We start from the raw sequence: 288,358 nt of genomic DNA, 5'->3' as shown, positions 1-288,358 counted from the left end.
TAATTTATTTCGCCTTTGGTGCATGCTTAATCATTACTTCATTCTATATAAGATATAGTGCCAACAAATTTTTTCGAGATGCAATTAATTATTTTTTCTATTTTTAACTTGAAGTAAAATTAGACGCTCAAACTTTTCAGTGGTGGTAATGGTGTAACGTAAGTAACAAAAGTGAAAAAATACCATTTGTCAGCGGTGGAGCATCTTTAAGTTAAAAATTGATATAATGTTAAATTTTAATGGTATTATAGTTTTCATTGTCAAATCAGTAAAATAAACAATATTTTGGATTTATAGTCAATTTTAGCCTAATCTTGTATAGCATCTGCTTCAGTGATAAAAAATATGGTATGACTGATTGTTGAGTTTGGACCAAATTTGATGGTAATGTGCTCATGAATAGGAGAAAGTGGGGAAAAAAGCTGAAAACATGAGTCAGAGTTGATAGATTGTATGTTCTAAATCTCTTAAGTGCAGGAGCAGCAAGCGATTAAGAATAAACATTAGAATCATGTGGATATATGTTTGTCTGACTTTACCAATAAGGAGCCTTCCTGGTATGAGGAAGCTATATGTGATAAAAACAATGCGATTCATCTCTGTCAGGTTGTTATGTATGTAATACACAACACAGTAATTAGGGACATAGGTACTAATGTAGGATGGGGGGAGGGGATAGCGGGGAGGGGATAGGTACATGTACTAATAATAAGGGGATGGGGGCATAGGGACTAATGTAGGATTGGGGGAGGGGATAGGGGGAGGGGATAGGTACATGTACTAATAATAAGGGGATGGGGGCATAGGGACTAATGTAGGATTGGGGGAGGGGATAGGGGGAGCAGGTAGGTACTAATGTAGGATTGGGGGAGAAGATAGGGGGGAGGAGGTAGGTACTAATGATTAGGGGAAGGGGGCATAGGAACTAATGTAGGATTGGGGGAGGGGATAACGGGGAGGGGGTAGGTACTAATAATAAGGGGATGGGGGCATAGGGACTAATGTAGGATTGAGGGAGGGGATAGGGGGAGCAGGTAGGTACTAATGTAGGATTGGGGGAGGGGATAGGGGGGAGGTGGTAGGTACTAATGATTAGGGGAAGGGGGCATTATAGGGACTTATGTAGGATTGGGGGAGGAGATAGAAGGGAGGGGGTAGGTACTAATGATTAGGGGAGGAGGGCATAGGGATTAATATATGCTTAGGGGGAGGGAGATAGGTACTAATGTAGGATTGGGGGAGGGATAGCTGGGAGAGGATAGGTACTAGTGTTTGATTGGGGGATGGAATGCATAGGGACTTATGTAGGATTGGGGAGGGGATAGCGGGGAGAGGGTAGGTACTAGTGTATGATTAGGGGAGGGAGGGCATAGGGACTAATGTAGGATTGGGGGAGGGATAGGGGGGAGCAGGTAGGTACTAATGTATGATTAAGAGGAGGGGGCATAGGGACAAGTGTATGATTAGGGGAGGGAGGGCATATATAGGGACTAATGTTGGATTGGGGGAGGGGATAGCAGAGGGAGGGGTAGGTACTAGTGTATGATTAAGGGAGGTGGGGCATAAGGACTAATGTATGATCAGGGGGATGGGACATAGGTACTAATGTAGGATTGGGGGAGGGGATAAGTACTGATGATAAGGGGATGGGGCATAGGTACTAATGTAGGAATTTTGGAGGGGATAGGGGGAGGGGATTGGTACTAATGTAGGATTGGGGAAGGGAGGGGGGAGGGGGGGACCTACTAGTGTATGATTAGGGGAGGGGACATAGGTACTAATGTAAGGATTTTGGGAGGGGATAGGGGGAGGGGATTGGCACTAATGTAGGATTCGGGGAGAGGAGGGGGGAGGTACTAGTGTATGATTAGGGGAGGGGACATAGGTACTGATGTAGGATTGGTGGAGGGGATAAGAGGAGCAGGTATAGGTACTAATGGTTAGGGGAAGGGGTAGGTACTAATGTATGATTAGGGGGAGGGGACATAGGTACTAATGTTTTATTGGGGGAGGGATAGGGGTGGAGAGGATGGGGGGAGGGGGTTAGGTACTAATGTATGATTAGGGGGAGGGGACATAGGTACTAATGTTTTATTGGGGGAGGGGATAGGGGTGGAGAGGATGGGGGGAGGGGGTTAGGTACTAATGTAGGATTAGGGGAGGAGGGCAAAGGTACTAATGTAGGATTGGGGAAGGCGATAGCGGGGAGGGGCTAGGTACTAATGTATGACTAGGGGAGGGGGGCATAGGGACTAATGTAGGATTAGGGGGGGGGGTATAGGGACTAATGTAGGATTGGGGGATAGGGATAGCGGGGTATTAGGTACTAATGACTAGGGGAGGGGGGGATAGGGACTAATGTAGGATTGGGGGAGGGATAGCGGGGAGGATTAGGTACTAATGAATAGGGGAGGGGGGCATAGGGACTAATGTCTGAGAAGGGGAGGGAGGGGACAAAGTACTAATGTATGATCAGGGGGAGGGGGCATGGGGTGAAGATACTATGGTCTGATTAGGGGAGTGGATGATGAGGGAGGGTAGGTACATATATATATATATATATAGGTACTAATGTCTGATGAGGGCATAATGCTTATGTCTGGATCAGGGGGAGGTGGTAAGAGAGGGGGAGAGGGACAAAGGTACTAATATCTGATGGAGGTAGGATGGTCAGGGAATAGGGAGAAGAATGTAGATGTATGGTTAAAGGAGGGAAGGAGGGAGGGATATGTACTGATATTTGATTGGGGAGGGGGCATATAGAAAATAGTATTAGGAACAATATTTATATTAATCAAAGGACATCAAAGGTAATGGGAGGATAAAGGGACGGGCTGGAAGAGTGGGTGGGGAAAGGGGCCATAGGTATCAATATTAAAGTCTATGATAAGTTGGAGGGAGGGACACAGGCACTACCTAAAGTCAAATTTGGGAGAATAGAGAAGGAAAGGAGGAGGGGTTAAGGTATCAGTACTATAGTGTGAAGACAGGGAAAGATGGGCAGAGGTGCAGGAAGATGATAACAAGGGACAGTGGAGAACTTTGATGGAAAGAAAAAGGACAACCATTGGTGGCTAGGTGAAATGACAGGACAAAGACTATACTTATTCTCATGAAAAAAATAACCAAGACACAGGGAACATTGACATGTGAAAAAAGTTGATAAAGACACTGATGTTGAGAACGAAAAAAGAGAGAAATGGTAATAGAGGTGACAAAGGAAGCATAAAGATGAAGATGAGGAGAGGAGGAGAAGGATAATGTAGAGGAAGGGAGAAGTACAGAATTATGGGGTCAGATCATTGGACTCAAATTCCTCCACAGTCAAGTGGAAACAGATCTGCACTAGAGGCCAAAAATTTGTTTGAAAATAACAAATGAGGCAATTAACAATAAAAAGTTGTAGCGCTACGGAAAGCTTGTTAATTTTGTAGTGTTCCAAGACATTTATTTTTTGTTTACAAGGTTCGGTATGTGTATTTATTATAACCAGACTGGTATCGAGTCCTAAGGAACCATGAGTATCAAAGTTTTAGTAGGAAGTGGTGGTGATGGGACGGAACTTCATATCTGACTGGGCTCTCATCCATCATCTTATCAGGGTGAGGACCAGTCAGGGGATCGTGTTTAACATGGCCACGGCACGCGTAAGGCCACAAGTACCCCAGGTCCAGCCACTACTCCCCATTAATCACTAAACTAATTACAAATAAACATACCAATGATGATAGACTTTGATGTTTACGTTCAAATTTCAGCTGAAGTATTTCTTTGTCCATTTTTTCATGTAGTTTTTTTTTCAGGCAATAGTATTTTTGACAGGATCATTTAGAAAAATATACAATAACTCCCATTGGTTTATCGTGTTAATTAGGGGCTTGAAATATAATTTAAAAAAAAAAAAAATAGGGGCTTGAAATATAATTTGAAAAAAAAAGAGATTAATTGTGTTTTGATAAATTGAAGTTTGCAGGATTTGATAAAGGAATTGTTTACATTATATTCTTATATTAAAAGTTTATTGTGTTTCATAATTGTTTTAAGTTATTTGATTGGTTGATTGTGTTAAGTACATGGAATGAATTGTATTTTGAAAAAGACTTAAGATGTAATTATTAATATACTGTAGTATTTTGTGGATTTTGACTGGTTGATTGTGGTTTAGTTAGGTTGATGGGTCATTCAAGGGATTTCATTTTTTTCTAATTTGATAGTTTGATATAGGAAATAGACTATTTGTTGTATTTAATTTTTTTTCTGTTTGATTAATTTTATGTTCTATATATTTACTGGTATCATTTTGTCATTTTAATTGAATTAAAGTCAAATGCAAAAACTTGTGTTTTAAAAAAGACAATTTAATGAAGTTAAATGATAAAATATCATGGTATTATTAATTAATGACATTACAATTATGTTATCTTCGTTTGTGTAAGACTTTCAGTGATGGGTGTATTACATGACAGCTTGGCCATCAATAAAATGGTATCTGTCTGTCACACGGGTATAAACCAAAGTACTGAACTAATCTCACGCTACAACATCAATAGATGAGCTTCCATATCCTCAAATGAATTTCAACCATCATTTCACAAACGAAAAATAGTGATCATTATCCAGTTCATATAATAAGCGGTATAACACTTATCATCGTCAGATGTGCGTGGCTGCTAAACAGCCCATCTGATGATTCCGTCTCTCAATTATCTGTGGCCGTTCTATATGATATCGCTAGCTATTTGGGTGTCCCTCGGTTTGCTGGCCACAACTTTGAATTACATTTGATCAAAGCCTACCGACTGAGAAGGGAGTTGTACTGATCACTTTGACAGAGAACTCCTCAGCCTTAACTTGTGTTACTTCCTCACCGACCAGTTCTGGTTCATGTGCATGTAATTAATGGTGGGGCTTTTGTCAATCAGCGCATTTCTTAATGAGGCATCATAAGCCTATATCTTTTACAATCATGACGATATATTCTTATGTTGAGCTATAATGCCGACATCGCCAGCTCCACGGGACTCCGGAGTGTCAGTCGCGATTTATATATACCGCGGCACTGCAGACAACCTGATCATGCTGATATCCTTTTTTTACCTCCTAAAACAAGAGAGAAAAAATCCTCTATTACAATTTTTGTACATTTCATATTAGTTCTGACACGGCGAATTAGCAGATTTTGTATGAGGCTCGACAAGAGTGCACATGTAGTTGATGCGTTGTTCTATTGTATTACAGATGTAAGAACATTGTACATGGCCTGTAAAACATTACCCTTATAATCTACATGATCTATATCGGGATTAAGGACGCTAATATAGCTACTGCTGCTATATAAAATGTAGCTTTTAATGTCCCACGCCAGTACTAATGTGTAATTGTCTAAATCATAAGTCTACTATTGTTTGTTATACACTCTACATTTATCGCCAAGGGCAAACATTCTTCATTTAATGAGCTTGTTGCAGAAATTTGAAGTCATAAAAAAGTTATGAAATGAAAAACAATTATAAATGTATTATAATTTTACTGAAAAATCAAATCTTATAATTTATCTCACTTAAATATTTCAGATCTGATTTTTATTTTTTAATGTTAAAAGGTCAGTGTGCTATAATGACAATAAAAGAAAGATATTGGGAATTTGGAGAGGAAAGTGACCAGAGAGGGTGGGGATAAGGGAGAGATCCTGAGGAGATAGGAGGGATAGGGAAGTGTCTGAGAGTGTGGGTATTAGGGGTGGATGCCCGGGAGGCCTGAGATAATGGGAGGGCGAGGGATGTGACCTGAGAGGGTGGGACTTTGGGTTGGAGGGGGGCCGGAGGTGATGGGAGGGGCACGCAACCTGATAAGATGGGCATTAGGGGTGGATGGGAAGGCCAGAAGTGATGGAAGAGAGAGAGAGAGAAGTGACTTGAGAGGGTAGGGATTAGGGATGGAGGGGGAGGTCCTGAGGAGATTGGAGGGGTAGGTGACCTGAAAGGGTGGGGATTAGGGGTTGAAGGGGGAGGTCATGACTTGATGGGAGGGAAAGGGAAGTGTCCTGAGAGGGTGGGGGTTAGAGGGGGGGGGGGGCCTGATGTGATAGGAGGGAAGTGTCCGGAGAGGGTGAGGATTAGAGGGAGGGGGAGGTCCTAAGGAGATTGGATAAGGAGGGAAGTGACCTAAGAGGATGGGGATTAGGGGGAGGGGGAGGTCCTGAGGTGGTGGGAGGGAAGTGTCCTGAGAGGGTGGGGATTAGAGGGAGGGGGAGGTCCTAAGGACATTGGATGGGGAGGGAAGTGACCTAAGAGGGTGGAGATTAGGGGGAGGGGGAGGTCCTGATGTGATAGGAGGGAAGTGTCCTGAGACGGTGGGGATTAAAGGGAGGAGGAGGTCCTAAGGAGAGATTGGATTGGGAGGGAAGTGACCTAAGAGGGTGGGGATTAGGGGGAGGGAGAGGTCCTGATGTGTGGGAGGGGAGGGAAGTGTTCTGAGAGGGTGGGGATTAGGGGAGGAGGAGGTCCTAAGGACATTGGATGGGGAGGGAAGTGACCTAAGAGGATGGGGATTAGGGGAGGAGGAGGTCCTAAAGGACATTGGATGGGGAGGAAAGTGACCTAAGAGGGTGGAGATTAGGGGGAGGGGGAGGTCCTGATGTGATAGGAGGGGAAGTGTCCTGAGACGGTGGGGATTAAAGGGAGGAAGGGAGGTCCTGATGGGAAGGAGAGGACCTAAGGAGATTGGATTGGGAGGGAAGTGACCTAAGAGGGTGGGGATTAGGGGGAGGGGGAGGTCCTGATGTGATGGGAGGGGGAGGGAAGTGTTCTGAGAGGGTGGGGATTAGAGAGAGGGGAGGACCTAAGGAGATTGGATAGGGAGGGAAGTGACCTAAGAGGATGGGGATTAGGGGGAGGGGAGAGGCATTAAGGTGATGGTAGGGAAGGCATTAAGTGACCTGAGACGTTATGGATTAGGGATGGAGGGTTGGCTCTGAGGTGTTGAGAGGGGAGGGGGACATGTGGGTTTTAGATCAGGACATGTGTACCATGCTGATTTGTGGAAACTTAGTGGCAAACTGTTGTTTTGTTTTGCATCTTGCATTGCTCCTGCTGAAAAAGACATTAGTACGACACTTTGTAATTATAGGCCGAAACAATGGAAAACAAACGACTGTACAAGTCATCTGACGGCCTGATATTCAATGGATAGTCTGTTTAATGGTATTTCAAGTGATGAAATGTTATTTACAAATATCCACAGATGGTAGATTCTATAATAATTACCTTCTCCCTTAGTAGTTAGACACACTCAATACCGAAAACCATCTTAGGCTACCACATTCAGACTAACCATTTTGTTCTATCACTGTCATAGAATATCTTTTGTTTTTTCATTTTGCTAAAATGACATTTAGAGCTTCTATTATTTTGATTAAACTCATCAAGAATTTAATTTGCATTCTACTTTCCAATTATTGGATTGTTTTCTTATCTGTGTTAGAAATGATTCTACAGTCTACTGAGATTTTGACTGTAGAGAGAATTCTGAGGACCCTGGGAAAAAACATACCATCCGCTTGCCAGGACTGAGCACCTCACATATATAGGGAAAACTGGCTACATAAGAGTTAGAAAGCTATTGGTTTATCAAAAGCCTTTGACATGGCCACATTGTATGAAATTCTTTACTATTCCTATAAAATAGGTTTTAAGGAATTACCTGTAAAATCACACCAGCTAAAGATTTGTGTGTGAAATAGAACAGGTAAAAATTTAATTCTTTTAAGGTTGCACTAGGTAAAAGATTAATGTATACCTATAAAATAATTTCTTTTTTTGGACAAGTATTAAATCATATCAATAGAAACATAATGATATTTTAAGGAATATAAAAGAGCATTGCTATGTACTTTTAAACATGTGATCATATGATTCATCCTTTCTTCAGCTTTAAATAAAAGGAAAGATATTTTTAAAGATTCAGTGTTGATATTTAACAATGAAGAGTACACACACATTGCTGATAACTGCTTGTTGTCTTTAGAATTCAGTTTAAAAAGGCTATAGAAAAAATTCCATAATTTGTCATACAATCCAACATTTCTTGTTGAGTAGTAATTATTTGAATGATTTGTAAAACTGTTTTATCATGTTTGAACGGGGTTGACAGTGCACACCAATAAAGCACCTGTTCTGTGTATGTAAATTGCCAAGGTCGTGACCTCTGCGTAATGTAATGAATCAGTTTGTAGATGAAAGTTTAGCAGTGATTAATGAAGCAGAAAGTGTTTATATCAGTGGATTGGTGGTTCAGATGTGACAAAAATATTTATTCTATCAATAAAATAAATGTTATATCCATAGTTTCTTTACGTTTAGAGTCAAACCTGTCTATAAAGACCATCCAAGCAATAAAGAAAAAATATCTTTAAAGCCATGTGATCTTTACACACAGGTCTAAGTGTTTATTTGGTTATTTGAGATACACAGACAAGAGTGGTCTTATTAAACAGGGATCTTTTTAAACAGGTGATCATATTAAACAGGTGGTCATATTAAACAGGTGGTCTTTTTAAACAGGTGGTCATATTAAACAGGCGGTCTTATTATACAGGTGGTCTTATTAAACAAGGTGGTCTTATTAAACAGGTGGTCTTATTAAACAGGTGGTAAAGGTGGTCATTATGGTATATTAAACAGGTGGTCAGGTGGTATATTAAACAGGTGGTCTTATTAAACAGGTGGTCTTATTAAATCAGGTGGTCTATATTAAACAGGTGGTCATTATTAAAACAGGTGGTCTTATTAAACAGGTGGTCTTATTAAACAGGTGGTCTTATTAAACAGGTGGTCTTATTAAACAGGTGGTCTTATTAAACAGGTGGTCTTATTAAACAGGTGGTCTTATTAAACAGGTGGTCTTATTAAACAGGTGGTCTTATTAAACAGGTGGTCATATTAAACAGGTGGTCTTATTAACAGTGTGGTCTTATTAAACAGGCTGTCTTATTAAACAGGTGGTCTTATTGGTCCATATTAAACATGGTCTTATTAAACTGGGGTTATTAAACAGGTGGTCTTATTATGGTCAAACAGGTGGTCTTATTAAACAGGTGGTCTTATTAAACAGGGACGGTCATATGGTGGTCTTATTAAACAGCATCCTTAGGCGGTCTTATTAAACAGGTGGTCTTATTAAACAGACTTGTTCTTTACATTAAACAGGTGGTCCTAAACAGGTGGTCTTCTTAAACAGTGTGTTCTTTATTAAACAGGTGGTCATATTAAATGGCTCTTTTTAGTTGCATTCTTAGAAGGCCTAATATCGTCAACATTAATATCCTTAGGAAGGCCTTTTAATCTTTAAACATTACATCCTTAGGAAGGCTCTTTTAACTTTTACATCACATCCTTAGGAAGGCCTTGTGCTTTCACATTACATCCTTAGGAAGGCCTTCTTTCTCAACATTACATCCGTTAGGAAGGCCTTGTACCTTTAACATTACATCCTTAGGAAGGTCTTGTGCACCTTTACATTTACAACCTTAGGAAGGTCCTTGTTACATTAAAATCTTTAGGATAGGCCTTTATACATTACATCCTTAGGAAAGGCCTTTTATCTTTACATTACATCCTTAGGAAGGCCTTTTAATCTTTACATTACATCCTTAGGAAGGCCTTTTATCTTTACATTACATCCTTAGGAAGGTCTTGCCTTTATCACATCCTTAGGAAGGCTTACATTACAGTCCTTAGGAAGGCCTTTTAATCTTTACATTACATCCTTAGGAAGGCCTTTTAACTTTTACATTACATCCTTAGGAAGGCCTTTTTTACATTACAGCCTTAGGAAGGCCCTACTATCTTTACATTACATCCTTAGGAAGGCCTTTATTTTATCTTTACATCACATCCTTAGGAAGGCCTTTTTACCTTTACATTACATCCTTAGGAAGGCCTTTTTATCTTTACATTACATCCTTAGGAAGGCCTTGTACCTTTACATTACATCCTTAGGAAGGCCTTGTACCTTTACATTACATCCTTAGGAAGGCCTTTTTATCTTTACATTACATTTACTTAGGAAGGCCTTGTACCTTTACATTACATCCTTAGGAAGGCCTTTTATACTTTTACATTACATCCTTAGGAAGGCCTTGTACCTTTACATTACATCCTTAGGAAGGCCTTATACCTTTACATTACATCCTTAGGAAGGCCTTGTACCTTTACATTACATCCTTAGGAAGGCCTTTTACCTTTACATTACATCCTTAGGAAGGCCTTGTACCTTTACATTACATCCTTAGGAAGGCCTTGTACCTTTACATTACATCCTTAGGAAGGCCTTGTATCTTTACATTACATCCTTAGGAAGGCCTTGTACCTTTACATTACATCCTTAGGAAGGCCTTTTATCTTTACATTACATCCTTAGGAAGGCCTTTTATCTTTACATTACATCCTTAGGAAGGCCTTTTATCTTTACATTACATCCTTAGGAAGGCCTTTTATCTTTACATTACATCCTTAGGAAGGCCTTTTATCTTTACATTACATCCTTAGGAAGGCCTTGTACCTTTACATAACATCCTTAGGAAGGCCTTTTGCGACCTTACATTACTTTAGGAAATGGCAAATAACCTACATTACATATCCTTAGGAAGGCCTTGTATCTTTACATTACATCCTTAGGAAGGCCTTTTACCTTTACATTACATCCTTATGGAAGGCCTTGTAATATTTTCACATTACATCCTTAGGAAGGCCTTCTGTGCTTCTCAACATTACATCCTTAGGAAGGCCTTTTATCTTTACATTACATCCTTAGGAAGGCCTTTGTACCGTTTACATTACATCCTTAGGAAGGTCTTGCACCTTTACATTACATCCTTAGGAAGGTCTTTTATCTTTTACATTACATCCTTAGGAAGGCCTTTTAATATCTTTACATTACTTCCTTCGGATGGCCTTGTTACTTTACATTACATCCTTAGAAGGCCTTTTATCTTTACATTACATCCTTAGGAAGGGCCTTTTATCTTTACATTACATCCTTAGGAAGGCCTTTTTATCTTTACATTACATCCTTAGGAAGGTCCTTGCAACCTTTACATCACATCCTTAGGAATCTTTACCTTTTAGGAAGCTTTACATTACATCCTTAGGAAGGCCCTTGCCACCTTTACATTTACATCCTTAGGAAGGCCTTTTATCTTTACATTACATCCTTAGGAAGGCCTTTTATCTTTACATTACATCCTAAGGAAGGCCTTTATCTTACATTACATCCTTAGGAAGTCTTGCACCTTTACATTACATCCTTAGGAAGGCCTTTTATCTTTACATTACATCCTTAGGAAGGCCTTGTACCTTTACATTACATTTAGGAAGGCCTACTGATGTGCTACTCTAGTTAACAATTACAGGCAGGTTTATACAGAACCTGATTCAAATTTTTAATGCTAGTTCAATTTTTGGACACAAATGTAGTTTATGTACCTAGTACTTAGTTTCTCTTGCACAAAAAAATAAAGGAGAAAATAAGAATAAATAAAAACTGCATGTAATTCAGTATGAAGTCATGTTAGGAAATGGATCTAATGACTTTACATCGTTAGAAAAAAACAATCGTACGGTAGTAGTAGTGTCATAATAAGTGATCGGTTTGTAGTCAGGATGTCATTACTGATGTAATAGAAGAATATAAATAGCCTGGCTACAGAGCCGAATTTTAACTCTGACCCTCCTTACTGCCGACTAATGCTGACCTTGACCTGCAGGGCTTCATTTCTGACCAATCACTGATCAGAGGCAAATAATCTACACATATCATAACATGGGATCAACCAATGACATGACAGATTTTATTTTTCACTCATAATTAAAAATAGTGACCAATGAAAAAAGAGATTGCAAGTAACTTTGTATGATGTTGACCAATTAAATCATAGTTAATAAATAATCATACTAAATAAATAGTGACTGATAAATAGGTTGAGAGTTATTATTTTCTCAGATAAATGGTTAAGTTATCCAATGAAAATGCAAACCACATTGGAATTAAAATTTCATCATAGCCAATGAAAAAAAAGACAATAAAAAACTTTATGGCAGTACCCTTCACACATTCTGAACTAAAGTGATTGCGTCGTGTCCCGGGGTGGTGTACCAGTTATAGACAGCCATACACTGAGGATACTTAACACATAGCTCACATGGTACTGATCTACAGAAATTAACATTTTACATATTGCACATATACCTGGTTTAAATGGAGGAAAAAGTTAATTGACAGAGACGATTACTGAAAGCAGTTGGCATTTATCGTAAATAAAAAATATCACTGCAGGAAGTGAGAGTGACATGCAAGTTTCCTACCAATCATTTAATTCCTTTGAATTGAGACTGATGAGAGAAGGTTACACTACACTGTCCTTCTGTAGTAACTACCAACGTCTCCTCTCAGCATCCCTCGACAGGTATGTACACTGTCCTTCTGTAGTAACTACCAACGTCTCCTCTCAGCATCCCTCGACAGGTATGTACACTGTCCTTCTGTAGTAACTACCAACGTCTCCTCTCAGCATCCCTCGACAGGTATGTACACTGTCCTTCTGTAGTAACTACCAACGTCTCCTCTCAGCATCCCTCGACAGGTATGTACACTGTCCTTCTGTAGTAACTACCAACGTCTCCTCTCAGCATCCCTCGACAGGTATGTACACTGTCCTTCTGTAGTAAACTACCAACGTCTCCTCTCAGCATCCCTCGACAGGTATGTACACTGTCCTTCTGTAGTAACTACCAACGTCTCCTCTCAGCATCCCTCGACAGGTACGTACACTGTCCTTCTGTAGTAACTACCAACGTCTCCTCTCAGCATCCCTCGACAGGTATGTACACTGTCCTTCTGTAGTAACTACCAACGTCTCCTCTCAGCATCCCTCGACAGGTATGTACACTGTCCTTCTGTAGTAACTACCAACGTCTCCTCTCAGCATCCCTCGACAGGTATGTACACTGTCCTTCTGTAGTAACTACCAACGTCTCCTCTCAGCATCCCTCGACAGGTATGTACACTGTCCTTCTGTAGTAACTACCAACGTCTCCTCTCAGCATCCCTCGACAGGTATGTACACTGTCCTTCTGTAGTAACTACCAACGTCTCCTCTCAGCATCCCTCGACAGGTATGTACACTGTCCTTCTGTAGTAACTACCAACGTCTCCTCTCAGCATCCCTCGACAGGTATGTACACTGTCCTTCTGTAGTAACTACCAACGTCTCCTCTCAGCATCCCTCGACAGGTATGTACACTGTCCTTCTGTAGTAACTACCAACGTCTCCTCTCAGCATCCCTCGACAGGTATGTACACTGTCCTTCTGTAGTAACTACCAACGTCTCCTCTCAGCATCCCTCGACAGGTATGTACACTGTCCTTCTGTAGTAACTACCAACGTCTCCTCTCAGCATCCCTCGACAGGTATGTACACTGTCCTTCTGTAGTAACTACCAACGTCTCCTCTCAGCATCCCTCGACAGGTATGTACACTGTCCTTCTGTAGTAACTACCAACGTCTCCTCTCAGCATCCCTCGACAGGTATGTACACTGTCCTTCTGTAGTAACTACCAACGTCTCCTCTCAGCATCCCTCGACAGGTATGTACACTGTCCTTCTGTAGTAACTACCAACGTCTCCTCTCAGCATCCCTCGACAGGTACGTACACTGTCCTTCTGTAGTAACTACCAACGTCTCCTCTCAGCATCCCTCGACAGGTACGTACACTGTCCTTCTGTAGTAACTACCAACGTCTCCTCTCAGCATCCCTCGACAGGTACGTACACTGTCCTTCTGTAGTAACTACCAACGTCTCCTCTCAGCATCCCTCGACAGGTATGTACACTGTCCTTCTGTAGTAACTACCAACGTCTCCTCTCAGCATCCCTCGACAGGTACGTACACTGTCCTTCTGTAGTAACTACCAACGTCTCCTCTCAGCATCCCTCGACAGGTACGTACACTGTCCTTCTGTAGTAACTACCAACGTCTCCTCTCAGCATCCCTCGACAGGTATGTACACTGTCCTTCTGTAGTAACTACCAACGTCTCCTCTCAGCATCCCTCGACAGGTATATACACTGTCCTTCTGTAGTAACTACCAACGTCTCCTCTCAGCATCCCTCGACAGGTATGTACACTGTCCTTCTGTAGTAACTACCAACGTCTCCTCTCAGCATCCCTCGACAGGTACGTACACTGTCCTTCTGTAGTAACTACCAACGTCTCCTCTCAGCATCCCTCGACAGGTATGTACACTGTCCTTCTGTAGTAACTACCAACGTCTCCTCTCAGCATCCCTCGACAGGTATGTACACTGTCCTTCTGTAGTAACTACCAACGTCTCCTCTCAGCATCCCTCGACAGGTACGTACACTGTCCTTCTGTAGTAACTACCAACGTCTCCTCTCAGCATCCCTCGACAGGTATGTACACTGTCCTTCTGTAGTAACTACCAACGTCTCCTCTCAGCATCCCTCGACAGGTATGTACACTGTCCTTCTGTAGTAACTACCAACGTCTCCTCTCAGCATCCCTCGACAGGTATGTACACTGTCCTTCTGTAGTAACTACCAACGTCTCCTCTCAGCATCCCTCGACAGGTATGTACACTGTCCTTCTGTAGTAACTACCAACGTCTCCTCTCAGCATCCCTCGACAGGTATGTACACTGTCCTTCTGTAGTAACTACCAACGTCTCCTCTCAGCATCCCTCGACAGGTATGTACACTGTCCTTCTGTAGTAACTACCAACGTCTCCTCTCAGCATCCCTCGACAGGTATGTACACTGTCCTTCTGTAGTAACTACCAACGTCTCCTCTCAGCATCCCTCGACAGGTACGTACACTGTCCTTCTGTAGTAACTACCAACGTCTCCTCTCAGCATCCCTCGACAGGTATGTACACTGTCCTTCTGTAGTAACTACCAACGTCTCCTCTCAGCATCCCTCGACAGGTATGTACACTGTCCTTCTGTAGTAACTACCAACGTCTCCTCTCAGCATCCCTCGACAGGTATGTACACTGTCCTTCTGTAGTAACTACCAACGTCTCCTCTCAGCATCCCTCGACAGGTATGTACACTGTCCTTCTGTAGTAACTACCAACGTCTCCTCTCAGCATCCCTCGACAGGTAGTACACTGTCCTTCTGTAGTAACTACCAACGTCTCCTCTCAGCATCCCTCGACAGGTATGTACACTGTCCTTCTGTAGTAACTACCAACGTCTCCTCTCAGCATCCCTCGACAGGTATGTACACTGTCCTTCTGTAGTAACTACCAACGTCTCCTCTCAGCATCCCTCGACAGGTATGTACACTGTCCTTCTGTAGTAACTACCAACGTCTCCTCTCAGCATCCCTCGACAGGTACGTACACTGTCCTTCTGTAGTAACTACCAACGTCTCCTCTCAGCATCCCTCGACAGGTATGTACACTGTCCTTCTGTAGTAACTACCAACGTCTCCTCTCAGCATCCCTCGACAGGTATGTACACTGTCCTTCTGTAGTAACTACCAACGTCTCCTCTCAGCATCCCTCGACAGGTATGTACACTGTCCTTCTGTAGTAACTACCAACGTCTCCTCTCAGCATCCCTCGACAGGTATGTACACTGTCCTTCTGTAGTAACTACCAACGTCTCCTCTCAGCATCCCTCGACAGGTATGTACACTGTCCTTCTGTAGTAACTACCAACGTCTCCTCTCAGCATCCCTCGACAGGTATGTACACTGTCCTTCTGTAGTAACTACCAACGTCTCCTCTCAGCATCCCTCGACAGGTATGTACACTGTCCTTCTGTAGTAACTACCAACGTCTCCTCTCAGCATCCCTCGACAGGTACGTACACTGTCCTTCTGTAGTAACTACCAACGTCTCCTCTCAGCATCCCTCGACAGGTATGTACACTGTCCTTCTGTAGTAACTACCAACGTACTCTCAGCATCCCTCGACAGGTATGTACACTGTCCTTCTGTAGTAACTACCAACGTCTCCTCTCAGCATCCCTCGACAGGTACGTACACTGTCCTTCTGTAGTAACTACCAACGTCTCCTCTCAGCATCCCTCGACAGGTATGTACACTGTCCTTCTGTAGTAACTACCAACGTCTCCTCTCAGCATCCCTCGACAGGTATGTACACTGTCCTTCTGTAGTAACTACCAACGTCTCCTCTCAGCATCCCTCGACAGGTACGTACACTGTCCTTCTGTAGTAACTACCAACGTCTCCTCTCAGCATCCCTCGACAGGTATGTACACTGTCCTTCTGTAGTAACTACCAACGTCTCCTCTCAGCATCCCTCGACAGGTATGTACACTGTCCTTCTGTAGTAACTACCAACGTCTCCTCTCAGCATCCCTCGACAGGTATGTACACTGTCCTTCTGTAGTAACTCTACCAACGTCTCCTCTCAGCATCCCTCGACAGGTATGTACACTGTCCTTTTTTCTGTAGTAACTACCAACGTCTCCTCTCCAATAGTCAGATGACCATTACGGCCCATGGGCCTCTTGTTTCTGGATGTAATCTGTCATATAGATACTAATTGGATTGTGTAATACGCATATTGTAGGGATAATTTGTACACATTCGTACAATTTTAGGGGTAATTGACAGATTTCCAAAGCGTATTTTACCCTGTACCCATCTTAACTGGAGCACTCTGACCAGGGCTAGAGTTCTGGTACTAGGTGAGGGATACACATGAAACATTTGTGTGGGGTTTAAATCTCATATCTGTCAGACTATCTGAAGGGAAATCTTGGATTGTGACTGAACAGTTGGATAGGGATGAAATGAGGCGTTTCTGATAAAGTCTGATATTTCGTGATATTTCTGTTGCTCAGCAATCATGCATTCTACATACATTTTGTTTAAAATTGAGTGTGGTATAGTTATCCCCCTTGATAAACATTTGTTGATAGTTTCTAATGAATATCTGTTCCAGTAGGTAATTGTTACCTTCTGACCACAGTTCATAAATTTCCAGGGGCTAGAGTGGTAAAAAATGGTCCAATTAATTCAGGGGCTACAGTAGTTAAAATGGTCCAATTAATCCAGGGGCTACAGTGGTTAAATGATCCAATAAATCCAGGGGTTTAATGGCTAAAATGGGGGGCTACAGTGGTACAGTAAAATGGTCCAATAAATCCAGGGGCTACAGTGGCTAAAAAGGTCCAATAAATCCCGGGGCTACAGTGGTTAAAAATGGTCCAATAAATCCAGGGGCTACAGTGGCTAAAATGGTCCAATAAATCCAGGGGCTACAGTGGCTAAAATGGTCCAATAAATCCAGGGGCTACAGTGGTTAAAATGGTCCAATAAATCCAGGGGCTACAGTGGCTAAAATGGTCCAATAAATCCAGGGGCTACAGTGGCTAAAATGGTCCAATAAATCCAGGGGCTACAGGGGCTACAGTGGCTAAAATGGTCCAATATAAATCCAGGGGCTACAGTGGCTAAAACAGTCCAATAAATCCAGGGGCTACAGTGGCTAAAATGGTCCAATAAATCCAGGGGCTACAGTGGCTAAAATGGTCCAATAAATCCAGGGGCTACAGTGGCTAAAATGGTCCAATAAATCCAGGGGCTACAGTGGTTAAAATGGTCCAATAAATCCAGGGGCTACAGTGGCTTAAAATGGTCCAATAAATCCAGGGGCTACAGTGGTAAAATGGTCCAATAAATCCGGGCTACGTGTTAAAAGTCCATAATCAGGGGCTACGTAATTAAAATGGTCCAATAAATCCAGGTGGCTACTTAAATAGTCCAATAAATCCTGGGGCTACAGTGGCTAAAACCGTCCAATAAATTCAGGGGCTACAAGGATTAAAATGGTCCAATAAATCCAGGGGCTACAGTTGCGAAAATGGTCCAATAAATCCAGGGGCTACAGTGGTTAAAATGGTCCAATAAATCTAGGGGCTACAGTAGTTAAAATGGTCCAATAAATCCAGGTGCTACATTGGCTTAAATAGTCCAATAAATCCAGGGGCTACAGTGGCTAAAATGGTCCATTATATAAATCCAGGGGCTACAGTGGCTAAAACAGTCCAATAAATCCAGGGGCTACATTGGCTAAAAAATGGTCCAATAAATCCAGGGGCTACAGTGGCTAAAATGGTCCAATAAATCAGGGGCTTCAGTGGTTAAAATGGTCTAATAAATCTAGGGGCTACAGTGGTTAAAATGGTCCAATAAATCCAGGTACTACTGTGGCTTAAATAGTTCAATAAATCCATGGGCTACAGTGGCTAAAATGGTCCAATAAATCCAGGGGCTACAATGGTTAAATGGTCCAATAAATTCAGGGTCTACAGTGGCTAAAATAGTCCAATAAATCTAGGGGCTACAGTGGTTAAAATGGTCCAATAAATCCAATGGCTTCAGTGTTTAAAATGGTCCAATAAATCCAATGGCTACAGTGGTTAAAATGGTCCAATAAATTCATGGGCTACAGTGGTTAAAATAGTCAAATAAATTCATGGGCTACAGTGGTTAAAATAGTCAAATAAATCCAGGGGCTACAGTGGCTAAAATGGTCCAATAAATTCAGTGGCTACAGTGGTTAAAATGGACCTATAAATCCAGGGGATACAGTGGTTAAAATGGTCCAATAAATCCAGGGGCTACTGTGGTTAAAATGGTCCAATAAATCCAGGGGCTACTGTGGTTAAGATGGTCCAATAAATCCAGGGGCTGTAGTGGTTATAATGGTCCAATAAATCCAGGGGATCAGTGAACGAGTGGTTAAGGTGTTTCAACACATTACCACTGGCCCTCTTACTCTGGGTTGTGAGTTGTGAAAGCCAAATTGGCATTTGCCAGGTACTGACCAAAAGCATCCTTGCTTGGACTTGGCTATTAATAAAACAATTTATATATTTAAATTATATTCAAATCAAATATCAAGTTTGAAGGTCAGAACCCAACATAACACTACCATCCTACTGAAGCTGAAGTCAGGTCAGTACCTAGTGGACCTCTATCTGTGATCTAAACGTCAAATCATCTGTAACACAGAGGTCAAAAACAGAATGCCCGACACCTTAACTACTCAAACGCATATAATATGATTCTAAAGGAAAAATACATTTCCTTTTACAACTCAAATTTCTACTAGAATGTAATTACACATTGATAAATACCAAATACATCTCATCAGATTTCACGTCCGTATTTCCACATTTACTCGGGTTTGATTGCTTTCAAAGTGGCTATTTTGTTCTGATCAACTTTGAATTACTCTTTTATGATAAAAATGTAGTTGATGTGTTGATATAAAGAAGTCAATTTGCGCAGCATGTCATGTGACATTGTGTCGACCAATGAGCTTGTGTGTTTGTGTGTGGTCACCGTGGTTACATGTACTTTTTTGGGTTTCCCAGTAGTACATTTGTGAGATGTAAAGAAATAATTAAACACAACGTTAGATGATCTTTTAATAGAGGGGATGGTTCATGATGAAACTGAGGCTGATGCAAATGATATCTTGGAAAGGGATGCCGATGTGACGGCTTTCATTGCTATGTAAATGGCTAGATTATCCTCCCCTGATCTGCCTCTCCAGTCGATGTGATTGTCGGTTCCATGTGCCCTCATGTTTTTTACAGAGCTTTGAAAATTTAAATATCTGTTATATATCAGAAGATGCTGCCTCCCGACATCAAACGAAGCGTTTTATTAGACTAGTTCTGAGGATGACAAGCCTTGCAAGTGATGAAGTCGTTACTCGATATTCACAGCTGATTGTTCCGCCCGCCTATCAACACCTCACTAAACTTTTTACAGATCGGCAGATGTGATTTTTATAATCTTCACAAGAGAATGCTGTACATTGTAGCCTTCTAATGCTTACTCGAATTCTTTTAAATACTTGTGCCTAATTATACTTTATAACTTGACTCTTTGATTCTTAGATTCTCGTCAATATTGGCATGGTATCATCATATATTTAAAATCACATGAAAAGCCATTTGATTTCTGTAGTTAGGGTTGATAGCAAAGCCATGTTGTGGTGGTGTGCAATGAACAGACAGCAGACTTAAGACTTATGTAAATGGTTGAACACAAACTTCCACATGTTCTCTGAATTCTGACACTATATCTATTTCATGTGAATTAATTTTCCACTTGCTCTTTCCAGAGTTGGTAAGGCTATTCTACAGCTATTCCTTCAGTGTTCGATTCATATATGTAAATATTTCTGCCGTTTATGTCAAATGTAAAAATTGTATGATTTAAAAAAGACTTCTGTTTCTAAATGAAGACAACATTTAAAAAGGCATAATCATAAGATGATCATTTTACTCTTTATATTGATTTTATAAGACTTCAGTTTTGTCTCAAGTCCAGAACAATATGTTTCCTGGATGATTATCAGATCAGATATTGTAGTTGTTACTATTGGATGTCCATCATCATCTTCTTCTCAATAACCAAGAGACCAAGACAGAGCCATCCGCCCCTACAGCAGCATTGTGGGATACAAGCTGTACGACCTTGACTGACTATGTAAAGGTTATACTGAAACATCAGCATTGTATGTAGCCCTTTTTTTCATCAACTTTAAAAGACTAGGAGAATGTTTTGTGTAGATGAATATTTTAGTATCAGAGTTTGATCAGGAGTAATTGGTATTGATACATGATGCTGGACTAATGAGTTTAGACCAGGACAATTGAGCTATTCTATCATATACAGTGTTAATATGGTAAAGTAACTCAATTCATCCTGTCACACTAAACCACAAATACAGCCGTGTTGATATGGAAATGATTAAAACGGCTGGCAACTGGTGAATTTTTATTATGATTTGAATATAAAGTAATAAATGAAGATTAGACATTGAACTGAGAAGCTCGAGAAACCATTGCTATGATGGGATGGAGGATATAGGGTAATTTACTGTCAGGAAGTTTATGGTTTTTACATTTGATGACGATGTTTTAGTGTTTAACTAGAGTTTAGGTTTTATATCATGGATGTAAATGTCCTACTCCTAATGTGCTATTGATAGCCCACAGCCAGATGTATTCCGGTTTCTATCCATTGCCTTTACCAAATTGACATGAAAATGTCCCAGAATTACTTCTCCATGAGTATATTTAAAAGACTTTATATTGGTTTGCTATTTTACATGTTAAAACCCGGAACAACGTCAACTTTGATGTAGATCAATGGGAGATTACTGGCCATTAAAAGCGTTTTGATACCAGTCCAGGGCGTACTAACTTTGGAAATGTGATTTAAAACATCGTATGTTCTTTAAAGAGTTTAAACAAGCTTTAATACTTCATTCCATTCCTATATCTTTACTAAAGGCTTGGAGTATAAAAAGAGCTGGGACCCTATCACCAATAGGAAACAGAGCTTAGAATTGACTTAATTCTCTTTGATACAGATGGTGATGACCTTGATTTATGTTACTTATGACTATATGTCTAACTATTCCTTTTTTCATTCACAACACTGGAAACTAGTTATTTACTCCTTTTATATTTTCTATGATCTTTGTATTTTTTTTGACCTTTGTATTTTTTTAACCTTTGTATTTTCTTTGTAACCTTTTTTTAGGTCACCTGAGACGAAGTCTCAAGTGACCTATTCTAATCGCCTTTTGTCCGTCGTCGTCCGTCGTCCGTCGTCGTCCGTCGTCGTGCGTCGTCCGTCGTGCGTCGTCCGTCGTGCGTCGTATGTCCGTAAACAATTTACATTTTCGACTTCTTCTCAAAAACTGTTGAAGCAATTTCAATGAAATTTTGCACAAACCTTCTAAGGCATAAGGCCAATCAAAATTGTGAATTATACGGTCCCCACCCCCCAGGGAGCTATGGGAGGGGCCAAAAGAGGTTAAATTGACTGTAATTTCAAAAATCTTCTTCTCCACTCACAGATGTGATGGAATTAAATACTCTTCATAGATAGAAAGGTCATAAGGTCATTTACAAAAATTGTGAATTATATGACCCTGGGGTCTCGGGTTTCCCCCTGGGGAGGGGGTTAAGTTTACTATAGTTTATATAGGGAAAACACATTTTTGAGTATTATTTGATCATTTGTAATAGGAAATGAGTCAAATATTGTCAGAATTATCAGTATGAGATTGCCATTGAATCCTATTAACCAATTTTCCATGACTGAACCCCAGGGGCCTTAGGGGCGGGGTCAAAAGGGGTCAAATAGGCTATATCTTCAAAAATCTTCTTCTGAAATTCTGGAAATGGTAGAATCACATACTCTTCATAGATTAAAAGGTCTTGAGGTCCTTTACCAAAATTGTGAATTATATGACCCTGGGGTCTCACGTTTCCCCCTGGGGAAGGGGTCAAGTTTACTATAGTTTATATAGTGAAAACACATTTATGAGCATTTTTTGCTCAATTTTAATACGAAATGAGTCAAACTTGTTTAGAATTATAAGCATGAGATAACATTTTAATATCCTGGTCAACCCCCTCGGGGCAGAGGGGCGGGGCCGAAAGGGGCAAATAGGCTAAAACTTTAAAAATCTTCTTCTTAAATACTGGAAATGGTAGAATCAAATACTCTTCATAGATGGACAGGTCTTAAGGTGTTTTATGAAAATTGTGAATTATATGACCCTTGGGTCTCAGGTTTCCCCCTAGGGAGGGGGTTAAGTTTACTACATATAAGTTTTTATATGGAAAACACATTTTTGAGCATTATTTAGTCATTATAATAGGAAATTAGTCAATTGTAGTCAGAATTATCTCTATGTGATGGCCATTGAATCTTATTACCAAATTTTCCATGACTGATCCCCAGGGGCCTTAGGGGCGGTCCCAAAACCGGTCAAATAGGCTAAAACTTCAAAAATCTTCTTCTGAAATTCTGGAACTGGTAGAACCTGAGATAGCATTTAACATCATATCCATATTGGTCCTGGCCGACCCCCAGGGGCGAGAGGGGTGGGGCCAAAAGGGGTCAAAATGGATAACATTTCAAAAATCTTTCTCCTGAATTCACTGATTTGATGGAACCAAATAATCTTCATAGATTAAAAATTTATAAAATCACTGACTGACTTCAAGGGCCTGATGGGCCAATATATATTTATAGTGTTTATATGCATGTCTTTGTTTCATTCTGTGTCTGAATTCAGGTGACCGCTAAGGCCCATGGGCCTCTTGTTTGTGTATTTTCTATGACCTTTGTTTGTATTTTCTATGACCTTTGTATTTTCTATGACCTTTGTTTGTATTTTCCATGACCTTTGTATTTCTATGACCTTTGTTTTTATTTTCTTTGACCTTTGTATTTTCCATGACCTTTGTATTTTCTTTGACCTTTGTTTTCATTTTGTTTGACCTTTGTATTTTCTATGACCTTTCTATTTTCTTTGACCTTTGTTGGTATTTTCTTTGACCTTTGTACCCATGGTTCATCAATTTAATTGGATATTCTGAATAGTAATACCAATTCTGGTATTGCCAGAATTAAAACAAGTGTTGAGTTGCAGCATATTGCATTACCCTTTTTATGTCTCCTGAAACGCAATAGCAACACTTAGGTATACCTATTTCGGTGATGGTGGCGGTGTCCGGGGAAACCCCACAAAGGTCACAACAGTGACCTCACAAAGGTCACTACAGCAACCTCACAAGGGTCATGTGTGATGTGAGATAGCAACAACATCCACTGTGGTAGATATTACACTGACGTCACATTGTGCCATGGAATGTCTTATTCATCCAGTGACTGATATGTAGAGATGTACTTTTAAGTGGGATGGTACACATTTAACCCCGGCTAATTGCATCTAATGATAAATATTGTTGGTGTGTACAGGATTGTCTTCGATTGGTTGACAGGAACTTCAGCACATGCTGATAGCTATAAATCCAGGTTGTAATTCAAATATAAAAGAATTAGTTTAATTACCTTTGAGAATATCTGCGATAAAAACGCGACCTATAATGAGATCATGGTTACCGGGCTGTGCCTCAATCTGTATTCATCTTGTCAATTCATTTAACAGTACGAGGACAACTTTGTAATATTTTGTCATTTCGTTTCCGTGGTAGTGAGGATGATGGGACCGTGGGCTCCCGCTGATGTGACACCCACCTCTACACACGAATGTTTTCTCTGTCGAAATAATACAAGGCAGATTTATAAATTGAGAAAATCTTAAATCTTGCCCTTGACTACATGTGATTTCACAATACTGTATGTCAACCGAGCCCCAACAGAGAGGTATAATTAGGATTTATAGCACTTTTCTATGACAAGCAATAATCATAAACCTCGCGATTACTCCTCCCCACAGAGCCAGTACGCCACCTAGTGGCAGGACTATGTCATTGACGGTGGTCCAGGGAGGAAACTCCGTGATGTAAACCCCTCTGTTTATTCTGGTTCTAATTATATAATGAAATAAACATTCAAATGTTTTCTATCTAATAAATGTCAGATGAATGCATGTGAGCAAGTTCATGTTATTCGGTAGCTTTTGGCTGCGAAGCCTGCTAATGTCAGCATGTGTGGATCGTACATCCCAGCATCTACCTAACATTCCGTGGTGTTGATCGCATTATTACTTTAATGCAAACCTTGAATTACAGATAAACATAAAGTCAGACTGAATCAAACGGTAATAAATCACCCGACAGTGTCGCGGGGTGGCAAATGTATTAACATGCATCATGCTCATCTGCATACTTGCATGTTTTGTTTCGGCATTGCTATTCAGGGCCCTGTCGGGGTCGAGTGTGATGATCTAGATATTATTTTATCCGTGGCCGGGGTAGAGTGTGATACACTAGGTATTATTTTCTGCCCATGTAACACTGCATGCTATTTAGTTTATGAAGGACTAAGGAGGGCAGCTTGAGAGACTGCTCCCATCTTTCTGACACTGGTATGCCGTATATTTTGTTGTACACCATCCAATTATGTAATACATGCCAGCCAAATCAAATCATAGCCACATCTGTACCCCATTCACGATAATTACATTTTTATAAATTGCCCATTTCTGCATTATTTAAAAGACAGGAATATTTTGGGTTTTTTCACCTTAATCAACTACATTTTCTAGACAGTAAAATGGTATTGTTTGACGCATGCAGTTCTCATTTGATTGCATAATTTTTTTTTTCATCTGGTGTAGAGTAATATTATATTTTATATTAATGAATCATTTTATCGACTGTTTCAACACATTTTCTATTTATTAACTTCATTTGTGAAATTATAACTTTTTATTTTGCGATTTCTCAAGTAAAATTTATGATGCAATTTATTTTAAATCCCTGTTGATTTGGCGAGTGAGTTTATTAACTGGTTTGAAGTTGTACTATTGTTTAATTTGATTACACCACTGTAATGACTCGTGATGTGCTCCAAAGGAATGCTCCAAACAATTGTAACATAATCACCTTAATCTGCTTCGATATTCCGCCTCACAAACGGCACCGTATCATGTGGGGAGGTGTGATATCGTAGGAATGAGATTGTCTTTAATTTATTGACAAATGATATTCTACACTCACATTTTATAGGATATTCTACTCAGCACTAATACCATGTTCAACAATTCTGTAAATTAGATATAGTTTTATTACATTAAATGTGTTTATTTGCATTAAGGCTGCTGGATATGAATTAAATTTATGGTAGTATTAATTTGATCTTGGTTAGACAAGTGTTTGATAAAAGCCATTCCCCCATCAGCTTTAATGGTCCGCTTATCTCGCAGCTACCAGGATGTGTTACTTGTAGTATAAAGATATTTTCTGTCAAACTGTACCAATGACTAAGTCTCTAGTACAGATATTTAGTCCCCACCATCTGTCATATTTTCTGGAGTATAAGTCACAACATTTTCCCTTGAAAATTGAGAGTGTGAACTATACACCAGTGCGACTTAAGCGACATAAAATCAGTAGTCTTTGTCACATGTCACATGACCTGCCTTGTATCACATGACTTAATATGATGTCACTAACAGGTATGCATTATCACATACAGGACATTCAGACACAGTATGTGCCTGTTGTGCACCTTCATTGATACTAGGATGCAATTCTTCTTTTTATATGACTAGATTAGGACATCCTTAGAATATGTTTTGATTTTGTTACTTTTGATTTGATGATTAGTATTCAACCTCTGCTGCCCCAATTGCATGATCGTAAAAGGCGACTAAATTTCGGATCTTATCTTTTCTCTTCTTCCTAACCAACTTCATTCTTCCTAAAGTCTCCTTTGTCACCGCCTTACTTTTGGCCTTTTGTGGAGCGCTCGCCCCTGTGAAGTAGGCTCTTGGTTCTGTCTCCTGGCCAAGACACACCAATGTCTATAAAAGTGGTAGTTTCTGCTCCTGCTTAGTACACAGCATCAAGGGAGTAGGACGACTGGTTCGCCTGTAGTCAGTATAATATGACCGGGTGGGGTGTGTTGCTTGATGTCTTCGGCGGCATGCTTCAGTGTTATATAGCACTATACAAAGGGCAACAGTTCCACAATACAAGAAGACACAACCCGAACCTACCACAGTCTCCCAAAACACATACCTTGCACTTAATAGACGCCACACTCCGCATACATGGGAGTCCGTCCTTACAAGACCTCGGCTGTTAATAGGTTGTTAATTCAAACAAACAAACAAAATTATTCGCCCTTGTGAAAAATTCATTTCCTCCAGTCAAGACATTTTAGTGTTTCTTAATCCAATAGAATGGGTTGATATGTTCAGTTGGGGTGTCCTGCTCCAAGTCTTTGTTAGAACACACACATTACGGTACTATCAGAAGGATACGAAAAAACAAATTTTCCAGATATCTACTTTTAGCACACTTACAATTCAAATAACGTGTAGGTATTGTTCTAGGTACAGCATTAATGTTTTTCATGCCAAATGATTTCACATATATATGGGTTATATTTTTTGCTCAGAATACAAAAGGCCTTTTACAGGGAATGTGTTAATTCTGATTCTCTTTATGTTAATTGACCGAGAACTATATTTGTATATTTGTATGTTTCAGACATGTTAAGATCTATGACTTGAGTTCCTACCAAGTTGTACACACACTCGATTACCCAGGAACGCTCACCGCTGTCGCAGTCTCTGTAAGTCTATCATCATATTTTATTGTAATAGTGTAGGTACAGAATGGTTCAAATTATTTCAAAATTTACAATAACTTACAAGAAAACTACTAATTTATCCAGAAAACTATCATACTAAGAGAGTCTAGGGACAGCTTTCACCTGTAACACACCTTGTGTGTATTGCTGGAAAATGTCATTGATTTGTGGTCAGTCTAACTAACATTATTACTTCCCCTTATTACCAGACTAATCACAATCTATGTGGTCTATTACTGTATTGTGATTATCTCCCCAGTGTTTGATTATCTCCCTTCCTTTTGGTCCAATGATAAAAATGTGGTTATCTCCCCTTTGTTTGATTACCTCTCTTTCCTTTTAGTCTAATGATAACATTGTGATTATCTCCCCTTTGTTTGATTATCTTCCCCTCCTCCTTCCAGTTTGATGATAACATTATGATTATCCTTCCAGCCTGATGATAACATTATGATTATCCTTCCAGCCTGATGATAACATTATGATTATCTCCCTTTGTTTGATTTTTCCCCTTTGTTTGATTTCCTCCCTTTCCTTCCAGCCTGATGATGACCTACTGGTGGTTGGTACAGCTGAAGGTCTAGTGTCCATACAGAAGAGAAAACCAGAAGAGGAAGTCATACAGAAGAAAAAGAAAAGTCAAAACAGCAGATTTGGTCTTAAAGGAAAAACTCATATTCCTCAGGAGGTAGGTCAAGGTCGTTTACGGTAAATATCAAATGAGGAATGTCAAGGACATTTTGTTCCGGTTTGAGATAAGAAGTCATTGTGAGTGTAGATGGCTATATGATGAAGTCCTAAGCTAAGCTACTTAAAATCATTTATCAATCAAGATAGTGAAAAGCCATACTTAATTGACACACCATGACATATAGACTTTATTGGTATGGAAATATTAAATCTTTAGTCTGAGCTATTTAAGAAATGAGTTTTGTATTTTATAGGATGACCACCATGTAGAACACACAAGAAAGGACCATCTAACCAAATACGACAAATTCCTCAAGAAGTTTGAGTACAGCAGGGCCCTAGATGCTGCCATGCATGTAAGTAAAAGAGTAAAGATATGTTGTAGTTTGAATGGTAATCAACACAAAGATGACACTGAAATGTATTACATGTCAATGTGCAGTGAATTCTGATATTCTTTGTAAGTACTGTATAATATGAAAGTTTTAATGTATAGAAACCTACATTTCATGGTTTTTAATAAACCACCAATATAAAACCAACAAAGAATACTATTCTGTATAGAGTAATCTACAATTACAAGTTGGTACTGGTTGCTACATCATGTATATATGAGAGTAACATCATTTTTATCAGAGAATATGACATATTTTTTGCTCACAAAGTAATAATAATATAATTAATACAAACATGAATGGGAGATAACTCTGTAATATATGGTATTGTGATAAGTATAACAAAGTTTAAATAGAGATACTTCTATCCACTACAATGTAACTGATTTGAAAGCTTGTAGCTACAAAATACATTTTATGTCATGCAGTAAATTGATGAATTATCAAGCTGTCAAAACTCTTTTATTTTCCTGTTGCTTTGAACATTAGTTTTACAATATCACAGATTACCGGCAATAATATTTTTTTCGTTCCATTTTTCAGTGGACAGTCCGACAGACATCTCCAGATGTTACATTAGCAGTCCTCCAGGAACTTATTCGACGAGAAGGAATCCGACCAGCATTGGCGGGCAGGGACGAGAAGTCACTCTCACATCTCCTCAGATTTATAGAAAAGTAAGTTTCTTGTTAAATTAAGAATGTAAGGTTGTCCATAACTGTAGATGTCAATATTCTATGCATCAGCTATAAATGGGGAATAATGTTAGCTGTGCCATACCACTCATATGTCTGTCCCATCTAATTACCATTTAAGTGGCACTCTATCTCACTCACATATGTGTATATATAATTAACAAAGTAATTAAACTAAATACACGGGCAAAGAAAACCAGTCTAAATGTGTTCATTGGCCTTCCAAAAGTCCTTACATATCAAAACTACGGTCAAGTTCTGTTAACGTTGTCCAGTTTTGACCATTTAAATAATGGACAAGCCTCATGTAAATTAAGCACTGTTCTAAATATAAATTTGCTAACTCTTCCAAAGCGAGGCTGCATGGAAATAAAACCACGGACATAGCCAGCTGGAAGGATGTTTCAGGATTCCTATAATATAAATTAATTTCTTCGCATACAGAGCGATTTTGATAGGAGAATTTATTTTTCTATTTAAAAAAAAATTTACTGGATAATTGTTTTTTATTTTTAAATAAATTTTACTGGATATATTTACACCATTTTTACCGACTTTAACCCAGCTTCCTTTGCCCAACAATTCACTTTAAAGAGACTGAAAATCTGCCTTTTTATATGCGTTATATCTGTATTCTGCTGTATATGTATGTATTTGTATTCTTTTATTACAGAAACATCTATAAGCCAAGATACATGAACACACTAATTGATATTATGGCACTCTTACTAGGTAAGCATTTAATTGTAGCAGCACTTTGAGACTTTATTTGTGAGACTCTGTATAAAAATACTAGGATAAAACTAGGTAAAGATGTGAAAAAAATCATCTTTTCTATGTCGAATATTATGTATTAGGATTAGAGGTTGAAAGATGTTAAATCATATTAACTCATTGACTAAACTCTACTAAATGCCAGCACATCAAGAACTTAATGGGAAAACAAGGAAACCACATGCCCATAATAGAAAGGCACAGATACTGTATAACCATTGCAAAAAGTCAAGAACACATATTGACCTTCACAAAAAGGTTTGCCACATGTCCTTGAAAAAAGGAAACTACACTGCAAGACCTTAACAGATAGCCAATGGCACTGTAGGGCCATGGTAAAAAATTTATGTCCATCGCTTGACCTGAACAGAAAGGTAAGGATACTTGATGACGTTTTAAGCAAGGCAAGAGCACCACATGACTTTGATGGCTAGGCAACTCACACTTTAATTGGACAGTCACATGACCATGATTGATGTATTAGGATATAAGATATAGAGAACCATCTACTGAAGTTTGTATTGTTTATTGTTTGTTTATTGTTACAGAAATGCATAAAGGATTAATTGACCAGTCACATGATCTTGGTGCCCACCTGAAGAGGGTGAACCTTGTCGTAGAGCGAGAGGTTGCTCTGATGAAACAACTGTACGAGGTGATGGGTACCATGGACACATTGTTTGCTGCGGCCACATCTCAACAGATCAATCAGACGATAGAATTAACAAGCCTGCCTGATGATAAGCTGACACCTTCCGTAGCTGCCCAATCAGTGTAAACCTCTAAAATCACTATAAACCAATCAGACAACAGAATTTACAAAATGGCTGATGATTGGCTGCCATCATGTGCAGCACTCAATCAATGCAGATTATGGTCTAAAAGAAATACTCTCGCATTAATCTCTTTATTTACAAGGTTGCTTCAACAAAGGAAGTGATTCAACAAAGGAAGCGATTCAACAAAGGAAGTGATTCAACAAAGGAAGCGATTCAAAGCCTTTGTTAAAATTTGATTATGCCAATGTTTGCCAGGTAAATAATATAGCTTAATATCTTATCCGATATGTCTGTTAACAAAATATGATTTCCTAGCAGCAAAGTGTACACCAGCAATACAAATGTCCGTGTTTGTTTGGATGACGTTAGGGGACGGTTAATCACACAAATCTGCCAAAGTGTGTTTTATATAAGTGTAAATAATAAGTTGGTGCTGAGTTTGTGAGGATCTGAGATGATAAGGTTAATTATTAACTTGTTTGGATGGTGTAGTGTTCGGTATAGAAGTACATGTGTCTGTTGAGAGAAGATACTCCAAAATGTCAAATGTATGTTTCTAGAAAGAGAGGTAAAGGGAGTGTGAGTGTTGAGAGACTGTGGTTGTGTAGTGTGGGGGAAGGGGGTTGTGTGTAGTTACATATGAATGTTGCCTCCTTATTGTGAATGGCTAGTGTCTGAATGAGAAATAAATTGATACAAAACTATAATTAGTTGTTGTTAGTTATTTGCATAGTGATGTTCTACATCTTCACTCAAATGTTTATTATTTGCTTGCCTATCATAGAATCATTTGCAAACCTTCCCTTATGGAAGATCTGTTTGGTAAAAAAGAGAGGCTCTTTTTTACTTTCCATGGGTTGCATTGGCCAATCCGAAGAGCAGTAGGTTTTTCCTTAGCTTCCATGGATGTCATTGGCCAATCTGTAGAGAAGTATGTTTTCCTTACCTTTCATGGATGTCATTGGCCAATCTGAAGAGCAGTAGGTTTTTCCTTAGCTTCCATGGATGTCATTGGCCAATCTGAAGAGCAGTATGTTTTCCTTACCTTTCATGGGTGTCATTGGCCAATCTGAAGAGCAGTATGTTTTCCTTACCTTTCATGGGTGTCATTGGCAAATTTGAAGAGCAGTATGTTTTCCTTACCTTTCATGGGTGTCATTGGCCAATCTGAAGAGCAGTAGGTTTCCTTACCTTCCATGGATGTCATTGGCCAATCTGAAGAGCAGTAGGTTTTCCTTACATTTCATGGGTGTCATTGGCAAATTTGAAGAGCAGTAGGTTTCCTTACCTTTCATGGATGTCATTGGCCAATCTGAAGAGCAGTAGGTTTTCCTTGCCTTTCATGGGTGGCATTGGCCAATTTGAAGAGCAGTAGGTTTTCCTTACCTTCCATGGATGTCATTGGCCAATCTGAAAAGCAGTAGATTTTCCTTACCTTTCGTGGGTGCCATTGGCCAATTTGAAGAGCAGTAGGTTTTCCTTACATTTCATGGGTGTCATTGGCCAATTTGCAGAGCGATAGTTTTTTCCTTTAGTGGAAGCCAACCCTTTTGGTGCCTTTATTAAGACATTAAGGTGATTTTGTCTTAGTCCGGGGTTACAGGTCGTCACCTACGACTTCAATAAAGTCATATGCATATGCGCTCACCAAGAGTTACGATCCAATATCCTCCTCTTCAAGTATTGAAACACTTGGCAAACGAAGATGGGTCAGATGACGTTGTCAAAGTTGTATGTACGGCCATGTTGTAGTTTCTTGGTGGACATCCCTCATGGTGATAAGTGTGGGTAGTAAGTTAGTAAGAATTAGTGGATGTGATTTACATATTATGTTACTCCTGTCACGAATTGTGGGATTATTGCCAAAATATATATCTTAATTTTTAGGTTGTTGATGAAGATCTGACGGTAAGGGTCATGTTCAGATGACCTCAATGATTACCATATGATTGGGACAGTTTCAGCCAAACAGAAGCTGTCTCCGGTATTTGTTAGATGTTATGTTACTGACTGTTCACAAGCTTTTTGTCTCGACGTTATGGACCGACGTCACTTTAATACGTTGTCCATTGATTATTGCAAAGTTTATCTGGAAAAATACATCTGATTAGCCATCACCACTAACATAAAATATGGTAATATGAAGTGAACTTAAATCAGATTGAGGGTCCTTGTTTCTCTTGTAACTTGGATATACACCGCTTACAAAATCTGACACTCCTTTAATTAACACAACTGTTGATTTAAGATTAAAAATCGTAAAGCAAAATAAAAAAAATTGAAAATGATTACACATACCTATCGATTGAAAATCAAATGCTCTGGAGCCAAAAAATGGTCTTTTTCCATGTATGTGCATGTGAGGGGAATGCCACAAGTAGGTATCTGCTTGAATCCCTAAATACAACAATGTCGCTGTCGTCTGCTTATCATAGAAGATCGAAGCCGTTCCCTTTATCTCTCTTTAATACCTAACAATGGTTCTATGACGACTAGTAACATAAACTCCCCGACCTGGATACCAAGGCAAATTGTTCCAAATTTGAACAACAAATTCACGCGAGTTTAATCAATTCCAGCACAAATTAATGATTTTGGCGTAAAATCGCATTATATAGAAATTCTTAATTAAAGTTTCATTAGAACATGTTAATAGACGTTCATTACGTTAACGAATCCTGGGGAGGTTTGACGGTAATAACGGATGTTTTAAAAACTTCCCTACGATAAAGCTAAGGCATAAATATGGGGGAAAACAAACGGAATTGTTAGAAGTTCCGGGAAGTCATCCATTAATTAATTATTCTACAATGAAGTTAATAGAAGATTGACCCTACACAATATCTGGGACGATTCCCAGCAGCTACCCGCGGTAGCGTAATGTTCTACAGGAGTCAACGTTTGGAATGGAAAATCGTATGATAGGATTGTTGCATTTCGGGTTTTGTATTGTAATATTACACGTAAAACAATTTGTAACGATATATGTGCACATACAGGTAGGGTCCATGTTCGCGTTTGTCGTCATTTAGAAACTTCTTTTACGCATTTCTATCAAAAACACCACATACCACATTAAAAAACAGTAATGGTATTTTAATTCAGCGGGAATTCTGATGCATCCCCCAAGCTTTGAATTTCGATATAAATCCCAACTCACATATTCACATGGAACATTACAAAACAGTCTGGCCTCGCTTTTGTCGCCCGCTATTCCAGAAATACTGTTCTGATTTCATATACTGGATTACCTGTTTGTGTCGCTTCTACGCGAATAAGAATATTTGACACATGTGATTTCTTGACAAAAACAACAACAAGTAGATAGATAGTGCTGTCCCCAAAAATGCAGTGACATTTTATTTGGCTATATGTATTGCAAATCGCCCATATTATAACAAAAGCTCAGGCTGAAACCATTTTCAAGTATTTATGGCTGCCCATGGCTTGTTATGACTAGATAGAGATGGGGACTATTCTGAAATTAAAGGGTCGGATTAGGGGGTGTTCTGACTTAAGAGGGTGGAATGGAAACTGTTCTGACATTAGAAGGTCAGGGTAGGATCTGATCCGACAAAAGAGAAGTGGGGTCGGGCGTATAGGATGCCACATTTACGTACTGCTCCCATCATTACAGTAAAGCCCGCTCCGTTCGATCGCCAGTCTCTCAGTAAAGAGATGATTGCGGTTTATACAAACATAACTGACAAGGGAAACAGTGATAGGATCTCGACAATTTCTGTAAATTAATTGTGTATAGAGGATTCTCCGCCGTATCAGATGTTGTGACATTACCCCTCCCCACAAAGACGGCCGCCATACTTCGCCAGACCCATCAATCCACCGTTGTCAGATCGGAGGGTGTTTCAATTAGCTTATCATCGGCTGTTATTGGCGTATGATGAGAGATTTGTTGCTATGTTATACGAGTCTACCATGTTGGCACGAGCCAGTGGTAAAACGCCGACATACGATCCCTGTTCCGCCTCGTGGAGTACACACGAGATGGAGCCGAACCGTCCCGTGTAGTTTGTGACGTATAGTATTTGTACCGTGGACAGGTCGTTAAGTCAACCCGCCCCAGTCTTTGTGGTGCTTTGAGTGAACGGACCCTGTATATTTTATAGTTATATCTGGAGACGAAATGACCAGACCTGGTATTGCAATAGAGTGACACCATGGAAGTAGATTACTCCGGGCATGTGGTACATGTACGGTGATATTGGCGGCGTTCGCAGACTTTCAAGTGAACAATGTCATTAACTGACCACGACAGTCATTACAACAATTGGTTCAAGTTCCACATAGAGATGATATTCTGTTATACGGTTACACTAGTATAAATCGTTTTTAAGCTGTGAATGCATTTAGAATGTACCATAATTTGTAGCCAAACAAACCAAGTTGATGTGAAAACAGTAGCTTTTTTCAGTAATCTCTTGTAAGACCCCGAGTTGCGTATCAAATACAGAAAATGCGTTAATTTTGAGTGGACACAATTAAATACAATGTACATTGCATTATTTGTGACAAGGTAGTACCATCGCTATTATGGTATTGATAGAAACATTTGATCCGAAACTTTGATTTCTGGCACATAAAGAGCAATCTTGCCCTGCAGTTAGGGCGTAAGTATTGTATCTGCTACATTTATTGCATGATCTTAAAGGCGACTAAATTTAAGATATTCTTAACTGTCTTTTCTTGACACCGCCTAAGTCTATTATAAAAGTGGTAGTTTCTGCTCATGTTTAGCATTCAGCATAAACGGAGTTAGACGAATGATTCTGTATCTGTTATCTGTATAATGTGATCAGGTGGGTGTGCTGCGGTGATAGACACACCACACAAATATACCGCAGCCTCCCAAAACATACACACACATTTGATGTCGTCCTTTTAAATGACCTCGGCTGTTCATTGGACGTTAAAACTAATAAACAAAGCAAAACTATATATACGTCCGGTTCCTGTGGCTGAAGTTTATTTCTACCCAAGGCGATTTCAATTTCCATTTCAATAAGAAATGTTGAAACGGTGACAGATAGTTTATTATGTGTGTAGTAGTTCTAGTTTCACTTTTAAATGCGCAATTGGCTTGAATCCTGTATACTAGTGCCTTTTTCATGGGTGTGTAACCTTACTGTCTACCAGACAATCGTACTTTTGGACACCAGTGCTGTGTTGAGGAGCGACACACCTTTATCATCTAGATGACATTACATAGTATACCAACGTCTGCTTGCCATATAGAGGTATGGCCATTCTATAAGGAAATGACGCCGCTGATATAAACTACCGTTTCCGTAATTCCATTATTGGCCGTAATTCCACACAATTAGATTTATATTATTGACACACTGTTGGCTCGCCCATATCTCCTAATACGGACACCATTAGATTGGTTACAATATATTGGTACCGTACAATGACCGCAGAGTGGCGTTAGTGGCGCGCTGATGAAGACATATGGTAGTATAAGTGGCGCGTCCACACCTGCTCGACTGTCCACCAGGCGGAATAGTTCACGAGTAATCAAGAGATATTCCTACTGTTATGTATAAGTGCCTCCCGATATAATTGCGTCCTTTTCTCAATAATGTCTTCTTCCTTTTGTTTGGTAATTTTTTGTCCATTTTATGTGGCCCATTTCTGACACGTACAGGCCAGAAAGGCCACTTCTAATCTAACCTTTCCCGCCGGTGCTACGTGCTGTGACTGAGCAGTGTAGAGTCGGATCGAAAACGCAATAATTCACGGGCGATTTACTGGTCATTAGCGTTATTAACGATATTAAAGGAACGCTTGTTGCTAGCCAATTTACCGCTGACTTCACTGTGAAAATGTGAAGTTAAGAGGGCAAAATAGTCCTAGATTGTACACTCAATGTGATCTACAGCTGACCATCGGCCATCAGATACCAATTGTGTCTGCTGTACGTAAATAGCATCAATAGTATTTCACGAGGAATGGGACAAAATAGGACAATACTGGCACGCGTTATCAACAAGTCTTAATGAACTTACTGACTTACCGTGTGTCTCATACATCAAAACCCGAATATAGATGTACCAAAGAAATATTCTTTCCAAGATGCAATAAATTCCCGATTGTCGCGATACGTCAAGACGTCATGGTATTGGCGGAACATGCTGACGTCATTTATTCCGCGGTTGCATGGACAAATCGGTGTTAAATCATAACAGAAGAGTCTGATATATGAAAACAAGGCATGTGACTATGTATCTTCTCTATCATTTATTTTATTTATTTTGATCCAAAAACACAAGTAAAGCCTGACAGGACGGGCGCATTTATCGCTAGATTCCCTGGTGTTGTTGTCTCTATACGATCCGTACACGTGATAGTGTCAGAGTTCTCCCACCCTACCCGTTATATTGATTTAGGTATAAGTTGATATTTATTGTAGAAAATTACGGTTTTATGATCGCCCTGGCACTATCTGAGAGTAAATCTGTATCGGACAATATGTCCATGCCACATGTCACGTTCTAACCACCCCCATACACTCTTTTGGCAGTACATTAATAAACTCACTGCTAACGTGACAATTGCCTTTTAAAATGTATCACTTTTAAATTTTAATTCATCCTTATTGTTCGGGATCATATCCGTATTATTTTGATATTGGACTGTCACATGACGTGTAGCACGTGACGGCGTTAAGTATGTGTCCCCGGGTCTGGGGGCCGGCATTGCGTGTTACCCCGCAATCTACCTGACCTTATCTCTCCAACCCATCTCCCGCGGGTATCCTCCAATACGATTTGGCATCAAATCTGTTATTTTCCCCCGTCATTGTTTGCCGAGATATCATCGTACAGGCTATGGCCGATCGTGTTTGACATTAAAGTCCAATTTCCAGTGAATTGGTTTCAATAACATTTAATGAGCGAGGAAACCAAATCCCAGCTACTTAGTGAGAGGAGCATGAACACCGGATCATCGATGTCTGTAAATTAGCAAAGGAAATTGACTATCTGTAATTTAAGTGAAATTTAATCGCGCACCTGACAAGGTATGTTTAATCCGAGGATCGCCAATAGGTTAAGGTTCATGCCACCATCACTGGAGCGAACGTCTAACCAGCTCCTGATGGGCCGGGTTTTTTTCTCCACTTGGGTGACCCCGATTAACTGTTCCTTGATGTGCTGTATTAAGTACCTCGTCTATCTGTCGTGGAGTGGAGGCTGATTAGAACCGTCCCCACAAGTAGCGCACCACTTTGTTGATGGGGAAGATGTCGGAAATAAAGAATTTATCAACACCACATTTATCTTGTTTATTTCTCCTAGATAATTGATTTTTATTATTTTTGCATTAGACACAATTGGACGCCCATCGCTATTGATATTTTTATTGCTGTAAAACTCGTATCGCATATCGATGTCCTGGCAACCACTCAAACGTGCCCTTACGGCACTGGGAGCTCAAACAGCTCTACAATATGTTCCGTCTTTCCGCCGTGCTTCCCGAATCTTCAAGGTGTCAATGACGTTAAGTTAGTTAATAAAAAGTGAAACACAGATCTGTCTAGGTATACCTTTAAACATAATTTTGTGTGTAGGAGTAATTTGATTAAGTTAACATTTTTGTACAGTGGTGGAACTATATCGGATCCCTATTGAATGTTACCAATATACTTGTGCGTTTACTTGGAGATTCTCTTACCAGTGTTAATTTTTCATCAATCGTAATTTCTATCAGGAACATATTAAATCTCCTCTTCTGGTCTAATATCATCCCAATACTTCACTCAAGTACGTTAATAAACGATTTGCCTTTCATGTGACGTTCGCACGTGTCACTGTTTATGGAACATCCGGAAGTGGCCAAAATCAAGGATTGTGGTCACTGCCGATATCAAATAAAAATCCTTTGAGCACTTTGTGTCCAATGATGACAAATAAAACGTGTGTGTCTGTACCCAATGGCCTCTCAGAACGTTTTTAGGAAAGCTGGTGTTTATTTGATCAGAACTTTTCACGCCATGGTCAAGTAACGCCACCATCGGCGACTTGACTATTGGATGCGGTTTCTAATTTGCTACACGATGCCGGTAATAAAGGCATATTACTACTTACGATTTAAGTATAACATGATATTACCGAAATTAACAACACACGCATGCGAGTGGCCACTTCCGGATTCTACCTACACATGTACAATTAACTTCCGGTGAAGGGGCGTACAGTGGAATTCCTCTAAGAACTTATATAAAGTGATATCGTTGTTGGAAGTACCAAACACGTGTAAAAAATGATAACATATTGAGAGAAAAATAAACATAAAAGAGAAATGGCTTTTATGCATGATTGTTATTTCTAAGACTGTCTGTTGACAAGGTCAATTAGAAGCATACATTTCCCTATCTGATGATAAACAACACTTCCATTTCACGCAAACAGTTCATCATGGCCAAATCTTACTCTAGTCACTAGCTGTAGATACCAAATGCAAAATGTTTTTAACTCGATTCATCAACATTAAAGATGTTTATTTTGTTTCATGAAATGGAATAATATTTGATAATGTTATGGAATTTTATCAATATACGATTGTTTGTTAAAATTTTCAGAAAACATTTATTTTAGAATTACACGTATTTTTCAATTTTATTAACGCCTTGCAGTGAAAATGTATTTCTTGTATTTAGAATTAACGTAGAGGGAGATTACATTAGGTGTTGGCATTATGTTAGATACTATATATCATCTATTTGTCGAATGGATTTAGACTGAATCAAAATAAAAACCTTAAAATTATTGATGTAATATTATACATGTACATGCAGACAAGAGCCTAATAACCGTAACAGGTGCTGCCTTTTGATTGGCTGATGCTCAATTGCCCCTCCCGCCGACGTGTTCAGTCGCTAATGACAGTCGGAGACGTCCGTAGATTGATCTGATTTGATGTGGACTTGTTTACAGTAGAATTACGCTCGGTCCATTTACAATTAAGGCGGATATAAACGAGTAGCGAACACTAACCGATTATTAACGAGATAACTACAGGCCACCGTCATTTTAAAAAGTTTAATTTGTTTGATTTTTCGGTTGTAAGATCAAATTTGGCTTAGATGCGATACTGTGATAAAAATTTAAAAAAAAAATAAAAGAAAATTGTTCCGCCATTTGAATTTATCCTTCCGTTTCTGCGGATAATATAGCCGTGAGAGTTACTGACCACACACAGGATATCTAAAGTGAGGTTAAATTATTCTGAACTTTGGAGAGGGGACGAATTTCTAAGGAACGATTTCGCCAATGCTGCATGTTGCAAATTTAACAACGCGTTTCACAGTAATATACACGTACTTCTCTTAGACATCGCGTTTCCACAGTAATATACATGTACATTATGTACTTCTCTTAGACAACGCGTTCCATAGTAATATACATGAACTTCTCTTAGACAACGCGTTCCACAGTAAATATACACGAACTTCTCTTAGACAACGCGTTCCATAGTAATATGCCTACATCTGTATATGTACTTCTCGTAGACAACGTGTTCCACAATAATGTACACGTACTTCTCTTAGACATCGCGTTACACAATAATGTACACGTACTTCTCTTAGACATCGCGTTCCACAGTAATTTACATGTACTTCTCTTAGACATCGCGTTCCACAGTAATATACATGTACATTATGTACTTCTCTTAGACAACGCGTTCCAAAGTAATATGCATGCATCTGTACATGTACTTCTCGTAGACAACGTGTTCCACAATAATGTACACGTACTTCTCTTAGACATCGCGTTCCACAGTAATATACACGTACTTCTCTTAGACATCGCGTTCCACAGTAATATGCACGTACTTCTCTTAGACATCGCGTTCCACAGTAATATACATGTACTTCACGTAGACAACGCGTTCCACAGTAATATACACGTACTTCTCGTAGACATCGCGTTCCACAGTAATATGCCTGCATCTGGACATGTACTTCTCGTAGACAACACGTTCCACAGTAATATACATGTACTTCTCTTAGACAACACGTTCCACATTAATATGCACGTACTTCTCTTAGACATCGCGTTCCACAGTAATATACATGTACTTCTCGTAGACATCGCGTTCCACAGTATTAATACATGTACTTCTCTTAGACATCGCGTTCCACAGTTATCTGCCTGCATCTGGACATGTACTTCTCGTAGACAACGCGTTACACAATAATTGACGTACTTCTCTTAGATATCGCGTTCCACAGTAATATACATGAACTTCTCTTAGACATCGCGTTCCATAGTAATATACATGTACATTATGTACTTCTCTTAGACAACGCGTTCCATAGTAATATACATGAACTTCTTAGAACGCGTTAGAACGCTCCAGTAATATATATACATGAACTTCTCTTAGACAACGCGTTCCACAGTAATATATCTACATCTGTACATGTACTTCTTGTAGACAACGTGTTCCACAATAATATAAAGTACTTCTCTTAGATATCGCGTTCCACAGTAATATACATGTACTTCTCTTAGACATCGCGTTCCACAGTAATATACATGTACTTCTCTTAGACTATATGACTCTTTCATATGTACATATGTAGGATAGAACTATTCCACCCGAGGGTACAGAATTTTGGGTCAGAACCGAGGCTTGCCGAGGTTTCTGACCCAAAATTCTGTACCCGAGGGTGGAATAGTTCTATCCTACATAATTTACATATGAAAGAGTTATTTTCTCACATTGCTTGTCGAATTACTTGCACGAAAGGTGAGGCAGCCGTTTTGTGACAAAATCTTAACTTCTTAAATAATCGATCGATTTTAAAAATAAGAACGCCATTCGAAAGAGCTCATCAAAGTTTGGTTTATATTGTAAATATAAACAAGAAATCTTAGGTAAAACGGTTTGAAATGCAAATTAAACAAATGAAATGGTAAATAAATCCGACAAATCAATCGAAATAGAAGAAAAATGACGTCAACTTTGGCTGACATGACGTCATCTCATTGTTTTTTCAATTGTGACGTCACAGCTATGTAAGATAGATTTATCTTACATAGCTGTCTTTCATGGGACAACTCTATCTTACATGGCTAGCTATGTGAGAAAACATTTTATTCACTATAATTTAAATTGACATTATGTACTTCTCTTAGACAACGCGTTCCACAGTAATATACCTACATCTGTACATGTACTTCTCGTAGACAACGTGGTTCACAATTATAAACACGTACTTCACTTAGACAGCGTTCCACAGTAATATACATGTACATTATGTACTTCTCTTAGACATCGCGTTCCACAGTAATATACATGTACATTATGTACTTCTCTTAGACATCGCGTTCCACAGTAATATACATGTACATTATGTACTTCTCTTAGACAACGCGTTCCATAGTAATATACATGAACTTCTCTTAGACAACGCGTTCCACAGTAATATACATGTACATTATGTACTTCTCTTAGACATCGCGTTCCACAGTAATATACATGTACATTATGTACTTCTCTTAGACAACGCGTTCCATAGTAATATACATGAACTTCTCTTAGACAACGCTTTCCACAGTAATATGCCTGCATCTGTATATGTACTTATTGTAGACAACGCGTTCCACAGTAATATACACGTACTTCACTTAGACATCGCGTTCCACAGTAATATACATGTACTTCTCGTAGACAATACGTTCCACAGTAATGTACAAGTACTTCTCTTAGACATCGCGTTCCACAGTAATATACACGTACTTCTCGTAGTCATCGCGTTCCACAGTAATATACACGTACTTCTCTTAGACAAAGCGTTTCACAGTATTAAACATTTACTTCTCTTAGACAAAGCGTTCCACAGTACTAAACATGTACTTCTCTTAGACATCGCGTTCCCCTGTAATATACATGTACTTCTCTTAGACATCGCGTTCCACAGTAATATACATGTACATTATGTACTTCTCTTAGACAACGCGTTCAACAGTAATATACATGAACTTCTCTTAGACAAAGCGTACCACAGTAATATACACGTACTTCTCTTAGACAAAGCGTTCCACAGTAATATGCCTACATCTGTACATGTACTTCTCGTAGACAACGTGTTCCACAATAATATACACGTACCTCTCTTAGACAACGCGTTTCACAGTAATATACACGTACTTCTCTTTGACATCGCGTTCCACAGTAATACAAAGACCTTATTAAATGCATGTTCTTGTCTACAAATAATTTTATCAACTCCTTAGTAGTTATGGATTGCATTTGTTTATCGTGCGTGACTTTTGCTTGAGCATAGGTACAGCGTACATGTAATACCTGCTTAATCATATTGATCAACGATTTGGAATTTCAACGGTATCAATCAAAATACGTGACAAAGTCGCGGAATTTGTCAATATTTCTGTTATATATTTCATAAGGAATAAAGCCCTTTCTTGTCGTAAGTATAGCAATATTCAAATAACAGAAAATATTTCCTATTATAGAGATGTTAAATTAATTGATTGATTTACGTATACATTATATATGAAAGATGTACTAATCAAGAATGATGTTCCTATTTGATGGTGGTATATGGTCAATACTGGGTACTCATTTCCGTTACTTGGACGATTCTTTTCTTAGAATCAATATAAAGAACATTACAATGACAATTTTAAATCGGAATTTCATGGCTTTTGAATATGTATAAATATGATACCATTTATTGGGCATACGGATCTCTGGAATTTACTTCAATTTACCTCGAATTTTCGTAATCTCTAGTTAGACCAATTAAATTTGAAGGTTTAGATAAGTTAGGAATAATGTTCGAAGTTGTAAGCATGATGCGATTGTTTGTTAACTAGAGCTGTTGCAATGATCCTTTGTTTCCATTTCTGTAATGTTATCTTTACTTTAGCATTCATTAATACTTTTCATTTTACCGCTCCTTGTTTACCGACGCCGTCACTATCATTGTCACATTCATCTGCATTGCAAGAGGATGTTGGAGTCAAAGGTCACCGTGAACGAAGTATATCGACAGGAAATGATGTAACTGATCAGTAATTTTGTTCAATGGAGAAAAGGAGCGAAACGAACCACTGTACCCTGGGGATGGGCGAATACAATCAGGAAAACTGTCGACTAATTCGCAGTCTTTAACATAGAATCAAACACTCTGTAAGCCACAAAATAGCCTTGTATTGAACTTTAATTCTTATACGATATCACATTTCCGTTGTGATCGATTTTTAACTTGCCATCTCCCGGAACTTAACACGCAACATAGTTCGTACTTTACTTTTGACATACCGATAGATGATCATTTGTTAGACATTGAAACTCAAAATCCCGTGAAATCTGGAGTAATCTTAATATTATATATCAATTATAACAATCCACATTTCAGTTTAATTACCATAATGTAACTTTGATTTCGAGTATTATTCTATAAATTTGTTTTAAAATGTTATCTTTTTACCTTTGATTGAAAGCACTTGGGATCATACAAGGTGACCTTAATTTATAATCAAGGTCTTAAAAATTTTAGAGATATTTATCGGCAGTTATCTTACCCCTAATCTATAATTATATGATTTCATATCAATGTTTAAAATTTGGCATCTGCAATTAAGGATTTAAGAATGTATCCAAAACGCTATCAATGACTAAATCAATGATTTAGTAATTTTTTTAAGATCGGTTTACACTAGCCAAGGCCGTTCCGGCGTGCCGACCAGGCTTTGACTCGACTTTCCCCATGATCTAATGATTCGGAACATGCAACACTATAAAGGACTGCTACTAGGTGACAAAACCCCTGTGTAACGAACCACTAGTGATGTCATCTCTGATATATTTATATTTCACAGGTGAAAACTTAAATGGCGTGTTGGAAAGACAATACTAAATTATCAGCACTTTTAAATGTTGTCTTTTTTGTGGTTTTTCGGCGATTTTTTTTTTGTTTCTTTTGCCAGAATGGTTCTCACGTTTCTGACAATGGAGGTCCAACAATGAAGTGTTGGTATCTCCGATCTAACACTTACTCATCTGATAAGATCCATTGTCAGGACCAAAAGGGAAACCCTTACGAAGATCTACCACGGAATGCCGACTACCTTTGTGATAAATAGTGTATAAATAGTGTCCGGTTTAATTGCCGTATGAAACATAAGTTTTTCATATTGTTTAATCATTTGACTTGAATTTGTATTAGTCATTCGGTTTTGTAATACTGACTCATATTTCTATCAAGATGTACTAAACTGACTGGTGTGCGTGCGTATCACTGCATATAGAGTTCAGACAGAGATAGATATCGTTAAGGATGCATTTATACAAAAATAAGGACAAAGTTATCTTATGTACAGAAGTGAATTTGTTTAATGATCATCGAAGCAACATTCTACGGACAAATAATCGAATTGCTGAGCAACTCCACCTTAATTTATTTTAGAGTTTCGTGTATCTTTGTAACGACTTCGATTACAAATGTCTAATATCTTATATTATAGACAAATGAAAATGATAGAGAGAGAAACTAACATATTCACTTATGGACAAAAGAAATTTTCCGCTTTTTTATGATATCATCGGTTTTTGAATTTAATTTGATCGAAATTGAGAAAATATTCTTGATGTACAAACGTTTGTATGGAAGTCGTAGACTCTTATTTTTTTATTTTTTTTTTGTAACAAGTTATGTTTATAAGCATGAAAAAGGCCATGAGGAATGTTGCTTGGGTTAGGACGGTGACTCTTACACAAGTACACGTGTCCGTAATCATTTATAGATGAACTGACCGCATGATGGCGGTGCGCGCGCGCGTTCGTCTGGCCGGAGTGTCGAGTACCTGTATGTCGCTGGTTCCAAAGCCAGAACTATGGGTACTCAATATTAAAATGTCCAAATAAAAATTCAAATAATTACCACCAAAGTTTTTCGGTTATTAACTTACATAACAATGTGTTATAAGAGCGATCAATATTGTCGACGTGCATGCCCACGAATTATTACTATAAATAGATTAGACATGTGTAAAATTCAATTGTTTTTTGAATGCAATATTGACAAATTGGATAAAAAAGAAAGTAGCTGGTCAAAATTACAGCGATAAATAAATTGAAAATAGGATAGAAAATGATGGATGTCTGATAGGGAATATTGGATACAAAAGGGGTCAAAGGTCATGCGAACTGAAGGACCGATAGAGTGATGACAAGTACAGATCGTTTGCGTGCGGTCCATCGGTACAAAACAGTAATACACCGAAACAAAGGCAATAATCGGTCAAATGATGCTATTATACTTTAATGGTATTATCGGGATGAGGTGCCATGTTCTAGTCTCATTCATCTATACGCTTGTAACCTTTTCATTCTTCTGTATGAAAAAAAAGATAATTATAAATCAAAAAGTTTGTAGCGCACTTGTGGCGCCATCAACTGATATGTGAATGCGCGCACGCTCTCCGCTTACAGTATATAAACTACATAATAACGAATAAAAGTAGGGCAGAATTAGAACAAACCACAGCTATAGTGAGGATTTAGTGCTCTGAGAAGAGGATCGCGTTGACCTGTGGCTACAACATCCGGTCTTTCAATAAATACTTTTTGTGCTGTCTCATTTTCGTTGCGTTTTCGATACCCTTAAAATACATTTTTGTAATTCCTCCTCCTTCTAACGCATTTTCTAACTTCAATTTCTACTCTTTCTGTCGCCAATTGCAATGTCTCTTCCCTCTAACGCCAATTGCAATTTCTAGTCTTTCTAACGTCAAGTGCAGTTTCTCTTCTTCTTGTCGCCAATTGCAATTTGACTTCTTTTTGTCGCTTATTGCAATTTCTCTTCCCTCTAACGCCAATTGCAATTTCTAGTCTTTCTAACGTCAAGTGCAGATTCTCTTCTTTCTATCGCCAATTGCAATTTCTCTTTTTTTCTTACACCAATTCCACACTTCTCTTCCCTCTTACGCCAATTGCCATTTCTCATATTGTAAGTCGTTTCCTGTCTATCGCCATTTCCAATCCTCTTATTTCTAACATCAATTCAAATTCATCTTCATTCTTACGCAAATCCCATTCCTCATCTTTCTATCGATAATTCCAGTTCTTTTCTTTCCAACGTCGTATGCAATTCCTTTTTTTTCTAAGGGTAATTTTAATCCTTCTTCTATCTTAACAATTCCTCCTCTTTCTCATGCCAATACTAATCCACTGTCTTTCTTATGATAATTTCTATCCTCTTCAGTCCATCGCGGTTTCCTTTTCTCTCTAACTTTATTCTAATGTTTTTTTTTAGTCAAATGCAATTTCAAGTGTACCTTTCTTCTTCGAGGTATTTCGGCATTTTATGCATACCCTAATTTTCAATGCATTTCTCGTCCGATATCTACTGAAGGTGTCCGATTGTTTCTTTGTCGCACTTTCGTGTCTTTTGATCGTTTGAACCAGGTAGGTACCAATGACGTCTTTATGGCGTACGTTCCCACGTACCTACCGACCGAACTTCAAAAGAGAACAACAACTCAACGTCTAAACTGTATCTGAAATGTTTGCATAAAAACAATGCTGAGTCACATTTAGTTAAAACAAAATAAAGCATGGTACAGCATATCAGTTCCTAAGATACAAATAGCACATCCAACGTTTGGTAACGCTTCGATATTGGTGTTAAAAAGAAAACGAAGACTCGGTTATATTTTTTCTAAGATATTGAAATATGATCAGTCCAAAATCATCGTAACGAGGAAAAGATACCACCCAGAAAGTGCACACTTGGGAAAAAACCTTTTATTGGCATTTCAAAGTAGACGATCACTGGGAAATATAGTTTAAGTTGATGATACAGTTTGATAGTGTTACCAAGTGTTCATCAATCGGTGTCATTAATCTAAATGTTCTGTCGTATTCCACGAACATGGCAACATAACGATACAACCAGAAAATAACTGTCAAATCTACATTAGTCAAATACAACAAAATGGCAAATATTGATTTAATTTTCGTATTATAATGTTCAGACATTCCATGATAACCGGGATATTGTTTGGATATTTCGACAGGTTCCGATAACCGCTCTCTAATCTTCCTCGATGGGTAGTAAGTTACGACATCGCCGTGCGCATGCTGTCAGTCAGCGTCGTCAGTCAGGACTAATGACGAGCGTGACGTCACCAACCGAGATGGAATCCCTCCGCAGTATGGCCATGATAAGGGATGTGTGAATCGGCTTTCATTAGAACCAATACCTCTGAGAATTACAGCCATAAATATATAGTGTAATGTCGTCAGTTATCGAAAGCTTGGAAGCAAGAATTTTAATGGCGAATATCAAATGCATTTAATAGAAGGAAATTTAGATAAACATGATTATACAAGCGACGGTAATTATTCTTAATGATCTCAATTATTTTTATGAATCAATAAATTCATTTCGACAATTCGTAGTCTTTTTTCGCGATATTTATGTTTAAACTGGAAATGGGAATGTCATCAAAACGGGGTGTTCAGAGGGCAGACGACACCCTCTCGCGCGCGGCCTGTATCAGAAATGAGCGCGAGATAAGAGGACGCTGTAATGATACCGGACGGACACGATCGAGTGAAAAACTGCATAAATAAACGAATCTGATTTCTGTCTCAAATTGATTATTCCGTTATGCTTCCCCTTGGTATAACAAAATGGCCCTGTGCATGAAAAGTCAGAATCATTTCATTCAGACAGCCGTGCGATTAAAGTGAAGTGAGAAATTACCGATTAAGTAGGGATTCGGTTTTCGCGTGTTCGCAGTCCAGGGTGAGTAGGTTTCCGGATATACAGATGATCGCGGTCGCTCCCGAGGGTGACGACATCGAAAGTCAAAGGTCACAAACGGACACGAGCAGGCTCCGACCTATAATCCAAACACGTGGCGAAGATTGGAATATCAGATTGAATATAAATAAGAAATTTGTGAAATTAAATGAGTTTGCATCGCGGGTAATACATTTGTGTTTGGTACCGTTTCCTCTGTGACTCCGGTCCATTATAAAAACAATTGAACGAGAAATACATATAGAGTATAGACATGTAATGTTTTATGAATATTTATATCCATCAGATCCGCGAATGTGCATGCAAGAAAATATTGTGGCAATGTTATGTAATAAAACATGCAAAATAGGAAACGGTCACGCCAGAGGGTTCCGGTCAAGCTATGGAATACAAATAGTAATTTGATCAAAGTGAAGAATTAGACTACTAAGTCGCAAGATTCGTGACCTTGACCTTCAAAAGATGGGTGTGAAATTGTCTGAACATGCAGGAAGTTTGGCTAAACAGTTCTGCGATCCTTTCAGAGCACTCAGACTCCAGACAACAAAACTGTAAATATGGTGTTAACAATGTCAGAGATTTAGAGTGACACTATTTTAACAAGGCCAAGCCACAAAAGGGAATTCAAATATTTCATGAAAGGTGCAAGCATTAAGGAGAAGCAATCGGAATTTGTGCATGTGGCTGATCAAACATAATACAAGCATATAGGCCGTAATGATATTAGTTTTTGACATTTGTAAACGTTTTGGGCCATACAAGCCCTGCCGAAGTACCGAAGACCATGAGGAACCGCTATCCTGCCTGCAAGAGGACCTAAGGGAGACAACTCTTGCAACTCCATAGTGTGTACCTAGTTGTCCTTGTTTGGATGGAATGATTCACCGCCGAACTGACTGGTGCTGTGCGGATATAAAAAAAAATACAAACAACCAAATAAAACCAAGAGTAATGTGAATCTGAAGCATTTAAGGACCAGACACCGAGTAAAGCGGTCGCCTTTTATGGACCAAGACCGTATTGGACATAAAAGTCAATATCATCACCATCTTGTTTAATAAAGGACGACTTAATAAAAGGCGTAATTTAGTATTTTACGTAATCAAGGCTATTGGTAGATAGTCCAAGTGTTGGTATAAAAATGTGGGATAATAATTCGTCTTTATGTACACAAATTGATCAAAGAGAGCAACTACAATTACTTTACTTTACTGATACTATTTAATATTGTCGGAGATTTAGAGAATGATAATATTTGATATTGTCGGAGTATTTTGCGGAAGAGGCGAGGTGTGAACGGAATTGCTACTCCCTGAATCAAAGTCGGTGGTAGTCATTGATAGTTCTGTGACAAGGATCGACGGAAGCTATTTGAAATAAAATGTCGGTAGGATGTTGATGGTGAAAAATCGGTATTATACGTGAGGTTTGTGAGTGGGGGGAGGTGTGAACACATAATGGCGATCCGGCTTCTGCTGGCACACGTAATGGATTCCGCCAAGGCCGACAGATACAACTTTTCATCGTAAGATATTATTTTATCGCGGTCGGCCATTGGAGGACGTGGCGGGCTATCTAGGGCCCATACTGATGTGCCATAACGATCAACAGTCCCTCGGGAGTCGGCTCAGAGCCGCAAATTTCTTGATAATTGCCTCGATACATCAGATGTCAAGTGAAAAATTATGTAAATCATCGGACGAAATGAACAATGGATAGTGGAACAGAACGGGCATCTCCCGCCGGATGGCTTCCCATATTGTTTCATGACAAGTCCACATTACAGCGATATCACAAATGTTTAAATCGCTTTTGTGTGCAATGTCATTGATGAGATCCCAAATTTGGGGAAATTGTTAGTTTATGCAGTTCACTTGTACACTCGCGTGTGGCAGAAATTGACTCGTCACCGCCCTAGTCCTGGACGAGGATGGTCGACTTCCATACCGGACTGGTGATAAATGGTGACGGGGATGAGGAACAACAGAGCACGGCCACTCTGGTCCCCGACACGTCAACCTGTACCCCCACGGCACACACGGTGGCTAGGCAGCGGATTCTAACATATCAAATGGATATTTTCTTATTGTTTAAAGTACATAGAATTCGTAACAAGAGGTCGACGGGGCTCACCAGTCAGATGATTTTTTTTGCAGAGAATGTCACCAAAAGATGACTTTTGAAATTTGGTGTGTACGTTGAGTCGCTAACCTGAAGTTACGACGAACCATTGTCATATTCAATCAAAATTATATTTACATTTGTCTGTATAACAAGTTTGACCATAAAAAGCAACAGATGACAAATTCATTTTTGTGTTATATCTCTTAAATATCAAAACATCCATTTCAATCAACCCTTAGATTATTCTTCAACATTCACAATTAATTGAGGTCTTGAGCAAGTCGGAGGCGGCGTTACACACGATAGCATCATCATTGTTCAAGCCAATCAAATTGTTCGTTAAAAGCGAAATTGAATTATAAATGTGGTAATAAAAAAACAGTTTACTCGAATATATTTTGCTTTTGGACGGTCTCTTATATACTTATAAGACTCATAAACTATGCGCGTTGTGAATGTATGTGATGAGATCTCGCGTGTTTTGGGAGGTTGCGGTAAAGTGCATCATGAGAGCGAAATGTAAGTTTTAAATCATCATGTAAGTCTGTATACTCAATTCGTTGAGATCACAAGGCCCAATGACAATATTTTGGAGTAAGATGGAAAATCATAATTAGATCGAATTATTAAGTCATCAACATAATCAATAATTTTATTATATGAAACAGAACACCAAGTTTGCCTACGCAAAGGACAATAACTCTGTAAGCATTCAAGGATACGATGAACAAAAAAATTAAGGCCATTCTTTGTTTATCAAATTATCTTTATATTAATCACTTATTGCACTTATGTCCCCGACTCCCGACTAAGGTAAAGTTCATTCATTCATTTTATTCCGTAGGCCTTTCGGCCTATAGGTGAAAATAACACCATGTATATATCATTGCAAATTACAAATCCATATAAGGAGAGTGATCAACAAATATTTGAATATTACATAGATTCATAATAGTAATAATAAGATTCATATAGTAATATTAATATATTATGAATTCAATGAGTGACAGTTGACAGATTTGAAACTCAAATCTAATAAATGAAAGGTAATTAACAAGGACTCGTAAATATTACACATGTTATTTAAGGATTTTTGTTTGTTTGTTTGTTTGTTTAATTAACGTCCTATTAACAGCTATGGTCATGTAAGGACGGCCTCCCATGCATGTGGTGTGTTGCGTGTATGTTGTGGGGAGACTGTGGTATATTCATGATGTGTCTTCTTGTATAGTGGAACTGTTGCCCTTTTTATAGTGCTATATCACTGAAGCATGCCGCCGAAGACACCAAGCAACACACTCCACCGGGTCACATTATACTGACAACGGGCAAACCAGTCGTCCCACTCCCTGTATGCTGAGCGCTAAGCAGGAGCAGAAAACTACCACTTTTATAGACTTTGGTGTGTCTCGGCCAGGGGACAGAACCCAGAGCCTTGCTGCTCCACCGCTGACAAATGGTATTTTTTCACTATCAAAAACAGAAGCAGACGATTTAGTATTTTTCTTCAGTTACAAAAGTTACTTACTTTACACTATTACTACCTTTGAAAAGTTTGAACTTTTAATTTTACTTCAAGTTAAAAATATAAAAAACAATTAATTGCATTCCGAAAAAAATCCCTGACACTATATCCTATATGGAATGAAGTACTGATTGCGCATGCACCAAAATCAAAACAAATTATTTTATATTATTTTTTTGTGTTAACTAGACATATATATACACGACTAAACACCAATTATTGTTCAAATGATGAAAACCATTTATACTCTGTCGGCGGTGAAGCATCTTATACTAAATATATAATAATAAGGCTTTCAATTCCTCCTTTTGCATGCTAGATATAAATATTTACCTAAATTAGGTAATTCTTTTACATAATTTATACTAAGAAGCTGTATTAACTTGAAAACAGATGGTCTTTTATAATAGTAATTTTTTTTATAAATTTCAACCTGAAATCATTGTAAAAAGGACACGTCAGAATAAAAGGAAATTCATCTTCTACATCTCTTAGGTTACACTTATTACATATTCTATTTCTACGTAGAATGTTATGGTGTCTACCAACCTCAATATTTAAGTTGTGACATGATAATCTAAATTTGGTTATTACATGTTTGTATTTGACCTCAATAGGTTTACGTAGATAAAATTGGACACAATGATGATTTTTCAAATGTTGGTATAATGAACCTTTTGGTGAGGCAGACATTTTGGCTAATATGTTTTGCTTAGGGCTATCAACCAGTCTCTGTTTTATTATTTGAAAAGCAACGTTGTCAGGAATGTAAGTGTCAACCATATAACCGAGTCCTAATAATGCTAACTCATTCTTAATATTACTTATCCACTCGTCATTTCCGTTCACGCGATCATCGAAACAAGTTTCACAATTAAGTTATCCGTTTTCCTGAGCTTTAACCAATATTTAAGCACTCTTAGTTTTCTAACCACATACATAGGTAAACGATCTCTTGAAAAAAAAATCAAGTGTACACGTCTGAGATTTATTATAACCAAATGATATAAAGCATATAGGCAACAATATACATAATTATATTAAATCAAAATTCACATATGATATACAAGATGGCGGAGGACAATCCCATACACACCCGTGATGTAAGTTCGTAACAAACATATATAAATTTCACTTCGAATCCTCCGATGACGTGACGGCGTGAGAATAAGTTTTTACGCCGCTTCAGTTTTGAATGAACTTTCTGCCTGTCTTTGTACATTCAGAAATGCTGAGAAAGTGATATAGAAATTGTCAGTAATATAAATTATACAGATATTTTACACGTATTTTGGTGAAACGCTAGGCTCAAGCCCGGAAAAAGCTGATAGGCTACGACGCATGGTTCACACTCATCGACGCAAATGTTATGATAATGTATTTACCAGACGGAAATACAACATTCAGTTACATTCCACAACAATTACAATTGAATTTTAAAAGGTTTGATTATGTTTAGATACCAACTATTCAGCATTTTCACCACAATCATCATTTTCTTCAAAACCGGACCCTGCTAAATCGAGCAACCGGATTACACATTGACTGCACTGCTAGTACTGCGCAGCAATTTTTGTATTTGAAGCTACATAATGTTTTTTATGATAAAATTTAAGCCATTAATTCTGTACATAGAAACAGTATTTAGAAATCGCCGTTTTTAATCTTAACAACGCACAAAGAATGAAGTTATTTTCGGAACTACATTTTGTGTTGCCTTGGTGACGAGAAGAACTGACTGGCGGCTGTTCCGTAGCTGTAATACATGGATAACTGGTACAATGTTGCAATTTGTATAATAATCTGATACCGAACATAATATAATTTGATTTTTTTCAACAGCGGGATTTTTAAATTGATTAACGTAAATTAAGGATGATTATCAATTTTGTTGCTTGCATTGTCTCGTGCAAATGTTACCTGCTTCGCAGTTCACTTCATTTGCACGAGATTAACTTTCTTCATCAGTCAATGCAAGCAACAAATTGACAATCAAAAAAAGGAGGAACAATACAAAACTTCGAACCACAAACGTCATAAAAGTACACTTCAAAAATAAATAAATAATCATTCATCAATGATCAAATAGCTAGGTGTTAAATAAATGTACTGTTAATTCAACATTCGTTATAACGTTACACAGAGAGGAGATTTTTCCTTATTTCCGAAGCATGAAACAAATATTTACTTAATTTATTTAAATTGTTTACACTTTTACATGAAAACAATTCTATAAGCTTGTAAATACTCGGATGTCGGTAATAATACTGCTTGATATATGTCCTTCTTAAATCAGAATATGCAGGACAAAGTAAAATAAAACCTCGTCCTCAACATCATTCTTATCACAAACTGTACATACTCTCTGACTCCTGGGAATGTTACTATAACGCCCATATTCTATATTAAGGCTGTGTCCTTGCATCGATGTCCCGTCCTGCTTAAAGTTCAGCAATGAGCGGAACGACTGGTTTGCTCATGAGGCCGGATGGGATATCTATAACACAGTCAAATATGTCTATAAGGGACACTGAAAGGACAAAGCAAAATGTCATTCATTTAAATATTGAATCTCATTCAGTAAGCAATATTTGGAGGATGTATATGTATGAACGCAAACTGGTCAACGGCAAATTCAATGAAGCGCTAGCGCTTCATGTTGAATTTGCCACTGTCCAGTTGCCATTCATACTCCCATAATTGCCATCTGGATACAGTTCAATACTTATATGTACATTTGATAACTATTTAAGATAAAATCTCAAGATATTTTGCATCTGCTATAAGTAAACAATTCATTATCGTCAGGGATGAACTTAATTATGAAAATAGTGTGTTAGCAGATTTGGTTATCAAACTCGTCAAAAATTCAATGATTCCCATCAAGTCATTTTCGCTGAATTAAGCCACGGACTCACGAGTCGGTGTCACGATTTTCCCCGTAAATTCACAACTATTTATCGAAACCACTATTCGATATCAATAGTAAGACACTTTTCACCATGACATCAATAAGAAGCATCTTTTAGATAATCTGAGAGTAGATCATCCTTCACTGATTATAATTCCAGGTTAACTGTATGTGCTGTAAGGTCGTATTGGAGATTGGAGTGAAAGACGAGGAATTTACCTCGATAATGGGGTATTTTTAGAAAACATTCTCAAATATGATTTTTTCTGTTTTATCGTCCTATATATAAAATATCTATTTCTTGGCAATTGTCATGCGATTTCTGGACTCTTTTCCAAATACATTTACTTGTGTCTTAAAAGGTTGACCAGTACCGACAAATGGGTTCCCAAGTAGGAGTAAGATAGACAACTCGTCTAAATCCTACAGTAATGTGTTAAAGTGTTTTACATTGGTTAGGAGCTTTACCATACGTGTACATGTATTTTTAATACCAATATCTAAAAGTTTATGGTATCACACGCTGACCACAGTTTATATTGTCACAGTTTCCAGTTTGTTTTAAAGGCTTTATTCTCCATTGCCCTTACTTTTCCCATGGGGATCTGAGAATTAGTTACAGATTATGTAATCATTGACCCAGAGTGCCCTAAGACCATTTTTAGACGTTTTAGAAGTTTAGATAAAAAAACGATAAAAATCATAATATACACGGTACTATATACGAGAAGGGTGGAAAGCCTTAGACTTCAAATTTCTAACCCGTCTACCTTTAGCGGCTATAAAAAAACATTTCTAGTACATCGTCATAAAAAACGGTTATTACCGTTGGAAAGAGCGATAATTTTGAGCTGTGAGCTTTCCACCCTTCTCGTATATACATGTAGTACCATGTAGAATATGATTTTTATCGTTTTTTTTTATCTAGACCTCTAAATCGTCTAAAAATGGTCTTAGGGCACTCTGGTAGGTCCATGATTATATAATCTGTAACTAATTCTCAGATCCCTGTGCATTTTCCTGCTTCCTTTCCACTGAAGCATCCTCCTGAGCAGGGATCTCCCATCTGTTACATTCTTTATATTTTGGAACGTCAATTGCTCTTTATCCTACATGTCAACTGCCTTTTATTTATCTCTGATTATTTTTTTTGTGTGAAATTCTCGATGATTGTCCCTTGTCCATTCTCAACAGTTTTAAAGCGGCCCTTCTTTGGAGTCCAACCAAGGTGAATTCCAATCGTTAATTATTTGAATTACTTACAATGACCAGACTAAGCTTAGTAATTTACCATGTGTTTTACATGTGCATCTTAACAATGACATTTTTTCAAAAGGTTAGTCTTCCAAACAAGTGATTTGGCCATCCTATCAAGTTGATTTTTCGTACAGTAGTTAATATATGCATATCGATAAACTAAGTCCTAAAGTGCTAGCATTGCTGACACAATATCTACTGAACATACTTGTACATCAATATAAATTTTACAACTTGACTATAGATCTTATAACAGGTATCCAGACAAAGTCCTGAAAATAGTTCTGCTGATTTGAACCCAGTGGATAAAGGTCAAGGACAATAACTTGAGCAGAATTGCCATGTTAAAGACACATTGTTGAGTCATTAAGCCTTTTGGTTAGTTATGAAGAAGGGTATTTTTTTTACTATTTTATATACATTTGTGTATGTGATATATTCTGGCAGCATTGTAGTCCTTTGACCAAGCATTTGTAGACACAATACCAGGTATCATGGCCAGTTGTTGAACATTTCAGGCCTTTATTACTCTTTATTGCCATATGACCTTGAATGGAAGTTAAGGTCATTTATCAGAAAAGAACAATACTTGAAAGCTTTCTCCTAACATGTATACCTCACATGTATTTTACTGTGAGAAGGGGAATAACTCCAAAACTGTTTCAAACACAATTCTACATAACAGTACATTTTATTGAGCATTTACAAAACAATATTCATCAACAAAACAAGTTTACATGAATGATTTTGTAATATCAATTTACAGTAAAACATTCTGAGACACCAAATCACCTGTATATTGAAGTTTACACCAGATATCTTTGCCTGTGTCAATACCTTCTGTTTGTGTAATGTCAAACATTTAAATAACATCATGATGGTATAAAATCAGTTAGCTGATGAATAAAATGTTTTTGATAAAACTATAAAACACAGGTGAATCTACATGCGGCTTTATGAATTTGATACTGTTAGACTAAAACTGTTGATTGGTTGGAAAGTACATATTAGCTGTAGTCGTGATGCATTATTAGACGACTACAGTTGATCCTTCTATGAATGGTATATTGTATACCATCCAGAAGACATATATTGAACCCAACACAAACACACAGTGTTTTATGATGGTGCCATTTCCTCATCTGATACATCTGTTGGCTCACTAGACATGTCCATATATTTTTCACGAACGTCTTTGATCTTTTCGTATTCAAACTCAGCACCAATGGCACAGGACATGAGTGATTGGAGGTTACGATCCTCAAGGTCACCAAACACGTAGCCGTTAGCTTTATCTACAACCTTCATCACTCGTAGCATGCTCTCTTTCTCCTGGCAACATAAAAAATATAGGAATTAACTTTCTGTAAACTTTTATGTGCCATTTACATTTTTCTCCTTTCAGGTATGAAAAGTTAGAAATATCTGTGAGATATAAATAACTCTGCCATCATACAAAATCCAGACCGGATGTAACAGGACAGAAAAGACATTATTTATATTGTATATTGTAATATATGGCCCCTCCTCCACATTCCACTGCAGTGGCGTAACAAACACAATCAATCCAAGTTGTTTTTACATGAAGAAATGGTAAATTTAGATGTACATGTAGTAAGTGTACCTGTATGTTAGTTTATTAATTCATTTACTTAACCTTTACAAAACATTTACTCTATTTACCTGTATATCATGACATATTAATAACCCTTACAAAACATTTACTCTATTTACCTGTATATCATGACATATTAATAACCTTTACAAAACATTTACTCTATTTACCTGTATATCATGACATATTAATAACCTTTACAAAACATTTACTCTATTTACCTGTATATCATGACATATTAATAACCTTTACAAAACATTTACTCTATTTACCTGTATATCATGACATATTAATAACCTTTACAAAACATTTACTCTATTTACCTGTATATCATGACATATTAATAACCTTTACAAAACATTTACTCTATTTACCTGTATATCATGACATATTAATAACCTTTACAAAACATTTACTCTATTTACCTGTATATCATGACATATTAATAACCTTTACAAAACATTTACTCTATTTACCTGTATATCATGACATATTAATAACCTTTACAAAACATTTACTCTATTTACCTGTATATCATGACATATTAATAACCTTTACAAAACATTTACTCTATTTACCTGTATATCATGACATATTAATAACCTTTACAAAACATTTACTCTATTTACCTGTATATCATGACATATTAATAACCTTTACAAAACATTTACTCTATTTACCTGTATATCATGACATATTAATAACCTTTACAAAACATTTACTCTATTTACCTGTATATCATGACATATTAATAACCTTTACAAAACATTTACTCTATTTACCTGTATATCATGACATATTAATAACCTTTACAAAACATTTACTCTATTTACCTGTATATCATGACATATTAATAACCTTTACAAAACATTTACTCTATTTACCTGTATATCATGACATATTAATAACCTTTACAAAACATTTACTCTATTTACCTGTATATCTGACATATTAATAACCTTTACAAAACATTTACTCTATTTACCTGTATATCATGACATATTAATAACCTTTACAAAACATTTACTCTATTTACCTGTATATCATGACATTTAATAACCTTTACAAAACATTTACTCTATTTACCTGTATATCATGACATATTAATAACCTTTACAAAACATTTACTCTATTTTACCTGTATATCGTGACATATTAATAACCTTTACAAAACATTTACTCTATTTACCTGTATATCATGACATATTAATAACCTTTACAAAACATTTACTCTATTTACCTGTATATCATGACATATTAATAACCTTTACAAAACATTTACTCTATTTCACTGTATATCATGACATATTAATAACCTTTATAAAACATTTACTCTATTTACCTGTATTTCATGACATATTAACAACCTTTACAAAACATTTACTGTATTTACCTGTATATCATGACATATTAATAACCTTTACAAAACATTTACTCTATTTACCTGTATAACATGACATATTAATAACCTTTACAAAACATTTACTCTATTTACCTGTATATCATGACATATTAATAACCTTTACAAAACATTTACTCTATTTACCTGTATATCATGACATATTAATAACCTTTACAAAACATTTACTCTATTTACCTGTATATCTGACATATTAATAACCTTTACAAAACATTTACTCTATTTACCTGTATATCATGACATATTAATAACCTTTACAAAACATTTACTCTATTTACCTGTATATCTGACATATTAATAACCTTTACAAAACATTTACTCTATTTACCTGTATATCATGACATATTAATAACCTTTACAAAACATTTACTCTATTTACCTGTATATCTGACATATTAATAACCTTTACAAAACATTTACTCTATTTACCTGTATATCATGACATATTAATAACCTTTACAAAACATTTACTCTATTTACCTGTATATCATGACATATTAATAACCTTTACAAAACATTTACTCTATTTACCTGTATATCATGACATATTAATAACCTTTACAAAACATTTACTCTATTTACCTGTATATCATGACATATTAATAACCTTTACAAAACATTTACTCTATTTACCTGTATATCTGACATATTAATAACCTTTACAAAACATTTACTCTATTTACCTGTATATCATGACATATTAATAACCTTTACAAAACATTTACTCTATTTACCTGTATATCTGACATATTAATAACCTTTACAAAACATTTACTCTATTTACCTGTATATCTGACATATTAATAACCTTTACAAAACATTTACTCTATTTACCTGTATATCATGACATATTAATAACCTTTACAAAACATTTACTCTATTTACCTGTATATCTGACATATTAATAACCTTTACAAAACATTTACTCTATTTACCTGTATATCATGACATATTAATAACCTTTACAAAACATTTACTCTATTTACCTGTATATCATGACATATTAATAACCTTTACAAAACATTTACTCTATTTACCTGTATATCATGGCATATTAATAACCTTTACAAAACATTTACTCTATTTACCTGTATATCATGACATATTAATAACCTTTACAAAACATTTACTCTATTTACCTGTATATCATGACATATTAATAACCTTTACAAAACATTTACTCTATTTACCTGTATATCTGACATATTAATAACCTTTACAAAACATTTACTCTATTTACCTGTATATCATGACATATTAATAACCTTTACAAAACATTTACTCTATTTACCTGTATATCATGACATATTAATAACCTTTACAAAACATTTACTCTATTTACCTGTATATCATGACATATTAATAACCTTTACAAAACATTTACTCTATTTACCTGTATATCTGACATATTAATAACCTTTACAAAACATTTACTCTATTTACCTGTATATCATGACATATTAATAACCTTTACAAAACATTTACTCTATTCACCTGTATATCTGACATATTAATAACCTTTACAAAACATTTACTCTATTTACCTGTATATCATGACATATTAATAACCTTTACAAAACATTTACTCTATTTACCTGTATATCATGACATATTAATAACCTTTACAAAACATTTACTCTATTTACCTGTATATCATGACATATTAATAACCTTTACAAAACATTTACTCTATTTACCTGTATATCATGGCATATTAATAACCTTTACAAAACATTTACTCTATTTACCTGTATATCTGACATATTAATAACCTTTATAAAACATTTACTCTATTTACCTGTATATCATGACCTATTAATAACCTTTACAAAACATTTACTCTATTTACCTGTATATCGTGACATTTTAATAACCTTTACAAAACATTTACTCTATTTACCTGTATATCATGACATATTAATAACCTTTACAAAACATTTACTCTATTTACCTGTATATCATGACATATTAATAACCTTTACAAAACATTTACTCTATTTACCTGTATATCATGACATATTAATAACCTTTACAAAACATTTACTCTATTTACCTGTATATCATGACATATTAATAACCTTTACAAAACATTTACTCTATTTACCTGTATATCATGACATATTAATATGTATAGATATGAGATTCAAATAACTAAGCTGAGCTTTAGCTGCATATTACCTGTATATTGAGTTTATGCCACCTATCTGTACATTATATTATTTTTATTATACATTATTTACTTGTGCATTGAGTGTACATGTACATGACGTACCTGTACATGTACATTAGGGCTGGATCAATATACCGATACGCATCAGTTTTCAGCAGTGTATCGAATATTGAAACGCAAACATGTTATCGCTGTATCGTTTTACATCTCACCCTACTGTTTTCATTATAGAAATAGGAACTTCCAAACAAAATTCATTCAAAAACATTATTCAAGTAAGAGCATTTCAATCAAAAGGAGTATTTAAAGCATCTGTGTCACCTAGATGGATTAGAAATGCGTTTTCATAACTAAGAATACGAATTGACAGAATTAAGTTAATAAACACAAATGATAAACCGAACTGAATGTTTGGTAGATTTTTTCCTGGTTATAGAATGTTTTATCAAAATTGCCTTTTATTGTCACAATATTACAACGACAATATGGTCAACTGAATTTGAAAAAGAGGTCCACCGTACCATCAATATGTATAGTATTGTTCACTGTACATTACATGTACATGACTTACCTGTACATTGAGTGTATAAGATTTAATTGTACATTAAGTGTACAATAATCACATGACTTACCTGTACATGAGGTATACAAAACTTACCTGTACATTGAGTGTACATGACTTACCTGTACATTGAGTATACATGACTTACATGTACATTGAGTGTACATGACTTACCTTTACATTGAGTATACATGACTTACCTGTACATTGAGTGTATATGATTTACCTGTACATTAAGTGTACAATAATCACATGACTTACCTGTACATGAGATATACACAACTTACCTGTACATTGAGTGTACATGACTTACCTGTACATTGAGTGTATATGATTTACCTGTACATTAAGTGTACAATAATCACATGACTTACCTGTACATGAGGTATACACAACTTACCTGTACATTGAGTGTATATGATTTACCTGTACATTAAGTGTACAATAATCACATGACTTACCTGTACATGAGGTATACACAACTTACCTGTACATTGAGTGTACATGACTTACCTGTACATTGAGTGTACACAACTTACCTGTTCATTGAGTGTACATGACTTACCTGTACATTGAGTGTACATGACTTACCTGTACATTGAGTGTACATGACTTACCTGTACATTGAGTGTACACAACATACCTGTACATAGAGTGTACATGACTTACCTGTACATTGAGTATACATGACTTACCTGTACATTGAGTGTACATGACTTACCTGTACATTGAGTGTACACAACTTACCTGTACATTGAGTGTACATGACTTACCTGTACATTGAGTGTACATGACTTACCTGTACATTGAGTGTACATGACTTACCTGTACATTGAGTGTACACAACTTACCTGTACATTAAGTGTACATGACTTTTCACTGAGTACCTTACCTGTACGTTAAGTGTACTGAAGGAGACGAGACTGTATTCCTCTATAATATCCACCAGTGCTGCATTCAGTTTCTTGTATTTATTGAATTGTTCATCCTCCTGTAAAACAAATTATACAAATGATTCAAGCTTAATGACCTGAATAACTGAGTCATTCATAACATTAGCTTCATGAACTAATCAAATAACTCTGAGGTAGACCAAAGTTTTATACAGTGACAAATAATTTTTTTTTAGAATCAGTTTTTTAGAATAAAGGCAACATATTAAATTTGCTTGTCCTTTAGTGTAAAATAAAGGAAACATATTTAATTTTAGATTATGCCTTCATATAGGTCTCTTTATAACAAAAGATTAAAAAGTTTAAATAGTAATTGTTCCAAATATCATGTCTGTATGCAGATATCTCTATGTTATATTTCATTTATTTACAGATCCATCAATGCTTACCTTAAACTGTTCAAGTAAATAAGACAGATCGAGAACTTCCGTGTAGAAATCAAGGTTAAAGGAAAGCTTGCCATAAGATTCTATGAGATCACACTTGGATAAAACATTGACATGAGGCAGTTCTAGCTGTAACATAGTGGACAAAGAGGTTAACAGGACAGATATAAATTTGGACGCATCACTACAATAATGTGAGTCCACGAGATGGACAGCCACCAGTCTATAGTCCCACTTCTGTAGCTGGGCCACAATGTTTCTCACTGAGTTGTGGTGTGTATAGAGTTCTACCTGTCCAGGCAGATCAAACAACAGGTATTTCTTTCCCAGTTTTTCTAACTCCTGTTTAAGCCAGTCCATATTTTTCTCTAGGTACTCCATACAATACACCAGTCCACCATTAGGTCCGAGTTTTACAAATTCCATCACATCCTCAAGCTTCACCAAGTCTGCGATATCCAAATCACATTTGTAAGGAAGGTGCTCATTGGCTGGGTCCAGGTTGATGACAGCGACCTCTCTGCCAAGGGAGGTAAGAAACTCAGACATACCTAGACAGTAGGTTGTCTTTCCTGATCCTGGTGGACCAATTACCACCTGGCCAAACATTGTTAAGGATTTTTAATCTGTAAAAGAGGGAAACATTACCTAAAATGAATAAGAATTTGAATGAGTGAAAGCTGAATACCTTGCATATGTACATAAATGTAGCTGCAAAGAAAGTGTTGAAGAACCCAGGCTCCTAAAATGGAAATTTATAGAAAGCTCAATTAGCAGAATTTCTATCATGTGTTGGGTTCAAATCCGTCTGGCAGTGCTCCGTCAGATGACTGAGAGGCTGTATTTAATGTAATATTGGGAATAGTGGGAAAACATTTGTCTTAACTTCAAGTAAACATGTATAGGTTCATTATTCAGATGCTTTTGTAAAGGTTTGTTGTTTGTCCCTGTAAAAATGTACATACATATGCATGTAGTTGAGTCTGTAGATTTGTATCAAGATGCATATTAAAGTACGTACTATTGTATCTGTATCTTTACACTGTAGATCACTAAAGAGGTTTTTATTCAACGGATGAGAGAAAGTGCTGATTATTGGCGCATCTTCCGTATGGAGGTCTTGAATGCCTTCATGAATTTTGTTTGTCTCTGGTACTTGACAGCTTACTGTGATTTGTAGGGATGCAAGGTGTGAAGGGATTAAATTTATGATTTTTTTAGTATATAGATAAAAGGTGTGTGCAGAATTAATGTGTGAGGGCTTCAAGGGCTGCGTTTGAAATATGTGCCTTGAAGTCCTCGAGTGTAGGGCATTGTACTGCTGCTACAGGGAGGAGATTCCATTGTGTTACATTAATGTTTGTGGGAAAAATGAATATTTGTAATAGTATGTGTCCTTTGTAGCATAGATTTGTCTGAAGGAGTGTGGATTGGAGTCTCTGGTTCTGTGGTCTATACTGGTATGAGTATGGTCTCGTATTCATCGGCAACTATATTACAAGTGTATTATTTGAAGAAAATTATGAATCTCGTGTATAGCCGTCGTGTCTATAATGTTGGCCAGTTGAGTTGATGTATCGTGTTTGTAACTGAACAGGTGTTGTGATATTTGTTGTGAACGTATCTTGCTGCTCTGCATTGTGTTTTTTTCTATCTGTTGAATTTGGTGTGTGTTGTGGGGATCCCATATGGAAGAGCAGTATTCCAGTTTGGGTCAGATTAGTGCTTTGTATGCGTGTGCTTTTATATGTGGTGAATTAATTTTTAAGTTGCGCTTTAAAAACTCTAGTGATCTGTTTGCGTTTGCGGTGATATTATTTATGTGCATGTCCCATTTTAGGTTTTTTGTAGTGTTAGTCCTAAATATTTACTTGAATTTACTTGCTCAAGTGTTTGATTGTGGAGTGTGTAGTTGTGATGTATTTTGTTGCGTTTTGGTGTAACACTGATGATGTTGCATTTATCTGGGTGAAATTTCATTAGCCAGTCTGTTTCCCATTGTGCTGCTGCGTCCAAATCTTTCTGTAGTTTTATTGTGTTGTCTTTGTTGTTTATTGTTTTGTATATAATAATGTCGTCTGCGAATATAAATCTTAGTGTGCTGTGTTGCATGTATTAATGGAAATCGTTAATGTATATGAAAAACAGAATTGGGCCCAGACATGTTCCTTGAGGGACTCCTAAAGTTATTTGTATTTTATTTGATTGTTTTCCCTGAAGTACTACTGTTTGGGTGCATTGTGAGAGAAAGTCTGTGGTGTGTGTTGCCTATTATGCCGCAGTATTTTAATTTGCATTGTAGGCGTCTGTGTGGGACTTTGTCAAAGGCTTTGGTAAAGTCCATGATTATGATCGATGTCTGTCTGTTTGTTGCTGTTATTATTGTTTGCGAGGTCGTGTAAGAATGTAGCAAGTTGTGTCTCCCATGATCTGGATGATCTGAAGCCGTGTTGTAAGTTGTATAGTATGTTGTTGTTCTCCAGATGTGACATTGTGGCGCTTGTAATATGTTCCATAAGTTTGCATGTGATACAGGTGAGTGATATGGGTCTATAGTTAGTGGGGTTGTATCTGTCGCCTTTTTTGTATATGGGCTAAATGTTTGCGTGTTTCCAATCTGTTGGTAGTGTGCCTGTATTTAGATAGTGAGTGAACAGTTTGGTAAGTATGGGTGCTATTATGTCCCTAAGTTGTCTTAATAATCTGCCGTGTATATTGCCTGGTCCTGTCACTTTGTGTGGGTTGGTGTTTTTAAGGAGTTTATCTATTCCTTGTTGTGTAATGTTAATTTTCTATATATATCTAGATCTACATACCCCCGATACAGTTACAGTTAACCGTCTTTCTGTACTACATGTGGTTGTCAACATATACACTATACAGTGCATGTTCATTACAGTGTGTAGTTCAGTACTGAGCTGAGTAGTCAATCACTCAATTGTCAAAGTGAAAGTAGACAATGCGTCGTTCCCATTTTGTGCAACAGGGTGATTCGCGCGTCAAAATTTCACAACACAGCAGTGCTAATTCCGAAAAAAAACCATATTAATCACTAGGTCTAACTATGAAATTACTTCGTTAATCTACTTACCAGAACCTTCTTCTGCCAATTTCAATAAGAGAGCATCTTGCACGTTTTATTATTGAATCACAATTCAAACGTTTATATGATCCAAAATATTTGGTGCCCCTTATGATCACCAAAAATAAATACTTGTCGATCTAAATCTTACCTTTTAACCAAATAAGAGAAAAAACATTAATGCAAATATTTGTGTAAATGCAATGCGAAGGAAATTTAATAGTAGTAAACGTATTATTCGTATTTTTACAGAAAGTATGTAAGCTTATGTTAATGAAAAATAAAATCGAGATCATCAAGACGCTTGTAAATAATAACCACAAGACTCGAAGATGGCTCTGTTGTTTACGGCAACACCGGCGTAAGTGTCATTATATGCGTTAATTTTGTTATTTGGTTTCACATCATTCTTTGTGGGAAGTGGCAAAAGGACTAAATCATATCTTATTCAAAATTAATTCAAAAAGAATGTGTCCACATCCTAAACTCATCATTGAGACACGCCCCCTTGTTTGTTCTCTCTGTCTGTCTGTAGCCTAGACTAGCGGTGGTGTACGTTAATTTCGTTTTACTTTACAAAGTTGAAGAGTACTGATGAAAGGAGTTTGACTTATTGTCATAACACCATAGTAGACATAATATGAATTTAAGGCAATGCCTCAGAAGAGTGCAGCTACTTATAAAAAAAATGTAAATATAGTTAGGATTATAACCTCAGAATAAGATTAAAACTGTTTTAATTTGTAGTCCGATCATTGATTTTTAGTAAATGCTATTCTTCAATATTTGTGTCTAGCAGTCGCCATATACAGATCAGAAAGAAATATTTAACTGGATTATTTCAATTTTGTTTTCGATCTTGTTTCTCTCATGCGGAAAACTTGCCAACATGCCATGTATCAAAAATGTGCGGGAATATATGTGGCGTCATCTTTAGCACCAAGCTTCCTGACGTCACGCCTGACGGTGCCTTGCGCTTGAAACACAGAGACAGTATATCATTTTGACCAGTACAATTATTGTGTCGTTCTTATCCTTGTGTAGTTGTCTAAAACTACTTACAGTAATTTCAAAGTGTATCCTGGTGATACGTTTTGCCTACAGAAAAAAATAATAAAATCTCGTCATGCTGATAACGAGAATTAAAACATGGATGCCTGCATGGAGGCGCGAGACTTTTCCCTTGGGACACGATTTCAAAGTCCAAGGGGTACTGGAATGAGCTCTTATCAAGGTTAGATATGTGCGTATGTTTTAAAATGTATTTCGACTTTTAGTAGAGACAAAAAAAATTTCCCCATGTGACATGCAGGAAATAAATGTTTGCTTCCAGTGTGACAAAACATGATTCATGGATATGGGCATACATAGTCTAGTATCGAGGGTCATGTCTATGAATCGTATAAACAACAACAACAAAGATGACCGCTGTGTTGTGTTGTACTCTAAGATCTGATCACTTCTGCACATTGTATGCGCATTTGGTTGTCGTCTACACTGAGTTCAAATTCATTGGTACAGTATACTGTAGTATGGCCTCAAACATCATGTACAGCACAATGTTCCTTAGACTGGTTGGTGACTAGATCGGGGGATTTACTCATATGGAGGCACAGCTGTAACAATAACATTACAGACTAGAGTTGTGTGTGCTGAGGATGCCAGACTCGCTCAGAATCCATGGAAAGCTTGTTGGTAATGGAGGTTTATATAGTGTGATCGATCGATTCAAGGATATGGGCATTTCAGCCACAAATTCCAACACAGTTAGGTTTTTGGCTGTCAAGACGTGTGATCAAGTTTCACTTGTGTGTAGTGTAGTTAGGTATTGTTGAGTGTACCACCGCGGTTTACTATTGGATGAGTGACCATGCATTGCCCCACTGTCTATCTAACATACATGGGGTCCACTGATTAGTGAGACAGCTCCTCACATATCTACTGCTTGTCCCTACTTTGAATTGCTGTTAATGTTATGTCACAGGAATTCTCAACATAACCAATTGTGTATACACTGATAAGTTTGTCCTTTACAGTATCAAGAGAGCTGTTGCATCCATTAATGCGTTAGAACCATCAAAGTTTCCACTTCTACTGACAAGAATCACACAAAAACTCCATTTGAAAGTAAGTATTAATGCTTCATCTCAGAACCTTATGAAAACTTGTACATTTTAAGAATGACAGAATATTCATTATTCAATGTTCTCTATATCTGTGTAATGACATTTTCAGGACGACAGAACGTTCAGTGAGGATGAAGAAGCTAAGTTACAGGATGCCCTTGGACTCACAGCTGGTGACCTTGAACTTGTACTGCAAACCCTAGAATTTTTCTTACAACAGGTAATCTGACAATTTAATCTAATGACCAATTCAATGTTTAAACTTTATAATGTCCACTTTCTAAATTTTGTATATTCATATAAGGTCTATTATATTGATTATATAAACCATATAATGAACATCAAAGTTTAGTAAGAATGAAAGTTGACTTAAAATATAACTTATTCTGTACTTTTTAAGCAGATTCACCAATTACTTTAACCCTTCTTTGCTATTAATCAAAGAGTTTATTTTCTTTCTGGGGTTGGTTAAGAAAATGTACAACAAAGTCATTCATGAATATTTTAACAGAAGACAAAAACATGTCAACACCTTAATTTTCATAAGATGACACCTCACAAAGTAAGATCATTTGTTTGTGTATTGATCAGGCTGCCTACCATTCCGCTAAACCAGCAGTGTTTACACAGCAGTTACAGCAGCTGGACATGGATGAGGATAAGGTAGGTATATTGTGTTTATACTTCATAATGTACATGATTCACAAGAGGAAGTAATTATAATGTACATTGTTGTTTATACTTCTGTTTATATTGAGTGATGTACGGGACTAATAAGGGGAGATAACTATAATCTACATCGTTCTACATATAGTGCACTTGTACTAGTGCACTAGGTGTCAAGCTTAGCTTACACGCAACTGTATATATAGGTTTTCTGAATTGCATGGTATTTACACAAGGCATTTTGAGTTTTAACTTTATGACATAAACTCATTATAGTTATAAGGTTCTTAATGAGGATAAATCTTAATAATAAATAAGAGAACTGACAAGGAAGAAAATTTATACATAAAAATGTTATAATTTCTTAATGTTTAAGGTGAAAACAGTTGTGGAAGCTTGGACAAGCAGTGGGAGAGAGGTGGTCCAGAGGCTGCGACAGAGGACACTTAATCCTAAACAGGTAAATAAAACAACAAGTACCTGTACAGGTACTAAAAGTAAGACACTCCATCCTAAACAGGTACATAGGGCTGGTTGTAGCTGTATAGCAGTACCCGTATACTTCTGTCTAATTAAAGCAGTATATACCTGTACAAGATGCACAACTCTAAACAGGTAAAGTAGAACAATAGTTGTTAATAGAACACCAAATATTGTGGAACTATAATGTTTTTATACAATGCACATCTTGTACATTAGTATCTCTGATAAAATTGGAATCAGAGTTGCCTCCCTTTTCCCATCACAAAATAAGTGTTAGCTAAAGAGGATCATTGGAAGATGATAAGAGGAACTTAAAAAGAGATGTATTGTACATTTTAAATGCATTATTGAAATTAAGAAACAAACCACTAATAAATCATAGGATTTTGACAGATATAAAAGTGACTCAGTACAAGGTCCCAGAATGTCTAAAAATAGGATCTTATGTTAATTGTCACCGTATGCTAATGCTCTAATTTACCTATGGAAGGGATTACCTGAATACATATATACCTGTATAAAATACAATGTATACTGTGTAACCTTCCTCAGTGTTGTGACAGATGGGGCGACTGTGAGACGACTGCGAGGCGACTGATCAAATGAAACAAAAATAACAACACACTACTTCCTGAATTGCGTAATATGTCACAAGAATGAGAGATCAGTCAATAGTTGTGACGTAATGTCTATTGTTATTTAAGCATCAAACTGTCTTCCTATGACATCTATATAGACCATAGATGCCATAGGAAGATAGTTTAATGCTTATATTTACATTATCAACTCATTTTGGGGTCTCTGCATTAAAATTGTTTAAGCTAGACTAGGAAAACCGTTTACCAACGACGATTTAATCCAAGAGATGGAACAGCCATCAGTTGACGTCACCATGTCAACATTATAGTGACGTCCCAATGGTCACGTTTTGGGTGTCAGTTATACCCTCATATACTTCACTTTGCCTTGGTTAGTTTATATAATAGAAGTGACAAGTAAATGTAAATATAAAACAATAAATCACAACATATTATGTAATACATCATCAAATAATACAAGATAATACGACATTATATAGTTACAGTAGCATACAATGACTGTAACATTAACCTAGTGAAGAACATTGTCATTTCCTTGTCTCCTATATTAATCATTGTTTCCAATATCAATATCATATTTACATAAGACGTACATGCAGACACAGTCAGTCCATCCATCTGTGTATATCCTGATTGGTGGGGCTGGTATTCCTTATAATGAGGGAAATTTCATGTAGGTTAATTAGTGCATAACGATCAATCAAACATGACAAAGTCACATAATTAGTAATAACAGTGTACTCATTAGTATAGGTAAAAACCCGACAAGTGAACGGTGATTAATGTATAGTAAAGGACTCCTATTATCAATACAGGATTTGACATGGTGTTAGTGTACTGGTTCAGATAGTGGTTGTTTGATAGATTACATTACAATCGATTGTGAATTAATGTTATATTGAGTAACGTACTTAGTCATGATATACTAGATCTGTAGTGTTTTTTACCATGTCTTTATTCTTTATTCTTAACATAAAATAACTGCATATACTAATATTTTTACAATTTACAATATATACATTTAAGCATTGAAGTCACTATTTTTTAATTTCATTGGGGTATGAAAGAAATTTTGTTTGCAAACTGTGTGCATCCGCGTTACACGCATAATATATTTTTGTCATCTTTTTCAAACTTGATGATAATTGATAGGTTAACCTGAAGGTGATATTTGCTGTGCACTATGTGATTATCATATTCAGCGGGCCTGTATATATATACCTATATATAGAGAGAAAATTTGTACTGAATAACCTGACAAAGCACATGATTTTATTGAGGACAAACTCACAAAAAAAACCCCTATTTTTAGGATTTTCAGCTATCTGCTTACTTGCCTATTCCAAATTTGCATATTACAGAGTTATCTGCACTTGCGGGTAGGTATTGATTGTGACATCATGTGTTTGCGAGCGTAAAGTAATATGTTTCGGCAAAATAATGACGTAACAATCAATACCTACTCGCAAGGGAGCTAACTCTGTAATATGCAAAGACGGAATACAGTATAACCGGTCAAAACTAACACTTGTCGAATTACGATCCCTGTCTACTCTGGCTGAATTATATGGGATTTTCCTTTTGAGTAAAAGTAACAAAACCCAGGATATTCCAGAAACCTGTCTATACCAGCTCAATATGGTGATCCGATAACATCTGCTTTATACAAGTTATATATGGAAATAATTTTGGAAAATGATAACAGTTAATGCCAAAGTAATTATGAAATGTTACAGCATTTTCTAACTTTATAAAAATTTCTTACAGCTAGAAGATATAAACTGGCGTCTCAACCTCCAAATGGCCCAGTCTACACAACTCAAGATGAAGATGCCAAACGCCATGTTTGAATTAGGTGTTAAAAATGAAAATACAGAAGTAAGTAAAAAAGACAATAAAATTTCAAAGGATGAAGTTTATTTTATCTGATGTAAAATTCTATGTGGATAACATGAGTTTGAAAGATCAATGTGTCGTATGTATTCTGTCCTCCTTGATACTCCAGTGGTTACTGTCACTATCGTCATATGCACCCCTGGACTATGTCATACCAAAACTGAAGAAGTTTGAGGAGAAAAACAAACTTACCAATCACTGCAGACCTACAGAGACTTCCTTGAAGATTTACAGAGTGCAACGCTCAATTTAAAAGGCATACTGTGTACCATTGTTCGATTCTTTTGATATACATCAAAGACCCCAACTACCTACTGATCTATTTTTGCACACAGAGCCTTCAGTTTTGCTATGGCATAGTTGAAGGGTGGACATAACACCATGCAGTGAAAGTAACCCCTGGAATATCGAGAATGGTATTCTGTATAGATTGGATTACTCATATATCACATTAATGCAGGGTAAAACTTGATAGAACGTCATCACCAAATACAAATTAGGATATGTTGTTTTGACATGGTAATGATGTTAAAAAAATATTTCATGATAACGATATCAAAGCACAATAATGGTATCAAAGCACAAAAGCCTAGGACATTTCCATAACTTGCCTCCTAAACAAATTATATTACAAGTATTTGAAAGTTCACATTTTTGTGTATTTTCAGACAAAGGAAAAGATCAGGATGGAGTTTACACACGAAGAACTTTATAAATTCTACAACCAGGTTTGTCTTTTCACTGGCTAAACATATGGCACGTTTTGACCAATATATGGTAATTTAGCAAGTAACATTTCCTAATTCTATACACCAGTAATTAACAGGCCCATTCTCTACACTTATAGGATGATTGTGTCCAACGGTTGATACAATTATCAGGGTTTAGGACAAATGTGCAAATGTAAGTGCATATAAGCACGCAGCATCATAGAACACTATTTCTGAAATAATAATTTGGTATTTAACTAAATTACAAAAATTGAATAGTATGTAAAAGTAAATAATAAACAGTTTAAATTGACCAAGCTTCCTTTGTTATATAAGTATTGTTTTCTTATCACACAGCTGGAGACAGTACAGAAACAACTGGACAGTTTAAGTTGATGACCATATAAGGAGATTCCAATTACTACTGTGATAGGGGGTTTGTACAAGACAGTGGGTCAGTGATCGGCTGACCAGTGATGGTCAGTTAGAAGATTAATTAAGCTGATAAGGACGAGCTACATCAGTGAGAGCTGACCAAAGAGAGGAGATCAACACTAGTGTTAGGACAGTTGGGATCAACTGTGAGACAAATGTAAAGAAGTTATGGATGATTAACTTGACTGATTGATAAAGTTATAAGTTTAAGGATATATGACACACCTCGATTTAACAGAATATGTTGATAAACTCTGGCAGCAAGTCAAGACACATTCTGTTCACTAGCAGTGCATGTTATACAACAACATTATATTGTATATATCCTGTTGTCAGTCTAGATGTAAACTCTTCTTATATTTAGGTTCTTTTTTGTTGTATCTTATGAAAGGGGAAAAACTCAATTTTTCAAGGCATGGTGCACAAAAATTAAACTTCCAAATATGTACGTAAGCTCATATGGATCAATGGATTGTATTAGAAAGATTTTAAGTTAACTGTAACAAAAGATATAATTAAGGGGAAAAATTCTCAAATCCTCACACCATTGTGAGAAACAAATTTCAAGTCTAGAAAAGGGTCCATATATGGAATGTAAATTCTATTGTAGATGCTTTTTATGTGAATTTCAACTTTCAGTGTAATTATCAAAATCCTTTCATTCATAATCATTTTAACACATTTGTTCTGTTGACATAGCAACAGTGTATTGGTTTGTTGAACTGTTGAATTGGCATAAAATATGCTGCAATATATCTATGTTTTTTTTCATTCAAATCATCCATACCTTTGATATCAAAATCATGTAACAAATACAGTACAATGTATTATAACAGTTACTTCATGGGGTTTCAGTCAACTATCAAAACTCTTTTCCTTTATTGTTTCATGCATGGACCAGCTCAAGAAACTGTTTCCCTCTACCTTTAGGCGCTGGAAACAGTTCCTCAGGCTGGTCCTCAGGGAAATAGTTTTGACTGTTGACACATGACATGAGACTGGAAACATCTGTATTTTGAGTGATAATGTAGACTACAGAACTTATATCAAACATCATCCATTGTATTATTGATGTGCCAAATTACTACGAAATGTTGGTCTAATTGAGACAGTAGTGAGACTGTGACTATAATGTACATACACAAATGTATCTATCCATGATAATACAGTAATATCACGTCCCATATCATATGTTTGAGTGATTGCATTCTATTTAATTATCACCTCATGAACACTATCATCTAAATCAGACTGTTCCTGAACCAAAGATTTATATGTCATAGTCATTATTTTAAATTAGAAACAAAACAAAAATGAGATTATACACATGGCATTTTTGGTAATACCTAATTGTATGTCTGTTTTATTAAATGGTCTTTCTTGGATCGATGAATATTCTGTATTTTGATATTACAGACTTGTCTGTCCTTGTGGATAGGAATTGATTTTGACGTCTTGTCTTTGCGAGAGTAATGTCACATATCTTAGAGAAAATGATGTGAATTCTGTTTGCAAAATAATGACATCACAATGGACACTTATACAAGGGAGGTTACTCTGTAATATGCAACGACAGAATACACAAGTAGGTGCTTAGCACAGTGATGGGTGCGACTACATGTACATGTATATAGATACACATATATAGATAAATGGTTGACTTATCATTGGAATTAATAATTATATAATTAACATTTTGTGAGAGCTTCATTTGTACTTCCCCTTGACTCTGTATCTGATTGAACCATTAAAGTGAATCGCATGTATTAAGGCATTTTGTTTGCTGATAAGAAGATTTCTCCCTAACAAGTAATAAAAGTGCAATATTTTTCCAAAACTTTCTGTTTAGTTGGCAAATGAGTCATGCAACTTAAAAGAAATAAAACAAATATTTCTTCAATAAAAGTTGCTAGGATTTTCAAGGGTATTTTCAGACTAGCAATATCGGTATACATAGCTAATTGTGTAAATGAAAATGTTTTGGCCTAATAAAAATAATAAGATAATTGTTTTAGAAATCAGTTATTTGTCTTTTCACAATGTATAAAAGTTTAAGGATGAAACCAAGATGAATTTGTTTGATGTGTTACATGTCATATAAGAACAAGGACAAGGATATTTGGTGTCATTTTAGGACAGGTATTTAAATGGTCCATGACCATACCCACCTGACCCCAGAATCATGAAATAGTCTTAGCCAATCAAAACTGACATAACTTTTTGTAATGTCATCTGTGATTGGCTAAGTCTAAATGTAAGACAGTTTTAGACCTAAGATTGTCTCATCATCTTGAGGCAAGGTCTTATGACAGCGGGTGTAAAGAGAATAACCAATTTCCATGGTAATGCAATGGCCATTGTCTAGTGGACACCAATAGTCAAGGTCATATGAGGACATGTCAAAGGAACACCAACTGTCAAGGTCATATGTGTACATGTCAAAGGGACACCAACTGTCAAGGTCATATGTGGAGAGATTTCAAGGAGACACCAAGTCAAGGTAACATTAGAACAAGAGGACACCAACTACCTGGGTCATATGAGGACAGGTGTATAGGGGACACCAACAACCAGGGTCATATGAGGACAGGTGTATAGGGGACACAAACAACCAGGGTCATATGAGGACAGGTGTATAGGGGACACAAACTACCAGGGTCATATGAGGACAGGTGTCTTGGGGACATCAACAGTCAAGGACATATGTCTAGAAGATACCAACAGCTAAGGTCATATGAGGACACGTGTCTAAAAGACACACCAACTGTCAAGGTCATATGAGGACAGACGTCAAAGGGACACCAACAGTCAAAGTTATATGAGAACATATGTCTAGAAGACACCAACAGTCAAGGTCATATGAGGACAAGTGTCTAGTGGACGCCAACAGTAAAGGTCATATGAGGACAGGCGTCTAGGGACACCAATAGCCAAGGTTATACCAGGATCATGAAAAGAACATTTTTTTTATCTTCAAGAATGACAAACGCTGAACGTATTCTTCATGTTGGCAACGATAAGTATATGGATTTGTCACCATAATTTGTCACCATAATTTGTGTGGTGGTGGAGCTAACCATTTGCTCATGCATACATATGTAGGTGGTGTGAAACGAGAACAATATAGTTATCAATTGTCACAAAATAACCAAGTGTGTTTTAAGAGTATAGAAAAAATGACGATCTTGGATTGGCTACGGTCTCTTGTAGTTTTTTTATATACTTTTTAAGACCCGAATCACCTACGATATCAGTTAAAGATGCTCCACCGCCGACAGAGCATAAATGACATTCATCATTAGAACAATTGGTGTTAAATCTTGTATATATATGTATAATTAACACAAAAAAATAACATAAGATAATTTATGTTGCCTTTGATGCATACGCAATCAGTACTTCATTCTATATAGGATATCGTGCCACGGATTTTTTTCGGGATGCAATTAATTATTTTTTATATTTTCAAATTGTCGGCGGTGGAGCATTTTTAAAGTAATTCCGTTAAATATATTATCAGCAGCTCGCCACTCAAATATCACAATTATTAAGCTTTTCAATGAATAAGCAAATAGAATATTTTTAAATGCCCAATACTTTTATGAAACGGCTTTTAATTTTTAAAATGGGAATGCCAAACGATTGCGCCAGACGACAAAACAACGAAATGAATCTCCACTTTTATCGGTACGTAGTTGGTCTTTAAAACAGGAATGTAAATCAGATGAGTAATTTTGTAGATTCTCTTAAGTTTTTACTTTTATTTATCATCACCTTGGCTTCTGAACAATTTAATTAAAATAAATTAAACATAGTTCATCCTCCTACAAAAAATATCTTTTTGATTCGTAAGTGTGAAATGTTTGGTGTTGTAATTTCGTGAAATGCTCGATATAATTGTTCTCATCTAGGCCTATGTCTTTATTGTTTTTACGAATTTTTTATTTTGTTGTTTCGGAAACGTAGTGCGTTTTTGGGTTAATTTTTGCGCCATTAACTTTCCCGCCCTTTGCTTCATTTGGAGCTCTCCTGCTTCATTCCGCGCAGCACATTTGCACGTGTACTGATCTGAGGTGCTCGTGTCTACACCGATATGAGGACAAGGTATTTTTATCTGGTTCCCAAGAATTTTTTTAGAAACATGAAACCTGAGAAAAGAGATAAAAAATACTAAAAATCTTTAAGAGGATGGAGACCCTGACTTACGGTAAGTAAAAGTTTCATTAGAGTTAGATACAGCGACTGATTTGTAACAACAGAAACTGCAAACGATCACTTGTGTCTACCCCTTTGTTACCATGTCGTCCAAAAGGTTCTCCAAAACTCAGACAAATACATATTTGTCAACACTCTTTTTATAATTATAAAAATCATTCAAATCTAGTAAAGAAAAATATACGACGACTTTAAACGAAAATCGAACATATTAGTCCCGTCTATTAAAAGAGTTGCTTCCCTTTGTCCATTTGGTCGGTGTTCAAAAATCATTTACACCTTTTATAAGAGGCTGTGTTCCAGAACAGAAATATGATAAGTACCGGTACTAGATAAACATTTAAAATCCTCTGTCCACAAAGTAAATTGATTAAAACAACGACTTCATATCCATGTTTTGTTGTTCAAGAAAGAATAATGTCTCTGCTCTAAAACAGATTATTGGTACTTAAGGCCACAGTCTTAATATAATGTAGGTGATCATCATGATCGTGGGTAACTTGGGGTCAAGTGTGACCCAGGGGTCAATATCTCTGTCTGTTCTGCTATCCCTTCAATCTCTGAGAATATTATTTTTGTCTCCAATTTCAAGGGCTGACAGTTTAGGCATGAAGATAATAGCTACTTCTCAGCTTTGTGAACAGACGACTCTATCATTTCCAATACACTGACACCTTTCTGTTAAAAAGTAATTTAGATGATGACCATTCATTTCCTCATTGCCAGGCCTAGTAATCATGATAGATTTCTTCTGTGATTTAGAAATTTCTAAATAAGTGTTCAGGTTTTCTGTTGATTTGGTCTGAAGGACCATCTTCTACTTAATCTTTTACAAAATTCTCCTGACAGAGCTAGAGTATACCAATTGTGCAAAACTAACCCATGTATTTTCAAAACTTGATACACCACTGATGTTTGAAAATATACACGTCCCAGTTATGTACTTGTAAAATTGTTAAAGGACCCATAGACTTTTTGTATTTTTATGGTATGTAATTCACAGTGGGACCAATTATTTTTGGAAATACAATTGAAAAAAAAATAATTTAAAATGTAGTAATTAAAACCTATCTTCGTAACAACCTCTGTATCAAGACCACCTGCGTTATTAGACCACTTTCTCATGGTCCCAAATGGTCAATTGAACCACAATTTTACTTGTATATCGTTTATAGAGACTACTAAGACATCTTTTTGTGATAACATGGATGGCCTTTATAGACAGGTTTGACTAGTTGCAGTTGTGTCTGATGATTAATTAAGCTCTTGAATGACTTGATTGTCTTCATCCATTCATAATAATGTGTAACAAACGGGATGGGTATCGCGAAAAATTTTGTATCGCGATATATCACGATACATCATAAGTGTATTATGATACGTATCATGATATTTTGGTATTATTTTGTACAATAAGAATTGCATGGTTTTTTTTCTGTCAATCACCTCAAAAGAGTATGAAATAAATTTGTCAATTTATCACTTTTATTCTTGTTTCTATCTGTAAAATGCGAGATAATGTCTGTGTTACTTCCGCTCGATGTTTTGCACACACTTACTACCTGACGGGACGCTAGCTGCAAGTGAGTCGTCAGGTTCGTTGTCCCGCCACTACATTTAACGATTGCCCTACACAAACGACACTAGCGATGTTTTCCTCGCTATTTAGTTCCCCTTTATGTACTATAAGACCAAAATGCTGTCATACAGCCGCTTTTGCTTCGGGATTTTTTACGAGGTTATCATCCGTGCCTATGAAGGCCGCCATTTTGAAAATGTTACTAAGCACAAGATCGATCGTAATCTACGTATAATAACATCCCAAAAATCCATTTTAACCTATACAGTTGGCTGAAATGTTGTTAAAACATATATTTTAGTTTTAATTTTTATAAAAATGGTCATTTTAAAAATATGTCCTGTCAAAAACGAAAAATTTCACGGAAATATACGGAAAATCCCCGAATGATTCCGAGTGAACCGATACGACTAAATTGTACCGCGATACGTATCGTTTTCAAATTGAACCTGGATATATCGGTATATACCGATAATACCGCGCACCACTAGTAACAAACGCTACTGATAACATGACTATTATACAATTTGAAACCAAAACTTCCTCTGCCAGTAAGATTTCAATGGATTCCATTAGAAACGTTGCTATGTAAGATTTGTGATCCAAATTACTACACTGAGCCTATAGATCTGTTACATTCCTAATATGGATGTTTCCCTGTCTCCTATAAACACTGTACTAATGGCCAAGTTGTATGAGGAGACTTGACTTTATGAGGTGTAAACTGTTTGAAGTCGTTAGAATTAGCATGGATTATAATTATGTCAGTGATGTATGCCATTCTGTGTATAGAGATCATGATGTAAAAGCAATTCCCAGGGGTAAGTGTTTCAAGGAAGTAAATTAGATTAATGATAAAGTTTGTTGGTACCAAAGTCTTAAGGGATTTGAAATTTATGGATATTTAATAAAAACAAAATATATTATGTTTTAATTTCAAAGTTACAGCTATTTACTGTGAGTGAGTTGTTTTTAAATATACCGTATTTTCCCTATTAAGAGCGCCTCCTCTAATAAGGGCGCCCCCACGTTTTTTGCTGAAAAAAATCAACTAATTTCATACAATTTTTGTGCCAGATTGTGACGATTTGTCTCTGCAGACGCTAATGAAATATAGTTTTACAGCAATCTGATGCCTAACAGATATCTAATCAGCTTGTATAAACAATAAATTTATTGCACTGAATAACTTGCCAAGTATTTACACATAGAAATAGCTAGAACGCCATGTTCAAAACAAAACGTGTCACTTGAATGTCCCACACACGTGTATGGATGAAGACTAACTGGCATCAACATTTTAGCGATGTCTGTACAGGTTTTATGAATACTTACTGTATATCTATGATAAAGGTTCCTAACTAACAGTAATATTATCATTTATAAGCATTTTATTGTGTGCTCTTGTCGGTATTCCCCATCTGCCACAAAACGAAAGTAGCGATCGAAAGCACCGTCCGCCATTTTGTGTACGCAAGGTAAACAAACAGGCTAGCATGAAATACAAAAATTCCGTGAAACAGACATATTTAACCAATGTTTAATACTTCTAGTGCATACATTTCTTCATTATTATGTAATTTCAATACTTACTTGACTTCAAAACGAAAGTTGGTTATCATAAGTTTCAGAAAAATACGAAACTAAAAGCAAGATGACTATAGTCTGTTTCAGAAAAAAACATCTAAAAATGGTCTCAAATAACCGCGCCCCCCTCAGTCATTTACCCGCGCCCGGCGCCCTCATTAGGGAAAATACGGTATATACGTTGAATTGCATTTTTTCTACAGATATTGATCAAGACATTTACTTATTTATTCTTTAAATTTCACAATGAACTGTTCCGTCGTTATATGTAGAAGAGTCCAAATGTGTCTCCAGGGATAAATGATTATGAGATTATTCAAGTTAACAGATCTGGGTCAAGTTATAGCAAATTGCATTATTTTCACAAATTAAGGTTGTTACAGCCCCTGATTAGTACCAATTAGCATTGTTTTTATAGATAGTAATTTACATTAATTCCACAGATATAGGTCAAGAAAAAAGTGGTATTTACTCAGAAAAAGTCAATTTGAAAGAATCAATTATTATTTGCACATGTTCAATCTATTCAGAGGAAATAAACCTTGACACAGTTAAAATTCTAATTCAAAATGGTGTGCCTTTGAAGGAAATCTTTAAAATGATTTATTTTTTATGATAAATCATATTGTAATCAATCAAATTGATTAGATTTCATAGCAGGTCCTCTTTTTCCTTATACAAGTTTGTTAAACTTTAATAAGAATTTCTGCTTCCTGCACATTAACTGATTTTCAGGTGCCTTAAGCACACTTAGAAAAGATGAGATTCTGGTTTTCTGAGTGAAGATTTACTCAGTAATAGTGTTACTGACGATCTGCATGTCTGTAGTGATTCCTGCTCCATCCATCATTTAAATTCGATTAACAACTCCTTTTCGAGTTGGAGACACACAATCCTGGCCTACAAATCGGCCATAAAATGACTTTAGCGTTACGATCGAGGTAGAAAGACGATGTGATTACCAGTGTCACAGGCACTCTTGTGTTGAAGCGATGGAGATTGAGCTCTGCCGAGGGTGAGATTTAACGTCACTTAATTACTGTATCAGTTTAAGTGTGATATAATGTATTAATTGTAGGGCAGAAAAAGGGAGAGAGAAGTTAACCTTCTCCCGGAAGTGTGATAAAATATTTGTGAAGATGAGTCGGTAGGGTAGCTTGGTTTTGATTGCGTATGAAAAATGTCACGGGGGTCAAATAATTGAGGAAATAGGAGACTGGTTTTGGTGTCTTATCGTGTCCCGAGAGCTTTTGTTTCCAAGACGGTTTTATTATTGCGTGTCACATGACCCATGATTGACAGGTGACTGTTATTAAAAGATACTTATAACCAAATTTTTGTTCTGGTATTGACCGCTGATGACCTTGAGGGTGCTGTTGGGTCTTGTCAAGTCCGACACTTTACCCGATCATTATTTGTGCTGGTGTATCATTACCCCGTCAGCTTCCCTTTGGTCCAGTTGTGTTAAGTATACAGCTAGATATTTACATTACTATTTAGTAGATCTATATCCGTTGTAAGATTTCAGAAGCCACTAATGTGCCGATACTCTAGTTCAGGAAGTGGAAAACTTGCTATCAATATATGACTTTCTTTACAACAAGACAGCCTTTACTATAACAGTTTTATAAAGCAATATGTCTGCCTTTCTGTTTGTCTGTCCAATATCATATGGTAATAGCTTATGATTATAGCTATCTACAAACTGCAGATGTACTTTAAAAGTAATTCAAATTTTCCATAACTTAGAGAATAGTACAGTAAAACCTCATTATATTGCCACACGTTTTACCGCCAAACCAGCTTCTCACCATGAATTTATTCAGAACAGATTTGTAGCGGGATTGGACTGGGTCGATCATCGGTGACCAGGTAGCTCAGTCGGTAGAGCACTCGGCTAGTATTCTGAGGGTCCCGGGTTCGAATCCCGGTCTGGCCGCTACATTTTCTCCTCTCCTGTACAGAATTGGCGCCCAACTAAATAACCCACGGTGGTGGTGTTTGGAAGGGTCTCGTGTGTCTTGGAGGGCGAAGACTTTGAGAAAGGAGGGAGGAGTGTAGCGGAATTGGACTGGGTCGATCATCGGTGACCAGGTAGCTCAGTCGGTAGAGCACTCGGCTAGTATTCTGAGGGTCCCGGGTTCGAATCCCGGTCTGGCCGCTACATTTTCTCCTCTCCTGTTACAGATTTCTCTCCATACAAATAGGCCCGTTATACCGCCAAACCCACCTGCCGCCCTCAGCCATCACATTCGTGGAACAAATGATTAAAATAACACTATAATGACATCATTAATATCGCCAAATTCTGTTAATTAGGGAAACATGTTTTTGTAAATTGCCTTAAAGTCGACTTAAGGTAGTCAGTTGCACACACTATGACCAGCAGTAAGGCTGTGTGTACACAGTGGAATCAATGAACAATGGGTAGACCTTTGTTATTGTTTTACAGGTAGGTGCCGCAAGTTGTGATGAATAAAACTCACTTCTGTGTTTTACTTACTATTATACTATTACTATTACTTATATTCTTGACAAAGAGGAACCTCCAAGTCTGTTTCTCGATACTGCCGTTCATTTTAATTTTCGACGTATTTTTAAATATATTGGACCATAAAATGCAAAGTAGCAATTTCAATGTACGGGCAGAAGAATCCGCTGATCAAGATCAAATCGTCGTCTGAGTGCCGTTTATTACCAGAGTACCTGTTTTGATATTTGCAGACATGTGTGCGGAAGTGAGGTCACGACCACATTGCACTTGTTCAGAACTTCTATTCTTAAAGCTTACACATAAAGCTGACATATTTATTGTATGACCAGTATTGAAATTAACTTTGATATCAGTTTAATTGTGGAACTATTCATATTACAAAATACAAAGTGGCCATACAGTACACAGACTGAATAGAAAGTCTGATATACTGCCAAAATTGATATATCGCCAAATTCCAGGGAAACAGAAGGTGGCGATATAACAGGTTTTTTTTTACTGTATTTGTTCACAGTCTATTTTGACCATATAGCAGAGTCTTAATTCAGTCGAATGTGCTGAAAAGTGGTCAGTGTCAAATGTGCTCCTGAAAATTGGTCAGTGTAATATACTGAGTAATGTTCTATTCTCTGAGTTATGGATTCTAATAGAGTTCCAGAGAAAGAGAACAACATCCATAGTTGTACTTTAAAAGCATGACTTCAGATTGATTTTTTTGCAGATATTGTCCAATTCTAGTTAACCTTGATATTAAAGGATCTTGAAAAAACAAATCTAAAAAAGAAAAAAAATGATAAAATGATGCCCCTTTTACTGACACTAGTTATGTATGCTTTTTTAAGACCGTTTTCTGATGGACATCAGTTTTCTTAGACAGAATTAGTATTTATCGATTTGTCAAAATCTGACAAGGATTGGATAAATTGGTAAATAAACAAGATATAGCGATAATGATGTCCGTTACAGTAAAAATATTGTAATCTTATACGAAAATATCAGGGTTAGGTTCCAGACAAAATGATGTGCAGGTCCCTTTGGGACACATCAAGAACAGGGACTTGGTCAGCCTGTTATTTGGGAGTGTATGTATTGCAGTCCCAAGGGCCTTAACTCAGAGATAAACTGTATCGGTCGTCTATAGATTGTATGGAAATGACATGGGCCTTCAGTGTGTTGGCTAACTTCTACTTATATCTGTCGGTGTGTTTTCTTTTTGTAGTCTATAACTAGACAGACAGCTGCTGGAGTTTCCAAATCAGACCTGGCCGCTCCGAGACATCCGGTCCGGACTGATACACCATGGAGTCGAGGACGAATAATTTTTGTCTTGGGTTTCAGATATTTTTGGGTGCAAATAGAAGACAAACGTTGTTTTCCATTAACTTTATGTTAACTTGTGTTTTATTTGGTTTATCTGCTAATGCGGGTATAGAATTCCAATATAGATTTTGAATATAATACTTTGTCATGACTGCATAAACATATTACAATACATATGGGAAAACCTTGGAGCAGTCATAATATGTAAGCTATACTTTTAGATGTCACCTGCTGTAAAAGGAAGCATTTTAGACATATATGTATATTGGCTCTATTCCATGGCAAATGTATAAAAATCGTTCCATTGAATGTCATTTGAAATTTCGTCTGAATGTATAACACAATTAAAACTGATGTGTAATTAGATATATGTTTTATTTATAATATTTCAGCCATTTCTTGATATGATAGAAAAATTGGATAATTTACCAAGAAAAGTATTGAATTTCATAAACTGAACAGAAAAATACTTCAGATAGGATTTCAGCCTCGTCAAATACAATCAGCATTTGCAGATATCCGTTTGAGTGTGTTACGTCATCTCAAAGCAGCTATAGGAGTGAGTTAAAATAAGTTTTGATGACTTATAGTGATTCAGAGAACCTGCTGATTTGAAACTTTTTTCACCGATACATCACCAATTGAATTTGCAGCAGCAGGAGAAGTGTTTTAGATGTAGTTACAACGTTTGATATTTGTCTCGGTTGCGTATAATTAATTTAGTACCTTTCTGAAGTAGATAAACGCTTAATATCTATGTGTTTGTATGGCCACCAAAGAGGTGCAAAATCAAATGCCAATGGTGCTGGAATTTCACAAGAGCTGAGTTTGGTTAGAATAATGAAGTAAATGTCAGGATTTTGGAGGTGGTTTTTTTTTATTTGTTATCAAAGAAATACATTTCTCATCTGCTTGTAAAGGACTGCAGCAGCAGAATTTTGTAGCTTTGAAGCCATGTAAAATGAGGCAATTTAGTATTTCATTATGATGCAATTTTAAGGCTATATTACTTGTTAATATATTTCTATATTTTTTAATAAATTAAAATGAAAAGCAAATTATTTAAATACTATTTTTACCCAATAAGTACTGGGAGTTACAAAAAAAAATATGATTTTGAATTTGATTATAGAAAATGGAAAAGAAAGTTACCTCGCTGCAAAACCTTGAACAATTTACTTCATTCCTTGTTTGCATTACACGCTTCAGTTATCAAATTTTCCAGCACCATGTCTGTATAGTACATGTAAACATAATATTGATCCAGTTTTATATATACATCGCTCTTTTCGCTTTAATTTACAAAACAAGGTTTTTCTTTCACTATAAATACTGTTTCTTTGGTTAAAATCTAATGAAGGTAGTGATGCTGGTAAGTTCAGAGGCAGGACTTATTTGTATCTTAAATAACCAATGAAGTTCTATGTATCTTACTTAGTTTGCACTCTTATCCTATTGAAAATGTTATTTTAAACAGAACGGAGTACACCATATATATCATACAGTTCTTGAGATCTTCGCTTCCTAATGAATCCTTATAAGGACAAGTGCTTTATTATAGATCTATCACATGGAACTTGTAATGGTACCCCAAAAATAAAGCCATCAATTTGGAGGCATCGGCGAGAGTTCTGCAGCACATCCATGTACTGTGCTCTTATCAATTTGTTGGATAATTGCTCAATTCTTGTTGGCATATATTTCAGCCAAGGCCACTGTGTCGTGGAAGAGCATACAAATTCTGATTTTATTTGTGTCTAACATTGATCTGACATTAGCTGTAATAGTGTGGTTTGGTATGAATCACGAATCTGTTACATGGTTGTGTAGCTCCCTAAAACAGTCGCTGTAAAGTGTCCTCTCTGATTGTAACAACACAACTTACAGAAACAGGACATGGCTACCTATTGGCCAGAAGATGCTGTATCTCTATGTATAACTTGGTCTGAAACACTTCCTGCTGTGATGTTAAAATAGACTACACCACTCAGAATTATATGTTTATCAGAGCAATACCGGTGTAGCATGGTATTTATACACAAGGATTAAAAGCATTGTTTTATAAATATTAAAACGATAGTTTGTGATACGATCAACGTTTCCAGGTTATGATATCCATACCAGAATCTATGTCTTATGTGGAAATCCTTTTTTGGTCAATTCTTCATTGTTTGGTGAAATTTTCTAAGGTCATGTTCCATTGTAATAAATAACGTACATTTTGTCTTCAAAATTAGTATTCTGTTTGGTTATTGTTTTAGAATGATTTCAACTTTTTAAGAAAAAACATTTATTGATTGAAAGCTTCTAATTCTATATGATGTTTCATTTTTCATTAAATTGTTTTAAAATAGTTTTTGCTTTAAAGCGGTGATTATTTCTGTTATATAGTTAGATACATTACTTAATTGTGTCATTCCAGTAACTTTGTTTTTAGAGATTCTGTTGTAAACCCTTGTGTGATTTCTGAAGTTTGATGGGGAGATTTTTACTCCATCATTACTGGTGGTAAAAATACTTGCGGCAAAAATAATCCATTTATCAATTTGAGTGAAAGTTTTTATAAGATTTTTCTATCGCTTTCTGTGTGAATTATTGATCGGATAAACTGATTAGAATAGATGGGAGAAAAAGTTCTGACAAAGTTCAGAGAGTGTTAAATTTCATTTTCCTGATTGTTGCTTGTCAAGCAGGAATACAGTGGATTTCTGGAATGGGATAAACTGCACTGATGGTAACCATAGCAACCTTATGATTTTTAGAGTAAATGAAGTGATGGATATCATTACACTGTTCATTATGATGGTATATTTCTCATTTATTTTTTATGAAGTTAAAAAAATAGTCAAACACATTTGTCAGCTGTCTTGCTGAAGTCATAAGCGCAATGTGTAAAAGTTTTTAAATTTATGTTTGATATGTAAATGCAATTTTGACTTACAAGATTTCTCCCATGCATATTGTTATGATATTTATGGATCATAAGCCATTAAAAATGTATAGAGAGAATTGTAAATAATCCCTATTGTTATAATACACCAATGGAAATTGCTAAATGAATTCATTATTGGGGTGAATGTAAGATTTCAAATTATTTCAGAACAATTTGAAATGATATAAGGTAGACCCACCCATTTACAATGGGATTACTTATGAAGGATAATTTGGCTCTGTCTATCCCTTACTGATGAAATCTAGTGATATTTTAGAATGTTCCAATTTTATTACTTGGTTAAGCTGTATAGGAGAAGTGTGTATCGCTAGAGTTTGTTTAAAAAAAAATGAAAAAAAAAATCCTCTTTGATAACTGCAGACTTTGGAATTAACATTCATAAGGCAAACAACTCCACAGATACCGTAAAACAAACGCAGACAACTGCACTCCTAATGACATTTGTTTCTCGTGAATCATTTTGAAAAATGCATCTTTGATTCATTTGAATTCATTGGATGTGAAATGGCATGCATTTCCATGTGTGTTTAACCTGTAAATGCCTTCCATCTTGGTGTCGACTGCAGCTCATTGGATCAGGCACCAGTTGGTTGGAACATGATCTATTTTCATTCTTCGTGTCTGGAATGGTCTGATGTCCTGTCACGTTTGTCACAGCTATAATTTATTGGTGGTAAAATGACCACATTACTCATTCGACACTCTGTTAAATAATTAAAACAGATTAGAAGGCAAATATTAGTCATAGCTGAATGCAGAGCCTGTCGTACAAATCAATGGCTAATCAGCCATTGGCTGTAGTGGACAATGCTGCTGGTGCATATTGGTCACAGAAAATAGCAAGGATCATTTAACGTCGCTAAATAGTTATACAATATAAAACAGAATGATGACAAATCTTTGGATATCGGTCGACTGGGATGGGTGAATCAGATATTGATCATTTTAATTTTTAAAGATGAGGAGAGGTTTTTTACGGAAAACACATGACTTTGCATTTATAAGTGCATGACTAATGTGTATGAGGTGTGTTTGGTAGCTCTGATTCCGGCTAGAATATTTAATATCAAAATTCTTTGTCATTTCAGGGAAATATATTAAAGGGCTGTGGGCCATTTCAGGTAATGTTATAGGGCTGTGGTGGTGTAGTGGTGCACATGCACACATTCTATCTTGGTTACTTAAAGTACATAACCCATTGGGCCATGCGGGGCAGTTGATATGGTGCTTAATGGGCCTTTCTCCTACACACTGGAATCTCTGCCACTTAAACTTTAAACCTGAAATGGCCTTGCATGTCAGTTTAAAAAAGTTAAACAAAATAAAAACCAAACCAATCATTATCAGTCAATGGTGTCAGCTGTAAAATAAATTACCATTGTGGCTGCATTATATATTCAGTCAGTAACCATAATATGTATCAAACCAAAGTTTGTATTCTTATCAAAACAGTTTAAAAATTAGCTACATCTAAAAGATTTACAGAACCTTCAGGCCGTTTGGACGTTTTCCCTGCTTTCCTGCGTCAATGCAGTGATGCAGAAAACGGAATGAGGTGTATTTAGTGTTTGATGAACCTAAATGTTCCAATCAGTCTGTCTTAGAGATCTGCCAAATCTATCTTCCTCCTGATTCAGACCTCCAAGTCAAATCATCTGTATACAGTAGGATCGACTCCATCTTATACAGCTTACGGTAATTGTGTCTGACTTACAATTTAGGAGAACTGTTTTATGGTTGTTTGATGTTTTGTGTTTCCTCACACCATTGTTTCAATGTACACTTACCTGGATTCCAGAAATTGTCTGTAGAGCTGCCAAATCTCATGTATACCGAGTCTGGATTTCATTTTCAGGAAATTTCAGTCTTTGTGTTTGAAAAAAAATTAGATTATTGTTAAATTAATGAATAACTACTGTATTTTATAAAGCAAAGGGAAATTCTGAAAGATTATCATCATCTTTGAAATGAGTTTGATCAACAAATACAGAGAGGGGTCATAGGGGTCAAGTGGTTAGGATGTCAATGAGTCCACTTTCCTTCCATCTCTAAGATCAGCAGTGGCAGAGCGGTTAAAACAACATATTACCACAGGCCCTCTACCCCTAGGTTGCGAGTTCAAATCCAATGTGAGGCAGTTGCCAGGTAAAGATGGTAGGTCTGTGGTTTTTCTTCAGGTACACAGGCTGTCTCTTACCACATAAACCTGGCTCATCCTTAAATAACCCTGGCTGTTATTAGGACGTTAAAGATGCTCCATCACCAACAGAGCATAAACAATACTCATCATTTTAACAATAATTGGCAATTTGTTACAAAAAATCTTTTTTTTTTTTTTAAATTTTGGGTGTCTGTGTTATAATTATGTAAGTCTTTGCTGCAGTAAACTCTGATAGAAATATCTTCCATTGGCTTGAGTGTTTAAGTCTTAACCAGAGGTCCCACGTTTGATTCCTAGAGAGGTAGTGAATTGTTTATCATGTACTCTGTTACATTTTGCTATACTCTAAGATGTATAATAGCTTTGCTCTATGCCTGTGCTTTAGTTGTGGTGTGAGATATTAATGCTTAGATAATTGCATCTGTCTGTGCTTGTAAGTTCTCAATTTAATCACAATTTGATTTGCTGGTCCCAATTTTCTGTTTTCCTTTTTTTGCTGACATGACGGTTTTCTGTTTTAAAACAATTTGATTTGCTGGTACGGATATAGAACTTCATTTCTCACATGTAGCAGCATAATTTATCATGAGGTTTCCCTGTGGTTTGCTATAGAAAACTGCAATGATCAGCTATAAGCCTACCAAGTGTGGCTCAGGAGATGTAGGCTGTCGGTCTCATCTCAAAAGTTATACGGGCGATGCTTTGTTTGGAAATATACCCATGTTGATGATGCTACAGAACTGACATATGTTTTCATGGAGCTTTATAGACCTCATTTGCACTTTGCCTAAATTGTATAAATAAATGCTTTGTTTTTTTTACTCTTTTTTTTTCTGTTTGAAATTTGACTCCAAAATTTTCTGTTCAAAAATGCTCCATATCTGTAAAGGTTACAGCTACAATCATAAATCTTCCTTAAGAGTTTGCAAAACAGTTTTGCACTTAAAATAATGTATTGTTTGTCAACCATGCAGGTCTAGAACAAATTAGATTTCCCTGGAATGAAACTGGTGAAGCAAACATACAAGTGTGACCTTCAGATCTAGGTTTAGGTGATAGCTTTTAATGCAGACCAATGCTTCCTAATGAATTGTAATTCTGAGCAGAACAAATTGTCTGCTAACAGAACGAAACTGCTGAACGATTAACTTAGCGTTGTTTGTGATGTTCAATTTACGATCATGTGTTCCTTTCTTCATTGCTGTTTGAAGATTAGTTCTTTGAAACTGGATTGTTGTAAATGCCAAGGTGACCTTCACAAACTCACAGCACATAGAGACTAATACCTTCTTCAGAAGAGTGCTCCATTTTCGCGCTCTTTACATGCTTATCAAGCTTATGAGAGTATTACAATAAAGATTATGATTTTGTAAACTATAATGTCAGTGTATAGGAATTATAGATCTTTATAACTTTGTCTATTTTTTGTCAGTCTTTGTGAGTGACAGATGTATATGCAATATCAATCAACAGTGGAAATATATGATAATGTAGACAAAGAAGCAATCCTGCAGTGACAATAATATTATGGTAATTTAAGGATGGACGTTACTGGTTAAACGTTAATGGACAAACTCTGAAAATGAATAAGATACCAATTTGACAAAATATTTTTCAGTCGTAAAGTGCATATAAAAAGACAATTTCAGGGTAACCTCACAGACATGTATAGTCAGTTTTATATACCGTATTCGACCCAATAAGCACGCATGTCCCTATAAGTGCCCCTCCCCTTTTTTGAGGCCTCAATTTCAATTGCCCATGCATAAATAAGGACCAAATTACATAAAACGGTATAGATTTGCAATAAGTTTAACTTATTAGCACCTTTTCATTTTTATCAATTTTTGAAGCGCCCTGGGCGCTTATTGGGTCAAATACAGTATTGTGAATTGCTATGAGGACAGCCATGGCCATTGGAAGACAAACAATATATAGTAGCTTGGTCATTCTGAGACCATTGAGTCTTCTCTGTTGTAGCTGAAGCTACCTCACTTACCAAGATCTAGCAAGGTGGATAGATATGCCTTAGAGAGAAATGTGACTTGTCCATGGACACACAGCCATCATAAAAGTTACTCTTTGTCAGCTTTCAAAGACAGAAAGACAAACTGGCAAAAGATGAGTGTTTAACCAGGTATGAACCATTGCAAAATAGATAATAAAAAAAGAGGGAGAAAAAAAGAAAGAAAAAAGATAAACAAGGCATCGATTAACCAACTGAATGTGAGGAAGGTATATTATTTCCATATAAAATTACTCGAATCAGAGCCTGTTTATGGAATTATGAAATAGAAGAAATAGACATTTTTAGCCCACCATCATCAGATGATTCAAATCGCTTTTTGTCCGTGGTCCATGGTCCGCCCTTCCTTCTGTCCGTCCGTCCGTTAATCATTCCTGTTATCGCTATTTCCCAGAAATTAAGAAGGGATCAGTGTCCCAAATATTATATGTAGGTTCTCCTAGGGCCCTTGTTGTGCATATTGCATTTTGGAACCAATCGGTCAACAAGACAGCCGCCAGGCAGCCATCATGGATTTTGATAAAGTTTTTTCTCACTATTTCTCAGAAAGTACTGAAGGGATCTTTCTCAAATTTCATATGTAGGTTCCCCTAGGGCCTTAGTAGTGCATATTGCATTTTTGTTTGTTAAGCACTTTACAGATGTGGCAGTTAAGTAACTGTTTGTTGTTTTGCCCATTCTCGAAATAATGATTTTCACTATTCATTGATAGATGTCTTATGTACTCACACAAAAATTACAAAAAAAAAGAACTATGATAATCAGCTGTTGATGGTGTGTACTATTACATAACTTGTGATGTCTGATATAGTGTGATGGGTGTATAGGTGGAGAGTTGGGAGGGCCATTGCCCGGAGTCTCATCGATGGAATCTCTTGTTTTCTAACACCAAACACGATGGATCCTTGCTGTGTGATCTATTGATACAGAGGTATGTACAAGGATCCTCTATCAGTTAAAACATTTATCTTACAGAGAACAGAACAGAAATCTCAATAAATACTGAACACTGTTCCGGATCGAATCTAAATGGTCTCGTGCTAGGTTCCGACTCTTGAATCCTAAACAAAACTAGCGACTAATGAGTTTATCTGTCAGGAGTCTGGAGAGGACTGTTAAAGTTATAATGGTGTGGGAGATGTACACCAGATGTTAGAGGGGAGGGGATACAATGTATAGTAATAACCTGGTTATCTCCCTTTGTTTATCGAGGGAGTTGTTTTACAGGGTTATCTCCCTTTATCTGGAGAGTTCGGTTACAGGCACTGTAATAGTAGAATGGCAGGTCATGCTGGGACGCTATTAAAATATATATTTCACTGACGATAAAACTATTTTGCTCTCCTTTACAAAGTTTTAATAACCAACCTTCTTTTTTATATTTCATTGGAACCCAACACCAAGAATGAGGTCTGAGTGCCAATCACACCGACCATAGTCTCATATCATATGCAAGAATGTGCTGTCACATTTTCTTCATGTGCACTTTAGTATATATAAGAAAATAGTTTTGACATTGAAAGATGTTTAAATACAATTCAGTGATTGTGATAACTTCAGTGAATGTATCTTTCAAGGTATAGATATGTGGGTTACCTGCCTAGATAGTGTAACCCAGTGATAGTGTCAGATGGAGATGAGAAATTGTCCCCTGTAGGGTGTGGGGGTGTGGCCTACCAATGTTTGTCAGTTTTGACGGGTGTGGCTTCACTTGGCTATCTTTGATACTGGGAGTAGAATTTCAGCTATTCCACTACATCAATGCCATGGTATTCTATTGTTCTCTAACCTCAAAGAGCTTGTAAGAAGCTGCTGGATTCTACACACACCTGTTTTGAAAGCTTCTGGAATCAAATGCAGATGGACAATAATTAATCTTGCACTACAGTATATATGCTATTGATACTTGGTGTACCTTCTATCAAATCTCAAGCAGAGACTCCCAATCTATATTCTGTGGGTTATATATAGTTAGGAGAAAATATAGAAGAACAGAGAAAATACAAATTCCTTTTGAATGTCATGGCCAGGAATCGAACCCCAATATCAGGTGTGATAAACCCATGTGTCTACAGATTAAGCCAAAGAGGCAAGTGTTCCATCATTTTAAGAGTGACAGAGATGGTATTTATAAACACTATGTACAAGCCTGTGACACTGATCCCTTTTACCCACTAAACACACTTTTATACTCTAGTCACCTGATGTTATCACTGTTGTACCATGAAAACCTGCATGAGAGATCTGCCGATTTATTAGTGTAGTCATCTGTTATTTAGTGCAGATGTCAATAACAATTGAGTACATTCATTTATAAGATTTGATTATCCGATTACAATTAAATTTTTATGCTAGGCATTAGCTGTTGTGTTAGTTTTATAAATTGAAATTAATGATGTGTTGCGTTACCATGCTGTGGATTAGAAAATTGATAACAAGAGAGTAGGGAACGCCTTTGTTACTCTAATATCACTGTGAGAATGAACAGGTCTTCAGTTTCAATTTGATGTCTAATTTCAATTTCAAGTTTCACAAAAAATTTTTATTCCCGTATTTTATACTGAAAATAATTTTGTTAAATTTCAAGTACCTAATCATGCCTTTTGATAAAAAATAAAACTGAAATTATTATAACATGTTTTTTATGAACATTTTATCATGCCATTTGGAAATAACTTAACCAATATATATATATTCAGGATTTTTGCCAGGCCTTTATAGGGTCCGGTAGAAGGACCCATTCTCAATTGAAATACAGCACTTTATTTTCCCAAATTCAGTGAGTATTTTCCCATCACTGTTCGATAAACTTAAAACCCAATTATAAATACAACATCAGGTAAATAAATGTCTTGTTGAACTTGAGAAATATTAAGATAACATTGACAGCAACAGCTAAGCCCTCTTTGATATTTTTTTCCCCAACTTTAATATTATTTCAACAAAATTGTTAAGAATTAGTTAAAATGATGCCGATGATATCTTCCCAATATTTGCATTGGGTCCTTTTCCCAAAATAGCTGTCAAAACCCCTGATTATTATAAAGAAAAATAAAACCACATCAAGTCCACTAAATAACTAGTATCTGTTCCATGTGCTTTGATTTTTGGAATCATTATGGATGTGATCAGCATAAGAGTGCAGGCCCTTTGGGCCACTTGTAAATTTGAATAACAAAAAAATAATGTAAGAGGCCAGGCTGTGCACAACTGCTTCTCGATTGAAAAAAATCAAAACCTCCAAAAATATCTTTGTAATATCCTGTCAGTGGAGACTGAAGTATACACTGAGGTGAAATCACATGGTCTATCAATTAGCTGCCAAAAAGTTTACCATTAAAAAAAAAAAAAATCCCACTGGCATCTGGAAATAATTAAACACTTAAAATCTCAAGTATTTAAGAGCATGTTAAAGCAAACGTGATGCACAATAGATGTTTCAACAATGCAGGCCTATTATTTTTATTTCGTTTTACATGCCAATATAACTGGTTTGATGAATCCCTACATTGATATGGCATGGTCCAAGCACCTGTTCAGGAATCGCTACAGGACAGTTGAAAGTAGGAACACATGCAGTTGGCATCAGAGTGTATGGTTTGTATGTCTGAGTATTTAAGCTTGCCAAACCTCCATCTGTAACAGGAAGCTCAGCCAACTGGGATATTGAGCTTTTTTGCATGTGCTCATCAGAAACGTTTCTACGGTAACAATAATCCCAGTAATCGCTCTATTGGATCATAAAAGGCAAAAGAGAATGTTTCTAACTGTATATGTTGGCATGGATACATTATTTCCTATATCAGTCAGAAGGTCAGATGGGTGCTCAATGTTACTAATCTACCTGTAGATATTTGATGTTAGATTCTCTCTGTTTAGCAAAACTTTGCTAATTTCCCTGTGCTTTATCTAAATATCTAAGTTTTTTTTCTCTTATCTCCTATAGACCTGTACAGGGCAATAAAACCTGTATATTATATAAGCACCTGCGTAAGAAAGCATAACTACAGGACGTTTGATACATTGTGACATCTTAAAACCTCGAAGGCCAATTTTGAGACTTTCAAATGTAATATTCTCAGAAAAAATGTAATAGTTTAAGTCATACGAGTGAAAAATCTTCTTTTCTAGCCTAGGGTTATACCTATCATATCCTCCCGTGGGAGGATTATAATTATATCCCCCTCCTTCATACCGTGTTATATATGAGTTGTGTAATATGATACTAGTGTAATTTTTCAGCACTTGCAAAAGGGATATGTAATAGGTATAGAGTTAGGGACACAAAGAGGTTTCAATGCCATAACTCATCTTCCCTTGGGCCAACCACTCTTGTTCAAACTTCAAAACTGTACATCTTCATTACTCTGACTGGAAATCTTAAAGCAAACTTGCAATGTGACCTTGGCTGTTGAAACAAGCTTGATATTAGGTCTACCAGTACATTGATGATCAAGATTTCCAATCAGTCTTGTAATTGTGAAATTTCATGTTGTCTATTATGACCAATAAATCTACAAAATTTTGATTAATATTTGATGAGTATTGCAGCAGAAAGTGTAGCATTATTACCTTTATATTGTTCCTGGATGATGTATTGATCAATATCCTCAACATTTTCTCATCAAAATTGATTAAAGTTATAAACTTTATGGTTGTGTGACATTATTATAGAACTATATTAGAAAATAAGTAGGATATAAACTTCAAAATAAAATTGTACCTGGAAATTTGAAGCTTCCCAGTAAATACCAATTTCATAATCTAACTCGAATGTTGCCTAAATTTTCTTGTTTAAAATTGAACATTTGCTAACTTAATCAATGTTTACCTATTGTTGTTACCAGGTAGGATATTCTGTTTAGCTTCTTTTGGCATTATACTTCAGATAGCACTATAACTTGGGCAAGAGTTGGAATATTGCAAACATACCACAGTCTCCCAAAACACTGGCATCCACCTCAAGCAACACAGTTATCCGATACAAGGGAAGACCTCCCTTCAACAAACAGTAGAGACTGTTCTTAATGATCTTAGATGTTTATTGGCTGTTACACAAAATCAATCAACCTTGTGACTTTTGTCTGCAGTTGGTTGTATTTCTCCCAATACCGTATTTTGGAGACAGAATCTCCAGCTCAGTTCTGATGTAACAGCTGTAATTTCATTGAGGTATAATTTGACTAGTAGTATAAAAATTTCATTGAGATATCACTATAAATATAATGAATTGGTTTATATCAGACATAGACACACTTTACCCGATGGTGTTATGACAATATGAGAAATATCAATGAATCTGGCCAAACGTGTGTTAAATTGTCATGGCAACACGAGATATGAAATATGAGTGTTACCTATACTACCAATATCACTATGATAGATGGTAAATTTTACATCTGACATTCCGGTTTTTTCTTTTGTGAAATAAATGAGGTATGTAAGTGTTATTGAATTCAGTGATTTATGATGTAGATGATAAAAGTCTAGACTATAGAGCAGATGCTTGGCAGGATATGATGTAGTTTCTCGTAGGCATCGGAAGCTGATATTACTGGCATACATCAGAAAACACATTATCACTTTCTCTGGCTGAACTTTTGTTCAGGCTTCGCATGAACTCAAAATGTGACGTTTGTTTGGAAGTTTATAGAAAAATTATGTTTATCACGCAATTATAGTCAGCTTCGCTATCTTAGTGTCAAGTATCTGCACCAGGATATAGGGGATCGTCTATCATTAGTTATATAATAAGTCAGCAATGTACAACAACATCGCCAAGACTCAATAAATACAAACATCTCGGGTAAAAAGTGTAAATTCAGAAAAATGTTCTCATGTGCAACACACTGAAGATCGTAATTTTAAGCTAAACTGTGATGATTTGTGGTGAACTTCCAGATTCTCTCCATCCATGGTTTATCATTCTAAAGCAGCCAAATTCTGTTGGTCTGTTGACAATTCTTGTTAAAAACTGTATTATCTAGGGGAAATATCTGCCAGCACCCTCCCAATTCTTTCCTCATAAATCTTGATATGGGTGCAAGGGAAAATTACAGATATTAAAAATGGGTATTTTTAATGCTGACACTGAAGAATTGTTAATGAAATAAAAACAGGACACAATCTTTATCAACACTGAGAATCGTAAAATATGATTTTGAATTTATCCATTTTGATAGTATTTTCTTTTCCATTTCCTTTAATGGCTATATATTAAGTTTACATGCAGGGACCACAGTAGCCGAGTGATTAAGATGTCCTGACATATTCCCATAAGCCCTCAATCTCTGGGACATGAGTTTGAATCCTTAATGTGGGGCAGTTGCCAGGTACATGCCGCTGGTCTGTTTTTTGTCCTTAAATGACCTTGACTGTTAATAGGATGTAAATAATCAAACCAAACTAAAGTTGAGAGATGACGTTTAACTCTACAGTTTGGGCTTATAAGTTTTCTTTATCTGCTTGAGAGAAGTCATTAGTGTTTTGTCTTACATGCTATTTGGTCGAAAAATTATCAGTGCATTGTCTATCTGCTATTTCACATGTATGTTTATACATGTGAAGAGAAGTAGTTGATGTTTCCCAGACTACATAGAACCACTGTACTGACTGGACTTTCAATCTATCCGGTAAATCAGCTGTACAGATCTAAACTTTCACTCTAACACTTGGAATACACACAGGTAGATGGACTCCGGTATCTATAAACAAATGGCCGGTGCCTTGAAATCTCGACAAGACACTTTACTTGCCAAGATGGTATCACAAAGTGACTGATTATAGCAATGTAGAATGAACTTGTTTTTTCTGCACGGCATAAACCGTGTTCTAGCACTGCAAATTTTGTGTACAATTCTGAACAGATTTCTATAAATAAAAAAGTGTGTGATTATCAAATGCCAAAATCTATTTTCTGCTTGGCACAACTTAAACCATCAAGCTGTACCGTTGCACTGTAATTGCCATAGTCACAATTTCAACATTTTATACTCCAATCAAACCTTATCTGGGAGCAAGCATCTTAGATGAAACTAATCAAGGTTTTTTTAGCCAATTAATTTTTATTGACAGTCGTATCTATATTTAAAGGCCACCCTTGGATTAAAAAGATTAACTGTTCATTGCAGGTGGTCCACGAGATAAAAAATGTTTTGAAAAGTAAGCATTTTGCCAAGATTAGAAATTTGTAATGTTGGAAATGTAATTATATTAAAACAATTAAGTTCTACAACTGCTGCTTCATACTGGTTGACAATTATAGATGAAAACACAGGCACTGGAGTATAGGAGATAGTGGTGTACAGGAAATAGATTAGTCCTTGCTCCAACAGTGTCGTGTTGTTTGATGTAACGACATGAAACATTCGCTATCTTTCATTCATTATTATATGGACATAATGATTTGTAAGAACAACTTTTGCTATGGCCATGGTTGCTCCTGATTGGCAAAACTGTTCCAAAAACCTGCTTAAGTTTAAAAATTACAAGAAACTTCAGACTCCAATATAAGGGCAAAATGGTGACACATTTTCATTATCATTAGCTTCAGAATGATAACGTTTAATTGCATGTTTCCAGACAAAATAAAAATCTAAGCATGTAAACATATCTAAAGTGTTGTGTCTATTATTCAAACTCTCATAAGAATATAATATAAACAATGTTTCTTCTGTTTGCTGTTTTGCAGACATCAGTCTGAAAGATTTGGCCTTGTTCGTTCTTGTGAGGAAAGGCTCTGGTTTTTGTCGCCTGGCACCATAGTTTTCACATCATATTCTCTAAAAGTGGTAGTTTCTGTCCCTGCTAAGCACTAAGGATATATAAAGGGAGTCAAACAACTGGTTTATATTTTTAGCCCACCAACATCAGATGGTGGGCTATACAAACACTTTTCGTCTGTGGTCTGTGGTCTATCCTTCCGTCCGTCCTTCCTTCCATCCTTCTGTCCGTTAACAATTCTTGTTACCGCTATTTTTCAGAAAGTACGAAAGGGATCTTTCTAAAATTTCATGTGTAGGTTCCCCTAGGCCCTAGTTGTGCATATTGCATTTTGAGACCAATCGGTCAGCAAGATGGCCGATAGGCCGCCATCTTGGATTTTGATAGTTTAAGTTTGTTACCGCTATTTCTCAGACAGTCCTGAAGGGATTCTCCTTAAATTTCACATGTAGGTTCCCCTAGGGCATTTTGGGACAGATCAATCAATAAGATGGCTGACAGGGCCGCCATCTTGGATTTTGACAATTGAAGTTTGTTACCTCTATTTCTCAAAAAGTCCTGAAGGGAGCTGTCTCAAATTTCATGTGAAAGATTTCCTAGGTCCCTGGCTATGCATATTTGCTTTTTGGTACCGATCGGTGACCAAGATGGCCGACAGGAAGCTATCTTGGATTTTGACAATTGACAAGTTTGTTACCGCTATTTCTCAGAAAGTACTGAAGGGATCTGTCTCAAATTGCAAGTACAGGCTTTTCCTAGGGGTCTAGTTGTGGATTTCGCATTTTCGGACTGATCGATGAACAAGATGGCAGATAGGCCGCCATCTTGGATTTTGATAATTGAAGCTTGTTACCCCTATTGCTGAGAAAGTATTGAAGTGATCTGTCTCAAATTTTGTTCCCCTAGAACCTTATTTGTGCATATTGCATTTTCAGACTGATCAGTCCAAAAGATGGCCGACAGGTAGCCATCTTGGATTTTGATGATTGAAGGTTGTTTCTCAGAAAGTACTCAAAGGATCTTTCTCAAATTTCATATGTAGTGATATGTAGGAAAAATTTGAAAAGCAGAGAAAAGATCCTCCTTCGTTTGTCAGACATAGATCATTCTTTAGTGGGTGCCAAGATCCCTCTGGGATCTCGTTTCAGTGTAATATTGTAGCAGGTTTTTATTAAATATATGTCACAATATCCAATTCATGTTTAATTTACTTATAATGTGATAAAATACTATTACGTTACCATTCGACATAATTTACATCAAACAAATGTCATTTACACATTCGCCATTACTGTAAGAAAATAGTTTATACATATTAATACAATTTACACAAAATACCTACCCTATCGATCTGACAGGGGTTTGACACCTACGTCATATGCATATAGGTATGGAGATATTGATTAACGTTTAAAAGAGCATATCCACCGCTTAGTCTGTCTATGTTGAGCGATATAGATGCAATGTTGTAATTAAAACAATGTCCACTTGTCTCTGCCCAGTGAGTGAATGTGAACATACAAGAACAGGTACACAATTTCGTGACAATGGTGTCTCAGGTGTACTGTTCAGTATCTTTGTCAGCATGCTACAGTGTAAAAGTGATATAAATTGGGCCAGAATGACACTATTACAAGGAGACATAACACAAATATACTGCAGCCTCCCAAAACATTCACACACCACAACACATAGGGGAGGCTAGCCTTAAATTACCCTAGCTGTTAATAGGACTTTAAATTAAACCAAACCAGTCACCTAAACACAGATGTAGGTGTTATAAGGTGAAAATGTTCTGTTAATGTGCAACAACAATTTGATTTGGGAGGTTTTTAGTGAAGGAAGGTGTGAAAAGGTGTAGGGGTTTTTGTGTTCCATTTATTCCCCAACGGTTTAGCAGCTGTTGATCGTGTGTAATGCCCCAAGACTATCTCCTCTAGCGATGATTATACGCTGTTCTCTAACACTGATTATATGTAGCAGCACAATGTCATGCCAGCAGCCAATGCTTGTCGGCTGCCGAAATTTTCTGATTAGGCAAAGTGTCGTGTTTGAAATTATCGTGCTATGAAACTCCGCATTTACAAATTACAACACATTTCAGTTAATTTCTCAATCCCGAGAAGCAATTACAGTTTCCCTTCTGTAGTGTGGCTATTCTCCAATGCTTTTCCAAAAATGACAATTTCATTAAAGCTGGTTTCAATTTAACCTATCTGTAGAAATGATTGATTATATCCTACCGATGTGGAAATTCAGAGGATAATTACTGATACCAATCTGTGTGGAATCCCATAAATTTCTGGGATTATTTCATTTGCATACCAAAATGTAAAACACAATTGATTATTGACTTTCTACCTGCATGTTCGAGTACATGAAAATCAGTTGTGATTTGAGTAAATGACATGAAATTTGGTGTGGGTCAAGCTACTAGGCATTCTGATATTGGCGAAGGGGGTGGTGATGCCAATGATGTACCTGAACACAAATGACAAGTGTAAGACTGGGAGGGTGGGGATGGAGAATGGGAAAGGTTGGGGAAGGGGTGGGGATGTCAATGATGTATCTGAATATAAATGACATGTCAGACTAGGAGGGTGGAGATGGAGAATGGGAAAGGGGGTGGGGATGTCAATGATGTATCTGAATATAAATGATGTGTCAGACTGGGAGGGTGGGGATGGAGAATGGGAAAAGTTGGGGATGGGGGTGGGGATGTCAATGATGTATCTGAATATAAATGATGTGTCAGACTGGGAGGGTGGGGATGGAGAATGGGAAAGGTTGGGGAAGGGGTGGGGATGTCAATGATGTATCTGAATATAAATGATGTGTCAGACTGGGAGGGTGGGGATGGAGAATGGGAAAGGTTGGGGAAGGGGTGGGGATGTCAATGATGTATCTGAATATAAATGATGTGTCAGACTGGGAGGGTGGGGATGGAGAATGGGAAAGGTTGGGGATGGGGGTGGGGATGTCAATGATGTATCTGAACACAAATGACATGTGTCAGACTTGGAGGGTGGGGATGGAGAATGGGAAAGGTTGGGGATGGGGGTGGGAATGTCAATGATGTATCTGAACGCAAATAACATGTGTCAGACAGGGAGGGTGGGGATGGAGAATGGGAAAGGTTGGGGATGGGGGTGGGGATGTCAATGATGTACCTGAACACAAATGACATGTGTCAGACAGGGAGGGTGGGGATGGAGAATGGGAAAGGTTGGGGATGGGGGTGGGGATGTCAATGATGTACCTGAACACAAATGACATGTGTCAGACTGGGAGGGTGGGGATGGAGAATGGAAAAGGTTGGGGATGGGGGTGGGGATGTCAATGATGTACCTGAACACAAATGACATGTGTCAGACGGGGGGGGGAGGGTGGGGATGGAAGAGAATGGAAAAGGTTGGGGATGGGGGTGGGGATGTCAATGATGTACCTGAACACAAATGACATGTGTCAGACTTGGAGGGTGGGGATGGAGAATGGAAAAGGTTGGGGATGGGGGTGGGGATGTCAATGATGTACCTGAACACAAATGACATGTGTCAGACAGGGAGGGTGGGGATGGAGAATGGGAAAAGGTTGGGGATGGGGGTGGGGATGTCAATGATGTACCTGAACACAAATGACATGTGTCAGACTGGGAGGGTGGGGATGGAGAATGGGAAGGTTGGAGGGAAGGGGGTGGGGATGTCAATGATGTACCTGAACACAAATGACATGTGTCAGACAGGTAGGGTGGGGATGGAGAATGGAAAAGGTTGGGGATGGGGTTGCGGATGTCAATGATGAACCTGAACACAAATGACATGTGTCAGACTTGGAGGGTAGGGATGGGGTATGGGAAAGGGGTGAGGATGTTAATGATGTACCATAACACAAATGGCATGTGTCAGACTTGGAGGGGGGATGGAGAATGGGAAAGGTTGGGGATGGGGGTGGGGATATCAATGATGTACCTGAACACAAATGACGTGTCAGACTGGGGTGGGGGCGAGGGTTGGGTGGGGGTGATGGGTGGGTGGGGATGGAGAATGGGAAGGTGTGGGGGATGTCAATGATGTACCTGAACACAAATGACATGTATCAGGCTGGGAGGGTGGGGATGGAGAATGGGAAAGGTTGGGGAAAGGGTGGGGATGTCAATGATGTAATTGAACACAAATGGCATGTGTCAGACTGGGAGGGTGGGGATGGAGAATGGGAAAGTTTTGGGAAGGGATGGGGGAGGGGTGGGGATGTCAATGATGTATCTGAACATAAACGACATGTGTCAGACTGGGAGGGTGGGGATGGAGAATGAGAAAGGTTGGGGAAGTGGTGGGGATGTCAATGATGTATCTGAACATAAACGACATGTGTCAGACTGGAAGGGTGGGGATGGAGAATGGGAAAGGTAGGGGAAGGGGTGGGGATATTTATGATATACCTGAACATAAATGACAAGTGTCAGACTGGTGCGTCCTTTAAAGACATTCAAACTGAAGGTATACCCTGTACAGAAAGAAAATACTTTACCACACAATTTCTACTGGAATTCACATGTCTACAGTTGCTATCATATTGTATAGATCAATTTATTGTTCATCTATAGCTAGACAACAATAGCCACAGAAAAAATTCTTTGAATGCCACATTGTAATGCACTTCTGTTTGTAACATCACTAGCAAATTGGGAAAATTGATATTTAATGATTTACATCAGACTTTACATAATCATCTGGCATTATAGACATCTTTTAGAGCATGTGAAGGAACATATCACAAGCATTTGAGTGATATTTCAAACAGTTTTGTTTTCCTGTTTGTGGTGCCTAAGTGAAATGTGGTGTGATCTTGCAGGAAGCTGAAGCCTTTTAGGTCTTTGGTGATCGACGATTAGTATTAATTGGAAATAGACATGTCGTAGATCCGTTGTATAAGAATGACTGCCTGCACATTTCCTTTACCATTTGCAGGCATGACAACACTTTCCATCATTATTTTGTATTTTGAGTATATATAGAAGCACTTTGAACAAATTGCCTGATATTCCTATCCATTACGGTGACTGGTCGATATTCTATACATATGGTTGGCCTGTTTGAACTGATTTCCCAAGATGCAATTCTATCACTTTAAACATAATAACAAGTGGTGAAGTTGTTTTACCAGTTGACAAATTCATTTCTTAATTCCTGCATTGACAGCTGTAAACTGTGAAAAAAAAACCTAACATCTTGAATTGAAGATACCTTTGTTAAAACCAAATGCTACGGAATGTCAAATGACAAAAGGAAATAACAGAATCAAATAGCTGAAATTTTCCATGGAAGGAAGTAATGGAAGAGCAGTCTAAAATATGTCTCAAAAGGACATAACAGAAAAATGGCTTCAGTAATTTTACATAAAGAGCACATGGTTTAAGGTAAAATCATAAATACAAAATTTAACAATAGGATGTTCTATATAACATGTAAAATACGCGAATAAACTTGATTACTGATTATTTAATTGAAATCACAGCGACAGGATTCCGAGAAATACACATGTTGACCGAGTGTAACACGTGTGCAAGTTAGCAGTCATTCGTGATCAAAAGATCGTTTTCTTGCTGTCTGAGGACATTTCTTGCACACACAAAATATTTAAATAATATATTTAACTTATTGTTTGATATTTGATGATTTTTGACGTTTTAGTTATTATTTTCTTGGTAACAATCCTGCAGCAAATCAATAGCGAAATCAGTCCGCCATTGTGTTGTGACTGTAAACAACCACGCTTCTGTCGGCGGATTTCCTTGAATTAAACAATTTTACGAATGAACATGCATCTGATACGTAATTATTTTCATCTTTAATATATTTTCATAGCATATTTGATCTTTTAAACACTTTTACAGTAATTTGTTCGATGCATAACTTTACAAAACTTGCGAGTAAAACTTACGATTTTCACATGTGAATCACGACGTAATAATGCAAAAACATGGTCAGATTTTGGTTTTCGTCCACGGATAAGCCGCACTGGTGTATTAGCCGCACTCCCGATTTTCAGGGAAAAAAGTCGCGGCTTATACTCCGGAAAATACGGTAGCTTAATGTTACAATTTGTGTAGATATATAAATATTAAATGAGTTATCTTCAAGCCCCAGGGTCGTGGAACAGTCTAAGACTTAAGTTTTTGCTTAGCTTATAAAAAGTGACATAACTTTTTGTAACATTATCTAGCTGTGTGGCAATTGTCTACAATTAAGACTGTTTTAGACTGAAGACCGTTTTATGATCATGGGCCCTGGTCTTAATTCTGGTTTTATCCATTGTTTAGTTTATATAACACTTGACATTATCATTCAATAGGATTGCTCCATTTGATAAAAGATGAATTATTTTAAAAGTATTTGTAAGACTCCATGCAATGTCAAATTTCAAGGGAGAGTCGGTGAATAAATGATTTTGTTTTGGGTGTTCAAGTGCACAGACCAAAGAAATTGCATTGCTGCAAGGCTATATTGTAATTCCGCCCTTTTGATATGTAAATAGAAGCTCTGTTCTCTTTGTAGTTTGTGGAGCTATATGATATATAGGTAAGTACATCATGTATATAATAATCATAAAATGTTACACCAGAATGGGAAAAGATCTATTGATGAATGAGTTTTTGTATCTTTTTGATACAAATATAAAAGTCAGATAATAATGCAGAGTTCATATTAGCATAATGTATATGATTTATGATGTAAAACTGTACATGTTTCCAGTGCTCTTTGTCCAAATTTTTATTTATTTGACACATTGTAGCCAAGTTTTCAATGTTTAAGATGATACAATTTACATGTTTAAGATGATACATTTGGAGCAGCATCGAATGATATAATCCCAGCCTTGTCCTATCACTTTTTAACTCTATTTGCAATATGTGTAGAAGAAACTTTATTGAATATATTGAAATCGTACATTTTTGATGAGTAAGACACAAGATCTGTAACTGATGTTAGGTTTCACATTGAGTCATCCTGGCGTGTACAATTTCTCAAGAATAAAAAAAGAAAAGAACAAAAACAAAAAACTATTAGATTGATTCATCCTGGATATGTTCTGAATGTTGCTGAATGTGCAGAGTGTCTAGCTGATTGGGTTATGAATCAGAATATTGGTTATCATGGTAACGAAAGGTCCCATTGAATAACTGGCTGTCATGGTAACAAAAGGTAAAGAACTGGTTGTCATGGTGATGAGAGGTAAAGAACTAGTTGTCATGGTAACAAAAGGTTAAGAACTGGTTATCATGGCAAACAAATGAAATGGTCTCAATGATTGAAAAAATGAGTTGTTATGGTAACAAAAGGTGCCATTAAAGAACCGGATGTCTGGTAACAAATGGTCCCATAAAGAACTGGTTGTTGTTTTGGTAACAAAAGTTGCTTTTGAAGAACTGGTTGTCATGGTAACAATAATAAAATATGGCAATAAGCCCTACTTTCTGTCACTGCTTCATAATTTGGATTTTGACAAAACAGAAGTCACATTACAGGTTTTGAATTGAGCTAAAGTAAGCTTCTTAATAACAAACTCCACAGGACCTTAGAAAAATGGGAAGTATAGATAGGCTCAATTGTTATTCCACACAATAACGGGCAGAAATGAAGAAGTCTGTCAAGATTGCAATGGTACCAAACAGGACAAGGAACCTCATTGATTCTGGAACAAGGCAGGCATGGTAATGGTGCCAAAACAGGACAAGGAATTTCATTGGTTCTGGAACAAGGCAGGCATGGTAATGGTGCCAAAACAGGACAAGGAATTTCATTGGTTCTGGAACAAGGCAGGCATCGTAATGGTGCCAAAACAGGACAAGGAATTTCATTGATTCTGGAACAAGGCAAGCATGGTAATGGTGCCAAAACAGGACAAGGAATTTCATTGATTCTGGAACAAGGCAGGCATCGTAATGGTGCCAAAACAGGACAAGGAATTTCATTGGTTCTGGAACAAGGCAAGCATGGTAATGGTACCAAAACAGGACAAGGAACTTCATTGATTCTGGAACAAGGCAAGCATGGTAATGGTACCAAAACAGGACAAGGAACTTCATTGATTCTGGAACAAGGCAAGCATGGTAATGGTACCAAAACAGGACAAGGATTTGTTTTTGTTTTGGAACAAGGCATGCATTGTAATGGTATCAAAACAAGAAAAGGAATTTTATTGGTTCTGGAACAAGGCAGGTATTGCAAAAGTACCAAAAGAAGACTAGGAATTTCATTGGTTCTCGAACAAGGCAGTGGTTGCAGTGGTGATTTCATTGGTTCTAGATGCAAAACAGGGATTCAAATAGTACAAAAATAAGTGACTCATTGTTTCATACAGACATATTATATGACTTTGTGATTATGGCGACTACTGAATGTCTGACTCCCAATTTATTGGTTTGTTTAATAGATGTTTATTTGGACACCTAACTTCAGACAATACATCATTGTCAATATCAGTATAAGTATACTGACCACAAAGCACTGACCATAAGTGGACAAACAAAGACGGGTTACTTCCCTTTGTTCTAGGTGCAATTTTTTATAAGTGTGACCAGTCAATGAAATCATTCCCACAGGATAACTAATACAAATGGGAGTGAATCATATACTCATGTCATCTTATCTTTTTGCATAGCTTTGTTTCCTGAATTTCTCCATGGAGGTAGTGTCATTCCATTTCCACTTTATAAACAAATGTTAGAAAAATAGGAAAATTTGTGCCAAACATATTGCATGCAATCAGACTAATGTATGAAAATGTGATACAGAATTTGAACCATCTTCTGAGTGATAGTCAGGTTTCTACAAACAAATTGATGTACAGAAATAAATTATCTAAATGATTATGTATATTAGTTAAATGTGTGTTTGTGCTGATAATGGTCATTAGAATAACAATTAGTCTTTGTAGTGAATGAATGACCATTGTTTTACACTTCAACTAGAAATTCGTTTAAGAATGTTTTAGTGTTTAATCAGCCCTGCCAAACAGCTGTGGTGCTATGTAAATTCACTGTAACTTTGCCAGTTTTCTTAATCATTACTCATTACTTTTTGTTAAAAAGATAAAGTTTTGAAATTTTTGGTCCTGATTATCTTATACATGATATTTCCAGTATCGAGAATGTTATCTTTTAGATACTGTGTTGATAGCCTCTAAGCTATCTGTATCTGTATGAAACTGTTAAACATTCATATCAGTCATGCAGTCAAAATTCCTTTGAGCTCATTTTCATGTAAATTGAATATTGGGCATAAAACATTAAAAAAATCCACACGAAGAAATGTTTAATCTTTATAATCTTAGCCCTAGATAATAATGTTAATAAATTATTATTTTTTTCTCGTAAATTACTCACATGTACAGCTGCCATATGCTGCATGAGTAAATCATGAATAAAATAATGAACTTTAATGTGCTGAAACTACAGACTTCCTGTAAATTTGATAACTGTTTTTTTTTTGGATATTAGATATTAAACCAGGAAACAGTTATGATCGCATATAGATTATGCAGTATCATTCATCTCTATAATGTCTCTTCCTGGTGATCTTTTGTAATGGAATTTGTAATTGAATTATGAATTAATTTTCATGTGTGAAATAAAAAAAAAATCATCTATTGATTTTTAATGAGTTTTTTCCTTGGGATAGTTGAGATATTTATCTGATAATCTCCCTCTTCCTTCCACATAGAGAGGATAACAATCAAAGGGTATCAATTTGTGTGTTTGATGTAGCCATACAGTTGTATTATGTGTGATATACAGTTTGCAGGAAGATCCTCCAGTTTCCTGGAAATTATATATTTATGTGAAAATCTAAAGTTTTTCTTGGCATTATTATTTTAGGGCAGAGAGAAAGATCAAAGAATTAGAAATTAAATTTTCATTATTTTAGTTCAAATACCTAGATTACTTTAAATTAAATCATTGTAAATTTTCATTATTTTAGTTCAAATACCTAGATTTTTAACTTTAAATTAAATCATTGTAAATCATCTGGAGTACAATTTAGCTGAAATTAATTTGCCATTTAGGTACAAAAATGTCTCTGTGGTAGTTTTATAGATAGATACAGTTTATAAATATTTTATATATTTGGAACGGACTGTGAAAATGAAACAGAAAATGATGGTTTTCAAAGTATCGATAGTCAGATTCCTAAAATTACGATAGTGTTTTGTTGAAATAGCCAGATAAACTTGAGTACCTTTTGTTTATTGTCATTTCAATTCATGTCCTTTTTCCTGTTATCGTAACATAAGATTTTGGTCCAGAAACAACTTCCTATTAGATTCCCCTGGGGAGAAGGGTTGTGATAAGAATTACAGACTATTTTCTGGAGAGCCACCACAATACTAAGAGGAGGTACTTGAATGGCGTGTGTATACAATTCTGTCACTCAAGTTGGAGCGAGAAGGTTGATACTTGTGGTGAGAAGACCAGGGTAGCCCAGTGTCCTAGGCTCGGTTACAACCGGAACAAGGACGTTAAGTCCCATCAATCAATCAGACCAGGGTAGTCCAGTATACTGATCCACTTCTGGGTATATTTGACATAAAGCTACATTTCTAGACGTGATAACCGTGAGTCACAAGCTTCCTGTGACATCATTTACTGTATACTCTTAAGTCTACCCAGGAGTTGTCTCCCTTTGACACTAGTCTACACTTTGGTTGTGGTGGTCCAGAATTTTATGATTCCTTATGATTTATAATGTACTTAATTATTCCTTCATGATAAAGATATGAACACTGCTATGTACTTTTGAATCATTTTTTCGATGATAACTCCTTTTTCTTTAAATTTGACTTTGACGGATTAAGTTGATTTTGTGTATTTCTGTAAGGCATATTGGTGTGAATGTTTCATCTACAGTTTCTATTTTACCAGACTTGTAAAGAAAGTTGGTATAATTCCCTGCATAAGGATAAAATTGGACTTTTGTTGTCATGCAGTCATGCATCAAGTTTGTCATGAGGCATGCATCATTGCTTGCATATTGATACATTTTGGCCGATGTTTTAGAATGCTGTGTCCGTATTTGGGTGTTGAACAAAATATGACAGTATCAATTTTAGACTTAAAATTGCTAAACAAATATCCCGAGTCTTTTATCACAACCAACATTGATTATGAGCCGTAATAAAACATGACAGAAATAAATTAATGCTGTTTACCATCATTAATCACCAGCGAGAGATTTTATCGTGACAGTTTGTGCATCGTTATAATCAAAACATCAACAGGCAACTCTATTTAAATAACAGCAGAGAACAGATAGAGAAAAAAAAAACCCAGAAAAAAATGAAGAAAAAATCCACTTTCAGATGCAATAATAATTGTATAGGTGATGGTTTCTCCTTAATCTATCTGTCTATCTGTAGACTGTCTCCCTTTTGATGTACGAGGTTCTATGTGTAAAAGTACATTTGTTTACGCTGCTGTTGATGACGGGTTTTATATAGGTCAACGTCTAGCCTTTATATAAAGGTATCTTGCTCTTAAAACACAGATCCGGATTCAGGCTTATAATGTTTAAAACTATATTTTGTGTACCTTACTTCTGTTTTATTGTCCTGTGAGCTTTGGATATATATTTGAATCACTTTTAATTAATTAAACAATAATAAATCATTAATTTTGATTACTTTAAGATAAATCTTTAAATTAAAACATCACAGAGTTGTTGCCCTTGAATCACAGTCTACAGTCCTTAGTACATTTTCCTCTTCAGGAAGTGTTTTTTGTGAGGCTTTACTTTACCTACATCATTAAAAGTAAGACTTCTGTAATATTAGACAACCAAAGAACAACAAAATGACATCTTAAATAACATGAAAATATTCAACAAAATTCAAAAGCCTTAAAAAGGAAGGAAAGTTATAATTGACAGGAAGTCCTGTCTGGGTGTTACAGTATAAACAGGTGTCTGTTTCTGTGGGATGTATCTATTACAATTGGGTTTATAGAACAATGAGGAAGTGACAGTATTAGAGGGAATCAAAGTATTGGTATATGTATCATCATCATCATATAGTAGTATTGGTATATGTATCATCATCATCATATAGTAGTATTGGTATATGTATCATCATCATCATATAGTAGTATTGGTATATGTATCATCATCATATAGTAGTATTGGTATATGTATCATCATCATCATATAGTAGTATTGGTATATGTATCATCATCATCATATAGTAGTATTGGTATATGATGGTATCATATCACATCATATAGTAGTATTGGTATATGTATCATCATCATCATCATCATATAGTAGTATTGGTATATGTATCATCATCATCATATAGTAGTATTGGTATATGTATCATCATCATCATATAGTAGTATTGGTATATGTATCATCATCATCATATAGTAGTATTGGTATATGTATCATCATCATCATCATATAGTAGTATTGGTATATGTATCATCATCATCATCATATAGTAGTATTGGTATATGTATCATCATCATCATATAGTAGTATTGGTATATGTATCATCATCATCATATAGTAGTATTGGTATATGTATCATCATCATCATATAGTAGTATTGGTATATGTATCATCATCATCATATAGTAGTATTGGTATATGTATCATCATCATCATATAGTAGTATTGGTATATGTATCATCATCATCATCATATAGTAGTATTGGTATATGTATCATCATCATCATATAGTAGTATTGGTATATGTATATCATCATCATCATAGTAGTATTGGTATATGTATCATCATCATCATATAGTAGTATTGGTATATGTATCATCATCATCATATAGTAGTATTGGTATATGTATCATCATCATCATATAGTAGTATTGGTATATGTATCATCATCATCATATAGTAGTATTGGTATATGTATCATCATCATCATATAGTAGTATTGGTATATGTATCATCATCATCATATAGTAGTATTGGTATATGTATCATCATCATCATATAGTAGTATTGGTATATGTATCATCATCATATAGTAGTATTGTATGTATTGGTATATGTATCATCATCATCATCATCATATAGTAGTATTGGTATATGTATCATCATCATCATATAGTAGTATTGGTATATGTATCATCATCATCATATATATAGTAGTATTGGTATATGTATCATCATCATCATCATATAGTAGTATTGGTATATGTATCATCATCATCATATAGTAGTATTGGTATATGTATCATCATCATCATATAGTAGTATTGGTATATGTATCATCATCATCATCATATAGTAGTATTGGTATATGTATCATCATCATCATCATCATATAGTAGTATTGGTATATGTATCATCATCATCATATAGTAGTATTGGTATATGTATCATCATCATCATATAGTAGTATTGGTATATGTATCATCATCATCATATAGTAGTATTGGTATATGTATCATCATCATCATATATAGTAGTATTGGTATATGTATCATCATCATATAGTAGTATTGGTATATGTATCATCATCATCATATAGTAGTATTGGTATATGTATCATCATCATCATATCATATAGTAGTATTGGTATATGTATCATCATCATCATCATATAGTAGTATTGGTATATGTATCATCATCATCATATAGTAGTATTGGTATATGTATCATCATCATCATCATATAGTAGTATTGGTATATGTATCATCATCATCATATAGTAGTATTGGTATATGTATCATCATCATCATCATATAGTAGTATTGGTATATTGTATCATCATCATCATATAGTAGTATTGGTATATGTATCATCATCATCATATAGTAGTATTGGTATATGTATCATCATCATCATATAGTAGTATTGGTATATGTATCATCATCATCATATAGTAGTATTGGTATATGTATCATCATCATCATATAGTAGTATTGGTATATGTATCATCATCATATAGTAGTATTGGTATATGTATCATCATCATCATATAGTAGTATTGGTATATGTATCATCATCATCATCATATATAGTAGTATTGGTATATGTATCATCATCATCATATATCATATAGTAGTATTGGTATATGTATCATCATCATCATATAGTAGTATTGGTATATGTATCATCATCATCATATAGTAGTATTGGTATATGTATCATCATCATCATATAGTAGTATTGGTATATGTATCATCATCATCATATAGTAGTATTGGTATATGTATCATCATCATCATATAGTAGTATTGGTATATGTATCATCATCATCATATAGTAGTATTGGTATATGTATCATCATCATCATATAGTAGTATTGGTATATGTATCATCATCATCATATAGTAGTATTGGTATATGTATCATCATCATCATCATATAGTAGTATTGGTATATGTATCATCATCATCATATAGTAGTATTGGTATATGTATCATCATCATCATATAGTAGTAGTATTGGTATATGTATCATCATCATATATAGTAGTATTGGTATATGTATCATCACATCATCATATAGTAGTATTGGTATATGTATCATCATCATCATATAGTAGTATTGGTATATGTATCATCATCATCATATAGTAGTATTGGTATATGTATCATCATCATCATATAGTAGTATTGGTATATGTATCATCATCATCATATAGTAGTATTGGTATATGTATCATCATCATATAGTAGTATTGGTATATGTATCATCATCATATATAGTAGTATTGGTATATGTATCATCATCATCATATAGTAGTATTGGTATATGTATATGTATCATCATCATCATATAGTAGTATTGGTATATGTATCATCATCATCATATAGTAGTATTGGTATATGTATCATCATCATCATATAGTAGTATTGGTATATGTATCATCATCATCATCATCATATAGTAGTATTGGTATATGTATCATCATCATCATATAGTAGTATTGGTATATGTATCATCATCATCATATAGTAGTATTGGTATATGTATCATCATCATATAGTAGTATTGGTATATGTATCATCATCATCATATAGTAGTATTGGTATATGTATCATCATCATCATATAGTAGTATTGGTATATGTATCATCATCATCATCATCATAGTATTGGTATATGTATCATCATCATATAATATTATTGGTATATGTATCATCATCATATAGTAGTATTGGTATATGTATCATCATCATCATATAGTAGTATTGGTATATGTATCATCATCATCATCATCATATAGTAGTATTGGTATATGTATCATCATCATCATATAGTAGTATTGGTATATGTATCATCATCATCATCATATAGTAGTATTGGTATATGTATCATCATCATCATATAGTAGTATTGGTATATGTATCATCATCATATAGTAGTATTGGTATATGTATCATCATCATCATATAGTAGTATTGGTATATGTATCATCATCATCATATAGTAGTATTGGTATATGTATCATCATCATCATATAGTAGTATTGGTATATGTATCATCATCATCATATAGTAGTATTGGTATATGTATCATCATCATCATATAGTAGTATTGGTATATGTATCATCATCATCATATAGTAGTATTGGTATATGTATCATCATCATCATATAGTAGTATTGGTATATGTATCATCATATAGTAGTATTGGTATATGTATCATCATCATCATATAGTAGTATTGGTATATGTATCATCATCATCATATAGTAGTATTGGTATATGTATCATCATCATCATATAGTAGTATTGGTATATGTATCATCATCATCATATAGTAGTATTGGTATATGTATCATCATCATCATATAGTAGTATTGGTATATGTATCATCATCATCATCATATAGTAGTATTGGTATATGTATCATCATCATCATATAGTAGTATTGGTATATGTATCATCATCATATAGTAGTATTGGTATATGTATCATCATCATCATATAGTAGTATTGGTATATGTATCATCATCATCATATAGTAGTATTGGTATATGTATCATCATCATCATATAGTAGTATTGGTATATGTATCATCATCATCATATAGTAGTATTGGTATATGTATCATCATCATCATATAGTAGTATTGGTATATGTATCATCATCATCATATAGTAGTATTGGTATATGTATCATCATCATCATCATCATATAGTAGTATTGGTATATGTATCATCATCATCATATAGTAGTATTGGTATATGTATATCATCATCATCATATAGTAGTATTGGTATATGTATCATCATCATCATATAGTAGTATTGTATTGGTATATATGTATCATCATCATCATATAGTAGTATTGGTATATGTATCATCATCATCATATAGTAGTATTGGTATATGTATCATCATCATATAGTAGTATTGGTATATGTATCATCATCATCATCATATAGTAGTATTGGTATATGTATCATCATCATCATCATAGTAGTATTGGCATTTGTATATTGTATCATCATCATCATCATCATATAGTAGTATTGGTATATGTATCATCATCATCATATAGTAGTATTGGTATATGTATCATCATCATCATATCATATAGTAGTATTGGTATATGTATCATCATCATCATCATATAGTAGTATTGGTATATGTATCATCATCATATAGTAGTATTGGTATATGTATCATCATCATCATATAGTAGTATTGGTATATGTATCATCATCATCATATAGTAGTATTGGTATATGTATCATCATCATCATCATCATATAGTAGTATTGGTATATGTATCATCATCATCATCATATAGTAGTATTGGTATATGTATCATCATCATCATATAGTAGTATTGGTATATGTATCATCATCATCATCATATAGTAGTATTGGTATATGTATCATCATCATCATCATCATATAGTAGTATTGGTATATGTATCATCATCATCATCATATAGTAGTATTGGTATATGTATCATCATCATCATATAGTAGTATTGGTATATGTATCATCATCATCATATAGTAGTATTGGTATATGTATCATCATCATCATCATATAGTAGTATTGGTATATGGTATCATCATCATCATATAGTATATTGGTTATTTCATCATCATCATATAGTAGTATTGGTATATGTATCATCATCATCATATAGTAGTATTGGTATATGTATCATCATCATCATATAGTAGTATTGGTATATGTATCATCATCATCATATAGTAGTATTTGGTATATGTATCATCATCATCATCATATAGTAGTATTGGTATATGTATCATCATCATCATCATATAGTAGTATTGGTATATGTATCATCATCATCATATAGTAGTATATTGGTATATGTATCATCATCATCATATAGTAGTATTGGTATATGTATCATCATCATCATATAGTAGTATTGGTATATGTATCATCATCATCATATAGTAGTATTGGTATATGTATCATCATCATCATATAGTAGTATTGGTATATGTATCATCATCATCATCATATAGTAGTATTGGTATATGTATCATCATCATCATATAGTATATTGGTATATGTATCATCATCATATAGTAGTATTGGTATATGTATCATCATCATCATATAGTAGTATTGGTATATGTATCATCATCATCATCATATATAGTAGTATTGGTATATGTATCATCATCATCATATAGTAGTATTGGTATATGTATCATCATCATCATATAGTAGTATTGGTATATGTATCATCATATATAGTAGTATTGGTATATGTATCATCATCATCATATAGTAGTATTGGTATATGTATCATCATCATCATATAGTAGTATTGGTATATGTATCATCATCATCATATAGTAGTATTGGTATATGTATCATCATCATCATATAGTAGTATTGGTATATGTATCATCATCATCATATAGTAGTATTGGTATATGTATCATCATCATCATATAGTAGTATTGGTATATGTATCATCATCATCATCATAGTAGTATTGGTATATGTATCATCATCATCATATAGTAGTATTGGTATATGTATCATCATCATCATATAGTAGTATTGGTATATGTATCATCATCATCATATAGTAGTAGTATGTATCATTCATCATATATAGTATATATGTATCATCATCATCATATAGTAGTATTGGTATATGTATCATCATCATCATATAGTAGTATTGGTATATGTATCATCATCATCATCATATAGTAGTATTGGTTATGTATCATCATCATATATAGTAGTATTGGTATATGTATCATCATCATCATATAGTAGTATTGGTATATGTATCATCATCATCATCATAGTAGTATATATATGTATCATCATCATAGTAGTATTAGTATATGTATCATCATCATATAGTAGTATTGGTATATGTATCATCATCATCATCATATAGTAGTATTGGTATATGTATCATCATCATCATATAGTAGTATTGGTATATGTATCATCATCATATAGTAGTATTGGTATATGTATCATCATCATCATATAGTAGTATTGGTATATGTATCATCATCATCATATAGTAGTATTGGTATATGTATCATCATCATCATATAGTAGTATTGGTATATGTATCATCATCATCATATAGTAGTATTGGTATATGTATCATCATCATCATCATCATATAGTAGTATTGGTATATGTATCATCATCATCATATAGTAGTATTGGTATATGTATCATCATCATCATATAGTAGTATTGGTATATGTATCATCATCATCATCATCATATAGTAGTATTGGTATATGTATCATCATCATCATCATCATATAGTAGTATTGGTATATGTATCATCATCATCATATAGTAGTATTGGTATATGTATCATCATCATCATATAGTAGTATTGGTATATGTATCATCATCATCATATATAGTAGTATTGGTATATGTATCATCATCATCATATAGTAGTATTGGTATATGTATCATCATCATCATATAGTAGTATTGGTATATGTATCATCATCATATAGTAGTATTGGTATATGTATCATCATCATCATATAGTAGTATTGGTATATGTATCATCATCATCATATAGTAGTATTGGTATATGTATCATCATCATATATAGTAGTATGGTATATGTATCATCATCATCATAGTAGTATATGTATATGTATCATCATCATATAGTAGTATTGGTATATGTATCATCATCATCATATAGTAGTATTGGTATATGTATCATCATCATCATCATATAGTAGTATTGGTATATGTATCATCATCATCATCATCATATAGTAGTATTGGTATATGTATCATCATCATCATATAGTAGTATTGGTATATGTATCATCATCATCATCATCATAGTAGTATTGGTATATGTATCATCATCATCATATAGTAGTATTGGTATATGTATCATCATCATCATCATATAGTAGTATTGGTATATGTATCATCAATCATCATATAGTAGTATTGGTATATGTATCATCATCATCATATAGTAGTATTGGTATATGTATCATCATCATCATCATATAGTAGTATTGGTATATGTATCTCATCATCATATAGTAGTATTGGTATATGTATCATCATCATCATATAGGGATGGTAGTGTGCCATATTAGTCTAGTAGGTTAGATTACTCTATGGTACAGTATATGTCACAGTAACATCTAATAGGTCAATGTTCCCAATAAGGCTTGGTACAACAAACAGATAAAAATAGAATTGTGTGCTTATTTCAGCTGTTACATTATGAGATAGAATTTTAATCATGAATGGGAACTAATTTGAAAAGTTTCATGTCTCTTTTGGCTGCTTTCTTCTCAATGAATCAAATTACTGCATATTTCGAGGACATTGTAGGGAGAAAAAGCCTTTTTGCACAATGATTTGGAATCCTTTAATTAAATCAATGGAATTTGGAACTAAAACACATTTCTATAATCAAAGTATGTTGTTTTGGTCTTACATGTAGGTCAAAGGTCAAGGCTATCAGCTCCTTTTGGCAACAATCTTTCACATATGGTTTCTGAATTTAAAGAACATTACTTGGCATTACAAACCAGGTGAGCGATACAGGCCCTCTGGGCCTCTTGTTTGATTAAAAGTAAAATAAATAAGCATCAGTACTGAATCAGGCAAGAAATGGTGGTACAATAGAGTATATACAGTCAAACCTGTTTTAGTGGCCCGCCATCAAGAAACGGTCACGTGCCTTCAGTGGTCAGTCCCTTAAATAAATGGTCACATATGCCTTCAGTAGTCAGTTTATTTTAGCGACCCCCATCAATAAATGATCATCTGCCTTCACTGATCAGTTTATCTTAGCGGTCTCCATAAATAAATGGTCACCTGCCTTTAGTGGTCACTTTATCTTAGTGGCCTCCATAAATAAATGGTCACCTGCCTTTAGTGGTCAGTTTATCTTAGCGGTCTCCGTAAATAAATGGTCACCTGCCTTCAGTAGACAGTTTATCTTAGCGGCCCCCTTAAATAAATGGTTACCTGCCGAAAGCGGTCAGTTTATCTTAGCTGCCCCCCTAAAGAAATGGTCACCTATCTTTAGTGGTCAGTTTATGGCCTTTTTAATGTCAAACACTATAATATGGCCTTTAATTAATCGATTGTGCACCTGTCTTGTGTAGCAAGGTATTTGTCAGTTCATTGGTTGGCTGCTTAATATAGGTTTTTCAGTATTTTACTTTTGTTTAGATGAGATTCGCAGGTAAAACTTGGCCTGCGTTACAGGTAAGCCTAGATTTTCTACTCGTACTGGTAACCATTCATCAATTACATTTTTATCTGCCATGTTCTGTAAAAGTACTCCAAACTCGTGCTGCATTCTTCCAGTAATTGTTTGCCTGTCACGGAAATACATGTTCAAGTCAACACGTGAGCCAAAAACTAGTCCTTTTTTTAGACACTTTTAGCACTGTACATACAACTATCAGTGAATTTCTTCTGGCGTGCCGCAATATTGGCATTTTAATTTACCACTATTGAATAGAAAATACCAAATATAATACCTACGTGATCCAGATGAGCTGATCATATTTATGTAAAAGTACATTGTAGAAAAGTGCACAGTACTTTGATTATAATGGGATTGAAAAGATATTAAAACATGCTTGTTTAATAGATTTAATCAAATTTTCTTGTTAACATTTTATTTAATTAAATTTTTTAACATTTTCTTCTGCACCTTGCGATAGATGCTCTAGGGTTGAAATGAAGGAAAATTTAAAGTACGATTGAAAGTGAGAAGGTGTAAGTCACTGATGGACAAACTGTCCCATCGCATTACCGACCTCAGACGAGGCCTGAGACAGCCAAGTGACAATTGACCGATCGCCAGGTGTAATATAGCCACGCCTCGCGCTCACAAACGCACGTGTTTCTATTCAATGTCGGAGCAAACATCGTAGCACACACAATACAAAATACAAAGTCACGTGCGGTTTGATTGACAGCTGGCGTTCCGTCAATTTAGACATCCCATAATCCGATCATCATTCTATGATTGAGAACATTCCCAGTGGTAGATTTTTGTCGTAGAAGATCAGAATATCTTTCTGTGTTTAAGAGCATCACTAGTAACATCATTAGAATTTTGTTTTGAAAGTTTATAACTGTATTATTCAATATCATTTAGAGGTTAACAGATAATTTGTAGTTGGTTATTTTGGGTCACTAACCAGATGTTGGTTTAGTTAGATATAAAATTAAGTGTAGGTAAGGATGAAAATGAGAGCATTTTTGATGGATTAATAGAATCTTACATGGGTTTGTGAAGTGGACAGGGATATCTCAACCCGAGTGAAAGATTTTCGCCGATCAACCCAAGGCTTGCCGAGGGTTGACTGCCAAAACATTTCACGAGGGTTGAGATATCCCTGTCCACTTCACAGACCCATGTAAGATTCTTTTTCTCCCATACATAGTAGAAAAAATGACGAAATTCCGCTTGGTTTCCAGCCTTTTCATCGCGCCATTATAGCAGGAACGTCGTTATACGTCAAAATTGATGACGTCATCTAGAATGGGCGCCACAGATACTCAGCATGTATTGATGACGTCACGTTATTGTCTAGCGTGTGTGAGCTGTCTTACACCCCCCTGTGTAAGATAGAGATATCTTTTCCCTAGCAACCACGGGATATATGCCTGTGAAGTATGGGAGAAAATATTCCCACCATTTGGAGGATTTGGAGGACACAATCGGAGCCACAAATTAAAGAAGTTTTCACCTGATACTCACTCTGGTGCTTATATTTGGAGGAATTTTATTGTGGAAAAAGACATTACACACGAAAACATACGATAACTGGCATGTACATAATGTCATGTGGACTGGAATGTACTGTTCTAGTGTTTCCTACATAGCGCCACTTGATAGGTGACTTTAATAGATCATCAGTCCTGTAGTGATTGATATAGATGGTAGCTGTATGACCAAACTTGTGTTTCTGCTGCATCTCAGGGGCATGTATAGATCCTGATGTATTACGACTTTCTCAACTTCCTTCTGTCTATACCATAACTCAGCCAGGTTGGTGTCACCTTGGTCTGGCCTAGAGACAAGTGCTGATCAGATTCCCCCACTGGTGCTGTATGTGGGACATTTATTGAAGTATGTCCGTCATTCATCACAGAATCAAGGGTATATAACATAAGAGTGTCTTATCTAAACACCAATTAGAAATCCATCCTTTTTTTCACTCCCCATTACATCTGCAAGAGACCCGTGATATAGCCAAAATGCCAAAAATAAAAAATGGTTTTTAGGTTCAAGGGAAATGCACCATTTAGTTTCAGTAGATAACCTTGACCCCTCTTAAAAGTCACTTTGGTTCAAATTTGATTGGGGGAAATGTATTGAAATGAGTGAAAACGTGGATATTTTTGGAATGTCGTCTTTTAAAAAGTTAACAGTATGAAAATGCAGCCACAGTGTATCTATTAGTGTAATCATTCACATGTCAAATTTTGCTCTTGTGGATGTGATTGTGTATTGGTGGAGATATAATGAAAATGAAGTAGCAATAGGAGTAAATGCCCACTCAGCCAATAATTTCTGGAAGTCAATTAACAAAAATGAAGAAAGAAAAAAAATCTCCTTAGCCTTTGATGTAGCTTACAGGTTAGACATCCCAAAAATTATCAGTAGTTCCGAATTAAACATTATTTGGCAATAAAATACAAAGTAAGAGATTCATTTTCTTGTGAAGTAAAGCTTTAAAACTCCTAATGATATGTTGATATCAGTGTTATTGGGATGCTATTGACATGGGGTTACAGGGTCGCATTTGTGAAGCGCTTAAGTTCCTACTTTAGGGTATGTTTTTAGTTTAAATCTCATTAAGGTATGGTTAAATTGCTACATTATGTATGTACAGATTGTATGTTGATCATGTCTTCCTTGGGTGCTATGCTCGATCCACCTCCTATATTTGATGACTGGCTGTTTATAGGACATAGTAAAACAAAACAAAATAAACAATCAGAACCATCATTTTGTCTTCAGAAAAATTCTATTTAATTGTTTTCAGGTGATGAGTGTAAAGGTCACTTCAATTCAGGATTTTATCTGAAATGAAGAATGTAGAGGAGAATTACTTTAAGATTTCATTTTATGGTAAAAAGAATTAGCAGCAACACTTGATATTTGTTAACAATTTGTGATTTGTCTCTCTTAATGGATCTTTACCTCCAAGTGTTTTGTCAGCAGGTGTCCACGAGGATACACATAAAGACAAATTGTTGTAATCCGTTGGAAACAAATGAGACAATATAACAATGTTGACACGTAGTTACCAGTTAGTGACCAGAAGATGAATTTAACCAATCAGGAGTTGTCACTCTCGCCACTGGCTCCATCAGTCTTCAGCTACGTTCAGAACTTGTGTCAGCAAAACTCTTTAAACCAAAAGAGAGACACCTAGGCTACGTACCTTCTCTGTCATAAATATAGGGTTTTGAGAGTTTTAGTCTCATACGTTAAGGAAATATTGATAAAATGGACTAAAAGTATCATCAGTGAATTAGGTTGATGTTTCATTTCTTTAAAGTACAATATGAAACCATATTAATTTATGCATTTATTTGATTAGAAAAATAGCGAAATTCAAATTAATAGACCAGTCATTGCCAAAAAGATAGAAAAATTATTTTATCAAAAGCCTTTTTACTGTTTCCGTTGAGTAACCTGGGATAACATACCGGAAGATGTTATCTGCTATTCAGGAATGGAATAATCACTAGAAAAAACTGCTTAATGTGAAATAGTAAAGTTTAGTTGAAACTTTGTTTTCTTGTATGTGGTAATCTTACGGGAAATACAAATACAGTATTAGAAGATCTCTAGAGGGGAGATATTACTTTATTGAAAGATCATTGTAGAATTGGAGTATGTGTGTGTGGGGGGGGGGGGGAGGTTAATTATTTATCTTAGAAGATCTCTGGAAGGGAGGTAACTATGATAACTAGATCTCTGTAGTGGAGAAACCTGAACAAAGACTCAGGTCAACAGTTTGTAACTATACAAAATTGTGTAGACTGGTATCTGTGGGAGATACCATAATATATTCACTCTTAGATTTATAAAATTGTTATAGAGATGATAATATATTCATCTGTTACTATTTCAGTCTCGTAGCATTTTTGTGGTTTTCTATAATTTATTTTAACTAAAAAGATTCAAATGTATCTATACCACCTTTCAAGGTTCTTGATAAAAATTCAGATATCGTCAATTATTTATCTACCCGCTTTTCTCACCAATGTGAGGTTCTATATTCATACACAAATACTGGTGGGAAAAAATGAATATCAAGCAGATTTTAAATCATAATGTTGACAAAACAAAGTAACCTTTGACCTCTTCAGGTCAACTACAGTGACCTGTTAATGGAGAACACATGGGAAGGTTTGTACCTCAATAGTATATCCCTGTATGTATTATGGGTTCCTAGATGTTTGTAAAGATCTCTACAATAAATGGTCACTGAATCAGTTTAAATTTTTTTTTTTTTTTTTTTTACTTTGAATATTATGGATTAGAGCAAGGGCATGTTGAATGCTTTAGTCCTTATTTAATGCTTTTGTGATAGATAAGATACTGGACTTTGGTTGCCTTTAAGGTTATTTTTGTAAAAATAAACACGAAGACAAAAAGTCATCCTTATGGATAGGTCAAAATGATTTCATCCTTATAACTTGGTTAAATTGATAGGGTTAAACAGATAGGAATACTCTTTAGAAATTAATGCTGAAAGCTTTTGAACAAGATAGTTGCAAATGTAAGAACTTAAATCATTGATGCTTTGATTGGTTGAAATTCTTTTCTGTTTCAAGCATAGGGAGTTATGCTGAGGAAGTGATATGCAAACGTAAGGGTTGTTGTGTCTTCAGGGGCATAGACTTGGAGAAAGGATGGAGGGATGTAGCAGAATTGGAAGGGGTCGATCATCGGTGACCAGGTAGCTCAATTGGTAAAGCATCTGGCTTGTGGAACAGGGTTTGAACACTATTTTGACTGCTACATTTCTCCTTTCCTGTTACAAAATAATCCTTCATCCTTCGATTGTAGAAACCTTGAAGCAATAAGTACAGTTCATCCTGTGTCTCTAACCCATGGGAATGAGAGGCTGGACAGGTAAGTCTACAATCCCACAGGTACTTTGGTACATACACTATGATTAACTGGTATACTGTAGTGTCACAGATCTTGTGACAAGTTATTAAATACCTGTCTGGTACGGCATCATTTTTGAGGTAAATACATGTATATAGAGATAATTCCTGTGTTTTTATGTTGGTAATTGTCTGAGGAAGTTTTAAGTAGCAGTTAGTGCTACCAGTGGAGCTGACCCACTCTGACAGAACTGGCAGCAGGTAATTAGTAAGGATGAATACACCTGTATACAGGTACATCAGGTGTAAAAACGCATCCCAAGGTCATCACAAGTCTCCTGTCATTATTTCGTGTGAAAAGAACATGTTTCGTATTTAGCTGATGTCGCACTTTAAAGCTTTATTGCATAAAAACTTACGTAAAAGTCTGAATGTTTGAGTCATCACAGGTAAAAAGTTGGTACCAAGTAGTCTAAATTCTGCTGACTTTGCAATCAGACTTGGCTGTGTTAAAAACCCTTTATATAGCTAAGTGTGACAAAACTGTTAATTTTCTTACCAAACACTGGTATTTATTTCTTCTATGAAAAACCCAACATAATAATTATATGATAACATTGATGCATTGGTAACACTTAATGTAAACTTGAGGGGGGAAAGGGAAAAAAATTAATGTTGTAAATATTGTTTGTATAGAAAACCGAAGGTATATGGGATTTTTAAAGGTATTTATGCCATAATTTTCATGCTGATGAATCAAGATCTTTTGATGTTATGTTAGTCATCACCAAAACTTTTAAAACATCATTTTTGAACATTATAATTAAGGTTCACAATGTCAAGGTTTTAATTTTTACAAAGTCAGATACATACTCAGAATAAGTTTTAACAATTTTGACATAAAACCTGATATTGATGTTGTAGCTCATATTTTCTTTCCGAGAATCAAACTCCTTTGGTAACATAGAAATGTTGTTGACAACGTGTACAGATATTACAAAATCAAAGGACGAATGCAGTGAAGTTGAAGGTGCATCAAAAGTTGGCAATGAAATAAAATCTAAGAAAATATCAGTAACTGGACACAAAAAACACAATTTATGTAAATAAACAAAAAGGCCCTGGGAAATGGGTGGAGTTGTTTTCACATACAAAAGATGCTAATTTCTGTGACATCCATAATGGCAAGATAGAATGGTTTGTTTTAACCTCTGAACAGACGTATAATTATCTTATGTAAATGTGACTACTGTAAATTCTATCTGGTGTTTAGGTAGTAATCGGATAGACTTCCGACAATACAGAGGAGGAGAGACCCCGTAATAAAGGTGACATGCTGGGACATAGACACCGACTGGTCTCAACATTTACACAGATCAAACTTTGTAATGTTTATTTCTAAAATAGACTCTGCTCCTTTTGTATAAGACTAGTCGTGTATTTTCTGAAAACGGCAACATTTCGATCCAATAAATGATGGTATATTAGGTGTTAGTACGTAAATTTGCATCAATTTAGCCCTGAATGAAATCTTTGCTAGTTATTGATATTGTGCAAGGTGACCTTCAGCCATTTAGCATGCTTACATTGGAAGCATACCATTGATAAGCTAAAGATACATAAATTGGTGATAAATACAAATGTTTTTACTTTTCATATTGGATATGCCACCTACAGCTTACTTGGTTATAGGTGGGGATTTCTTTAATTTGATTGGTTGGGTCCATGATGTCCAGAACGTTCAGGGGTTGAGATATTCTCTTTGTAATGAGCAAAATGCTAATTAGAATATTTCATTATTCTTACTTTATGTCAACTTAACAATTACTACAGGTTCTTTTATTATTACCAACTTTTGGTTGAATATCACAAGTTTTAGGTGCCGATTCAGTGAATAACTGTCAGAAGTTTAGGAAGGTTTCACATGTTGTGTGTGTCACATTCCAGTATGAATTAATTCATCGCCTGATGATTTTCATTTTGCTAATAGAAGTTTTTGGCATTCACAATGAACTGCTAGTGATTATCAGTAAGGAAATTTTGTTTGGTAAATGTTGCAATTCCAAGCCTCAGTTATGCTGTGCTGTTATTTAAGTATCTATAACCTTTCTTACTTGCATATTGGTTCAAGATTAATTTTTATAGTTGACATGGATACAAGGGCAAGTAAAAACAGTTTTGTTTAATAGAATGGAAGCAAAGTTAGGTTTAAGAAGAAGGAATCTACTTGCTGTTTTGTATACTGGTCAATATAAAGAGGTATAACTTAGATTTAAAGTTTAACAAAGGGAGATAACCTGAGGAAGAGCATTGAATTTACATAGGAAAGAACAAAGTTACTGAGGATAGTATGTCAATGTCATGCCCTGCAGGACAAAGACTTAGTAGTATTGGGGAGATCTGGATCTCTCCCTCATATAGTCAAGTGTAGATAATGACATTGATCCAAAAATATTCAAAACTACGGTAAAAACTATTTCTCATTAGAAAGACCTTTTGTTTTCATTATAAAAAAACCCAAAGATCTAATCGTTGTTTATCCCTACCGTCACTAAATAATAATCTTAAGCATCACTGACAAGTTGTAGACATTAAAAGCAGCTTCTGTGATCGCTCCTGTTTAGTAAAGATACGGATGATAAAATTTAATCCAAATCAACTTAATTCCGCATCCAATTTAAAAGGAATTAGAAATTATGTAAATTAATTGTTACAAAAATGTTTCAGGCAAAGTACAATAGTACCATACAAGTCTTGATAGAGAAATTTAATTTTGAAAATGTTTATATGCATGGAAAAATAGAACTTTAGTCACTGTGAAAAGAATTCAATAAGTTTACGGTAAGTGTTTGTACATGGTAGATGTAAAGATGCAAAAAATTGTCTTTTTCAAAACAGAATTTTGTGATATACACATATAAGTTTTAACAGCAAGCAGCTAATAAGACTACACCCTTGAAAATGTAATTAAAGTTCACTTGTTTATACTCTTTAGATAAGACTCGCTCAGAAACTTAATCTGAGATTAGAAACTGAATATGAAGGCGGTGTATGTTCATGGTAAATAAATGGTGTTAAAACAGCAATCAAAGAGTAATTTGTTGTGGTGAGTGCATGGTGAATGGGATGATTACGGGATTGTACATCATAACGAGATATCCGGGCTGACTTACTTGTCATAATACAAACATAAATTGATCACTGACTCCTGATTTACAGGGAGCCGTGTCCTATTGGAGCCCAAATTGGTTGTAATCCTCAGCTCTCTGCTACTTGTTCCAATGTAAATGAAGCTATAATTCCTGGGGAATGGACAATCTGCTTGCTGTGATTATTACTTCCTGTGGCAGAACTGATCATCACTGTTTGTTCTCAGCTTGTTGAAGGGCTGCATCCAGGGCAAAACCATGATTGCTGTTTGCTCTTAGGTTATTAAACTAAGGGATGCAATTTTCTCCTTTTCCTGGGTTGGTAATTCTCCCCATAAACATTAGTTGACGAAGACAAGACTTAAAAGGTGTTGTTTCCTTAATAGCATTTGAATTAAAACTTTTTTTGACAAAGATAATCTTGGTCAAGTTCCTCTTTGCATCAGTTAGAATAGTTTTGGACAAAGACTGAAAAGTATTTTGCCCATTCTGGTATTGTTGAGGTTTAAAACAAAGAATTTTAGCAGAATTTGTGTTTGTCAATTCCTATGCAGTGATGGAACTTAATACCGATAGTCAATATGCATTTTGTATATATCCGAGCACATTACTGACAAAGAATGAATTTTTTTGTCTGGTTCTTGTACTTTTGGACTGAAATACTCACAATTTTGGTGAATTTTCAGAATCGGTATTAAATGAACTCTTTGACAAAGTTATCTAAATCTGATATTACTGAAACTTCAGATATGTGATCAATGTTATGGAGAAATATTTCTGCCGGTTAGTCTTGTGAAATGACTGTAACAATTAATGCAAAGCACGATACTGATAGGTGAAGCAGGATAGATAAGGCAAATAATATTTTATGAAATACTTTTCCATAATTCAAAAGTTGGTAGGTCTGCTTCTATGTCTTGTGTTATGATAGGATAAGATGTAATGTTCTGTTGGCTACAAATACATTAATATCACTCTTCAAGGTCACAAGGACATTAATATGTAAAGACCAAACAGCATTCTTTGGTCTTTCACTGTATGTTTCTACCAGTCCAGAGTTGAGGAGGTCTTCAATAGTATTTGATCTTTTCTTGTTATTTTCTACTGGTCATTTTATGACAAAGGTTGATCTTCATTGCTGTTTGGTCTTGCTTCAATGATGGTAAAATATTTTCTGCTTGTCAAAGGTTGAAAGTTTCATTGCTCTATGAACTTGTCGAAGTAAATGGTAAAAAGTCAACTTTTACATCTAGTAGTTTCTACACAGACCACCATTAAGGCTTGTTCTGGTCTTGGTAATGAAGTAAATGTAATTTTGTCTGAAGGCCGATCTGTCTTCACACTAAGATGGAGGTCTGATTCTATTATGAATTTCCCATCAACCAATCAACTGAAACTGTGAAGCTTTATTAGGTGGGTTTACATTCAATAAGACGGGGACAAGTATATACCAAATGGTGCTTTAGCAGTGCTAATGGTCACGTTTCCTTGTTTTTTATAAGATCAGACTTCAGTATGAAATATATCATACAAACTGTTGACATTGCGGGCTTCTTGTGATTAGCCCAATAAATGAAATTAGGTGTATGGCGGCAAGTTTTACCATGCTGAAAACCCAATAATGAATTCCTAGACACATTCTGTAGGTAATTTTGCGTATGTTGTTTCTCGGAACATCTTTTTAGTAGGAAGCCCTTTCATTTGGAAAACAACAAATCTAAAGGACCTTGTGACATTTATGTATTTATATGAGTGTCATTGTGACCTTGAGGTGTTATACGAGTGTCATTGTGACCTTGAGGTGTTATATTAGTGTCCTTGTTACCTTTAAGTGTTATATCAATGTTCTTGTGACCTTGAACTGTGAACTGTTATATGAATGCCCTTGTGACCTTGAACTGTTATATTAATGCCCTTGTGACCTTGAACTATTATATTAATGCCCTTGTGACCTTGAACTATTATGTTTATGATCTTGAAGATTAAAACAATCTATGTATAATCAAAATCATGGCATGACCATCAGACTTTCACAAGCCTAAATTGACCTCCACTCTGATTAGTCCCTATTCTGTATTTACATATTACAGAGTTATCTACCCTTGCTGGTTGGTAGTGATTTGACATATGTGTTTGCCATACTTTTCAGAGAAAATGATGTGAATTTGTTTTGCAAATATTGTGATGTCACAATGGTTAACACCAGTTACTGTAACCTGCAAGGAAGGTAGCTCTGTGTTATGTAGAGACCGAATTGACTACCGTATTCGATTCAATCAACACCCATGTCCAAGCGCCCCTCCCCCTTTTTGAGGCCTCAACTTCAATTGCCCAGGCATAAATAAGGACCAAAACTACATAAAACGATATAAATTTGCAATAATTTTGACTTTTTAGCACCTTTTCATTTTTATCAATTTTTTAAGTGCCCTTGGCGCTAATATGACATGTCATACTTATACAGATGACCCTGAAAATTAAAAAAGTTGACTTCTTAGTCCTTACGGCCTTGGGATAACCTTTGACCCTGTATGGTCCTTAAAATCTGAGGTGACTGAAGTGCAAATCTGTGTTATATACAGGATGAGTTAATGTTACAAAATAAGGTTAACATTATACATATATTAACATGAAAATGCTTGCCTCATGTTTGAAATGAACATTAAGTATGAGGCAAAGATGAGACATTAACATGCCATATCATTAATTTACCTCCCGGTAGGACAATTTTTGTTGTAGATGTTGCATACATGCACAACATTAAAACCAAACAGAACTGATATTATGTAAAGAGAGCATTTGGTATCTGTGTGGTTAAAATTTCTAACATTATGATAAAACATCCCTAAAAAGGCTGGTAATATTTAATATAAAGACGACAATGGTTTCTCTGTCCCAGCCCTACATTAAGTGATGTATCGCCCCATTATGCCTATTAAAATCATATGCATGTTACAAGCTCACTGTCATATCATTGTGAAACTTCAATTCACGACCCGTTTTCTTCAAAAAGCATTTAGCTGGTTATCATGATCAAATATGACACCCGGTGTTATTGCCTGTTATGTGTGATATGACTGTTGAAATGTACAGATATAAAGTTATAAATTCATGATAAGGATGTTAAATTGTATAGAGCTACTTAGAACCATCGGTGATACTTCTGATTATAGCTAATTTCATTCAGAGATTGCGTACCACTTTTCATAAAAAATGATAAAAAAAACCTTGGCATGTTTTTAGATGTTACCCCTGGATTAAAAGACTTCTTCCTCAAACACGTGTGGGGATCCCACTTGATCAGGTTACAGATCCCTGGGGATATAATTGTGTGATGTTATCTCTCAAGCTTTCACCAAATTGGGCAATCATATCCGTTGTATACAGGAACCTGTCATTCAGTAGCTATCTGTTCTAACAGCTAGAGGAGATAGCATCGTTATCATATACCACCTGGGGAAGTGAGCCCCTCTCCTGCCCCCACCCCACCTGCCTCCAGCATCTTATCATATACCACCTGGGGAAGTGAGCTCCTCTCCTGCCCCAACCCCACCCGCCACAGGCTTACAAAACACCTGGGTAACTCCCTCTTATCCCTCACATCAGGTCTCTATTTCAGGAGATTTTATTTAATTACACAGAACCAGCCATCATTTCCAGATTCACAGAGCCCCTGAATGATCATTATGATATTACAAATTTCTTCCTTCCCTTTAACAAAATCAGATGGCTGCTTTGTGAAATAAATACTTCAGAGATAAGCTTCTATCTTCCACAGGTGGACAGAGCACTGACCGAAAGTGGACATCAACAGGTGTCAAGGTGAGCCTGAAGGTCGATGTCCAGAGAGTCAATAACAGCCTACTTGAGTCCACTCTGGCCGGAGCCACAACCATGTCTGTTTGAAGCATGGGTCGAGGGTAGGTACACAGATTTTACCTAATTAAAATATTAAACAGCAGAAAAATAAACAATACAATAAAGTTAGAATCCAAAACAACAACATTATTTCGGTCAATATCTGTCTGTACCAGTTTGAACATGTGTATTCAACCCCTGCATTGGCGTTTATAACTTTGAAATTGTTTTATAATATAGCACTAGAATGAATGTCCATGGAAAAATATATTTGGTGCCATAACCCATTCACATTTTAAGTTTTCATAAGTTTTGGAAGTTTGAAAAATCTTCCTTTGTGAACTCATGCAAATTCTGTTATGATAAAAACTGTACTAACTTTGTGTGTCTAATATGCATCACTTTACAATTTTACACCTGTCCTAACACTTGTTGTCACAAAATGAAACTTTTAAATGGCATCAAAACAGTTTTACATGTTTATTTTAAAGAGTTCTACATTAGCATAGCAATACATGAGAGATCAGTGTGAGATCTCCACTGACGTTATCAGTCGTTGACGTTATCATTCCGCCACCTGGACAGACCCGGGTACAAGAAATAGTTATAATTTACATGAATTTGAATTTTACTGATATTGGTGACATGTGACTTTCTGACAGTGATAGATTTGTTGTGTCTAGAGCTGTAATATGGACATAAGCACCTTGATATTTCAAGGTCAAATCAAAAATTTTGATTCCATGGGACACTTCCCTGGAATGAAAAATGTGAAATTTGTTTAGTTAAATCCTGGCAAAGTGAGGAAACAAGTAATGTGTTCTTTTCTGTTCAGTTTGATAGAGATAGGTATTTAACATAAATTATCTATCAAGATGAATAAGATGGCATTGACAAGATCATACTGGGTGTCAAAACATTAGCCATCTTCCATTTAAGATTTAATATGAAATGTTTATTTGCACGAAACAGAACATGCTTAAGGTTCATATCCTATCAACAGAGATTTAATGTTGAGTTGTCCTCTTCATCTGAAATAGTGATTAATTCTTTATGTGATATTGATAAGATCTGCAACCATCACATGTCCATCAGGATTAAGTTGAGATAATCAAAATATCCAGTTAAACAAAATCTAAAATATTTCACTTTTCAGGAAAGCATAAACACCGTTTAGTTAAGCATTGATGTCACTTTTTAAAATTTTTTTATCAGGGCATAAAAGAATTTGTTGCAAAAGTCTGAAAACAAAAATTATTTTATTTAAGCATTGATGTTATTAGTTTTTAAATTCATAGGGTTATGATTTAAATTTATATAATTTAAGTTTATACAAACACAATTCTAAACATGGATGCAACTTTACATCTTATGTCTTTTTTTTGCGTTTTAATGTTAATTATTAATTACCTTAGTATGTTTTTTGTACATTGTTGTATTAGTGTTTAGTAGAAATATGTTTGTATTTTCATGTTTTGATGTTTTAGATAAATACTGTTGTTCAAATTTTACCGCCAAATAGGATAATAAGTAAGCTAAGTCTATGACATCATTGACCAGTAATTATCAGCTCTATAAATAGTAATCACGTGACTTGAGTGACCAATGGTCAAGCATTTAGGTGACGCTAAGAACAGTCTTTGTTTTTGCTTGGGATGAGGAAGCTGGACTCACGTACACTGGTTATTTTTGACGATATTCGTTTCCATTTATACTTCCTCAAACGTTACAATCACTAATCGAACTTTTGGAAGTTTTACTTTACTACGTCTGACCTGTACGGAAGAATGCAATACGGTGAAATTTAAACTTTTGACAGACATCATCCCTCACGGACTTCGTAGATGCTTGCCAGTTTATTAACTTTGGACTGAGAACAATTTTCAACTATGCGTGCTAATTATTCACACACTCTGGATTTTAATTTCGGCGCTTACTAAATGTGGTACTATGTACAAGAACAATTTTGAGGACTAATTCGTTTACGAAGACAGCATGGGTCCGAGACGTGTTAGCCAGCCCAATCGTGCTAGACCTTACGACTTAAACTTGCCCGAGAATTGGACGAACAAGAAATTACGGGACGAGCTGAGTAAGCTGGGTGTAAATGTATCTGGCACAGTGAAGAAATCGCAATTAATTGCCATGTTGAAAGAAAATACGGTTAGGCCTAACAGCCAAGTGGAAAGTTCGTCTGTCGAAGGAAATCAGTCATCCGTGACGAACACAACAGAAATCAGTGGGCGGATGTGGAACTCTCCGGCGCGAGATAACAACGACGGTCACCAAGATGGCGTCCTTGCAGCTATATCTAACTTAGCTGACACTTTATCGCTCCGGATTTCCGATTCTTTGGGATCTATGAGGACGGAGATAACAGCGATCCAACAGAGAATGGACAGTTTAGAAAGACGACAGCCATCTTCTGTAGCAGCGGCGGCAGGAAGCGTCAATCAAACAGCTCGCGAGTCCGGAATAGTTTCGCCCAACAGCGCCATGGCTAGCGATAACGACTCGCCTAGATTCAACCTACAATCGGCTATTTCAGCGATTCAAGATGAAAACACAGGTTTGTGTCGTTCTGAAATTATCGGTAATAACAATGATATTCGTTCAGGACATTATGTCAGGACACAATATGGTTTCGCGGCAGAATCGCTTCCGTTTGTGGAAGTTATTTCCCCCAACTTACGAAAAAACATTGTAGAGGGGAAAGACGTGAACCTCGCAGCCTTGTTAATACCGTATTTTACGGGCAGTAACGTTCAGGGGTCGCAAGATAACAAACCAGACCCTAGGTTAAATAGGTCGCTTAACTTAGGGGAATTCATCCAAGCTTTTGGAATTTACAAACACATTATGTGTCAGGCTTTCCCCGGCAGACGCGCAGAGTTAGATTTATATGAGAGGGACATCATCGATATGGCGTCCAGATATGGTGGTTCTGGGTTTTATGAATACCACAAACAATTCAGTGCTAAGGCAGCAGCACATTTAATGTATCAAAATGTGAGAGTAGACTGGTCTGTGAGGAACAACGCATTATTCTGCAACATTTTCGCTAATATGAAAGCTGTAAGTTGCAACCTCTGTAATAGCACAAGCCACAGAGCAGGATTTTGTCCTAAAGTGACCACAGGGAATGTCAACCTAACTCAACAAGGACAACGGTCATCTACTGATAGGCAAGGACGTACAAAGAAATACCATCAGGGAAAAGAAATTTGTAATAACTTTAATGACAAAGGTTGCTTCGGTGTGAATTGCAAGAATATGCATATCTGCCTGATATGTCAGAGAGATCATCCTAGGAACATGTGTAATGTCAATCTACAACAGACAAAAAACGATTCGGCCCCCCGTCAACAGAACAAACGCGGGAATGTGTAGGGGGGCAGCTGACAGTTTCTACTGCTATAAATGTTGATAGACTTGAATTAGAACTTGAAAAATACCCAGATCGTGCGTTCGTACATAACCTGATTTCAGGCCTTCGCGAAGGTTTTCACACAGGCATTTCAACTCTCCCAGCAAATTCTATAGAATGCAAGAACTTGCTTTCTGCCAGATCTCAACCAGACGTTGTTACAGAATTAGTTTCGAAAGAAGTCAACAAAGGATTTCTCGCTGGCCCATTTCCTAACATTCCTTTTGATTCGTATCGGATTAATCCTATTGGTGTAGCAACTGGCAAATATTCGCAAAAGAAACGATTAATTGTCGACCTTTCGGCACCTCATGATGATCCAGATAATCCTAGTTTAAATGAACTGATCAACAAAGAAGAATTTTCTCTACAATATGTTACTATCGACCATGCCGTTAGAATTATTAAAAATTTGGGAGCTGGTAGCTTGTTGTGCAAAACAGATATTTCCGACGCTTTTAAGCTCATACCTATTCACCCTTCGCTCTGGCCTTTTCATGGAATCAAATGGAATGGAAACTATTATTTCTACACCAGATTAGTGTTCGGCAGTAGATCAAGTCCGAAGATATTTGACCAGTTATCTATAGCAGTATGTTGGATCGCGCAATATCGCTACAACATCACCAACATCTTGCATTTACTGGACGATTTCCTCACTATTGATGCCCCTAGTTTCCCGGCTCAAAAGACCATGGATAGACTTTTAAAAGTATTTAGAAATTTAGGTATACCAATTGCGACGCACAAAACTGAAGGTCCAACTATTTCCTTAGAATATTTGGGAATTGTGCTAGATTCCAAATTAATGCAAGCTAGGTTACCTGAGGAGAAAGTTATCCGTATTAGAGAACTTTTAGGTGAATTTAAAAGCAAACCGTCTTGTACTAAGAGAGAACTGCTGAGTTTACTAGGGCACCTAAATTTTGCTAGTCTTGTTATTCCACATGGACGTTCATTTGTCTCGTATCTTATTAGCTTGTCTACCAAAGTTCGTGAATTGCATCACCACGTCAAGATGACTAAAGAATGTCGTTTGGATATAGATATGTGGCATGTGTTTGTGGAACGGTGGAACGGAGTGTCTTTCTTTCTACACGACAACATTACTCTAGCGGCAGACATGCATCTTTTTACAGATGCCACAGACAAAGCTTTCGGTGGATTGTATGGGAACAAGTGGTTTCAGGATACATTTCCAAGTGACTTAGCAAACAATAAAGAGAAAATATCTATGGCCTTCTTGGAATTATACCCGATTGTTATGGCATGTGTGCTATGGGGACATGAGTGGTCAAGACGCAGAATACTTTTCCATTGTGATAACATGTCAACAGTAGAGATTATTAATCGGGGTAGATCAAAAGTCAATCTTATCATGAAACTTATGCGTAAACTAACTTTACAGTCTGCTTTGTGTAATTTCACGGTACATGCTGAACATATTCCTGGGAAACATAACTCTATAGCAGATGCTATATCTCGTTTTCAGATGGTGAAGTTCCGTGGCCTGGCTCCAAAGGCAGATTCTCTTCCTACTCCGTGCCTGAGTCCTTCTCACCTGATGACACTATGAGAGAGGAGGTAGATAGACTGTGGGACATGTCAATCAGCCCCCAAACAGCACAGACTTACCTCACAGCAATACACCATTTGTTGCGTTTTGCTGCCTTATGGGGCATTATATTCGTTGGACAGCTTCCACCGCTGACTGAAGACACTCTTATATTCTTTGTGTCGTATTGTCATCACAGGCTACATCTACGATTCAATACGATTAAACTTTACTTGGCAGGCATACGATTTCATTATCTCAGAGCTGGTTTAGCTAACCCATTCCTTAATTCGGATAGACTGAATTGTATTTTATACGTGGAATTAGGAAGAGTCAAGGGACAATACCTGCACAAAAACGATTTCCAATCAAGTTTGATCTTCTTAAAAGCATGTGTCAAGTTTTTAACAGGGGTATTTTTTCCCCATGTGTGGACCTTATGTTATTATGTGCATGTACAATGGCCTTTTTTGGATTCATGAGATGTGGTGAATTCACAGTTCGATCATCTTCATTAAGCCTGCAAAATGTTTTGTGTTTAAAAGACATCCGCTTTTTTGAAGACCTTTTGTCTTTTTACGTATTATTGAAAACTTCAAAGACTGACCCTTTTAGATTAGGTGTTAATATTCCAATATTTAAACATCATGTTTCTGTAGTTTGTCCGGTGACGGCTATGGTCAAATACTTACAAATGAGGAGAAATCAAGGGGCTACCTCTGAATCCCCATTGTTCGTGGCTAATGGTTCGGTGTTAACACGCAATCAGTTTATTGCATACGTCAGACATGTATTAGCAGTCATAGGAGTTGATAGTTCTAATTATTGCGGTCACTCATTCCGCATTGGGGCTGCTACCACTGCAGCAGCAGCAGGTATTCCTGATCACTTGATACAAACTCTGGGTCGATGGTCATCCAATTGTTATGCTAGATATATTAGAACATCTTCAGATGTTATTAAAGCAGCTCAAAATAAAATGATCTAATTGAAGACTTTCAAATTTCAAATATATTTTCAGAATTCCTGGCATATCCTCTTTGGGGGCTCTCTTGAATAGACTAATCTTACTCTTAGTCTTATTTCAATCGATTTGGCCTTATAATTCAACATATTTGAATTTTATCCCCCAATTCGGACATACATATTTTTATAATTAACAACCCCGCATCTAAGGGAATTCCCCTGGTGCTTTGGGGTATTCAGATATATTTTAATTACTAAAGTAATTTTTATATCCTAAATAACTTACAGAGTAGCCCCTAAGAAATGCCAAAATTTATAATGTCAAAGTAATAAACTCAGTTTAATTTGTCTTGTGTGTTTGTGTTATTGTATAAAATTTAAATTTATATAATTTAAGTTTATACAAACACAATTCTAAACATGGATGCAAACTTTACATCTTATGTCTTTTTTTTTGCGTTTTAATGTTAATTATTAATTACCTTAGTATGTTTTTTGTACATTGTTGTATTAGTGTTTAGTAGAAATATGTTTGTATTTTCATGTTTTGATGTTTTAGATAAATACTGTTGTTCAAATTTTACCGCCAAATAGGATAATAAGTAAGCTAAGTCTATGACATCATTGACCAGTAATTATCAGCTCTATAAATAGTAATCACGTGACTTGAGTGACCAATGGTCAAGCGTTTAGGTGACGCTAAGAACAGTCTTTGTTTTTGCTTGGGATGAGGAAGCTGGACTCACGTACACTGGTTATTTTTGACGACCCACCCTCCAACCCCATGCTATCACCAAGTTCAATGTTCATTTTTAGGTGGTATATATATGTTATGATAATTTAGTTTTAATCATTTCTAATTTGTCAAGTCTTTTGCATGTTCCTAGACCTTGCGCATGATATCTAAATCCTGCATGAATCGGGTTTCACCCATCTAACCTGCTGGGTTCCCCACAGGTTTGCCTTTAGTGTAGTTACCTTATCTGGGCTCCGCCCATCTAACCTGCTGGGTTCCCCACAGGTTTGCCTTTAGTGTAGTTACCTTATCTGGGCTCCGCCCATCTAACCTGCGGGGTCTCCCACAGGTTTGCCTTTAGTGTAGTTACCTTATCTGGGCCCCGCCCATCTAACCTGCTGGGTTCCCCACAGGTTTGCCTTTAGTGTAGTTACCTTATCTGGGCTTCGCCCATCTAACCTGCTGGGTTCCCCACAGGTTCGCCTTTAGTGTAGTTACCTTATCTGGGCTTCGCCTATCTAACCTGCTGGGTTCCCCACAGGTTTGCCTTTAGTGTAGTTACCTTATCTGGGCTCCGCCCATCGCCTGTTGGGTTCCATTCAGGTTCGCCTTGTGTAGTTACCTTATCTGGGCTTCGCCCATCTAACCTGCTGGGTTCCCCACAGGTTCGCCTTGTGTAGTCACCTTATCTGGGCTCCGCCCATCTAACCTGTTGGGTTCCCCACAGGTTTGCCTTTAGTGTAGTTACCTTATCTGGGCTCCGCCCATCTAACCTGCTGGGTTCCCCACAGATTTGCCTTTACTGTTGCTATTTATCTGGGCTTCGCGCCATTTGGCCTGTCGAGTTTCCCTCAGGCTCGCTTTTTGTTTAGGTATCTTAATCAGATTTTGCCCATATAACCTACTGGGTCGCCCACATTTTTGTCTGTCATGTAGTTACCTGAAACGGGCTAGACTCACTTTACATGTGAAGTTTCCAATAGGTTTTGCTATTGTGTATTCATTACTGGGAATATCTCGAATGTATAATACAAGATAATACAAAATTTACTCGGTAATTGTTAGTCTGTATATAATGCTTAGAATGATCTCAATTGCAACATGTTGTTTTGATAAGTTCCTTATAATCGTTTCCGATCGTTCACATATTGGTCAGGTAGAATATAAATAATCTGATTTACTTTTATTTTGATAATAATCTGTCTGGTTATATAGATGGTCATTTTTAAAGGTGTTGATCTGCTGTAATTCAGATATCAGAGGATGATATGTTGTATGTAAAGATTGTCATTTAGTTAAGTTCAAGTTTTATCAAATATTCCAATTGTAAGAACCTTGTTTTTTATTGTCGCACTATCTTTGTTTGCTAGCTAGCAAGACAATCTGGTCCAAGCAACTTACAAGATTGTTTTCTCATAAGTGTAATATTGTATGTGGTATACAAGTTATTTCATTACATTATATTATTAGCTCACCTGGCCCAAAGGGAAGGTTATTTAGTCTTGGCTGGCCTTATAATTCAACATATTTGAATTTTATCCCCCAATTCGGACATACATATTTTTATAATTAACAACCCCGCATCTAAGGGAATTCCCCTGGTGCTTTGGGGTATTCAGATATATTTTAATTACTAAAGTAATTTTATATCCTAAATAACTTACAGAGTAGCCCCTAAGAAATGCCAAAATTTATAATGTCAAAGTAATAAACTCAGTTTAATTTGTCTTGTGTGTTTGTGTTATTGTATAAAAAAGAAATTTTGTTTGCAAACTGTGAATTCGCCTCGCTTATAATCAATGCTTATAATTAATTTTACAGACTACTTGATAACATAAGATACGCTTAATTGTGCGATTCTATTGATTTTCCAATGGGTTATTCTTTTCCATTGTGACGTCATGATTAGGTCGGATTTTCATGACACTCGGATTTTCTTCATAGTATATGAAGAAAAAGAATCTGCCAATCAGAGAGTTGGATTTAGTATGATAACAAATAAAAATTAATTATAACCTGATCAAATTAAAAAACAGTGACATCAATGCTTGTAATCAATTTTATAATCTATTTGATAATATAAAGTATGTTTTAATGTACCATTCTAGTGATTTTTCAAGAGATTATTTTTCCGAATCAATACGCAACATCAATGTCTTTATTATGACGTCACGATAATGTCGGGGTTTTGAGCAATTCTTGAATATTTTTTTTATAATATTATGCAAAAAAGCATTGGCCAGTCAGAAAGCCATACTTATAGTATGAAAACAAAAGAAAATTAATTATATATATAAAAGCTATTGTTACATTTATGAATTATTATATATACTTGTTCCTGAATGTGTATTCTGTGTAGATTGTTGAGAGTGGAATGGTTGCATTACGTACATGATAGTATGCATGGATCACAATCTTGCATTACGTACATGATAGTATGCATGGATCACAATCGGGGTGGATAATCTGCTTTGTCATATACAGATCAGAAGTGCAGTCTGTGCCATCTGTAAGGCCATAACTTATACTTCAGGGGGTACATATTTACACTGCTTCTTAATCACAATACTCAGACCATTTGAATGAAAACATTTCATTTTATGAGATATATAGGTCAAGATTATTTGGTAGCTTTTCCTAACGATCTTGTTAAGTTTTACAGTCTTGGATAGAAATATCAGACTGAGTCAACACTTTTGGAGACTGTATAGGGCTTTTGTCTGGTGATATTACCTGATTTTTACCAACAACTGCCCCAGCTTTCGGACTGAAATTATTACATATTCTAGGCAAAAAGATGTTTCAAAGAGGTGGTTGCTTAATCCTATTTAGGGCCCACATCTCATTCTTTTGTGGGAACCCTATAATCACCATATCTGTCCTTTCATCCTTTCATCCATCTATCTTTCTCCCTGTCCATCTGTCTGTCTGTCCATCTAGATATCTATATACCTATTTAAATTGTATTCTACAACTAACTCTGTCACTCATATTGTAGATAGCACATACCTTATGTATATCTACCTTAAGATATCTATATACCTATTTAAATTGTATTCTACAACTAACTCTGTCACTCATATTGTAGACAGCACATGCCTTATGTATATCTACCTTTAGATATCTATATACCTATTTAAATTGTATTCTACAACTAACTCTGTCACTCATATTGTAGACAGCACATACCTTATGTATATCTACCTTAAGATATCTATATACCTATTTAAATTGTATTCTACAACTAACTCTGTCACTCATATTGTAGACAGCACATGCCTTATGTATATCTACCTTTAGATATCTATATACCTATTTAAATTGTATTCTACAACTAACTCTGTCACTCATATTGTAGACAGCACATGCCTTATGTATATCTACCTTAAGATATCTATATACCTATTTAAATTGTATTCTACAACTAACTCTGTCACTCATATCGTAGACAGCACATACCTTATGTATATCTACCTAAGATATCTATATACCTATTTATATTGTATTCTACAACTAACTCTGTCACTCATATCGTAGACAGCACATACCTTATGTATATCTACCTTAAGATATCTATATACCTATTTAAATTGTATTCTACAACTAACTCTGTCACTCATATCGTAGACAGCACATACCTTATGTATATCTACCTAAGATATCTATATACCTATTTATATTGTATTCTACAACTAACTCTGTCACTTATATCGTAGACAGCACATACCTTATGTATATCTACCTAAGATATCTATATACCTATTTAAATTGTATCTACAACTAACTCTCTCACTCATATTGTAGACAGCACATACCTTATGTATATCTACCTTAAGATATCTATATACCTATTTAAATTGTATCTACAACTAACTCTGTCACTCATATCGTAGATAGCACATACCTTATGTATATCTACCTTTAGATATCTATATACCTATTTAAATTGACCAGGTCTGTTTGTAACATAAATGTGGTACTAGTTGACCTAGAGGTCAAGCAGGCTGTATTTTACCAGGTTTGTTCACAATAACCACCAAGTATGACCATATATCAAATATGAAGTATTTTATGTATTTTAGTGTTTGTTTAGGAAGATTTATTGAGACTAGATCTAACCATGAATCTGGTGTAAGACTGCCTTTGTAGTTTAGTATGGAGAGTTGTATTACAGAGTTATGGGCGTCATATTTCAAATAAAATGTTTTGGTTTCGTGGTCAATGTTCGTAGTATTTTATAACAATGTTAAGAGAATGTTTTGTTAGTTTAACAGGTAATGACAAGTTACATGTTCATATGATGAAAATACATATATGTACGAAATCTGAAATTAGATAAATCTAACATTGATTAGACTTGAAAGTTCTGCAAAAATTATTACTATATACAGAGGATTCCACTTATTATCCCCCGCCCAACAAAGTTGGCGAGGGATATACAAATGGGTTCCGTCCGTCTGTCCGTCCGTACGAATGGTTTCCGGAGCATAACTCTAAAACCAATAGAGATATTTCCACAAAACTTCATACACACATTGGTCTTATGGTAGTAGTGCCCTTTGCAATTTTTAGGTTTTCATTTTTTTGCACTTTTTCTGTAACCATGGAAACATTGCTGAAAATATCATATTTTTGTACCAGGTTCGTTTCCGGAGCATAACTCTAAAACTAGAAGAGATATTTGCACGAAACTTCATAGACACATTCGTCTTATGGTCTAGTAGTGCCTTTTGCTATTTTTAGGTTTTCATTTTTTGTATTTTTTCCGTAACCATGGAAACATTGCTGAAAATGGCAGATTTTTGTGTAAGATTTGTTTCCGGAGCACAACTCTAAAACCAGCAGAGATATTTCCATGAAACTTCATAGACACATTGTTCTTATGGTGCAGTAGTGCCTTTTGCTATTTTTAGGTTTTCATTTCTTGCACTTTTTCCGTAACCATGGAAACATTACTGAAAATATCATATTTTTGTACCAGGTTCGTTTCCGTAGCATAACTGGAAAACCGGTTGAGATATATGCACGGAACTCCAAAGGCACATTAGTCTTATGGTCTAGTAGTGCCTTTTGCTATTTTTAGGTTTTCACTTTTCGTGCTTTTTTCTGTAACCATGGAAAAATTGCTGAAAATGGCAGATTTTTGTGTAAGAATCGTTTCCGGAGCACAACTCTAAAACCAGCAGAAATATTTCCAAGAAACTTCATAGACACATTGTTCTTATGGTCTAGTAGTGCCTTTTGCTATTTTTAGGTTTTCACTTTTTGTGCTTTTTTCTGTAACCATAGAAACATTGCTGAAAATATCATATTTTTGTAGCAGGTTCATTTCCGGAGCATAACTCTAAAACTAGCAGAGATATTTCCACAAAACTTCATAGACACATTCTTTTTATGGTCTAGTAGTACCTTTTGCTATTTTTAGGTTTTCATTTTTTGCACTTTTTCTGTTACCATGGAAACATTGCTGAAAATATCATGGTAAATGGTAAATGTTACTTTGCAAAACTCCACCCATCTTTGTGTATATAGTCTAATATAAATGTCAAGGCTGTATACCTGATTCAACAATTGCAGCCCCGCTCTACTTGAATTATACTCCATCTTTCTTTAGCTCAACTTCCTTTTTCCTGTTTTTAGCTCACCTGGCCCGAAGGGCCGGTGAGCTTATGTCATGGCGCGGCGTCCGTCGTCCCGTCGTCCGTCGTCCGTCTGTCCGTCAACATTTCCTTTAAATCGCTACTAGTCATAGAGTTCTGCATGGATTGTAACCAAATTTGGCCACAAGCATCCTTGGGGGAGGGGGAACAGAACTTGTATAAATTTTGGCTCTGACCCCCCGGGGGCAGGAGGGGCGGGGCCCAATAGGGGAAATAGAGGTAAATCCTATAAATCGCTACTTGTCCTAGAGTTCTGCATGGATTGTAACCAAATTTGGCCACAAACATCCTTTGGGGAGGGGGAACAGAACTTGTATAAATTTTGGCTCTGACCCCCCGGGGGCAGGAGGGGCGGGGCCCAATAGGGGAAATAGAGGTAAATCCTTTAAAACGCTACTTGTCCTAGAGTTCTGCATGGATTGTAACCAAAATTAGCCACAAACATCCTTGGGGGAAGGGGAACAGAACTTGTATAAATTTTGGCTCTGATCCCCCAGGGGCAAGAGGGGCGGGGCCCAATAGGGGAAATAGAGATAAATCCTTTAAATCGCTACTAGTCATAGAGTTCTGAATGGAATGTAACCAAATTTGGCCACAAACATCCTTGGGGGAAGGGGAACAGAAATTGTATAAATTTTGGCTCTGGTCCCCCGGGGGCAGGAGGGGCGGGCCCAATAGGGGAAATAGAGGTAAATCCTTTAAATCGCTACTAGTCATAGAGTTCTGAATGCAATGTAACCAAATTTGGCCACAAACATCCTTGGGGGAAGGGGAACAGAACTTGTATGAATTTTGGCTCTGACCCCCCGGGGGCAGGAGGGGCGGGGCCCAATAGGGGAAATAGAGGTAAATCCTTTAAAACGCTACTTGTCCTAGAGTTCTGCATGGATTGTAACCAAAATTAGCCACAAACATCCTTGGGGGAATGGGAACAGAACTTGTATAAATTTTGGCTCTAATCCCCCAGGGGCAAGAGGGGCGGGGCCCAATAGGGGAAATAGAGATAAATCCTTTAAATCGCTACTAGTCATAGAGTTCTGAATGGAATGTAACCAAATTTGGCCACAAACATCCTTTGGGGAAGGGGAACAGAAATTGTATAAATTTTGGCTCTGGTCCCCCGGGGGCAGGAGGGGCGGGGCCCAATAGGGGAAATAGAGGTAAATCCTTTAAATCGCTACTAGTCATAGAGTTCTGAATGGAATGTAACCAAATTTGGCCACAAACATCCTTGGGGGAAGGGGAACAGAACTTGTATAAATTTTGGCTCTGACCCCCCAGGGGCAAGAGGGGCGGGGCCCAATAGGGGAAATAGAGATAAATCCTTTAAATCGCTACTAGTCATAGAGTTCTGAATGGAATGTAACCAAATTTGGCCACAAACATCCTTTGGGGAAGGGGAACAGAACTTGTATAAATTTTGGCTCTGGTCCCCCTGGGGCAGGAGGGGCGGGGCCCAATAGGGGAAATAGAGGTAAATCCTTTAAATCGCTACTAGTCATAGAGTTCTGAATGGAATGTAACCAAATTTGGCCACAAACATCCTTGGGGGAAGGGGAACAGAAATTGTATAAATTTTGGCTCTGGTCCCCCGGGGGCAGGAGGGGCGGGCCCAATAGGGGAAATAGAGGTAAATCCTTTAAATCGCTACTAGTCATAGAGTTCTGCATGGAATGTAACCAAATTTGGCCACAAACATCCTTTTTGGAAGGGGAACAGAACTTGTATAAATTTTGGCTCTGGCCCCCGGGGGCAGAACAGGTGGGGTCCAATAGGGGAAATAGAGGTAAATCCTATAAATCGCTACTTGTCCTAGAGTTTTGCTTGGTTTGTGACCAAACTTGGCCATAAACATCCTTGGGGGAAGGGGAACAGAACTTGTATAAATTTTGGCTCTGACCCCCTGGGGGCAGGAGGGGTGGGGCCCAATAGGGGATTTAGAGGATAATATTATAATTCCTTCAGAAAAGAAACAATGAACCTGTATTCAGATCATTACTTGGCATTACAAACCAGGTGAGCGATACAGGCCCTCTGGGCCTCTTGTTTTTCATACACATAAGTCTCCACAATCAAACTTACTTCAGCTTTGATATCTCCATTGGCGGGGGATCTGAATGACTATGTCCTTGTTTACGTAAGATCGACACGTGAATCTTTGAGAAACAGCTAAACGATCGATATCAAATGCAATAAGTAAACAGGATTGAATTTATGTCTACAATTCTGAACCTGAATAATAAACAAATTTACGTACATTTGCCTGGCAAAATGAACTTACAATCGTGATTAAACTTCAAAGTACCAATCAACTAGTGTTGTTTTTTCACATGTGTATGAATTCGAAAATGGCGGCAGGTGATGAAGCCATGCGTTCACTGGACCTAAATGTGTTTTGAGAATTCTTCTTGTATTGTTGATCGATACGGCGAATAGCTTGATAACATTTCAGAAATTAATGCATATTCAAGTAGCAATGAATTAACTTAGCAAGTATCTTTTGTATCCTACATACTGTACGAAACTTGCGGTAGTCATTGCACGCCGACTTTGCATGCTTTTATGTCTCGTTCAACGAGACGCTTGATAGGCACATGTCAGTCAATAAGACTCTGGTTGAACGAGACTACTCATGAATGGCGATTGTTGTAAAGAAGCATGGTTTCTCCAACCGATCCCGAACTAAGGTACATTACGTTAATAAATAAACATAGTTGAAAGTGCAAATGCTTTAGTTATATAGATGTTTGAGTCAGTGATTATACTAAAGTAATGATCAACCGCTGCTGATGTAAATCGTAACAGCGTGGAATACCTTTGCAGATTCATGCATCAAATAACAAGCCATACGATAACGTTAATCTATCACCATGATGATTTCTAGTAAAAGCGAAGTATCTTGAAACATATACAGTGGAACCTCCCGAAACCGATCATGGTCGGTGCACATAATTTCGGCCGGTTTAGAGAGGGTTCAGTTTGGAGAAGTGAACCGAATACCGTTCATTACGATCCGAATTTAATCGATCGGAAGTCGTTTTTTACACTAGTGTACCGCATGTATGCCTAGTGTTTGTTAAAACCGACCGATATTGATTGTTAATGTGAATGTTATCACAAAAGAGAGAATCATACATTTAAAAGGAATGGATTACAACAATCTTGATTCTGTTACCGCTTATAAACGTAGTGTAGTTAGTTAGTTGCGTGAATGTTTTTGTGGATATTCTCGTCTGCACTAACCTACATACGGCCGATCGCTTCCGGTTACGTCAAGAATCAAATTATATGGTCTAATTACACGATGATCAGTCGATGCCGGTCATTATATGACATAGTCTTTTTCTAAAACAATACATGGCTTCGGCTTCTTCATCAGATAATATACGACATATGTAAATAAAAAAAAAAAACGTGTGATTTGAATACGAAACTATCTCTTTATTACTAGCTCTGCTTGTTTTCATACAGTAAACAAACCGCTGCACGTGGTAGACTTTCGTTAAATATCTAAACAATAGACATGATTAAATAATTTCATCACTATCTCGGGTATAATTACGGTGTACCTGTAGCCTTCACATCTGTATACATGCCCCAGGACATGGCATGCGACAACTATGGTACAGGTACGTGTGTATTTCATGGTCGGTTGGTCAGACCTCATTGCAATCAATCGGTGTCGCTCAGGTAAGGCCGGTTTTCAGAAGTGTATTTTAGTTACATTTGACTATTCCGATCTCAAAATCGGTCCGGTATTCGGAATTGGGAGGGATCGGTTTTGGGAAGTTTTATATACTATTAATAAAGAGGAATTCATTCCGTACATGACATCCATGTTCGGTTTCTAGAGGTGATCGGTTTTGAGAAGGTTCGGTTTCGGGAGGTTCCACTGTATTGGCAAATTTCACTAAAAATATATTGCAAAATTGAAAAATATCCGATTTTATTTTTAGAATTTCCCAAATATTTTATTCAAATAACCGAAGGTCATGTAAAAGTCTATTCAAATACACGGAGTTGAAAAACAAAGATAAAGAAGAAAAAAAATCGGGACCGCAGAATTTTATGCAAATAACCGAAATATATTAAAATAACCGTTATTCGATTATGTGGAGGCCTCAATACCGGTAATTTTGGTGGGTAGTGATTTTAGTGAATTTTACTAAAAATGAGAAAATTAAATTGGCTCAATCACAGATGAGAACTTTGCAGATAAATAATTTTTAGCAATGTCCTGTAAAATTAAGAAAACATCTATTCCCTTCAAAAACAAGCAGCTATGCAGTAAATATGTTTTAGCTGAAGAGAAGTTAACCTATAGAGATATCTATATCCAACATGTAGCAAAATCTATATCCAGAGTTATGGCCCTTAGTTCAGTTTGTAATGACACGTCTTGGTGATATTTTGACTTGGAGACAAAGGTTTGTTTTAATCCTGACTATGAACTTTTTAATGTATTTTTTGCCTCATTTTCCAACAGGTTAGAACTGAGGTGATTATACTTAAGCAAAGTTTTTTGTGGTTTAATCGGTGTGTTATGTTAATTCCCAATTTAATTAACATACTATTTAGTGCCCTTACCTGGGATTATGTAACAGCAATATGAGACAACTGATGTTTTTACTGAACACATGGAAACCTACCAGGATCTAGGTTTTTTTTCCCACACTACATCTAGGATAGAAATAGCGTGCCAAAACGCACGTAGCCATCAGTTGACTTTTTGTTTGGTTTGTTAATATGTTTACAATAACCATTGGATTTTAATTCTAGTGTCAACTGTTGAATGTTACCAATGAAATATTTGACTTCATATGAAACATATAAACATCACCACTCCTGTATTATACTTATATATCTCATGGTCCTTTACTAGAATAACAAAGTAACATTATAGCAAACTATCTTTTAATGTTTTTCTCAAGGTCATTTCATAATATCAAGGTTACCTATTAGCAGCCCTATCTTTGAGATGTATTTCTTAAGGTCATGTCCAGCATATTAAGAATACAAAGGTCATCATGTCCACAATAGGATATGCTGCTGATGCTGGTTGTCATATTGATAGATGTTAATATACTGTATTCGACCCAATAAGCGCCCAGGGCGCTTAAAAATTGATAAAAATGAAAAGGTGCTAATAAGTCGAAATTATTGCAAATCTATACCGTTTTATGTAATTTTGGTCCTTAATTATTCCTGGGCAATTGAAATTGAGGCCTCAAAAAGGGGGAGGGGCGCTTATAGGGACATGAGTGCTTATTGGGTTGAATACGGTACCTGGTATTTTACGATGGATTAGCTTATTAGCTGTAGGTTGATAATTTTCTAATGGGTTTTCCATCGAGGGACCACAATGACTGAGTGATTAAGATGTCTCGACATATTACCACAAGCCCTCCTCCACCTCTGGGTCCATGTGGGGCAGGTACTGACTGCTGGTGGGTGGTTTTTCTCTGGGTACTCTGGCTTTCCTCCACCAACAAACCTGGCATGTCTTTACATGACCCTTGCTGTTAATAGGATGTTAAACTAATAAAACCCCAAAACTTTCTGATGGTATATTCTTCTCCCTTCTAACCTGACTAATACTGAATAACCTCTGGCTGATTAAAGGACAGTAAGCCATAAATATTAGTGTTGGGACGATTGTCTCCAGCTCTGGATAACTATCGGTCAGGTATCATGCCTGTAACAATTGATTGAACTCTTGATGCTATCAATTGTGAAAAAATAGTCACAGGGACTTGTAACGTAGGTTGTGAGAAAGTCTGCTGTGTATACATGTGTACTATATACTATATAAAAGGACAAGGGAACCAACGGCTCGCTTGGAAGAGGTACACCTGCCTCTACAAAAATCGCCCGTATTCCTTCAAACATTGATAAATATGTACATATTTAATACCAATATATTCTTAAATAAATTTTCGACATGGAAAACACAACTTCAGACACGAAATAATATATTAACATACCTTTATTTCACTATGAACGTGGAAAATGCAGTCAGATATCACCGATGTCGTTTTGCCTGTCCAGTAAAATCTAGGTCAAAAGCACTCATATTCCCTTGTAACAAAATTTGTATGCATTCATTTCACTTTCTGGTGATATTTTCCCATTGCAAATACAAATAGGCTATCTCTGATAACTCTTTCATTAATCCAATCCAACAGCTAAGCGAGGAATCACACTTTTTTTTTATCCAGCACTCGACTCTTGTTCGCATAATCCGCCATATTGTAATTGATGATGGGTACCTTTTTGGTGTACTCGCCCTTACCCGATACTGACACTGAAATTCTGTACTCAGACTCTGTAGAAATTAAGTTTCACGGTTTAGGTTCTTAGAAGAACCTTTATTTGAGATGCATATATCATTAATTGAAGAATCTAACTTAAATGGAGACTCTAATGTTGTACTTGACCGTTACCACATTGATATTGTAGCGTTTAGTGTACAGACACCGGGTATATGGTGTTTCCAGTCCGGGTCCGGGTATGGGGTACACAATATCCACACAAACGTGTTTAACCTAGATTTCAGTGGACAGGCAAAACGACATCGGTGATATCTGACTGCATTTTCCACGTTCATAGTGAAATAAAGGTATGTTAATATATTATTTCGTGTCTGAAGTTGTGTTTTCCATGTCGAAAATTTATTTAAGAATATATTGGTATTAAATATGTACATATTTATCAATGTTTGAAGGAAAACGGGCGATTTTTGTAGAGGCAGGTGTACCTCTTCCAAGCGAGCCGTTGGTTCCCTTGTCCTTTTATATAGTATATAGTACACATGTATACACAGCAGACTTTCTCACAACCTACGTTACAAGTCCCTGTGAAAATAGTGATGTCCTTCGGGTTTTTAAACGACAGAACACCCCTGGGAACTCTGATGTAATTGACATTATGTAAGTACATATAAAAGATCAGTTAAGCATCCTGCACCAAAGTTTTACTTAGTCCAATGAAATCAACATCAATTGGTTTATTGAACAAGAAATAACCATAAAGATTACAAATATAACTAGTTAAATATTAATTAAAAAACATGTCTCGAAACCGAATGTACTATCGATAATTGTTGAATCGATTGTGATTTTTCTGACCGATTCCCAACACTATTAAAATTAAAGCAAACAAGTTATCAAGTTCAAACGGGGAATGTTTTTAAAAATACATTACACCATTTTGATTGTAAACCACATAGAGAGATTCTTGCAATGTGACCAAAAAGGCTTTCAGTTTGATGCATTTTGTTGAACATCAAGATCGATGGTGTGGGTGTAGATGATTGACAGGTGACCCCTATAATACAATGGATTCAAACAAAAGGTATATCTGCTGTAAATGGAGGGCGAGGTCTGATGATGGATGCTGTTGACACGGAGACAGGTATCAACATGTACGTCTGTCACTACATGTTAGGTCGCTACACTGGACCATTGCTACACTGGTGCTGTACAGAATATATATGCACTAAACTTATTGCACTTACATTACCTAAATAATTAGTTATCTCCCTTTCAAGGTTGTAATTTGTGTTTAGAATGCTGCCAATGTGCTTATTTTTGCTTTGTTTTATGTGTAAAAAATGTCACAATAAACAAAAATGAATATTCAAATCTTAACTTCATGAATTTCAATTAAAATTCATATTTTAACAGGAAATATAAATGGTTTGACACTTATTTTATTTTGTCAACATCTTCAGTCTGTGATTTTCATTGAAGTGTCGTTTGATCTGGAGTTTTATCACACCCCGCTGTACTGTAGTATTTTATCACACCCCGCTGTACTGTAGTATTTTATCACACCCCGCTGTACTGTAGTATTTTATCACACCCCGCTGTACTGTAGTATTTTATCACACCCCGCTGTACTGTAGTATTTTATCACACCCTGCTGTACTGTAGTATTTTATCACACCCCGCTGTACTGTAGTATTTTATCACACCCCGCTGTACTGTAGTATTTTATCACACCCTGCTGTACTGTAGTATTTTATCACACCCCGCTGTACTGTAGTATTTTATCACACCCTGCTGTACTGTAGTATTTTATCACACCCCGCTGTACTGTAGTATTTTATCACACCCCGCTGTACTGTAGTATTTTATCACACCCTGCTGTACTGTAGTATTTTATCACACCCTGCTGTACTGTAGTATTTTAACACCCTGCTGTACTGTAGTATTTTATCACACCCTGCTGTACTGTAGTATTTTATCACACCCTGCTGTACTGTAGTATTTTATCACACCCTGCTGTACTGTAGTATTTTATCACACCCTGCTGTACTGTAGTATTTTATCACACCCTGCTGTACTGTAGTATTTTATCACACCCTGCTGTACTGTAGTATTGTATCACACCCTGCTGTACTGTAGTATTGTATCACACCCTGCTGTACTGTAGTATTGTATCACACCCTGCTGTACTGTAGTATTGTATCACACCCTGCTGTACTGTAGTATTGTATCACACCCTGCTGTACTGTAGTATTTTATCACACCCTGCTGTACTGTAGTATTTTATCACACCCTGCTGTACTGTAGTATTTTATCACACCCTGCTGTACTGTAGTATTGTATCACACCCTGCTGTACTGTAGTATTGTATCACACCCTGCTGTACTGTAGTATTGTATCACACCCTGCTGTACTGTAGTATTGTATCACACCCTGCTGTACTGTAGTATTTTATCACACCCTGCTGTACTGTAGTATTTTATCACACCCCACTGTACTGTAGTATTTTATCACACCCTGCTGTACTGTAGTATTTTATCACACCCCGCTGTACTGTAGTATTTTATCACACCCTGCTGTACTGTAGTATTGTATCACACCCTGCTGTACTGTAGTATTGTATCACACCCTGCTGTACTGTAGTATTGTATCACACCCCGCTGTACTGTAGTATTGTATCATACCCTGCTGTACTGTAGTATTTTATCACACCCCGCTGTACTGTAGTAGTTTTACTTTAGACTCAAACTTCACACCCTGCTGTACTGTAGTATTTTATCACACCCCGCTGTACTGTAGTATTGTATCACACCCTGCTGTACTGTAGTATTTCATCACACCCTGCTGTACTGTAGTAGATTTACTTTAGACTCAAACTTTGTCCACACAGTATCCATTCTATCTATACCTATAGCCCATGTCAAGTCTTTGCCTTGGTAAAGGATCCTGAGCAGCTCCCCAATCCCACTAACAAGCATGATCCTGCATTCTTCATGGTCTGCTATGATGATGTTCCCTACACTATCATACTGTACACCAAAAGGATTAAAGTAACCTGGGATGTCACCTCTGTATACAAACAGTTCAGTAAAATCAGTATCCATGACAACAACATGTTGAGCTCCATGACTTTGATCACCTTCATCAATCACAGCTATATTGTTGGTAACGGGACACTCTGCTATCCTGAATGGAATATACACTGTCGGTTTCCCAGTCCTTGCAGACCTTTTTGTCGGCACCATCTTACCTTGTGTTGTATATTTGGAGATGTGTTTTGGCATCCCCACAATCACATGGTTACTCAATGTAACACAGATACAGTTTGCTTCTTTACTTGTTCTGAATCGGTGCGTTAATTGTCCTGATACCAGTTCCAGAATGTTATTTTTGCTGTCACATGCCCAAAGACTTTGTGTCGTAGGTGACAGACTGATGTCATTGATGCCAGCCATGTGTGTGACCTCCTGTACCACTGTACCTTTGCGTCCCAGGAGAGTTAGTGCTTTACTGTAGTCACTGGTCCAGGCCTGGTCATCAGTGGTGGGACATATAGACAAAATTCCACACGGTGACCACCACTCCTCCACCACCTTGGTCTCGGTTAGTAGTTTCTTCCTCATCCCTGCTCTCTTCCCTTTGTCCCCTGGTTGGTATGGAGATAGTTTTTGATGGTCAGTGGATGGAGCCTTCCACGAGGTGGTCACTTTTCCTATGGCTAGATCCAGATGACCTTGAGGATAGATGTTTGGGGTGAAGGTAGCAGTAGCTAGGATAAGTTTTACAGGATGACTGGCCAGAGAATGGACCTCACAAGATGTATCATATATTTGTATGCGAGACCCACACTGGAGGACTTTCTTGCATTCCTGTATCTGCTGTCTTAGTTGTCTACCATACAACTCCAAGTCTTGTTTGTATTTCTGTATGAGCTTGGTATTGTCCTCCATCATTTTCTGGTAAACAGACAGTGTTTCTGCTGTAAGCTTGTCAAGGTCATGTTTCAACTTCTCTGTGTGATCCTTCAGGTTTTGTGACAGATTTTCAAACCTGCTGTGATTGTCTTGAATAAATGTATCAGTTGATGAAATATCTTTCTCAATTTGTACCAGATCCTTTTGTTCAGTTCTGTTCCTTTTTTCCTGTGTAGGACTGACTTATACAGACCTTCTGTACCTTTTCCCTTTTTGAGACCGAGTTATACAGGCCCTCTGTACCTTTTCTATGTATAACATTGAGTTATATATAGGCCTTCTGTATCTTTTACCTGTATAGGCTTAGTTGTGCAGACCCTTTGTACTTTTTCCTGTGTATTCCTGTTAGTATCTTATCCCTGTGTAGGACTGACTTATACAGACCTTCTGTACCTTTTCCCTTTTTGAGACCGAGTTATACAGGCCCTCTGTGCCTTTTCTATGTATAACATTGAGTTATATACAGGCCTTCTGTATCTTTTACCTGTATAGGCCTGAGTTGTACAGACCCTTTGTACTTTTACCTGTGTATTTGTATCTTATCCCTGTGTAGGACTGAAGTTATCTAAGCATTAAATCTTCCTATGGCATATATGGTCTATATAGATGCCATAAGAAGATAGCTTAATGCTTATGTTATATTATTAACTCATTTTGTGGTCTCTGCTTTAACAGTGGGTAAGCTAGACAAGGAAAACCGTTTATCAACGATAATTTAATCCACAAGATGGAACAGCCATTTTGACGGTGATCAGTTAACGTGACCAAGTCAACATTTATTATGTCAAAATGGTCGTTTATTGGGTGTCAGTTATACCAACATATACTTCACTTTGCCTTGGTAAGTTTATATATTAGAAGTGACAAGTAAATGTAAATATACAGTCCTTCTGTACCTTTTCCATGTATAGGACTGAGTTATACAGGCCCTCTGTACCTTTTCTCTGTGTAGGACTCAAGTAAACAGTCCTTCTGTACCTTTTCCCTGTGCATGACTGTGTTATACAGGCCCTCTTTGCCTTTTTCCTGTGTATAGATACTAGCCTAGATGCCTGGGAAATGTAGTGATATGTTGGCATGGTTACATAACAATGATACTACTGAATTATTTATCAGACACTACTACTATCTTGGACAGGATGCCAGTGTGACCTTTGACCTTGACATTGCTGAATGAAGTTTATCCTTGAGTCCTTGTTAGCTTGTATCTTCAGACTGCTGCAGGTTTTCTTTACAAGGATCTAATGAATGCTGCATGTTTCTCCAGGTATAAAGGACTTTTTTTAATCTTCAGAAGATACCATCATCAAATGACCCTGTGTCAGGCGATGGGTCTTTAATCAGCTGTATAATAAAATGATTGTGTGTGATTTTATTGAATTTGAAAATATCATTTAAGGTAGGGAAAAAGTCACATAGAGCATCTCTTTTGAAGTATTTTTTGTACAAAGACTTGATAACTTGGTAATGGATGCCTGAATGGACTTTTGATAGCCAGGTATAATGAATGATGGCCTTCTTTAGAGATTGTTAGATGTTGTCTAACTTCAAATGCATTTAAATCAGCAACATTTTAACACCGCCAGATCACCTGTTAATAATTGGTACAAATGTACCATAGAAAATAAAGATCAAGTGCTAAATATATCAAAAATGCATTTTCTATTTATTATCTTTAGGCTATTATTATACAATTGAAGCATAATAATTGTTCCCTCAAAGGTTAATAGAAATCTGATTTATCAACACAATCTTGAGATTATGATAGTGTGGGAGTTATGTCTCTTGAGTACCAAAATTAAAAAAAAAAAAAATGGATAAAGGAAAAATAATTACTGAGGTATCTATTTTAAGGAAAAAGGGGCAATACAAAATCAGCTAGTCAAAGAAACACTGCAGCAATTTTTGAATCTTGGAATAACAAATGTCAGAGCACTGAAACCAATTAGGCCAAGGTGTTATATGGTCGTTAGGGATTCCCTATGGTACCCTCCCCCAGGTGTGTCTACAGGGACATAAAACATAACCTAACTAGATACACTGGCCCAGCAGCGTGATCCACCGAGGGGAGATTTTATTATTTGGGGTTATTTTATGAGGGTGCTGTGTATTGATTAGTATAGTTAGATTTCCTCAGAAGCAGTGTATTAGAGGCGAGAAAAGTGATAGATTGGCTTATATCAGAAAACTGTAGCACAGATAAAAGCAATTGAAGCAATGAATGGAGTCTTAGATAATCAGCATCCACTGTTTGCTTGTAATCTTGCTCCAACATCTCCTTTCTGATTGGAATTGGACCGAGTTCTACTGATGTTCAAAGTCTAACAAAACAGAGAGAGCTGAATTTGTCAGGCTACACTCCAACTCAGAACCTTTGAACTCAGATGTTCTAACTACTTGAGGTCCAGTTTCGTCAGACTGACCATAATTTCTTTAGACTGACCAGAATCATCACATTGGTCAGTTGATATGTTTGTTTTTTGTCCTGTAAACAGTCAGGGTCGTTGAAGGGTGTGCAAGGTTTAGGAGAAGGATAGCCGGAGTACCCAGAGAAAAACCAAAGACCTGTGGTCAGTGCTGGCAACTGTTCTACATGGTATTATTCAACACAGAGGGTGAAAGACTATAAACAGAGAACCATTATACAACTACATACTCTCATTAAGTACTTGTCAGCCGCAATACTCCAAGAATATTCCATGAATTGAATTTAAATTTAAATAAATGAAATATCTTCTTTTAGTTATCAAAGTATGTGAATGTATTGAGTTTTGATATTTTGTGCATCAAGCAATGCTATATGATTCAGACAGTGCCTGTTAAGGTTGGTGATAGCATTATTTTGTGTGTTGCTGTACTAGATGTGCAGCCGACCTGTACATTATTGATAATAATGTATGTACTTCGGGACGATAACAACACTAGTCTAATAGGGCCAAAAGCAAGGCGATGCATGGTAAGGAGTCATTGATCATGAATGATTACATCGTAAATTGGCCTCAATCGTAGTTATCCTAACTGGAATCTCACATAAATCAAACCTAGTCTCTGATGTTACGTAATGGAGGTTGTTTTTTTATCTCCTTGGTTGGTCTAATATTGCTGCCGACCATCCAAGTCTATGATATTTTGGTCAAAGTGGCACATTCATCATAGCACTACCTATAAACTTTTTGTTTCTGATGTAGGAGTTATGAAGGAGATGACCCTAAAACATTGCATATTAAAAATATTAATTGACATAGGATATGATAACACTATATTAAAAATATTAATTGACATAGGATATGATAAACACTACAATAAAATATCTGCCTGAATATCATATAATACCTGTATTGCAGCCTTGAACTCTTAATGTAAGGCGTATTTCTCACAAACTTACAACAAACTGATTTTTATGATAAAACATTTTCAGTGTTTGCCTCATAGAATAATTATTTAGTGAAGATCTCTTCAATGTTTTTTCAGCAAATGTAGTAGATATCACTTTGATCTGGAGCGATTTGGTTCTGTAAATTGCTGTCTAAAGTGAGGCAGGTTTTCGAAGGGCAATAAATTAGTATCAGAGAATCATTTACTTGTGTAAAGAGCACCTGCTCAGCATATCAATTTGAGTATCAGCATTATTTTCTGCCGTGTCTGACAAAAGTTTGAGTCTTAAACAGATCAGCTTTAAGACTGAGCAATTTTATTGACATTTGAAAATATTCATGCAGAAAATATCAAGTTTCACTTCTGTCAAGTAGTGTGAATGCTTATTTGATTTTCTTATTTAAGAACTCTTTGAACGCTTTGCAAATATTACTTGCATTTTACAACTTGTCTTTATTACACAAGAAACTATACACCTGCAAACTCGCTGTCTGAGAGATTTGTAATATTTGTAGTTGGTTTGTATCCTATATAGCCCATTCAACAAACGTCACCTCTGATTCAACAATACACTTCAATACTGAAATATTGTTTAATTACTGTAGTTCATACATCTAGCAGATTCTTGTTAGACCTTTTATCAAGCTAAATGGTATTTTCTATCGTTCTTAATATCTTTTTGCAGGAAAGACATAAATTTCCGAACAATGTACTGATTGGTTTTGGTAATGCTGATTTCCTTCTGTTGGTGCATTGTTATTACAGAACAGAATAGTCCACTCCACTAAGAGAAACTGGTCAATGCATTGGTTTGATCCTAAAATAACTACTGAACCAAAACATAGTGTAGGAATTGGTTATTGACTGTGGTGAATTTATTGATATAAACAGGTTTATATTAGCCTGTAGTGAAACAGAGGAAGTATAGAATACCAATGCGTACCACCTGCTTGCTCAGATTGACCCGATGTTGGCAGACCTTTCAATGCCGCCTATGTTCGAAAGCTCATCAATTTCCTGTAGTTGTGTTCACTTCCTTCGGACCGTGTACATAACAAATCGCTGATTTCCTATCCTCGTACATAATATATTACCTATTTCCTATTCGTATTTCTCTTTGACAAACATTGTAAGTGTTGCTATTTTAACCATAACAATAGCGCTTGGTCAATATTAACTCATTCCATTGTTGCATCTGATATGTCAAGCGGCCAATATTGGCTTCAGTGTTTTCCACGTCCGCGGCTGGTACTATAGCCATCACTGGTCTGGACAGGAACGATGAAAAGTAGTAGAAACTTTTCAGTAGTGTCATGGAAAACCTCTAATTCATTGTGATTATCAGGTATCTTGTGTACACACTGAGAATAAAATACAACAACAGGACGTGAGCATTATGTAGGCCCATTTGACCAGCTTTAGATATTGAAGTGTGGACATAATTTTTGAGCCACTTCTCCTTAGTGTTCCCTATCAATTACTAGAGAGATAGTGTTCATCAGAAGACCTTCCCTAATCCTAGGAAACAATTACAAGATAACGGAGGTGAAGAGGGGGACCTATAACAGGCATTAAAGGGAGATAATTATAGATTAATTACATCAATAGAGTACCTTACTAATGATGAGAGGCATACAAAACCAGTTTCCTGAATCTCTACTGTTTTATCTGGATTTAGGAATGAGCCCAACAGAAACTGTATCAACCATCAACATATGAATATAATTTTGTATCAAGTGGTTTGCTTTGAATCGTTTCCCTCGAGTTCGGATGTTCAGATTGAAATGGTCACCAGAATATGTGGAATAGCAGTAGATAAAACATATCAGGCCATTGTTGCTAAAACTTCAAAGAACATTTGGAGGTAACTTTAGTCGATTCCCACACACAAGATCTGCATTATTAGAGGCATGCAGTGCACTGTATCAACCCCGATTGTGCTGTAGATGTGTCTGAGATCGGAGGTCGCCCCTGTATAGACAGATAGATCAGGTTCACATCACCAGGATCAGGTCGAGATTGTCATTAGAAACGTTGTTTGTCAGTTACCATTCATGTTACAGCATGGTGTATCGGAGTAGACCCGGGGACAAAAAGGGAGATCACTTTACATGGCTTTACACCATTCTCATGCTAAATGAAGGAGATTAAATGTATCAGTAAATCGTGCCTTGGTAATTAATGTCAGTATACAAAGTTAAATTGGATAAGTAGAAATTTACCAATGAAAACGTAATCTGACTATTGGGTGGATTCATAATCAGATAAAGCTCAAATTTAAAATAAAATTTGAAGTTTTTTTAATTTCAAGTCAAAGACGTTTTTTTAAATTTTAAATGAATTTAGATTATTTCCTGATATCAACTAACACTTGCTTTTCTAAACTTCACCTTGAATTAAAACTCCCAAATATGGAGAAAAATAAATACCACTGTCAGATACACTTCAGGGAGCGTAAAATCTCAATGAAAATTCTAATGTACTGGTTGATATAGGGTCTCTTAGCTGAGAAATAAAAGGTCACTACTGTTGTAATTATTTCATAAGGATTATAATCCAACCTAATCCAATCCAATTTCAATGTGCTGGATGTTATAGGCTCTCTTAGCTGAGAAATGGACGGTCTTTACTGCTGTGGTTATACTGAGGAAGCTACCAACCACTATTTTAACAAACACTTACCATCAAATGAGCTACTGGCATAATTATCCCCCGCCCAACGAAGTTGGCGGGGGATATACAAATGGGTTCCGTCCGTCCGTCCGTCCGTCCGTCCGTCCGTCCGTGCGAATGGTTTCCGGAGCATAACTCTAAAACCAGTAGAGATATTTCCACGAAACTTCATACACACATTGGTCTTATGGTCTAGTAGTGCCTTTTGCTATTTTTAGGTTTTCATTTTTTGCATTTTTTCCGTAACCATGGAAACATTGCTGAAAATATCATATTTTTGTACCAGGTTCGTTTCCGGAGCATAACTCTAAAACCAGAAGAGATATTTCCACGAAACTTCATAGACACATTGGTCTTATGGTCTAGTAGTGCCTTTTGCTATTTTAAGGTTTTCACTTTTTGTACTTTTTTCTGTAACCATGGAAACATTGCTGAAAATAGCAGATTTTTGTGTAAGAATCGTTTCCGGAGCACAACTCTAAAACCAGCAGAGATATTTCCATGAAACTTCATAGACACATTGTTCTTATGGTCTTGTAGTGCCTTTTGCTATTTTTAGGTTTTCATTTTTTGCACTTTTTCCGTAACCATGGAAACATTGCTGAAAATATCATATTTTTGTAGCAGGTTCATTTCCGGAGCATAACTCTAAAACCAGCAGAGATATTTCCATGAAACTTCATAGACACATTCTTTTTATGGTCTAGTAGTACCTTTTGCTATTTTTAGTTTTTTTTGTGTATATAGTCTAATATAAATGTCAAGGCTGTATACCTGATTCAACAATTGCAGCCCCGCTCTACTTGAATTATACTCCATCTTTCTTTAGCTCAACTTCCTTTTTCCTGTTTTTTTTTCATACACATAAGTCTCCACAATCAAACTTACTTCAGCTTTGATATCCATTGGCGGGGGATCTGAATGACTTTGTCCTTTTTAACCTTACATTGGATCAAATATGCACTCTTGCATGGCAAATGGTTAAAATTTCAATATACTTTTTCATTTTGAATGTGTATCTGAACTATAATGTTAAGACTTAAGGAACCAAAGATTACAAACGTTATGTTTTGGTAATATTTAAATCTGTCTGAAACCTGAACTGTCATTCTGCTGGTATCAACTCATGATTGTCTCTGTGGAAATAAAATCGGGGAAAAAATTATAAAACCTGAAATGCTTTATTAAGATCTCTTTATCTATCAGAATTCACACAGTTGATGAATCTTGACAAATATAGCCATGTCATGTATTTGAAATGATGTTTAAAGTCGTTCATTTCCCTTTCTACCTTCTGTATTTCAATAATTTTCCAATTAACCTGGCTAAAAGTACATCATGAGAAGAGATTACTGTTTAATGACACCTATAAATATACAGAACCCTGTTCTTAACATCAATAGGCGACAACTTTAAAGTACAATTGAGTCAGTACTGGGGTACTGGAGAAGGGACCTTGTGGTGAGCCTGATTAGGGCCGTGAAATCAACAGGTCAAGCATGATCCCTAATGGAACGATGATGTTTATCATTCACCCCTGAAATTTTATAATGGACTATTCCAGACTTTTGATTAGAAGAGTTCAAATGTGTTTTCTAGGGTGAATATGTTAACGGACAGGTACACTGATGTTGTGCCCTCTCAGTGCAGTGACACCTGTATTCATCAGCTCAAAAGAGATATGCAATTTGACCCAGTTTTATGTGAAAGTATGGAGAGAAGAAAATCGTGTATACTGCCACATGAACTACATGTAGCATGTAATTATCCACAAACAGGACAGATCAAGAGGCTATGATTAATACTGGTCTATAAGTGGTGAAGATAAAAGTAGCATCTAAAGAATATGTGACATGTTCGGCATTCAACATGTGAAGGCTAGAGGCTTGGCCCTGGTCTCTTGGTGCTGGAAATTGATAAAAGAGAGTTGTCTGTATGGTCTATGAGGTGTGAAACTTGGATGAATTATCTTGTGTTGTACTATCTGAGATATGACGGTGAGGAGATGGGTTTTGTGTTGCAGTATACAGACACTTCAGTCAAGGTCGACTGAATCTTATCGTAGTGTATAGTAGCCAGAGATAGAAGTGACATATCACTGTCATTTTTACACGGCCTTTGTATACCAAACAAATCAACAGGAAAAATGTGGCGATTCCACTTGCCAAAATTCAAAATGTTTGTTACACATCTCTACAAATTTTATTTAATCTTGATAAGTGATCATGTATGGTAGTATATATCATTGTATGCAATATATGCATGCAATTGTGATAAGAATCTGTGTAAGTAAGGGGGAGTGCTCCTGTTCAGATTTTCTCGTTAGTTAGATAGACCCCATTGATATTGATTGATCCCACTGTCCTCAGAGCTGGCCACCAGATCCTAAGTTGTTTACTACTAGGTTATCTCCCCTAGTTTGAAACTTTGAACTCTAGAATAGAATGTGTTTTATAGCCAAAAATAGTGACAATTCAAGTATCGTAAAGACTAATTGGAGTCTACCCAGCGCTCAAACTTATGACCTTTGTATACAACACAGACACTCTTGAGGTCAACTAAATGGATATTCTTTCTAGCCAAAGTAAGGGACCTGTACATACACTCTTTTTACAAAATCCGGTACAATAAGGTATATGTTTTGACCCCACTACATAGTACAATGATGTTTGGGGAATCCATTGTAGATATCCTGGGTTCAGTGAACAGTATAAGTTACACCTTGGCTTTTGTTGTGGCTATCAAAGTCTGTGGATCTATTGATGCTGAGGATGCTGGGAGTTTCCACGCACTGAATCTCCGTACAAAATATCTCTGTCCCCAATGACCTTCAGATAAGACAATAATTTGTATATTTCACATTTCCGATCTTTGTAAAATCAAATTTTCCCAAATGACCTTAGAAAATTGACACATGTATGAACTCAATGACAACTGTTTGTGTCAATGATTATTTCAACTTCAAACAGGACTAAATTTAAAAGCTATTCTGAAAACCAATTTGGTTTGTGACAAAAACAAAAACTGGTGATATAGTCACTGAGCGATAGAAGTGATATAGAATGTTTATAGGATGGCTGTATAGCATGAGAGCTTGCCGTTCCCAGACAGATCGAAGTATGTTACATTGTGTGGCTGATCAGCGGTAGATTGTCTGATAATGGCCAGCATCCCTACCTATTGGCCTTTCCTGGTAATGTTTTTGTACCATATTTCCCTGTTATTGAGTGCAATAAAGACTTGGTATGTACACTTGGACCAAAATTCCCATTATGACATTGACACTAGCCATTTAAGTGCACATGTTAATGGAATAAGTGACAAAGTACAAGTATGAACATTACTTCCATCACACATGGATAGGGAACAAAGGTTTTAACAATAAGGAAAGACAGTTCAAGTATATATAGCTCTTGTAGTATACCAGGAATTATAACTTTCTGTTCCGAGCATGTCCTGATCAACTATGATACAAATATGTTTTGTTAATAACTGAGCAATATGATTACCCATATATTTAAATCATGGAATAAACTAAGGAGTGAAGCTAATCAATCTTGGAACTAGAATCTACCCAGAATTTCATGTTAAAAGATCTGATAGAAGTGTATTTTAGGACATTCACTGTAATACTTCTATCAATCAGAAGGAGAGACATTTACCATAAAAGCACTACACATGAGAAAAGAGGACATTTACCGTAATAATTACTACACACCAAAAAAAAGGACATTTACCGTAAGAATTACTACAGACCAGAAAGTAGGACATTTACCGTTATGTTACAGTTACACACTAATAAAGAGGACATTTATTGTAATAAATACTACACACCAGAAAAGAGGACATTTACCTTAAATAATACTACACACTAGAAAAGAGGACATTTACCTTAAATGATACTACACACCAGAAAAAAGAGGGCGTTTACCTTAAATAATACTACACACCAGAAAAGAGGACATTTACCTTTCTACACACCAGAAAAGAGGACATTTACCGTAATATATACTACACACCAGAAAAGAGGACATTTACCTTAATAATATTAGAGACCAGAAAGGAGGACATTTACCGTAATAATTTCCACACACCAGAAAAGAGGACATTTACCGTAATAAATACTACACACCAGAAAAGAGGACCTTTACCGTAATAAGTACTACTACACCAGAAAGAAGGACATTTACCGTAATAGTACAACACATCAGAAAAGAGGACATTTACCGTAATAGTACAACACATCAGAAAAGAGGGACATTTACCTTAAATAATACTACACACCAGAAAGAGGACATTTACCTTAATAATATTTAGAGACCAGAAAAGAGGACATTCACCGTAATAGTACTACAACACAAAGAAAAGAGGAGGCATTTACCGTAATAATATTAGAGACCAGAAAAGAGGACATTCACCGTAATAGTACAACACAACAGAAAAGAGGACATTTACCTTAAATAATACTACACATCAGAAAGAAGGACATTTACCTTAATAATATTAGAGACCAGAAAAGAGGACATTTACTGTAATAGTACTACACACCAGAAAAAAGGACATTTACTGTAATAGTACTACACACCAGAAAGAAGGACATTTACCATAACACTTCTATCCATCAGAATGAGGACATTAGCCTTATGTTGTATACACCTGTATCAACACACTAGAGAGTTCCCCTCCTGGTCATTATTATGTCTAACTTATTGGAACCCCTCTTTACACATGCACATTTATCATTGGCCCAAATGATCTATGACTATTTAAAGGCTTAAAATTAAATTTGTTAAGTATCCATCGGGAAAGTAGTTATCAGCTTAAATGCTTTATGAGGGAATAGAACTCAGTAATTATGACCTGAGAGGGGCAGATCAAGTGCTCAGGCCCCTTTGGCAGGGAGAATCAAGGGCTAGGGTCCTTCTTATACTGGTTAATTTGGAGAAAACTTTTCATGGCCCTTATAACACTGCTTAATTTGGGGAAAACTTGTCAGCAAGATTAATTGTGGGAAAACAGGAAACTTCTAATAGCTATAGGTTGTGTATGTCATTTAATGTGTTCAATCTTTCCAGATAAATAGGTTTTACTCCCAAGAAAGGACTTTAAATATCGTAATTAGGTTTCCGCTGACAGGGGTGTTTCACGGTAGTTCTACTAGAAAATTGACATTTCAGGCACCTGTCAAAATTTTGAAATATGTACCCATGTCAAAAAATATTGTTTTAATGTATTATTACAAGTCTATCACAAATCCACTCAACTTTAAATTATCAATTAGAACTTTCATAATGGTTTCAGTTTAAATAATATTCAATAATGTTTTCATAAAAAGTAGTTTGTGATTATGAAATTTGTAACCAACATATGCCTATAAGTCTGTAGTTATGCAGGTATTGATTCCTGGACTTTGGAACATTAAAGACTCAAAGATATGCAATTTGAGTAGTTTACAGAGCAAAAACTACATAATAAAATAATTTGAATTGAATGAAAATTAAAATAAATTTGTTTGAACAGTAGTTTAGAAATTGGGAAAAATCTACATGAATTAGCCATTATGTCCAGCTCACTGACAAAAAACAGTAGGACTTTCACAATGTTAGGCCTGTATACAGTACAGTGGGTTATGTACCCCATGTCACTCCCTTCCTTCTATTGTCTGAGAACGATGACATATCAACTATAGTTTTACAAGATTCATGAGAAGTAGTGACAATTAAACCAGACATTTATTTTAAATACAGCATCTCCAGTTTCAATTGACAAGATTTAAAGCTTGGAAGGAGCGGGTTTCAATAGACAAGATTCATAGTTATAGCAGAGTGACAAAGATTTAGGTGGATTTCTCCACTAAAGTGAGTTTTGTGTAAGATTGGATAAGGTGAACTCTCTACCTACGTGTTTTAACTGTCCTAGGTATTCAGACCACCCACTGCCTCTCCAGGTCATATCAATATCTTGTGCCATCCTCTATTTGCCTGTCCAGGTAATCTCCATATCTAGTGCCATCCTCTGTCTCTAAAGGTCATCTCCATATTAATGCCATCCTCTGTCAACCTCTCCAGGTCATCTCCATATCTAGGTCATATCCATATCTAGTGGCATCCTCTGTCTGTCTCCCTAGGTCATATCCATATCTAGTGCCATCTCTGTCTTTAAAGGTCATCTCCATATGTAGTGCCATCTTCTGTCTACTTCTCCAGGTAATCTCCATAGCTAGTGCCATCCTCTGTCTCTAAAGGTCATCTCCATATTAATGCCATCCTCTGTCAACCTCTCCAGGTCATCTCCATATCTAGTGCCATCCTCTGTCTGTCTCTCTAGGTCATCTCCATATCTAGTGCCATCCTCTATCTGCTCAAGGTCATCTCCATATCTAGTGCCATCCTTTGTTTGCCTCTCCAGGTCATCTCCATATCTAGTGCCATCCTCTGTCTACCTATACAGGTCATCTCCATATCTAGTGCCATCTTCTGTCTACTTCTCCAGGTCATCCCCATATCTAGTGCCATCCTCTGTCTGCCTTTACTGATCATCTCCATATCTAGTGCTATCCTTTGTCTACCTCTCCAGGTCATCTTAATATCTTGTGCCATCTTCTGTCTACCTCTACAGGTCATCTCCATATCTAGTGCCATCCTCTTTTTACTTCTCCAGGTCATCTTAATATCTTGTGCCATCTTCTGTCTACCTCTACAGGTCATCTCCATATCTAGTGCCATCATCTTTTTACTTCTCCAGGTCATCTTAATATCTTGTGCCATCTTCTGTCTGTCTCAAGGTAATCTCCATATCTATTGCCATCCTCTGTCTCTCAAGGTCATCTCCATATCTAGTGCCATCCTCTGTCTCTCAAGGTCATCTCCATATCTAGTGCCATCCTTTGTTTGCCTCTCCAGGTCATCTCCATATCTAGTGCCATCCTCTGTCTACCTATACAGGTCATCTCCATATGTAGTGCCATCTTCTGTCTACTTCTCCAGGTCATCCCCATATCTAGTGCCATCCTCTGTCTGCCTTTACTGGTCATCTCCATATCTAGTGCTATCCTTTGTCTACCTCTCCAGGTCAACTTCATATTTTGTGCCATCCTCTGTCTGCCTCTTGATTAGCCATGGAATAAAATTGCAGAAGCTTATCATATGTAACCCTGTGTGACTTACCTGGTCAGGGCCACATTATGGCAATTATGCTCAGTTACTATTTTGGTAAGCACCCCATATAGAGATTTTGCTCAATTGCCATTTTGGTTGGCACCACATGTAAAGATTATGCTCAGTAGCTATTTTGGTACACAATCCATATGGATATTATGCTCAGTAGCCATTTTGGTCCGCACCACATATTGAGATTATGCTTAGTAGCTATATTGGTAAGCACTCCATATGGAGATTGTGGTCAGTAACTCTTTTGGTAAGCACCACATGTGGAGATTATGCTCAATAGCTATTTTAGTTCGTACCACATGTGGAGATTATGCTCTGTAGCTATTTTGGTCAGCACCATATATGGAGATTATGCACAGTAACTATTTTGGTTGATGCAACATGTGGTGATTATGCTCAGTAACTGTTTTGGTTAGCACCACATGTGGTGATAATGCTGTGTTATTATTTTGGTCACCACTACATGTGGATATTATGTTCAGTAGCCATTTTAATTGGCACAGTGTTGAGATGTTGGGCTGTATCAATGTTCTTGTTCAGTGAGGATGTTTATGTAGGGGCCGTGACTGTGTAGGTCCTTTGGGAGGCCAAGGGTACACCTCATTCTTGTAGATCCTAGTGAATGAGGTACCCCCATCCATTCTTGACTGATTTAGGGGTACCAAGTCTACCCTATATCCTTTGACTTGTTCATCTGTTCTGTATAGACCAGGAGATCCCTTGCCTCCTCCAATAACACTGTATCATCTAGTACTGTTCTCCGTAAAACACACCTGTGTTTCTTTTACGGACAAGGCCAGAGAATAAAGAGGTTTTGTATTGAAGCTATAAAAGTATTAAATCCTCCCACCAAAACAAAGGTGTGTAACAGGGTGTCCACCTTGCACCTATAATGCCATAGTACGGTGCACTAGGTAATACAATATTTATTAACGACTGGGTGTACTTGACCAGGAGCTGTAGGGTGTGACCGTGAATACAGGGAGGACAGCGTTCAAATCATCCAGTCACCTGAAGGCAGATATTGTCAACAAACCTGTAATTAGTTTTGATACAGTGCTTATTTGTTGTTTGTAGTGCTGCCGTGTACTCGCTATCCAGATGTTTTGGTGCTATTTGATTATTTATAAATAACTGTAATTCTGCTAGATACAATCACCCTTTTTAGGCAGGAAAAATAATTTTTAAAAAAACATTTGAAAAATAAATGAAAGTGCTTACTTAGCCAGATATTTATGTGAATCCTTTTCAATTGAAAATTTAATTAAAGAGACATATATTGTTGTGAAAGGGAGATAATTCTTGCATTCAAAACAATAAATTACATATGAAAGTGTGATGACTCCTTCTTCATAAGGGAGATAACTTTCTTAATAATGCAGATTATTCTTACACTCTAGAATTCTGTAGTGTGTATTATAAAATCATTTGACATTAGAATTTACATGATTATATCATGCTGTTATGCATAGAAAACTAAGAGATCAGCAGTTTCATATTATCTTTTTCAGGGCTTTTTGCAGTCATTTCTTAAACGTTTTTGAGTAATTAACTGGGGAATGATCTTAGCTGTATTTCATTTCATAATCAGATATGTTACATATAATGATACCACTTATCTATCTGTAGATCTATCTATTGGCCTGATTTGATGTAACACATCAAGTCCCTTGGACTGGTACAGGTGGTATACTCGAAACAGATGTTCATACATTCGATCACAACACCTCAGCTAATTATCTTCTCTTAATTAATATATGTTCAGATTGTGTGATCTGCTGAATAATGATGACGTTATGCATTATAAACTGTAGTTAATTTTAAAATCCAATCTCCCGTAAAATCTCAGCAGTACTTTTATATTGTTACAAAAACGATTGATGGCACCTCTAGACCGGATTTATCGTGTCGCCAACAATCCCACAGACAGGGTTGCTAATTGTAGATAAGACTGTTTTCTGTGATCACTACTTTGTATATATAAATAGTTCATCTTAACAAATCATTGTGTCGCCCACATGATAATCCTAATTAATATCACAAAATTTACGATCTGAACAAATATTGAAATATGTCATGTAAAGATATGAGTTTGCAATACTTGTCATGACAGTTCAGTTAATCGCACTTATATCAGTAAGTATTGAATTCACAAATGGCGGGGTTATATAATTAGTGAAGAGTTTGCTGATCCATGACGATGTGGTGACCACAATGGCAGGATTAAAAGGAGATAATTGGAGGTGTCCATGTAGATAAAGGGATTACCGCCGTCAGCAGACAAACAAATTAAATGGCAGAGTGCATCTTCAAAGACTAGTGTAGACACTTGTTACTAAAACACTTGTCTTAATGTTCCGTGACGTTAGCTTGGCAGAAATCGGTCTTTTTGTATCACCATTCCAATTACGAGTTGTACGCTAAAGGTTTGGTACCAAGAGAAGTACAATACATAACCTTTGTGTTACCGTGTGTGGTAACCATCCATAAGATTGTGCTACTTAAAATTTGTGATAAAGAAATTTAACATTATGGTGTTGATATACTATAACCAGTTCATATTTTCAAAGAATCACAAAATCATTGATCCTTTTTGCTGCTTTATTTTTCAAACAATTGAAATCTTAAATGGATAAAATCAAAACTTTCAACAGTAAAAGAAGAAAAGAAAAAATAGGTTTTATCCTCTGTCATACACAAAGGACATTTACTATACCGGTGTCGCACACAGTGCACAACAGCGATGTAAATAATGTGAAACATCTGCATAATGCAGTGGGCAACTAGAGCCTTTGTTTATGTTACAAGTGGTTCGCTATGTTGAACCAGTTAAACAGATCAATGTTGTTATTTTTTTTATGACGAAGTGAACTTACTCACCCAGGACAGGCCACCCCTGTATCGCGGAGAGCCATGTATGTTTTCAATCTAACTCAAGTCCTACATTTCACATCACCAGATGCGATAGAAACCTTAGAAATTTTATTCGTATTTTATTTTTGTGTTGCTATATAATTATGGTCAAGTTGTCATAGACCTTGTCATATTTACATTCACTTGTCATGGGTTTATTACGCAAATGTTACTTTATCTAATGTCAGAATTTGAAGGTATCAGTTCCTGTAGGTTAAATTTCGGAGCATTAAATTAAACATTAGCATCCTTCCCAGTGGGATATTGATACAGAAACATTTAGAGTGGCACAAATAGGACGAAGTACTATAGGGAAATAATCCATGGTTCTCTGTAACATTATTGGGAGTAAAAATAATCCATGCTTCTCTGAAACATTATTGGGAGTAAATATTTGTGACGGATCAGTAATTAGTTAATGATTAGCAAAGGTAAAAAAAAAAAATATATAAAAACAGGTTTGGTTGTGATTATCATTACAGGATTAAATTCTGGCTGAGCCCTGAGGGACTTGGGTTAGATTCTTCCAGCACATTTCCCGATACATTAATAAAAATGGTCAGATCCTGTATCGTGTCAGGTCCTTGTAGAATTTGTCACCAATGGACAAGTACAATAGATCAGGTAAGCTTCTGTAATGTGATGTGTATCAGAATCAGTATTAATTAGTTAGTGATGTGGAACCTTAGTGACCATTAAAAATACAATATAGAGGTAATGGGATGGATTTGTCCTAGGGGCCACAGTGACTGAATGGTTAAGATGTCCTGACATATTACCACAAGCCCCTCCACCTCTGGGTTGTTTGAAATCCATGTGGGGCAGTTGTCGGATACTGACCACTGGTGGGTGATTTTTCTCGAGGTACTCATATTTTCATCCACCAACAAATCTGGCACATCCTTACATGACCCTGGATGTTAATAGGCCGTAAAACTAAAGTCCAAGGTTGATTGAACTCTGCTAGCACTATGCTGCAATTATCACTGCAGTGTAACATATTGCAATCAATCTCGGATCTCCAATTAAAAGTCCTGTGCAATAGATATCATTGTAATGCAATGAAATATGTTTGCTCTAAAAGTAAAAGAGAAATAGAAAAGTCATTCACAGTTGTGTTGTACAATGTAACTTGTATATTGCTAGTCTGTGGAGCAGGTGATATCAAGGACATGTTTTGAGTGAGAGGTCGGAGCCTTATGCTGACGGCAGCAGACAGGTTTCTTTGGGATGGTTTCATTTCTTTAGATAATCTGATTACAGATGCACACGGTGATGGAAGGTAATTGACATTTGAGATGGGCCTGATTAACAAGTTTGTTGATATTTCTACAACCACATTATTATCTATGAGGCTGTTTCTTTTACTGCTGAGCTGGAAACCAAGTGCAGATCCATCACATGAAGAGAAGTTGCATTAAGCTGCAAAAACCGTACTAGAGATGGTGGTAAAGATAGATCACACCTCCCTGAGGTGAACCACTTGGTGCTGCTGACATTTCCAGGATTGTCCACAAATTTATCTTCAAAGAGTAAGCCACATGAAAGGCTCGATTTCTGAGGATTACAATGGGCTTAGGCAATAGCTACAAAACTTGTTCAAACTGGGCCCAATTTTGTCAATATAAACTAAGAAAATTCCTTCAATTATTATTTTTTAAAGAAAACCATTTCAAAAGTTCATGAAAAAATTCCTTTAAAGCTTTACTTTTACTTCTGTAATGCTTTCCATCTGATGGAGAAGTTAAAGTTAAAGTAAGAAAATTCCATAGGAAACATTTATGAAAGGAGGGCCAAAATGTGCGGTATAGTATTCAAAAGTCTTGAGGATACAGAGTACAAATTATAGAAATTATATCTTAATTCACTTGTTAAAAGGAATTTTGCGAAGGAGCCAAACAAAATTTCTATTAGGATACTTTTAAAAAATGTACATTAATTATGAAACTGTAAGATTAAAATTTCTTCAATGAGTGCTTAAGTTCGGAAATATATTGGATATATACAAGCTGGTGACCATGGCTTTTAGAAATGTGAAATATTTGTTGTATTATGATAAAAACATTCCAAACTCTCCTTCTCCATAATTAAAACAATTCTTGGTCGGAAGTTTTGTGTCATTTTTACGTGATCCGACCTTGTGGTGCCCTTGGGGTTAGAGCCGTTAGAGTTGAGGGTGGGGGAGTGGAGGGTATGACGGGGATATAAAGGCCATTATTATTTAATGATTATGTGGGTATTTAACCACCAGCTAATTGGTGAGGGATTTATAAAGGCTAGCACCCTCATAACAGCAGGGGTCTCCATGGCACACAAGTATCGCAATGATCAACGTGTTCAAGAGATTGTCGTCACCAAGCCTCCTGTTAAGATGTCTACGTGGGTACATTCACCGCCACCTACACCTGACAGACGGTCACGGTTCACTGACTCCCAATACCACTCTTCAATAAATATGCTGTATCACACTTTGACACTCTTTTACCCTGCCGATCATATTGCAGGTTATCGACTCGACAATCTATGGAAACAAACAAGCAATTTTCACCTGTTGTTTTAATACAAAAACTCCCGAGCCTGACTTGGCGCCTAATTATTTCCGATACCATTTTGTGTGTTGACATCTCTAAAGATAATATTTCCGTCGCCCAAGTCAGCGGGGTTTGGGGTGTTTTGTCTGTTGTCGGGACAAAAATTATTTGTATGGGTATATGTGTATTGCGGTGATCTGTGATGGTTCCTTGATTACCTACTGTCAACACCAGGTAAACATTCCTCAGATGTAAACAAACCATTCATGATCATAGACATGCTTCAATACATTTTAAAACCTCATTGTGTTTTGAACTGGTGACACAATTACATATTGTAAACTCGATTGTCGTACTCATTCGATGTCACTTTTACGTGAGCGTATGAGGGGGGTGTTGAGTGCGAGAAGACAGGTTCTTCAAAATGTTTACCTGCGTTAATTAGGCTGTTCCGTGATGTAGAATTTCTACGGATGTTGTTTATCCAACGAAACAGTGGGACATACGCTAAACACATCAGTCTGATATACAGGGGCAATTGTTATCAAACCATCCCCGGTTATTACAATCTCCAGCGTATTGTACCGTATGTCAAAATATGTTGTGATGTTGATTTCTGATGTAAATACTTTCATTGCTGGTGTACTCTATACCCAATAATTTACCTGGACACCATTGTTGGATTTTAGAACAGGAAGTCAAATATCTCCCAACATTAAGTCTCATATTCACTATAGTTGTCTGATATTGCATTCATCAGACCGAAATAAAACTTTTTTTTTTTTTTTTTTACTCTGTTATAGTAATTATCCTTCCTATATATCTGTTTCATGGAACATGGAATTCTTGGAAACAAATATGTTTGATAATGATACATTTAATTGTGATACAGCCATCTTGCTCATTTTATAACAAAACAGACACTAAAGGGACATAGCAAATTGCACCAAATGGGGTTGATGAGTTTGTCCTCTTAAGACAAGTGTCCTTTATTATAATAGAGGTGTCCTATAGAGGAGGTTTGGGTATTTGATTATAAAAGAGACCCATATTTAAGATATTGGATCATTAAACATTATAGGATGATCTTTCAAGGTTATTTTTGCCATTTGTGTAGAAAATTCTACAAATAGTCCTCAGATGTAATTAGGCAGTGATAAATGGCTGCTAATTGTTCATATGATTAGTGGACCTAGATGACATCAATATTTCAAAGGTCACACTGGGGTCAAAAAGTTTTTTTGTAGGGAATAAAGCAAAATTGCCAGAAACCAAAACACTAATGAACAAAACACGTGGATAGACTGACCGAAAACTGTATTTAAATAAATGACCTTGACTGACCTTAAAAACACATGTCAATACTTCAGAGCTTCGTTAATCCATACTTCTGAGTTATGGTGACCAGTTAGTCCACAGACCTCATTCTTGTCTAAATTTAGCTAGTGACCTGTCGTACTTTATGCTTAATTTTCCTGTCTAGATTTAAAAACAAATTAGGATTATCGTGTACCATTCTCATTTCCATTTGGTGTGTGTTAATGTTTGCGTTGAGGGTGACATGTTTGTCTAGCTGATGGTACCCTCTGACCTCAACAGAGATCGACCTATAACTCAGTGATGTGTCATACAAGTGTATCACATTTGTCTCCATTTGTTAATGTATTCACCCACATCTCTGTCCCACTGACCAACAGACCTCCTCATGCTAATCTCTATGCACTTCTTCACATTTTATTGTAAAGTAATTGGACCTCGCCTTAAAGTTGTCAGGTATTACCGGTGATGCTTGTAAAGCTGAAGGCTGAGCATCATTCTTGAGTCCCTACACGAGAGCCAAAGTCACTGCCTCCTGTAGAGATCAAACTTATATACTTTTCTATAGGTACTCGTTGATCTTTGAAGCAGATTATTGGAGGCTGAGTGGTTAAGGTGTTTGATATACAACACTAATAATCCTCCAACTCATGGTTCTCAGTTTAAAGTCAGTGTGAGGGCAGTTGTATACAGTGATGATAGTGGTGACTGTTTTTGAATTATTGTCTTGATTTAATATCAATTTTTGTCAATATTTTGCTGGGATATTTATAGATGTAAAGTTTACTCCATGCCAATATTTCACGAAACTTGAGTACTTTATAATACCTTAACATATGCAGAATCATATTAACCTGGGATCTGAATACCTAGAGTATGATTTAGTTAGCCATAGGACCAATGTATCCTAGGTAGTATATAACTGTAGATTGATACACTAGTAAAAACAGCTCACAGATTTATTTGTCACACACAGAGAATAGATTCACCTTCACTCTGCCAGTAGATGTGCACTGTATACAAATTTGACTATAAATTCGGAGAAATTTAGGTTGGCTTATTAGAACTGGATCAGGAGGTATTATGTATGTGCAGTGTGTGGATGTAGTGTTGTTTTGGGTCAGTTTTAAATCCGTTTTAAAGACCAGGTGTGGAGAATAGACACGTAATCACAGCCATCGGAGACATTATGGCCCAGGAAATACTTTAATATTTCCTTCATAACGTCCTTTTGTGTACAACTAACCTACTTTTCATACAAATTATTTCAAATTCAAAAAGTAAATATAGAGTGCAGAAATTTTTTAACTCAATTTAAAATCACACACTGTGGATGCATTTGTGTTTTACCATTTTAAAAAATGACGGCAAGTCTGAAAATTTAGGTTTTATGATATGCAGCTTTTAAATGTGTGTTTATGACTTGGCCACACACTTTAAATGTATAACAGTGATACAGTGATGTAGAGTGTTCTAGATTTATTCATTTTCATGTGAAGACACGAAATTCACTCAGAAATTCAGAACCATGCCTAGACCAGCTTAGAGACATCACAGAAAATAATATTTGAATCCTGATCCAGATGTATCAGATAATAGCCTATTTTATCTGATAGATGATTTGTTACAGGTGCATGTTGTTGAAAAACTTGAGAAAAGGACAAAATAAGAACACCTATTGTTAATGTATTCTATATGAAGAGAGAGAAAAAAGGAAATTAAAAAAAAATCATTTAAAACCCTGAATTATATCACAAACCATGAACTGTGATTGTTTTTCATAGTTTTGGTTGAAGCATTAAAAATAATGTCAAAGTTCACTACCAGAAAATTATATTAAAAAATCTGCAAGAAATGGCGTATGCAATTCTGATGTTTTTATTTAAATCAGTTTCCTGTTTTTTTATTGTTTTTTAGAATATATTAAAAATAAATTAAAAGCATTTGTCTTTATTTTGCTGTCATAAATGTGACCACGAGACCCACGATGCACTGCACATCCTGTTTTGTTTTGTTACGGAGACAGCACGTCTCAATTTATAATGTTAGCTTTTTGTTCGCATGCATTAATACTATAGGTAATAAATTTGTATTTGGAAGTTTTCACAATGTATAAATTTTTGCATTTCATAAAAAGAAAAAGGACATACCCCTTCAAAATAAAGGGCCTTAACTCTGGTTGCTAAAGCGGACATACAATGTAATTCCAAAGGAGAAGTAGATTAAGACTCCAAACAAATGAAGGGCAATAACTTAAAAAACAATAAAGAGTTGTAACTATAGAATTGAGAGACTGTAAAGGGCCATAACTCTATAAAAATGTATCAGAGACAAGTGACATAAACGCTAGCCACTTACATGCGAAACAAATGGTCATCATGGTCATTGTTGTCTTCTAAGTCTGAGGATGCCTGGTCAATGTCTCAAGCAGTTTGCTGCATTTTGCCTTTTAAGATACTGACAATAATCAAGTTTGAATGTAACAGTTGTGTGTGACATTTGATACATGTGTGATATTAATTAACTCTACACATGATCTAAGCATGGGGTCGTTTGTGAAGGTCAATTGTTTAATTTTACATTGACATTATAGAAGGCAATATGTTATCCTGTCAGGAGGATGTTATTATAATTAGACTTGTGGTTTTCCCCCTCCAGACAGATTCGGAGTTCTAGTCTGGTGCTCTCCTATAGGGGGGCCTATTATAGAGGATATGTGGTTAACACATCATACACTTCACCTGCACAAAAAACATCCTCATCTACTCCAAACCTGTCCAGTTAATGGAGGAAATTAAACCACAGCAGGCTGGTGACTTCATGTTTCATATTTGATTTACATAAAGGAAAAGATTAAAAACTTGAGATCCGCCTGAAAGTTTTCCCCATTGGGGCCCGATTCTTTATATTTTCTGGTTACACAACATTGCCACATTATGCCACACAATAGCTCGAAATAACATGTTTATTGATATTTATAGTTAAATCTGCCATAGCGAACACTTCTATATATAAAGACAACTTTATTGAGTCCCAAACGACCAATTTTAACACAATTCAACCTGTCTACAAAGACCATTTTACTGATGTCTGTTAGGGTGGTCCTTATAGACAGGTTTGACAGTATGTAAGAGAAATTAGGTTATTTAGGATTATGATAAGTAATGCCTGAACTTCCTGGATCAGTCTATATAGGACAGTATGTGAAAAAGAACATGTTTACTTGAGCTCATTTGATCATTGAAATATCTACGCATTTTACTTCCTTTTTGCACATTTGACACGCTAACCGAGAAATAATAATAAAAATATTTTATTTATATCACTTAGTGCCCTTGTCCCATCTGATGACTTGAGTAAACAACAAACACTGAATTACATAGGTTGTGGCATCTGGAAGTTAATATATTGTAAACAAAAAGAAAAAAAAACAGTAATTGACTGATCGTTGTGTCATTACAGAAATATGACAACATTAAATGCCATCAGATCTGTGATATATTACACAGGACAGATGTGTCATAACGTGGTTGTTCTATATTGGTAAAGTGTGGAATTGTCACACTCAAAATATTGTTATATCTGTTTCAGGATATATAAACAATGTGACATCATCAATATCTCGAAGATTACTGGTTCGTAATGACATCATAGTACACCACGATAACATCTAAGTACATCCCAATGTACTGCCAAATTAAGTCGTGGAGTGCCAAGGTCACCTGGTGCTATAATTAGACAATTTTACTCTGGAATCAGTAGGTGGTAGGGAAATCCAATTGGTTGATAATCTCTGTAGAAATACACTACATCATCGTCACCCACTGTGTTTTGTGTGGCGACCAGCAGGGGGTATGGACCTGGTAATACGACCTTACAACCTTACAACTACAAACGATTCACTTCTGATTGATTGGCTTCCGTCTTTTATCTATTTAAATTTTCACCTTTAAATTGAAAGTAAACTATTTCTTTTAAGTTTGAACATAATGTCTTTTAGAAACATGTTTGGTACTTAAGTTAAGAACAATTATAGTTTTTGTGGATTGAAGATGATAGGTGTGATATTGTGAGTTGGCAGTGGCCCTAGGGCCGTGCTATAAGGAGCAACATACAAACCTATAAGTACATGTCTTTATCATCCACGAGATAGATCTGTTTATCTCGACACTATTCTATAGATCTTATTCCATGTCCGCCTGTAGGCCCTTGCCAACTTCCACTGGCGACAGTTCACGTACAGATATTGTGCCCTCATCATGCCGATGACATAAACATCTGATTATCTTGGGGATGATTTCTGTGTTAACCCTCTGTAATGGCATGGTTTGGTGTTAAAAATTTTAAATATTTCACCTGATGTGGGCCGTCACTGAGGACACTCACTGACAATGTTTCATTTCTTTGCTTCTGGGTACTAAGTGTCATGTTTTTAAAGAGAACCTGATTTTATCTGATTTGGAATGTAGCTTTAGTGAAGTTCCAATTCAAGAATTCCGCCTTATGCTATGATATCAGATCCAAAATCCATCCAAATAATAAAAAAAAAAATGAAATACAGCCCTCTTCGGCCATTTCTTCATTGCATATATATCAAAATAGGTAAAAAAATTCTCTGGTCATAGATAAAGGAATGTTTTAAAGACAAAAATAACAGTTTATTTAGTTGCTATTGGACACATATATAGCTAGCATATGTGAATAATGAAATAGCAGAAACAATGGTTATCATCTTTGCAATAAATGAATTTTAGTAAAAAAAATCTATTCCAAATTTTGCTAGAACATATTTATAAATTAAAATAAACTTGAAATGAATAATGATATGAAATCTGAGAAACCATTGATGAATTTTTAGGGAATAGAATTAATTGATATTGGCAGCCCAAGTTAGAAATGTGACGGGACCCCACATGTGGCACCACACCCAGAGCGGTGCATGGTACGGGTTAATACCTATGACATATCAATGACAGCCCCAACACTAGTAATATAGAAAAATAAAAGTTATCATTTTCATCATGGTCATTAGGTCGCCAATATTGACGGCAGCTTGTTTACGTAAAAGGGGAAAAAAACACATTTATCATGGTCACAGAGTACTATAGATCTGTAGATGGTGATCTGGTTCAATTTCACAGTGACAGGTCACAAAAGCCAATCATCTAATCAAAAATTTATCAATGAAATGTGAAAACGGTTTACACAAGGATCTGTAGTGTGTTCGCCTTGGTGTGGAGTATTGGTGCGACCTTGGGCCATACACTGCTACAGTACTTATTGTGAAGTGGAGGGTAGCAGGGAAATAAAGAAATGAAAAACAACAAGTTATGATTATGTGTTGATACGTCAATCGATCCCCAGGAGTATCGTACTTTACAGTCGTAATTCCAGAGTTCGCTACGTCATTCACAGTCTTATCTCTTCAACAGATGACAAGCAACTTTTGTGTTGTCTGTAAAAATATTTTGAGCTGATGAAGAAGGGTTAGCTCAGGTACAGATTTGTGTAGGGTTAATTGGGGTGTATATCCTTGTCGAGTTGTCTTGGTGCCAGGCTTAGGTTAGGTGTACTCCTACAGTACTCTAGTAGTCCTCGGTAGTCCTCAGTGTGGGTGAATTAGTCTGGGTTAATACCAATGTATTTCTAGTCCTCAGAATAGTCCTCCAAAGTCCTCGCTATGGGTACTAACCCGTAGTCTAGGGTGTCAATGGGTGTTGATTGCTCCAGATGAATGTAGGTGGGTGCTGGTCACAGGGTACTTCTGTACAGAGATATGTATCTTTGTGTCAAACATTCAGCAGTACATCTGCTCTAATATATATGTCATTTAACCATAGAAAAAATGTGTATTATTGGCACATTTAAACTATTATATTATGCATAAGCACATATTCACCTTTGCTATATACCCATTACCTTTCAATATTGTCAGGAATATTCAAGAGAGCTGAAGAATATAAGACTTTTTCATATGTGGATATGAAGGATAGGGATATTCTACCCGAGGGTCAGAAAATGTAGTAAAACCCGAGGGTTGCCTGATGATCCCGAGGGTAGAATATCCCTATCCTTTATATCCACTTACGAAAGAGTATTTTTCTTTCATACCTCTATGTTTTATTGCAATTTTAATACAAGTATGATATTGCGCCATTTTGAAATAAATTGGAGGAAATCCATGGCTGAAAGTCAATTTTTCATACATGAAGAATTACGTGATATTTTCAACAAAAATTCCATTGTTTGTCTCTTTTATAGTAAAACTAGTCAAGCTTGTGAATTTAAAATAAAAAAATTACGGAGGAAATAGAAATTTTGTTGACGCCATGACGTCACGAGGCTCTATTGCAGGGGTAGCCATGCAATACAGCCTCATGCAGCATGAGTGTATCGCCCTAGACTAGCCAGTATTACACATGTAGGTATGAAAGAATACTCTGTAGAGTCAGGTTCAAAGAGTGAATGAAACCTCAGTGAGTGGTTTCCATGAGTTCACACAATGAGGAAAATGAGAAAAATGCACAACTTTTAAAGACAATTACCATGATTTGGAGATGACCTAAAGCCCAAAACCCCTCTAAATCAGATTTGCTTCTGAATCTTTATCAATAAACAATTATTTCTTAAATGACAACTTTTAATTAAGCCCATTACATAGATTCATCAGCTTACAGCAGTCCAGTAGCATTTCAGTGAGGCGGCACTTTGATATGTTCTGTATGTACAAAAGACGGAAAGATGTTTCATTTAGATAGCACTATACAATACTTATTAAGTAAGAAATAGGTCGTTTTAAGAAAATGTATTTATAGTCGGTGAGACAAAGCCCTAATAGGCAGAGTCATGTAGACAGTAAACCAGCTATTATATTTAAAATGCGGACACACTTATAGTGCTATTCAGATCTTTGAAAAAATAAAGTGATGGATCAATAACAATACTCATTAAAAGATACTGTGCATCAATAACTCTGAGAGAAGTATTTGATCATTTATCATTAATAACCGGCTAATGATGAAATTTGGGGTGGAAATCTTGCATTGAGCTTTGATTAAACCAAAGGGGACATAATTCTCCTAAATTTAGATGTATGTAGGTCAGTGGTGTGGTCTCACCTGTGTATGGGGCCTGTTATACCTTTGATCTTTTTGTCTATTGTTTCCTGATCTGTTTCTCTATTGTTTCTATGATAACTCGTCTTTTGTTTCACAAACCACAGAAGTGTATTGGTTACATGAGTTCTGTTAACAATTCTGGTCAGCCTTTAAAGAATTTTAAACATTTGAACTTTATAGTGTATGCTTATTAATGCGTAGAATTCCGTGGCATAATTTAACACCTATACATACCACTGACTATAAGAACCGAGGACTATAACATTGGTGTCCACGTACTTACGATGCCAGTCATTCGCCTGGTACTATCTGGGTATACATATCCAGTTTAAACCACAGGACTAAGAGCATTAGAATTTCACAAAACTAAACGTGATAGAATGTTTTGACTGTTTTTATTCATATTTCATTGAAGACCCTTGCAGGTGAGAATAGAAATATGATCATGTTTGATAGGTAGATGAGAGATAGACGATGATACACTCTGTTGGAGGTATATAAAAGGTGAAGTGATGGGTTAGGAGACGAGATGCACCCCGCCATACTTATCATCGCCGTCCTTTTGTTATACCTGTGACTTTTACGACTTTACCTGAGATATATACCCAGGTAAACACTGCATCTTAATGAGGGTACCTACAGTAGCAGTAACCCTGGGGTCCACCACTGTCATCATCATAAAACTGTGTTTATTTCTTCTTGTAGAAGGAGCAGCAACGACAACATGACCTTGATATTTGCCTACAGTAGTTTTAGTCTGATTAAGAAGTCCTCCAAACTTGTTATGTAATGTCTAAATCAGTGGTATAAATGCTAGTTTTATTGTTATTTAGTGTTAACAAAGTCTCACCTTTACACTGTAATTCCATTGTTGCCCAGATTCTACTGCTCATTATTTATTCTGTCTTTGCACATTACAGAGTTATCTGCCCTTCAGGGTAATAATTTAGATTATAACACCATTCGTTTGTGTACATGTGCAAATTACATTCTTTCCTTTAAAATATATTACTTTACCTCCACTAACAAATGGTGATTTAATTTATTGGTGATGTACAAAACATGATAGGACATATTCTCTCTAAAAATTTGTTTGAACAAGGCACACATCCATGTATATTAATGTCACTGATATGATAATGAAAAACTATAAGCCAGTATCCTATAATAATAGATTCGTACATGCTGTTTTGAGAAGAGCAAGCATGGGATATTCCATGAGAGTAAGTGTTCAGTTTTGCTGAATGGGTATTTGTAATAAGGACATTATACTTTTGAGTTCATCTTCTACCTTTTCACATTAGTTCAGCAGTTTGGATTATCCATAAGTCCCTGATCTTTGACTTTCGTGAAATAAATTGTTGTGTTGTTCTCCCTGTGCATGAGGTATCAAAGCATTTACTTAATGATGTTAATTAATTCTGATCATCTTTCATTGTTTTCATTGTTATCCTATCATATCTATTGATTGTCTAAGATTGAACTGTTTTCGAGACCAAGTTTGGATTTATTGTTTATTTTATTATGTCTGAGTGTACTACGGCGGCCTGTGTTCTCAGATATTGTAGTACTCATGTTCATTTACAAGTTAATCTCCAATATAATTGGTCCATATCTTCAGGCCAATACTAAGTGTTTTTAAAATCAATAATAACATTTTAATATGAATAATCATAATAACAATTGAAAATATGGCTTACTACCTTTTGTACAATAAATTAACTCTAATCCAAGTGTAAAGTCATGACTTTTAAGTTATAAAGATAAATGTATAGAATTAAGTTTTTATGATTATAGTTCTCAGTCTAGCGTTGATAATTAGGGGCTATGGCTGGTGAGGATTTCACTTTACCAACGGAAAGGGCCAAAGTGCCGTAATGGATTTGGCGACATTTGGACAAAATTTTATAATTTTGAAGTCATGAAAAAGTATTTTTTATAATAAAACTTAGGATATTAATGTGGGGTTAAAATCATATCAGGTTTTTGTGGCTTTTTTTATCAGATGCAATATGAACTGATTTCTAAAGAAGATCCAACTTTTTACATTTTGATATTTCATATCCTGTTGAAAGCCTCTATATTAATTACAGGTATTACAGGAACATTGTGTTTGATAAATTGTCCGTTTATTATGACCCATTACAGGTAATTGTACCAATAATTAATGGGACTATTCCACAATACAGTGCCATATGAAAAGGTATGATTCATGTATTTTACGTCATATGTAGGAAAACCAAGGTCTCAGATTTCTGTACGCCTACAAATAAATAAACACTGTTTAATAAGGATTTGGTGGACAGACTCAGATGGGCCGTATTTATATAAGTCTCAACACTGTGTAATCATTGCTATTTATATCTGCATGGTCTTAGGGGCTTAGTAATCATTAGATTTTAACAAGTGTGAAATCATTTTTGTTTTGATTGTCGATTTCCTCTTGGTAGGTGTTACTTTTGTTATGAAACATGTTGATATGTTCTGTAAATGTTTTTAAATGATATTTTGAACTTTTAACAAGTTTTGACAGTTATTAGCGTATAAAAGTTAGGTATATAGCATAATTGGTTCGACAGAAAAGATTAAACTTTCTTAAGTACCACTGACCTTGAAAAAGGACAGGCAATGGAAACAAGGAAAACTTCTTTAGAAATTTTACAATAGAATCAAAGATATTTACAGTTTTTAATTCCCATCTCTACAAATACCAACAATTTCAAATAAAAGCAAACAAAACAAAGGACGTAAGTATTTAAAAAGTAAAAAGAGAGATCTTGACTGTAGCTAAGGGGCATAACAATGATTATAAATTTTGGAGATTTTAATCCGTGACAAACTACGAATTACAAATCTGCGGTTTGAGGTAACCTAAAGCAGTATAGACGTGTTCCTTTGATCGTATGATTAGTTTTAGCTGAAACTCTCTTGCTGAAGGTCACTGTTTTAATCCTGGCGAAGTACCTTCTAGACAAATACCACATTAAAATACTTTTTGAGGCTTAGTTTCTTTAATGTTTTGACGGCGAGTAAAAACAACTATTTGACTTTATGATAAAAACCTGTATGCATATATAAAGTCGTATTGGAGAGAAAGCTATAGGATTACTGATAAAATACACAGTCAGATTAAATCCTTTTGATGTTTTCAGTTGATTTTTTGTGGTAAAAAATTCACACCTTTCCAGAAAACTTTTATTGCCTTCTGTATTTGTACGATGACACTTCACCATCAGATCTCTGTCAGCCCCCCGGGGGGGAGACTTAATCCTGTTACAACCCCGTCAAGGAGGGTGTATGATATGCGAGATGCACCATTCACCGAATTGTTTAAATGCTCATTAATACTTTTGTTCTTTATTAAAAGTCACTTATGGAGTGATCAGGTATCCTGCTGGTTAATCTTTACGCCTTTCACCTAGCCAGCCTAGTACGGCACGATTGTGAAAAGGACTTGAAGAGTTATATGCCGCTCACATGTTTATTCCCCGAGCACTTTGGTTTTTTCCCACTCTAAAGTCCCCTCCCATGCTAACATGCAGACAAATAAAAGATTATTCGTATGAAAAAAATGTATCTTATATGTCTGGATTACAACTGGAACAAGGACGTAAAGCCAATTATTTAATTAAATAGCCAATCAAAATTAATGAATAAATCAAACTATCAATTAAATAATCAATCAATCATTTAAACAATCAATTTATTAAACAATAAACCGCTCATTATGACCGTAATTTTATTAATGTTCAAGATATAGCCAGCATCTAAAAAATACCAATTAATCAAAGATGAACTAATCAAATCAGTAAAAAAGATTAAAGATATGTGTAAGTAGCATGTATGGTCTTTAAATCCTGTTGTTTGAGTTCATGTTTTCAATTGTCTCCGATAAATGATAAACAAAGTTCATTAAATGTGTCATGTTGCTGGGTGTACATGTACATCGGAATGTCTGTATCGTTTTTACCTGGGCAACTCAAGGTAGTGGAGGGCCAGTATTTGCGAATTATCACGTAACACATACTTATCCAAAAACAAATACGTAATTGAGTCATCAAAACAAATATATCATCACTTATCACTCCCCCCCCCCCCCCCCCCCCCCCCAAAAAAAACCCAAAAAAACTTTAATGTATAGCTGTAATAATTTGGGATTTAATTAACATGAGAATGATTTTATTAGTATTTGATTGCCCTGAGTCCCACTAAAATCTGCACCAATGTAAATACAATGTTAGATTAGCACTTGAACCGCGTGTTCCTTATATGATCGTAGAGTGACAAGAATGTGTAGATCGTCTGTCTCCTCCCATAACTCTGGCCTTCCATGATGTAACTCCATGATTAATAGGTCTATAGTTCTCCTTGATCTACGCTCTCTTCAACTCCATGGTGATTCTCCATGTTAAAACAATGTACCTGGGCATTGCTAGGGACAACAGGTACCCATGTCTCCTTAAAAATTAAGAGATCTGATGTCCCACTTTTTATCAATATCACAAAAAAAACTACATTTACTGGTATGCAGTTCATATAATCTGAATTATATGTCATTTACTGTTCCTGAATCCTTTGCTTTTCAAGTTTTATACTACATTTATTACTATTATTTATACTCTGACAATACGATCTGAACAACCGTTTCACATATGGATACATAATTCTATTGGTTGCTATTTTGTTGCAGAAAAGCATGTCATAACACAGAGAGATTCCACGTTTCAAAGTCACATGTACAATTTCATGAATTAATGTTTGTAGAGAGTGAAAGATACTTAAGATTGTCATGGATTCTGAAATGGAATCTTGTAATACATGTTACATGAACTCATTCCAAAGTCAGCCTTGTATCATTTGGTATTTTGTCTGTAACTTAGCCTGGTTAATATGGATATTTGCAGAAACTAGTAATCTCTTCTCTATGGCTCTTCTTGTGCTTATATATAAGGACTGCAAATCTTTTTTCATAGTAATGAGCACTAAGTAGAAAACAACGTTGAGTGGTGAGGTATCATTTTGTAGATTTGAGGCCCTGTTGTCAGCATTGAAGATTTGAGCTCCTGTTGCTTTAAGTACAAAATTACATTGAAAACTTACATAAAATATCATGGAGAGCAAATCCACCCATGTTGAGAGGTTAAATAATAGAACGCATTAGGTATATTCCCACCGTACAGTGCAGGTATTGAACATCCGAACAAAACAAGATTTAAATATATAAACACCGCCCAAGGTTAAGGGAGAATGGCAGATTAGCATGGGATCGCAACGTCCTGGGGAAGGGGAGGAGTAGAGGTCCAAGTGACACTAATTGTAGGGTGGTATCACCGTAGCACACCGCCATTGTAGGGGTAGGGGTACCTGTCTCACAGGGATCGATCCAGTCTATATAGGTAGAGAGAATAATACCTGTCAATGTTACTCAGTAAGACACACACATATACCCTTATGACTCTTGATAAAAACATGATCGTGGTGCTATGATAAAAGGTATTTTGGAATTAACAATTAGATTTCGATATGTTACTATATGTATATATGATAAAGTTATAAATATATGTTTGTGGAGCACTTGGGTCCTCTAACGTAAGAAAAGTTTTACTTTGATATCTATAGATAGCTACAGAAAGTTCTTTATCCTTTTGAGATAAGGTCATGGCTGAGATTGAACGTTAATCAATAATGTAGATTTCGCTGATGCCTTAATTAGAGTCGTTAGTGAGGGTGTGTCCCTAATTAGAACAGGTGCCCTCTTACCACTGTACCTAAACATGATTAAGTGTAACCACAATACTATTCCCCAATATCCTGGTCATAAAAACCCTACACTCTATGCTGACTTTGTGTAACATGGAGATATACAGATCTGTGGTGCCCGCTAAAAGCTAATTCATGGCCGATTTGCCGCCTTGTTGGACTGTGAACAGCTATGTCAATATTTTGTGGTCAATCAGCTGATATTTTATGATTCATGTCCCCGTGTTTGACAACAAACCTGTCTCCCAAGGTAAAAACCTGTTTTCACTGCTATACACATGGCCGGCTGTTGGTGATTCACAGGAAGAGAGGGGCCAACTCTCTGTTACACTGGATCATTCTATATCGGAACAGGAAGTTAGGGGAGGGGGGAAGCTTCCACTCTCGTCTGCACCCACCCATCACCTGTTTTTTTGTTGTTGCAAATCTTGCATCAAATGTATCTCACTAATTGAATGCTGCATGAAACCTATTGCGTACATTTTCCTTCAAAATGATGCTTTTTGCACAATTTACTTAGGCTTTCATTTAGTATATGTGGTAAGTTTAAGCAATACAATTTATAATTCATTGATTTTTAGTGATGTACTTCAGTGTTTATAAAATGTCTTTATAAACTTCCTCATTTAATTGGATTTTGTTTATTTTTTCAAACATCCTTCTAACAACCAGGGTCATCTAAAGACTTCCCAGATTTAAAAAGTGGAGAATAGCTACAGTATCTGGAGACCAACCTTATACAGTCAGTACCTTGTGACTGCTTTATATAGATTGGATCTCCAATCTCTGAGGTGGAGGGTTTGTGATAGGCTGTTTTAAAACCTGGATCACTTGGTCATAGGTATATACCCCTCCTCTGATAGACACATTATGTCAATACCAACAAACCTACCCCACTTCCTCCTCTGTAGGACAGGAAGTCTTGCGATACCTGTATCACAAAGAAACAAGTGTTATGAAAACATCAGCACAATGAAATATATATCCCCCACAGGCTTGGAAGTGGTCCTTACCAAACTTTTGGTAAAGAAACCAGAGTTTTAATAACCCTGATCACTACTGTGGCCAACAGATAATACCTTAATTGATGTTTTAAGAGATTGTTGACCTACCCTCACTGAATATTGGAAACACTAACACCCCTATCCGGTTTACATGGAGTACAGCAATACTATCAATTTATAGTTATTAAACAAACCTCACATAACATTAAGATATATGACACCATGGGGTTACTTCTAACAATGATGACAACTGACATTTAATTGTACTTATTTTGCCACTTTGATGTCCTTTACACTTCCTAGTTATAGGTCAGTGATCTAGCTACCATTGGTCAGAATCCTAGTGGTAATGACCTTGAGGACATAGAGGTCACAGAGACGTTTACCCTGTTTAGAATCCATTAGTGGGGATAACGGTCGGGATTAACTCGGACTGTTCATCTGTAACAAGGAGTTAGAAATACAAGATATCGAAAACTTTTTAACGATGTTTTACAAACATATCAACAAACATACTGTGATAGTATTGGCTGTTTGTTATGTGGCTGTTTGGCTATCGGGAGGTTGATGATCGCTGTGTCGTATGATACCTCCCTATAACTCTAGGATATATATACACCTCTAATAATGTATCGTTTACCTATCACTCACCTGTGCTAATTTATTTATATTTACCTGTCGGTCAGACTGATTAACCATACCATTTAGGTAGCGTGTACCTGCCGGTCAGTTTGTAATTGACCACTCAGACCCGTGACACAGTTTGTATTGTTACAACACCTGAACTATCAGGCCGACAAAGTAAGATACGAGTTAAATAGCCAGGTACTCCAACCTATTGTAACTTATAATTGAATCACAACAATCAAAGTTGACACAACACCCCGGGTATTGCATTTTGTATTTAGTGCTTTGCACCTGGTTATATTCTGTTCATCAAAATCAATCACCTTAGTGCTATGATTACACATGCCACAGGTGAGAAAAAGACAGGTAAGTCAAAGTCAATCAGATAGGTGTCGGTCACCTTGGGAGGGTTTTACCGTCCGGGACTTAAACCTATCTGTAAACACAACCTATGAGGGCCTTTTATGTGCCTGTAAGGTTGAGGACAAGACCAACCCCCCCTTGGAGTGAGACCCGATGCCTGTCATATTAATATCATAATGTGTTTAACGAAGGTCAAACCCCGGCTTGTTCTGTCACCTTTCTGTGTATCAGGTCAAAGCATGCGGGAGATACAAGCCTAAAAGTGTTACATAAACGGAATCTGAATTTATAGAATAATCTCGTAACTATCGTCAGGACAAAACTCAATGTTTAAAGGTATCAACAAATCAAAATATGATACCTTGTGAGGAGAAGCAAATATAAGCTAAATTCTGCTGGTTAATAATTTGATAGCATGCTTCTGTGAGGAAGTACTTGAGAGTAAGCTTAAGTAAGTGAGGTAGTACTTTGAGTAAGACTGAGTGAGTGAGTGAGTGAGCTAGCACTTTGACAGTATGTCTCGGTAAACTAGTACTTTGACAGTAATCCTGAGTGAGTGAGCTAGTACTTTGACAGTATGTCTCAGTAAACTATTACTTTGGCAGTATATAAGCCTGAATGAAGTGAGCTAGTACTTTGAGTAAGGCTGAGTGAGTGAGCTAACTAGTACTCTGAGTAAGACTGAGTGAGTGAGCTAGTACTTTGACAGTATGTCTCAGTAAACTAGTACTTTGACAGTAAGCCTGAGTGAGTGAGCTAGTACTTTGACAGTATGTCTCAGTAAACTAGTACTTTGACAGTAAGCCTGTGTGAGTGGCTAGTACTTGACAGTATGTCTCAGTAAACTATCACTTTGACAGTAAGCCTAAGTGAGTGAGCTAGTATTTTGACAGTTTATATGTCTCAGTAAACTATCATACTTTGACAGTAAGCCCGAGTGAGTGAGCTAGTATTTTGACACTAAGTCTCAGTAAACTATCATACTTTGACAGTAAGCCCGAGTGAGTGAGCTAGTATTTTGACACTAAGTCTCAGTAAACTATCATACTTTGACAGTAAGCCCGAGTGAGTGAGCTAGTATTTTGACACTAAGTCTCAGTAAACTATTATACTTTGACAGTAAGCCTAAGTGAGTGAGCTAGTATTTTGACACTAAGTCTCAGTATTTTGACACTAAGTCTCAGTAAACTATCATACTTTGACAGTAAGCCCGAGTGAGTGAGCTAGTATTTTGACACTAAGTCTCAGTAAACTATCATACTTTGACAGTAAGCCCGAGTGAGTGAGCTAGTATTTTGACACTAAGTCTCAGTAAACTATTATACTTTGACAGTAAGCCCGAGTGAGTGAGCTAGTACTTTGACAGTATGTCTCAGTAAACTATCATACTTTGACAACAGTAAGCCTAAGTCGTCTTTACAAGGATCAGTAGAAGGTCCGTGCATGGCATTTTCTGGAGAACAATTGAAATCTCCCTGAAGGTATTACACGGATTGCAGTTGATCATGACATAATAATGTGTTGTATGTGGTAAAGGTTTAATCCCAGAAAACCCCCAGGGGAGGTAAAAACTCACCGGTGTTCTAAATAAACATATTTCACATGACACCATTTGATAAATCGATCAAGTTTACATTAAAATCAATAACGATCTGGTTATTTGGGGTCAGAGGAACTTAGACATGAAGCATAGTATTCCAATACAGCTTGGTGTGGAACATACTGGAATTACAGTCATATACAGCTCATTCATTTTGCTTTAACTGCAGCATTTTCACCAACATGAAGTAATTAGCTTTTGACTAACCTAGGTGTATCAGCATGGTGCTAAATTCACCTTCAATAGAAATATCAGTTAAGTGCTGAAACTGTTGCCCTAGTATTTCTGGTCCTTCAGTATTGTCATGGTACAATCCTACTGTAATCATAGCAATCCTATAATCATAGTAAAAGTTACAACAATGGTTTGTTGACCTTGCTTCGAAATAGAAAGTGTATATTGGGATGCCACTGTTGATGAATCAGTATTATATGCATAATAAAATTTCATGACTGAACATTTTTTGGAAGTTTAACAACTATTTTCTACCTTTTATACTAATGTTAAGTTTAAAAAGTGAATCTCACAATATCACACCTCCAATTTCACTATTCATTCCATTTATAAAAATGGCTGTGGCATGTTGTGATAGGAGACATCCATTTACTGCATCAGTGAAAATACATGCCAGTATAACAACTTGATCTAAGATTTATATTACGACAGGTTTGTTACTGTAGCATCCTCTTTACAAAACCTTGCCTAAAGCTGTTGAAAGACAATTTTAGGAATCTTTTAATTGCTTCCGAAATATTAACCTTGCATTTGCGTAAAACTGCTAGGGAAAAACAGGAAAAATATTCAGAATGGTTAGTCTGAGTGTTATTTTTGTACACTCTCTTGAGTGCCGTGGTGTTAATAGCTTCCGAAATACTAACCTTGCAATTGCATGACACTGCAGAAAAATATATGATAAAAATGAAACAAACAAAAAAAAACAGAAAAATATTCTGAATAGTTTTCTAAGTGTTACTAGGTACTCTGTTGAGCCGATCGGTGGTGTATTAGGTAATCAAACTGATAGGCCATCTTTTGTTTCCCTCAGCCAGGATTTTAACACGGAGCTGTGGTCTCCTGATTTAGACAGTAAATTGCAGGTGTCCATTATATTACCGAGCTGTTGGTCAACACCTGGACGTAGTTCACCATGATCCTGTATTCCAACACTCCAGCGACAGATCTCCTGCTTACATTTAAGTGTTCTGCACCGAGCCCCAGTCTATTAAATCACATCACCACCCCAAACTCCCTCGGTGTTTTCTAAATAAAACCACCTTGATATAGAGCCATTGTTCCCGAGTATAGGGATGGAGTAGGGATGGACTGTGGGGGGAGTTATGGACCATTGTTTACAGGGGGGAAAGTCAGCTCATCATGGCTATAATCTAATTATAATTCTTAATTAATCTTACAGCATCACTGAAAATTAATATTCCTGGCAGTCTGCTATAGAATTTATCCAAATTATCATGTGGATGAAGATGTAATGAAATTGCATTCAAAATGAAAAGTGCCCAGCTTGATCTTTGAAATATTGGAATGGCATCACATGGAAAATCTAATTATCATGTACCTGCATGTAAATATGCCATGTATTTTAATCCTTTGGTAAAGGTTTTGCTTCCATCAAATACCTTTCAATGAAGTTCTTGATTTAATAAAATTCTTAGACATTAATTAAGAGCCCATGTATCATCAATGCTAGTTATGAGAGAGACACTTAAGTGTATAACCAAACACAGGTGCCAGGAAATCCATTAATTAAGTGCTAGGTTGTGTGAAGTAGGAACATCATGAAACAGTCCTCCCCTTTCATTTCTTTGGAGTGTGCTCAAACAACATTCATTCATGGTGTTCTTTTTTTTCTAACAACATTCATTCATTGTGTCCTTTTTTATATTTGATTTCTAATGTCATTTAAAGTTGTTCCTGGTTTTGGAGATAAAGGGGAAAAACAATGACTAGAGGTCAGTTTCTGCTCACGGTAGGTTTCAGCTCGTGACGTACAGGTGTGGGGCTTAATTGTGACTAAATCTGAACCACTTGACTATTATGGTACATGTAATTACACGTATTATGTTTAAAGTAAAAAAAATAATAATGTCCTCATGGTGAAGACTAATAACTGCCATTATCTGTAGGAAAGGTTAATACTGCTCTTGCTTACAGTATATTTTGAGTGAGATAGCTATAGTCACTTCTATATATGCATGGCTACATGGATAAATCTCCTACTAACTGTTCTTAATGGAAGAATATTTTAGTAAGCTTTATTCACACTTCCAATTGGTATTAGGTGAAGATAATTGTAATTTACCACAGCCTCCCATAACACAGAGATAGTTACATTAATAATGGTTTACCTAGCCGTCAAACAAAAGTACGCCATAAAACCCAAGTTTGTACAGGAGGTTTGAGAATTTAGCACCTTGTGTCGATCTCTGTAGTTTTGGCAGTTAAAAGACTTGGCAAAACTTCGTAGCATGTTTCTCCGTCATGTCCAGTATAGTTCTCTATAAATCAACAACTGTACAGACTCTTCACTCTAAAGAATTCACAAAGATTGGAGTGGCTGACGTTGATTAGGTAACTCAGTACACAGCAAATATATACAGTGTACTTCTTATTCATGCATCAATTGCTGGTTGATCAAATTCAACAGGTTCTGGGGAACTTTACAGGCCTATTTTGCCTCTTATCTTAAACCATGAATTTTGGTTTTCATTTACCGTAATGTACCATATCCCTCAGGAGCAATATTTGATATTAATTTTCTGGACAAATTACAACTAAAAGTTGGCATATTGGAACTCAATATCAAATTATCAAAAAGATATTCTCGTTGTAAAAGTATATCTTATATACAGTCACATGATTACATGAAGTCATAAGCTGTTTATTGTTATTTGGCTGTAGACGTAGATATCTGCTATATACAGACTCCTAGCTATCATAGAGTAGAATGATATCCATGGGGAGTAGCCCAGCATAACATTGTCTTTACATGCAGACATAGGGTAATAAACACTATCATTATCAGAACTTGTATTTTGTATCATATGAAAGATAAAAGAAAATACAAATACAAGATATTTTAGTGCTAAGGAATTATGTTTCAGCGAAAGTTAAAAATGTATTCTTACATCAGTATTATGTTACTTACATTGGCAAAATTTAATAATTTATCTAACCCTTGTATTCACCAATATAAGTACAAATCAATGACATCATATTAGGCCTTATCCTAATCAGGTTGATATATGATTTGCATGAAATACCAAATTTTTGCTGGTATAGTGCGCATGTATGTTTTTCATTTTTATTTTGAGGAAAAAATATTTACCAAAAAATCTCGATGCAAATCAGGCTGATGTTCTATTTCCATAAAATACTGGTATGTAATAAAAGCAATGTGATAGATTAAAATTAATGTTGTTCAGTAACATGCAACACTTTCTATATAAGTGGTTACATATCAGTAACGGGAGGGGACATACTTTTGATTGGCACTACAGAATACATACTGATCATGAAGGATTAATTGATGTAGGGGTTTGGCCAGGTTAGGGTTGGACTGAGGTCACTGTAGAAACAGGATGGAGCCACTTAAAGCAACCGGAGCACTAACGGAACAATAGATGACAGAATTGGCATTATTTGTCCTTATTTCAAACCAATTAAGGGTGGAATCAGCCTATGACAACTTATTTCTGTTCTATTGATCAGTTTGGGATGGTCACACCGAACACTCTTATCCACGGAAACAAGGCGGGGGCCTTCTGATTGTCTCTTCCGATGTTTGATGGAATCTCGGTACAATAGCAATCAAACAAATCTATTAAACGTGTCATTGGTTTGTAATTAGGCTAGAACAAAAAGAGGAAGCAGAACTAGGAGTGTGACGACTTTTTTTACTAACCTTTAACTACAGAAACTGGATATTTCATTCATACTCACTCCCTGACATTGTGGAGTTTAATTGTAAGGACTATCCCTTATTGTTAAAACAAATATTCCCTTCAATTGTCTGTCGATTGATTTATTGTGTAGTTCTAATTTTGCAGTAATGAAAGTTAAACAGAGAAATTGTCTTTGGAGTGCAGATTCATAGATGGAACATGGTGACCAGTTTTAAGAGAAATCTACTTTACATGATAAAAGGATAACAAATTTACAAGAGTAATCTATTTGTGGCCGCCAACTAATGACAAGATAGCAACATCAAATGCTGACCAGGCACAATTTCTTGTCAAAAATTGGTTTAGAATTCATTTTCCGTGAGCGTAAATTGAATTATTTACAAGACTCTCTCTGATTGCTGTCTGAGAAGTTGTGTAGGGTCGCACTTATCTTAGACGAGTTATCGCCACCGCGCTGGTCAACCCAAAGTATATTTGATTTTTGGGAACCTGTGGCAACATTGGAGCTTTCTGTAGCTAATGTAATCATAGTAAATGACATTAGACTGGGGAAGCCTGAAAATCACTCGGGGCAGAATTAACTGTGAACAGGAACTGGAAACTCTTAATGTAGGACACAAAGTATCATGTCTTACTTGAAAATTGTGAGAAATTGTGATAGAAATTTTAATTAAATAGAAAGTATATTTCAAAAAGTATTTGCCATGCATAAGAAAAGATTTAAAAAAAATAGGATTGCAAGGAATAGATTCATTTGCTATTATATATATGTCATCATGTTTTTTGCATTACTGGGGAAGTTATAACATTTTATCCAATATTCAATTGCAAATTAAAGCTATCGTTGTGGTGTGAGCAAGGACAAGATCTTCCTGTATTCATTAAAATCAAATGACAAAAAAAAGATAATAGAAGTGATTCTAATTAGCAGTGTTTGTAGAGACAAACTAGCTGTTGCTGTTGGAATGGTTTGTAAGTCTAGAAGGTGGAATATGTGTAAGAAATTCAGATCTGACAGAACCTGGGAAAATGTTTGGTTTGAGGTAGAGCGTGCCACTCAACTGTATAAAGGTGAAGTTGTGAATGGTTGGAATGGTAGGTGATAGATCTACCTTTAATTAGAGGTATGTTGGTGTGTGCTATCAGAGAGCACCTGCTCATTACTGAGGACAAAATCTCTTCTGTCAAGATGTGCAGTAGAATGAACTGGCGATTGGGAGATGGCAGCTCTGCAGTGTTTTGTCAGTTTTAGTTGTCCAGTAATCATCTGGTGATGATTTACAGTCGAGGTTGACATCGCGCTGGCACGGTCTGATGAGGTGAGAGGAAGAAAGTACACCTGACATATTGTCTACCTACACAACTTGGACGTGGAAAGGAATCCTCTAAAGTACTCATCTAATATACACCTACCTGACACGATATGACCACTAAAAGTACGCATGGTAACACTGTATGACAGACTTTGCACCCTGTCAATTGAAACTATGTAAACCATGGTTAACCATTGCCCAGGAACCATGGTTATCCATAGTTAACCATGGTTTTGACTTCTACGTTAAATGGCCAACCATGGTCAAGCATGGTTGATGTTGGCACCATGATTATATGTAAACCATGGTCAACCATGATTAAACCATAGTTATAATGAACCATAATAAAACCATGGCTGACCAACCAGCGTAAAGCATGTTAAGTAACCATGGTTGAAGGCCCAGGCAAAATCTCTTCCCCAATACCATGATTAACCCTAGTAAAACCATGGCCAACCATGGCTCATACACCATGGTTGGCCATGTTGGACCATGGTTGTGGCAATTACCAAGGTAAGAACACATGGTTGACCATGGTTAACCCATGGTCATTTCATTGGGCACTAAACCATGGGCAAACCATGGTTGAAACATGGTCTCATTGTTAAAACATGTTCAGACCATGGTAACCCTACGGAAAATTTCATTGGATTTCCACTTAATTCCAGTGGAGTTTTAACTGGAACTTCTGTGGTATATTCAGTGAAATTCCAGTGGAACAATGGTAAAATTTGCCAGAATTTTTATTGAAATACCACTGATTTCTAGTGATATCTCCAATAGAATTCAAGTGATATTTCCAATAAAATTCAAGTGGTAAATATCTGTGGACTATTGGAATCCTGATATTATCACTCAATTTGATGATGGCAATTGGTATAATCCATATATTAATAATAACACCAAAAGAGTTTAACTTGGAATCACCAACAGTTTACTTTGTTCATTACGTTTTCATACTACCACAGATAAGTGCTTAGGAAATCTGTTATCAGGATATGCAACAATTGATTTCAGAAAACATTCCAAATAAATTAGCATTTGTCTGAAATAAACCTATAGTTGTTAAGTATGATAGTTATAACTAAATAACCACTGACAAATACACAAACCAATACCTATATATAGGGACACTATAGCAATATCAGTGTGCAGGGATTTCATGTTGATAAAGAATTACAGATAAATCAAAACTTACTGAAAGTGTTCATCTGTGCTTAAAGACATCAAGGAATGATATAATCCTTTCACTTATTTGCCAAAACTTCCATTTTAAGAAGAGTGATGTTTCCCCTTTCACACTCCAACAGACACAGCAGCCATTTTAATTGGATGGTGACTGTTTTGGCGGGAAATATATAGAAGGCATGTGACTCATGTTGTCATGTGACAATTCATGTGACTTCAAACTTAAAAACAGGAAGATGGGAAATGATATATGGATTTTTAGAAGTTTTAATCAGAAGATGCCACTTGTAAAGTAACCTTGGATATCTAAAACCTTTTAACTTTCAAAAAAATATTAATGAAATATGGTCAGTAATTCAGTAATGTGATCAAATCTAGATCGTGACCATTGCCAACCATAGTCACTATAACCATGTTCAGTTTCATTTTTCACTATGGTTGAAGGATGTCAACATCAGCTCAACCATGGTTGACAATGGTCATGAATTTAACCATGGTTAAAATATGAAGTGAAAGCATGGTCAACCATGGTCAAACATGGTTGAAGGATATCAACATCAGCACAACCATGGTCAACCATGGTCATAAATTTAATCATGGTAAAACCATGGTCCTTACTGACCATGGTTAACCATGGTCAGCTTTTGACAGGGGCGCTTCATATGTGCTTATAATACTCTTCTATGCTTGCTTCCTCAATTATTCTCAATGATTGCTTCCATCATATGCTTCCTAAGTGCTTCCCCAGTGCTTCTTTCATGCTTCCATCTTGCTTTTTTCGTGCTTGCTCAATGCTTGCTTACCCATTGTTTCCCAAGTGCTAATTCCTTCATACTTCAATCCTCAGTGCTTCCTTGGTAAATCCTCAAGTTTCCTATAAGTCTTGTGTTTCTTAGAAGGGTAGATTGATGTTTAAATTTAATCATTCTCAAAAGCTCTCATTCCCATGTTAACTGATACTTTTGGAATCTTTAAATCAATATATCATTAACATTTTAACAAATCTATTATTGTAAGTCATGTATATCATTATACATTTCCCTTCCTTGGTTTGTATTTTACTTGCAACTAGAAATCAACAGACAGCCGTTGTCATATCCTGTCATAGAAAATAGCTGCCTCCTTGTCTTTGGAACTATACATCTTCGTAGAAGAGGTCCCTTGGGCCCGCTTCCTGCCCATGGCTGGGGCCTGATGAGGTATTATGGCGGTGGTATATGGCTTTTGTTGTCCATTAACGTACACATATAATCCCATTAGTATAGGAGATTGACTTCTAAATGGAGCGATTTAAGTCCATCTAGAAAATAGAAAAAAAGCTCAAGAGTAGACATTACGCGAAGAACAAACATTAAAAGCTATAATCGGAATCCAGAAAAAAATGACATGGGAATTCGGCCTGTAATCGGCTATCAAAGCAAGGTTGAATTTTATGTGTAAAAATAGCAGAAGCCTATGGTGAGGTTTTAAGCTAAGGGTACACATAACACTTGATTTGAATATTGAATATTTTATCACTCCCTCATATTGATTAAGAGATAAAATTCTGAAATTAAAAAAAACCCAAGTGAATGTTACCATCAAATATAGCATTTGACCTAGGCTATATAGAGATTTATAACTGTCAATTTAATGATAATTTCTGAGATATTGATAGCAGGACATTATTCATTAGATATAATTACCATGGGAAAATAACATTCATCTTAGAAATAGCCAGTCAAATAGCCTTATCTACAGAATTAATGATAAATACCAGCAGGTTCTCGGGGCAAACTGACACTGAAAAGCACCTGAATCTGTTATTATTGATTCAGGTATTCCTCCGCATTCTCCACTACACAACTATCGAGGAACAGCATCCGACCTTAGGAACATTTTTGTATTGTATTCTCTGACAACTTTGATAAATGAAATTCTGATTATCAAGCTAGCTTTGGTAATGAAGATAAATAATCTGTTCTATTGTTGTGTAATTGGTATTGATTAATTATCAATTATCTTCAGATTATTTTGTAAAGATTTCATAGAATTTCTCTTGATTGATTATAATAATGGTATCTTATAAATACATCAATAAACTATTTATTTTTTCATAAATAAATCATTTTTTAACTGGCGGATAATAATGTGTAATACCAAGAAATATTGAGAGAGAAAAATAATTTTTATAGATCACTATGACAAAAAGAAAAGGATAAAAATTTATTAACAAATCTCCTTAACTGAAATTCTGTCTTTTCTTAGGCTAATCAATAGTTATCAAAAACCTGTTTATATTAAGTTAATTGGAGTTATTGTATTCCTACAATGTAATTTTGATATATACTCTTACCTTATATTAGGTGTTTTTTCTCAGGTAATATTTATAAACAGATTTTCTCTCAATAATAACTTGCTGAAATAAGTCTAATTAGATCTGTTTATCCTTTGTTATTAGGTCCATTGATCTATTGTAGTATCATTTTAAATATAACAAACTATTAATTTGTTACATGTTTGATATTCAGAGTATATTTAAATGTCAGGGACAATACAATACTCTATTCCGATGATCATCAATAATGATACAACAATAGTTTAAGATATTTCACAGATTATGCTTCAGATTAAATTTTGTAATAGTTGACGAGATTAACTTTAATGAAAGAAAAATTACATGTTATGCAGATATCTTAATAATGATCTAATTCATCTGTATTTTAAATCTGTGTAATTTGGCCCTAAGCACCCAAGATCAAAGGAAAGGTTTTCATAATGTAATGTTTGGTAACCTTGCTCTCTGTCAGTGAAGTAAACAGTTAGAATCTAACTTGTGCAATCGTATGGAAAATTCCAGGATTAATAGCTTATTAGAAAAAATCTTTGGAATTATGTATTTACAGGTAATTTTTGTCTAGTGTTACCTAACATTATTACTTGTTCACACCTCCGTGATGGTAGATTAAGGGATTAGTATGTCCACACTGACCACCGTCCACTTAATGATCAGTGATTATCATGGGTTACCATCTTGACGCACACTTCAGTTTTACCTTTTGTACCTGCCCATGTATTGTGATTGGTTTATCCCCAGGTACACACACCTGGCTAGGGGCGATACAATCACTGACACAACATGTGTTGCTCTCCTTTCCCAGTGAAACTTTGGGCATGATTGTCCTTCAATTCACATATAGAATATTCTTGTCAGAAAATGTGTCAAGGGCGCGACTACCAACCCCTACCCAGCATGCATGTGTGTGTTGTGTAACATGTCTGGCCCCTAAAGCTATGACCACTCCCCCCAACAAAGGGAGGTAATTACAGTATAGCGGCCCCTTGTGTTATCCAATCAAATATCCTCTCCATCATTATAACCATTCAAACACGAGGAGTTGAGACTTTGCAGGGTTGCTTTCTAAATAAACCATGTCAGATTAGAAGGGGACATTGGAGTGGCTTTGTGAAAAGGTGTCAAGAATTAAATTTAAAACGAAAGAAACGGGGACTAGAAAAGCTGCAGGTGCCCATGTTGTATTTGTAAACTCAGCATTTGTTTGGTTTCATTCCCTTGTTTCCTTCTAAAGAAAATCCAAACAAAAGAATCTAAATGAATTTTAAAACATTAACAAAGAAAAGAGAAATAAATAGAGAAAGTGTTCTCAGCACCTATGGTTAATTTCTTATAATTCTATTAATTCTAAACTATTTTAATTTTTAAAAACAGTCAAGGATGCTGATAGAAATTGGCCCATGAATCAAAAATCTCTAAACAATAGATTAAATTGAGTTTTACAATTGTGATATAATTATAGAAATACTAAAACTTCAAACTAGTGGGAAATAATGCTGTACTGAAATTTTACTAAACTGGCAGACGTCTACTAGTGGTAGTGCTATATAGTAGTGCTGTAAAGTGGAGTCCATCACATCATCATAGCAAGCTTCATTACAAAATCTAAGTGTGTTGCCTTCAAGTGTACAAACCCAATTTCCCTTGGGAGAAAGTAAGTTGTCAGTAAGACCCAAATGGTATTACCCTTCGCTAGAAGTAAAATCAGTAAGGCTGGACTAATCTGTACTAATTAGGCCAGGAAGGACCTTTAAGGGACTATACCTTAATTGGTGGATATTGTTGTGCCTCTTAGTCAATTTTTACTTGTGAATGGTCTACTGTATTTACTTAAGTACTTGCTAATCATTGCTAACTATAAAACAGCTTTTCTAGGGCAGCAAGTAATATCCAAAATGGGTAATGCCCAAACAGCTTTTCTAGGACAGCAAGAGTGCCCACAATTAATTGAGAATGCCAAAAAAAGCTTTTGTAGGGCACTCGGAGTAGTGACCATAAAGGTCTCACAGAATCACAGTGCTTAGAATACCCGGCCGGTAGCTTTGTAGGGAAGCAAATAGTACCCTAACAAACAGCTTCCAATAAATGAATATTTTTTCTGTGTAATTACGTAGTGTCCAGACTGGCCATCCTAGGGCATTGCCCACCTCTTCCATTCTAGAGTAATGCCTGCAATAGCTCATGCTAGGACAGTGCCCTCATTGGCCTGTTTAGCCAATTTTGGATACTGCATGCTCACTTTGGCCTTGTTTAGGGCAATGTTTACATGAACCTATCTAATAAATGCCGACATTAGCCTGTTCTAAGCAGTGTCTTTACTTGCTCATTCTAGGATGTTACTGATTCTAAGACAGTGTCCACTTCATTGGTTTCTATATAGCAGTGCATATCTTGGCCCTTGCTATAGCAGTTCACACATTAGTCCATTCACGGACCCATTTTAAGACCTATAAATTGTCCATAGTGGATTTCCATATTTATGTAAGGCCGTAACAGAACTACACTAACAAACACTAATACCGTACCTGATCTCTGTCAAGGAGACACTTCAACTTGGCAATACATTTAGATTATGTATGACATGACACTAAACCTTCAGAAGATGGTGATTTGGTCGTAAAATGGAGCCTTGTTGGTCTAATGTTTGTAATTGAATTTTTTCATTATGCCCCAGATGGGGATTTTTATTTAAACATTTCCCCTTGTCACACATAGAGGTTTTTATTGTGGTTTAAATGTTCCATTCGTAGGTCATTGTATAATGATAAAGCAGTCCAATGTCGTGACCTCTACGAGGGGTTTGACAGGTATCAATGTGTCATTTATATACCTTGTACCCTTGACACCGTAAACCAGGTACAAGAGATGCGCTCATACAAAAGTATCATTGACACCATAACACATGTAGAAGATATGTTCTAAACTACAAAAGTATCATTGACACTGTAACACAGGTGTAAGAGATGTTCTAAACTACAAAAGTATCACTGACACTGTAACACAGGTGTAAGAGATGTTCTCTCCTACTAAAGTATCTTTGACATCGTAACACAGGTAGAAGAGATGATTTCTCCTACAAAAGTATCATTGACACCAAAGCACAGGTAGAAGAGATGTTCTCTCCTAAAAAAGTATCATTGACACTGTAACACAGGTGTAAGAGATGTTCTAAACTACAAAAGTATCATTGACACTGAAACACAGATGGAAGAGATGTTCTCTCCTAAAAAATTATCGTTGACACCGTAACACAGGTAGAAGAGATGTTCTTTCCTACAAAAGTATCATTGACACCAAAGCACAGGTAGAAGAGATGTTCTCGCCTACAAAAGTATCATTGACACCATAACCCAGGTAGAAGAGATGTTCTCTCCTACAAAAGTATCATGACACCATAACCCAGGTAGAAGAGATGATCTCTCCTACAAATGTATCATTGACACCTTAACACAGGTGGAGAGATGTTCTCTCCTACAAATGTATCATTGATACCAAAACACAGGTAGAAGTGATGTTCTCTCCTACAAAAGTATCATTGACACTGTATCACAGGTAGAAGAGATGTTCTCTCCTACAAAAGTATCATTGACACCATAACCCAGGTAGAAGAGATGTTCTCTCCTACAAAAGTATCATGACACCATAACCCAGGTAGAAGAGATGTTCTCTCCTACAAAAGTATCATTGACACCGTAACACAGGTAGAAGAGATGTTGTCTCCTACAAAAGTATCATTGACACCGTAACACAGGTAGAAGAGATGTTCTCTCCTACAAATGTATCATTGACACCTTAACACAGGTGTAAGAGATGTTCTCTCCTACAAAAGTATCATTGACACCGTAACACAGGTAGAAGAGATGTTCTCTCCTATAAAAGTATCATTGACACCATAACCCAGGTAGAAGAGATGTTCTCTCCTACAAAAGTATCATGACACCATAACCCAGGTAGAAGAGATGTTCTCTCCTACAAAAGTATCATTGACACCGTAACACAGGTAGAAGAGATGTTGTCTCCTACAAAAGTATCATTGACACCGTAACACAGGTAGAAGAGATGTTCTCTCCTACAAATGTATCATTGACACCTTAACACAGGTGTAAGAGATGTTCTCTCCTACAAAAGTATCATTGACACCGTAACACAGGTAGAAGAGATGTTCTCTCCTATAAAAGTATCATTGACACCGTAACACAGGTAGAAGAGATGTTCTCTCCTACAAATGTATCATTGACACCGTAACACAGGTGGAGAGATGTTCTCTCCTACAAAAGTATCATTGACACCGTAACACAGGTAGAAGTGATGTTCTCTCCTACAAAAGTATCATTGACACCGTAACACAGGTAGAAGAGATGTTCTCTCCTACAAAAGTATCATTGACACCGTAACACAGGTAGAAGAGATGTTCTCTCCTACAAAAGTATCATTGACACCATAACACAGGTAGAAGAGATGTTCTCTCCTACAAAAGTATCATTGACACCGTAACACAGGTAGAAGAGATGTTCTCTCCTACAAAAGTATCATTGACACCGTAACACAGGTAGAAGAGATGTTCTCTCCTACAAAAGTACCATTGACACCGTAACACAGGTAGAAGAGATGTTCTCTCCTAAAAAAGTATCATTGCAGATACCAAAACACAGGTAGTAGAGATGTTTTCTCCTACAAAAGTACCATTGACATTGTAACACAGGTAGAAGAGATGTCCTCTCCTACAGAAGTATCATTGATACCAAAACACAGGTAGAAGAGATGTTCTAACCTACAAAAGTATCATTGACACCAAAACACAGGTAGAAGAGATGTTCTCTCCTACAAGAGTATCGTTGACACCGTAACACAGGTAGAAGAGATGTTCTCTCCTACAAAAGTATCATTGACACCGTAACACAGGTAACACAGGTAGAAGAGATGTTCTCTCCTACAAAAGTACCATTGAAAGTTGGAAGAGATATTTTTAGAATGTTCTCCTGCAAACATATTTTAGAAGTGATAGAGATATATTCTCTCCTGCAAAAGCATTGCTGAAATTTGGAAGAAAAAACTAATCTCTATTGATATGAAACATTTATAAATAAAATCTTAACATAATCACAGCTGAGGTCTCAATAAATACATTATATACAAGACTTGCAGAAACAACAGTAAATTACAGTTCTACAACAACAGATCGAGAAAACTAGATATTCAAAATCTATTTAACAGGATCAATCACATTGTGGTCTTCATCAGCAAGATGTTACCCTGAATTTGATACTAGGCAAAAATCCATTTATAAACTTCAACATGTAATGTATACCTTACATTGACAGAATACATTTGAAATTATACAATTCATTTTTTACTAAGAGTATCAAATAATGTTTACTACAGAAGATTCCAGCTCAGGATTTTCATTATGAAAAGAGAGGGACAGTTATAAACAGTAATAGGAGTAGTGTGTGTAAGACTGACAAGTTCACTATTAAAGAGCCTAAATCGTAATTTGTGTAATCATGAGAGAGATGAGACCTTTCACAGTGGTCTTTATACAATCAGACAGGACTAATTCGTTCCTGATTAGTGTTATGTTTGGACTGTCCTCTCAGACATCTAATAGTCCGGAAACGTCCAGCAGGGACACTGTCTCCGACACCATGGAAACAGGGAGTACCCCAACCACACTGTAGAAACAAGTGTCTCACAGATGGTCAATTTTACTTTCTGTTTGGGTTGCCGGGGACAATTGTTAAGAGAGGACTGGCCAGACAGAGATTTCCATTGATTTGTCGTTTCACCCTGGACTGGACAGCTTAACAGGCTTAAAACAGAGTTAGGAACTAAGGGTATACCGACACAAACTGGTCCTATAACTCGACCATACTGGTAACCATCCATTCTGATTGATGGAAATGTAACTAATTATAATGAAAGGTTTTGTTTTGCACGAATATTTTCAAATCATTAATCTCACTTTTTCATCAGGTTAAGTTGACCACACATTGTATAGATGGACAGTTGTCATTAGATGGAGGAACTGACCACATCTCAGTCTGGATCAGAGCTAAAACCCAGTGACAAGGTCCATAATTACAAAGTGTCTTAATTTCACTTCCGAATGGTCAGCACCTTGTCACCCGATTTCCTCTGGTCACTCATGGTCAAGGACTTTCTGCACATGACATTTTATGGTCATTATCTTTTCTCCAATATCTCCAGTTCTTCAAGGATTTTAATGGACAACTTGTGTTATTGTCATGATTTAATTGTCCACTCTGAATATAGAAGAAAAATATGTATACGCCATTTTAAAAGATTATACTTACACATGCCCCTATATAATCAATGGGAGGAGAGTTGCGTTCAAAGTAGTGTAATCGCAATGACGTATGAATACAAACCAAGTATATATAGTTCACGCTTTGATAAAATTTTGCGTTATATGATAATCTAAATAAACTTCAATCACTTCGTTTACATTTTATCTTTTCAGGTCAGTACAGCACTAGAAAATAACCTCCATGGTTGAATTATTATTGATGTCCTCTCACAAAGAGATACAATGAAACAAACATCTAGAAGAATTGGAAAATATGCAATATCAATGAGGCAAAGAGGAAAGATAGCTGGTATACAACTAATGCTCTGTGTAAGAATCATTAGTTGATGATAGGACATTAAACCAAATCGTAAACCAAACCATTACAAGTTATAGACTTTGATTGATGTAGAATTCACCAAGACATCTGATGACCATGATCATTTCTATTATTTGGCCATTCTAGAAGTCGTCACTGACTACAGCTCTATACCAACACCACCATATTGATAGGTTCATTCCACCTCCACATTTGCACTTTTAGGAAAGATTTGTCACCAAGTTGTCTGGACGACAGAAATGAGAAATTCTGATGAATTCCTTCTAGCTGTTTGTCTGGCATTTTTCTTGGTGTATTTGGCTCAATATGTAGTGTACTAGAGAAGTTTGTCAGACATGGCACTTTGTACTGTAATGGTGATAGTGACATACCAGGCACGGGTATGTACCCTGTGTCTGAAGGTCATGTGAGGGTTTGGTAGGGGTGGCAAACAAGGCACTGTGTTGTAGACTATGAGGTGGCAGACAAGACACCTTTATTGTACCCTGTGTCTTCTGTCTGACGGCCAGGTGACGGTTTGTATGCAATGGTAGCCTTGCTAGGTCAATACAAATCTAACTTAGGGAACAAGTAGTTTCTGGTAAGAGTGGCTTATAGTCTGACATGGTAGGTCAGTATAGATCTATGGGGAGCAAATAGATCATTTCTGGTAACAGTTGGGTTATAGTCTGGCATGGTAGGTCAGTATAGATCTATGGGGAACAAGAAGATCATTTCTGGTAACAGTTGGGTTATAGTCTGGCATGGTAGGTCAGTATAGATCATTGAGAAACAATTAAAGTATATCATTTCTGCAACAGTTGGGTTATAGTCTGGCATGGTAGGACAGTATACATCTACGGGGAACAAGTAGATCGTTTCTGGTAACAGTTCGGTTATAGTCTGGCTTATTTAGTGGAGGAGGCATATTTATCTACCTTACCATAACATGAATTACAATTCAGCTGTGTTCTTACTTACCTATATTCTATCTAAGGTAAACATGTCAATCAGCGGGCCCCATCAGAATCTGTTAGATGTAGAATAGACTGCCTGTGCCTCCCCTAATGTACAATGTGTAATTGTTACAGAAATAAAAAAAAGTTACCCACAATTGGTACTCAGTGACACAACATTGTAGATATATGCGATACAAATTATGTTTTGTCTGTATTCGCTGGGTTCCACAATACTCAAAATACAAATGTGCCGAAATTTGGTTATTCCAAAATATAGTATGCATGCTTACAGTATATTCTGTCAAAGAGTTAGCATAAAGAAAAGAACTACATATGCAATAGCATGTACAGTATTTACTTTGGGAAAAGCATTTAATGGAATAGATAGCTGCCAACAGTATTATCAATGTATAATGATTAGGAACATAAAAAGATTACATTTTGCTACCAACATAATATACTGGTGTTACAGTGCTTTCAAACATTTAAAAAAAAACTTGAGCCTTAAACTTGTATATAACATTTAAAATAATATAGATTATCGGTAGAGTGTATGAACCCAAAGTCCTTTAGGTTTTAAAGTGTATGGAACGGTCAACATGATATACCCTGACTTTGACCGCTAATGTTACGCTATATATCCTCATACAGAAAATCATATTAATAACTTAATACCCTGTTATATCAGGCCAAATTTACCAAAGGGTTCTAGGTCATCTGAGAGGAGGTCTATACTGACTTTCTACGTACTCCCTAATTCAATGGGGATCAAAGTATAGGACTATTTAAACACAGAACTAAGACATAAAAGATCATGTTGGTACATGCTCTATTGCATTTGGCTGCAAAGGTTGTTCAATTATAAGACCTTCACCTCTATACAACTAACAAAGTCCTGAGTCAATTGATGACATTCTTAATTTGAAAGTAAAACATTTACTTTCAGGATTTTCCTATTCAGGTAATTATTTGTATGCTTCAGTATCTGTGATAGATTTATGGATATCTGCCTTGGACTCTGGTTTGAAATGTTAAACTGTTCCTCACCCAATAGCTATTCAGCAATATAGATCCTATTATACTTGTCTGCCATTCATGTCATCTCGGTTTACGAGAAATCATTTTCTACATATCTATAGCTATATTGAATGGTATTTTTCCAGACAAACGAAATGGAAGTCTCCTATTCCTGAATTGACCCACATGATCCGAGAGTATTGCGACTGGAGTTGAATAATTGACATGAAGCATCCAGTGTCAGTCTAATGCCGTTCAGAGTAAGCTTCCTGTTTATAGAACTAACATCTTCAATAGCTTCATTGACGCCTCGTCTAACCTAAGAAAACCTGTCTCTGTGCATCAGGTTGATTCTGATAACCCCACATACAGCTAAAATCACACAACGGAGTCTTACATAAACCATGGCTCAATTTTTGAAATTAAGTTAAATGTGTAATTAAGCTAATTACTTTGAATGAATAATTGATTGTGCTGTAAAAGATATCACAAAGTGCTAGTGTCAGAAATTAGGTCACCTGCTGGCAGAATTTTTCAAGCTTTTTAAAGTGAAAAAAGGTACAATTTCAAGGATGAATTTTTAAATTGAGGACCCGGAATGTCTTTGAGGAGAAAAGTATTTATAAAAGAGAAGGATGTGTAAATGTCATTAAGGACATTATAGCTAAGGAAAAGGAGTTTTGTATTTAGCCACATCTTGGCTTTGAGACTACAATTAGGGAAAGGGGGAATTGTGTAGTAGTAATAAGGTAAATAGAGGGAGTTGTGTGAAAGTGTCATGGTACAGCCTACAAGGGACTTTACATCTACTATAGAGATTTATTAAACATTGTATGAAAGAAAGACATCAGTAAGGAATCCAACACAGTTTTCATATTTTCATTTTGCATTTAATTCGAGTTAGTGAAATTGAAGCCTTAAAAAGGGGGAAGGGTACATATAGGGATAGGGTGTTTATTGGGTCGAATATGGTAGTTAGAGGAATGCTGTTTAGTACATACCGTATTTGACCTAAAGAGGGCGCCTGCTGTAATAAGGGCGCCCCTGCCTTTTTTTCCCCTCAAAAAAAATGGAGCAGTGTCCAGCTATTACAAAAACACAACGCACTTACCTTCCTTTAGATTTTTATTTCATATCCAATTTACCAGGACTGAGGTACAGAATGAAATAACATAAACAGCCACATATTTATCCGATAGTTTGAGTGTCAATTCAATGACCTGGACTCGCACAGTCGTAGTAATCGTCAATCTCATCCATATCACTGTTGGAGTCACTGCTTTCTGACAGTTCGATGTTTACATTGTACACATCTGCGCTGGTGTTGTCATACACCGCTTGAGCAACATCGACGTCGCTAGGAGTAAATCCTTCAAACATTGGTTCATTATCAGATTCCGTGTCGGATTCGGCCATGAATAAATCGTCTTCTGTACCGTCTAACGCATTTGTGATACCACATTTTTTGAATGATTTCCTTATAATATCTGGTGAAATCGAAAGCCAAGACTCCTTGATCCATCTCAGAATTAGTTTTTTTGGGGGTGGACGTCGATTCCCATGATTAGTGAGACTCACCTCACCGCTGAATAACCAGTCGTCATATTTTTCAGCGAATGCCGATTTAAATGGTTTATTCCAAGAGACATCTGCGGGCTGTAGTCGGCTGGTACATCCACCCGGAATATAAGCCAAATCCGTATTACATTTTTTTCTAGCAACATCTTTTACTTTTTCAGTTAAGTGTCCCCTAAACGTGTCCCACACAAGCAGTCTTTTATCCGTGTTGTTTCTACCCCATATGGTTTTCAGCCATATTGAAATCGTGGTTTCATCCGCCCAAGATTTTTTTCCACTCCCGCACATATGTACGACGATCCCACTGGGAATATCAGTTTTTGGAAGGGGTTTCACGCCTGGTAACAATACAAACGGCGACATTTTAGTACCATCAGCGTAGGCAGATAACATCACCGTAAGTCTTTCTTTCTCATGTCCGGTAGATGTGACACTAATACTTTTACTTCCTATGGTGTCAAGGGTAGACTTCCCGGGCATTTCCATCCAAACAGGTGTCTCATCCATGTTTGCAATATATTTAAAATCATAGTTCCGAGAACGGCGCATTCTATTTATAAAACGTAGGAAGTAGTCAATACGGTCATCTACAGCCGACACACTTTTTTGTGCAATGTGAGTTGTTCGGCGCATACTTATTTTGTGTCGTTTTTTAAAACATCGAAACCAACCGCTAGAGGCTTTGAAACTCTGACATCCCCTTTCCTTATGTAAACGTATCGCCTCTGTTCGTAGCGCTTTCCCAGTAACTCGTACACCTTTTTCACGGTGATCCCTAAGCCATTCTAGTAACTCAAGGTCAATGTCCAGGTTTGTAACTTTCCTTCCTCCACCAGGTAACTTCTTGCGCTTTTTCTCTCCACTGAGAATTTTATCTTCAAATTTCCTCCACCGCTGAACACATTTTCGGTCAACTCGGAAATGTTTTGAAGCCTTCCTATTACCATTTTCTTTAGCGAACTTAATAACATCCAATTTAAACTTATTCTCGTAGCTTTTCATTTTGACAGCGAGATCTAACAGGTTGACGTGTTCCCTTTCACTGATTGATGTCCTTGGGGCGCGCGTGCAATTCTGTCTAGACAGCTAGAAAACATCAAAGGAATTTTCGCGGGGAAACTCGCTATAGCCCGTTTCAAAGTTTGCGGCAGTTCTTTTTGAAGTGAGGCCTGTCTAGCGGCAAGCTTTTGGGTTATAGTCTGTTTCAGATAACTTTAGAAATAATGAGCTTAATAAAGGCGCCCCCACTGCCAATTACCCGCGCCCTGCGCCCTCTTTAGGTCAAATACGGTATGTACTTGTATTGTACTATTCTGAATCTAATGGAGGTTTACAGAAGAATGGATACATATCAATTATATGCAGATCATATGCAATGATAATGAGTTATGCTAAACTTAAATTGCTATTGGGGTTTTTTCCGCTCCATTTCAATCGGGTCAATACGCTGGGTAATAAAGTATTGGGGCGGTAACAAAGGACGGCTTCAAGGGCTCCGATACAGGTTCAATCTATAAACAGGTATTTAAATTGTGGTTACCGTAGCAACACTCATTGTCTCCAATATTTGTTTAAGATTAATTTACATCCAGTAAAATAGTATTGGCTCATTCTCCTGTTGTTTGGACAGTTAACAATAGATCACAAGGTTGTGAATTTCTGTTTGTTCCACTTTTCAAGGCCGATATCTCCGCTCGTATTTGCATGACCTTCAAAAGATATGACCTTGTTTTCAAATGGATGGATAAAATCTAATGCATCAATTAAATGTTGTATTTTGATTTTATCTTCCTAATTGATTTAGATGGAGTAGTGTTTAGACTCATTGCTTGGGATTTGTGATCACATATTTGTCAAGTTTTGCTCAAATAAAGACAAAAAATGCTTAACATAATACAAAAAACCAAGATTATGCAACGCTCTCTGTGGTCAATGCTACATTAAAATCTCGACTGTATTTCCTGGTGAATGTGTAAACAAGGGCTTCAGGCTGATTGATTAAGCATGATACAAACCTAAATATTTTCTGAAATAATTTGTTTAAAATTCAAATGTATTTGGTCTGACTCACATAATTACTTGATATGGAAACTTAGCCTTCACTTTCCACTTGACTTTTTGTAGTAATTTTGCTTCAGTTTTCCTTTCAAGGCCACAACTTGATGAAACATTGAGTGTAAGATGGTCTTGGTTCAATGATGTCATTTGATGTACATGTGTATATATATATACTGTATATGCCTTTAGATTTTATTTGATTTTACAATATCTGTATTACAATTGGATGGTGTTCTAGACATGATTATGGAAGGCACCAGTAGACAATGTTAAAATAACATCAAAGTTAAACACCTAGCTTGTTCATCATCTATCACCTTGATTAAAAAAAAACGTTGCATTATTATGAGTTTTGCTTTTGGAGTCTTATAAACGTTTTTAAGGTTGATTTCTTGTCAAATTGAAAGTTCATGGTATGGCCTAGCACCATGAGTGCTAAACTAAACAAATTACAAATTCAGCTGAAGCCAACTGCTAAAGTTTTAAAGGTCAACTTAATTTTCACTTAAATCCCACTTTTTTCATTGATTCTTTTAAGGAATGATCATTGACACATCATTTTGTTTACCAAATTTGTTTACCAAATTTACCTATTGTTAAATGCAATTTAATATTGAAATGGCATTTCTATTGTCTTTTTTCAAACCTTTGAAGATGTCACCCAGCTAATTAATAACTAATGGTTCCTGACTTAATCATTTGAAAGAGCAGCCATACTTTTGTTTTTGAAAACACATCTTGAGTTTTACTTATAAGTAAGTTATCTATGTATATCTACATTTACACATGTGTAACCTGCATATAATCAGGTTTACTTTATAGTATACACCTGTATATTGATCAGTTGCATGCACCATGTACTGTAAAACTTATATATGTACCAGAATGTGTGTTAGTAATGTATAAATACGTGCGTTTCCACACTAAACATTATATAATCAGTCACGGCTATTGTTTTACTTGCATTGTTATCTGTTGCGTGGTACACTCACACTAAGTAATCTTTGACCTACTGAACAAGGTAACCAAAGTCACCAGGTCAAGGTCATTTGTCCACTGACATGTCTTTTTTAGGAATAAGATATCCTGTGCATGTGCTGTCACTCACGTAGTGTAGGTACCTGAATGTGTGTGAAGTTAGTCTCAAATAAAAACATTAAGCTTTCACATATAACTGTAATGGAATGTCAGAATGACGCAATCCTTGTGAGATATGGTTATTATTCACTCTATACTAATTTCTTTAATCATCCGAGATCAGAAAGCAATGTAAGTTGCGTGCATATCAACATAATATCCATTTTCTGCTTTGACTTTCATTTGAATCTGCTTTGGTCTTCTAGAACCCATTGCTGTGGACTTCTTCAGTATACATTTCTGTGACCTTCAGTAAGATCCATTGCTGTGACCTTCAGAAGTATCAATTACTGTGACCTTCAATAGGATCAATTACTGTGACCTTCAATAGGATCAATTACTGTGACCTTCAATAAGATCCATTGCTGTGACCTTCAATACGATCCATTGCTTTGACCTTCAATAAGACCCATTGCTGTGAACTTCAAATAAATTCATTGCAGTGACCTTCAATAAAATCCATTGCTGTGACCTTCAATAGGATCAATTACTGTGACCTTCAGTAAGATCCAAAGCTGTGACCTTCAATAAGATCCATTGGTGTGACCTTTAGTAAGATCCATTGCTGTGACCTTCAATAAGATCCATTGCTGTGACCTTCAATAAGATCCATTGCTGTGACCTTCAATAGGATCAATTACTTTGACCTTCAATAAGATCCATTGATGTGACCTTCAATTAGATCCATTGCTGTGACCTTCAATAAGATCCATTGCTTTGACCTTCAATAAGATCCATTGCTGTGACCTTCAATAAGATCCATTGCTGTGACCTTCAGTAAGATCCATTGCTGTGACCTTCAATAGGATCAATTACTTTGACCTTCAATAAGATCCATTGCTGTGACCTTCAATAAGATCCATTGATGTGACCTTTAGTAAGATCCATTGCTGTGACCTTCAATACGATCCATTGATGTGACCTTTAGTAAGATCCATGGCTGTGACCTTCAATAAGATCCATTGGTGTGACTTTTAGTAAGATCCATTGCTGTGACCTTCAATAAGATCCATTGCTGTGACCTTCAATAAGATCCATTGGTGTGACCTTTAGTAAGATCCATTGCTGTGACCTTCAATAAGATCCATTGGTGTGACTTTTAGTAAGATCCATTGCTGTGACCTTCAATAGGATCAATTACTTTGACCTTCAATAAGATCCATTGATGTGACCTTCAATAAGATCCATTGCTGTGACCTTCAATAGGATCAATTACTTTGACCTTCAATAAGATCCATTGGTGTGACCTTCAATAAGATCCATTGGTGTGACCTTTAGTAAGATCCATTGCTGTGACCTTCAATAGGATCAATTACTTTGACCTTCAATAAGATCCATTGATGTGACCTTCAATAAGATCCATTGCTGTGACCTTCAATAAGATCGATTGCTGTTACCTTCAATAAGATCCATCGCAATCCATAGATGTGAGGTCAAGAATCCATTGTTTTGATCTGTATATCCATATATCTTTTAATCATCCTTTCTGATTTAACAGAGTGAAAGAGATAAGTTTTCTAGTTTGCTGTGGTCAGATAGCAATAATAGACTGGGAACTGACTGGTCTAAAGATGTATGTAAGGTCAGTTTGTGGCAAACCTATTGGTTATGTAATATGTGGTACACTAATCTCAGACTGACCACTGACCAGTGGCCTCAGGTCAACAAATCTAGTCAATCAGAATCAATTTGTAGCTGACCTTTCACCTGGCTGTCCATCTGTCTGTCCAGGTAAATCACACCCATAACTCGTTATGCTTGGTCACTTACTGCTGGTTGAGATAGCTGTGTTAATACTTTAAATGCGAGTCTGTGTCTACCATAAAATCCCATCAGTAGATCTGTATGTCATACTGTCCACCTGTTTGATAGTCTTCAGATGATATATTATATGAATAGCACGGTTAACAAAAGTGTGTTGAAATTTTCATGTTGCATCCACTACTCATAAATGTTATTTGTTTGGTTTCTTTGTGGATTTCAGTAAAATCATAGCTAGATCTAAAGTGTATGATTAGGTTTTGTGTCGGCTTCTGAATGGAAATTTAATGTTTTGTTCAAAAATGCTATTGTTTTACGTCACAATTTTGATGGCATTTGTACCACATGTGATTCAAACTTGTGACCCAGAGGTGGAGGACAGGTGATAATGTCAGGACATCTTAATCACTAGGACACCACTGCGCTTGGCATGAATCCGACTGAAACCAATATTGATGATGTAGATGGCCTTGTAATCTATACATAATAACACACACATTATTTGTAATATTATATTTATAATGTAAAAATTAAAGAAATGCTGCAATAAAAAGAAATTCAAATTGTGCCAATTAAGTATTTTTTATTGCTGTAGAATTGGTACGATTTGTCTGCGGCCTGTGAGAGTGCTGACAGCGCGACGCTATATCTCTATTGTGTCGTGCCGTATCCATTGTGCTCGGGTCATTGTAACCTACTCCACCTTTAAACCCTATGCTAATTTCTTTAAATGTACTAGATTTGTTGCTTTTCAGTGTTATAATGGACTGCTTTCGTCTATTCAATAGAAATGTAAATGGGTGTGTTAAATGGTTGTTGAATATGCTGCACAGGGTTTGCTGTTTAATTGTCCGTATGCCGGCTCCACAACTTGTACGTTACGACGAGTTGTAGCCTTGAACGATTAAACCAGTTCTCAACGTGTACGGATCTGTTCTCATCTGTTTGTTTATACTGAAGTTTTCACAAGTGTAAAAAGCTACGACCGAAATTTGGTTTTGTAATGCATGCAGACTCAGTCACTTGGTCTAATGCCAAATATATAGAATTGGTATTGAATATGATAGTTAAGATTGTAATTAAGTAAAGATAAACATGTATGGAATAATGCTTAATGTATGAGTCAAATGAATATTATATTTTATAAGAGATAAATGCATGCTCCTAGTGTCTGTGGAAGGAAGAATATGCTGACCTTGATATAACAGTTTAATGCAGCGTTTCAGTTAGTTCAACAGGCAGATATATTGTGCATTGAGTTCTGAATTACTCTTTGACTGACAGACTTTGGTATAGAATTCACAAAGCCTAAAGAAGACCAATTTGTCTGTTGGGTCTATTACAGATATTAAAGACATCTTTGTTTATATTGACAGCTTCCCTAATTCTGTTTGGCCAGCCATTACCTCATGGTGAACTAGCTGTTTGCCTATGTACAAATGCCATGGCCATGTACATTTTCTCTATCTGCTGTTTTGGTTTGTCTTTTACTTGATTGCCTTTTCTGGTATATCTATATCTAGAAAGTAGAGAGGATATGACTAGCTTATAGCATTGGTTGTGTCCACCAACTGTCCTTCTCAACTTGTGGCTCATAGTTTGTTGGCTTTTGTTTTATTTCATTTTAACAGCGTATAAAGGGTCATCTGAGGACAGACGTCATTGACCAATGGTCAGTACCTGTAATCTGCCTTTTGTTGGTTTTACAATTCACATTACAGAGATGGACGGCTAGTGATAGAACACCTTATCTAGTTGGTCACTGTAGCCTGTGACTATAATTCCTTACAAAAAGCATCTATTTTCACAAACATTTCTGCTTTTATGTCTATCATTATAATGATACATTGTACTTCTTTTCCGAAAATGCTCAATACCTACGGCGCTACTCCCTGTCCTATTCCCGTTGTCGTAACCTGGTACACATCTCCATGTACCAACCAATTGCTGTATAAAGTATGCAATTTTAAGCAAACTAAATTTTGAACTTTGATAGTGATGGAATTTCTGAAAAATTTCAAGATTGATCTTTTCAATAATTTTAATTTCAAATCTTTTCAATAATTTTAATTTAGTTCCCATTATAACACAGCTAGAAAGACTTATGTTTTCGGTTCTTTTCTAGGCGAATGTGAGGAAAGCCTGTCAAAGCAGGACAAGACAATCTGGCAATATTTCCCAGGCTTTACAATATGTAACGGTCCTCTAGAAAATTGTTCAAACATACAAATACACTCAATAACTTTTAAAAAAGATTTCTTCTACGCTTATAATGATAGAAACCTACAATTGCAGAACAGTCCAATTAAAAAAAGCATTGTTAATTTGTAAATATTTAAACGGGAGATAGCGACGTTGTGATAACGTGTGACTGGTCGCGTACCTAGCTGAGCCTTCTCTAGGTGAACTGGGTACGAAGGAATGAGTCACTTTTTTATTATAGATAAGAAATATATACATAAAAATGAAATGAGACTTTGAACCAATGTAAACAAATGTTTAAATACGTGTCAATGCTGCGTGACGTATCCTTTAGTGGTGCACAGATTTATAACAGATAACGCCACACGGGGGGCATTCCAGGAACGGAGTTTTGTTGTCAGGAAAACAACATGTATTAAAACTAACATTAAGAAAATGTAGTCTTTTACTTGTTTACAGTTTTGTTATTATTAATCTTCCTGAAAATATATAAATTCTGACCTAGCCTTTCTCTGAGAATTAATCTGTTTACTTTTGTTTTCTGAGATTATGACTGTAAAAATGCCAGAACATGCCATGTATTGTATACATTTCCTAGTTAATCAGTGGATCAATTTTAAGGTGTATATATATATATACAAACATTACATACATGCATATCCATTTTCAAGGTTTTATTACAGAACTTAACTTTAAAGACGTGATATGGAAAATATGTGAAGATTATCGTTAACAAATAAGCCATTATCAAGGAAGGGCTAGTTATGTTTCCAGTTGTCTCCCCTGTCCGACTCCAAATCTCTCCAAACTCCCAAATCAACAGCTTATTCTCTTAGAAATATCATGCTTTTACAAAAATAATACTATTTCCTCAACAAAATTTATCTCCCCTCTCTACATCAAAGTTACTTCCCCTTCTACACATCAAAAATATTATAAGATTTTCTCCCCTTTTTACACCAAATTTACCTCCTAACATCATTATATATATACAGAATATTGTTACAGAATTGAGTCTATTCAATCTTGATGATGTAGATCTCTGCTTGATATTTTATGGGAGAAAAATAGTGGATGTTCATAATTCATGATATATGATACGTCTGCTTTGCAATGAATATTATCTTTTATGTCGTCAAATATAGCCATTTTCACTATGCAAAGCTGATAGATGATTTGAGGACATTTGTGGTTGTGACTTCCATCATTACTTGGCCTAATTAACCATAAACTGAGTCAGTCTCCACTGATATTGAAGACTCTTATACTGATGTGTTAGGATTACACTGCAGAATTCAGTGCCATAGAATATACTAGTCCCAGGGTAGATTTGATCAGAACCGTGACATAAAAATTAACTGTAATTAGGAGCCACTCCATCAGATTTCATTTTCATATTTAATTTGAATCTATAAAAGACAAAATCCTCAATGAGAATTTTCTAACAAATTAAGAAACAGATAACTTTAATACATCAAGCCCAGCTGTAAGATAGTGCTCAAGGCAGATTCTTGTACACATAAAGGTCAGAATTATTCTTTATCATTTGCTGACATAGTTAGTTTTTGCGGTTTTCCCTACTGAAATTCCATTCTTTCTTTTAGTTTTCAAGTAAAAAAAACTAAGACAGGTCATGTTTAATATCCATGTAATAACAAGTGTGTCTAAATATGGATGTTTATTTACCTCCCCTCTATCTCTCCTCTCTCCCTCCCACCTAGTTCTTGCATACATCAAGTAGCCTATTAGCTCTAATTACTTGACAACTTTTAAGTGTTCTATGGTCCTGAAATATAAGTACTGGTGTACTGTTACATGCCAAATACACATCACAAACACTTCATTTTGATGTTTTGTATCTTTTTATATTCATCATGCTTTAATTGCAAATAATTTTAACTATAATTGGAAACAAATTTCTTATCTAAAGATGAAAGTTTTTCATTGATGCATTTAAAAACTTTTTTTTTCTTTCTTGCTTTAATTGACCAATAAATAAAACCATTTTAGAATATGTTGCAGTAGAAAGTGTTTCATTAGATATTTTAAATGACCTGATTGATGTCTATGCTACAAACTTCATGTGTAAGAATTACACAGCAAATCTAGATATCATATCCACTTCAGAACCTGTCACTCTGACACCAACCACAATGGACATTTTAATTGGGTAAAAAGTCTCGGACACTGGACGGCCTGAATAGCCGAGCTGCAGGTAGCCGAGGGTCAGGTATTGTGACTGCCGGAGCTCACAGCTAGGTGGAGAACCCTATCCCAGGTAACCGCCAAACAACCAGGCCGACACATGATTCCAAGTTATCTGCTCCCAAGCTTTAAGTGTCATATTATTGGATCACGGGACCTGAGTAAATCTTAAGCTCGCTTCTGATTGGCCCACGCTCACATAAATGTTTACTATCAACTTTACTACGATGTTTATACTGACGGCATGACTGCGGTTTTGTATTATACAACAAAGCTTTAAACTTTTGTGGAAGACAACTGATACGGAAGAATTAGCGGTAAGTCACTTGTGTCTGTAATTGTCAGAGCCTGCATCCAGTCAGTAACGATTATTGAATGCACATGCATTTATGATGAGGGGTTAAGTAAGTAGGGGCACAGGTGTGTACAGGTAGCGTGAGAGAGCTCCGGATACGGTGATGGGGTCAGTGTGTGTGTACAGGTGTTAAGTCTCGTCAACTCACCTGGTCAAGTACACACAGCCAGGACAAACATTATCATTATTCATGTCACCCATAGCTGAAAACATGGCCTGGACAATTTTAGACTGAACTGTCAAAGTTTTTGTCTTCAACCTTTTTCTTATAATACAATGTGGCTTTCTGAAGGCCTATACTGTAGTCTCTATACTACACCTTCTCTTAGGAGCTGCTTTAGTAAATGTGGGGCAGGTTCAGCTTAGCAGTTTGCAGCTCATTGTCGTTAGTTAGGAGAATTAGCACTGACGTGGGTTAGCCATGATGTAATTAGTTAACTACAATGAATGTGCAATGTTACGAGATGGAGTGGGAACGAAAACTTCAGAAATGTGGAGGGACTGAGTGGGTATTGGAGGGCAAGGGATGGCATCAGGACGAAGGATTGCATTGGAGGGAAAGGGATGGCATCGGGGCGAAGGATTGCATTGGAGGGAAAGGGATGATCTTGGAGGCCAAGGAATGGAATTGGAGGGCAAGGGATAGTGTTTGAGGTCATGTGATTGTATTGGAGGGCAAGGAATGATATTGGAGGCCAAGGGATGGTTTTTGAGGTCATGTGATAGTATTGGAGGGCAAGGAAGGGATGATATTGGAGGCCAAGGGATCCAAATGGCATTGGGGGGCAAAGTTTTGTCATTTAGGAAGTAAAGCGGATGGGAGAGAGGATATTGTGAAATTATGAGATATGAGGAGGATGGTTTTACTTGAGAACAAAAAATGGCTTCTTAGGATTAGGGATTTTCAACTAAGGGGTGGTAAGAGCAAAAAAAAGAATATAAGCAAAAAATGATACGAGAATAAAATTTTGTGACTTAGAGGCTATTCAAAGGTAAATTCATGGGATAAAGGGGTTGACAGATTGAGAATGGAAGAACCAAAGAGGGAGTAGGGGGAAGAAAGGAGGAAAACTATCGGATGAAGAAGGGGGTGGGAGCTAAAAGGGAAACTTTGGATGTAGTGGGGAGGGAGATAAAATATAAGACTGTCTGTGTCATTGAAAAACTTGATTCTTCACTCTGCTAAAATGAGCACCCATTGACTGATCCTAGATGCATGTGCATTGCATGTGAGTGATGTTTATTGGAGTTGTATTGTTATGTGTTTCTGTGAGTCTGATATCCATCTGTACAATGTACCTCACTCTCTGCAAACCCTCCGCAATACAGATGTGGAGTGATTAGGAGGAATTACGCCAGTTGTCTTACATAAGTTCCCAGGGTTACCATAACTACCGTAAACAAGCTACTTTGTGGGTAGACATGTATTGTTTTATTTCTGTTTGCATGTATCTTGAAAAGTAGTATTTTTGACTTTATTCCAAGTGAGAAAATAAAAAAGAACAAAAGAGCTGAGTTCATATATTTCCTGAAAGAAAGAAGAAAAAAATAATAAATGATATGAAGAATTAATAGTTTATGTGATGTTTTTCATTCAGGTAAAATTTATAATGAACTTCCATCTAGTGTAACTATAACATTAAGAAGCTTAAGATTCAATCTGCCTGTATTGCAAGTAAATAACAAGCTCTGAAGTTACTTGGGATGTTATTATAGTATTGATTCCACAATCTTCCCTTGTGAAGAGGTGTTTTGTCTTAGCAGTTTACTGAGTCATCTGCCCTTGTGCGAAGGTATTCTGTCCCTATAGTTTACAGTTGCCTGCCCTTGTGTGGAGGTATTCTGTCCCTATAGTTTACAGTTGTCTGCCCTTGTGTGGAGGTATTCTGTCCCTATAGTTTACAGTTGTCTGCCCTTGTGTGGAGGTATTCTGTCCCTATAGTTTACAGTTGTCTGCCCTTGTGTGGAGGTATTCTGTACCTATAGTTTACAGTTGTCTGCCCTTGTGTGGAGGTATTCTGTCCTATAGTTTACAGTTGTCTGCCCTTGTGTGGAGGTATTCTGTCCCTATAGTTTACAGTTGTCTGCCCTTGTGTGGAGGTATTCTGTCCCTATAGTTTACAGTTGTCTGCCCTTGTGTGGAGGTATTCTGTCCCTATAGTTTCGATGGTCTGCCCTTGTGTGGAGCTATTCTGTCCCTATAGTTTACAGTTGTCTGCCCTTGTGTGGAGGTATTCTGTCCCTATAGTTTACAGTTGTCTGCCCTTGTGTGGAGGTATTCTGTCCCTATAGTTTACAGTTGTCTGCCCTTGTGTGGAGGTATTCTGTCCCTATAGTTTACAGTTGTCTGCCCTTGTGTGGAGGTATTCTGTCCCTATAGTTTCGATGGTGTGCCCTTGTGTGGAGGTATTCTGTCCCTATAGTTTACAGTTGTCTGCCCTTGTGTGGAGGTATTCTGTCCCTATAGTTTACAGTTGTCTGCCCTTGTGTGGAGGTATTCTGTCCCTATAGTTTACAGTTGTCTGCCCTTGTGTGGAGGTATTCTGTCCCTATAGTTTACAGTTGTCTGCCCTTGTGTGGAGGTATTCTGTCCCTATAGTTTACAGTTGTCTGCCCTTGTGTGGAGGTATTCTGTCCTATAGTTTACAGTTGTCTGCCCTTGTGTGGAGGTATTCTGTCCCTATAGTTTACAGTTGTCTGCCCTTGTGTGGAGGTATTCTGTCCTATAGTTTCGAGTTTGTCTGCCCTTGTGTGGAGGTATTCTGTCCCTATAGTTTACAGTTGTCTGCCCTTGTGTGGAGGTATTCTGTCCCTATAGTTTACAGTTGTCTGCCTTTGTGTGGAGGTATTCTGTCCCTATAGTTTCAATGGTTACCCTTGTGTGGAGGTATTCTGTCCCTATAGTTCACAGTTGTCTGCCCTTGTGTGGAGGTATTCTGTCCCTATATAGTTTACAGTTGTCTTCCCTTGTGTGGAGGTATTCTGTCCCTATATAGTTTACAGTTGTCTGCCTTTGTGTGGAGGTATTCTGTCCCTATAGTTTCGATGGTCTGCCCTTGTGTGAAGCTATTCTGTCCCTATAGTTTACAGTTGTCTGCCCTTGTGTGGAGAGTTGTCTGCCCTTGTATAAAGATATTCTGTCTTTACATATTACAGAATTATATGGCCTAAAGTTATAAATTGATTGTTAATTATGCCATTAAATTAATGCAGTAAGCATTACTTTCTCTAAAAATCATTGGATAAAAGAAAAAAATTTCACAGCCATGATCAATCCAAGAGCAGATAACTTGGTCAGAATTGATTGTTATTAATGTTGTGAGCGTCATTCATCCACAAATTTGTGGCATTAGACTCATAATCAAATGATCGAATTCATCATTAATCAACAGAGCTATCAATGTTATGTCAGATCTGTTAAGAAAGATAAGACAATTGTTTTCTTTTCCTTCAAATTTCTTGTGTAGATATTGTGATGAAATATTTGGTCTTGATAGATGTATTTGTTTTAAAGAAATACAACAAAGATTTTTTTCTCTTTCTCCATTGTTCTTACACAAACACCCATTCTGCAAATTAAAAAGTACAAATTACCTTGTAATCTGATTAAAAAGACAAGTGCATATTTATTCAAACTTTATCTTTTGAATTAAGTAAATATGCATACACATGTAGTGCAAATAGCATTCATTCTCAAGCTTTGTACATGCTTTTTAAGTTTGAACTTCAAATGGGTTTCTGTTAGTGTTATATCATATGTGACAAATAATGTCTGAGAAAATGCTCTGTGTGTATATATAACACAATCATATCAGCCGTTATTTTATTTGAATTTGTATAGACAGGAAGAAAGATGATTGAGTGTTTGTTTGAAAGTTTAGACCAAAGTTTGTCAGGTTTTGAGTTTCCGAGACTTCCAGACCCTTTATCCAATGAAAATGCAAGTAGGCAAACAGACTAATTTTAAAATCGGTGTGACTCATAGCGATTCTGATAATTCCAGGGTGGACTGAGATTGTAGATGTGCCCTTGAACTTATTGCAAGGGGATTTATACTAGCTAGAATAAAATCACAGTACAGTTTACCCAGGTAAAATTAGGTATAAAGTGCCCGACAGGATACACATGCGTTTGTCGGGTAGCCGGATAGGCTGCAGTGATAAGGTTTTGTTTACTCTAGGTAAATCTCCTCAAAGTCTCCTCAAAAAGAATTACAGTGCTCACAATTTCTTAAAATCATGACCAGGAATATGTTAGAGATGTTGATTAGAATTAAAGATTCCATAAACTTCAAAGAACCATGCATGTGCAAGCATTTTATCAAATTTTGAAGTTAAGGTGTTATTTTGTTATAAAGCTATCAGATCCTAATGATATCTACCGTACTTGTACAGGTGTATTGTAGTAAAATGTATGTTTATCGTAGTATATGCGTTACTATTTGCGTCAATAGTGAATATACACAGTGAGTCACACACAAGGTTCCGTAAGACGTGAAAATCAGCTGATCACAACTTTGGGTTGCATGGCTGCACTAAACATTTTAGGTATGATATGCGCTGTTGTCCGGAGTGATCTCTGAGTATTCACGAGCCGCGGCCACATTTTAACTATAAAGATACCAAGGACATATATATAGATACATATTTTGACCTCGGAGACATGCAATACATTTTGATGATAAAAATACATTTTGTAATATAGAAATAGATACAAAGTGACAGTATTACTGATACGTGACAGAACACCAGTACACACGAGGATGTCATATTGGAACAAAGATAAACTTTTTGTAAAAATATACTGTGACACAATACAAGTATACACGGAGATGTCATATTGGACTGGGCACAAAGATAACTTTTAGTAAAAATATACTGTACGCGATACAATACAGGTATACATGGAGATGTCATATTGTACTGGGTACAAAGATAACTTTTTGTAAAAATATACTGTGACACAATACAGGTATACATGGAGATGTCATATTGTACTGGGTACAAAGATAACTTTTAGTAAAAATATACTGTGACACAATACAAGTATACATGGAGATGTCATATTGTACTGGGCACAAAGATAACTTTTTGTAAAAATATACTGTGACACAATACAAGTATACATGGAGATGTCATATTGTACTGGGTACAAAGATAACTTTTAGTAAAAATATACTGTACGCGATACAATACAGGTATACATGGAGATGTCATATTGTACTGGGCACAAAGACGCGATACAATACAGGTATACATGGAGATGTCATATTGTACTGGGCACAAAAATAACTCTTAGTAAAAACATATTGTACTGGGTACAAAGATAACTTTTAGTAAAAATATACTGTGATACAATACAAGTATACATGGAGATGTCATATTGTACTGGGCACAAAGAAAACTTTTAGTAAAAATATATAATATACTGTAGAAAGTAAGATACTTTAGGACAGATGGATACAAAATTACTTTATAATAAACAAGATACTTTTTATGACACAAAAATACATTGTATACCTTTTAAGACACACAGATACATTTTAAATGATAGAAATATTGTTGAACATAATACAATACGATTTTTAAGATACATTGTAGCACACATGAATACATTGTAATTCATATAGATACATTGTTCAACATATTTATAGAGAACAAATTACATACTGACACAATGTAGAATGCTTGGATATATAAGACTCAAAGAAACATTATGACATATAGATCAATGATACAAGCACACTGTGGATCATGTAAATATTGGGAGATATAGGTCAGGGAATTATAATAAATACATTTAATACATAGAAAAAAAATCATTTTCGACATTCATACTTTGAACAGAAAATGTTTGTAAAATTAATTTTTATGTATGAACTCCTGTATACTTTAACAAAAAAAAATTCTTCAGTTTCTGTTTTGTTTTGATTTGATCAGTTAATTATACCAAACTTTTATTTTAGCACTTAATTGCTTTATAACTTTGTTTATATCAAATTTAAACTTGGACCACATTTTGAAATAAAAATATCCATTAAATCAGAATTAATGTACAATGACTTGACAAAATGAAATCAGTAATGTATAACAAGTAATTAATGTGAATTCAGAATAAATTTAACTGATAGTCCAAATATGTGGTATATTCTTCCTAGGGGGCCAATATCGTAAGGAGGATTACGTTTTTTATTTCTGTAGTTTTCTGTGTTTATTTAGGAAGTGTTTTGGGACTTTATCTGTAAATATTGATCTTTAATGGTATGACCCCCACATTGCCTGTGTATCCTAAGGTGTTACTTTTGACACCTGTAACCAAGGTGAAGGACACCTGTATCTCACCTGTATCTCGATCCATCTCTTATTGGTAAAAAAAACACCTATTGAGAAAGCTGCCTGGAGAAATTTTTCCTGTTTTCTAATGTTAGACTTCTCTGTTGATAGTTATTAATTAGTAGTCTGATTGGTATAACAAATCTATTACACAGGTACACCTGGGGGATGGGTCAAAGAAAAACTGTGTATATACACTACCTATATGTATATTGGTTTTACCCCCTACAAACTAGATCTACAAATACACACATTGTCCAGAGTAAAAACAAGAAATACAACACAGAAATAATACTGATATCCAATGTACTGCCTATATCTTAATTATCCTGATAATTTCATTGAAATTATGTCCTTATCTGAGTGATCCTCTGTTCTACAATACTACTGAAACATTTTAGTAACAACACATGGTCTGGCCCACTGACTGAGGCTATCAGCTGCTTGCTGATTGACAGGCCCGTCCACCAATTAGCTGCCAGTACTGGTAGGCTCCGCCCCCTGAGCAGCTATGTGTAGAGACAAGTTTACTAGACCACAATCAGTGTAATGAAAACAACTAGTACATGCTGAACAGAGCTGTAGTTCACGTATCTGGATACTATACTACTGTGTTACTAGTGTGTGTGTGATAGTCTGGATTTATATATTCCTGGAAAATATTGCTTTCAATATGTACACAGAGCAAAGGTGATTTCAGCTCACGGATACCTGTACATTATAATAGTAAAGGGATTTCTTACCTCGGAAAACTAGATTGGTGTCTATCTTAAGACTCAGGTAAAAATTTGGCAGGACTCCAATTGATGTGCAGTGATAGAATCATGTCATCTGATTTAATGAAGTAAAAACAAAACATCTATCTCGTGGATTAATATACAGACGTGTTTACAGGTGACTCGGAGGTGATACAACATGGATATACGGATCCTTATCGTCTACATCATCCATGTCACACTTGCCCAGGACTGGCATCGAGACTTTGAAGCATTGAAGATTTGGCAAATCAAAGGTAATATCAAAATGTCTATTAATATTTTATTTTAATGGTGTGTCTCAAAATTTTAATCCTTTTACTTCAAATACATCAATTGTAGCCTTGGAAAAATAAGTATATATTAAAAGTATTCCTATGGATAGGTTACCTGTTATAGACAGGTGTATATATATATATTCTGTGTATATTTGATTATGGGCCGTTTATATGATAATTATAGGTATATTTATATACAATGTGTGTCGTTTCTATTTGAAATGGTGGGGGTATATTATCCATTGACACAAACTCCTGCCAGATATTAATCTTGGTTTTGTGTTGATAGTAATAACAAGAGTTTTTGACCACCGCTAAGGCCCAATAAATGTATTGACTTAGTCAGTTAAGTAAATCCTTCACCCGGCCTGATTTTCTTACTGGTCAACACTCTTATACAACTAGGTCACGTAAGGGATGGTCCAGTATATACCTGTGATTACAGGGGAAATCCCACAGGTACGCTGATTGCACACCTGTGAAACTCTGGGTTTTTATTGTGACATCTCCTTAAGCTGTATGGTAGGACCATAGTCTAATGTTGATGGGCTGAGAACACTTAAGACCCTGACATATACGGTTGTATAATTAAATAACTCGAAGGGGATGTTTAGATTGAAATCCATCACCTCACCTTTCAGTCCCCTATTGGGCTCTTAAAAAAAACTGTTGGCACCAAAATATAAGCTCAACTTTTTATATTAAAATTCATTTATTCATATAATTCTTATACTGAATCACAAAACCAGTTGAATTTAAATAGAGGGGGGAGGGCAATTTGATACAAAGGAGTTGTCGGGGTGGACATAATAGTTGGCCGGGGAGTGTTAGTTACCTGTAACTCTATACCTGTCAGGTAAGGCCTGCCAACAACTAATCCTTACTCTGGCAGCGCGGCAAAGTCATCCGACCGCGACACCAACGCGTGATGTGTTTACTAAAGGGGGCCACGAGGAGTCAAAATACACTTCACTTGTTTTGTCGTTTTACGTAGTTAGAAGAAATATGGTACGATTCACGAAAAGTCTGACCTTATGAAATTGCTTTTGTCAGTACTATCTATTGAGGATGGGACATTTACATGAGAAATATGCATAAATAAGAAAATATATTTCTAACATGGTATATGTTTCTGTATGTACACTCCTTACTCCCATCTGGTGAATTTTCTCAATCCTCCTTCTTATCTAACACATAAAATAAAACACATCATTTTCTACAACTGTCTTCTGGTTCAAATAGCTTATGCATTTCATTTTTTTTTTTTTTTAAATATTTGGAAATTCTGTTAGTTAATTACAAAACCCAGTAGATGAATGTGATAATGTGACTGAGAGATTAGGCTGGGGTAGTGGGGTAGATGTTGGTAGTGTACAGCTTGTCCCTGCACATACAGCTGGTACATTTATTCACCATCAAACAGTCTCCACCACATCTGGATCTTAGATACACTGGCTGGCCATCTCAGATTTATAAATACTCACAAAGCTGTCAAAATAATCATAAATTATCCCATAAAATCCTGTCATGTCATTTGTCTGAGAGGATCTGTAAATGGATATTAGGCTTTCTGGCAAGTGAAAATTTACACTACAGATACTGGGGCAGCCTTTATATGGGGAACTCATCAATATTCAGGTCAGGGCTGGTCTTGGGGGAATAGGGGACATCCTATATATAATAAGGTCTACTAGGGTAGAAGGACATTAATAAGGGCTACTGGTCTAGGATAGAAGGGCATTTATAATCAATATACAGGAGGTCAGTGTGTAAGTTTTGCACATAAATCTCCTGCTGATACTGGTGGCTGTGGCGGTCACCTGGCTGACTGACCCATCCTCTGACCTGCAGTGGCTCACCTGTTGATTGCGGTCAGTTTATGACACCTGGGTTTGTCTGATAAGGTATTTACCAGTGTACTAGACCTTTATCAATGGACTTAGTCACAGGCACTGGAACATATGTGAGATATTACTGTTATAAGGTTATATGTGGAAGGAAGGATGGGAGGGGTGGTACTTATATACAGGGAGGGATGAACTGAGATCAGGGACCCTCAGTCTACACATGAGGAAATCTAATTAAACTCTTCTGACAAGTAAACAAATATTTAACAGATACATATGGTTTATTCTCAGGACACAAGACCTCATCTTGTCCCAATAAAACTGACTACAGTTTGAGGGGTAAATGAAGCGGGGCAGGTTTTGGCACCAAAGGTTCTGTCTAGATATCCCTAAATTAACATCAGGGATCTTATTCTTAGGATGGCCTAGCTAAAACAAAGAGAAACCTGAAAATCTTAACTAAATTATCACATTTTGTAATTCTTTCAAGCGTAAAAAGTTGAAAAGAGAAGTTTTACAGGAACATAAATGTGTCTACAGAAAATGTTTGGGTGCTATCAGAGGTGTAAATGGACTTGTGTTAATTTGATTATAATTAGCTGGTTTACTAGGATAGAGGGTCCATGTAAAGTAGAACTATAAAATTACAGAGTACAGAATCCTTTGATCTGTGAACACTTTCTCATGTACAGGTGAGCAGTGAGAGGGTAGTAAAAGTTAATTAGTCCACAGGTAAAAAGTCGTCACCAGTTAGTGGTCAGTTACAATGGTCAGCTAACAGGTCCAGGCGACAAAATCACAGGGTTCAAACGTACAGGTGAGAAAAACAATAGCTACAGGTAACACATACTGTCAGCTCATTAGGCCGTACACAGGTGTCACATCTAACAAGTTCCAGCATATTTACCTGGACAATACAGGTGATAATCCCCTTTAATGTTTTTTCATTAACACCTTTGGATATCATGCTGGCTTTTACACTAGTAGATGTTTTTACAACATTTCAGAAAGCCAAGCCTACATTCATAAAATGCATTCAAAACATTATTTTTGTTTTTCTCACCTTTTGATAAACAAAATACATATATGTTTGCTTTGACAAAAACTACAACACTGCATGGTCCAATAAAAGAAACCATCAGAAAAGAAAGTTATCAGGTATATTTAATTATCAAGAAAGAAAAAAACCAATAAAATAGATAAATATAATTATGAAATGTTTGTTAGTTTGTTCAATAGAATTATGAATTAATGTCTGCATGTATAAATTTAATACCCTATTTTCATATTTCTAGCTGGATAAAAAATAAACTTTAATTAAAATTTAATTTTTATGTTGATTAGATATTACTAGTGTATCTGATTATCACCGTAACAGAAGTTATTATGAGCTATGGATTTAATTTTATTGAATTTTAAATGACTTGGTAAATAGTTTGAATACAATAGAATATATATGTGGTGATATATGATGTACCAACATTGCACTAAATTACCCCATTTTTCTTACATTATTAAAAATGTCAGAAATAAAAGCTTTTGTGTGACAACTTAAATATATGGTAAAAATTTTGTCATATGATCGATCGTTATTGTTATGTCCAGAAACATATATGTATATATGTTTCTGTTATGTCATTGTTATATCATAATTTCAGTAAGTTTACTATTGTCTGTATATTGTTACATGATCTTCTGGTCAAGGCTAGACCTACCACATAAACAGTAGTATAAAACTCTACAGGCTTCATTGTCTCGTGTTTTACAGTATGTATCATAGTGTGCACATATACTGCAGTGTGACTGTAACAAATGTCAAAAACAGTTATATGTGATGGGCGATAAATGTCAATGTATTACATACGATTGTCCACCATTACAAAATATATCATAATAGTTACAAAGAAACCATCGTCGACCATTACAAAAAACAAATACATTCAATGCTTTATTCATGCAGTTGTACTTGTATAAATTTCATAACTTTCATCACTTTTAATTGATGTGTTTTAATTTCAAAATTCTAACTTGAATGTATTCATTATATCATTTGGCTTACATATGGTTTAAATTAATTAGTTCCTTATAATCATATATAAATCAGGTCCCAAAATTCATTCCAAATAATTGTCACATTTATCTTGTCAAGTAATTACACTAAAAACAAAAACATTTGATTTGATATGAATAATACATGATCTGGTATGTTACACAAAAACATATAAAGAGTACCAAAAGGTACTCGTAGTAATAAAATATAGCATTGAAATTTCCATCCCAGCCATAAATCACACAAAATATTCAGATAGATAGAATTCCGATGGTATAACACAAAACAGTATATAAATTCCCTAGTGTATTGATGACATTGTTATGCATCACTGGGGTTTTCTGCAACGGATGGGGAATAGTCAACGACAGTCTGGTAAAACAGAATCTATAGGTATCTATTTATATAATATAAGGACCAGGCTGCCATCACTAAAAGGAAATGTTAATGTTCGATAAAATGGGCTGAATATGACGGAAGGGATCAGCTGATGAATAAGATCAATTTGTTTCCTTTTTCTACTTTTAACATATAATTCCTATTTTGTTAATTTCATTTTGATGATAAATCACTGGAAACATTTGCATTTAATTAATTGGTTTTTCGAGTTTATTTTAAGAAACTGATCGATCAGTCGATGAATTTTAAAACATTGACATGATAAAGATTGAATACCGTACAGTCTGTTCCACATTAATTTACAGTCAGGTTGACTGTATACCTGATCTCTCTAATTATAATCAGCCCTTACAACTAACAAGGTTAAAAAAAACAACCATTGAAATGTACTTGAGATATTTTGACAAGTTACGATGTAACAGGAAGTTGGATAAGATGATTTGTGGTTCAGGGTCCTTGGAAGAAGGACCTTATTAATTTGTAGCCGGATTTCCGACACTTACTCCCACCAAAGTCTACTTGTAAAATCAAAGACAGGACCAGGTATTCCGTGAGACACCGGTCACAATGAATATGTATAGTATGTGGTTTAGGTTTCAATGGTTAATATCCCCGCGGCTACAAAGAATTAACTCATTTGTGCCATTCTTTTGCGTTACTTTCTTGTTTGATGCTTGTGAAAATATTTAGTTATTGTACTTGTCTAACTTCATTTGAATTGTTCAAGCGTGAGAATTAATCCGAATTGAAAAAACATAGATTACGAAATAGATTTATGCGATTCCTGCAGGCTTTTAAGGACTTTGTTGTCTATAACAGTGGACGTACAATGCTATTGTCACGCACTACAACCACCAGACAGAACACAATAGATAGTCCAAACTGTGTCAACACTTATCATGATAAGCCACAAATATATCCAGTCGTTATAACTACCTTGTGTCGGCTGTAGTTCTAGTATTGCTTGACCAAACATTTTCTTTCCTTTTTAAGACAGAATAAGTCTAAGTTTAAAATTTCTGTTTGATTATCTTAAGACTTTTTCTATAGTCATCACCTTGCATGACCTTGATGTACATGATTTGGCTCACGTCTAAGAAGGATGTGTCTTTGTGGGTTTCTGATCTAGTTTCCTAGTTAGGTATAAACCCAGGCTTTCTGATAAACTCACTAGAATTGGTTTCTGAAAACATGCCTCGTTATTGAAGGGTAACAACTCTACCAAGATTGGAGGAGGCACAAACCAAAACGCAGCAGACAGTCAAAGGAAATATCTGATGGTTTCCAATGTATTGGAGCTATCTCTAACACAGTACCACAGGGGAAATATCTAAATCTAGTGCCTTTGCACTAAGGTTACATGTAAGAGAGCTAGCTGGCTCAATGACTCAACAGTAAATTAATTTTAGAAGGAATTATCCTGTGCAAGAATTCATTTAATTGGAGGTGCTGAAAAATCTCACATGGTATAATGAAATTTCTGACAAAACCATCGCCTGGATGTAAAAAAATTGTGTCATTGTGAGGTGTCTAAGAAAAACAGCTAGCCAATTGTAGGATATAGATTTTGTGTTGGCAAGGTCTAAATCCTGTTGATAAAGTTGTTACACTCTGACTTCAAACAAGTGTAGTTATTGACTTGAATCTGAAGGCCAATCATCATTTAGCACAGTCAGGCCAGGATTATCTCTGATTTATAGGTGCTGGGTAGAATTAGCACCTGCTGATAGCTGGTGGTGGTAAGGGAGCCAATACACTATAAATCCCCCATAGATTGGGGACAGACTCTACATCCTGTATAGAGAGATAGGCCTCTATACCTGATGTTCACAGCCATACCTCTCAGAACCAATCCCACACTTCTGTACAATGGTACCTATATATCAAATCCTTATTACACAAGGTGGCAATATCAAACACAAAAAAATGTGTTATCTATACTTACCACCAAACGGCAGAGATCATGTCATTATGATTAATGTAGATGTAATGATGAATTGAACTTGTAGAAGTGGAATGATCTCCATGGAGTATAAGACCACCAGCTTCTAGAATTGATATATCAGTTCTAATAGGACATTTATCCCATATCTATTATGGAACTATAACGGTTATGATATTCTAAACTGTAGAATAATGTTCCTGAGTTTTCTGAAATTGCCAGTGACCGTTGAGAGGAACAGAAATATTTATTTAAGATGCCCATTAAGTGCTTGGTTCCTGGGTTAAAGTTTATACCCTGGAGTCAGGCAAAGGATCAGATATAATGCAGGTGCACATAGGCCCTAAATTCTTATCTACTGGAGCAGCGGAGACATTTAAAATTATGATCGCAGAGACAAATTATGATTATGTAAAAAAAAAAAGATAAACTTCCTGACATCAACTTGCACTCAGGTAAACTATTTGTGTCCATAAATGAACCATGTAATCGTAATTTCAGCAGTAAAGCCTTAATTTTATGGTCTTTAGACCTGACTATATACAGTTTTACATGTTTTTGTAAGTTTGCTGTACATACCCAGTCGTCAGCAACCTGAGGCCAAACATTTGACAATGAATTAACCTGAGTTTTACACATGTTGTACAAATGAAGCCCTAATGACCTACGAGATCACACAAGGTTACACCACAACCCCAGGCTAACTCTCCGACTTTACATCTATATAACAGTCGGCCTATAAAATAACATTCAGCTGACCAAACCCATCGCCCAAAGGGTCATCTGATAATGTCACCGACATGACATTTTTACCTCTAAATTAGGAGAGTTTCGTCTGTAGACCTGGACAGTCTGCACACAACAAACCAACAATGTCTTGTAAGATAAGAACATTATACTGACATGACATATATCAGATACCATTATACCTATAGTACAGGTTGTATGGAAAAGCCAAGTACAATAAAGCACCTACATAAAATACTCGTGCATAAAAGTAATATACCGTATGTTAATAACTGCATTGATTTCTATAAGGAAACTACCTATTTGAAATTATCAGTTGTTTACAAGATTAGAAATTTTGAAATTCAAAAATGTTAGATTTCTTACCTAAGTAAGGTAACAGATTTAAATTAAATGCAATTGACAAATCAAAGCAAAACATTTTTTATTTAAAAAAATGTCAGTAGTTTCAAAATTTTAGGAAACAATCCTAGAGAATGATTTAAAGAAGATCTCGGTGGATGATTTTAGAGATAACATCGTCAATGCTCCCTTGGTGCCTATTCCTTGTTTGATGTGGAGTTATATTGCTGACTGCCTACACTAAAGTGCATCAGGTTTTTACCCTAAGAACTTGATCTGGCCTCATGATTCACGATGGCATTTCAATATGGCCCCTGAATCACTTTAATCACTGCCTCATGTTCTAGTCCTCAAAACACACTCAATTGTTTTATAACTGATAAGCATTCATAACACTAAGCCCTTTGAATTGAGCTCTGTTTAACGATTGAAATTTTTTTAATTTGATATTCATTTGATTTTTAACTTGGACTTAATGGCGACATTATAACCGATGACAAAGATCATTTGCATTTTAAAATATGCGAACACTTTTGTTTCAAAGTTGACAGACCTTTGTAAGGCCCTAGGCCATGAATACTTGCACTTAACAAAATGTGTAGGTATGCAAAATCTATGTGAAAATATCCAAAGGCAAGTTTTGTTGAGTGTACACGAAGGGATGCATATCTTAAACAAATACCATGTCTGTTTGTCAGGACGTTTGTAGAATCTAAAGAAGTTTACCTGTCATTACGTACACAGCTGCAAATGTAGGTTTATATTTTGATAAAAACTCCAAACTGACATACCTAATTGATATTGACATGATTCAACAGAAAACAAAAAATAAGGACATTAAGATCTTCAGACTGAAGTTGATGAACAACTGGTGAAAAATAATCGTGATGGACATGCTGTACACTCTTGCCATAATTGACACCCTTGAGTTTAGCGTAGCTACTGTCAGGGTTAAAAGTACATCAAGTGTATTCTATCTGACATCAAAGACACCTACAAAGGACCAGTCAGACTGTACAAGTGATGTCCATTCAGGTGCCAGACTTTTGTCTGTTCCAGGCGGTCAGTCTGTCTTGTTTGACCAATAAGACCACAAGAGTTTCTTTTTTTCTTGACCAATAATCTTTATTGTTGAATTGTTGTCTGTGAAATCTAATGACTTTTACATAGTGATAGGGATCATTGTGGCAGTCTAAAGGAAAAGTTCAAACATTTGTAAGATAGGGATCACAGATACATACTACGCTAGACGAAACTAAAGGTTCTAACAGAGGAAAAATCAAACGCTTAAAAGATAGAGATCATTATAAAGGTAAACTACAGGTACGGCATGTATACCGTAGGTACAAAAGCACTCGTAGAACAACATAAGTCACTAGAACTTCAATAGATGTTGTTCCTCGCCAGGAATGGAGGTTTGCCAGGGAACTGTTATAACGATATTAATTTGGTTTTGTATTTGGCGTATGTTGAATTGGTTCTGTTCAAATCGTGTTTGCTGTTTTGCTGTGCGTCAGATTTAGTTTTCATGTTCGAACAACATCCTGCATACGTAAAAAGGATTAACGCTGCAAAGCTCTGAACAGCACTTGCTTTTAGCGATTGTTTACCTGGGGCAGTACTGTCTCTAAAGGATCAGCCATGTTAGAAGTGTTTCTGATACTCCAATCCAAACACATAAGCCAGCACGCCGATTAAACCGTTGATCATTTGTTAATCACACAGGATAATCCTTTCTATTACCTAGAACCCTGTTTGAAAAACAATGCTTAATTGCATTGGAAAGTTGACAAGAGATTACTGGTCCTGCAAACCCCATACAAATCTGTCGGGTTATGGAAATGTTTGAATGGCAGCACCAATGACTACATCAGGATAAGCCTTAAGAAGACTATATATAGGATTATTAAAGTATACAGTTTTATTTCTATATTAATTAATGTACGGACATTGACAGGCTAATTCTGCTATATCATGTGATCAGTAGAAAACATTTGACAGGCAAATATAGAACTACAAAAAGAATTTTTAAATAAATATTAAAAATGAAAAAAATGAGTGATTGGACAATACATTTTTTTGTATGTGAAGTATTTACATAGGGTTGGGACGGGGTATTATTGACGTCATCAAAAGTCGGGTACGACCTTCATAAACAAGTTTGAGTTTTTGTCAATATTTGTCCGATATCAAACTGGTGTGTATTCCACTTTTATATTCATGTATTTTGTAAGGGCTATTTTAAGGTCGGGATTATGTATAGGTGATGTACTGTTTGTTGTACAGGTTAGAGTACACAATTAGATAGAGTGATCCAAAAATGTTGAGAAGTTGATTCATAAGAACATAATGTTTGGTGTTAAATACTGATGTTGTGTGGTAGTATCCACTACGAGAGTTGTCGTAACAACACATTTTGTCGTTGACACCTACAGGTATACTTAGATATAAAGGTGCCGACATTATATTACCTGGATATGTATACCTACTGGTAGACAGGCGTTATACCAAAAGTGAAACATTCGTTTTACTGAGAAAAGTAAATCCTGAACAAAATTATTAAGTGGAATTTTTATCTCAGAAGAATATTTTTTTATATTATGAGTTTTATAGTTATATGTGACTTTTTCTTACTTAACCCCTGACAAAGATGACGTCATCTGCGGGAGTAAAAAAGCGACATTGATTTACAATCTGTGGTTGGGTTATGTGTTCACTGTGTGTGAAGGTGATGGATGGGCAGAAAACTTTTTACATTAAAAGGTGTTTTCCTATTACGTCGTTAGAGTTTTACATAAAACTAGGTACTCAGAATGTAACTTGGTTTGTGAAATAGTTAAAAAATTTACATGTTTTCTGAAATGTTTCATGATTTTAGGAAATTTGATAATATGACTATTTTTCCTGTTACGAAATTTGGTGACAAATTTGTAATCTGGTCCATGATTGGCAGACTATCAAGGACTTACAAAGTCTCACGTCACCCATTCACTCTAGTCGGAGCCCTGCCAAATCTCTATACAAACTATTCTATAGGCAGATGAGTATCAAGAGGAAAAATCAATCTACGATTGTAAATATGAACAAGTTTTTATATTGTATCAAATGTGACAGTGTGTATCATATTTCCAATGGCCATGGAGCTAAGATATATACACCCAGACGTACAATACTACTATGATATTTTTGGGTCGGGTCAGCGATAATCTGAGGAGGGATAAAATACTCTGGTGACCTTCTGTCATACACTGTAATATACTTACATAGAGCTTGTCAAACTTTTTATAGAGCAGGACTCGTTAATATTGAACATGATTTACATTACCTTCAATATCACACAGAGTTTATTTATAATATCCGATACGGGCCAAGTTTGAATCCGATCCCGACACACAAACTACCCCCTACCCACCACAACGCTTTGTTGTAGACAGCAGACAGCCATTATTATATGTTCATCACCATATTAAATTTTTATTAATTACATCTTAAATTAATTTGAACAATACCGAGTGTTTTACAATCAGATTAATCCAATTAATAGACCAAAGACGGCCACTCAAGTTCTGAGGTTTTTATAATGTCGAACTGTGTAGGCTGAGAAACTTACGGGCGATATCATCACGACAGGTTTACATAATTACAAAACAAAGAGATAACAATATAATCACGATGCTTTTTAAATACCCTTCAATTAAATATTATCAGATGGGCGTAGACCTTGTTTTAGTATCATTATTAGACTTGTAGATATTGACGTCAACATACGAGTAATATAGACTGTTTAGATAGCAGATCGGTGTATAGATAGTCTGTTCTGATCAATAGGATACAGCATATTTATATTTTACTTCTATTAATGGTGATTTAAATCAACCTTATAACATGTAATCAAGAACATTGAGGAGTTCTGTACCAAAGTTTTCATTTACAAGAGATGTGGTTAAGTCCAAAACCACGATATATAGTTGTGTGTTTATTTCAATTATGTACCCCATGTGAGGGAGACGTTGGGAATTATAGACCTGCTAAATGAAACATTTCCATTAGAATAGTGTTTACTCTGTCGATATTCTATAATTTTATTTCATAGTGTGGCTTTCCCAGCTTTTATTAAAAATTTCCATTTAATTTCAAACCTCAAGCTTTTCAAATTATTCAAATCAACAAAACCCTCCACATCTGTTTTCAATGGAGTTTCAAAGTTGATTTTATGCATGTTAGTTCTATTAAAGAAGCTGTATGAATAATTCAGTAGTGATTGCTAGGACTTCTGACACTGAAGGTAACTAAGTCAGCAAGAGTCCTTCACTCTCACTCTGGAAGGCAAGGCAGAAGCATTCTGACCTGGCACAGTGCCAATTCAGGTCAAAGGTCATAAAAACTTGTGTCTGGTGTAGAGATGAATCCCCTAACTAGAGGGGCTGCTTTGTGCTTATCTTGTCTGTTCCTTTAAGTTTTGTTTGATATTACTGCAAATTATATCTCTTCTGACAAATTTTACAATTAAGGAGCAACATGTGTGTTGTATTTAGTAACATTAGGGAAGTAAGGTGGTTCTTTACTCCGGTCTGTTAACGGCTGGGGGAGTATGGTGGGATTCCTACAGTGCTAAACTATACATAGGACTTTTGACACCTTTTTTTAGAAATTTAAATATGATGACGTGGTGAAGATTGTAATGCGAGAACTGTCAAGTCAAGGAGTGTATGTAAAAAGATGCTCTGTAGGCCATAGAAATCTACAACGTAGTTACACACAAGACTTGGTGTAATCTTCTGTACAATGTAGTGATCTTCACCCACAGTTAAAACCACAGAGAAAATATTCACAGGATTGTCTCCTAGTTATTATTCCAGTAAAACTCATCACCTTGAAAGATTGAATTACGATTTCTAATTACGGAGGTGTACTTCAGAATGTTAACCAAAATTAATTCATAAGCGATATGCATTTTAGTTCGTGGAGCAAATGCAAATTTTCAAGTAGGAAATTCCAAACTACATTGATCATAAAGTGTTCAGACAATATTTGACAAATTTATAATGTCCAAACTTGGCTTTTTCCGTAAGAAAAACCAGAATTTTTTTTTGACAAAAGGCAATTAGATACAGAAGTAATTGAGTCCCACAGTATAATTAGGGGGGCCATCACTCACAGAGTTGTCAACCTAGGGAAGGCTCGACCTTGGGCCATCTATCACCGTCCCTGACAGTAATGTCTGCTGGTCCTGGGATTGTTTTGAAGTTGTAGGCCTCCCTCCACCTTAACGATATGCATGCCTTGTGTGCAGTATGACATCAGTCAACCAGTCCATCTCTGACTTCCAATCTGATGCTTCATTTCCCCTCGCTGATTCCTAAAAACCAAATCAAATTAATGATTCAAAACAACCTCGGATAAAACACAGTGTTAGACTACGTGTAAGCTGTGAGGCTGTAATCAAATATTAACCATGAATATCTATCACATGCTTCACAATGCTGTGAGTCTCTGTAAAAAAATCAATCAATGTCTGATATGTTAGGGTTTTCCTATTGTAAACCAGTGGGATGTCCTTTCCTAATAAGAATTAAATCACTTTCTTTAAATTATCCTTTCTTGATTATAATGATATCCTATTCAGAGTTATCTCCCATTTTGTAATGAGTTATCTTCCTTGGTGTTGGATTATCTCCCTTGCTTCCACATCTCTAACTATTGTTGTGTTTTTTATATTTTACAGATATACCCGGCAGACAGTCCTTCTCCGGTGTCAGTACCCATAATGATTATTTCAAACTCCTCTACACAGACAAAGAATCCATGTCTATGCTAGTCGGAGCAAGGTAAGAGTTGGCTCTATGACGAAACTTTATCATGTTTGTACTGAAAGACCTGTAACAGTAGGCAGGACTCAAAACATGACAAGGTTTATTTTTGGATTCTGAATTTATCATATTTTCTTTACATTCAGGTGTTCAGAGCATCATTTAACATTTTAAAATGTCAAAATACTTGCCATTTTATATTGGAATGTTATTGTGTATAATAACCTCTGGCATTTAGAGGTCATGTAAATCTGTAACATTGAAGTTGATCTGACAGTGGGGAACGGGATGTATTTCTTATGTACATTTCTGATACAGCATTCCATTTGATGAGATATTTCTATCCAAAATATTTACATTGCCCATGATTCCCCTTCCCCCTCACTGTTCCCCATTCTATCTGGCCCTGACAGACTGGAGGAGCAGGGGACTGTTTATAAGATAGGGTTGGAGAATCTAGTGATAAGGCAGCCATTAAAAGGTCAACTTTATTCAAGTGTGTAAGTTAAAAACAAGTGTGCCAGACTAGGTTTGACATGTTTGTTTGTGGGATCAACAGGTCAGGTGGCCTGTAGTGTTCTACAGTAGATAATGGAGAGTTGGAGGGGTACACAAACCCACCACTACACCAAACCCTAGCTCCTCATATATGATCAATCTCTCCAACCCAAACCTGACTGGTCATGTCTACCGTGATAAGGCCAACTGCAGCCTGTTTGCATTCAGATTACACACAATGTGCCAACAACCATCCAATAAGCTTGTGATTAGCAAACCGTCCACAAATTTCTTCGGATAATTTGTCAAGATTTTATTTGCATTACCTCAATGCTCCACACCTAATCGGTGACAGCCATCAAAGAAAATGGCTACCGGCCGTTACACTTAATTATTTGTTTGGTAATAGTTTAGATAATTTCAGTGATATGATCTTTGTTTTGTGATTTACAGAAATGCTTTACATAACATCAGTATGGTCAATCTACAGGAGAGTTTAGAGGTAAGTAATTAGTTGTAGATTGAGATCAATATCTTTAAAGTTCAAGATTTGCTAGAGTCGGAAATCAATGCTCTGAGCTTTTTGAAGGACTAGTCCCAAGAGCAAAGTAAAGTTCCCCCAAATTACAACTGAAGTCTTTTTCTCTAATTTTCTTCCAAAAATAAAATATAGAGGAGACAGTCCCAATTTAATGAAATAAATGGGTCTAAAAATATGAACTTAATGGCAATTAAGTTATACAATAAATGTTGACCTGTTTCAGAGAATTGAATGGTCGCCGACTACATATGACAAAGATGTCTGCAGTAAAAAACAGAAATCCGAGGTAAGTAAAACTCTTGTATCTGTGGTAACCCGTGATTCACACATACACCCGAGATAAAAATTTCAAAATCTCAGAGGAGGAAACTGCAGGTTATTGTTTGGGCAAGGTCACTAGGTACATTCTGTGATAACTGTCCGCCATTTGATGCAGTTTGTACATGTGCTGTTTTTTGGCGTTCGTCTGGGAATTTTTGGGTGATTCATGGACATATGTAGCCTCCTACATATACATTAATACACAATTGTTTTCCTCACTCACTCTACTGATCTATGTCAGGGTATTTGGCTCGTACACAGAAAGCTGTCCACCACCTTGTATTAACCTTACTAGTGGAGTCGAGCCTCAGTGGTCATGAAGGGTATTCGGGGTGCCATAGAGAAATGGTGTCACAGAGCTAAGGAAGAGAGGGTTTTAATGAGGGTTCACTGGGAAAGGAACTGCTGGCTCTGAAGGGTACATAACTACCCTTTAAAAAGTATGAAATACTGGTGTCCTACCTGGTGTAGAACTGTCAGGGAAGTTAACATGGTAGGTGGATAACAGGTCTGTCAGTCTGACCTATATACTGGGTCAGGAGACTTGGCATCCACAAGACCAGGGTATCCATTACCTCAACAGGTGAGCTTCGATCACTCAGTACTAGCTAAATGACCCTAACACATGCACGCTGATTACCGCAATCCTTAGGCTGTCTGACACGATTGTTTTACTGGTACTGGTTTTATATCGTAACTAGATACTTATGACAAGCACCTGCGCCGAGACCTGCCTTTTGTCGAAACAGGTGACAGGGATTTGGCCCAGGTACCAAACCTAAACGTCAATTGTCTTTTCTGTAACTTGATCTTGGCTAATTCCGTGGCACCATCACCCCTAATTACGGGAAATTTCGACCCTGAAATACCAATAAAAAAAATCATTGTCAGCTTCTATTATGCTCGGAAAACATTAAATTCACATTTTCATCATCATTATTGCATACAAGTATTTAAAGTGTATGTGCCATTCCCTATTATTGGATGACTGGGCACAGAAAAGTTTGACTCTGTGTGTAGGATCAGTGGAGGCGATGATCTGTATATGTGGTTGTGGCGGCTTGGCTTTAAGGCTTGTTGATGTAAGGTGTACCGATGGAAACCTGCTCACTATGCTGTTAATGTTAAGTTGTGCAAGATCACCTATAACCTGCCAATAATGCTGATAATTAAGTTGGTTGAGGTGTTGACACTGTCTGCTGGCATATGGTCAATCTGGGAGTCATTGACCACAAAGATAAAACAATTCATTATTAAAGATTTGGCTGATTGTCAGCTGGTGAAACAAGCTCACAGGTCAAACAAGGTGTCAATGGTATACAGACAAGTGCTGATGGCTGTTACTGACTTCATTACCAACCCCTCAGTGTCTACTGAGTTTAATAATAAAATCTTGAGATGCTGTATCCAAGCTTTGCATGGTCTCTGATGCGGTTCCCAATATTTGGTTTGAAGGAATTCGCTGCCGTTTTCAATATAAAACATCTGATGTGCAAACCAATTCCGAAATTGACCATGGCCAACATGCCGCAGGAGAAAACATCATCAAAGCAATATTGGAGTCTGGTACATGGAGCAGGGACAAGTTCGTGCTGATGATCAGTATTAATAGACTCCGTCTTTATTAACATGTGAAGGTGAAGACAGGCTAATCTTCTACTGCTGCTCCACAAAATTGGTATTTTAATGCAGCCGACACACAATCCAATCGTTGTTGGGTTTGCATTACTGTAGAGTTTGGATCAATTTAGAAATAATGTTACAGAGGCTGAAAATGGCACTGGTAATATAGAGGTTGTGTGGTAATATTGAAATTCCTTTAGTGTTTTTATCGACCGCGGTGGAATAACTTTGACCAGCAGGCTGTAACCAGTGTGCCTTGGATACTGCTCACCTGTACGACCTGGTTATTAGTTTACAGAGTACAGGTAAAAACCCAATTAGATCTCGAAGAAAGGCGGCGAGAATAAAAGTGTTACGACTCATGAATTTGTGTGAATGTACCAAGGTTTTGTAGATGTTCCTACAAAGTTGATGATGGTAATCTCCAATTAGGGCATCACAATGTACAGCGAGAGCAGAGCCCATGACAGGATCAAAAACACTAGTAATGAGCTCAATATCCTGGCTAACACTTTGTACAGTCAAGTTCAAACACTGACACACAGGTCCCTGTTGCAAACCCTGGTGCCATTAAAAGGCTAAATAAATAGACAGTTGTACCAGGTAAATCTGGGCCGAGTGGTGCTCTTCCTGTTCACAGCTGCTGTCAAAACAGCTTACAGCAAAAACTAGATCTGATAAAAATCCAGGTTAACCACTAAACACTGGGGTCAATTGTTCATAGGACAATAAAGTCATGTAATACAGAGAAATGTAGTAGGAATTGCTCTCTAATCATAGTCTCTGGAAGGGATTCATTGGTGTTTTAGTCGTAGGGAAAACGATCGTAAAATTTTACTGATTTAATGAAATTATCAACTGATAATCTGATTAATGACAGAGAAAATCTGATCTCGTGATCGGCTAAAAACTGAAAATTTAAAGTAAATGATACACTAGCTATTGATTGTTGATTAATTATATAAGGTGAGTGTAATCAGGGTGGTCCGTTTGATCAGTACAAAGCTCGACGTACGTTTATCTAGATAACCTCCGAGAACATAGACCTTGTTGTGATGCACTGGACTCATGTCGGCCTGTTTACAGCGAACAACCACACATTTACAAAATCATCGTATGTTTTAATGCAATGTGCCGAAAAATTGATCTGAGGCGGGGTCCATATAGCTGGCTTCATAATTTGAATTAAGACTTTTTATATCACCTGAATTTTAAAAACATGATGTAAAATCATGAGCAGTTTGAACAAACCAAACATTGTTGGGTCACAGGTATTTGAGTTTATAAGTTCTTACATGTGTATGTCTATGATTCTATACAAACATCAGTGCTATCTACAACTGTCCAAGATCAATCACAAACTGTCAGACATCTTAAAAAACAGGTCCTTCAAGTAGCAATTGGCCTATTTATCTCTGTTTGTAGAGTTCTCTTGGTTTCAGATAATGGCTTTATCTGTAGATTTTAATGAAGACTCTAGTGTCTCCCTTGTTTATATGGCATCCATATCAACATCAGTAGCTCACAGACTAGATCTGGAGAATTGAAAAAAGGCCAGAGAGAAGCTCGGCAGGGAAATGGTGGATATACTCTTAAGAATTTAAAGAATTTAATGGAGGGAAAAAAGATCATCACTTTTTAGACCAAAAACAATAAATAAAAGATTGATTAAAATACTTGGAAAGAAGGAGCAGGGGCAAAATATAGAAATAATTGGTCAAAAGAGGGTACTGGAAAAATGGCTGAATTACATTGAAACAACATCAGCAAAACAAAAGACTTGGATTGTATGGAAGTGACTGCAGGTACACCACATCCAATGATAAGGTTTATTGCTAAATAGTTGGTAAATGGGAGTGAATGTATTTAGTAGAGTAGTGGGTCCCCACCATATGTACCTGACAGAATCGTGTCACCACTGTCATGGCCACCTGTCTGCAGTAGGTTGAGGACTTCAGGATACTTAATGTTCTAACATGTACTTCTCTACATACACCATCCCAGCCTGGCCTGTATATAGACCAGATTTCACTACTAATGGCCGTCATGCATGCTTTTCCATACTCAGTATAATTTCCCCGCCCTTTTTGTTTCAGAACAAGTGTTGTTTTGTAGAATTGAAATCTTGTTTACAAGCTTTTGCAAAGTGTCAAATTCAAACCTGGCCTGGTAATTAAACATTATTTTCTAAACATGCCAACAAAAAATCTTAATTGGAGATTTGATACATATCGATCTGCATCCTGATCGCATTGAACTTGTTTTTGTTAACCATATATTTCCTTCTATAAACAATAATTGAATTACTGTTAAATAAAAAGTAAAAGTGTGTTAATATGATTGAAAACAGACACCTAACAGGCGGTGCATGTTCTGCTGAACGATCAGATTTTGTTTGGGCCGTGCTGCTTGACTTGGCCCAGCCCCTGACAGGAGTTGTCTGCCCCTCCTTATCCTCTGGGAGGAAGACCAGACCTGGCAGTTGTATACATTGTCTGTCAGAGAACAATAGCCTGATGTAGTTAAGACGCCTGCCAGCTCTATTGTTTCTCCTGCCTGGTATCTATCCCCAGGTTTTTTATGGCCTGTCAGGGTCTGCTCGTGTGGAAGGGCTGCAGAAAGTAAAACCCATCGTTTACTTCAAACAATGAAAGTAAAACCCATCGTTTACTTCAAACAATGTTTTAGGTTATGGTTTTAGCATGGTTAGCCAGAGTGGCTTTCTTTAATCTGGAGAACTGTTGAAAATAAAGTTTTATTTGCTTTACTTAAAGGTAGATACTTGAATGATAGTGACAGAGTTTACTACCATGTGAGAGTATGTGTGTGGAGCACATATGTGTGGAGATAATGATGGGAGCCCAATATAGACCTGACAATGTTGAAAAATTACCCCAGTTTTAATGGGATGTACAGAGACACATTATATCTCTCATAATTGTTGTGCTGGGTTGAGCTTTATAAATCTCAACCTATCATAGTTATTTATGGTTTGACTGTGTTCATTGTAAGATCCAGGCATTCATAGTGTGTCACCGAACACACGCTGTGGAAAAAACATGATAAACAAAATAATTGGAGCGTTGGAAAGATTCAGATTCTGATATGAGACATTTAATAGGTATTTCTAAATGTTTAACATCTACGATGTAACATAGGATGGGACATGTATACCATATACACATTTACCTACATGAAGTCTTTACCTACATGTTGTAGGTACCTGGGTGTCTCTCCTCAGACTACCTGACCTGTACCAGATGCTAAACCTCACTGTTTACTCACAGTGCTGTGACGTGTGCTCATCCCCCTCCCTCCCTACGTCATTCCCCCACCCCCCAGCCCCCTCCCTCCACGTCACATGCTATCTCCTATCCTGTCTACTGTCCATAACCTTGAAATATCCTTGCCTTGCCAAATAGTTTTATCAACTAAAAGGCACCAGTTATTTCTGTGAATATCGTTCTGTACATTAATGCTATCAACAGACTGCACGCCTGGTTATACAATAGAGCATGTGTATGTAATGAGTTGGCTGTTTCTGTGATACACTCACTACACAGTCCTCCATCATCTGTCCTCCATCATATTACACACTTCTGATACGATGTTATCTGTGGGCTCAGTTTCTAGATTACTGGGTTAACTTTTCCAGCTCTATATTCCCCCTCAGCCGTTGTATAGTTGTCATTGTGCTATATACCAGCTGTGGAAGTCATTACAATAGTTTAAATGAATGAACACTTTATTTAGAAATTACAATTGTTTAATATTTATATCTTTTGTATTTTCAGGAGGAATGCCAAAATTTTATTCAAGTGGTAGGAAAAATGGATTCCGGAGATCTGATGGTTTGTGGAACGAATGCCTATAAACCGAAGTGTCGTAGTTACCGAAAAAGCACTGTAAGTTTTCTCCCTTTTTGAAGATGAACAACCTTTTGACCCTAATGCTGGCCTTATCTTGGAACTTTAGACTGTAACTAAGGATTAGGTCCTAATCTAATGTATATCCTAATATAAATGATGTTAAAGTACCAGACTGGCCAGAGGGATACAGTTTTGTGGAATTAATGTTGATTGATTGGCTAGCAGCCATGCTGGCTGACTTAGGGGAAACACACACCACCATACTGATTAGTAACAATTAGACTTTCTCCCCCCTCCAGACGTAGATCCAGTCTGTACCTACTACAGTTATTACTGGGGCGGTCATTAGTTGTCTAATCATTGGTCAGACAGGCCATTAGTTAATGGTCAACTGGTAAATATTGTTATTCATGGTGTAAACAGATAATGGGTAGGGTTTCCATTAAGTTAATATGTATTACTGCAGGTATTTCATATAAATCTTACCCCAGGGGAGGACATCAGTCATAATTTTCCCGAGAGACATTTTGAAAAGGGAAAAATAAAAGTCTTACTAAAACAAGAAAGAACAATTAAGGATTTAAAATAAAAAAAGAACAAAAAGTAAAATATTGAAATGCTGTTATTGTTAAAAGTGGCTCAGAGCTATATAGTGGTATATAAGGATTTCCATAAGGGGAGATAACACAGGGATTTTTGTAATGGGAGATAACTATGTAGCTATAACGGGGACCATTGATGGAGTGCACAAAAAGGTTTTGATGTAGACATGCAGACAATAGTAGCACCTTTATGACAATTTGGCCATAAAATGTGTCAGGAGAGATGTATATTTACCAGGCCGGCTCAGTGTAAGAGTACTAGGTATAGCCTATATTGCCTGAGGAGATATACAATAGTAACATGTCGTAAAACCAGTACAGATCCTACTATCTCTACACTAACTCCATACTGACCACAGGGCCAGGTTTATGGTAGGCTAATGAAAAATAAACACAAACTATTTAAAGATAAGAAAATTAGTCCACTGATAATACCTCTGATAACCATAATTAGGTTCCAAAGACAATCTGCTGATTTATAGGTTTTAATTAATATTCATTAACGAGCTCCCTTTACATAGAAAACCTTTGTATTACGGATTGTTTGCTTTGTTAGTGTAGTACTGATGGCCTAGAAAGACAGGCTCTACCATTATACCTTACAGAGACACTGTAGTTACGGGAATTATCTTTAATAATTTGTAAGGCTTCCTCAGAAAGCATAATGAAGCATAGTAATACATTCTTGTAAATAATAGAGCAAGCATGCCAGTCATGGTAATAGAAAATTAGTGATAATTTGCTTTTTGAATAGGAAAAGATTAGGGTAGCATTAACGGGAGGATGGTGTGGTATTACCCACTGACATAGTCAATTTAGGACGCAGACGTATGTATTATGAATGAAGCCCAATACTTGTAAGTGAACCAATGCTTTACAGATCGACTTCCATAACTTGTTGTTCTCAAGTTACGCGATGACGCTGGGGCAGAGACTGTTGTTATTAGATTTGGTTGTATTTTTTTTTTTTTTTTTTTCGGAGAACTATATGGGTGGAGAAACCATGTACTTTAAAAGCAATCTGTTTTTCTGGGTTGAAATAATTTGTATTTTATTTAATTAGTCAACAACTTGTTTTGCTTTGCTACTGACGTAAGAGGAAATGTTTTTTCTGTGGATTGGTTTTAGATAGACTTCCCGACACACTACCATCAGTCCAGTCCTGATTAGTTGTACACACAGCGCTGTACCTAGTCCTCCCAGATCTATTAGTGATGAATAAACCTCCGTGATTGATTCACCGACTGGTGTTATCTCCCCTTTCTCCACTCTTCCCCCCTCCCCAAGGATGTCGGCAGACTGCATTAACCACTTTTCTTGGCAGTGTGTCAGTATATGAAGGATAACAATGGGTTGTGTTGTGTATTAAAGCAGATTAGTGTAACAGGCCTGGGGTTTTATTATTAATCCTTAAGTTCTGGAGGCCAGCACACTGCCCAGGCCATGTGAGCTACAAGGTCTTACATGCTTTTTAATGGTTATAGATGGAACAGGGGTCAGGTTGGGGGTCAAATACACATCTATTTTATACTCACGGGAGATAGACTGTCTAATATCAGCTCTCTGATTTAGAGATCCAGATTGCTGCATGTCGGTACAGAATAATAAAAACAATAAATACATTGTGATGTAAGGAAAATCGTCTTTGATTTCAAACGCCAAAATAAATTGATGCGGAAAAGTGATTAATCTTTCTTTTCTGTTTGAAATTCTCATTACTGCATCGGAAACAAAATCGACACAAATTGATGGTTGCTGCAAAAGTATATCTGATATTTCCATATGCCACCCAAGATTACATGCTGTGTTTTCCTTCTATAATGAACTGTTTTATTCCACATGAGACTAAATGGAGACCATTGTTTTTACAGGAGACCATCGGCTACAGTCAGCTAGAAGAAGAAAGTGGTGTCGGCAAATGCCCATACAGCCCAAACCATAACAGTACATTTGTATATGCTGGTAAGTTTCCCCGTCACACTTTTTATACAGCTGTAAATCATGGTCGTGTCACTTAAATTTAGAAATAGAAAGTAAAACAATCGGGCAAAACAAATGTGGGTAGGTATATATTACCTCAGACCATAACAATTCACCGGGATTACAAAATCCTTGGGTCAGAGGTCAGAAGTGGCTGTCTCTGCCATTGTTGAATCGTAAAGAACATGTCATGGAATAAGTTTTTATTGGTGGGTGTTTGGTTACCATGGCTACATTACAGGTCACCATTGGTTACTGGGTCTCTAGAGGACCACACATCAACTGCCACATCTGTCACTACCAACACACGATCACTTACACTTGTACTCTAACCATCTCTAAAATTATCTGCAGATTTGTGTTTTTTTATCCTTAAAAAAGGCTTGAATTAAGTTAGCTACAGCTGCATCTGAACACATTTTACCCCCATTAAGATTTGCTGAACATTTAAAACAGAAAATATTTTTTGAAAGTTTATTTGAAAATTATGTACCAGACATTGCCGACAGCATTGTTGATTGTGTAATGAACTGTAAAGGCAGCATAAACATGATTTTCTTGGTTTAATTAACAGATGGGAGATTGTTTGGAGCAACAGTGACTGACATTGCAGAACAGAACCCACTTATCCTGAACGGCCAGATGATCAGAACACGATCACATGACTCAAGATGGCTCAACGGTATGTTCTTACGTAGTACCTACTGCAACATTCTAAAAGTAATCAATTCAGTTAGGCTTAGAAAATATTTTCTTTGAAAAGTTTACTACTGAAATTAATATGCTTCAATTCTGAACCCAAAGAAAATTCGATTATATGGCTTCATAATCAATTTTCACTTCTAATTTGCAGATCCAAACTTCGTTGCTTCATTTGACATTGAGGACAAGATTTACTTCTTCTTCCGAGAGACGGCAGTTGAAAACATAAACTGTGGAAAGGTATGATAATAATTTGATATAAACGCTCACAATATGGTATAAGGGTGAGATGTTTTGACGATAATTTGCTGGTCTCGGACAAATGTTTAAAATACCAATATCTCAGTGCTCATTACATCAGGTGGATCAAATTACCGAAGAAGAGTTGTATTGTAAGGATCAGAGGACTTTAGATAGGTATGTTGGTGCCTGGTGATGCGTCCAGGGTTAGGGGCCTATCAATGTGGCGATACCCTGACAATACTGTACTCACTCTATATGTACATATATTTGAGGAATTTCCTGTCCCAGAATATCGTTGTTACAGAGCCCGATCAAGTTACTGATTAAAATATTTGAAAGATTTCAGAACCTCTATTTTCACACATGAATTATAGATTGTTTTTTACCTGTCTAATTCTTTTACATCAGCGATTTCTACATGCTTAGGTTCTCAAATGATTAAATCAGCTTTTTTTTAAAAAAAATTGTCATGGTTTCTTAAAACAACTTTTCAAAAACATCTCATTTTTAACAATACTAGGCCACAAAGTTATTTGTTGCTCACATTTAGTTAAAAACAACAGGCAATGTGGTTTTGGGAAGAAACAGGATGGAAAATGGGAAGGGGATGGGGGTTACTACCTACTACAGACAAGGAGTCTGCTCCTAGTTTGGGAGGAGGAGGGGAGCGATGGTAGTATATACTAGACAATGGCTCCTGGTGATGACATAAGATTTCGTTACTATCTTTCTGTGGCAGACAGTGGAGTCATACCTGCCTAATGAACTAGTCAGGTAGCCCATGTCTGGGCTGTGGAATTGGCAGCCCTGACTATTAACTCATTACCTGTTTACTATATATACAACATCACTGCACTTTATACCAGAAATATCGCTGTTACTATAGGGACTTCCTCGTGTAGTCGGCTGTGTCTTCTCCCACATAAATCTCTGGAGACCGTGATTAGGTAGCAATGATTATAATACTGTTATTCCTCCCAGCCAGGTTATTACGATGTTTGATGACAATGTTGTTATTACAAGCTTCTCATATCACAGATAAAACAGCCAGAAATTATCATTGGAGACTGTGTATAAGATGTACCAGCAGACGATAATACACAGGTGTACGGCGAATCCGCTACTTCTAAGGATGTTTAAACGTGCCATAAGGATGACAAAAGATTGGAACTGAAAGCTTATATGACTGATATTATGGCAGATAGTTAGGTTTTTTTATAAATATAGGTATTGAAGTCTCATATAATGGATTCTCTTTAGAGATAAATAATGATCACTCCCTGGGAGAGAGTTAAGTACAAGGAGGGTTGGGAGGATATATAATTATTAACATAAATATCCCCTGCCGATACTCCACTAATGATCAGGTCCTGGTCGTTGTAGTAATACCAGAGGAATGCTGGGTAAACACTAATTATCACCAAGCAATACCATACCTTAGTAATTAGTGAGTAAAAATGTGTTTTGTGGAATAAATTATAATGGAGTCAAGTTATGTAGTGATGGTTGTACATGTGGAACAAGTTAGGATTCATCCTCTGTGTCATAACCTCAGGTACTCCCCATAACCAGGACCTAGATCTGAAGTATTATAATAACACACACACCACATGTCATAACCTCAGGTACTCCACATAACCAGGACCTAGATCTGAGGTATTATAATAACACACACACCTTTATAGTCCTCACTAATAAACTCAGTACAAACATTCCTTATTGTTATTGGTATATCTACAAATCATCCTCTATCACTATCTAATGCTTCCTTCTATTTCAGGCGGTATTCTCCCGAGTAGCCAGAGTATGTAAGAACGACAAGGGGGGTAATATCGTGTTGGAGAACACCTGGACCTCCTTCTTCAAGGCACGCCTAAACTGTTCCATCCCAGGAGAATTCCCCTTTTATTTCAATGAAATTCGTAAGTAAACCTCCTAATTTTAAAAAAATCAATATTTTTATAATAATAGATAATTTAAAAGTATTTATTGAGATGACATGGGAGTAATTAGCTTCTTTTGTCATGTTCCAGAGTCAACATCCGACTTCTTCCAAGGTAACTACAGATCTACAGAGCTGAGCAAGGATAGACAACAGATGTTTTACGCTATCTTTACCACCCCAGAAAACAGTATCCGTGGCTCGGCAGTGTGTGCCTTCAGATACGAGGATATTGTCCAGGTTTTTAAGGGAAAATTCAAAGGTCAAGAGAATTTTGGACACGAATGGTTACCTGTACCCGATGAGGATGTCCCCAAACCTCATCCCGAGTCGTGTTCAGACAACAGTCAGAACCTTGGTGACGACACGATGAACTTCGTCAAGTCACACACGATGATGGACAGTGCTGTTCCGTCATTTGGTGGTGCACCATTGTTGATGAAACTCAGTCTCAAGTAAGCTTTTCAATATATTATTAAATTTTCAAATTCTATTTACTTTCACAAAGATCATCTTTCAAATAGGACCTAAACACAAGCCAAGCTAGAGATTTATGAAGCCCCTACTTCCGCTGCTGCTCTGAATTTCGCCATAGTTTGCCACAAATAACTATTGTTTTAATGCTCTCGCCCATGTTTGAGCATCAATAGATCTCAAAATTGCTTTGTTTTGTTGGCGTTTATTTATTTATGGTTGGTGCGGGAGCGGGAGTGTTGAGCCGAAAGTAGTTGACATTTAATCATTGATCGGATGATAGCAGCATGAAAATCGCGGAATTATTCCGGTCCTGGAGTGTTACGTAAATGGAATTTTCTTCCACTTAATGAATTCATTATGGCATGCCATACCATAGATTACAGATATACTACATGTATCACTGTTTTAATTCCAGGTCGAGATTCACGAAAATCGCTATCGACTGGCAGGTTCATGCCGCCGATAACAGATACTACGACATCATGTTCGTCGGCACAGGTGAGAACAAAGGATCAAAAGAGAAAAAATAAGCAATTTAAAGACCAATAAAATCCACTCACCATATTGTGTGATAATCTGACTGGACAAGAAGGAAAAAATCAATGCACATCATAACCTGTAGATAATAGCAAGTAAATTAAATCAGTGGAGCCGAATGTAAACTTTAAAGATGTGATTTAACAATGTCTATTGTCTCTATATCAGAAACTCAAGTCAGCGGATATATAGGCAATTTAAAAATGGTTTAAAATCTTGTGTGAGTGGTAAAAGTATAATGGTATAATTGACAGGAAATTGTTCTGAAGACTTCACTCAGAAAGTTGGCCAAATAGTTAGATAAAAATTACCCACTTTAAAATCATTTAGAAGCATTTTTCATTGTTATCAGACCATAAACAGTTAACAGTCCTTTGTGTATTGTACTTTTAGGATGAAAGTCATGCCTATAGCCTCATATACTTTTTATTTTGTAATGAAAATAATGTACATATCAGTTAGTGTTTTTTGTTCATTAGTAGGTTTATAACAAGTGTTTCTTTGATCTTGTTCTATGTCATACTAAATGTATTTTGAATTGATAGATTTAATGATTTTAAAATACAAAAAATTGTCGCTCTATTCAAGTTCAATAGTTTAATACAGGAAGTAGTTATAACCGATGGTGTTTTGTTTCCAGAGGATGGCCGAGTGTTGAAAGCGATTAACAAGGGACGTGGGGAGGATATAGAATCCGTGATCCTGGAGGATATCCAAGTGTTCAAGGACAAACGACCAGTTACTGACATGAAGATTTTCCACGATAAACAACACGGACAGGACAAACTGATTGTCATGTCCAGAGAGAACATTATGTCCATCCCTCTTCATCGCTGTGAGCGCGCTCTTACCTGCAGGTAAATTATAAACTAACTTTTCACATGTAAGGTGGTGAGGTACAGATTTTATCAATTCTAAAAAAAAATGTGATATTCTAAAAAAAATGTCTGTTCTTAATAAAGACTTATGAACATTTTTATTAGATGAAAACTGCTTTCTCACCAAAACATTTAAGAAATGTTGAAAGAAAAAAACTAGAACTAATATCATTTTCTAAAATTTATAGTCCTAATAGTGTTACATTTAGCTTCCTTTAATTTAAACTAAATATAGCCTTTTGACCCCGATTGTAGAAGATATATGACTGGTTAGGTTTATTTGTGTGTCTCTACAATTGTATCCCTCCATCAGTGGTACAATGACGTTAAATCGTTGCTGTAAGATGATCGACACACGTTGGCCGCTTATCTTTTGGGTATCCCTAACCTAACTTTCCACTTCAGTGAACTTCTTTAGAAATGTCTCGTACACACGGTGACAAAGCAGAATATACAGTATAGAATTTACATCTGAAGAGGCCATAGATCTCCCTCACATCAACAAACATACGAAACCTGACTTAGAATTTTAATTTAAACTTGTCGGATCACCCCCCCCACATGTTAGTTGCGGTGGAGTCTATGTACTGTAGATTTATGTCCTGAGTTTTCAAAAATAGTCAAGTAAGAAGATTAAGGGATAAAAAAGGCTAGGTTTAGAAAAGTAGGATATATATAGAAGTAATTAGTTTTAATCTTATAATGACTCATAACTGAATTGTATTAGATTAGAGCTTAATTGGTAAGAGAAATAGTAACATAATAATGGAAAGAGGAAGGTATATAATAAAGATGTTAAATTAGAGTGTTAATTGATATTTTTTTATGTTATTTCCAGTGAATGCGTTGCCTTACAAGATCCCTACTGTTCCTTTGTTGACACAACATGTGCAGCTTCAGACCGAGGGTAGGTATCAGCACAAATCCTTAATGAATATTGGACCACAATCATTGAAATTACCTATCTCCTGACCTTACTTTCTTAAAATGCAGAAAAATCAAAATCGGTAAAATTACAGATTGGCAAATAGTTTTTTTATATGAAGAGGTGCTTGTAACAGCAGATAAAATCTTCAGTATATTCTACATTAAAATGACAACATACTCTGTTACTTTAGCAAATGTTTCATTCAAATTTTATATACACTAGATATAAAAATCTTGTGCATGAAATAAGTCATCAAGCTGTAAAAGTGCCATTTAAATAAAATGTTATTTTTTCCCTCCTGAACAGACTACAGAGTATTGTGGATGGGAAACTCCAAGCCTGTGGCGCCCCCTTAGGTAGGCTCACACCTTATATAAAAGTGTTGTTTATATGCTTATATTTTCTGTTGATCATTATTTTCTGTTTTGTTTATTTTTTAACATGCATGAAAAATATTTTCAGTTTTAATATTGTTTTCACCCTAAGTTTTCACCCTGTTTTAAATGCTCCCTGTTTTGAAGTCTGCCTGAAATATAAAAAAAAAAACACAAAATTAAAAAAATCACAAAAATGGTAAAAGGGACAATACTATTTTATTATATTTCACATGTCACAGTCACCCATTAGCCAATCCTAGGATATATGATGTATATGTGCACAGTTATTTATGATATTGGTAATTTCTATAGAAACCACTACAAAGACAGTGACACCTGCGCCAACACCTGTTGTTGCCATGCCAACAGCCATCCCACAATGCAACTGTTCCAGTGGAGGCACTAGTAACAACAACATTCCCAATGCTCAGTCTCATAGCAACCTTGGTTAGTGGAGGCACTGCTCTCTTGCTTCAAATATATCTACACTCAAGTCAAATTTGTTGATAAAGGTTTTTTCAAAACAATCTTATAATCAATTTTCATAAAGTATACAAAAAGTTGGGTTTTTTCGAGAATTTTATAAAAAAAAATATATTATTTTTTTGATAAATCACTCAATTTGAAATGAAAAATATAAAAATAACTGTAAATTATTTCATATTTGAAATGCTCCTGTATAGGATACATGTTAGGGATGTTTTTTTCTGATGGGCTACGATTTTTCAAATCACAGGGGTAACAGACAATACGGTCACAAAAATGCCGCCACCACGTGGCATGACAGGGAAATCTGACGAGGTGTTCGCGTCCAACCAGATGGAGGAAAGCTCTGTCGGTAAGGCAGTGAAAGCCTGTCTGCTGTGTAATCACAATGGCTAATATATCACATCATAGTGGCTTGTTTCCTTGGTGACCTGTACATACCCGTGACCATCATTACTAACAACTGTATACCCGCCATCACTAACATAATTACCCCGCATCACTAACCAGTATACCTTACCTTGCATTGCTAACAATTTCTCCCATGTTTTACCTGCATCCTTGTCCTTAACTCCCTGTGAATGTTGCCATGTAATCTATTGCTTCATATCTGCTGCAGCTTCATCTTGTAATGATCTTCATTTCGCCAGCTGAATCTTGCCGCTACGTCAACTTCTGTATTCCAGAGCCTTATATTATTACCTAACTCTGCCGAATCTTGCCGCTACATCAACTTCTGTATTCCAGAGCCAAATATTAATACCTAACTCAAACCATTTTCTTCATTTTGTGAAATATTCACAACAACCTTGTTTGTATTTCTTATTTTGTACAATACTCTCCAATGGCCTTGTATAAGATTATTTGTTTATGTCTTACCATAAAATTAATTTGTCTATATTTTACGATGACATCTCTGTATATAATTGAGCACCCAAACACCTATTTTTGCCTTGTCATCTCGCCCATGATCCGTTACCTATAGTTTTACTACTCCATTTTAATTTCTCTTCATCACGTTTGTTTTATGAGCTGTTCGTTTTCATCTCCCGACCTATAATGATGTCGCGGAGATGGTATAGCTCGCGCGTCATGGTCTGGGTTTGTAATATGTTTGATGAGTTTATAGACTCTGTCACAACTTACTCTGCATCTTGTGTTGTACTGTGAGACCCATCCATCACTTATCGTGAATTATTCATGGCCTGCCTAGCCTCCTGTCGCCTCACACGTCAACTGGACCCATCATCATATCATCTTTATGTAAAATTACCCCCAGTTTATGGCTTTCCTCTTATTGTACTGCTTACTAATTCAATTATATCTTTAGTTAATTATTTTGTATTATTTTGCATGTTTATAGAGTTTTGCTTTTATTACATTTAATTTCTGGCTTCGGTTTATTTTGTATTATTTGTGAGTTTAATTTTATTTTCTTTGGTTCTGTCTTTCTATAGAGCCATTGTGAACACCAGAGTTTCACTGCCTAAAACAATAATAATTCATTATAGTGCTTGCAACAGAAACAATTGTTTAACTAATTATAGTGAACGCATGTGACTAAAAAACAATGAAGTTAGGGTCAAGGTCATATGAAGGTCATGAAGGGGTGTAGGTGGATACAGCATGACTTAGTTAGTGATGACAGTGCCTCCTGTATACACGCATGTTGTTATGGTTACTGGGATAATTCTTGTGTTCAGATTATAAATATATGTTTGGAAATAAGTGTTCAGTATCGTGGATCTGTTTTAGTGATACATGTTCTAATGTTTACCATTTTATTTTTCAGTTGTTGGAGAAAGGCTAGAGTCTGGAGAACCCTCGTCATTAAGTGTTGCCGAGACAGCCATAGCTATTGTGGTCGCCATAGTGATATCATCCATATTAAGTTTTGTGGCAGGCTACAAAGTTCGCTCGTGTACCCATACTAATGATGACAATGACGATGCTTTCCTCACAGAAAAACATGACATTTATGGCTCTTTACATAAAAATCACCAAAGGACATTGTCAGAAAACTCTAACAAAGAGCCAAGATATGTCAACCATTCCGATATAAATAATTCAAATAAACAATTAAATTTAGTGGTGAATTTACCAAAAGGACAAAATTTACCCAATGGCAATGCGCCTGCCATGCCAATTACGAAGATGAATCTTCCTGTGTCGACAGACAATAAGACATATGTGTAGTATAGACACAAAAAGAAACTGTTGTGTTCTGTATAACGCACAAGTGCTGTGATATACTCTTGGTTGACAAAGGTCAAGGCCAGTGTTACCATAGTTACATGGTTTGGGCTGTCCGGGTCGGTCTGTCCAGAATACAGCCGCTACAGTTCCTGGATTATAGCCCCCGTGTTCACTAATCAACGCAGAGGGTGACACGTTTTTCATCTGTGATTTTAAAATGTGGAAAAACAGTTATCAGTTCTTACATTCCAAATCAAGGTCAGAGTTCACTCAGAAGCAGGTATTCTGAAGGTCATGACCTTAACTCTACAGTGTACATCGTCATTCCAAAATGAAGGATGTTCCCGGACCCTCTGTAACACGACTAAGTGAACAAACTGCCATAAATTTTGGAGATTTTAAGTGCTTAGAAACTACAGACATATTTGACATGCTGACATACATATTGTACATAAGTTGTTTTGTAGATATGTATATATACAAACATCTGTGTGGATCTTGCTCCAGATGGCAACCCATCGATTGTATAATCAAAGGGAATCGTTACAGTATCATAGCTCCAAAAATAACTCCAAGTCTGGAGCAGATTCGTCAAAGGAAGCCCACGTAAACTGGAGTCTTGGTTCAGAAATTGCTCCTCTGAGACAATGAATCATCGGAAAGACAAGATAGCTTCTACCGACACCACCAATGATTAAGGCTGGCCTCTCAATCTCAACACCACGGAATCAAACCGGCTCCAATTTGATCAAATGTTCATGTTTTCTGTGGAATGAAAACAACAGCATGATGGCAGCTATTTTAGGTTAATAGTATTCACATACCTCCTCTTGCTGTTTGAAAGCTCCCTCTGGGGTGATCAGCAGAGGTCAAGGTTAAAGGATTGTCCAAGGAATCATCAGCAATCATTCTTGGACAGAACAATCAGACGAAGTGGAATTATAGCTTATAAAATTTCCTGAAATGGTGACTTAAAGTTACTGATTAAATTCAAACTCAATCAAAGTCAAACTCAACCAATGAGAACGAGATCAGACGGTGTAGGGGCCATCATAGAGGTCACACGGGGCCATCCTAAGGACTTGGTCTCGATCACATGGGGGGCCATCATGCCGACTAAATCCTAGATATACGGATACCACCGGATATAAAAACATAGGCTGTGTTTACACAACTTCTCTATGCATTTTCTCCGTTCAGTCACTGACTATCCTACCAAGTGTTAAGTACTTTATTTTAACATAGCATAATTATTTTTTAGATTTTATTGAAAATCTAAATGTTCATTTTTAAAAAGTCTGTACCAAAGTGTTTATGTAGGATGACAGTGGCTGTTAAGAGTGTTGTTAATATTTCTATTATTATTTAAATGATCTCAGTGTGTTTATATATAGGCCAGTGCTTCCTCACCCACCTTCAAAATGCTCCAAATATTAGTAAATTAACGAGAGGGTTTGATTGGCTGAATGTCTAGGGTGTTCTTGTCTGCCGTGGGTTTTAAATTTTTATACAAAATGACAAAAAGAAAACTAGTTTTTAAAATTGGTACAATTCAAAGAAAATTGATACAACTAAAAAATTTTATTGATTTTCATGATTTTAAAAATGTAGTTTTCTTTGAAAAGAGTTTGTGAAAAATATGAAAAAGAACGACTAGACAGATGATGGGGTCTGTGTGTACATGAGCAGGGCTTGTGGTTGGTTTACGATGATTGTACAGACTGTACGCTGTTGTGATTCATATTTTTAAAAATTATTTATTGAAATTCAAAAGTTTTAACTTATTTGATCTATTATATATGTAATGGTAAAATTATGTGATTAGAAACATTTTGAACAATGGCTACCTTTTAAATGAAATTGGAGCCCAAACTTAACAGGAAGTGAGCGCTAGGAGGAGAGGAAACTGGGTCCGGTACCGCTGCCTTCTGTCGTAGTTAGAATTAGAATTGGCCAAAGGATTTCTCTTATCACAACATCTTGGTGAAAATCACACAAATTGTCACTATGACAGAATAGCATTTTCTAGCATTTGAAGATGAGGTTTAAGAAATTACGAGATGATTTAGACATTTCTGATTGTAGACTTTGATGCTGTGATAAAGAAATTCTGTTAGTCTGTTTTAATTAATGTAAAAATAGGGCTTTTTAATCACTTTGACCGTGTATTTGGGCCTTGAAAAATGAAAATTAAAAAAAAAAAAAAAAAAAAAAAAGATAGATAAAATTTAAAAAAAAAAAATTGTTGTTAGTAGTGTATAGTGAAGGTAGTGGTACCAGGGCATTCTCGACTGTATTATAATTTCTATGGTGCATTGTGACTTCAGTCACACCCTGTATATAATGTACATATAACTGTTTATACTGCCAAATACATGTAAAATATATATAAAAAAAAAACAATATATTGTATATATACTATTTAGTCATGAAATCACGTGAATGTCTTTATTTACAAATGATAGCAATCTTAAAGGGTTGAACATATTTAGATATACATGTATCTGTCATATTTTAATTTGATAAGAAATTTGGAATAACTCAAACATTTCATTAAAGTAAATTTACGATGAAGCAAACAAAATATGTTCAATCCTTATAAAGTTGTGTATTTGTGAATGCTGATATGCATTATGATTGTGAATTACAATGTACCTGATGTAACAGGTGCATTTAAAAAAGGCGTGGACATAATTCATTAAAATCATAAATTAATATTACTGTAGTGAAAATGGTTGACCATTTTCCATTGTTTATTTTTGTGTTAAATCATTTGTGGTTAAACTTTTATCATCCCCTGTTTGTTATTTATCTTTGTTACATCAGTCTCCCACATCAATGTCATATAAATGTTTGCAGGTAGAATCTGTGTCATTCGAATGTTTGCAGGTGGAATCTGTGTTTAATGAATGCTTACTGATATAATCTGTATAATGAATGCTTGCAGGTAGAATCTGTGTCGTTTGAATGTTTGAGTCACTATACATATGGAGCCGCGTTCAATAATGTTTATCAAGTTACTAATAAACTTATAACAGAAGTAAAAATACTGATTACCTTTTTGAGATTTTCCAAGGAAAAAAATAAAATAATGATAATAATATAGGGGAAAAAATCAATTTCACTGCCATTTTATAGAAACTTTCAGTAACTGATCTCAGAAATATTGACTTGTATTATTGTTTATTATTTACGTGTTTCTGTTTGGACCTCCGTTTTTCCATATGAACTCCATAAGTGCTGCCTTTGACATAATGCATCATAAGACATAAATGGCCAATATATTAGATATCTATCCTAGACAAATACTCTGATTATATGTACAGCACTGGTAGACTCCAGGCTCGGGATCAAAGTTTTAACCTCCCCGATCACTTGTGAGGTCATATTTGATGACATTATCTGTGATGGGCTGAGTGGAAACTTATTCCGTGATCGTGAAGCCAGTTCTGTTTTATCAGTCATTAAGCTTGACTTGTAAATCATACCGTTATATTGGTGCTTTAGGTATTATCATCTGTAGAGTGCATGAGTCGAGGGAGTCTCGAGAGAGAGTCGCGGTAAAGAGCTTTAACATGGTAACCTTACAGTACTGCATCACAAACCTCTCCTTGTATCCTGTATCTTCTGAACATAAGTTCCTTTCCGCAAGGCAAATTTTGAAATTCAGAAATGTAAAATGCTCAGCATAATTCATCTTTAAGCATGAAAATAATGATGAAATTCAAATTAGATTAGAATTTGGAATGGAAATTTGTAATTAGAATTTTAGATACCTTATAAATAAATTAATGGTAAATATTTGATATGTTTCAGAATAACTGACAATATAACATGCTGGTACTTGGTATATCTGAATATATCAAAATGAGGCTATGTATCATCTTACATCCTGTCTGAATTCTACTTATGTGTCCATTGACCAGTATTTTTGCCAAGGATACAAAGTTCATTGACCTGAAATAATATTTATAAATTATCATGGATTTTGTGTGCAGTGAAGGATAGTTTGTGATGCAGTTCTACTGAGAGATAGGGAGTCTAACGACTGAAGAGCTTCATATTCATTTGTAATAATCATCCACAACGAACACTTTATTTTTCTACTGTTCCTGACTGTGTTAAACAAAATCCTTTGGTCAGGCGTCGTAAATACTTTGTCAAACATTACTGGGTCAGATTAACGGTTTAGCAGATTTCCATTGTGGGTTTATTTATAAATAGTACTCAGAATGGAAATTTGTACAAAAATCAAAACGACCAAAACAACATATGTATTCATCATCATTATTTAGCATATTGAACAAAATATATGTATATAACATTTATGAAATAAATATGACTTAAAATGAATAAAAAATACTTAATAAAAATATCAAAATTGAATATAAATTCCTGTCTCTGTTTTCACTTTCTTTTTTTTGTGATTTTGAAATCTGAAAAGAACAAAAACGAGATTTTGCAATCATTTCCATTTCAATTGAGTCATTAATTTGCACAAAATCATAATTGTCTTCTGGATGTGTGAAATCAACATAAAACATGTTTAAAACTCAACTCCATGTTTGAAATGGAAATCAATGTAACTTCTCTTTATGTACATGCTTCTTTGGAAACATAATGTATGATTGTGTTTATGCCTTACCGAAGGGTAATGGTCATTTAAAGATGTGCCAAAATTCCAGGAAAAAACACCAATCTACAGACTGTACCGGTGACTGTCTCATGTTTGCAGCAGAATGTGGTAATATCTGGGACACCTTAACTCTACATCCATCTGTTTTCTCGAGATTCTCTGTCGATGCCAATTAGATCGTAAATCATATGGAATTATGTCACATCATATTAGAAATTATGAATGTGTATTTGCGGTCGTGTTCTGACAACGATTTGGTGTGGTTTACCATTTAGACTGGCGTGAAGATGTCCATTGTATCCAATAGTCTTTAAAAGAGCCGATAGTTTTATTCTGTATCTAAGGAGTTTTATAGTCGCATGTGTCCACTGTGTATTTTAAACAATTGACTTACATGTACGTCTGCTACTGAAGTGCCTATTGTTTTATTCAAAAGCTCGCGAAGAAGACGTTTTTAACATCCTTAGAAGTTTTATTGTTCTTCTTGATAAAAAATCCGGATCACGATGAGTCAACGTTTATATACGACCTGTATTGTTTAGATAGTAGGTCAGCTCTCTAAGCTTGAGAGGAAGCGTTGGCCATCTATCACGGCGGCCATCCATCTTAATCCAGGATACCTCTCGGGGACAACGTAAAGGGGTTTGGGGTGTTAGGAGCAGACTTGATCCATCACAACGATTGGTGTATCATATTGTTACTGAGCTGTTCATGAAAGGGTTCCTATACAACAAATGGTCCAGAACCACTGAAATCATAGCGTGTGACGGATATTTTTGGAAGACACCTAGAGAAACCAAATGCTGCACGATTCACGCCTTGAAATTAACCGAAACACTAGGAAACGGTTGGATATGGTAGCATTGATGTCAAAAAGGAACTTTACACGCGAAGGTGGTAAAAGTGAATGCAATGTAAATGACGTTTATTGAATGCATTTTTTGTTAAAAGAAGTGATACTGACAAATAAGTTATAGAAATGTCTGAGCGTGACGTTAAATTTTAAGTAAAATGACATCGTTTTGTCAGTCTTGAGTGCGCGATGCCATAAGGAAAATAGAGAAGGGCGTTAAGTAAACTGACGTCCCCGGGCATGAGTGACTGATAATAATTTACGTACAGTTGGTAGTATATTATACGTCGTTTGAGGGATCACAACTTGTTTACTTTGTTTACGAAGCCTCGCTCCAGCGTCGTTCTATGGCTGTTTCTATCGGCGATAAAAATGTCACAAGATTTGATGAGATGTGAGGAGGGCTGCACTACAATCGCCATGATTCAACGCTTACGTATAACACCGGAGTCTGGAACTAAAGTGCTCATCATGATTAACCAAAAAGGTTTCTATGCGCAGCTTGATAATATTTTGAAATCTTGTGAAAATTATATGTGCTATCTTTAAGAATTGCCACCGCTCTCTAGAATATCCAATTGCAACTTATCAATAAAAATGAGATGTACGATTTAGGTCTTCACAACGTGTCCATATGATTCGTGTTTTTGGATAGGGGGAGATAATCTAGTATAAGAGTTATTTTCAGAAATTCCGACTGAAAACTTTGTAACGTTAGCAACGTTTGACAGCTATAGGCCGGTTGTCTGGTGGTCGACGTCGTGGGTAAACTCGAGGTTGTCGAATCCATGACGCATCATGTCCGTTAAGTTGTTAGTCTGGTCTGAAGTGGGATCAGACCAGATAGGAGCCCGTGTCTATGGTTCATTGTCTCTGAAGCTTCAAAATCATAAATTAAAAACACCTTCATAATTTTGTTTGGACAAAAGCCTCTTATACATACTATCATACTATTTAATGTGACCCTATTGGTAAGGGGAAACTAAAATCAACCCAAAAGTCTATTACCTCTTTAAGTCTAAGTTTTAGCCTTAAGATTTTGTCTAAAATTCTCGTAGAATTTTGCACAGGACATAACGAGTTACGTCATGTTTCCCCGGCCACCCGGGATTTTCATCACTCGTCTCCGGGGGGGGGGGTCAAAATGTCATATGTCAGCGATAACATTGAAGCGCGCTCTTATATCAATTTCTACAAGGAAATTAGAAGTGAAAACAATATGTATTGGCATCGTACAAGATTTCGTGTAGTCGGGATTTTGGGGATAATTCGATACAGCTTGTAACAATGTGCCATTATATCGGAGCGTGAATGAGCAAGTTTCCCCCTGTATCGCTAGCAAAGCATAAATGTACGTTCGTAACTTTAAAATACTTGGGTAAAAACCTTATTCTAACACACTTACATTGTCGGAAAATTAGAATCGTAAAACTTAAGTATGAAACACAAAGGATAACTGTGATTGTAAGAAAAAACATGCAGACATTGTATTAAAATAGTTTGCTCTTTGACAGGTATTCAATGGGCATTATTCATTTCATTTTCATGCATTACAAGGAGAGAAAAATGGTTTTTATTTTGTGGAATTTGTTTTACCAATTTTGTCGGCGTATTAGAATAGCCATCCATTTGATCCATCTGGTATCATATACTACAAACTGCGTTCTTGGTTACCTTCTCTGTGGCTCTCTGCACTAGTTACGGAGAGGTATCGTGGTCAGTAATGGTCACTTTACGGCCTCCTATATAGACTGTCCATCTCTCTAACCACCTTGTTTGTTACGATTTACGTACGCCGTGTCGATAATTACGACCACCTGGCTCCAATACGTCAATATTTATAGTAGATCACAACATCTCCGGTCATTTGTTACAGTTTATGGGCTGGTGGCGATAATTTGTCACCGTACAGTCTTGTGGTCAGTTTATTGCACGTGCTGATGTCCGTGCTAACTCACCTGTAATTAACGCCTACAACTCACGACACAATGGCCGTAAGGATACGTGTATAAAAACGTCTTTTCGTATTCATTGTGGTCTACTGTTTTGTTTCTTTAGAAACTATGTGGGCGACTCCGCCATGCAACGAACGACAAAGTGCTATGCAAAGAACGATAAAGTACCATGCAACGAACGACAAAATGCCATGCAACGAACAACAATGTGCTATGCAAAGAACGACAAAATGCCATGCAACGAACGACAATGTGCCATGCAAAGAACGACAAAGTACCATGCAACGAACGACAAAATGCCATGCAACGAACAACAATGTGCTATGCAAAGAACGACAAAATGCCATGCAACGAACGACAATGTGCCATGCAAAGAACGACAAAGTACCATGCAACGAACGACAAAATGCCATGCAACGAACAACAATGTGCTATGCAAAGAACGACAAAATGCCATGCAACGAACGACAATGTGCCATGCAAAGAACGACAAAGTACCATGCAACGAACGACAAAATGCCATGCAACGAACGACAAAATGCCATACAAAGAACGACACTGTGCCATACAAAGAACGACACTGTGCCATACAAAGAACGACACTGTGCCATACAAAGAACGACAATGTACCATGCATTTTGTATTACCATTAATAACAATTACCCTTCGTTTAGTAGCACCCAGCAAGAAAATGTGATTCGCATAAAACGTATGGGATTCTCCTATTTTAATTGCCTTTTTTCTTACTTGGATAAAGGTATGGATTTTTATCTTATTTATAGGAAACAAGCTAAGTATTTAAACGATTAAGTAATATGGGCCATTTATCTCGGTATGACATAGATGTGCGGGGGACTTTTCCCGGAACAGGATATTGGTGATGACGTGACGTAGATATACGGGTACATTATGAATCAGTAACTGTTTGAAATTTCCTTCCAATATAATTTCAAATTCTAGTCATCTAATGGATATACTTCCTCTTGATCTGATAAACATTTCTAAATATAGATCCGGCTTGACACGTTTACAGTGGCGTGAGTATCGTCCGAGATTTAAATGTCCTTAAATGCACTGAAAAGTGTCATTATATATATATGAGCTTACGGTTGTACAATACAAGTAAAATATATGTTCGTTTGTGTGTTTAACTCTCGCGAACTATTTTATTTGCAGATTCGATCCATACATTATTTCATTTGAAAGACATGCAAGAAAAATAATCCTTGAACCGAACTATTTCAAAACATTCGGTACTTATGAAATGAAAATGAACAGAGGACATCTATAGCTCACTCTTGGACAAGATAAAATAATAAAAAAAAATGTTTCCATTCTAATAAAAGGCATACAGTCGCGTATTTGCATAAGTCATGTTAACGTGAACTGCTACCGGAAGTAGTTATAACTTGTATGTATACATTAGAAATAAAAAGAATTAGTAAATAAAAACTCTAAAGGTTAGTTAAAGTCGATTTATTGTTTTCGTGTTGGTGAGTGGGTGAAGGGATCAGAAAACGATTTAGTGAGAGTGCCGACATGGCGGGAACACAACCACACACCAATTAATGTTATATTTTATTTATTCGTAATTATGACATTGGCGTAATTAGGCGTGCACGGTGGTAAATGGCGATTAGTAGTGGATGTTTTTGAAGTCACGCGCGTATCGTGACCGCGCCTCACGTGTAACTGAGGACTATGATGTTAAAATAGGGCGTTCTACTTAGATTGAGATTAGATAGTTGTTATGGATTATTAAACTTGATAAGAGATGAAGAAAAACATACTGAATAACCACTGACAAATGTGCAGACCTCTACAGACGAAATGTCAGAGTGATTTTAGTTTGTTTGATTCATTGACCTTGGCCTAGTATAAAGTTGAATTTCTAACCGGTAAGTTGTTAAATACCATGCACGGACTATAACGTTACAAAGTAGTTTGAACTTTGCTAAAGTGGGTAAAAAATACAAAAACTAAGATGTTGGTGTTTTTTTTCAGGAATTAGCGAACTAGAAATTAGGAACTTTTGCGATTTCTCGGAACATCGTTGTGACCGCAAGAGTTTAAACCTCATCACAGATTCACCAGAATTCTATTTTATCGTTTAAGGAAAATCGCTATTTTATTAACCGGCGTATGCTAACAAGTCACTATCAATATTAGAGAGCGATATGAACTTTTCGGACGGCGAGTTATCATGAATCTTTGTTTTTAGATAGTTGTTGAGTTTTAAGGCATCTGGACCAACCTTTATTTCATTTAAATTACGCACTTCTTTGAAGAATGCAGGATAAGGTAGGTCAGTGTTACATCGTAGATAGTTAGGGTACATTTTCACAATTTTCATGTGTATCTACAGAATTAAAACATATTTGAAATTACTGTCCTAAAGATGTTTTATTATAAAAAGAAATACTCAGCAGGGGACCCGAGGATCCTAAGACCAGCCCTTAATGTAATGACCATTAAATGTCCAAGGCCAGGAATCCGAATTATGTCAAATGTACTATCCCAGCCCACTCAATCCTTATAACATTTAACTACGATCTGTGATTGTTTCGGTCTGTTCAGAAACGTCGGTGTATAATATACGTACGTGCGTATGTAGATTCTGATTTATGTTAATTTCCACGGACGACGCGCAAAGGAATGTATACAAACATCTCCACAACATGTTTGTAATTTTATCAAGTTTGTTTATTCATTTAATTCCGTATCTAGATCTGGTTAACATGGATATCGTGTATAGAGACCTATTTTATACTTATTTGTATATTATTCAATGTGATTTATTGCTGACGTTTAAGTTCTGATACAACCAACAGGGAAAAATAACAACATTCCAATTTGACATTTCGATTTCGGCCTGACGATTACCAATGTTTTCTTGTGTTTGGTTTAATCAGTAACAACCTTTACTGAATGAACTTAATAAAGATATCGTCACAAAAAGAATATAACTTTCACTTGTAAGTTAAATAGTAGGTATTCTGTATATTTGAATATTAGTTCTATCTGCTCCTACGTGAATATGTTTGACGTCATATTAACAATTTTAATAACTGTTGCAGCACCTATTTCAACATTAACCTACCTAAATGTCTTTGTTTTTGCAGGCTGTGGTGTATTCATGTTATTTTTTCTTTTTGTTTGTTCGTCCTATTAACAGATAGGGTCATGTAAGGACGGCCTCCCATGTATGCTGTGTATTGCGTGTATGAAGTACGAGGTAACGTAACGTTTAAGAATGTTTTTGACGTAACGTCATAGAGAAATGACGCAATTTTCACACATGAACTAAAATGTAACATGACGTACATGTAATGATCAATACCTACCTTGAAGCGCATTTTGCCATCATACGCAAAAATAGAAGACTGAGCACTTTTATAAGTCAAAGACCGGTCATGCAATGTGATTCTGAATTAGTTGGCGGCGCGTTCGTCCATTTCTGTCTGTGAGGTAACTGTACGGGTAGAACTGTTACCAATACCCTCGGGATAATTACGCAATTCCATCAGGTAACAATATAATTGGTCTCACTACTGGTCAGTCACCGTGTAATGGTTATCACCACCTAACTTCCGTCCACTCATGGTTGTTTACGTACGTCGACAGATTACACTTCCGCTTCGTTAGTCACGTGTCTAATCTACCATGAGTTTTAATTAAAAACGGTTCCCAACGTAATCTGTTCGTCTAGAATACGCAATGTTTAGATATATCATGGTTACGTTACACTATCGCCTCATGTGGTACACGTGGGGACCAAGTGTACACGTACGAAACAGATACTATAGCTATTTAGCGGAAATCTGTTTACGGAGGCTGGGGAGTTTACGTCAATGGTACCAGGGAGGGAGGGGTGAACCGAAAACACACAAATACAAAACAAAATGGAGAGTAGATCACTAAACAGGGAAAATATCAATATCAACAAGTCATTGGTGTGTGTGTGGTGGCGCTGGTGGCGCGAGGGGTTGTTTTTACATCCTGTTAACAGTCAGGGTCATTTAGGACGGCCTTCCATGTGTTGTGGTTTGTGAATGTCTGTATGTTTTGGAAGGCTGCGGTATATTTATGTTGTGTCTCTTTGTAATAGGCCTAGTGAATCTCATGTCCTTCTTATAGCGTTATCTCGCTGAAGTCTGACATGATGCAGCAAAAGACACCGAAGCTATGGGAGGAGGAGGAGGAGGTGTGGTTGTTAGATGCAGATATATAATACAACGAGAAACATTAAAATAGAGGTACATAGGAAGTGATAACTTACAATAGACAACACGGAAACAAAATGAGCACAGGATACGGAAACAAACAGGTCCTAATTAGTAATGATAATAGACGAGAGACAAGCAATCACAGGGAAATACAGGGGATTCATAGGCGTTCTGGACGTCATTGGGAGTTCATATCGAAGGCAACGGCTGACAAAGGTATTATACTTAACAGTGTAAATCCTTTAATACCGCAATGTCAACAGAGAGGGAAGTTATTACAGAGACTATTGGGTTGGTGGTTATGTAAAGTGGGGATGAATTATACAGACGATTGTGTTCGGCCACAACAGTTCATTACTGTATTCACCTGATCATATTAAAAACGTCAATTATAGTCTGTACCGAATGAACCCGAGTTCAAAATATATTACGTGTTTCCGATAGCAATCAATCACTTAATGAACCAATAAATCAATGAGTAAATACAAAACATGTTGTATAAATAAATAAATTGCGCAATGAAGTGTGATATTGACGGTTTATATAAATCATATTAAACATATTTAATTTTCTAATTTAAACTCTCTAAGAACAGGTTCCATTGACATTTTACCACAAGTACACCGAGGACAGAAGCCCCCCTACTATAAGTACACGAACCCGTCACATGGATGGTTTATTCCAGACAGGCCGAAGACGGCAATAAATAAAGACTGAAAATGTATTCATCAAACGACTCCAGCAGAACTTTCGGCTGATGGCCTTTATCGGAGCCATTGTACCAGGTAACTTCCTCATCCTGACGGAAGTGGGGAGACAAAAAGACACGCGCATTACCAAATATAGACAACGGAACTTCAGCTTGGATGATCTGGAACAAAAAATAATAAGCTATGCGAAAACATAATGTATCGTTGTGTGTGTTTCGGGACTTCTTAGGTCTGGATCACCATAACTTGTTTTATCGGGTTTAACGTCGGGTTCATTACCGATCATAGTATAAGATATTCTATGAAAGGCTCTCAAAGATTTGAGAGGCTATTTAAGAAATGAATTTAATTGAGTAACGATGATATTTGGTTTGAAAAAAATCAAGGTTTGCATAACATGCATGCGCGAAATGATCTCAGTTTTTTTTAATATATCCGTGAAAAACATGAACATTTATTGCTGGAGGACAAACCAGTGAGCCTTAATCACTCGGACAGAAATAACAACTATTTCCCGAAGGTTTTTACAGATTTATCCATGGTAGGTTCTAAGACCAACAGATAATGTCTACTACAGTTCGGGGAGCATACTATCCAAAAGATCAAACAAGAACATGGTATGGGAAGCAATATGAGCTTTTTACAGTTTGAAAGACCAGAAAACATTGCGATTCTTTGTATACTCGGACGACCAGAAAATAATTTGAGTATTTTAATGTTTGAAATACTGTTGTCTATTGCGACTCGTTGCATTGTTAGAAGGTAAGAGAGTATTGAGAATTTTGCATGTTTGAAGGCAAGAAAGAATTGCGACTCTTTGAATGTTTGGAATGGTAGAAAATTAGCCGTTGATATATATGCTTGATTGAAAATGATAGAAAATAAAATGATCCTTTAATGACTCAAAAAAGTATTGTAACTCAAACTCTTAATGTGTTTGAAAGGCTTAAATCGAGGTCTTTGCAGGTTTTGAAGGCTGGAAGGTGCATGATGTGACCATTTCCAAGGTTTTAAAGCTAGAAAGTATTGCGACCTGTTGAAACACTAGAGTCTCAATAGAGGCCACAGTCGTTGACTAAATCTATTGTCGGGTTAAAGAGTATCATTTAGTGCTTCAGGAAGGTAATACCACAATTGTACGTAATACATAACCAGCCCCATCTTATTACATAACCGAGTACATTGTACTTGATATATACACCGCCCCGGAATTGTCAAGTTATCTTCCCTTGGTACGGCGTGAGAATTAACACTGGGACGTGTCCGTATTGTCTCCGTAAGTACCAAAAACACAGTCAATGATAGCAACCTTTGATAACACAAAAACGACCTTTATAGGACTTAACGAGCTTAATAAGGAATAAGATGATTATCAGCGGCACGTCGTGCTGAAAAACACCCAACGACTCGGAAATGGCGGCTATATTTGGTGTTGCCTCTTTCAGTTCCGACCACCGGGGCGAACCGAACGTCAGAAAATGCTTGGTCTCACGCGTATATGACAGCATTTGTTTTTGTTTTGATTTGTATTAAGGCGTGAATTTGGTTGTTACAACCTATATCGGGATTTTGGTATCTGATTAAATATAATTAAAGTAGTCACCGATATCGTGGTAATCAATTAGTACAATCGTGACGAGATAAAAACACAGTGAACTAGGCATGTGTGACTTATGACGTCACAGCAAACTATTGTTTATTTCAATATTTGTTGAATTCCATCGTACTGTGATCAGGGGAGACAATCAATTAACGTAACTGTGAGTACAATGTACAAATGCTAAACACAACTGTTTTCATCATCGTTACACAGTCTTGCGTTGTTATGACATGGCGTCATTCTTTGATTAATAACAGTGACCGAATTAGTTTAGTATTACGTACTTCATCTTGATGCTACAGGAATTATTTGAATTTAAAAAGGGTCATTATAAGACTGATACGCCAGGACAGAAATTCAGAATTTTCGTAATCGGTACCAATTCGTGAAGTCAGACAATTTCCTAACGAGATGAAAATACGCGTAGTTGATCTGGCCAATTACAAAGACCATTGACCATTGCATCATCATTGGCTATTTCATTTCAACAAATTTTATTGCAAATAGTATGCAAATTGATTTGGCAACAGGCAAAGCCTATAATAGCCATTGGCTATTTCTAGAAGTCACGGACCGGACGATGAATAACGTATCAAAGGCCATTATCGAGAAAAATTAATAGTTGACGGTCGGATGGATTGTCAAAGCTCTGTTCGACTCGATATTAAATTCCTCGTAATTTGAGGAAACGGTAATGTTACGTACCGAAGAACTGAAAATGGTAGACTGGTAAATTCTTACATTGATTTTTAGACGTGACCTTGAGATAATTACGTCATGACCTTGAAATGACTACATCTCTCTAACCATCGTTATAGATGATTGCTTACTGCTAAACGATTTATGGCCACGCAATCAAGGTCAACAACCGTAATTTACCGTTCATCATACACGGAACGAAATGCCATTTGTAGTCAATCATATATGATTGAACTGAACATGGTTTGCGTAGTGTTGGTATTGGACCTTAGATTTTGCAGCCATATCTTAGTCCAAAAAACAAACAACTAAAATTTGAGAGGATTTTGTAGGACATGTAGGACATAAGCTGTGATGTCAAATCTTAGAAGAATCATCACACATTCATGTTAATCATTATTGTCAGTTTTTGTGATAAACAACCGACATTCCCATTATACGGTGTATGATGACTGCGAAGTGACAGAAACAACACAATTAGTACACAGCGCATGACCATGACATTTTGAGCAGTATTGCATTTGCACAAAATCATTGCGTTTTAGAGCATAATTTTTGGGTTCTTTTTCTGTTTGTTTTATGTTATACTTACATTCGTTCCCAACCACCCAACAAAACGAACATAATTCGGTAAAAACTATAAGGTTTCGAGATAGAAAATTGTTCTGTTGCCTTGTGTGGTCTCTGATTCAGTTCCATTGCACATTGCATGGTGCGCACTAGTATTTTATGCAGAATTTCGGAAGTCGCCGGGCCCATGATTCCTCACGCCTTTCTCGTCCTTGTTATCCGTAATTAGACTTTATTGAAGGTTTATGGTCAGTGTTGAGCCTAGATGAGATTCGTGCCTGTCGGCAGCAGCCAGTAATGTTAAACAAGTGAATACGATCGATTATCTTTTAAACATCTGCTCGCTTCCATCTCATCCTTGTCGTCTGCCATGGCATCTTAATCCGTATGACCAAAAACAGGTTAATTTTATATTCCAATTCCTCCACAACCCTGATGAGTGTTAAAGTTTGCCTGTCTTGTCCTGTTGTTATTAAACTTAAATGATGTGTTTAATTGTTTCCCCGGTTGAACATAACGCCATTGGATTGGATTCATTAGATGCACGATGTACTTTTGCAGTTGTAAGCTATTTAGACTCAAACCGAATTTGGCGTTTTAAACATCGATTTGACATTTACACTTAACACTTCACAAGATGGAGGATGTCAAAAGTTATTCTTGGAAATGATTGCTTCACACGTTGCCATGGAATTAAAAGAAACATCTTTGAAATATGTTCACCAAGGGAACTATTGAACATCACTTAGTACAACACTATTGAAGTAAAACACAACCCACGATGTTGCTATGGTGATTTTACAAATATTTACACTACTCACGATGTGGCTAGGGTGATTTTTACTCTTCCTCTATTTCTAAATGCCCTGTTTTCTTTGTTTTGATATCGTACAGTTTTTGTTTGGAGCTGAAACTTGGTGTTTGACTTGTCTCCTGATCATATTCACCTATAAGTATGGCAACTTCTCAATATACGAGTTGGGGAATTCAACTCAAATTCCATCTACGGTGGCATTTTGGATGTAAAACAAAATGCACACATGTATATTGACGCGATACTTGCATCACATGACACTTAAATGGCCAATAACTGTACGTAGAAGAGACATTATACAATGTAAGGACTAAACTGTAGAGTATAACGCCTAGCGAGCCCAATCTGTCCATTAACGGTATCATCTGTTGCAGCCGTCCAGCCAATATTCTGCAGAATATGCGTATCCATGTGTCAATTTTACACAACACACGGCTAATTTACATTTAGATACGTTTCTTGCACAAGGCCTGAGTTGAAGGAAATTGAATTTGGGGAGTGATATCGACTATTTCCTTCCCGGTTTCTATGAAGCGAGAGGGACGATAGTTAACGTACATTAACACACTGCTAGTCGCCAGCAAACTGTTCAACTACTTTAAGGTACTGCCCTTAGGGTTATCTAAGATATCGAATGTTTTGTATGAATAAAATTTGATTATTTCATGTTTATAGCGACGGGCGTGTTGGCGACACCAGAGGGCGTGATATTGCCCTGATAACTTCCGGTGGCGACACAGTCGGTTAGAAGAGCTAGAGGTATAATGCAGCATTGTCGCCTCTCGAATTTACGACCGCACAATCAAGATTATCAATCATGATCGAATTCTATAATCCCTTACCTCGATACAAAATACTTTTATAAATATTCTAATGTCAATGTTCAAGCAAAACCTTGTAATGCTTCTAACAGAATAGAAGCTTGATAAATATACACAAGTGATCCAACTCATATTGATTGGTATCCAATGCCAATTTTATCGCTAAGATCTGAAAATGAAAAAAAAAATCTGAAATCAAATCGTTGGTTGGTTGTCACATTTGAATTTATATCAACGGAAAATTTGACTTTTTGGTTCTAATTTTAGAAAAGGTATTTTGATGATTCAGGTACATTTTTAACAGTGTTAATATGTAAGCGTCCTTTGCCACTGAACGTGTTTAACTTCCGATGTGTTAGTATACGCGTTTGATGTTTGAATATTCTGTCACGTTATCGTTCCGTGTTGTACAAAATGTGAAAAGCTTAGGTTGAAGATTTAGCATTTTGTTTAACAAGGCAAAACCTCGATATTCTGAGGATAATCTCCTTAATCTTAGAATCTCAAATTATTCAATCTTCAGTGAATTGAAGGTAAAAAACCGATAACAGAAAAAAAAATTCACGCTAGAAGTAAGACAGAAAAAACACAGCTTTCGTAAATAGTTTAGAAATCTTTATACGTTCTGTATTCAAGGTGAGAATTGTGACCTGTATATGCCTCGGGGCATCACATTGTTGAGAACATCAGTTAAGCCGATCACGAGAAGAAACCATTCTATGTAAGAAATCTCTATCTGACGTCAGGAACATTTCACGGTATTCCTTTATCGCTTTTAAATTCGTGTTTATTGTTTCTTGTCTGAACGTAAGGCACATTTCCTCTACTTTTATCCTCGTATAACGTTTTTGTAGGTAGGATTGATACAGCTGATGTGTGGTGTAGACCTAGGGTGTAAGCACAGGTGTTCGTTTCTAATATAAGTATAAGTGTAAGACCCAGTATTATACTTATACTTATATTAGAAACGAACACCTGTGGTGTAAGTAGCCAGAAAGTCACAATATTGAGGCGATGCCATAAAACAATAGTGTATATACATTAAAATACATCTGCTCACTTGAAGGGATACAAAAGTCTAAAAACCATTCCACTGGTGTTTTGAAGAAATGCGCTTGTTCTTTTGTCAATGGAAATTTGGGTACATTAATAAAATGTTGATGATATAAGTCTTCAAAAGCAAATACAACAGTTCACCACAGTAGTAAAAGATACAATTTATACTCGCTCGTTATACAAGTCTTATGTTCCTTAATATGAAACGGAAATCTTTGGGTTTTTTTCGTTTGTTTTTTCTTCTTCTTCTTTTCTTTACTCTTTTTTGTCACACAATTGAATTAGATTTCGCATTTTCGAAATAACTTTATATTGCTATTCCAATATTTATATAAAACATGTATCATCGAAATCGATAGTTTGACATTCCTAGCATTGTCACACGATGAAACATTAGTTTGTAAAAGAAAGTTCGGCATCCTCTAGATTTTCCCCCTGACATCCATTCCTATACACGACCCACGGATCACACGACCGAATGACTTGTATCAATCTTAAGATGTCTAAAATTACCTACACAGTAGAAATAAAACCACAAAAAACACTCATAACCTTAACATACCAATGTTCTGTATTTGTTACACTAAGGGTCTAGTGTCATGTCGGTACGTGACAATAAAAACGTGTTTGTGTATCATGGAGACTGATCAGTGAATGTTAGGTAATATCTCGGTAACCATCGACAGGAAAAGCATTGTCGGTCTACCGGAAGTCACGTGACCCTTCCGCTACACTTCAGGAGTTACCAAAAACCATTGCGAAAGTGTGAGAAACTTGGTGTAGTTTTTCTGTTGTTAATTGATGACTTTTTACACTTAAATAAAAGTGATACATCCTCAGATACTTCAAATAAGACACCTTACAAGGACATATGTTTTATATTCCATTTCCGTTCGGGGTTAGGCCGAGGCCAATACGACACCTTATACGCACTTGTGTTTCCGGTTCCGGCAAATACGTTAACAATTAAAGAGCAAACTTCCCGGCAAAACGTTACATAGTTCGCACTTTTATCTTATTGTATTATGTAAACCAACTTATGTTCGCATGAAATAAAAGCGCTTATTTTGCGGGCGATAAGAATGCAAAAAACATTATTGCCACTAAAATATTTAAACAGCAAATATTACTTTGTTAGTGTAAATCGCGGGGTTAAAAACGTTCTCGTTATAGTTCGGCATAAAATATTGGAAATGTGAAATTAAATTCATTTACAGTATCGAAGCTGTAAGTTAATGATATACCAGCATAATATAGTGTGGTTGCTTTCTTTTTTTCGACTTTGTAAGATATAAGACCGTTTAATAAAATCGGACCTTTGCATAGTCTATCATGGTGAACCGATCCGGAAATAATAGATAATGCATAATGACGTGAAGTCTGGGGAGAGATGTGGCGATTGTTCAGCGTCGCGAGACAAAACGTCTGGGAAACCGTCCATTACGTGGACAGTAACACCAAAATATGGACAGAGGACAGTCATACGTCATCTAAAGCCTACTTCCGGCGGAGGAAATGGATGGTTGGTGTCAAAGGAAGGGCGCGCTCTATAACTCGTGTGCAGGTGTAATTTGGTGAGGAGCTCGCCTATTACTATACCCCTCCATTAAAGTCGATCATTTCACCATATCACGCACAATCGCGTGTAGGTTTCCACGTGTTTGAAATGATGTAGACTTTGTATCAAATCTGCCTTCAACCACTTCCGGTGCCTAATTGATTCAAAGATCGTAACGAAAATTGACGTATATTAGAAGCTCGTTATTAGGTTGTAGATTGCAGCCTACTCGTATACATACATCTCGGTGTAAAGTGTGGATTAGTTTTCGTAACAACCACCGTCACTGCTGCACCCAGCTCAAAGTACACTTACCATTTATCACAAGTTTATGACGTGTGATACAGATGCTGACGTCTGTGATTCGATCTGATGTCGTCTGCTTCAGATAACAGCACGAGAACTCTATCAAAGAATTGGAAGCAAAAGCAATGATATTAGAAGAAAATGATTTAATCATGTTCGTCGCTTTAAACTGTTTGAGGGTACATGCTTTAAATTAGGTTGGGAGCTTTCAAAGTATCTTATGGTAGACTTATTCGTGGTTGCGTTGTGGGACAGTGTTTCCAAACATGTAAATGTCATTTCATTTCTATGGTTCCACAACAACCAAGAAACTTTCTATGTAACGAAACATGAAGACATTTTGTGTATACCACGTCAGTGTACGTAACCCAACACCCTTATTGACGAAAGACGCAAACAAAAACACAAGGTGGGGTACCAAAAAACGGCGTATATCCCCTTAATAAAGCGCGTCATAGACACAAAATTCGAAGGTGTAAAACCCGACACCTCACCACGTTCAATACACCTGTAATTAGGGCAGGGATTACCTGCAGCTCGTGCCAGACACTTGAGAGCTCAATTCATTGTCGTCAAACCACGACCAAAATAATAAATCACTTCTTAATTATTGGTGTCACTATCTATATTGGAGCTGCAAGGCATGAAGGGTTTGATATAATGAATGAGAAAGGTCTATGCGGAATAGGGTTACATTTCCAACAGTGAACGGTATTGAACAAGTATTGGCTGTATCGTAATCCGTTGGATAAGTCTGCCATTAAAATCCACTGTTCAGTAATATACCAAATACAGATAGTCTTGTGGACCATCAGCGAATAAGAAATTATAACCGATGTTATCACTGAGAGGGCGTGCTCGGCCGGGCAGCCTGGCGACAACCGGGTTCTGGGCTCGCTCGGATAGAACGGGTCTATATCGGAACATTGTTTCCTTTTCAATGTCCTATTTGACAGATAGGATCAGACGCCGACAGAAATCACTCATTGGTTGTATTGACTGTGAAATAGAATTATCTCATTTAAACACCATTTTACCTGGTCTGGTGATGTCCAACACGTATCTTACAGTATAGTAGCTACCCGGAGTTTGTGACATCGACACTTCTGATGATATTGTAGCTCAACGCGTTTGATATACTGTTAGCGCACATATTGTAGTCTTTATTATATTTCAGTACTTTGCGTGCAAGACAATTTGCGCTATAAGCTGTGTCGTCACTCCGCAGACCTGTTCAAAATAGGTTGAAAAACCGCACACAAATATAGATGAGTTGATGATGAATGAGTATAGATGATTGAAAGGATATTCTTTCACTCTTCAAGAGGAAATATCTCGCATCGAAATTGTCACCTTTGATTAATGTAATGAAAAATCTATTGTTTTGAATTGATGTCGTACATTTGAAAGTGAATATGAGCGCTGTGAGGCTTCCTTTGATGTGACTATGAAGTACGTAATACTGCCCATTACAGATAGTTATGGCCTGATGGATGGTACAGTAGGCTAGGAATGTCAGAGTGACGATTGTCTGTAATTACAGGGCCACCCCGTCATTAACCAAGTTATCGCCCCTTGTTGTTGCCCTAGATACCCGAGCGTAAGGGTCACTGTATCCCCCGTATGTCGCACGTTACCCGGCCAAGGGTGGGCGTGTAGGAGGTTTTAGTATGTTGACCTTCTTCCTAAAACACACAAAGGGACATAACCACCCGAGCATAACCAAGGTTACGGCTGTGACCGAAAGTGACAGGGAACCAAAGCATGGCGATCTCCGACTTGTGACCACATCACAGGATTGGAATCGTAACACACCATAAAACAACAATACCAGGCAAATACTAAACTGGAGATACGGGTATCAATGGAGCCGATTGCTTCTGGCGTCGTCATTCATGGTTTCCAATAAAGCTGCTCTCTCTCATTTTGATCCTGTTCATTGCCATTGGTGAGATTTGCTATTTCTGGTAGTTTTGTTATGGCCAAGGGTTTGTTTTATATACTAGTAGGCTAGGTATATAGTAGTTTCGCATTCCTCAGACCGGCCACTGAATGGAAGTCTCGGGATGCGACACTTTTATGCTCTGTTAATATGATGCTGAAGTTTAACGTTTGGTTGGCGTAGGTTTCTTATCGTTTAAAGTTTAATACAGTACATGTAGTGTAACCGTTAGATAGCAAATAATGCAACGCCTGACGGCAAGATGGTCTTGAGAACACGGTGATAATGAGGCTGGACTGACCACAGGGACCTGGCACGAAAATTTTTAACCAATAGCATACATATATATATATATATATGTATACTGTTAGTTTAAAAAAATCGTGCCAGGTCCCTGTGGGACTGACTGGCAATGGCGGTATATTTTGAATGGTCTGTACCCGTAAAGTAAGGTGACATATGATATCACAGCCTACACTGATGCGCACGCTGCGCGGATTACGTGAGAAATTGTGTTGCGACATATACGACCGAAGAATAATTCTTCATTAACACGAATTCGGGATAGGGTGTATCATTCCTGTCTGTATACTAAAAGTTAGTGGCGGAGGTAAAATATGACGTTTATGCAAATTACCGCCCATATCCAGGTAAATGTGTGTGACCTTGTTCGTTAAGCCTTTTACATGTCTTTAATTACTCATATACTGGTAAACAATACACAGGTATTGTCATTAACACGTGAGATCAACGGTTACAAAGTCACGCGGACATCTCGTGCGGTCATGACTTGGTGCCTAGCCGGACTCGTGATGAATATAAAATAGCGTTTTGTTAGATTTGTTTTTTATTACGTAAGGTGGAAAGGAACCCACAACAAGGAATATATTAGCCTGACTTCCTTATTTACCATTAAAACACCTTAGCAGGTTTTTTTTGTATCACATTAAGGTGAAAGTGTATTCATACATCACAAGTGAGATTTAAAAACCTGCCACCAGAATCGTGTCTGTTCTGTCAGCAGTTTCTATATCTGGCTGAGAGGTCGGCATGGCTAACAGACAGTGTGGTTAGGTAAACTTTGTGTTACAGCAGTATGATTTGAGGTATGTAGCTTTTGATAACTTGAATCATTCGAACGAAACTGGCCGATGTTTTTTCTCCAGATACTCCTTCTTGCCTCCAATATCTAAACCTGTCATGTCCGTAAATGACTCTGACTGTTTAAGTAATCACATCAAACAAAATCAAGCTATCTTATCCGTCTGACGATCTTTGGATGGCAACGGTCGTCACATTCGTAAAGGTCAGCAAACAACAATGATCAACGTTGTAGCATTATCAATTATTTTGTTCACCAGTATTTCAGGTCGAAACAATGATTATCATGGTCGCTATAATACTTTGTCAAGGTCGCCACAATACTTTGTCGAGGTTGGCACAATACTTTGTCAAGGTCGCCACAATACTTTATCGGGGTCATCATAATACATTGTCAAGGTCGCCCCAATACTTTGCCAAGGTCGCCACAATGCTTTGTAGAGGTCGCCCCAATACTTTGCCATTGTCGCCACAATACTTAGTCGAGGTTGTCGAAATACATGTCAAGGCCGCCACAATACATTTGCTAGATTGTACATTACATCAACATGTACATGTTTAGACAATCAAGGATCAGGCATTATAACACCTAAGGTCAAGGTCACCGTACCATCAATGTTTATGGTCGTTCTACCAATAATATAAACTTTTTCACACTAAAAACAGTCAAGGTCGCAACATACAATGGCCAAGGTCAGTATCAAGGTTATAATTAGCGTCTGTATAACGTAACTTTAACAGATTGGTACTAAGAGTGTAACTTGACACCTGTTGCTGAAGACTGCTGAGTATGTAGTTTATCAATTATTCTGTAGAGTATAAAATCGAAAGAAGTACATGTATGGCTCCCGGTAAACAGCCACGAAGCTCGTCACGTGTTGGACTCATGTTACATCGTTAATTGACTGACAGAAATTACGTCCACGCACGCGAACACGTCAGTCACGCATCAGTCAAAATCGTACACAAGCACGTGTTGATGTTCTACAATCCTGTAAAATGGCCGGTCATTGGTCCGATATGATACTGGAAACAGCTTTGACGTCACTTCCTGTTTGATTAATAGTTCAGCACGCGAGATTTGTACTACATTTCTGGTTAATTATGCCCCTTAGTCTTAGTTCAGTAATGCGCAATTCCTTCTGAAACAAGTCTTTCATCTTTTAAAACTGAAAAAAAAGACTTCAGGGAAAAAACCCATCTTTTCTTGGCTTACCACTACGACAATTTGCTAAGAACAATTATATTCCTGAGGCTAAAGTCCAGTCAATGAAAGATGCAAATGTGAGTTTGATGTAATGTACAATAGTAAGAGCCATAGAAATAATAGATATAGGAGAAGTAAAATTGAGAAGTGGGTAAAAAGGGATAATCATCATTGTAACTGAATATCACACGTCAAATTTGTCTATACTGAGCTATAGACGTGACCGCGATGGTTTGCTTCAATTTCATATGATACGGGCTCATAATTCTCAAATTGAAAACACGGGCCCCAGATAAAGACAGGGTCGCTGCTATCGCCGGAAAGGTCAAGATATTGTGTCTGGCTTTATTAAAACATCACGCTTTTTATAAAGATTATATTTTCAAATCTTTTTATGTTTTACAAACGTAGTAACTGTGTTTATGCTTCACTTGTACTGTTTTACACTGAGTTGTAAAGGTCGACATTTTATAGCGTTGGATGAAAAGTCCGCATCAATGATACATTACCATCCAGTCTCGCTGGCGAGCTCGTGATTACGGGCATTTGTACATATACATGGCGTTGGTTTCTTGGTGGTTTTTTTGTTGCAATTAAGGATATCTATTTTCATACTCAAATTGAATCATGGGATAAACAAGGTCAGAAAGACTTAAATTTTACTTTTACTTGAAGTGTTAAAGATTACTAGGATTGAATTTTTCTATGGCAACGATATTTTACGAAAGAATTGTCTTGGTTTTAAAATAATCATTGTTCTTCTAATTAAATTCATTCCTGATCAGAGTCGGCCGATGTCTCGCATTCAGTGCGAATAAGATACCAGATCATGTTATTTCAGACATACCCCATCTTGATTGATGGTATATTGTGATGTAATAAAATTCCATGTTTTCAGTGAATCTAACTATTGTATACGCGCCAACAATAAATAAAAGTCGTATCAGCTATTGTCATTCTGCTTCGCTGACATTCGGTAAATGTCACGTCAAGGTCACCATTACACAACTGGCTGAAAACAAATAGTTCAGAGATTATTTTCCGTTCTATCACATTTCAGACAAATTTCACACAGGAGGATCTTTGTATCAGCTCGAACTGCGTTTTCCCTTTCACAAACGCTGAGCGCGGAAATTCAGGGAATAAATCAGTCATACCATATCGAAACACTGCAAATGCCAGTCCAGTTCTGGAAACGCAAGTGACTGGACGTGGCAAGACACCGGAAGTAAATCATCCTCGGTCGGGATGGATACCAACAGCAATGGTCTAACTACGTAAAAATACTATATGAAAGTTCTAGAAAGTATTTGGCGAGGATGAGGTGACCCGGAATAACATCCATCCGGCCTGTCGTCACCAACAGGTGCCACTCCATACCATACATATATGTCCGGCATTCTATTTCCGTGGATGACAGTGACTTTTGGGTCAATTCGAGAGGAAGCGAATCGCCATTCATTACAAGTATGGAAACAGAATTGGGACACGTTATCAATATATCGGAAATTGACCCGTGGCGCTGACTGGCGCTGCAAGGATGTCACCAAATTTCTGTTTTCAATAGTCATAATTATTGATTCTCCTAGTTTTAAGCAAATCATCGAATGAGAAATTTCAGAGGAGTTCGGCAAGTTTTCTTAACAAATGACCAAAGGTTCGCTAAAAAAACACAGACAGTACTGACGGAATCTTAATAAAAAATCTTGAATTAATTTATTGATTCGCTTTTACCTTTGAAATATTCTGCGTTTTTGATAGAAATGCATGTGGGACAATAAAGGAAACATATTGAAAAAAGAGAAAGGGCTACTTGAACTTATTTCGCGTATTTACTATTTAAACATGGAAAATGACAAATTAACAGATTTAAAAAAAAAAACCTAAAGGGCCCCAAATTGGTTGTATTATCACGTTCAGCATCCATACACATAAGGAAAATAAAATCATAAATATTATTGATGACTTATGCTTAAATAATTGACAAAATAGAAACTTGCTCAAAAACTTTAACATAGAAATATGACAAATTAACAGACTCAAAAAACCCCTAAAGGGCCCCAAATTGGTTGTATTATCACATTCAGCATCCATATACATTAGAAAATAATTTCATAAACATGTATGATGACTTAAGCTTAAACAATTGACGAAACAGAAACTTGCTTAAAAACTTTAACGTGAAATGGACGCCAACGCTGACGCCGACGCCGACGCCGACGCCGGGGTGACAACATTAGCTCCCCCTATTCTTCGAATAGGCGAGCTAAAAAAGAGAAACGGCTACTTGAACTTATTTCGCGTAGAATGGACAAGGTTTCCGTGGGGTCAAAGAGAAGGCGGGAGCATCTAAGAAAAACGAATTCCAAATCGGAAACTGAGCAAGTTTTCATTAATTTCTAATTTCGTTCTAAATAATTATTCAAGAACATATTTGTTTTGATTCAACTAGTCCAATTCCTGGAGAAGAAAAAAACCTTTAAAATTAGTCAATTAGATGACCATGCTAATTATGAACACCTCAAATGAAAATCTCATCGTCAGAATCATCTCAGTTGCAATTTACAAACGTCCCTTGGAACACTGCGAAAATTATGTGACACGCTATTAAACACATCTTGCAAAAGGCAGTCAAGCCGAACTTTATAGTTCGCCTACCGGCCTTTTTTACTAACACACAATGGACTAGATGACCAGTCTGGCCACATCGCCCACACGGTACTAAAACGTTTACATATCGATGACATTGGTGATCGATCCGACGCGACGTCACCGGTCAGTGTTCTCGATCCATCACAACATCGATGACGCGTCACCGTGACATCATCAGATACGTGTGACTGCATAACGGTAAAAACAACAAGCGGAGACTTCAAAGAAAAACCTGTCAATATATAAAGGTGTTGTTGCTAATCATGTAACGTAACCACGGGGTCGTTAACTGTAACATACTAATACGTGCACTTGTAGGCCCCGGGGTTGTTGTTTTTATTACTACAATAGGTCCACAATAAACAATTCAGTGTGCGTATGTAAATGTATTTGATTGAATATTTTGAACTCATTAAGTGAATGGGGAAAAATAGACTTTGTCCGTCGTGATGTCTGACAATGTTATTTTCATTGTCTGACAAGGAAGCAGAAAAAAAATCTCCATCCGGTATTTCCCCCCATTTGTATAGTATAATTCCAACAAAACCCAAACGGCATATTGGCAATATCACTGAACAGAAAGTAATCTTATACTGTGACCTTAATATTGTATGGCGATAAAGATGTGAACGCTTACTCTTCAGAAACACCTGGGTCTTTGACAATATGTTCCTGTCAATATATTTTGTTTTTGTTAAACCAATACCTAGTTTGGATTTTGATTTCTGATGATACTGATATTCGTGAATTTGGCGCCGTTTTAACACCTTATGATTTCTAAATGTCTTAGAACAAAACACTTTTCGTTGTCAGAGAAGAACGGCATTAGAGGATCACCTTAAAGTTATATGTGCCGTGATTGGGCGAAAATTTTGGCATGCTATTTTTTTCTTCATAATCCATTGAAAACAATAAGGTTTGATGAATTAAGTGGTAAAAACAGAATCATGTACTGTAAAATTGTTGTTTTATGCCTTATGTATGAATCATTTAACAATTACTAATAACACTGTAAAAAAGTGAAATGAAATTGTAGACCACAATTTTATTTGGCTTCATGGTCAGACCATAGGTATTCATTTCGCTTCACCATAGATATACATACAAATGTATAATGATTTTTTGGCAGTACTGTTAAAAATAATTTTCTGTTCTTATATGTAAAATTAAAACCAATGCATCGAAAGTACTGTAATTTTAAAGATGTAAGTAACTATTGGTGATGAATAACATATTAAAAGCTCACCTTGATTCGTGACTATGAAAAATGTGGCACACATAACATTAACATTTGTCATCTGTTTCAAAACGACCACAATATTTAGTTGTCCTAATTTATAACTTTAATGACATCGTTTTTCTCATTTCAGAAAAAAGTTGGATTTTGTTCATAGCAATTAGCTAATTATTAGTCATTCTGACCGGGAATTAAATAAACCCATCCAATGTAGTAGGGGAGGTAAGCCTTACTCAACACCTGTCAAGTTACAAGAAGCGTTCTCGAGGTGCGGGATAAAAAAATGAAATCATCAACTTTGACAGACCCTGTCATACCAAATCAATTAACAATACTAGTGAGACTAGAACCTGAGCTCATTAAATTCATTACTTGTACTCATTATCACGATTTCTGTGACACGCGTCAAACTGACGCAAGACAAAAATGTTGCAACTACCGCAACTTTTTATGAACAGTTGTGATCTCAAAGGTAATTATGCGTTTGATACATTGTAGGACTCAATAAATGGCTATGTTATATGACATTTATTAAACTACTTGTAATTCGTTAATTGATGTGCGAAATTGAACGGCGAATCCGACTCGGGTGTGCCGTTTGCTGTTTACCGAGGCAATCGAGCAGCGTCGTCTCACTAGGTAATAAAGTCATATTTCACATGACGTCACAATTGTGTTATGTATATATTTTAAACGAAATGACGTGTGCTTATGAAAGTAACAGATAATATATCCTTTTAAGATTCGTGATTGTTATGTAGACTGGTTGTTTGTGCCATTAGAATGCTTTGTTTAGCGTAGTCCGCTAAACCTGCCTATAGTAATAGGGTTTTCCCCCTAATATATAGCATATTGTGTAGCATTCCTTGTACATATCTATTTTTATAGCTTAAAAATAAAATGTCCTGATTGTATATTAACATCCCCATCCTTGTATCATAGTTGGCTAAAACTGACATTAAACACTAGACCATCACACCCAGTAAAATTCCTCTGATTCATGGCAAATAGTATATACACACCATGTCCAACGTAATCCCTATTGAGATTCTTCGACTCTTATATATTCGGACGTTTGATACATGTCTCTCTTCGGAATCCCTACCCGAGCCTTCTAACCTTTATTCTGGAAAATCAAGTCAGGCTGACCTACCTCTTGTAAGGGTCTATTACAGAAATAATCCAAATGGCACAAATCGCTAGTGGAGATATCTTTTTTCTTTCCCTATATATGCACATAAATTATTTAGTGACATGAATTAACAAGAAAACCCAGAGGGATCTTGGCGCCCACCAAAGAATGATCTATGTCTTAACAATTGAAAGAGGGATGTTTACCCTTATTTTCAATTTTTTTTCAAACATACTACATAAAATTTTTTAAGACAGATCGCTTCAGTACTCTCTGAGAAACAGCGGTAACAAACTTCAACGATGATACAGTTGTAGCGGTCGGTTGGCCATCTTGTTGACCGATCAGTCCCAAAATGTAATATGTACAACTAAAGGGCCTTATGGGAACCTACATTGTACATATGGAATTTGAGAAGGGTCCCTTCGGTGCTTTCTGAGAAATAGCGGTAACAAACCTGTAGGCGCATGTGTGACCACCCTGACGTCTTTCTACGAGCACGGTAAATTTTCGCTATTTTCACAACTTTTTCTGACTGTCTGGCTACCCATAACCATCCCTCGTACTTGCCATACATCACTTCTTTTCTTCAACATATCCTTTCCCTCTTATAGCCTTATACTTCTTCCAAATCAACCATTCCTTATACTCGATTGAACCCCATCTATATCTCCCGCCATCTTGCACATCGTCGCTTGACAACTTCCGGTTTCTATTTCTCTATACAACCCTAGTTGTAAACAACATTACGCATACAGACAACCACATACAGCAAACACAATGAGGATTACATCACTTACACTAGCCATATCACTCCTATCCTATTGGATAACTCACCAAACAGACAAAAAACACTCGACACTTCACAATCTCTCCCCTAGGCCTAGCCAAAACTACGACCACACACAACTTCACTGCTACCTGGCAGCATATCCATCTCTACTTCACAGACTCAAACATAAAACAATTAAACCCAGCTGTACATACATATT

General features: G+C 36.3%; 5 protein-coding genes across 9 annotated transcripts; 3 read left to right on the top strand and 2 right to left on the bottom strand.

Annotated features, from left to right (window-relative positions):
• The first annotated feature begins 26,955 nt into the window (after positions 1-26,955).
• LOC138333401 (U3 small nucleolar RNA-associated protein 15 homolog) lies at positions 26,956-31,204 on the top strand. The gene is made up of 6 exons (XM_069281754.1): positions 26,956-27,146; positions 27,706-27,852; positions 28,109-28,210; positions 28,793-28,926; positions 29,618-29,676; positions 30,267-31,204. Exons 3-6 carry the CDS (start codon positions 28,205-28,207, stop codon positions 30,494-30,496), a joined length of 429 nt encoding a protein of 142 aa, XP_069137855.1. The 5' UTR covers positions 26,956-27,146; positions 27,706-27,852; positions 28,109-28,204; the 3' UTR covers positions 30,497-31,204.
• A 25,606-nt stretch (positions 31,205-56,810) lies between these two features.
• Positions 56,811-287,416, bottom strand: LOC138333400 (GPN-loop GTPase 2-like). Of its 2 annotated transcripts, none has more exons than XM_069281753.1 (4): positions 287,388-287,416; positions 63,248-63,870; positions 62,798-62,896; positions 56,811-57,470 (listed from the first exon to the last, which is right to left on the bottom strand). In XM_069281753.1, the coding sequence occupies exons 2-4, from the start codon at positions 63,851-63,853 to the stop codon at positions 57,258-57,260; spliced, it is 918 nt and encodes a 305-aa protein (XP_069137854.1). In that variant the 5' UTR covers positions 63,854-63,870; positions 287,388-287,416; the 3' UTR covers positions 56,811-57,257. The 2 variants fall into 2 exon arrangements, with proteins under 2 accessions (XP_069137854.1, XP_069137853.1); XM_069281752.1 differs by lacking the exon at positions 287,388-287,416 and adding an exon at positions 66,336-66,428.
• Positions 66,610-75,247, top strand: LOC138333398 (COMM domain-containing protein 10-like). The gene is made up of 8 exons (XM_069281751.1): positions 66,610-66,687; positions 68,363-68,453; positions 68,562-68,672; positions 69,044-69,115; positions 69,495-69,578; positions 71,968-72,078; positions 72,765-72,824; positions 73,164-75,247. The coding sequence occupies exons 1-8, from the start codon at positions 66,659-66,661 to the stop codon at positions 73,200-73,202; spliced, it is 597 nt and encodes a 198-aa protein (XP_069137852.1). The 5' UTR covers positions 66,610-66,658; the 3' UTR covers positions 73,203-75,247.
• Positions 153,346-166,762, bottom strand: LOC138332603 (uncharacterized). Its single transcript, XM_069280601.1, has 2 exons — positions 166,594-166,762; positions 153,346-154,574 (listed from the first exon to the last, which is right to left on the bottom strand). Exons 1-2 carry the CDS (start codon positions 166,760-166,762, stop codon positions 153,346-153,348), a joined length of 1,398 nt encoding a protein of 465 aa, XP_069136702.1.
• Positions 219,399-260,507, top strand: LOC138333397 (semaphorin-1A-like). 4 transcript variants are annotated; one of them, XM_069281749.1, is made up of 18 exons: positions 219,399-219,551; positions 226,816-226,933; positions 240,007-240,109; positions 241,043-241,091; positions 241,354-241,416; positions 246,869-246,979; positions 249,417-249,507; positions 250,100-250,207; positions 250,379-250,467; positions 252,251-252,392; positions 252,504-252,867; positions 253,305-253,387; positions 254,067-254,283; positions 255,143-255,211; positions 255,539-255,588; positions 255,922-256,056; positions 256,346-256,447; positions 257,888-260,507. In XM_069281749.1, exons 2-18 carry the CDS (start codon positions 226,837-226,839, stop codon positions 258,289-258,291), a joined length of 2,277 nt encoding a protein of 758 aa, XP_069137850.1. In that variant the 5' UTR covers positions 219,399-219,551; positions 226,816-226,836; the 3' UTR covers positions 258,292-260,507. The 4 variants fall into 4 exon arrangements, with proteins under 4 accessions (XP_069137850.1, XP_069137851.1, XP_069137849.1 ...); XM_069281748.1 differs by lacking the exon at positions 219,399-219,551 and adding an exon at positions 226,451-226,701; XM_069281747.1 differs by lacking the exon at positions 219,399-219,551 and having other exon boundaries at positions 226,451-226,933.
• Positions 287,417-288,358: the final 942 nt, after the last annotated feature.

Source organism: Argopecten irradians, chromosome 10 (genome assembly GCF_041381155.1).
Source record: "Argopecten irradians isolate NY chromosome 10, Ai_NY, whole genome shotgun sequence".
In the NCBI taxonomy this organism is placed as follows: domain Eukaryota; kingdom Metazoa; phylum Mollusca; class Bivalvia; order Pectinida; family Pectinidae; genus Argopecten; species Argopecten irradians.
The sequence above is the reverse complement of the archived record's forward strand: the minus strand, read 5'-3'. Positions and strand labels throughout refer to the sequence as shown.

Bases quoted from the DNA above. Each gene is read 5' to 3' on its own strand.
- LOC138333401 (XM_069281754.1), top strand. The intron at 28,927-29,617 runs GTAAGTTTCTTG...CTTTTATTACAG, and splicing joins CTCCTCAGATTTATAGAAAA to AAACATCTATAAGCCAAGAT. The intron at 29,677-30,266 runs GTAAGCATTTAA...TTATTGTTACAG, and splicing joins TATTATGGCACTCTTACTAG to AAATGCATAAAGGATTAATT.
- LOC138333398 (XM_069281751.1), top strand. From the start codon at position 66,659: ATGGCTCTGTTGTTTACGGCAACACCGGC. The intron at 68,454-68,561 runs GTAAGTATTAAT...TGACATTTTCAG, and splicing joins CACAAAAACTCCATTTGAAA to GACGACAGAACGTTCAGTGA. The intron at 69,579-71,967 runs GTAAATAAAACA...AATTTCTTACAG, and splicing joins GGACACTTAATCCTAAACAG to CTAGAAGATATAAACTGGCG.
- LOC138332603 (XM_069280601.1), bottom strand. From the start codon at position 166,762: ATGGCACTAGCTATGGAGATTACCTGGAGAAGTAGACAGAAGATGGCA. The intron at 154,575-166,593 runs GTTGACAGAGGA...CATTTATTCAAG, and splicing joins TATGGAGATGACCTGGAGAG to ACAATCACAGCAGGTTTGAA.
- LOC138333397 (XM_069281749.1), top strand. From the start codon at position 226,837: ATGGATATACGGATCCTTATCGTCTACATCATCCATGTCACACTTGCC. The intron at 246,980-249,416 runs GTAAGTTTTCTC...TTGTTTTTACAG, and splicing joins GTAGTTACCGAAAAAGCACT to GAGACCATCGGCTACAGTCA. The intron at 249,508-250,099 runs GTAAGTTTCCCC...TTTAATTAACAG, and splicing joins CAGTACATTTGTATATGCTG to ATGGGAGATTGTTTGGAGCA.
- LOC138333400 (XM_069281753.1), bottom strand. From the start codon at position 63,853: ATGTTTGGCCAGGTGGTAATTGGTCCACCAGGATCAGGAAAGACAACC. The intron at 62,897-63,247 runs GTAAGCATTGAT...TTTGTTTTACAG, and splicing joins ATTTACTTGAACAGTTTAAG to GAGGATGAACAATTCAATAA. The intron at 57,471-62,797 runs GTAAGGTACTCA...TTATGTTGCCAG, and splicing joins TCAGTACACTTAACGTACAG to GAGAAAGAGAGCATGCTACG.